Source organism: Drosophila mojavensis, unplaced genomic scaffold, assembly GCF_018153725.1.
Source record: "Drosophila mojavensis isolate 15081-1352.22 unplaced genomic scaffold, ASM1815372v1 contig_136, whole genome shotgun sequence".
NCBI classification, from domain to species: Eukaryota; Metazoa; Arthropoda; class Insecta; order Diptera; family Drosophilidae; genus Drosophila; species Drosophila mojavensis.
The window spans coordinates 14,116,917-14,343,402 of NW_025318667.1; the positions used below are offsets into that span (position 1 = coordinate 14,116,917).

A 226,486-nucleotide genomic window follows, 5' to 3' on the forward strand; every position below is an offset into this window, starting at 1 on the left:
GGCTTTAACAATTTGCAATATTTCAACATTTGAATATTTTATAAACTATAGGCAAGCCTTTTGTCGTGTTGCATGACGAACAAATATTATAAATGTATTTAATAATTAATTTTAGTATTTCTTTTTCCGCTTTATCACAAAGTATGTATTTTGCAAATGTGTGTGAGAAAATGTTAGTAAGTGTGAGTATGAGTGTGAGTGTGAATGTGTCAAACAATTGGAATATTAATTAACATTTGCAGTATTTAAACGTAGCTCTTAATATTTGCCTGCCTTAAATTGATTTACTCTTTTCAAGTTATTTAATTTAAATATTTACATAAAGAAATATATATATATATATATTTTTTTTTTACTAATTTAAAGCATCGCAGCATGAAATATATTTTTATTTGTTATTTACATTGTTTTGTTCTTCTTTTTTTCTGTATAAATATGCTTATACAAATGTTTTTATTTATTTATTTTTTTTTTTGTAATATCTTCTGCTTTTTGTTTTTAACAATTTCTATTTTTGGTTTGTTTCTTTGTTGTTGTCGATTGTCTTTTCGTTTTTGTGTGTTGTCGTCTCTGTTTGTTGTGGCTGGGATCTTTCGTATAGTTAGTGTTTGCTGCTAATTGTGTTTACTTACGTACCCCTTATTAGGTATACCCCTTATTAGGTATAGGCGTATATACATACATAGGACGGGTATCATGAAATACACACGACTGGGCACCAAGCCGAATCTAGCTTGGGCTCTGACTGCAATGGGCATCTCGAAAATGTACGCCCAGCAGAATTGCGAAACTTCTGAATAGCTGATTCCTAGGGCTAGCTGAAAGGATCGCAGGCTAAGGCTGTATTCCTTTCGATATCTATAGCTTGCCTGCGTTAATAATGCATTTCTATCTGAAGCAGTCATTGGCTATATATATTTTGATTTCTTTGTCCTCCTAAAAGTAGGCAACAGAAGGTTTTCTAGGAGTGAAACTAGGTTGGAATATTTATCTACATAGAGATGCGTTACCATGATTAACATATAGAAAAGCAAAGTTTACTGATTAAAAATTGAATTTATGATCCATATCCATATTTCAAACTAATGCTCAATTCTGCTGGGATCGGCTCTAAGTAACTATAAATTTTCTTGTTTCGGTTCTTCTGTTTTTTTTGTTTTTAATTTTTTTAATTTTTGTTTTTACCTATGGGCTTTTCCTAAGCACATCCTACTTGTATGTACAATTCACTGGCATTATTTGCTGCTTGCCTGCTTTAGCTTTTATCACAAAAATATTAATTTACATCATGTATACACACACACATATGTATGTATATCTATGTAGGTGTATATGCATATGTATGTGTGGGTGTATGTGTGTGTGTGTGTGTCTGTACGTTTGTAAGTGTAGTATAGCTATTTAGTTCGGCTCTGATCTGATCTATAATATTGTTTGTATATAAAGGTAAATAATTGCAGTAAATGTAGCAAATTCGTAAGCAATATGCTTTATGCTTAATGCCCTAATTAATATTCCTAAGCGAGCATCACATGATTGAGCTCCATCGTACATCATATTATATCAGATACATCAGAGAGTGCTTTCAAAATTTGTACCGCTAGCAAATGTTGCCGGGGAGAGAGAGAGATAGAGATAGATAGATAGAGCAATAAGTGCACACGATAAAAGTGTGTTAGCAAAGACAGAGAGCGAGAGAGAGAAAGAGAAAAAGAGAGTGTGAGGGGCAAAAGAGAGGGAGAAAGAGAGAGAGAGAGAGCGAGAGAAAGAGCTGTTGCTTTAAGCGCCAGAGTTCGGGTACAAAGACAGTTAGATATCGTTAGACATAGAGAGAGAGAAAGAGAGAGGGACATACAGATAGAGAGAGAAAGAGTGAGTGTAGGTGTATCTACAATTAGTTATACCTTCATGTACATCATGTATACATATATAGTCATACATCATATAAGTAATTAGGCATACATAGTTCCTATTATGCATATCTACGGACTACGGACTAGCTAAGCGTATGCGTAGGCAAACTCTGAATTTGTCGAGTATTATTGCTCGAAGCTGCTGCTATCCGCCGACAGATGGCGCTCCAGTATTTTTGGCTAGAGGAACTCGCGTTTCACGCTCCGTCCGCTTCCCGTTGGCGTTGTTGTTGCGCTTGTTGCTGTGGTCGTTGGCGTCGCTGCACCAGTGGGTGGTGTGCCCGCCGATGCTGTGGGCGTGCCAGCGACACTTGACGCCGTCAGCTGAGCGGCACTGAAGTCCTCCTCGAGCAGACGCAAATGCAGCAGCTCGGCAGCGGCCGATGGACTCGTTGCTGCTCCTGCTCCTGCTCCTGCTCCTGCTGTTGCGGCTGCCGATGACGATGCCGCAGAGGCAGACGCAGATGCAGACGCTGACGCTGTCACGCTCGTCGTACCAGATCCAACAGTTACAGTTGCAACAGTCGCACCCGTCAGCGTTGTGGCCGTCACGGCGTGTGTCTGCTTAGGAGGCGCCGGTGCTTTCCTGCTCTTTGAGCGTCGCTTTTTGAGCATCAGCGGCCCCAGGCCGTTGCCTCCCGCGCCAGACACAACTTGGACGCTTGGATTTAGTAGACCGCTGCCAGCGCCAGCGCTCGCCGATGCTGTTCCTATTCCTGTTGCTGTTCCTGTTGCTATTGCTGATGTCGATGTGCCCGCGCCAGCGGCTGTAGGCGATGAGATGGTTATCACAGTGTCCACGGGCGTGGTGACCGTAGCGGTTGTTGGTGCAGCTACCGCTGCTGAGGGGCCGCCGCCCGCGCCGCAACCCGCACAGATCTCGTCGCCAGGTGTCGTTTGACCGCTGCTATCCATTTGAGGTGCCAGCCTCTTGACCAGCTCACCCAGCAGATCCTCGATGCGGCCGATGCGCTGCTGCATGCGCTGGAGCTCCAGCCGCACATCCACCTTCATGTCCAGCACGGTGGCAATGAGATCGCGCTGTGCCAGCGTGGGCGGTGTCTCCCGCAGCCCCGTATCGTACGTATCCGATGTGGTTGCCCTCGAGCTGGCCATCTCGATCTGTCGCTCCCGCTCCAGCGCTAAATTACGCTCCTTGACGCCAGTCGCCGCTGTTGGAGCACCTGTCGTGCCGCTGGCACTGCCGCCTGCTCCAGCGGCACCCGCTGCGGTGGCTGCTGCTGTGGACGTGGCTGTGGCGGCTGCACCGCCATCGATGACCACACGACTGTCCCGGCTGGGTGGCGACGAGTCCACCTCGCCGCCCTCGTCGATGGTGTCCTGACGAGCGAGCGTCGCCTGGCTAGCCTGCAGCTTGGGCGCCTTGGGGAATACCTGCAGGGTGACGTATTGAATGGATGCATAGCGGAAGATGCAGAGGTTGACAGTTGGACAGATTGACAGGTTGACAGGTTGACAGGTTGACAGGTTGACAGGTGGATAGATTTGAAGGTGGTGACAGTTCGATCGATGACAATTAATAGCGAGCGAGCGGGTTGGGTTTTCATTCGTTTGGTTTCAGTTTTAGTTTTAGTTCAAGGAGATAGGAGAGAATGAGAAAAGTGGATTTACAGTTATGTTTGGTTAAGTTGCATCAGTTTGGATTTGTTGTTGGCATTCATTCATTGGTGATGGTTGTTGTGGTGGTGATTATTGTTGTTGTTGTTCATTGCAAAGGTTGTTCAAGGGTGTTAAGCGTGCGATTCCAATTGGAGTTTGTGTTTGTTCGATTTGCAAATGGCGCGCAAATTTGTGTTCAGCGTCCAATTCAAATATCGAATTCAGATCGATGTTATCGATGTTGTTATTGTTGTTGTTGTTGTGGTTGTTTGTAGTAGCAAGGCAAGCAATGTTTTTTGTTTATAGGCGTAGTTTTTGTATCATTTCATTTGCAAACATTCGGTGAGAAATAAACGAAAAATAGAAACATATCAATCGATATTAGGTCGCAAGAAACTCGAATATGCTATCGTGTTCAGTGCATATGCACACGTATGCACGCACACACACACACACGCACTATATAGATTTGTGTGTGTGTGTGCATACGTGTGCGGGAGCATAGCAGCGCGCTAGACAAAAATAATATTAACTAGAGGTGGCACAGGCAGTACGGCGACGCATTGCTGGCACGAGCATAATATCGATAGCCACATGCAAATCGGTAGAGAACATCGCATGGCTGCGATCGGCACTAGAGTTGGGCACAAGTCGTGTCACGGCACGACATCAACACGTTGTCGAGCCTAAAGTCTCGAGCGTGCTACTGTGAAGCACCTACAAACTAAGTGGATAATAATTGAATGAATTGCGAATGAAAAAGTCGAAATTCCGAAAGCCATACAAGTTCGTAATTTAAAAATAAATAAAAAATTATAATTAAATACATTTAGCGAAATAATTTGCAGACATTCCCGACGAAATTGCAATATTTTGTCGTGCTCGTTTCTAAATCGTGTTGTGTCGGCTAGCAAAGGCATCCAGCTGGCGCCTAACTCGAAGGTGCATTTATTCAAATGTGTCGCTGTGCTGACTGCTTTATTGTACATGTGTACAGTGCAGGTATCGATAATTGGCTATCGATAGCGATAAACGTGGTGTGTTTTGTTTTGCTATGGCTATGGTGAGTAAAGCAACTAAATGTGTAATTGACTTATTCTGCTAGCAATCAAATGACTAATGATCAGTAAAAACTTACTTTGCTTAATTGTAAATGCTTTATTAATTGTTTTAGTTTTAGTTTAATGGTTTTGATTTTGATTACCGAACGTAAAAGTCGACAACCAATCGAATAAACGAAATGAAAGCAAAATGGCGAAGAGTTGGCATCGAGAAGAAAGAACAAAACGAAAATAGGTGAGCATTAAAAATCACTGCTAAACGATATGTTCAATAAAAATTGTGTGGCAAAAATCGGTACAAGAATATCTCAAATAGAAATCGTTTCGCGTAACGCTTTGACGAGTTTCTTGTATTGGTTTTTGCTATTCAAAAATTTGTAATATTTGTTAATTCTGATTGGTTTGTTTGTTGTTGTTGTTGTTAATGTTGTTGTTGCTGATTATTGTTTTGTATCGCATTCGTATTCGTATTCGTATTGTTAACGGTAATTACTTTATTGCCTTGTCCACCATTGCTACTCGAAGTACTACTCTGCCTCGCTTGGGCAGTGCTCTCACGCAGACTTTCGCGGGCGCTCAAACTTCTCGAGACGGCTACCTTGGCGCTCGTATCGCTAGCTGAATCGACACTTGAACTGCCCAGAAGGCGTCCCCATTTGCTAGCACGGGTACTACGTGCAGATGGTGGACCCGATGAGGGCGAGGGTGATGGCGATGGTGAGGGTACAGCGGCGGTTGTTAATATGCGTGAGTCCTCGGTTAATGTTAGTTTAGCGGGTAGCTTCTTGGATAGGTTCATAGATTTTGGGTTTGTTGTTCGGTTTGTATTTGTAAACGAGCAATTGGAAGTTTTTGGCGAGCACAAGACAGCAGTTATTTAAAGAGAGAGCGTGGGAGAGAGAGAGAGAGAGATAGGGAGAAAAAGAGAGAGAAAAGAGAACGGAAAAGAAGAGAGTGTGTTGTGTTTCGTGTTGTTGTGGAGGGGAGGAAGCGGAATCGGATAAATATAGAGATTACAGTGGAGGGAAAATTCAGGCAAGGCAAAAATTAGAGTGTTGTTTTGAAAGTGTTTCAATTTTGTGAGTTTTCAGTGTTGCAAAACGTTTTCATGTTTAAGTGTGAAGGTTAAAGTAGAGGTGGGAGGGAGGGAAAATAATTTACAATTTTTCGTTAGTAATATTTTGTATCAATTCAGCCAATGTTCAATAAATTTTATACAATTCGAGGCAGCATAACAAAACAACAGTTTCACAACAACGGTATAAATAGAGACAGAAATAAAAACAAAGAGAGAGGGAGATATTTTTATATGGTAAAAGAGTGTGAAAGCAGTATTTGTGGAAGTGGAGAGTTCCGAGATATTGAAAACAAGCGTGAATGTGAGATTAGGTAAGTGAATGGATCGAGCGTATTTATGCGTGTGAGAAAGAGAGAGAAAGATGATGGACGAGAGAGAGAGAGACACAGTTATGCAGTTTATGTTGTCAGTAAGAGCGTAAGCATGTTAATGGAAGATAAAGAAAGATATACGACGAGCATAAGTCAATTGTATGCATTTGATATAACAGTAATACGATATTTGTAAATGGTTAACGGTTAACAGTTTAACAGGTTAACGGTAAACGGTAAACGGTAACGGTAACGGTAAACGCTTAACGGTGCCAGCTTGGCCACATGGCCCAACAAACCTGAGCTGTGGCTGTGGCTGAGCTGTAGCTGTGAGTGGATTAGTAACGATAATGCTTCGATAAAAAATATAACGTTAGTTCAATTACTCGGTTAATAACAAATGTGGCAGATATACACAAACACACAAATATAAATGCGCACTAAAATTAAAAGACACATTTAATGGATTTATACTAAGTTAATAAAATAGAATAAGAATGAAACAAAAATGAAATGGATAATAATCGAAAAACGATCGAAATTCGATGTCGAGCTAAAACATGAAATGCATAGATCGCATCGAAGCTCAATCAGAGGAGGCTACACACAAAAAGCGCCACAAGACAGAGGGAGAGAGAGAGAGAGAGAGACAGAGGAACAAACTCACAAGGAGTAGCTGTGATATAATGCGCTCTATTCCTTGGCTTATGTTTTGAGCGAGCTCTCATTAAATAGGGAAACAAAAATTAGTAACTAAATAGGATTAACGGTAACGTTGACAGTAGAACACAAAACACACACAAAAGCATTGCACGGAAAACAACGGAAACAGAACACGAAACGCATGGGAAAATTAGGGTAATTTACAAACTAACCTTGGTGCGTTCAACCTCGCCGTCGCCCTTCTCGACATCGCTTTGACCGGAGCCGACCAGTTCCTTGCTGCCCGCCTGAACCTGGGGTGTACGCCGGAATTTGGAGAATATTTTGCGCACGAGATGATCCTGATTCTGGGGCAATTGCGGCTCGTTCTTACGCCGTTCGGCCAATTCTTTTTCGCGCTTCACATCGGCCACCTTGCGAAAAATCAGTCGATGTCTGAGATTGTAGGTGAGCACCAGATTGCGTGCAAAGCTATTCGCAAATGCCGAATAGAAATCGAGGACTTCGAGCAATTTATCACGTTTGATGGCATGCAAATCACAATAGGTCAGTGCACGCACATTGGCGGCACTCTGGCCAACGGCCGAGTCCTTCCAGAATTGATCGCCGAAGACGTCGCCTTTGCCTTGGATGGGATAATTATCGTAAATTGTTTCTTGATTTGTTATACATAGCGGTTGAGAATTGTTTTTACATACCCAATATTGCCACAACTTCATCGTCCTGTATTACCTCCAGACTGCCAGTCACAATAAAGCAGAGGCTATCGATACTCTCGCCGGTATGATAGAGGAGATCCCCGGGCGCCGAGTGGGACATCATGAAGTGCATCGCTAATGCGCGCAGACAACCATCCGAGGCCAGACGAAATGCTGGATGCTCGTTAAATACTTTGCGATTTAGATGAACACATATGTCAGCCTTCATATCTTTCGGACAATAGTTTAGTACCTGCGAATTGTGAATGAGTTGCCAGTTGCGTTGTGTGCTCTGCTACTCAAGATATATTCACACGCTAACCCGCAATCCCGCCGTACTGGGGGATCGCAAAACCCTACTTGGTTTGGGGCTTCAGGAAAGGCGGGAAATTCTCTTTGGGATTGTGGAACAGTTTACTTGTGCTTTACCACCCAATAAGGTGAGTGCTAGCTTATGGACACGTACGGACATTTGCCTGCGGGCTCTGGATGATTGATTGATTAAGTAATACACAATAGACAGAGAGAACAAGAGACACACACAGAGAGAGACAGAGAGCGAGAGAGAGAGAGAGAGAGAGAGTCACACACGCACACATACACTAATACACATATACAACATTGAACAGTGTACAAAAGACCTGTGTGTGTGTGTTTTCGTCTGGTTATCCTGTGTAGTGTTTATATCTACGTATATGTATATACATATATACATATACATATATATAGGTGTATATGTATATATATATGTATATATCTATATATACATGTATGTATGTGTGGGTGGAAATTGGTTGAGTGTGTGTGTGTGTGGATTGGTGTTTCTGTTAGTTAACAGACCTCCAAGTGGCTTAAGACCTTTACAGACGCGTATTATCCCAACTGAGTCGAATTTGGAATCGGATTGCCTCTGCAGAGTTGGACTAGCAGTCTATTCAACTGAGAGTTCAGAGATTAACTGATTACGATTAGAGCTGGAGTCTTTGCATTCGAATATCGTTATCGAATATGTTAAGCAGCTGTATCATACATTGGTAGTTCTGTCAATATCGGACTCAGATCAAGTAGTTTAATCAAGTTTAGATTGGGACACCAAATGGAACCGCTATCATTTCTAATACTACGTCTGCAAGGTTATTTCAGAGTTCGGCTTTGGCCGATTTTTCACGTTTTTCATGTTTGTGTTGTTGTTCTTGGTTTTCATTGAAAATTGTTTTCTCGAATTGCGGCACAAACTACAGTCAACGAAATAGGTATAAAGGTCAGTTGCTTTGCTTCGGCCTTGGCGTGGGCAATTTATGAATTGTTGATGTAAAAATTAAATATTTTACTCTATTTTCATTTAAACCAAACATTTAAATATTTAATGGCGTTTGGTTTAAGTTCATCTAAAGGCATGAATTTGACGGACGCTTTTCGTTTTGGCACGGATTTAGCTCACGCGCATCGAATGATAAAAAACAGAGAATAGAATTTTGATTTTTTAATACATGTTTTTTTTTTTTTTTTTTAGTGTTAGAGGGGTCTGACTGAAATGCCAGAGATACACAGAGAAAGATAGAAAAAAAAATATATAGAGAGAGAGAAACAGAGAGAGAAAGAGTGGTACACACAGAGAGTGAAGGAGAGAGAAAGCTTACCTCGACCTCGACCTTGACCTTGACCTCGACTTGGACTTGGACCTGTAGCTGTGGCTGTGGCTGGACCTCTAGTCGGATCTGTACCTTTACCCTTTAGCAATGTGCTTCTTTTTCTTCTTCTTCTCTTTTTTTCTTTTGTACCATTTTTTGATTCACACAGCTCTTGATTCACTTAAATTTAAACTTTGTTTGCGTCGTTTTTGTGAAAATTCTTAACTACCTCTAAGTTGGCAACAAAATGAAAACGTGCCAATGGCATATTTCAGTCTTGTCGCCCAGTTTTCTTCTATTTCTTGTTATTGTTTGGGAAAGCGTTTGATTTAAGTTCTAATGTTTTGCTTGGAGCGTTTGCTGTGGATGCGAGAAGCGATTTGAAAATAACTGCAAAAACAAAGCAAACAGCAGCGAGCAGCGAGCAAATGGCAATGGCTAAGCAGTTTTACCATTTTCATTTCGAAAGTACTTGAGAAATGTGAAGAACTTTGCTGTAAATTTCTGTATTTGCATATGTGTGTGTGTGTTTGTGTGTGTGTGTATGTATGTGTTTGTGTCTGAGTTGGTGTGTGGATGTGTGTCTGTCTGTCTTTGTGCTGTGAGCCGTGTGCTGTGTGCGAGTGCGTGTGCTTGTGGCAAGCCTTGGACCTTAACTACAGCAACTGTGAGCCAGGCCAGAGCCAGAGCCAGGGCCTGGGCCTGGGCCAGGGCCAGGGCCACACTATGCACTTGTTAGCGAGAGCAGCGAGTGAGTTATGTGGGCAGCGATAGAGCAGACAAATATGTTGATAAGCACTGAGATATATGTGTAGATAAGCCTGAGACATTAATGGCCATTCTCATTGAAACAATAAATGTTAAAAGTGGGAAAGGAAATTAAAAATCTATTATTTTAATGCTGATAATTAAAATAATTGAAGATATTCGAATATATGTTGAATTGCAGGCAATCAAGTTGGCCCATTCTAATTGACTAGTTGTAGCTAACGAGCAACGAGTAACTTTCATAAAAAATACTCTTAGTATTATTCCAAATAGTCTGAGAATTAAATGAAAATACTACTTCGGGAAACAACAAATCTTACTCGTTGCATATCTATATTGTATAGCTACTGAGTAACTGTATGCAGCAAGTAACGAGTGAGCCTGATAACGAAGTGCATATGTACGCATCTGCTATAGAATAATTCTGTCAATCTACTGAATATTGAAATAAAGTAATTCAGAAGAGAACGTTAACTCCTTGCAATCAGTCCTAAGACGAGATTAAGAACTAGCTACAGTGACTTGCAAGGGGCTTGGCAAGTAAGCTCGTTACTCGTTATCAAGTTCAGAATTCTAAATGGGACTTACAATGTAACGAGTGGCGAGTTAAACACTCGTTGTGCCTGCATTTAAGTGTAGCACTAAGAAAAGTAATACCAAAAAATAAATGACAACTAAATAGCAATAACTGAATAGCCCTAGTAGTAAAGTTTTGTCATTTAAGAGATTGCAGAGGATGGAAGACATCAAAATATATTTGACGATCTGTACATTGATGACTGTTATAAGCAATATTCAGTGAGCATTTTTCTAGCTGAGAATATTATGATTAGCTAATGTAGCAGCAAAATGATGTTTTGATGGATTCTTATAATGCTTGGTGTATGTAGGATCGCAAAGTTCTACAAGCTCGTAAAATGCATAAGCTGAAACACTACGTAGACTCTACCATCATACAGCGAACTACTCGTCTCATTCTAAACATACTTCTTAGTTCAGTACACGAGGTCCTTATTATTATTTTATTTTTTATTTTTTATTTTTAAGACAGCACAGATACAGGGGGGATGGCTGGGTGGCAGGTGTCAATGCTAGACCGCACTTACCTTTTCGGTATCGAGGCCTTTGGTCATGGCCCACGTGGAGACGACATAGTCCATAACGCGTTCACTGAGCGCCTTGGGCACCTCGTGCAGCTTCATAAACTCGCGCACGTTGTTGAGCATGTCATGGTACTTGGCGGTGGCCGATGTCATTTGCTGTATTATCGTCGTCACATGACCAAAGATGGTCGCGTACAGCAGAGCTACAGTGTTTTATGAGAGCAGGCCCAGAGAGAGGGAGAGAGAGAAAGAGAGATAGAAAGATATTCGGCATTGAAAAGAAACAAGACTCGTTGCATTCACATACAGTGTGAGTCTGTGTGTGTGAGTGTGTATGAGTGTGAGTGTATTTTGTCTATGATGGAGCAACAAGTACAAGTACGAGTACAAAATGCCAACGAGTTGAGCACAGTTGCTAAGATGTAGAAATTACAGAGAGTTTCTCTACACGCTGATGATGAAACGCGCAAGCGCGCAGCTAGAACGGTAATAAATGCGAAGAATTGGACGAGCGACATACAAAGTTGGGCATTGAAAGAGATAGAGGGAGACAGACAGAGATAGAGCGAGAGAGGGGGGGAGGAAAAGTAAGGCATGGAGAGACACAACTTATAAACATTACACAGGCGCACCAGGGGCTTGGCTGTTGAGGGCCAGGCCCTGTTTAATGGTTCGACGGTGCGTATGCGCAATATGCTTCAGCTGTGCGTCTCTATACATGGGGGAAAACAATGAAATGGGACGAATCACAAGAATGGTAACTGATGCCATTAACAACTCACAAAATTGTAAATATCTTTATAGATTAACAAAAACTCACACATGGCGACGAATTGTGCAACTAGTCGTGTTATATTAGTTTTATTATTGATTATACGAAAGAAATAGATCAGGTATTAACAATCGACAATTTGCATCGTTGGTGTTGAGTGAAGGTCGAGGGAGCTGAGAGTTATGGTAGAGGTGTACAGAGAGGCACTACCATAGATGAGAGATGGCAAGGTCTGAATGAGCTGAGATGGCTTTGTTTGGTCTACACCAATTCCGGCAGTTATTAGTTCTAGCGGCGCTCTAATTGACTCTAGCTTTTGCAATGACAGTATATTCAAAAGCGTTGCGTGGGAGTAGCGGGTGTAATTTTTTTTTTTTTTTTGGTTTTGTTATTTTATTTTATAGAAACTTTGACGCGGCAACGGAACGTGTTTGGACACAGCACCTGCAATGATCATCATGCAGATGGTGAACACCTTCTCGTTGTCTGTCTCCGCTGCGACATTGCCGAATCCCACCTGTGAAAAAGGAGAGCAAACAGTTTGAGGATTAATCACAAACATGGCCAAACGGTAGAGGATGGTCTTCCATTTTGCTGGCAACACCCACAAAGACTTACCGAAGTCATGCAGGTCATTGTAAAGTACAGGGCCGTCACATACATGCTCTTTCTGGAGGGACCGTTGACGAGCTCGGGGCCCGTATCATTGCTCCAAATATACGAATACGGTGACTGAGTCACGTTCGCTAGCTTCCATAGCCAGCTGTATTGAATCTGAAGCAAGGAGCTAGAGTATAGGCAAAGAAACGGGCAAAAGCTCTTGACGGCCTGATGGCTTACCCCATTGTCCGCGTCGCTGCGTCCAATCGAATACCAGATGCAGGCCAGCCAGTGGGCGACCAGCATGTAGAAGCACAACAGGAGTATCAGCATGGCCGCACCATATTCCAGATAGCGATCTAGCTTGCGCACCACACGGCCCAGGCGCAGCAGGCGCACCACCTTGAGGGCGCTGAAGAGCGAGCCGATGCCGTCCTCGTCGCGATCGAAGGCATTGAAGACATCGTAGGGCAGACAACTGAGCAGATCGATGATGAACCACGACTTCAGATAGTTCATGCGTATGACCTTCGGATCGCTGACCACCTCACCGCCGGGGCCCACAAAAGTGGTGTGAAAATTTAACACTGCGAATGAGTGAAGCCATGAGATCAAAAATAAGCTTTGCTTTACCCCAAGCGACAACTTACCAATATCTATAAAGAAGATAACATCCACTATCGAGTCCACAACGAGAAGGGAAACATCCTCTGAGGTTTTATTTTTAAACGCTACATTATATGGCACCTGCAAGGCCACAAACTCAATTAGCCAAAGTCACCGACAAACGGACAATTCGTAGCCATAAATAGGGGGAGTTTTCCTGTGTAAGCGGGTCCTATGCCAATCACTGGGCAATTTTAAGCGGCTTAGTTATTATTGTTGTCTGTGCAACAGTTGGGCCAACAGCTGGTTGCCATTGTGTTATCTGTAATCCTTAACGTTGTTACGTGCCACTCACCTCCCCCCACCCCCCATCTAACCAGCGTCAAGATGTCAAGTGGCATGTTACAAGCCTCTTACCCTGGTAGTTCTCCGCCATCTCCAACCCTCGGAGAATATTAATTTAAGCACATAAAGCATATACACGCCGTATGGCAGACAGACGCCGACGTAGACGTAAACGCAAACATAGACGTAGACATAGGGGCAACCCCGTCGGACCTCAGAGCTTAGGCTCTGCCGCCCACCTCCGACTAGGCACTTGGTCATGTAAATGTCTCTGCACTTGTAGCAGGACTGTGTAAGTGTCAGAGAGACGAGACTTTTATCTGATTTCTTGACTTGTGCTCGCTTTTATCTGGCGAATGGGTAAAGAACACTTAATGCAATCCCCCCCCTCCCATTGAACGACCACGCTCCCCTAATAGGCTGGCCATGTGCCCAGCAACAAGTGTCGAAGAAGTGCCCCAACGAGGCCAATTCGGTGGATGGCCGTACGAATGATACAAACATTTAAATATTTACTGTAATTTTATTCGCTTTATCCCTTTGATGCCCTTCGTGAAGAGGTGAAAGTGATATCTGTTGGGGTTTGCTCTGTGAGCAAGGTTGAAGGATATTTTTCTTGGAATGTTTTTTTGTTCAATTAGCTTTGTAGAGGACTTGAACGAAAGACTTGTGGCTGCAAAGATATAGCAACTAGCGATCTAGGGCTCTCCAATCCTTTCATCCCCAACTCTATGCATGCCTAATCACATTATTATTGTAGCCTTAAAGCCAGCGCACTGAATTGCTTTTAAATGCACTGAATTATGTATTTACTTCGTGGCACTTTCAGCTCTAACAATATTTTCTTATATGCATGTTTTGACAGGCGTTAAAGTCTTAACAATCTTAAGCTCAGTCTGAGAAACTAAAACCCACTCAGTCGGTTGCTGTCTGAGGCAACTTTGGCTAAGTCCACATTTTGAATGTATCACAAACGTCGTCTCGGCTGCCTGCCTCAGTTTGCTTGGCTTAAAAGTTGTTTTTGGGGCATTGTGCTGTCGAGGGCTAAGACGAGCTGGGAAGCCGCAGTTGATGCTAAAGTTGGAAACAGCGACCAAATTCGACGCAGCCAAATTGCATTAAATAATAACAAAACAGAATTGTAAGTGCGTTGAGTGCGCTCGGCCAGTAGATGCCCTGTAGACGGCTAGGAGTTCCAGCGCGGATACTCATTCTGGCTTAAATATCTTAAATTTATTATAGTGATTCCGATTAAAATACATTAAGCGATATTTATCGAACTTAGTTTAGTCAAGACTGCCAATCAAAGTAAATTAGCAACTTGACAACATTTTATATTCTTCTTATATATTTGTATATAGCCTTCTCCACGTAGAGCTTTCAGATAAACCGCTTGCTTTCCCCAATGAAAATCGATTATTATCGACTTCGTGTAATTGAAGGAGCGTGCGAAATGTCTTCTTGGCACCTGTCACATACATGCAAATAACTTTTCGATATCCCTTCTCTCTTCATCGTGTAGGGCGTAAAAGCAATGTAAGAGCGATTGCAAACGCAAAAGCAACAAATTACAAACTAAAAGAGCAACAAAGCAACTTTCGACCCCAACTCTCTGGAGGCTGCTGAGCTCTCGGTACGCACACATGTATGTCACTACGTGTGTGCGGGCGGGGCATATATGTTCGTGTGTGTGCGAGTCAAGTTGGCTGAGCGCAATTTAAGTGAAAATGTTAACATCTTGTTGACGGAAATAGGCACAATTTGAGTAGACAGCGAGGAAACAACAGCCGCCTGGATTTGAGGCATGTGCCATGTAGCGTGTGGCGTGTGGCATGTGGTGAGTGGGAGTGGTTACACCTAACTAGCTAGACCAATAGCACCGTGCCCGAAAAACAAATGAGTCAGCTGCGACTAGCTGAGATGAAAATGGGCGTTCATAAACAGAGAAAGGGATTTGCAGGGTATTCTTGGAGTACTTTGGCTCCGTTAAAGAATTGCTTGCAGTATGTTATAATTATTGAGCTACCATAAACAGTTTCCTAGTTTATTATAGAGAATATAGGGTATACTGTGGAGTAGAGTGTAGGGTAAGGTATGTGGTAGGATTTGGGGTACAGCACAGAAAAGGGATAGAGTCGAAAACAGAAGAGTGTATAAAGTAGTGCACGTGGAAGGTTGGGTAAGCTCAGAAGTAGGTTCTATGGGGGTCTATAGGGTAAGATAACGGTAAACTATAAACAAGGGTTTATGGGTGGTTATAGGGTAGGGTACATGCGGGGGTTAAAGTAGTTTCTTAAGCAGGGTATATTTTGATTTGGGGTACATGGGCTACCTATTCTATAGATACTAGATGTTGTACTGTGGATTGACTTACCATGATGGCGGTATAAAATGTTAAACACAATATCACCCAGTCCCAAATTGCTTTAAATGCACAATAATGCAAGAGTATGTGTGGCGGTGTCTTGGGCGCTTCCTGTCTGTACTGGGGCATAATGTCCGCACTCAGTGACATCATCTGCCGCAGATCAGATCGATATATATCGATATATATTATATACATATATGCTTTTGAGTTCGTTTGGTACTCACGTGCGCCAGATTCGACTGCTTCGTTGGATCCTTGAGGGTTGGCAAATGCGCGCTGAACTGGCGGCTGCGCGTCACGGATCGCGCCAGTTTGGCGAATTTGGAGAGACCTAAAACTGGAAGGAATAGATTAACTGCTACGATATGGACAGACACGAACAGGCCACAACCAAGACAACAAAGAAACGAGTAGAGAAAACGAGAAAGAGAAAGATATATATACATATATATAAAAAGAGAACGAAAAGAAGTGGCAAAATATACCAAAAGACGGGCGATAAATCGACAAGTCGATAAAGCGATAAAGAAAAGAAGAGAAGCAATTGTTGAAAAATATATACAAACATTATTATTTATATACATATATTGTATTGTATTGGTTATATCGGTTCAGTATATATATATACAATGCGTAAGCGTGTGTGCGTGTTGTGCAGTTTATTGGATATCGGGGTATATGTGGGAGAAACAGAGACAAAAGAGAAAAAGAGAGTAAAACAGTAGAGTGATGTACAGTTTGGTTTTATAGTTCGATAGATAGAAAGAGACGGAGAGAAGAGAGAAGGATATATGTATAGAGAGAGAGAGATAAAAGGAGAGAGCGAGAGAGCGCTGACTATTGTAACAAAGAATACATGCGCGACAAAGAGTGAGGAGGGGGGGTGAGGGTGGAGCGAGTACGAGTATGTGTGTGTCGAGTGAAGTGTATAACCAATTCGTGAATATGATTTCAATTTGCAAGTGGAATTCGTGTCTGGCAGTATGCTCGGGTGCAATATATATATATATATACACATACATAGAGTGGGTAGGCAGATAGGGGGGAAATGGGTTAGTGGTGGGTGGGCACAAGACGTGTTGGGCTAGATCATTACTTACCACCTTTGGTATCCTCGCTGTCGATGGGCTGCTTCAGTGCCGTTATATCCCGAAATGTCAACAGAAATAACACAACCAAATCCCTCTCGTTGCGTATGGGCGCCACCTGAAGCAGCAGCCATAGCGGCGTTTCTAAAGGGGAAAAAGAAATACAGATAGAGAGAGAGAAAGAGTGAGAGAGAGAGAGAAAGAGAGAGAACGTAAAAATAGTGAAATATTACTATCTAACTCAAAAAATAAACAAAATAGTCAGACTGAAATGATTCCTTAGTATCCTGTAAGACTTAGGAAATAGTCTGGAATACCTAATGAATGGGAATATGGCTATTAAATACATATTAAGTCTTTTAGAACTCCCACATTCTTCGATGTATATTACATAGGCTGGCACATTATGATACAAATCGACAGAATGCAGCACTGACATTCAATAAAACTAATATACTCTTCTTTGGTAACAACAACTAAACTATAACTGTATATCGTCCACAAATCTATGAATTCCGTTTCGTCATAATACAAACATTCAATTCTGAGCAGGTGTGAGTCTAACAAACAGTTCGTAAATAAACAGAGCTTAGCTTTTCACCTTTTCTAATTGTTCAACAAAAATAATGTGGGCGTAAAGCGCACGATGTTTGCTTTGTGTTATTTATTGAGCGGGATTATCGCAGAGCTGCAAATTAATGTGCAATTTGAGCACATATTTAGGGCAAGTGCTGGCTGGATAATCGAATGCAAACGCATTCAGGTCAGGCACTGACAGAGATAGGATTGGATGGAGTGTGGGGGGCAGAGGTAGAACGGGGAACAAAAAGGCACGCACGATTTGAGTTTGGCATTGCAATTACGGATATTACGAGAGCGAGGCTCAAAGAACTGTTAAAGCGATGCTCTGTTGCAAAAGTGTGCGATGGTAAATTAAATGTGCACATGCACACATGCATGCACACAGCAGCTGAGTGTGTGAGTGTGTGTGCGGGTATGTGTGTGCGCCCAATCAACAATAATTGCAATTCAATTTGCATTTGCAGCGCTGACCCACGCGGCGTATGCGCAATTGTAATGCTGTCAGAAAGAGAGAGAGAGAGAGAGACAAAGACAGTGGGGGGAGATAGGAAAAGAGCGGACGTGAGGCATGGCACGTGCGTGGGTGTACTTGATTGGACTTGGGTATGGTTTACGACTTGGACTGGGATCGGTTCTGGTTGGGGCCGTATATTAAAAGCATAATTATGGGCTAATTTGATGTACGGTTTGTTGTTAACGTTTCCGCTGTCACTTCCGTTTCCGCTTGCCTCAAAATGGGAATATAACAAAAAATTCGCTAATTGAGCATCAATTCTGTCTGTCTATATATGTATATATATATATATATATATATATATATATAATAAATATATACATACATCATGTTTGCATGTCTGTGAATCATTTTCTTTTTTTTTTTTTGTGTCGGCAGATGTCTACCCTGGAGACACCTGTCAGAGAATTCAATTTGTACGCATATCGAATTGCCGCCACGTGATGTGCGTTTCTTTTGTGGTAAGACTTCTCAAAAAAAAAAAAAAAAAAAAAAAACGAAAGAAAATATTAGAGAAATGAAAATGTGCTCTGCCATGTGACGCATCTCTAGTTTCGTTATAGCCAAAGAATAATTATCACGTTTCATTTCGCTTGGCCAACTTCAATGTACTCATATTTAATTTGTGGCATGCGGAAACTGTGAAATATTCATGTTTAGCCAAAGCCCAAAATAGTAAATGCTATAAATTATAAATTGCATTTGCTCGAACAGAAATTTAAATTGATTTTGAAATAGATTTCCAAGGCTGGTCGAAAAGGAAATACCCTACAGCCATCACTGAACAAATATTTGAAGCCGAAGCTTAAATTTGATTTTGCTCACAAACAAAATCGAGAACAAATTCTAATTCAATTTCGATGAGGTTGAGATGTGTAAATATGTGAGATATTAACTGAGAGAATGATTGATTGTTTTATATATCAAATATTTTGGAGTGCTCGGCATGGAAATGAACGCTTGAGTGCAGCTCAGCTGTGAAATTAGAGTCGACAATAAACTGATCTAAGTTGGAGTATTTTATATACTAAATTGGCATTTTTTAATGGAGTTGAAATGGTCTAATAGGGCTTGTATTTATTTGAAATCCCATCTTTATAGGATTTTCATTGACAATTTTAGTTTAATCTCATAAAACTTTTTATTTCAAATTGAGCTAGACTTCAAATACTGAAAAAATTTAAATACGTAAATGCTTGTTACGTAACAACGGTAAAAATATGTTAATAATCATAATAATACGTTGACAACGTAACAATCGTAAAAATTCGTTAATTACGTAGTAATCGTTGCAGTACGTTAGCAATGCAGCAATACGTACGATACGCCGTATGTAGTAGACGTATTGCCATGATTATTACGTAGCCAACGTATTGCTGTATAGATAACGTATTGCTTAGATTATTACGTAGCCGACGTATAGCTGTGTAGATAACCTATTGCTTTGATTATTACGTAGCCAACGTATTGCTGTATAGATAACGTATTGCTTTGATATTACGTAACCGACGTATAGCTGTGTAGATAACGTATTGCTTTGATTATAACGTATTGCTTTGATTATTACGTAGCCAATGTATTGCTGTATAGATAACGTATTGCTATAATTATTACGTAGCCAACCAGTTGATGTATAAATAACGTATTGTTATGATTATAACGTAGCCAACCTATTACTGTATAGATAACGTATTGCTATGATAATTACGTAGCCAATGTATTGCTGTGTAGATAACGGTAGGATTATTACGTAGCCAACGATTGCATTGGAACGATTATTACGAAATTACGAGTGTTACGCTGTCAATGTATTATTATGATTACGGGATTACGTACTCTCCGTTGATTTAGGTTTTAAAATCTATTTGAAATAATACATTTTGAATTTTTCGATAAATAAGTCTAATCACAAACTGAAATTTCATAGCTTGCTCGGATCTCAATAAATCTGTCTTTGGTTTTGGTAGTTCATACCCAATCGATCTTTTGGGACTCAGTGGAAATCAATTTGATTAGCTAGCTCAGATTAGTTAATCGTAGCTTGAGACCCATTTGATTTGCCCCATGCATAATGCATGAGAATCGATTGCTCTGCTCACATACACTCACACACGCACATTTGCAGGCACGCACACAAGCACACAATATTGCAATTGATTTATGCATATTTGATGAGGATGTCCTTTGCTAATTCTGGTGCGAAGGCAGACGGACAGCAGAGATGCGCCAGCTGCAGGCTATAGCATAATGTCATCTATCGAGAACGCCATCGATATACGATAAACGATTGCTTGTTGCATGTACCTTGGGTTTGTGCCTTGCCAAACTGCGATAGGGCGCAGCCACATTGTATATCTGTAAATTGATACTCGAAGGCGTTAATTATCATTGCGTTCATATAGTGAAAATCGAGCGAGTTTTAACTAGCTTACAGATACACAAACACCAGCCGTAGGGAATGGGATCTTCTGTGTGTACGGCACGAGGAGGGGTGGTTGGGGCTTGATTGATGGGCGCTACTCAAAAATTGCTATGCCACCTCAATTTGTTTGTATTAAAAAGCAACAGCTGCCAGCAAAGGAGACTGGGAACAAATGGCATGGCAGGTAACGAATCTAAAGTAGCGAGTGGCGAGTGGCGAGTAGCGAGTAAAGGGAGTGTTTGGGGTCTGAGTTGGATTAAGTTAAGTGGAATGAGATATATATATATATACATATATATATATATATATATATATATATATATATATATATATATATATATATAAGGAGAGGAGGGAATGTAGAGAGGTAGCAACAACAAACACACAACAATTTATTATGTGGAAAGGGACGAAGCATAAATCCTAATCTAGCCCTAACTCCTGCTTGAGTAGGGTGGATTGTTTACACCATGATACCCTACCCTAATTAAACTTAGTCAAGCTTACATTTTGCTTAGTATACAAAAATATAAATTAATGTACATATATATACATTGTATATAAATGTATTTGTTGAGGCTGCAGCTACAGGTTGGGAGTAAGCGGCACCCAGAGAAACTACAAAGATATCATTCGAGAGGTATATTCTTAACCAAGTCTTATCTTAATGAAATTCAATTCGAGCTCAAATCATAGTTTGTGCAATATTTTTCTCTAAGTGCATTGGATCTCTTGGTCTAGTCTTATATCGTATGCATCTTTATATATGTACTCACTGTTCTTCTTGTAGAGCAATATCTCGAATTGATCCTGCTGCTGATTCTCCAGCGTATACTCCAGCCGTCCCACCGTCTCCTTGTCTGTCAGCTCGCCGTACATGAAGCCGCATCTGTGTGTTTCAATTTGATGGGGAGGAAGCGGGCGTTGGTTGAATATACAAGAGCAGAATATCGCACATATACGAGGTATTATTCTTGATTAGTTTTCAGCTGCCGGCGGCAGCGCACACGCATACACACAAAGACACAGACATAAGTATAAATTAATTATAATTAATATAATTAGGGCATGCCATGCAGGTGGATGAAAAGATGGCAGAGCCAGCAGCAGATGTCTTACCTGAATGCGGACTAACACTTGGACTTGCTTTACATACATATATAAATACATCGCTCGATATACTTATTACGAGCGTTGGTAATATTTTCTAACTTTAAATCAGTAAATAATACCTTTTCATGTTGGTTAGTGCAGCTAAGTAGATGTTGACATTGATATTGATTGCTGTTTTGCCTTCGTTAAGTTTAACGGGGAACACTCTCAATTTTATAGTCGGAATCTAACTTAATTTAGCCTTGTTAATCTGTCTGTCGGTGATTAACGCATCGTTCTCATCATCTATAAGAAATTTTACTTTGTCCAGCATATATCAAGATTATTTTCGAAAAATTGATAGCTTTTACTTTTGTTTTCAAAGTAAAATTATAATTTCTGAGAACTTATTTTTTACGAACGTAAAGAAGTGGGAATCTAATGGGAAAACCCTTTTCAGCTTAATTCTTTTCAGGGTCTGACTAGAGCTATTTTACTTGCTTTATTTTGATATATGATGTTGGTATATTGGCATCGCCATAAATATTTTGATCATATATATCTTAACATATATGTATATTAAATATCAGGTATGGCTTGAAATCGAGCTACAAAATACCTATAAATTGATAGATTGAAAACCTTAGACTGAATTACATTGAAATCGTTTGATTCTGGGGAGTCTCTGGGGCACGACTTGATTTGATTTGCAAAGGAATAAATTCTCAGAAATTCTTCGCGTTTTCTTTGGTTATTTTGCACCTTGCCATGCTGTGATGTGTTAAGGGCCGACACGAGTTAATAAATGAAATTCCTGGAAAACCTTCGGTCTAATCTAATAATTGAGTTTACATAAGGAGAGCTGGAGAGCCTATGGTATTTCGTTCGCGGAACAGATATACTGAGTGCTGCGTCTCCGGTGTCGGGTCAGGTAATATGCTAAATTGGCTTGCCGCTAGGCTCGGCGGTGGCCATTAATTTTGGCCACGTTGACACCAAATGGCCGGCAAGCACGAGTGATGATGGAAATTAGCATATCGTGTGGCGAATCTTCTAGCTGGCAGCTCTTTGCTGCTGCTGCTGCTGTTGCTGCTGTTGCTGCTGTTGCTGCTGCAGCTGCTGCTGCTCCTGCAGATGCTATCACATGCATAAGCAAAAATGCTGAGGAATGACTTGAAAAACGAAGTGGAAGAGGAACGCGAAATATAAAGTGATATGAAAAATAGAAAAGCGTTGCCAAGGCAGCGCACGTGCTAAACTAAGTAAAAACAACAAGAAATAGAAAAAAAAGGAAAAAAAAATGGCGAAAAAAGTGTTGCATGCTTTTAGGGCGCGCGCGAAAATATGTAAAAATGGGCAAGCGCTTAGCGAGCGAGCGAGTGAACGATTGGGTGGGACGAGCGAACGGACTACATGGAAGAGCGACCGAGCACGCGAACTAGTAAGTGCAGCTTAGTGTGAGAGAGAGACTCGGGGTAAATTGCAATGACGTCAGCAGTCGGCAATGGGTGAAGGCGAATCCGAATGTGAATGTGCAAAAGGAGACACAATAAAAACTGTTAATTTGTGTTTGGCGAGGCTAACGCTGTCGCTGTCGCTCTCGCTATTCCACTCTTTGTCTCTGTTGTTGTTGTTGTTATTGCTTTCGTTTATGTTGTTGTTTTTGGGCTTTTTTTTTCGATTGCTGCTATTGCAGTTAGACGAATGATATTTATGTGCATGCACATGTATGTGTATGTGTGTGTGTGTGTGTGTGTGTGTATGTGTTTATTTATGCCATGACTAAGGTTCAATAAACTGCGACTGCGACTGCGACTGCGACTGCGAAGTTGGCGTCGGCGCTGTTAAGACGCCCAGCGACGTCACGAGTAAAAACGCAAAACGACTCATTTCCGTTTGGCCGGCCATTTTGTGCAATGAACTGCTTTGCTGCATGGTATATCTATGTAAGTACTTCAATGTGTTAGTGTGTGTGTGTGCTGCTTAGGCACAAAATTGGGTTACAAGTCAGGCAAAGCACAAAGGCAGTCTAGAGGCAGCCCTCGCTCAATAGACTCGAAAAACAGAAGAGAAGAAAACTAACAGAGGAGCCTTTGGGGGAGGCCATTGGAGTTAAAGGGCTCCACAAGCTGGCAAATTGAAAGAAAGTGCGCGCAGTTAGGCAAACAGAAACAGCGGCAATAGCAATACGCAAACAAACAAAAGGCGAGTGAGAGAGTGAGACAGGGCGGGAGAGGGCGAGAGACAGCGACGAGTGAAAAAAAAAGATTTTCTTTTTTTGGTCAACCTTTTGCGGTGTTTTCTTTTTCCACGCGGTCACACACACACACATACAGTAACAAAGTAGGTCAAAGCGCAACAATAAATAACACACACACAGCGACAAAGAGTGAGTGAGAGAGGGAGATAGATAGAGAGAGAGAGAGAGAGAGAGAGAGAGAGAGAGAGAGAGAGAGGGCGACAGCGTAGTCAACTAAATGCAAGATTGGCATTACGAAAATTTGGTCTTTCCAAAAAAAACAAAAAAAAAAACAAAAAAAAAAAAAAAAAAGAATGGAAAAACAAACGGAAGGAAGGCATAAAAAAAGTAGTCAACTAGGGACTCGCTAGGGACTTAAGGCTGACCTGGCACCGCATACGTTCTTTCTCTTTTCATTTCCTTTATTTTTTTATTTTTTATTTTTTTCTTGTTTCGCCAACTACTGTGAAAATGTTTGCCCACAAATTATAAACAATTCGCTGGAGAATCGCCGAGTGCGCCCACTGCTACAGTTTGACGGCCACTTGAGTCCATGCAACAGTCAGAAAAAAAATCACACACACATACATACACACACAATCTCATTCATATTTCAACCTAATTTGCCAGCTGATATGGAAACATATGTTTCACAACAACAGAGGTAAATAACAACAAATGTGAGTTGAGCTCGTGGGCCATTTGTCAGCTGATATGCATATGGGAGGTATAGAACCTATGGGAAACATTTCAAGTTCGCTGCGAACAATACAAATTCGATTTCGCCACAATTTCGCATTTGACAAAGAAACCAGGAAAATCGAATTTCACTTTCGCCGCTGCGACTTTCTGTTTCCTGCCTTTTCGCGGCGACCTAGGCGAACAATTAGTGACCATTACACAACAGTTTGCAAAGAGCACATTAAAGCTGACCTGACCGCATTGTTGTCTTCATACTGTTCTTCTTCTTCTTGTTCTTCTCCTTAGTTTCACGCATGCTGCATAGCCGGAACTGCGGAGGTTTGGCTTTAATGCCTGCTTAATGCCTTGATAAATGGACTCAGGGGCTACGAGTTGTGGCGGTGAGCCTAGCTGTCCAGTAACTTCTGACTGGAATTCCTTTTGGCTGTCGTAGTGCGTTGTCACGGCTTATCGCTCTCAATCCGCTTACATGTCAGCTAGAAAATGGTCTGAAGTGTGCTTACGGTTTGAGTAACATGACTGCAAGTGCTGCAAAGTATTTTAAGAGTATGCTTCCTTAGCTCCAACTCTTTGGGAAATGTTTTCGGGAAAAAAAAATCGAATACGGAAAACGGAAAATTGGTGCTGCGATAATACAATGAGTCACATATGTGATCAAAGAAGTGGGTTACGTAAAAATAGGAGAAGTCTTAGATTAAGTGCAACTAGAGATTACATAGAGTAAAGTAAAACAAGTCTACTCAAAATATTCACAATGCACATAAGATATCGTATGAAAGTCACTGGGAATATGAATATTTTGGATGAACGAAAAGATGCAGAGCTTAAGACTAGGCAAGCAGTTAACAAATGTAAATGTATGTATTTAAATACCAAATACGTATAGACAACATGAATAGAAGACTTAACGCGTAATGGATTACAATTGATATATAGTAGGTAAGAGTACAAAACTCTGATTTGCTGTGAATGTGAGAGAGATATACATATATGTAGAGATAGACAGAGCGCGCGATTGGGCAACTGCTGAGCGCGAGAGAAGAGAGCACAGAGTACAATACTTAAGCTAAGTACAATTATGTATATTCATAGTTATATCTAGAAAGAGAGCGCAACAGAGCGAGTGAGAATAAATCGGCAATACGTACACATACCTGCACGACTTCTGCATGACCTCGGCTCGGTTGTAGCCGCTAATCTTGCAGAAGGACTCATTGCAGTAGACGATCGGAAAATCGACGATTTGTGCGTTGGCCAATAGAAACGAGCTGTCCGCTGTGAGGAAAAGAGAATGAAAGAAAGAGAGAAAGATAGAGTTGGGCAAATGGAAGAATATTTTTATATAATGTAAGTTTTATTTAGCTATTTAATCAGATAAGAAATAGTAGAATTTGAAACCTAGATGCATGCTTAGATCTCAGCACTTCGAACTTACTATTTACACATTTTCCGACTAGCTTTTTGGTTAGGTAAGATTAAAGTTTCCTTTATTCTCTTTCCATTTACATGTCACTCTATCGTAATTCTCTAGAGTCTCTCAAAATTAATTTACATTTTATACAATAACTAAAGTATATATGATATCATTAATCGTTAACGAATAATATAAGTCAATTAATTCAATTAATCGATAAATATCGATCGACTAATATATTATAATTAACATAAAAAGTTTTTAGTAAAACTTTTATACTCCTCTGTAGGCTAATTCTATTATAGTTGTATATAGTTTCGATAGTTTTCGAGTATCCTCGTTAAATTTTGCATTCAGCTGGACGCAAGGTACTTTCAGTTGGTCCCTCAGTCTAAATGACTGTTCTGTGAGTCTGTCACGAAAGATATCGATAATTATCGATGTATTTATATAACAGATAAACGGCTTTGAAAATATCTGTCAGCCAACAATTTAACCATTCAGCACATTTTAGCTACTTCTCTTCTCTGATTCGACCCTCTACGTATCGCATTTATCTCGCTATCTACGATTTTAGATAGCTGTCGCAAGCAATGACTGTTGACATTCAGTTGAAGGCTCGAGTCTTTCAGCTTTGTCACTCAGTCAGATTGTCTGGTTAGTCAAGCATCGCGTATCTATCAAAATATTTGCGCGTAATTCGAACATTTCAAATGTTGTCATTCAAAATTAAAAGCCATTTAAAAGTGTTGCCCGTCACCGAGCCAGCTCAACTAATGGCGGTTGCCATTGGCTGTTGTTGTTATTGCCATTGTTGTTGTCGTTGTCGTTGTCGTTGTCGTTGCTGTTGCTATTGCTGCTGCTAGAGGTAACATGTAACACGGCACGGTCTGCATGGAACATGTGGAACAAGCGAGAAAACCACTCGCTGGCATCGCATGGCTTCCAAAATGCCATTGCCTGACTTCTTGTTTGCCTTTTCTGAAAGGAGACCTTCTAGTTGCTGTTACTGTTATTGCCAGTAATTGTTATGGCAAACGAATGCACACACATATTGCTGAGCTGATGTTGTTCGGAACTAGCAAATAGTTCTACACATTTGAATTGCTACAACTAAATAGATCTAGATATGACTATATAAACTCGATCTAATTTACTAAAGACTCGCATGAATGCCTGTTCCTGAAACTGTTTTACACGAACGGAACTAGTTAATTTTAATGAGGGCAACATATTTAAAGTACAAATTGATACTTTCACTTGAATAACTTGATTTGCTATGTATTTTATCTATGTTTACATTTTGTGGTCTAAAGTGGTTCATAAAGTGGGTAAATGTTAATAGGGAACTAGTGAAATTTTGAACTAGTTCTTTAATTGAATTTAATCATATTTCCAGTATATTCGAGTCGTTTGCAAATAATCCAATTGGAACTACCGCATACCTGGTGAACTCGTTCAAATGAACTGGCTTGCAATGAAATGTGCTGCCATATCGAGAGCTATAAATTGCATTATTTCGACATGCGACAGTTGTAAAAAGGTTGACGTTGAATATCTACTATATATATATATATATATATTTTACCAACTCTATATTTTGATGGGGCTGACCGAGTGGGTGTCTGTGTGTCTGTATGGGCCTCGTAGGTGCCTTGTGTGTGGTGACATGCATGCAAGGCGGGTATAAAAGCAACACACTAACCCATATCCAGATACATTTAAATTTCCAGATTTACAATTCACGTGGCCGGCCAATGAATGGGTGTATGTGTGTGTGTGTGTGTGTACGTGTGTATGGGTGTGGGTGTGTGAGTATGAGTGTGAGTATATAAATATGCACATGCAATCGCTGGAAGTTGGTAAATGGGCAAATGCATATTTATGCACAGCACACACACACACACACTCACACTCACTGATTTACATCAGCAATAACAACAACAACAACTGCTTTTGCTACTTTGTAATGTCAACAGTGGTTGCCGCCAATGTCCCACTTGGCCCAGCGACCCATCACCTTCTGCCTCTTAGTTTGTCTACGTCCAAAACGTGTCCTGAATCACGGTGTCTATAGCGAAGCTAGAGATGAGCTCGTGCCTATCTACATACATAGAATTGCCATTGGGGCACGAACACGATCGGCAAGATTTTGGGAACAGATTTGTATTTTTTAGACTGCATCCTAACTGTTCGTTTATATTACTCTGAAGAAGCATTATGCAATGCTCTATGGGCGATTTACCGTGATAGGTGATAGATAAAGTCCAAAAATGTATGGTGAAATATTAAGAAAATTTGTTTATTCCTTAGTTGTTAACCCTCCAATTAGATGGAAACCAATTTTTGTTTGTACCGGGGGTTAATTCCTTTTTTGTGGGAATGCCTTAAAGTCAGCTGATCTGTTGAAGGTTTTAGGTATAAAAATTGGCACGAAAAATTTTCTGCTGTTGCAAGTGCTCAAATTATTATTGTTTTCATTTAAAATAAAAAAATCCAAAAAGGAAAACAAAGCTCAAGCTACATATTTGTAGTCTGTAGCTAACATTATATATGTATAAATGTTTGTGTGATTTTTATTGTCTAGTGTTATTGCTGACTGTATTTTTAGCAAAAAATCTAACAATTTTAATTGTGCTCCGTGGAGTATTTCTTAAAAAGTGCATATCAAAACATGCAACTAATAATGACAAGTTACTAAGCAATATGGCATTAAATAGCCTTTTTGCTCGTTTTTTGATTCTTTTGAAAAAAAAAAAAAAAAAAAAAAAGCACTTAAAGTTTCCTCTGCGTTCACTAACTACACGCTTCTTGATATTTGGAACAACTACCGCAGCCGAATAACCTTTACTATATATTAATAGCTATATAGTGTGAGTTCTCTATCAGCCCAGAAAAGTTTTTGCAAAGACTTTTTTCTCCCTATATATGAAGACATTTCAAAAAAAAAAAAAAAAAAAAAACTGAAATTTACGTATACTTAATAGAGGGGCGAAAAAAAGGCGTGGTACAATTTAAGAGAAAAAAAAAAAAATCCGAAATTCAAGAAAAATATTAGTACAATAAAAAACAAAATTAGGCTTCTAGCTTTATTTTTAGACTTTATGCTGGCAAAATCGACAAATCGACATAGTGCAAAGAAAAAAGAGTGAAATAATGCCGAAGCTCACGAGGATGAACCAATAACAATCTTCTAGTGTTGTGAAATACATGGGTTTTCAGACGACATACATACATCTGAAGAGAGAAGCGTGACTGAATAGAGAAAATAAAAGTAAATGGAGTCTGTAATGTTTAATAGAGATGCATCAGAATCAGTCCGAATTCCAACATCTTCCTATATTTGATAGTCGATCTGAACGATCTAATATAATTTAAAACAAATCCTGGTCAAAAAAATTTGATTTCAGTTTCAGATCACAAGATCTTTTAACGATGTTTGGAAAATATTAATTGTTTAATATTGATGATCAATAGAAGAAGGTTATTGAAGACTTCATCTTGCTGAATGCTTATCCTATATACAAGTAGACAATTTGAAGCTTTCACCTTCGTGCAATTCGTGTCACGAACTGTGCTCTCAGTGAGCACGCTTTCAGCGCCAAGAGCAACGTTTCGCTTTCGAGTTTATTTGTTATTATTGTGGCACTCACTCAACTCTGTAGGTGTTTCACTCGGTGCGTATGTGTGTATATGTGAGTATGTGTCTGTGTGTGTGTGTTTGATTTTGCCATTATGTCAACGTCAATACATTTTACTATATCAAGTGCCACTTACAGAGTGGACAAGCGCATTGCTATCACATAGTGGAGCCGTCAGGCGTCAGTGTGGGCCAGTGAGGGCGTCGGTTGGGGGGGCGTGGTTGCATTAGAGTACATTACACTACACTACACTATAGAGCAGAGCACTTAATGGCATTCAAAGCTGATGGCTGGCAAAGTTTTGCAATTTGTTTGGGTCATTTGACAGACGCGATTTCTTTTTAAGCCCCACGATGCGCGGCAGGTGCCAACCATATTGATCCAGCTTGGATAAGGAGGGCGCAAATGGCGGCCCCAAAGGTGGGGTAGTAAATGAACCAACGCACATACATACATACATATATGACAATGGGCTAAGTTGAGGGTTAAGTGCTCATCGAGACAGTTGAGAACTGTTGAAAACTGAATGCAGAAGGCTTTAAAGCTACAGGAAGAAGAAGATGAAGATGAAGATGAAGATGACGATGGAGAGCAGACGGTGTTTGGGTAAGTTGAGTGTATAGAAATATGTATACATATATATATATATAGTATATCTCTACTTATATAATTGGTTCATTTGATTGAGCATATTGAAACCATATTCAACAAGTTTCAAATTTAACTCTAGAGTTTTGGGTAGAAACAAATCCTTCATCCATCAGGCTTAAAGCGACTCTTTACCTGTTACTTATATGTGTATAAACTGAATATAAATACCTATATATATATACCTATATCGGTAAATATTTATATATAGTAACCTGAATTGCCTGCTGCAGGAGCGAATGTAAAATGTAAACTTTTGCGCTAGTTGCACATTCGTGTCAGGCTTGTTTCGACACGACACGAACATGAATCGAATGCTGTATTAATGTCAGCCATAAGCCCTGGCCAAAGGTCGAGCCTGCTGCACTCGCTGTAATTAATGCGAATTACATTCGCCAGCAAGCAAAACGTGGAGCTGGCATTTTAATTATAATAAATTTATCATTAATTTTGTGAGCCGAATGGGGCCAGGAGTGTTCGCCACGCTTCTGACAGCTGGGCAAGGGCCAGGGGTGTCGGGAGGTGGGTAGGCGTGCGGGGTAGGGGCACGAGGTAGCTGCAGCATGTGACAGCTCAGTTGAAATGTCAACTCTGCGCCGCCTCGTATGATTGATGAGCAGCGCCACAGAGAGTGAGAGTGTGGGAGTGTGGGAGAGAGTGCGAGAGTGACTGAGTCCGTTAGGCTGTTTTACGAGCGAGGCGGGGCTGTGGGCAGGGGTGTTGATTGATTTGGCTTTGGTTTTGGATTGGCTTTTTGCTTGGTTGCTTTGTAAGTGATAGCCCTCTACTTGTCGCCCAACAAAACTAGTCCATTAACACAAACACACGCACACACACACACGCACACGCACTAATATACATACACACACACACACATATTCACAGAGTTGCAACATTTGTGTTGCAAAAACTTTCATTTCCGCACGGACATTTGCCAGACGCTGCTTACTAGTCGACATATATATGTATGTATATGTATATGTATATGCTCCACTTGTCCAGCTGCTCAGCTACTCAGCTGCCGACTCTTCATACATCCTTCTCATATGTGCCATGTGTCCCCAGTTGGAGCCCAGCAGCTGATGCTGCCTGTTGAAGTCATTTTGTGTCATTATTTTCTGTGGTTTTGCATTTTCCATCTTGTTGTCGTTTGCCTTTTGTTTTCACTACCGCACACAGTCGCACACACACACACACACACACAGTCGCACACTCACACATACCCTTGCATACCCTTGCTTATTGCCTTCTCTTTCTTGCCAACGACAGCGCGTGCCTTGCAATTATCCTTTATGCTACACACATACACACACACTTACCACACATAAGTGGGCAGTGACAATAGGCTGGCTGGCTGTTCGCCCTGCCTACCGCCTGCCTACCCCCAGCCTTTGTTATTCTCCGCACGGCTGGCGATTAGGCCACAGATTGCCAGCTGGGCATGTCATTTAGTTGCGCTTTGTGCAAGAGGCTCCACCCACACCCCTCCGCAGCAGCACACCTATGTATACATATGTGTGTGTGTGTGTATGCTCACTACTACCACATCGACTAGTGCTCTGGCTTTACTCTGCACAGTCGAGTGCATACGTTTTATTGTCCGAAATGTATAAAAAACTGACTGGGGCTCTAATCCCTTTTTAGCAATGCGATTTAATTACATTACGGCGGCCCGACAGGTGGGCCAGCAGCAGCAGCAGCAGCAGCCACAGCAGCAGCAGGAACGATGCCACATAATGGGGCCAAGGGCAGAGGGGAATGTGAATGTAGGGCGATTCCTTGGGGTATGCTTCAAACAAATTGCAACAGACTCGCAGCAAGCAGCATGCCCACCGCAATGCCACGCCTCTGCGCTAATCCACACACCTGAAAGAGCAAACTATGCTGGCTGTGTAAGCGCTGTGACCGCCATTAGCCCCACCTGCCATCCACATACGTCTGCTCCTCCCGCTCTTAGTTATTTTGTGTTATTTTTTTTTTTTTTTTTACGCGCTCACCTAATGGCATTTATAATAAACTTCACACACGCTCTATGTATGCGTGTGTGTGTGTTGATGTGTGTGTGTATGTGTGTGTGTGTGTGGTTGGCACTTGGCATTGTTATTAAATTTGCATAATTAAGTGCAAACCTGCCCAGAGATGCGTTCCGCTGCTTCTCTTCAACTTTTTCATTTTCATTTTCATTTTTTTTTCTGCTCTTGTTTTATAATTAGAAATTTTCGGTCCGCGCTCAGGTGGGAGTGCTCGCAATGTGGCTAAGACGGGCAGGGGTTGCAATTTGCCAACTTTCCTGCTGCATAATTGATAGATGTCTTCTATGCAAGCTCGCAAACATAAACAATTCAACAAGCGCTACTCTTCGACTTCGAGTACAGCCAAGAGGTGCACTGTATGCTCTGCTTGGGAGTATCCAACTTGGAGATACCCTGGGCCAAAGCGGGGCTGATTTTATCCTTCAATATCGTTTTTCATTATCCTTCAATATCTATATCCTAACTATTTGCTTCCAACTTGAGCTATGAACGCCTCAACCAACACCGTCTGTTAGAGCAGCAGCGACTGCAATCTAAAGTTCCAGCTGACATTTCGAATGCTCTTCAATCACAGTTCCGATGCTATTTATAGATAAGAAAATGAATGCACGCTCATTCACTCCATAGGTAAGTGTGGCCATGCATGGAGCAAATGCCTTCAATTGTCACGTAGCTCTGTCAATTGCATTGCTTAATTGAATGAATGTTTCCAATTATATAGTAAATCGAAATTTCATGAAATAAGCAATATTTGGTAACCCTAGCTGCACAAACTTAAGGCAAATGAGTAAAAAGCGGAAGTTGGAAGTTGGAGAACACTTTGATTTCATGGAAAGGAGGTTATATAAGAATAGAATATTTTATTATAATTTCTATCAAAACAAAAATATTTTCCTACTTATATTATTTATCTCTTTAGATTCCTAGCTCAAAGCATACAGACAAACATGCGGATATATAGGATATGCTGAGGACACATGCTGATATAGGACCTCATCTGATGAGGTTCATTAACATATTTCTGTCAGTTAAAGATTTCATTTTAAGAGAACTATTATACCTAGAATTGCGTAAATATTCCATATTCCGAATGTGTTTTCTATGTTTCATAAGTGTGTGATAGAATAAACAGATACCATGCTATATTGGCAATCAAGAAATACAGCCCCATCAAATGTATATACATATAAGAGCTGGAGCCAGAGCTGGGCGGTGGTCGAGGCTTAAGCATCGTTGAGTGAAGCGAAATGAGCAAAAATAATTTTGGCTGAATTTATGGAAATTATATATTGATTTTTTTTTTTTTTTTTTTTTTTGTCGACTTTCGACAGACGAGAGATAATAAGCATAATAGAACTTTTGACTTAATTAAAAAGATATCTGAAGCAAACGAGGTTAGCCAACAAAAAGTCGCACAATGGAAATTTTTATTTCATTCGACAGATAAAAATAGTTTGCATCACGAACCTAGAAAGATATAATGCAAGTGACAGGCCAATCTAATATAATAATAATATATATTGAATGGTCACTTCGATTTAAAAGTAATTTTCGTTGTCGAGCGACAGCTTTGATAAACGAACTTGACTGTACCTCAATGGCTGTTTTAATTGAATGATAACATTTTAGATGAGGGAAGGCAACAAAATGCAAGCCTAAGCTAACAAAAGATACAATATTTTCTTTAATGAAGCATTATTATATTGTAAAGTATTATTATCTCTTCTCATCGATTGCCAATTTTCGTCATCGAAATTGTTTTCCAGCTATTTAATGTTAGTATACGTGTTTTTGGCTTTTTGTATAGAGTATCATGTACAAGCAAAAACATGTCCTAAAAATCAATTTTAATTTTAGAGCCGTTTGTGCCACAAATTTCCACACTTGGCCAAGTTTTTCCATTTTTTTGAGACCCATTGCTCGCTTTTTTCTCTTTTTGGTTTTGCCAGCCTACTTTCTGGGCGATTCGGACATGGCTTTGTTGTTTTTGTCGCAATTGCCATTACGAATTCAAGGTCAATTGTGTTTTCGTGCAGCAACTGCCACGCCCAGTCATCATCCGGCGCTAAGTGGGCGTTTGGGCAAGGAGGGGACGGCAGGGTTCGTCAGGTCACATCAGAGAGTCATCATTTACATTTGGTATGAAGAAACTCAAATTATTACCATTTCGTTGGAGCTCTCGCTGTGTGTGTGTGTGCGTGTGTGTGTGTCTGTGTGGGTGAAAGTTTATGTGTAATTGGTTATATACGCACATATATACACACACATACACACACATATACATACACATGCGGCGCCATTGGTTTTCATGCTTCGCAGCTTTTGCTGAAGTTTTGTCCTCGTTTCATTTGCCTCATGTCTCATTATCATTTGTATGTGTTGGTGTGTGCGTATGCTCGTGTGTGTGTGTGTGTGTGTGCTTTGGTATTTGACTGCCTGTGTATTGTGGCTCCATATTTTTGCCACCTCCCATGCTCCACCCGCAGCCTAACTCAAAAATAGTTGATTGCGTAAACTTTTTGGCTAAAAGCAGCAACAGCAAAATTCAAACAGTAACTTTTCCATTGGCCGTTGCAAGAGTCGCTTGTGCGTATGTATATGTGTGTGTACATATATGTATATGTGTGAGTGTGTGTGTGTTGCTGTTGTTGTTTTTGTTTTGCATTTTTGGCAAGTTAGGCGAGTTGCGTGCAGCAAGCGAACCAAAAAGTCTGCAATACTTTAACCAAATTAGGCAACACACAAACATACACATACACACGCACAGGCACACATACATGCATTCTCTGAGACGCATGCCCCTGTATGCGTGCATATGTGTGTGTGTGTGTGTAGGCTTATGCGTGTTCGTTTTCTGGGTTGCGTTTAATTTTTCATTCTTTTTTTTGGCAGCTTCGACTAAGAAATTCGCCGCTTTTTAACACGCGACGCACGCTGCGACGTCACAAATTTATGAATAAAACTGTGAATAGCATGCGAATAGTTTGTGAGTGCCTACTCATAAAGTGAAACAGATTCTACGCAGTAAAAATCACTTTGAAATTTATACAGATTTAAATATAGATTATGTATTAGGCCCTCTCCACGATAAGAACCCTCTGGGGATTATTTATGTCTGAAATGTTGAACATTAAAAGCACTAAAAGAGTTTTAGATATTAGGGATTAGGATAGTTAAGAGCCTCAAAGACAGAGTTAGTTTGATCTTGAGTAATATATATTTATATATTTATATTAATACACTTAAAGCTAGATCTTTGGGAATTATGAATACGATTTGGGAGACTTAAAGATGTATCTTAGCTCTTATTACAAATTTCCCAAGGTCCGGTCAATATTTCATTGATGTGGATCATGTCATACGTAAAAAGACTTGAGAATTATTGCAATATTATAAGTAGACTTGAGTAGCTCATGAGTGAGTAAGCAAAAATGAACGGCTCACTGAACTGAGCCACTGAGCTTGTTCCTTCCATATGGCTTATTTTGGCTCACTAGCTCGTTTTTGCTCACTCGTTAATTTTGGTTCATTTTACTTGCGATCACTATCGGCTCATGACCCTTGAGCAAGTGAGCCAGTGAGCCAAATGAGTGAGTTGGCTCACTTCATAAAAAGACCGAGTGACCCGGTTCATCTCAATGAGCTGCTCTTACCCAAGTATAATTTATAAGTAAGTTTTGGTGCGATAAACAGTTCTGCAAAAAATCGAAGCTAACGTAAAGATTGGAGCTCAGCAAACATCACAGATCACTCATACACATAGATTATCGTAACTCCGTAAAGGAGTCCTAATGTAATATTATATCATTATACAAGCTTTAAATTGTCTGGCCATCATGATTTCATAGTCTTTCCGACTTGATTGCCAAGTGCGCTGTCTAAGGACTACACTTAGCACTTGAACCTAGACCCATTTCCAATGTTTCATCCTTTGCTTAGAGCCTGTCGACACTTTGCCCAATAATACTTTGATTTTTGGCTCAATTGTTTTTACCTGATTTGTAAACTGATTCAGTTAAATTTATGTATCTATTTTTTTTTAGAACCCCTTGATTATTTATTAGTCACTTAAATGTCATTTAATTGGCCGCAATCTCTCTTCCTCCTTAAATTAATAGTTGTGCATGTATTCAAGAGGTCGAGCTTTGCATTTCATTTGGGTTGACAACCTGATGGAAGACCACATCACAGAGCCTGCGGACTTTTCGCCCAATCTCCTACCCGGTCGAGCACATCAACCTTATGCATACGCAGCACCTGATGGCCCACAGACGCACACATACACACACACAGACACACTTGCAAATACAGACGTGTTATAGCCCCGCCATTTGTGGGCATAAACCAAACAAAACAAAAGCGGCAGCAACAACTTAATCCAATTTGATTGGCCTCACAAGCTGTGCTCGAGGAGGTAGAGCCACAGTCACAGCCGCAGTGGTTAGTACCAATCCACCCTCTAGACCCCTGCTCGTCACTATCATCATCATCAGCAGCAGCAGCAGCAGGAGCAGCAGCAGCAGGAGCAGCAGCAGCAGGAGCAGCAGCAGCAGGAGCAGCAGCAGCAGGAGCAGCAGCAGCAGGAGCAGGAGCAGCAGCAGGAGCAGCTCTTGCTGTTAATATTTGATGAACGTAGGCCTCCAACAAGAAACCCCATTCACGGCCAGCGTCCGCCGGCTGTGCGTTGTCCAACTTCATAATCATGCTCCCCAATATACTGGGGGCAGGTCTTAAATGGCATTTTGTTTAATACCAGGGCGCCCCATGCTCCAAGCCGCCCACCAACGTAGCAGCACCTGCAGCGACTGATGTCCAATTAAAGCACGACAACGCATGTCGATATTATCGAGAAATCCCGTTATGATCCATTGCAATATGACAAGTCTAAGACTCGATTGTAAATGCTAATGAATTATATGAGCTGAAGGGCTGAAGGTTAAGGCTTACACTAAGCTTACGAGTATAGAGCACGGGGCTAGTACACAAGCCTACGTGCGAACAGGTGTGAACGGGTGAGGTTGTGTAAAGGAAGGGGTCAAGGTTAGCCCTGGCAGCTAAAGTAAGGTTAGGTTAGAATAGGCCTAGTATGAAGTGTTTAAGAGCAACGCATGTGCCAGGGTCAAAGTGAATATTTAACTTTTAATAAGAAAGAGTTGGAGGAAAGGGAATCACGATTAAAGCAATGACTAAGCCATAGATGTTAAGCGGGCGATAACGTTTAGGTTGGGACTTGTTCGAGCCTTTTGGCTGATGTAAAATGGGAATAGGGATTATGACTGACGCAGGAAGATGAAAGTAAGGTGAGATTATATGGAACTTGGGGTGAAGGAACGAGCACAATAAGCCGAAATAAGTGCCAAATAGTCAGCTGGTGCGGTTTAGGCCGATAGCCCAGACCCAAGTTGAGCAGCTGCTCAATTAAACGGGAAAACAAACCCAAATCCTGTGCTCACTCCCCGCATGCCGATAAAACGCTACACTGTGGCTGCTCCTGGCTCAGCTGTCTGGAATGTGTGAGCGTTTGTCAAAGGTCAAAGCAAGAAATTCTCTATGACGAACGACTCTGCAGAGGGCGCTAAACGGCGAGGGTGATTCGGCCCACATGGCGTATGATTTACGGGGCAGTAACCAACTCATTAGCCATGTTTCATGCTTTCTTTTGACGCATAGCCAAGCACTCGCCATTGGGTTAACTTCACACTAAGGCGAGTTGGCGTTATTTTTACAGCTCTCTGACTGCGGCGACGTTTGACCTTGTTAACGCAGAGTCGAGTGGCTCCGGCTGGTAGCGGGTCTGGGTAACGTACTCGCGCATTTCCGGATATCCACAACAACAACAGCAACGGCGAAAAAATGGAAAAGAAGTAAACGCAGAAAACGGGTCAAAGACGCAACCACGTCAAAAGTTAAGTGTCACAAAACAGAGTAAAGTAAAGTAAAGCAACGCTAAGGTTACAAATGGCACAGCAACAACAATAAACAATCAACAGCAACAACAACATGCAAATGGCACAGCCAAAAGGGGCGAACCACCAAAAATCGATAAATGTAATGGCAAAACTTGAAGGCAACCGCTGCCCAAACCCGTATCCGACAGAGCACAGGCCCCATAGACCCCTCCCGGGGCCTGGGCCACAGTCATGTAGTCAACGTTAATTTACACGGCGACAGCGAAGAAACAACAACAACAATGAACACACAGAAAAATCAATAACTCGCTTGCCAAAGGGCAGCCGAAGGGTTCCAGCGGGCAGTCGGTCGGTCGGTCGGTCGGTCGGTCGGTCGGTCGGTCGGTAGATCCGACGGTTGGTCGGTTGGTCGCTCTGTCGAACGGTTGATCCTTCGGGGGGTCGGCGGTTCAGTGGATTGCTGTCCTGTTGTTTCGTGTCGTAATTGCAATTGTTAACTGCTGCTGCGTTTACATTTGGTAAATGACCCACCAGCGTCTCCTCTTTGACTCTCCCCGTTGATTGGCCAATTCCACCTGCTTTGCCTTCAGCCACCTGCGGAGACATTCAGTTTCACGGGGCTTGTTGCATTTGCTGATTGCTTGATTGCTTGGCCGTGCCCGGATACGGGCTCGTCAACGGGCGCACACTTCCAGGGGAGGTGCAGTGGAACAGCGGCAGCCGTGGCAGTGCGGGACTTCCAGAAGCGCATGCACTGTAATATTTATATATGACTCTCGCAAGTGTTTGAACACTGAAAATTAACAACAAGAATGCAGCATTGACGACACGGTACAGTGGCTCCGTGGTATGTTTTCAGTTAATTAAATAGAGCATTTCGATCAGCATTCACAGTTAGCGTTTAACAGTGGATTATAAAAGCTTTAAGCTCAACACTGAGCTATCAATTCAGTTATCAATCGAATAGCAGTCTATGGACATATTAGACTCAGGACTCGTTCGGTCGACTGATCATTGATTCATTCAATTATTTACTTGCCTTTTAATTTTTTTGATATTTTCATTCTTTACTGATTCGTAATTTGAGTTTCTGACTGGATCTGGACTGCTATTGAATGTTCTCTTTAGGATCATTCCTTTTCACACCGTTCTCAAATTTTCTTTCATTCTTCAATCACTTACGGATATAGAAGGACTGACTCACTTTGGAATGCAAAAAACTCTTAGTTTTTTACATATGCAATTTGCTTTGGAATTTTTAATGTGTGAGCCCCATAACTGGATCCCATGACTTAGAGTGAACTGATATTGAATGTTCTCTTTATGATCATTTCTATTCACACCGTTATCAAAGTTTCTTTCATTCCTCAATCACTCATAGATCTTACAGAGTGATTGACTCGCTTTGAAATGTTTAGTTTATCCACTTATCTAATTACCTTCAGAATTTTGAATATGGGCTGCCTGATAACTGGACTCACTCAGCTTAGAGCAGCTAATGAATCACTCTCTAAGCATATTTTCGATACTAAATTAGTGATTTGTTTATTATTATAATTTACTTTTGAGGGTCTAATAAACTAGTGAAGAACCATTTTTGGGAATGGTTCACACATTCACACTTTAAACATGCCCTTTGCGAACCTTTTCGCTTTGGCTTTGGCTTAGTCAGCTGCAAACAAACATAAAATTGACCTTTTCTAATTGGCCTAAGCCTAATCGTTGGTCACACACACACCCAGACACACACGCACAGAAAATGCCAATAACAACAACAAAATCAACCGGGCAATCGTGCAATGGCGACTGAAAACCTCGAGCCACTTTTTACACGGCAGCAAAAATTCACAAAAGCGCAAAATTAGCCAAAAGTGAAATGAAAAAAAAAAAATAATAATAATAAAAATAATAGAGAAAAGAAAAGAAAAATCTGTGGAAAGAAAAAAAAAAATGAAATGCGATAGGGAAAAACTTCAAAGCCAGCAAGTCAAACGGGTGGCTGACACTTTTAGCCGCATTTTTCTTGTTGTTTGTTGTGGCTGTGCCATGTTGTTGTTGTTGTTGTTGTTTGCCACTGGATGCTGACGAAGATCAAACACCGCGTGGCCGAGGCGAGATAAACGTGCGAGGCGCACCGCAAAGGCGACAACACAAATTCCAAACATTGCCAATGAAAGGCAGCAGACTGTGTATCTCTGTGTTCGTGAGTGGCCTATATATAAATGTGTGTGTGGGTGTGTGTGTGGGTGTGTGCTCGTGAGTGGCCCATGCATGTGTGTGTGTTTGTCCATCGCAGGCATTAAAGCACGGCGCAACGCTTTGGGTCAGGACATGGAGGAGCCTACCAGGCTTGTTTCACCTGGGTTCAGCATGTGAACAACTTTTGGCCTCAATTTCAACTTTAATGAGTTTGCGTTAAAAAAGTGAAAGATAAACAAACATTTAACTGCTAGTTGAGTGTGTGTGTGTGTGTGTGTGTGTGTGTGTGTGTTTGTGTTTGTGACCGGTTGTAAATTAGAAAACGCATAGCATATACATAAATCTAGACACCCACACTACGTCCGAGCTCACCATAAAGAGAATATCTGAATATGGTTTATGTGGTATTTGCAAATTTGCAACATTTTACGAGATAGTCTATACATAAGACAGTAGAGGACACAGGATTCAGCTGATAAGGGACTTAGTGAACCTAGCCTGTTAAAGCCCTGGCCTAGGCATTGTTTCAGATCGTTGAACTTTACTTCACTCAACTCAATATTTATCGATCAATCTATTGATGCAGTTGCATGATATAGCAGTCCCATCGAATCCATGACAAAGGAAGCGTTAGCTAGAAAATGAGAGAGGCTCGTTGCTCTACGCAGATATTAATTTAAAGATATTCATATAACTAAATCTAACTCCAACTAGGTCCCTCCACTTTACGCATTTCCTCAAGTACACAAACTCTTCAGCCTTTACGAACTGTGCCTGTTATCTGCCAGTAATTCGAATTGAGTGAAATGGCACTTAAAAAGCGAGATCTATATAAAATCTATAAAAAGTCACCTCGGCCAGGCAAGGCCTCAAACGGGCTGTGCCCGATTTAAGCGCTTCTGGTCAATCAATGTGGCTGCTGGTTGCCTGCGGCCGATAAGAGCTCGGTCGACTGGCTGTCTCGGTGGCTGAGTGGCTCGTTAATAAGTTTGTTATTATAATATATTATGGTATTAAAGATATTGTGAAAATGTTCGCTTTGCTGCTTAGGGTTTTTTTTGTTTTTTTGTTTTTGTTTTTGCCTTGCCTTTTGGGGGCTGGTGCGGCTGTTAATCATGGGCGCCTGCGAGGCCTTTGTTTATGGCTCCAACGATTTGTTAACGTGGCTCGAAAAAACGCCTCCACACAAAAAGCAATCGACCCAAACAAACAGAAAACGGGCCTTTCGAATAGCAGGAGGAGGCAAAGAGCCGAGCAGGAGGCATGATTGAATAACTGTCCGAACGAAACCGTCGAGCGGCCCAATACACTGGCCTATGCTACGTATACGTAATGTGCCTGTTCCGAAGACTCGCGATTGGTTATGCAAATGTTGTGGGTAAGTCTTCGCCCGCCCACCACACACACCCACACCTACACTTAAATGCATTAAAGAGTCTGGAGTGTAGGCTAGTAGGGAGTTGGGCTGCTTCAGCTCACATTTGTTTATCCTTCATTGAATTACACTGGCGGAGTGGGAGCTGGAGCGGGGGCCGAGTGCCTCGAGCAGTACCCAAAAAGAATACCAAAAATACGCCACTGATGTTGCCTTCTGACTGTGGCATGTGCCACACATGTGGCACACACAGCCTGGTCAGAGGGTTCCGACTGCTGGCATTGTTGGCTAGCTGCCGCAGGTATCGCGCGTGAGCGGCTCACGGTGGGGCTGTATTCAAATACAATTTTTATACCCTGAACCCTTTGAAAATGGGAAATCAGGGTATACTGGTTTTGTGAAAAAGGATGTAACGGGCAGAAGCAGGCGTGGCAGACCCCATAAAGTATATATATTCTTGATCAGGGCGACGAGTCGACTGAGTCGATATAGCTCTATCCGTCTGTCCGTCTGTCCATCCGTCCGTCCGTCCGTCCGTCTGTATGAGTGCGTCGAACTCAGAAGATACAAAAGCTAGAGAGCTGAAATATGGCATGCATACTTGTGTGTACCATACACAGTACGAGTTTGTCTTATTTTCCGATATATCATCCGATAACATTTTCATCGAGAATAATCGAAAATTTTTTTTGTTTTTTCAGCTTCATAGGAATACCATTAGACCTGGAGATTTCAGATTTACTGTGTATATACATATGATGAATACAAACATTTTGTAATTTACAGATTTTGGATACCACGCCCCCTTCGCTCCCAATTTGTAAAAAAACGCATTTCAAGTACTAGAGAATTGAGCTTTGGAATGTACATGCATTTGAACCTTACGTTCGATTACGTTCTAAAAGTTTCTATACGATTGTACGTCTAGAAATTAAATTATTCAACAACAAAAATTCGTATACTATTGCCTACATTGCAGCGCAGCCCAAGTGCAGTCGCTGCTTACTGCGCCGTTAGCAGAGCGCGTTGTTATACGTGCGTCTGGATGCATGTGTATGTATGTGTGCATAGAAGAAGTGCAGAATGATTAGAGGGTTTGGAGGGTTCAGGGTATCTCCTAGTCGAGCAGTCTCGACTAGAGCCTTCTTACTTGTTTATAACTGAAACTTGAAGTTTCATTTACATTCACGATTTTGCATGAACTTATTAAATATAAGGTACTCTACCGTAAAGGCTTAAGACAAGTCTTTTACGAGCTGCACCAGATATCCAACCTATTTGTACCTGGACTCAAACACTCATCGATGGATCAACATAATAAGTGCACAAGGAATATTCTTGGCTATCCAACGCATCTCTTTCATTTTCTTCCCTGCTCTCATAGCTTCCGCATTATCCAGTTGTCTGGTCGTCCCGTCCTGTCCAGTCTAGCCCTCTTGCTGATTCATCCTTGTTCCTCATGCATATACTGCCTGTGTCTACGCCTTTTTGCATCTCCGTTTTCAATCAAACTATTCTTAGATCAACTTTTTTTTTCAATTTGTTTGTGCTCGGTTTTTTTACACCTTTGACAGTTCCTTTGTAGAATTTTCCTTGCCAACGCATTTAACTCGCCCTAATATGCGACACTTCCTTATTTCAATCACTGTGCTTGGCACCTCCCTATTCTAGGTCTCATCTTGTTGCCCATCCGTGTTTAGTGGCTCTTTTGCTGCTACCCTCCATTTTCCTACGTCAGTATGCATTTCCTTTACGACATTTCCATTTAACGCTCTTTGAGCCGGGGGAAAAAAGTGAACATAATGTGAGGTAGTCGCATCTTTTTGCAGTTCCCTCTTGGTTGTAAGCATTAACAAGCTTTCCTCTCTGTCTATCCCCCCAACGCTCTCTCTCTCTCTCTGCTTTTTTTTTTTGCTGTTCTTCACTTTGCCCGACTCGCAAATCCTTTTTTGAAAAAGGCTTAATGTCTGATTTGGCTGCACGGTAATCCGCTTTCAACTATCTACAGTCTCTGTCTCTATAAATATATACATAAATATATATTTATATATATATATATATGTATCTAAAATGTATATATGCATATTATTGGACCAGCCCTCCCACCTCTCACAGCGATTTAAGCACCTTTCCGATTGACAGACAATGTCACCCTGCTGCCTCAAACTGAGTATTTAAGTCGACATCTTTATGAAATAGAGCTTGTCAAACTTTAATAAGCTAAGTTTGATTGAGCCGTATGTCATGAGAGAATATTTAACAGCTGTGCTGTTCTGTCACTGGAATTTACGTGCAATATTCAGCTGCTGCTAGCATAATTAGCTGCTAATTGACAATGTAATCAATTAATTGAATTAATAAATAAATAGTTAATATTTTGTTTTTTTTTTAGAATTGACATGAATCCAATATTCTTAATTAAATTTCTTCTATGTCACGACTGTACGAATCAAAGCCACAATAACATGTACTTAACATATGTTAACTTGTACAGCAGCAACTTAACATTGAGTGAGATACTTAAGATTGAAATCTAATTTACTTAGGTGCTCATATTTCAGGGAGGACTAGATTGCTATAGACTTTCTTTGATAATATACCTGGTTCGATAGGTCTCCTAAAAATCACTAGTTGAATATTGTCCATTGAGGGTTGTACAGTAAGAAAATGATCTCTCTTGATCTACCAAAAATCCTTGAAATGTATGTATAAGACTGTCACCTCTAACCAATCGGAGTAATACAATATCTTCTACAGTTCTCTACAGACCCCTTTCCGGCATATTTACCAAAAGATTTTCAACTATTTATATAGTTAGTTATTAAGCTAAATCTTATTCACGCTGAATTCATTCCGACTCACAACGAGTCTAGTCGTGGGTCCATTTGAGTCATTCACTGTGACTCGCATTACTTTTTCTAGACATTAGCTTGACTGACTTGAGCTAATCTCATTGCCTCGTTTAGCGCTCGCCAGTATATTGTATATTTTATTTTTATTTTTTCCCTCTAATTATTTGCAGCCGTTGGGAGCTACAACGTGTCCTAAACTGTTCCATCGCTTGGACAGGCGGTCATTCCGCAGACAATGACAACAACAACAACAAAAATAGTAACAGCAACAGCAACACTAATTGCAACAACAACTGTTGGAGCAATGGCAAATTGTACAAATGCCAACTGTTTGGCTCTGTGGTTTTGCGGTGGCTCGCCAGAGTTGGCTTTTGGGTGGTTGTGTCAGGAATTCGTTTGTTAATTATCTGCTCATGTTATTGTCTTGTGGCTGCACTGCGCTACGCTGCGCCATGTCACGCCATGGCACGCCGATCAGAGCAGCATCCCGTAACTCCCACACACAGACACAGACACAGTTACCTTTTACTTGGGGAATTCATTTACATGTGTCAACCCACGCTGGCATTTCCGTCGTAATTGCCTTGTGTAATTTCTTCCTTTCATAGCTGCATTGATAGTTCTTCATTTGCGCTCGCCTCTCTACAGTCGCTATTTATAATTTAAACAATTTCGAGTTTTGCAACATCAGGCATATTTTCCTGTTCAGCTTGCTCTTCCCATCTTTATTTAAATTTTTCTACAATAATTTTGAATTTGATAAGGTTCTATAATTACTCTCTTCGAATCTGTATTTCTAGTCTGCTACAATTTTTGATACATTCCTCTTCGATTTCTCTCTTCCCATCTCAATTTCACCTCCTCAACAATTATTTTGAGTTTCATTGATTCAATCTTCTTCGAGTTCCCCCTTTTCATACCTATTTCTATTTTTCTACGATTTCTCTCTTCCCATCCCTATCTATATTCTTTTACAATTCAAAAGAATTTCATTGATTCATTCTTCTTCTATTTCTCTTTTCCCTTCTCTATTTATATTCCCTTCCAATTATTTTGAATTTGATTCATTCTTCTTCAATTCCTCTCTTCCCATCTCTATTTCACTTCGTCTACCGTTATATCAGTGACTTATTTTTCATCGATTTCCTCCATTCCATTTCCATTTCTATTGTACGACTACTCAGAATTCATCAGAATCCTTCTTCAATTCCTCTCTTCCCATCTCTCTCTCTACTTGATTCTTTCTTCTATTTTTCTCTTCCTTTTTCTATATTCATTTTTTTTACGATTATTTAAAATTTCATTGATTCATTCTTCTTAGATTTACCTCTTTCCATATCTATTTCTATTCTTCTACGATTCGTCTCTTCTCAACTCTATCCATATTTTTCTACAATTATTTAACATTTTATTATTTCATTCTCCTTCAGATTTTCTCTTCCCATCTCTATCTACATTCTTCTTGAATTTCATTGATTCGTTCTTCTCTTCCCATCTCTATTTACATTCTTCTACAATTATTTTGAATTTTATTGCCTTTTCCAGCTCAACCAGTTTGAAAACCAATTCCCATTTATGTATGTCTATATTTAGATATTTTTCTCGAATTCCTTTCATTTCACAAATCCTTGCCTCCCTTCCTCCTTCTCTTTGCTCTGCGTATTCTTTTTTTAATGCGCATTTAACGAGCTTTATTTTTGTTTTAGTCATTAATTTGTATTCATTGGGCTAACGGTGTTTCTATCTACCTGCTGCAGTACCTTTCCATTCTACCTGTTCGTAATCCACTTTTTATTCAGGTTTTCCATTTCCAGTCTGGGTATTCAGTTCCCATTTCGCTGTCAGCCGGTTAACAGGTTGGTGCCGCCCATTTAATCAGCCTTGGGGCTATGCCAGCTCGCAATTGAAGTGCCTGTGCTTCCCTGTGTATGTGTGAATATGTGTGAGTGAGTGGAAGTGTGGGTGAGTGGGTGGCTGTTTGGTGACACGTCTATTTATAGAACTAAAGGGCAGCATGCGTATCTCCCCTTCTGTGTGAGGTGTCCGACGGCAGCTGTGGCTGCGAGCATTGACAACTTAACGGAAAATCATTTTAAATGCTGTTGGCATTTGCACCGCCTCCACTCGTAACCCTTAACCCCACAACACCACAAGCCCACAACCCCACAGCCCCACTACCTCAGTCCCAATCAACAACCACAGAAGTTTTGAGCGCTCTCGACCACAAATGAAATTTCAGTATCTGTTTGCAGCAGATAGTGGACGTAGTGTTAAAAATTCACCTGCTTTTACAGGACGGCAAAGTCGCTGTAAACCACTGATTCGAGAAGTGGGCCGAACTCTGCTGCGGCTGCAGAAAATGGACAAGTGGACAAATATTCCAAGTTATTTGAAACGTGAGTCAGTCCGTCGCAGCTGGACAAAACTAAATGAGACCACATGCCGTTTATAGTCAGCTCAAACCGAATAAATTAGCATTGAGTATAGAGAGAGATAGAATGATTGACGGTTTAAGCTTGCTTGTCCTTCACCTTCTGTAATATATCAAGCCGAATACCCATTTCTAATAGATCAATCTCTGCTTATCAACTATCGAGTACACTTAAATCGTCTTATAATACTGTTAGTGGTAAACGATTAGTGGACGATAGCCCATAACCCATGCCAAGATTGATGTTAGCATTATAGGTAACTAATCAATTAGCATCTGATTAACCTTAACTGAAACTGAGAACTAAATCCTTATCAATATGGCAATAGATACCGATTTCGATATCCGATAACTGAAAGCTAGGTATTTTTAAGGTTTAACGTTTTCACTGTAACGATAATGATAATATCGACACCAGAGATAACAATTGACTTATATAACATGAAATCTGATGTTAAGACAACTTCGGCGTCCGATAACTTAAAAAACGATATCTATACAGTGTCAATCTCTTATTAAATCGAAATGTTTCATTTGTTCTACTTACGCTGCGAATTGGAGCGCCGTATTATGTTCTCAAGGAATGTGTTCTGCGGCGCAACCAGTCCACGTCGTCCGCCAGGCATTTTGGTGCCTAATCGTTACGCCGCGTCGCCGCTCTTCGATGCCCTTTAGCTGGCACCTGAAGTCCTCGTCAAACAGCTGCGCCTGCGCCCGCTTCGGCACCTGCCCGCTTGCACCTGCAACTGCAACGGCAACTGCAACGGCAACGGCAACTGCAATTGGACTGTGGATGGATGGATGTGGCTGTCTGTTTGCTTTTAGTTCAGGTCTTGAATCGCTCTTGTGCTCTCGCTCTCTCTGTCGCTGTCTCTTTCTGTGTGCTTTGCCCGCTCGATCGTTGGGCATTCGCTTAGAGCAGCAACGCGTCAACGGCGACTGCGACTGCGACTGCGACGTTGCTGTGCAGCGCTACATTTTGGTTGCGCTGACCGCCCGCCATTTTGTTCAGATCACTAACGACGCACGCACACACTTACACACACACGTACGCACACACACACGCGCAACGCGACGCTTGGAATTTCGTTATTGCTGCTGCCTTGCTTCCTCCAGTTGATATTGTGTGTTTGATTCTTCTTGTTGCTGTTGTTATTGCTGCTGCTCCTGCTCCTGCTCCTCCTGCTGTTGCTGTCGCCTTTCCTTGACCACTTCACACAGTCTTATCGGTTGCATATGGCACTGCAAAGAGAAACATATAAAATATAGCATACTTTCGAGCAGCTGCCAAAATAAAATTCATGTGGGACAAAGGCGAAATGGAGAAATTTTGTTGATGCTGCAATAATGCAATTTTTTTACTTGGCGTTATTTTTACTAAAAAGAAAATGCAACAGCAGCACGAGGTGCACTCAAAAAGTATTGCGAATTTCATTGCAATATCCTGAACCCATCGAAAATGGGAAATCAGGGTATGATTTTGTTGAAAAAGGATGTAGTGGGCAGAAGGAGACGGAGGAGGAGGAAGTATATATATTCTTGATCAGGGCGACGAGCTGAGTCGATTTGGCTCTGTCCGTCTGTCCGTATGTATGAACGCGTCGATTTCAGAAGATATAAGAGCTAGAGAGTTTATCACCAAAACTCGATAACTCATCCCGTTATTTTTTATCGATAAAAACCTTATCGAAAATCAGTTATAAAATGATATCCCCTACATCTTTAAAGATAGTCTCCAAGTTTTCAAAGTTGCTCGAAGGGTTCAGGGGATCTCGTAGTCGAGCAGTCTCGACTAGAGCTTTTTTACTTGTTTTTCAAATGTTATTTCAATATGATTATATATTTTCCTTCTTTCAAAGCTATTCCTATGTATATATTTATGCTAACGATTTTGTCAATCATTTTTAAAAGTAGATAATAAGAAAACGGGATGAGTTATCGAAAAAAAAATTGTATGCACTCGTATAAAATATCATGTTTGCTTTTGGGGCTCACGAGATTGCTGCATTCATGACTGATAGACTGATATACAGATCGACGCACGGACAGACAGACAGTCAACTGATCACAAAGGCAGATGGACTTAGCTAGTTATCGATTTGTTGAAACAAACAGGGAACCTTTCAAGTTTCCAGCTCTTGTACTTTCTGTGCTGCGTTCAGACAGACGGACACACGGTCAGGGCTATATCGACAAAGATCGTCGACCTGATCAAGAATATATATTGCGGATTGCCCATCTACAGGGTATAAAAATGAGCAGAAAGTGGTAGAATTCAACAGTTAAAAGATAATAAGATAAAAGTATTTAAGAAATATGCCAGATATCTTAGAAAACCCTAATGAAAATATTCATAAATACCAAGAAATATATCTGTAAAATATCCCTTGGCTATTCCATAAATAATAAGTAAAATTCCTGTTTGTAATTCCATAAGACACAAACTATTTATAATCACGATTTAGCCCTAAGAGAGAAGGAAGGAAATTCGCGATAAAGAACGAGAAATTCGTGAAAATAGCCAGCGACATGAAATCGCGGACGACAAATCACATAAGACGCAGCTCAACATTTTCTTTTGTTCGATTTGCTGGTTCTACCCTCCTCCCCCCCACTACTCAGGCATTGCGAATGGGACTTATGCAATGCCCGACTCGTGGCTCAGTCTCAGTTTCGCTATCCCTATCTTTATCTGTCTACCTCTCTCTCTCTCTCTCGCTCTCTCACTCGCTTTCCTGTTGTCTATCCCCATCGCCTTTTCGTTTATTTAATCGAATTGATTTTGTGTGTGCATTTATGCAGAAATTGTGCAAATCGAGCGCAAGTTACGCAATTAATTATGAAAGCAATTGTCTTTCTGGTTACACCGGGCGTATACTCAATCTGTTTAGTACAGCACGAGAGCAATAAGTCCGCCTGACTGCCTATTCGAGTATGTGGCCAATGCCGCATCGCTGCACGGACAACAGCACTCAGCTGCGGGTCCATTGCGGCCATCTGACCAGCGCATCATCTGCATCTATATACTATGTAAAGTATTTATATCAAAAGATATCTCTCACAGCTGCAGTCGCTTTGTTAGCTTAGAATCACATTCATTTCAATTGGGCAGCATTGATGCGAAGTTTACGTCTGAATGCCAACCAATTCCATTACGCTTTATATACCCAGGCACTGCGAGTGTGCATGACGACTTGAATAGCAAGCAACAAATATCTACACTGAATACGGTTTCTATATAAGTAGTATTACTTCTTAGATTGAATGGGAATTCTTCGAAATGTATCTGTGTCTGCTTGCTGTCTCCCTTGCTACGTAAACTAATTGTTACTTAATGCAATTAAGTATTTATAAACACCTTGATGGATTAATGTTTAACATGCTGCATATATATGTGGCTGATAGTAATTGAAATTTAACTGTCGCATACACTTTTAATAAGACGCAACCTATGAGGGCTGCTACAATGCTGAGTATAAAATCAACTTTAAAACTAAGCTGTGGAATTTGTGAATTTTCACACGGATATCTTGTTAAGTAAACTTTTTTATATTAGCAATCTTAGTTTGCTCAAATGCTTAGAGCACAGTTTTAAAACTTATTTTAATCCTCCTTTATATATAATAACTTTATACTATAATAAAATGCAATTAAAAATTGAATAGTGAAAAGTGAAGTTTGCTGATCGGTTATTCCTAAGCTAAATAATTCATTATTTTCCCTTCCATTATATTGTTGTTCAGCAATTGTGCTTTTTAAATATCAAATTTTAATGGCTTAAAAAGACTAGTAGAATAATAAAATAATGAAGATTAAAACAGAAGAAATGTGAGTCAATAGATGCTGAGTAAATTATTTTCATAGTCCATATTCGGCGGGCCCATTTGGCAACCCTATATATTTTGACAGAGACGGGCACAATACGCCGTAAAGGCATACAGGCGACACTCAAGCGACCGTCGGTATACCCGGAAGACTCTTTGACCGTATAAGTTTGCTCATATAACTTTGTCTGGGGACCAGAATTTTCGTTGCAATAACCGTACGCTATAAACGCTATAAACGGAGTTGTTGTAACCAGATTCTAATGTATATCATATGCAAAAAGTAATGTCAACATATCTACTTGAACCAAATAATATGATAATTGTCGTCAACTTCAAATAAAATTTTGTTCTTAGAAAGAAAAAAAAAAAAAAGAAATACATGGATCTATCGATCCAACTGCCAGCATCAACGTTAAATCATTTGAATGTATTATACAGCAAGTAATTATAAGTACTAAGAGCGGAATTTGTAATTGCATTTGCAGCAGCGGACCTTTTCCCTGTGCTCAGTCTCCCTGTGCTCGCTTACTGCAGATGAGCAAATGAAGAGTAAAAGCATTGTTAAATTGAAACTAATTGCGAGCAGTCGTACTTTGTCTTGCTAATTCCATGAACAAAGAAGCCACAAGTTGCAAATTATGTTATGCTCGCGCATTATGAAAGGAGTATTTTAGTGCTGTAACGTTTAATAAACTTTGCTTGTAAAAAAAAGTATTTACAATTTTTACGGAAATTTCTTTACATTTGTATGAATTTGAATGGTCATCTTATCCGGCGACTTTATGAGCAAGTGGACTACGACAGAGTATTGTATAAAAGTAGTATAGTATAACAGAAGATCTACAATCGTTGTTCTTTAGATAGAAACAGATTTTGGCAGTGATGCTCTCGCCCTTCGATTCTTAAATAGATCAGTTAAATCGCTCATATGCTCACAGCAATGCGAATCAGAATCTGTCAATCCGTCGTTAGCCTGGATTTATAATCCTAAATCAGCATGTGGCCATCCATTCGGAAACAGGCACGATGTGCGAAAAGTGTTGTTACTACTATCGTAGTAGACTTGAAGAAGTCAACGTCGCGTCGGCGCCAGCATTCGAGACGCTATTGCAATTTCGAACTTAATGCCATGAATGCAGCATCAAAATAAAACCATAAACAGAGTAATAAAGCAAATCTATTTGGTTTTATTGCCCCCTGTTTTGTATATCATTTATTTGAATTGCTGTAGTAGTAGTAGTAGTAGTAGTAGAAGTTGGGGAAAATGTAAAACTCTAAAATGAATAATAAAGCCAACTGCATGGAATACAAGCTTATAGTTGGCCAGGCAACGGACTAACGTAACAATTATCTCTAAGTAATCCAAGATGTATCGAATTGGTTTAATTACGTTGATATTTACGTATAATTAAGAGCTATTGTGTACATTAAATGTCAATCAAAGGTGTTGAACACAAACTATCTAATACGCACATGCAGCGCAATGCAGCTCGATATAGAGACAGAGAGGGAGAGAGAGAGAAAGAGAGAAAAAGAGGGAGGCAGAGGGAGTGAGTGAATGGGTTGCATTTGAGAGCTGCTAACAAGTAAGTCGATGTATGTCAGTTAATTAGAGCTGTATATACATACTCACATACATATACACATACACATACACATACATAGATGAACTAGCTGTTGTGAGCGAATTTGAGCTCATTTGAAACTTGTGCGATAAGCGCTGGACTTGGCTGCAGCGCCCTCTGTTGTTTATTATTCTTACTTATGATGATGTTGTTGTTGCTGGTTGCTGCTGGTTGCTGCTGTTTGTTGTTTGTTTGTTGTTGAGCTGAGCTCAGTAATCTTTAATTTCATTAAAATTCAAACAGACGCAGTCCTCCGCTCTGCCCGACTCATTGTTGCTGTAGTCGAATGTAGTTAGTGCCTTATTAGAGAACGCGCACTTTGCCGGTCGAGCGCTCTCAGGCATTCATGAATTTCAGGCTTTAGTGCGTTGGCTGACGCGATACGCTGCTACCTGGAGCCGAGCTGGCAGCAGGATAAAAGAAAGCAATGAAGCTGGGCCCCATGTGGGAGTGCATGGGGCGGGTAGGTGAACAGGCGAGCGGGGTGAGCGGGCGAGCGGGCGAGCAGGAGGCGAGCGCTGCTAGCTGTTAGCTGCATTGCAAATTTAGTATGATAAGGCAGCCAGAGCCTGACCCAGTTTAAAACTTGGGTCAAGAGTTGGCCTTTAATGCCCTCATTGCAAATGGCTAAGAACAGAGAGGCTATAATGCTTTTAAGATAGCTTATAAAGCAGACAAAAGGATGCGGCCAAGTAGAACTTTGAGACAGCTTACGACTTGAAGTTTGGACTTGGAAATAAGATTGTAGCCTTAATGCAGGACAAAGTTATGTAATATCCGTTAGATTATATAAGGCTATAGGGCTCAAGATATATTCAGATTTATGTATTAATCTTTGCTGAAGAATTAGTGAAATAGATAATATAATCTTGCATCGGATTGATGATATGATACACAGTCGAGTTCCAATAATTTGTATCACACTAAATCAAAAATCGCGATAAATCGAAAATATTCTAAGCCCTCGATAAAAATTCGTTATCGATAGTTTGAATTTCTGTGTTAATTGAAAAAACTGATCCACTTGCCATTTCGAATTATCAGGACTCGACTGTACTTATATCTATATTTCTACCATCTCTAGATTCAGAATATCTAAGTATGAAAGAATAAAACTATCGATTAATAATAAAAACCGATCAAATTTGTATTACCAATCAATTTTCTATAGCCTGGGTAAAATACCCTTACCTTGAGCCTTGCTAGCCTTACAGGGTATCCAGCATTCGAGCACACTCGACTCGGGTAATTGGACTTGTCATTCATATGAGGAGCAACAGGACTGGGGGCAGCTGCAACAAGGACAACTAGAGCAACTGCAAAATATTGGCAGTGACGTCATAGCGATAGATTTTTGTGTCAAAAATTGGTCAATATATCAAACGGGGCGTGGCACATGCTCTTAAATGCACCCACGAGCACACGCCAGAGAGAGCGAGACAGAGAAAGAGTGAGATAGATCTGTTGGCCGAGGGTAGAGGCAAAGGGAAGAGTACGAACTGGTTGCAAAACCACAATTACATTGGCTCTGGCTTTGGCCCGGATAAACATTGACGTCGTTCGGCGACGGATTGACGGAAGGGCGATGCGACGTTGACAGGCAGCACGCGTCAGTTCTCACCTGACCCTAGCTAAGTGGTTGGGCCAGCTCCCAGCTCCCAGCTCCCAGCTCTCAGCCACCTCATGCTGGCATACATTTTAATTTGTTACTGCGCTCAGGCAGCTACCCCGTGCCGACCTTCTGTTCATTTTTTATGGCTCACTTAAGACAGCTCATAAAAATTAAGACGAGTGCCTCTGACCGAGCGGACAAGTGCAGCAAATGGAACTACAAATTGCTGTGAAGCTAGAAAGTCGAAGATTTTCTAGGAGCTAGGTAAAATAGCCCCATCCGTTGTAACCCTGCTCGGGCGAAATGAAATTCCAGCTGTGCCAGTGAGTGACCCTCAGGCTTTCGAATCTCTTCAATTCGCACTGAGAGATGTAGAACGTTCAAGCTTTTTATTAAAAAGCTTCTAAGCTCTTCAACTGGAGAGCCAGCCCACTGTGCGAGTGAGTCATCTATTGAAATCACAGTTTTCTGCTTAGGTGAAGACTTGAATTCATTTCCGCCCCGTCAAATGAAACGAAACGAAGCGGGAGCACCTGAATGCATTTGCAATGCATTAGATATTTTGTCAGCATAATATTGAAAATGCATTTATTGAAAACTTCGCAGACTAAGTAAAAAGAATCTTTGTTGGTCTGTTTCCAGATGGTTCTTCAATCTAAAGTCACAAATCTGAACAAGCATTGATATACGCTCATGAATCCCTTATCTCCTATTATCCTTATCTCTAATATCACTCTGCTTACCTTAACGTAAGCCAACAGGAGTTTCTACAATATTTCATCCAGCAAGAAAGAGGTGAGATCCTTGCCTTAATCTTAGCAACAAGAGTCCTATTTAAAGATTCCAGCTCTTTTATACCTTAAGCTAGCAAGAGGTAAGATCAATATGTTTTCCCACATAGAAGTAGAATCTAAAGATTCCATCTCTTGTACTCCTGGTTAAGCTAGCAAGAGGTAGGATCAATGCCTTTACCCAAACAGCAGTCGCATTTAAATTTTCCCGTTTCGTAAAGTACCTAATCAGATCAAAGAAATAATAACTGCCACCGATTCGGTAGTCGAGCTCGTTTTAAGTGCCTGCCCCATTGCCCACCTTTGAGTCAAAGTCGGCTTCGGCTAGAGCTCGCTCGCCTTTCGCAGCGTGCACACATTTAATTTCCGCTGGGCTTTAAATATTAATAGAGCATTCGCATTATTTATGAGAGTTTGTCATCAAGTAAATGAAGTAGCCAGAATGCTGACTGGCTGGTGGCCTGGCTGCTTCGTTCCTTGGCTACTTGGCTGGTTGGCTGGTTGGCATCAAACATCGGGCAACCAACCACCCAACGAGTAGCTCAGGTCTGCTCCATTAAACCTACACAGCAACCTATCATCTTCAACTTCATGTTCATCTTTGTGAGTCTCACCTTTGGCCACTTTTGACGTTCGAAGCTATTTAAAAATTTATGAACTTTTAGGTTGCTTCGCTCTGTTGCTTTGCTAGCTGCCGTTTCCCAAGGAGCCACGGCCTCCCAGTTTTAAGTTGTCTATTGAAGTGATGCTGGATATGCAAAGTGTTTTTTTTTTTTTTTGCTTCTTTTTTTGCTTTTTATTATTGTTCTCGGCCGTGCACAAGACCCAAGCAGAATACGTTGCCAAGGCTGTCGAACGAGTAGCCTTTTCTTATTACACTTTTCATTTGTTGGGCATCGGGAGTTAAGCTTGAGACATTAACTGAAATGTCCGTTGGCTACTTCAACTGATTTTTGTAGGGGAACGAGCCAGACAACACTTTAAAAACCTTTTTAGATAGGAAAACCCTTTAGCTTGGCCTAATTCAAGTCCACTTCCTTATTGAGTGGCTCAAATGTCCTTTTCACTTTCTAGCGTCGAATTTGTGTGTGAAAATTCTAGAGCACTACTGAGTATCTTCAGTCAATGTCTGCAAAGGCTGCCCTGTGATTTTTACAGCTTTAATTTGTTTGCTGCTAAGTTTCAGATATTAAACCAAATGGGTTTCGCTGTTGCAACTGATTTTTATTACATATAGCCCGTCTATACACATGGGAAGTCATATTTTTCGCTCTGCTCAAAGCAATTCCATAAGCCCTTAAGCTACGCTTGCCTGGACTCCTACCACACTGCAGCTGCAGAAGCTCTGCTTAAAGCTGGGCATTACCCTAAATTGTCTCAGCTTTAACTGCACTTGACTAATTACTTGATTATCCGATGCCAACGAAACTCGTTGCATTTGGTTAGACCTCAACTTTTGCCCGGGTCATAACTGGGTTAAGGCTCATCACATTCGAGCTCAACTGGGCTCGTCTGCCTGTCAATGTTTTTGAATGCTTTTCCAAATGTGTGCGTGTGTGTGTGTGTCAGTGTGTGTATGGGATGTAGCTTGCCCTCTCTATGGCATGTATGCTGTTGCATGTGCAACCAAATGCAACAATAACATCGACATTACCATGCCTCTCATTCATCTCTCCCTCTCTCTCTCTTTCTCTCTCTTTTGCTGTCTTCCTCACTGCAGCTCAACCGCTCGTGTGCCCCCCGCGCGATTCTCGGCATCTATTTTACAGCAGTTTTGCGCTAACCAGGCAACAATTGTAATTGTTGTTGCTTTGACATAGCTCGCAGCATCGTGCTACATAATATGTTTTGCTTATTTGTTTTGGCTTTGCCCCTTTGACCCTTACGACTGCCTGGGCTCCGCTCGCCCACCAAGAGCCACATACACAATTGTTGCAGCAATTACACAAAACACAACTCAGAAAACAAAGAGCCAACAAAGACAATGCTTTTTTCCTCTCTCTCTCTTTCTACCCCTATCTCCCAATGTGTGTGTGTGCCCTGCTCGAGGTTAGGTGGCATAACGAACAGCGGGAATGTTTGGCTAGGGAACAGTTGGAGCCGGAGGACTCCAGAGCAGTAGAAGACAAAATCTACGTATACGTAGTTGTGCTTTGAGTTTATATCGATGCGGATTGCATATCTCTGAAAGGATGAACAGGATGAGCTAACTCTGCAAAAAAACGGCAAGTCGATGGAGAAAGAAAGGTTCGGGTTACATCAAGCAATAAAGAGACTATATCGCAGCTTACATTCACTAATGGCACAGAGACATAGGTATGGCATACCAAATGCAACTAGTCCAGTCAAATAACGAACCCTTTTCCCTGTTTCCACTGTTTCCTTCGACCAAACAATACAAAAGCTAAAACCTGACACAGATAGTGGAATGAAATGTGTGTGGGGCATATTGAAAGATTGCTTCAATTTGGGAAATTAATGATTGAATTGAACTCGGTTACTGAATGCTGTTTAGGTCGGCTAGAGGTGGAAACTCCAAGGGAGCAGTCGGTAAGTTATGCAGTTATCTGTCTGTTAAAGTCGGTTTGACTTAGGCAGCGACTGTTGTTCAAGTTGTTTATAGAGCCAGTATTAGCCCATTCCAATGGTTGCCCTGGGCCGGGTTGCGCCTAGCTAATTGATTGACATTTCCGGTCGCTTTCACGACCAAAGAAAAATCCCAAACTAACAAAGGCTCCGTGCCCGCACAATCTCATTCTCTCTCCTGCTACTTCGCGCGATATATGTATGTATAAATATATAAGTTTATATATAAATATCATTATATGTATGTATGTATATGTATGCATAAATATGCGCATAACTGTGTGCATATGCATATGCTTAACCTTGATTGTGGCAAGACGGCACTCAGGCCTGAGGTCAGGATTGGGTTTCTCAATCGACCCTCTGTAGCTGTCTTTGTGTCCGTGTCTGTGTCTGTGCGTGAGCCGCTCGGTTCAACTGCCTTGGGCTTTCAACTAAGTAGGCCAGGCATTTGATTAACCAGCCACGAAGTGCCGCAAACAACGAAAGTTGAGGCCAACCCGAAGCAGTCATACTCTAGAATATATAATACTTGGGCGCTGAGCTTGTAAGTTGTATTGGAAAACGTGACGAAAAAACTTTCGATGTAGGAAATTTAAATAATAAGCATGATAAGGTCTGCATTGAGCAAAGCAATTCAGGGAAGAAGAAGAGTTGCCAGACTGCCGAAGTTTATTGGTTTATCATCAATATGATCTAAGATTATTGATCCAAGTATGTGGAGATTGGATAACACCTCTAAGAGTAGGGAGAGATGGAATTTGAGCAAGTTTAAAACGCCTGAGGGTGTTAATTGGATCCTAGGCAACTTAGTCAGGAATGATTCGAAAGGGAGAACTAGAGAGAAAAGGTTAAGATAAAGGGTATTATGGCTCTATAACTCCACATATATAAGTAAACTGCTCAAGTATGAACGAGAGCCCATAGATACTATCACATTTAGCTTTGATTTAGTATGCAGAAATGAACGTTTTGGGTGGCATTAATATTTATCGAACTATTCATCGACAACACACGTCAAAGTTAATTTGGCAACTGCACAAGTCGTGGCCAGAGCTAAAGACGTGAAACAGTTTCGTTCTTCAATCCTATTTAATTTGTGAAACGTTCCAGTGGCTGAGCTATTAAATGATTTGAAATAGATTTGGCTAAGACATTTTATGTCGCATTCGGACACGCACAATGGAATCAATCACATGCTCATTCATTTAAGCTACTGCTCTATAAACGACTCATAAATCAATCAACTTTACTATGGTGTGGAGCGGATGGCTGGATGGCAAAAGATGTTCTTTTCTATTTTGAGGTAAAGTGAACGGCAGCCAAGTGGAACGGTCTGACTGGTCAGTCAACCAGTCGAGGCTTTTGCGGGGTTTGAACTTGCGTTTCGGAACGTGATTTGACTTGATTTAACTTGATTTGATTCGATTTGATTGTTGCGGCGGCTTATCAGCTTTTGGGTGTCCGCACGCTTCGATGCACTGCTGTTGCAGTTCGCAACGCGCCCGGCCACGCCCCATGTGCCGCACCGCCCCTCAGCCACAGTATCGATTCGCTGTGGCCCAGGGCCCCGTGTGCAGCGTACCTATCGTCTCCCTATCCAATTAGAACTGTGCCCAAAACGTGCAGAGCAATAAAACACATGGACACACGAACCGTTGCACACCTGGCCAAGTCTTTGCACCTTGCTCCACTGCTTGTTCTTACCCCACCCCCCGTCGAATACAGCGCACGCAAGGTCAGTGCGGCGCACGTAAGTATGCAACACATAATTTTCTCTTGAGTTCTTTTTCTTTTTCATTGCTGCAGCGCGAAATTGCAAAACGTCATTTCGTTTCAGTTTCAGTGTCTAACACGACGCCGCCCCCCGCCCACAGCCAACAGCCAACAGCCCACAGCCCACCGCCCCTCCGACCTACCCCTGCACAATCCGTGCCCGGTCGCCCGTGGCCCGTGGGCAACTTGCCACGGACATGGCGTCTCTTTGCATGCAACTTCTTTGCATTGGCCTCAGCAACATATTCCGTATCCTTGTGCTGTTGGCTCGCCTCCTCGCCTGTTTGCCTCCACGTGCCACGCCCACACTTGACGCCCCAGTTTTGACGCCCGAGCGACAAGCTAAAAATAGCGCGCCATACAGCAGCCAAGAGTTGACGGCTGCTCGAAGGCGTTGTGGGCGTGGCCAGTGAAGAGTTTGGCCAGCACTGTGGGGCGCACTCTTTGAAGTTGCGAAAGCGTCAGCTAGACGCTGACGCGATGTGCTGCCAGCCCCATAGGAGCCCTACGACCGAAAACCTAATCCCAAATCGAAAATCGAAAGTGTGCCAAGCACAGGCAAGAAGAAGCAGATGACGACGACGACAACGAAGAAGAAGAAGAAGAAGAAGCAGTAGTAGCAGCAGCAGCAGAGCAAATGGTAACACAATAGAAAATTGTGTCATAAAAACTTTTTCGATTGCGCGAAGCGACGCGTCGCGCCAGCAAAAATGAAACCAAAAAGGCAATGAATGAGAACTTGATGGGAAAGAAGAAGAAATAAGAGTCATCCAATAGTGGGACAGATCTCTCGAAACAATATTTAGACAAATTGTTCTCATGGGAGCTGCACTAACTCATAGTAGATGCGGAATTGTGAGCACGTTCGGTCAACATGGTTGGAATTAATTGTCATTGCTATTAGCATTATCGATATAATTAGTGCTATTTGGATTCATCTTAGCATTATAATTGATTTTCGCATTTGCATTAGCAAAATATGCATAATTTGTGTGTATATTAGTATTAGCATTAATACTGATATTAGCTTAATAGCAATTTGAATAGCAATCAATTTGAAAAACTATATTAGTTCATTTTTTCATTAGTATTAGCGTTTGCATTACTGCTGTCATTGTCGTTGTTATTGTCATTATTATTATTATTGTCATTATTATTATTATTGTCATTGTTATTTTCATTGCCATTGTCATTGTCATTGTCATTGTCATTGTCATTGTCATTGACATTTTCATTGTCATTGTCATTGTCATTGTCATTGTCATTGTCATTGTCATTGTCATTGTCATTGTCATTGTCATTGTCATTGTCATTGTCATTGTCATTGTCATTGTCATTGTCATTGTCATTGTCATTGTCATTGTCATTGTCATTGTCATTGTCATTGTCATTGTCATTGTCATTGTCATTGTCATTGTCATTGTCATTGTCATTGTCATTGTCATTGTCATTGTCATTGTCATTGTCATTGTCATTGTCATTGTCATTGTCATTGTCATTGTCATTGTCATTGTCATTGTCATTGTCATTGTCATTGTCATTGTCATTGTCATTGTCATTGTCATTGTTACCTCTCACTTTCTTTTTTCACTAAGGCATTAAAATAAGAATCGTAGATTTGATCCATTAGGTAAGATACTTAACAAAGTCGAATTTAATAATTTGCTAATATGTTATATGTATTTAAAGAAAAGTTAAATACTTTTCGTGTTATTAAAACTCGCTTTAAGGCAAATTAAAGCATTTATATTAAGATACATATGTTTGTGCAAGTTTCATGTCGAAATGCCTTTGAAAGAGTAAACGACAGCAACGGCCGCAGCTTTCATGGAAAAAGTTGAAAAAAACTTCAGAACTTTGTCTTGTGGTTGAGCTGATGATGGAAGACGCAGAAACGGAGAGTCGGAGAATCGGAGGCTGAAAGGAAGAACTTCAACATCGACATCGACATCCACTTCGACTTCGACTTTGAGTTCGGGTTCGACTTTGACTCGGGCACAAAATTGTGCTTTGTTTTAGTCGAGCTACCATATTTACTTGTCATGTGGCTAAAAGCAAAGGCTCACGCCAAAAAATATTGACACAGTAAGCAAGCACACACACAAACACACACACAAGCACATGAATAAGGCAAACAATGGGCCAAAGTAAGGCAAATACGAGGCACGACAAATCGCAGGCAACAACAATGGACGCCAGCAGCAGCAGCAGCAACGTGTGGGGAGGGGGGAGGGGCAACAATGGAAAGAGGGGATTGTAATAGTTTTACAGCGCCAGCCGAAAAGTATGCTGGGACTTTTGGGCACACGACTGGCTGGCGTCTACAGTTTGGCAGGCACTGTTGCTTGCTCCTTGCTCCTTGCTCCCTGCTGGCTGCCATGTGCTTTAATTTTTAATTATACGCCGCGTCGAGCACTTGCCGACTCCGTTAAAAGCTTGGCATGCCTCCACACAGCATCCCCACCTCCAATACCGCCCACTTTCCACCCCGCCTCCCCTCCCTCTGCTCCATTACAGCAGCGGGCAAAGTCATAAATTAATGCGTGGCGTGTTGTTGGCTATTAAAAGCAATGAGCAAGCGAGCGCATGTGAGCGTACAAGCTGCTTAGGCAGCAGCTCACACACACACACACACACACACACACACTCACGCATACACACGCACATTACGTATTTACATAAAGAACAAAATAAAGCAAAAGAGCAAAAAGCGAAGACCCGAATAAAAATTTACATATTGCGCACGTGCTTGACCGAGCGACGCTGAAAAGTATGCTACAAAAATAGGCGACAGGACGGCGGCAGCGCCAACAACGTCCACGCACAGTGGGTCAAACGCACTCACAGTTGATTGCATTGCCACCTTGTGCACAGCGCAGAGCATAGATCCTATCACTAGACTGAAACTCGAGCCTTGATGATTCAATTGCTCCAAATTGTCTAAGTAAAAAAGTTGAGCCACCCAGAAATCTGAGCTACTCTCAGCGCGCTGCGCTCTCCATTAGAGTGTGTGCGTGTGAGGCCAACAGCATTGACAGCTGTCAAAGCTAACATCTATTAATGGAAAAGTTGTAGGCTAAGGTTCTTGAATGTGGAACAAACATATAATAAGCATATACTAATTAATTAATTTAGTTTATATTTAAAATGCGTTTGCAAGTTTTAATTTCTGTGACTTCAAACTAAGCATTTTCTGTGAAACTACGTAAATTAAATACAGTCAAGTCTCGATCATTTGTACTCCGCTATATCGAAAATCGCGATAAATCGAACAAATTCTATTCCCTTGAAAAAATTCGATCTCGATATTTTGAATTTCTGTGTAAAAAAAAAAAAAAAAAAAAAAAAAACTGATCCCCTTGCCATTTCGAATTCTCGTGACTCGACTGCATTTTAAAAATTCTCTTAATTGATTTCTAATTTATTTCTTATTTGCAATATGTTTTTGTACTTTAGCCGGGTGTTTTGAGTTCCAGCTGAATCCATATATTTACATTATATAAATATGTCAGTCTCTACTTGGCAAGTCCCGGATTGGGATTAGAATATAATGCTACAAAACTCTATCGAAGGCTATGTAAGTCGAGTTAATCGACCTTACAATTGTAGAGGAACTAACTCACTCTCAGACTCTGAGCTGACTTTGTACAACAATTCAATTGAATTTGAGGTTATATCACTGGTTCTAGTCTAGAATTTAAAACTATATCAATATATCTTATACCGAACGGTCTTTAGTTAATCTATTGAGTGTATAACTCTGGCTATAGTCTAGAATTTAAAACTACATATATCAATATATCTTATAACGAAAGCTCTTTAAAAAATTTGACAAATTTGACCCATTTACAGCACTTTCATTCAATAAGCAAATGTTTCATTTAGCTCGTGAAATTAGTTGATCAGGCCCATGGTGCGGCGCCTCAAATGGCCCGGCTCAGCGCTATTCAAACTGTCGCTCTGGGGTTTGACAGGCGCTGTCGATCTATACACATGTGTTCGTGCCGCTGGGGAGCCGTAAAAGGCAGCCACTGGCTACGAGGGGGCGCGTCAGCTAAAGGAGGCGTGGTCATGTATAGACTGTTAATAAACATGTTTTGATACGGCAGCCGCAGCACCAGTGGCAGCGGCAGTGGCAGCGGCAGCAGCAGCAGCTTCGGCGATATCTTCGGGCCAAGCACTTAACACAAGGTCAACAAGGACAAGGACAGGACATGCCAAAAACGGCGGAGGTCAGCAGGTGGTCAGACACACGCCCACACCAAGTCACCATCTATGGCTTGCACCGGCATGCATGCAAGAAGTAGAATATGAAAGAGAGAGAGAGAGAGAGAGAGAGAGAAAAAAGCTATGTGGGATAGGAAATTGATGGAGGCGTCGCGCATTTAAGCAGGATGCAGGAAGCAGGAAGCGGCCGGTTAGCTGTTGAGCGCTAAGAGGAAACGGAAGGCAGATGGACTTTCAATATGGCCAACGGATATGGCCAACAGCCTGCAGCCAGCATGATTTGTTTTTGTGCCCTCGGCACACGTGACACGTGACAATTGTATGAACGAAAATATGCATGTACCAGAGCAAAACACCACACAGACCCCCTCCCCCCAAAGTCCCACAGGCCCACAGCCCCATAGCCCCACAGTCCCGCAATCCACGTTCGCATAAATATCAAGTCCATAAATTGCAAATATTTGTGGCCTCATAGCTTTGCAGGAATAGGAAATACGAAATACGAAATGAAAAGGCATATGAGGTCAGCCATATGGCAAAAAACATTTTCAATTCCAATTCGATTTGCTTGTAGTACTTGGTCTTGGTAGTACAGATCTTGGGACTTCCGCAAAATATGGAGAATTGCACACATACATACATATGTAGGCATGTCACTGAGTAGCGCTCAAAGTGCTTTTACCGCATAATCCATCAATTTTTATCTTGGCAAGCGATCCTCCAACTTTGTTTATAAGTCCCAAAGAGTTAAGGCAAATTTTGAAAGTCATTCGTACAAGTTAATTTCTGCTGTAGGCTGCTGTCTCTAACATGTCTGGAGAGGAATTAAGTGAACATTTCTTTGTCACTCTCCTTTACTCCACTTTTTGTCTCCCTGCCTCTCTCTCTATCTCTCTTTCTCTCTCTTTAAGCCAGTGCGACATGAAGCAACTCAATTTGGGCGTGCGTAAATTTCTAGCAGTCATCGCAGATAAATGGACAACCGAATTCCGTAGGTTACATTGCCACCTCCTGCTGTTGGCTGCCCAAGCAGCTGCCGCCAGTCGAAGCCTCCTAATTCGTCCCAATTCGTGGGACCCAATCTCATTGGCCAAACTGATTGATTGGCTTTTGGGTTTTGGCTCATGCTGGAGCCTCGCCGCATGTGCTTTTGGCTCTGGTTATGCAATAAATATACATGTTCGATTCAGCTGGGGCAAGGGTAACAGTTAGTCTAGGCGCTTGAGCCTCGGCTCGGGTCGCCTATGTAGACGAATCAGTCAAGCAATAAGCGTGGGCTACACTTCATTAGGCACAACAACTGTCGCACACAGACACACACACACACATACACGCACGCACCGAACACATTTACGAATGTCATATTAAATATGCAAAAAGAAATCTAAAACGTTTACTAAGTGAATGCAATGCGGCTGCGATACCCTGTAAACAGAAGTGAGAGTGAGATAAAAAATGAATGGGTGTGATAGTCAGAAAGAGCTATAAATATCTAATATATAATATAATTATTAATATATCGACTTAATTTATTTATTAATTTGATAATTAATTTATCGACTTTGCTATGTAGACAGAAATGCTAATGAGACAAGGGAAGGGAAAGAAAAAATTCATTAAATAACACACTTTATCTATATCTACATTCTTCTCTTCGATGATATCACAAATGAGGAAATTTCGATTTTTAAAGAAATTCGAATAATTAAATCATAAATGAGATATTTATCAGTTATAACCAGTAGAGAGATCTCAAAAGAGAATTTGAATACTCAACATATAATATTTCAATCATACACATCATAATTCTTAGCTTCGATAATATGGGAGATTAAAAAAATCGATTTTTATCGAAAAACAAAACAAATAGAGATCGGGTTTGATATCGATTCGCCGTAATAGGCCTGGTACTCAACTTTTATAGCATTTTCCATTTTTCCACTACCAATCGATATTTAACGACATAAATAATTATGATAAATATCTGGTATAAGTTATATATAGACTAATTGTGTATGGAATATGAAGTAGTTAATTAGATATCAGCGTTGATATCGATTTCCTCTACAGTTTTTGTGACATTTTCCACATTTCCATTGAATATTCTGGATGATTAACCATATTTGATTATTCTGGAATATTATCCTTATAACCATTAAATATTCTAGAATATTATTCGACAAATCATTGAAATTTCTTTTTGCTGATTTTGAACAAAAACTTTTCGATATCCCCAGTATCCTGCCAAAAACGAAAACATATTGAAAAGGGATATAGAGACTTCATATGCCGCTTCAAAAACAATGCAATAATGCAAATCAACTAACCTCATTTCAAGTGTTAATCTCTCAGTCAGATGCTGACGGGTATGTAAATACGCAGAATAGCGGGTTTTGCAGGCAATATGAGAGCAAATATACACCAAGAGAAACAAATGGGAAACGAGAAACGCCAACAACAAATTTTCATGCTGTTGCTGTCACAAGAGTTGGCTTTTTTTATTTTATTTATTTATTTTATGTTAACAGTAAAATAGCCTATCAAAAGAAACAACATACACACACACGCACGCACGCACACAGACACCTCGCCTTCCTTTCCACATGCACGGTCCCTACTTGCTTGACCCATCATCCAGTTTCTGTCTCTCTCTCTCTCATGCTGTTGTTGTTGCCCATAGATGTGCTTGTCATTTGGCTTTTGCTTTTTCTTCTTTACTTTTTTTTTTTTGTCACTGTGTTTGTCACACTTTAACACACACAGACACTCACACACGCAGGCGCCCTTTTTTGCAATTGCTTTAAATATTTAAGTAGTTTTCAGTTTCAGTTTCCTGTTTTATTATTCTCTCATTTCGCTAACCCACACACACACACACACACACACACACACACACACTCACACACACACTCACACACACACACACACACACTCACACACATACTCACACTTGTAAGTCTGGCTGTGTGTGTTTGTGTCACGTTGCCTCTCACTCAACTGCGCTGCTGGCGTCGCTGCCGCTTTATTTGCCTGCTGTCATTCTTCTGCTTTCTCTAGTTCTTCTGCTTCTTGCTTTTACTGTTAACCCTTTTGTATTTGTTAGCCACGCAACATTGGCGCACTTCATTCAGCTGCAGTGGCTGCCAAACTGTACGCGTGTGGTGCGGTTGACACTTATGCAACCGCAACGCCGCTGCACCACTGTCTACGTCGACGTCAACGGCGTCGTTGGTTGCGACTCTCTTTGATTCTTTGTTGCTGTTGCATAGTTTTTGGCTGCACTTGAAAAAGCAGCAGGCGACCAATTGTTGTTGCTGTTCCTCTTGCTGACATAATTGTGCTCTATGCGTGTATGCATATACATATATACATATATATATGTATATCTAAATATATATAAGTGCCTCTGTGTGTGTGGTTGTCATTCCTTTATGCCTTAACAACTGACACACATTTCAGCTAACTACAACAACAACGAAAGCAGTCGAAGTTTTTGCTTTGTATCTTGCTTACATTTTTTGCTCAGCGTCGCCGCCAGCAGCGACAGCAGCAGAACTCTCTAAGACAACAATTACAAGTGTGTTTATGCCTCTCGCTCGCACATTCACGCAATGCGTAACTTTCGCACATTACGCTTGGCGTCGCCGTCGACGTTGACGCCGCTTTTAGCGGCGAATTTCAAAAAAAAAAAAAAAAAAAAATGAAGAAAAAGTAAAAAGAAGCAGGAGCAGGCGAACTCAACTTCATTACACAATACATGAAGTACTCAACCAAAAGAGAGAGAGGCAGAGTTCTCTGTACGTTTGTGTGTCTGCCTGTGTGTGTGTGTGTAAGTTAGCGGCAATGGCTCTTTAGTGATTACCTTTTGTTGCTGTTGCTTTTTGATTGCTTTTATGTGGATAATAATAATGTATTCCTTTTTGCTTTGCTTTGCTTTGCTCTTGCCTGGTTCTTCCTTTCTTGTTGTGCTCTCGCTGTCTTCCACTTGTTTTGGTTTTTCCTCTATATTTTTGTGTTTATTTTTTTCTTTGCTTTTTATATTAATTTTGATTACTTGTAACGCGTATTTCGCTTTTCACTTTGTTTTTTACTTTCCACTATAAACATAAATATAATAAATTTAAAAATTTTAATTTATATATATATATATATATATATATATATATATATATATATATATATATATATATGTATATATGTATAACTATGCATACATATATATGTATATACATACATATACATATGTATATATACAATTTATTATATTTTTACACCGCAAAAAAAAGTATGCAAATATTGTGGGAGTGTAACGGGAAAAGGGTTCGGCTATGTGCAACAATTGCCGACTTAAACGTGGATTTGGCCAGGTTTGCAGGCTTCAAGTCCGCGCCACTTTTTTGGTTATTCTGTTTTATTTGGGTTTTCTTTTAATGTGTTTTCAAAAAAAATGTATAAAAAAATACAAAAAATTTTAACCTAGTGCACAAGAATTGAATTTTTCTTATTTCTTTTTATTTTATTTTATTTTTTTTATTGGGCAACGCTTTCAGTGTAGGAATTCGCTTGAGAATTAGCTCAAATATGTTGCGCGCGGCTACGCACCTAAAAGTAGACTACGAACCCGTTACGAACTCGAGCGGCGTCGAGCACAAACGCTTTGTCCTCAACTCGCTCTCGCGCTCTCGGCCGCTCTTTGAGTCGCGCGCCCACTCTCTTTGAATGTGGATGGAACAGCTGTAGGCAAAGCTGCAACTCAAGCTCAAGCTTGAGCTGTGCTTTTCGGTAGCTTTCGCCAGCTGTTCGGTCTGGTTTGCAACCACTCAACGAAAGCTCAGCTTGCGCTTTTTCTTGACTAGCTTTGAGGTAGCTCCATCTGGTGTTTGTCAGCCAAAACTTGCGCCTGCGTCACTTTCGTTTTCCCACTTGTGTTTTCCCTTTACCTAGGGTGGGTTTTCGCTTTGCATTGGGGTGGCAAAATAACCTCAAACCAGGTCCCGAATCTGCTGTCCAGTTCCAAGAGACGCGTAGGCGGCAGCAGGCGTGCAGCTTGGCCAATACACCGATTAAAGATTCATCGATTACCGATTACTGCGTGTGGCACCTGTGGCAGCTATCTATGTAAAGTTATATATGTAAATGTAGATAATATATAAATATGAGTAAAAAGCCGTGTGAAAATTACTATTTAAATTGATCACTTAACACTCAGCAGCGATCTTAAAACAAACAGTAATTGATCGCACGCAAAACAAAACACGGTAAATATACATATATACATGCATGCAGACGGACATACAGAAACGCATATCTACATTCCTGTCGACATACTTACAGACTCACAGGCATACATACATACATACATACACACATGCAAAAGAAACCATATGCAACAAACACAACACTCAGCAGTCGCAACAGCAGCGAAATCAAGAAGAAAAACAACAACAACATGAGCAAACGGTAAACTGGTTTGCATCGCATTACGATTATTTTATTTATTTATATTTGTATCCGCTGCGACTGCGAGCGACCCGTCACTCTGAAAGCAAAGACGCCAACAATTTAGACGGCGTTGACGCTGAGCGCCGTGCGCCGAGTCCAAAGTTCACAAAACACAAGTTTAGCGCATCAAGAAAGTAAACAAGTGTCTGGGGGCCAATGCAACAGCACGACCTGCGTATGCATTTGCCAGAGAAAGAGAGAGAGAGATAGAGAGAGGGAGTGAAGAGCGAGCTGTAAGCAAAAGCAGGCAAAGAGAGGAGCGGGAGCGCGTCAGAGAGCGCACTTAAGAGAGCACCAACAACAGCTATTGTGATTAGTTGTAATCAGCATTGAGCGCATTGTATTTCTGTTTACTCTCCCAAATAACTGCAGCTTGACACTGAATTATGATATACACTACTTTTTTATTTCTCTCTTGATTCAAGTTACCCCAATTTGTGCATAATTTAATAAAAAATGCCAACCAAAATTGCGACAATTTGCACAAATGCGAGCGCGCGCGGCCCTATCATAGCTAAAAGAAGAGTATATATGTATGTACATGCACATACGTAGTCAATTTATATATGTACATATGTATTAGTCACTTGACACGCACTTTGGACTATCCATTTGCCTTGACTCAGACTGCATTTATAGCAATTTCTTTTATCGGGCAATTTGATCGATAGGCGCTGACGAATTAAGTTCACAGTTATTCCAAAAAAAAAAAAAAAAAAAACACGAGTTAGATTTGCAAACTTTCTTTGTCTAGCTGAGATTGTGGCCAACTCTGTGACGAAGCATGCGACACTGGGCCAGCAAAAGTGCATTCGAAAAACGAAGAAGAAGAGAATCTAAGAACATAAGCGAACGCAAAACAATGGCAAGTGAGACAATTGTAAATTAAGCTGAGACAGCAAATAACGGCTGCGGAAATGGCCTTGAGCTACAAATACCTGGGCGTTTGTTTGTTATTGACAAAGCCGCGATCCGTTGTCAAGGTTAGTTGTGCAACTGGCCGCCAGTCAGCGCTTTAGCTATTAACAAGGGTGAATGCCCTCCGAAGGGAAGAAAGGCCTAGGCGAGAGGCCCATGCCTAGGTCCGGTTTTCTACACATCCAATTTCGAGCAGCGAGTTTCGGGGTTTCTCGCTTCCTCTCACGCTTCCAGAGGACTTTGGACCCGGGCGTAATCCAAGTTTCTATTACCGGTTAGACCAGAATCTACCTGATTTATACTTTCTACGCTAATCACCCGCAATCGGGCATCTAAGCTTAATTACCATAATAACAATACCCGTTAGCGTCCCGATAAGCGACAGTGCAAGTCATGCCCACAAGGCCGAAACAAAGTCTGGAAGACAATGGAGGCTGATAACGCTTATCAGTGCGTTTCTTCCTACGTACTCCGCACATACATACATACATATGTATGCATGTATGTGTCATAAAATCATTTGTAATAAAGTTGTTGATGTGTGGCATGGATAAGGAGTGGACTGAGAGTGGGAGTAGGGGGTGAAGCATTCCAGATTTTCTATATACCGCAGAGGGTCATATAAAACTCAATCAGCCATAAAAAGCATAGCGTTATATGAGTCGAAATAATCAAATATTGGGTCTATAAATAGAGTTCGTTTGATTTGTTTGTAAATTTTTGTTTATTAACATCAGATTTTATAGACTGAAGCGCTTATCCGAATTTTTACAGGGTATTCTGTCGTCCGATCATACTCGTACTCGATAGGAACATCTGTAACTAGCTTGAATTCAAAATAATAATCGGCAAACGTTTATTGTGCTCTACAATTACACACACATACACACGCACACATTGAAGAATGCCATTTATTTTCTTTAAAAATGCAGGCACACACACACTCACACACGCATGCATACACGTATAATTGTTTTTGTGTTAAGTAACTGCATAAAGAGAGAAATGCATGCGCGCACACACACACGCACTCATGCATGCGAATACATTGCAAAGAAACATTCGCTACCTCAGCGATGCCAATAATATTTACTAAATTCATACACACACACATACCTACATATGTACATACTGAGTGTCAAATATAAGCATGGAATTGCACTGGCTACTAATTTACAGTTACAGTTATGCAGGCAGTCGAACGAAGAAGAGTGTAAGCAGCGTTCGCTGCTCAAAGAGAGCGCGAGAGAAGCAAACAGATAGAGAGAGAGAGAGATGCAATGAGAGTGAGAGTGAGATCATGTAAAGGTAACAAAAACAAGAATATGCATTTGAAAATGAACGCGTAGGCGCAGATGAGTGCGCAGCGTAAAACAGAAAATAAAGAGAAGCAGCAGCACAACAGCAACAACAACAACAACGGACGCCCCTTTGCCACGCCAACGCGATCTGTTTGCCTGCGCTTGTGCCTGCCTGAGTGTGTGAGTGTGTGCGAGCGTGTTTTGGCTTGCCGGTGAGCCGGCAACGCGGCCGCTGCGACGCCAACAGGCAGTCGTGCCTCAGCACTCCAAAGCAACAGACGTGTTTGTGGACAGACAGACAGACAGGCAGCAACAGCAGTAGAGCAACGCCGAAACAACAGTCAAAACAAATTCTCAGACGCAACTTAAGCAACTTCCCGTTGAAACTAACGTTCCTAAGAGCGTGAACAAAGACAGAGAGTGAGAGCGAAAGGAGCGGAACGAAAGAGGGTCGAACTTTAATCAATGAAAATGTATCCAGTCGCTGTCCAGATGCTGCGTCTGCGTAGCGCCGCCAACGCTTGCGCCCGCACAATCACAACGAATCGCAGGCAGCGCAACACGGCGAGCGTTGAGCGCGCCCAGAGCATCAGCGAGCGGGACAAGTCGCTGCACTACAATGCCGAGGATGGCTACTACAAGACCTCGCCCTACGATCCCATCAAGATCCAAAATGTGCCGTTGCACGAGTACGTCTGGCGCGACTTCAAAAAGTGGGAGAACTCCACGGCAGCGGTAAGTGTAGTTCCACTAACAGCAGTGTTGCCTAACGAACTAAAATAGTGTTTATAGTGGTTGAAAATATAAAAAAAAAAAAATGTTAATGACTACAGAAATTTACTAAGCGAACGATTCGTGAGTGAGAAATAGCTAATATATATTTTTACATATTAAAACTAATTACATTTTAGGGTTTATAAATGCAAATTCAAATACTTTAGAAAACTTCATATCGTATAATTTGCATCCGAAATGTTGGTGAGATCATGATCTGATATTTTACAGTTAATATTTTTTTTTCGAGTGCTTTCATAAGTGTTGTTTCAAGATTCCAATAATTTAACTAGATTTACATATATCATTCATAAATGAGAATGAGAATGAGATATAAAATTATATGAAAAATATTATGAAAATAAAATGGAAGATCCATTACATTCGAAATATTACGGAGAAATAATTTAAGAAGAAAAAAAATGTTTTTTTTGTTTTGTGCTTTGAAATGTTTTTTGATTGATTAAAAAATATAATTTGAAAGTTTCTGTAGATTATAAAAATTCTATGATATTCTAAAACTGAAAAAATAAATATGTATTCCTCCAGTTTAGTCTGGAATTTAATAACAAAGCAATTTACGTCTTTGGCTGTATGGAGTGTTATTAGTAATTTTCGAGTATTCCACAACTACCAGCTGCTCGATCTGAAGTTCATATATATAATACAAACACTCTATGTATATCCTATGGACAAATTAAGTTCTAGATAGAGCCAATTGAACTGAAGCAGCTACTTGAAATCTCCACTGATATATCATCTTATCAATTGATGGGGTAGATCGAAGTGATTTATAGAGCCTAGGCAATTATTGGAAATTGGGACAACTATCAACTAGTTCGTACACCTATTTACTATACCCTTACCCAATGTCTTATCGTTTCACTATAACTGAATTTCGTTAGTCTGATTTTTGTTTATGCCATTTCATTGAACCTGAACCTATGCCAATACCTGGTGTATACCTGTACATATATGTATATGTTTATGTATATATGTATATGCGTGTCTGTTTATATATTCTTCCCTGGCACTCTGTGCTGAGTCGCTATCGAGTCGATAAGTCGCATGTAAATTTTGATTGGACTGCGCGACTTGAATCACGAAAGCATTCACAAGTTTCCCTGGAATTTCGCTTAGCTCAGATCTATCGGTTGCGGGCGACATCTTGCCTAGCACAGGTGTTTATATGGGTCATTTCTTTGTTGCTCTTGTTTTCGCCAGATAAGATGTGCTTAGTCTATTGTGTACCCCGTAAGCAAAAATACCTATGTAGATAAGTGCGAAAGTGAAATAAAATATATAGTGCGAACTACGCCTTCACACTGAAAAATTTGAGATAAGGGAATGTCATACATGAATGATAATGGAAATACCCATAATATATATATGTATATGCGTCTATTTTAATGATATGGTTATATATGTGTATTATACTTAGAGAGAGACAGAGAGAGAGAGAGAGAGAGAGACAGAGAAAGGGAGAGAAAGGAAGGGCCCATTTGTAGCGCTTCGCTTGGGGCCTTGACCAGTTCAAGTCGACTGTGAAAAGGCATCAAATTGCTTTACATGCCCGATAAGAGCAACAATGACTGCGAGGGGTATGCAAGGGATAAAGCGCAGTTATGACGTATGCCAACTATTTCAGACGGCAGTGCTCGACTAGCAGATACCCTGTAGGTGCCATGTTTTCAAAATACCTGAAATATGCTTACATAAATAAGATCTCGATTGATTAAACCAATTTGTATAGCACTATATAGTATATACTTAAAATATATAGGATATACTGTGTATATACTTATAAGAATCTTTGATAATTTAGAGTTTTTATTGCTAAAATATTTCACACTTTTTATTTTGCCCTACTATAGCTTAAGTCAGTTTGAATAATAGACTGAGTATGTGCTATAGGGTATACACGACTACATCATACTCTGTTTAAAATGCTTTGAATTGATCTATAGAAATTGAAGCTCATCTATTTAAAGTGCTGATTCTCGACTCAAAAGCTAATGCTTCTGCTAGAGAATAATTCAATATGTGGGCGTGGCATATCCTCAAAGCGTATGCAAATCGAATATACTCTACGTTACTTGGCGAACAGGGTATATGAGACAAAAATGCAACTAGTAAGAGATTGATAATGGAATTGAGAAATCAAAATGCAAGAGGCGAGTAGGACAGTGACAGACAGCAAGAGACAGAGAGAGAGAGAGAGAGAGAGATGAAGTGGGGAGGGGTAGAGCGAACGAGCGACTATAAATAGCCGCATGATCGAGGCAACTGTCGGGCTTGCATAAGCACCGCGCACCGCACACCGCCCACGCGCCCCGCCCACACCAAGGCGACAAACAACAACAGCAACAAAAACCGCCCGCTGCAGCCGCCCTGACCGCTGACTCGGCCCCTCCGCCACGAAATCAAAGTGCAAAAGTCGCTCATTGAAATTGATTAGCTTACTACAGTGGGGCAATATCAGGGTTTGCCTGCTCAAATGTGCACGTAAGGCGCAAACGGCGACTTGTGCACACTTTAGACTTCGTCTGGCTGAATTAAATGCAATGCACACACGTACACACATACAAATATATTATATGAAATCTAGTTAGCTGCACAGTGGGTGCAAAGTGCGAATTGTTCCAATTAAATGTCGATTCGCCATGCAACAAAAGCAACAACAAAATGAACACAAATTGCCTCAAGTTCGTTATATATGGTAAAGCGTGCAGTCTCGTTTCGCCATAAAATGCATGACATGGCCTATATAGTTCAAGATATAGTATGTAAATACATATATATAAATACAGAGATGGAGAGGGAGAGAGAGAGAGAGAGAGAGAGAGAGAATAGTTTACAGAAACAATTCTAAGCAACTTGAAATTTTGTTTCCATCAACTCGATCAAAATATGTTCATACTTGTTTATATGTCTGTACATATATATAGTCGTATATATATATATAATAGTTGGTCATAAGCCTGTAAATAATACGACTCCATGCCGTATAATACTCGTAAAACATTCTCAGGCGCCTGCGATTCGATTCTTTGAATTTTGTAAATTTTTTAATTAGCAACGCAAGATAAGCGGGCTAAACAAAGTTCAGAGGCTTGTTGACGTTTATATAGATTGAATTTAGATGACTCTTTATCATCATATTTCGGCCCTTTACTATTTTGGAGTCAAAGAGCTACATTATTTATTCTGTGCTTTTGCAGACATCTCAGCTGCCCCAAAAATATTCTAACAGATCTATTACTCTCCAACTAGGTATTAGAGATTTACATGGTGTGAGACCTCTATAAGTATAAATATATATGTATATATACATATATAGCTAGTTAGTACGACATCCAGAGTTTATAAATAATCAGTTCCATGCATGCTGTTGAATTTATAAATTTATAGACCTCTTTGACTCTAGTTTATAATATTTTTGAATAGTTCTCAATATATGTTTACAATTTTGATTTGGATCTCGATTATTTTATATGCCAGCTCTGCTAAGAAATTAAAAGTTCTTAAGATTTTTCTATAATTTTATTGATATTCAAATTTTGTATTTTTGCATAATTTTAATGAAACTAATTTTACGTTTACTATCTTTTTTATTTCACTTAATTTAATCATTTAAAAATCTTTTTAATTAAGTAAAATTTGACTTGTAGCAAGTCACTGAAGCAAATTTGTTCTACTTTTGCGCTAGCTACAAGATCAATTGATTTGCTCTCTCCCTTTCTCTCTCTCTCTCTCTCTCTCTCTCTCTCTTAACACAGCCCTTGAGCTTATCGCGCAAGAGCATTGAACTATTCGTTGTGCGCGTCTGCTAACATGATTTTAATATGTTTTTAATTGTCCAATAATAGGTGTGCCGAAACAATCAAATAGAGACAAACACACACACACACACGCACACACATACATATAATTACACACACACGCGTCTAAGCTAACAATCGCTAATTACGATTGTTTTGCATTTGCATTCGCTCAAAACAATTAGCCGCAAATCATCTGTTGCTCTTTTTGCCTTTGCTTTTGCTTTTGCTTTTGCTTTTGCCTTTGCTTGTAGTTCCTGCGGTGGGCCTGGCCTTCTTGTGTGAGCGTGACAGTGACAGTGGGTGAGCGGGATTGACTGTGCTCTCGTCGTTGTCGTCGTCCTCTTTGTTGTTGTTGTCGCGTTTGGCCAGCGAAAAAGTCAACAAACGTCGCGACGTGCGAAACAACGAGTGATACACGCACACACACACACACATGCAGTCACACACACACACACACACACACACACTTGGATATATGGCCATTGGCCACAGAATGGGAGAGCGCGAGCGCAGAGTAATCATCTCTTTGGTTCTCTCTTTTGTGTCTTATGCAGACTTTGTACTTTGCCCCACTGAACTTTGATCAGTGGCCGCGGCGCAGCTCGAGCGGAACGCAGCAGCAGCGCGTCAACTGTTCGAAATTATTTTTCTGGTTTTTATTTTTTATTTGAAATTTTATTTAAATGGTCTTCTTGTTTTTTTTTTTTTTTTTTTTTTTTTTTTTGTTATTTTGCTTAATTTAGTTGATTTCTTAAAATTCGACATTTTAATGTGCTTGTTTTTTGCCGTTTCTCTTGTGTTCCCTTGTTTTCGTCTATTTTTATTTATAATTCGCGCTGCGCAAATAATATTAGCATCGACTAGCCGGTCCGCCTTAGCCCCGCCTTACTAGCCAAGTCTAAAACAGGGCCTTTGCTGATAGACCGGGTTTCATTTAAACATGGCCTTGAGAAAGGTCAAGCTCTTAGCTAGCCAAAGCTTCGGCAATGGAGGGCAAAATGAACGTTATCAAGATCAGCGTAAACAACTTTACCATCTGTCATATATGTATGTATGTCATATAGATATATGATGTATTTGTAGGGAATTTGTTACTCAAGATAAAGTTAAATCATGGACAAATCAAATACATTTGTCTTAGACGGCTGAGATAGCTCTATGCAATATAATTTAGTTATTTTCTTGTCCGATAAGCACTTTGCACTGCTCAACCATATCACAACGCTTTATCTATGTATATTTTATTCGCGTTTTATAATCCAATAATTGTCATTTAGTGCCCTCACTTTTCCTCTATTTACTTTCAAGTGTGATTCTACTGCGGCCCAGGCGATTCTATGTTAATCGAACTCAATTCGTATAACCATGACCTATTTTCCATGCTAAGCACTAGGCTGATGTCAGAGTGGCCGCAATAAGCGATACGATAATATTGAGTGACAATGTGCGAGAAAGCTCTGCATGCAGATTTGCATGTAATCGCTTCAAGCATGTCCGAGTGCAAGCGAAGCGAGAAGAGAGCCAAAGCGAAAAGTAAAGCGAGTTGCGAGAAAGCATTTCTGAATCGCTTTCTCGCTTTATCGCATGATTAAGCTTTTCTGATGCGTGTGTTTTTGTTGCGTGCTGAGCTTAAATAGCCGTTGGTTAGTGGGTGAAATATTGTATGTTCTTTTTCGCAATTCAAGCTTAAAGAACAGTTTGTTTCAAAACCATTTATAAATAATCAAAAGTATTGATAGTATTGGACGGATGAAAAACATTGAAGACATTGCGACTGAGACTAAAATTTGAGCACTCGCAATGACTACAATTTAAATACTCTCAATGTTTCCCTCTTTGAGGATAGCTTTTACTCCGTCATGTCATCGCTTTGCAGATCGCTGCGATAATTATCGGTTATAGCATCGCATCGCTTATCGCGGCCTCTCGACATCAGCCTTATTACAGGTCTGTCCAAAATTTTGCACTCAAGTGTTTGAGATTGTTGAACTTTTGTCAGCTTTTTTCAGAATATTCTATTTATAATACCATTGAAAGAGAAATAAAATAATATTTTCATGATAAGTTAAAAAAAAATATTGTTGTTTGCAAATTTTATAGATAGAATCTATATTTCATGCTGACTAATCTATATTATTATTTGTTGTTCTATATTATGAGGGGCATATTATAGAAATACGATTTTTAGCAATTTTCTACAAAAATAGGTTTTTTGATCGTGCCACAAATCCATGCATATAACGGTTAAATCTCAAAATATACCTAACTTATATCATAATATATTTTATATTAAATAATCTTTGACTAAGCTTTGTGGAAAAATAATTTTATTGCTTCATTTGGTTGTTTTAATCCTTGATCAAATATATGTATATATATGATCTTTTTTTCCATTACTTCCAAAACTGTTTCCATGAGATCTCACAATCCTGTCCTATATATATTTTTTTAAGACTTTCTCAGACTCTATACTCCGTTGATCGGATGAGAAATCAATTCCTATTTGCTAATCACACCCACCTTTACTCTTTCAGGTCTGCGTGATCACAGATCGGCAATATACGTACGCCCAGCTTCGCGATGCTAGCGCCGCCTTTGCCGTGCGCCTGCAGACCAAGTTCAAGCTGTTCAAGCCCGATATTCTTGCCATTTGTCTGCCAAATATGCCAGAGTATCCGATCGCAGCGCTGGGCGCTATCGAAGCTGGTCTCGCTGTGACTACAATCAATCCAATTTATACGCCAGGTAGGATCCGGGAGGGAGGTGCCAGCACGTGGGCGTCGCATCGTGTTCGTCGGAGCGACGTACTCGCGATAAGCTCACATACGATTAAATCTGGTTTAATTATCCCTTATCAGAGCTGGAATTGTTGAGTTAACGAGCGGGCGAGCGTAGTCCGAGTCCAAAGATCAGTGTACCAGATTACCCCGAATTATATTCGCGAGGTTATGAACTCGTCTCGAAGACTGACTGACGCACATCTGTCTATCAATTGTTGCTCTAACTAAGCTCTGCTCTAACACAAACGGATGCCACACAATATAAACAAGTAAAAACACACGCAAGTCGTGAGCAGGGGTCGGGAGGGATTAAATGGGGGAGTGCCAAGCTTAGTGGGTTGACTGATAGTAGAGAGACCTCAGCACAAGTTTAAATAATAATAATTCGCATTGAGTGCGACATAAAAGAATTATTTAAGAGGCTGGGATAAAAATAGATCTATACGAATAAGAAATGCACAAATCGGAAAGGGGAATAACAGAAAGAAGAAGACCTCTGCCAAAAGGGATAACCAACTGTCTAGATAAATCCTGCAAAAAATGATATACGGAAAAATATGATAATTAAACGAAAGCTAAAATTAATATTGATATTGATTAGGATATATCCTTAGGCATGCGAATAACAGCAGTGCAAAGAAAGACAAATGACGGGAAGTATGAAGAAAAACATGGGACATAGCTGTTCGAGCAAACATTTACGAATGCCACATGAAGAAGAATGCCAACAAGAAGACTACAGATTGAATCAAAAATAAAATACAGTCGAGTCTCGATAATTCTTACCATGTTAATTCGAAAATCGCAAAAAATCGAAGCAAATTCTATCCCTAATTTGAATTTCTAGGTAAATCGGAAGAAAAACTGATCCCCTTGCCATTTCAAACTATCGGTAATTTACTGTATAAGGAAATATGGGAAAAATAAAAGTTGCTAATATTGCAAAAGCGAAAGTTTACGAATGCCACATAAAGAAAACTCAATCTAATCAACATGGGATAAGGGATAAGGAATAAGAGTTAGGTAATTGATTTCAGCATGGGCTAATCTTACGCTTTGCTTTGCAGATGAAATCTCACGCCAGCTGACGTTTAGCAATGCCAAGTTCCTGGTGGGCAGCGTGCCTGGCTATGCCGCGCTGCGGGAGGCCTGCCAGCTGGCTGGCAAGCAGATACCCATCGCAGTGGTGCGCAGCAGCGAGACGGAGCTGCTGCCGGCGGGAGCGATTGATTTCTTTGAGCTGATAAGCACGGAGAATGTGCGCTACGACGAGCTGTGCCCGCCGAAGGATGCGACGCCTGATGACATGGTCTTTCTGCCCTTCTCCTCGGGCACGACGGGGCTGCCCAAGGGCGTGGTCCTGTCCCACAACAATATCAGCAGCAACTGCGAACAGATAGAGGATGCGCTGCCCATCGACTCACTCCAGTTCCAGGACACGTTGCCCGCGGTGCTGCCTTTCTTCCATATCTACGGCCTCACCGTGGTCATGCTGTCGAAGCTGGGCAAGGGCGCCCGGCTGGCCACGTTGCCTGCCTTCAAGCCGGACGACTTCATCAAGGCTCTCGACACCTACAAGGGCAGCATCCTCAATCTTGTGCCGCCCATTGGTGAGTTGTTGCATGAAGCAGCTCTACTGTAGCTGCATACTGATTGAACTTTTGTTTCCCTTTCGCCGCAGCCTTGTTCATGATCAACCACCCAAAGCTAACGAAGGACCTGGCTTCAGCGCTGCGCGTTGTCATGTCCGGTGCGGCGCCCATTGGCCAAAACGACGTCGAGCGCTTCCTGCAGAAGTGAGTAGCGTGCCCAGCCGAGCTCTAGATAAGCCTTTATCAACCTGCCGATATGATCCTATAACCCCATAGTTATCCTTCGCATATCTTGGCCTATATCTTGTTTGATCTCTGAAGTACGTCGTATCTATATCTTATTATTCCATATATGGGTTATCTCAACCTGCCGTTATGATCCTATAACCCTATTGTTATGCTTCGCATATGCTCTAGGTCACATCTTCTTAATCATCGTCACCTTGTCCTATATGTTGAGCAGATTTTGTTAGATCTCTTAAGAGCGTCGTATTTATATCTTATTATTCCACATATGGGTTATCTTAACCTTTCGTTATGATCCTATCATCCCATAGTTATCCTTCAAATATCTTGGCCTATATGTTGAGCCAACTTTGTTTGATCTCTGAAATGCGTCTTATTTATATGTGTTATCTCATATGTGATATCCCAACCTGTCGCTATTTATGATCCTATAGCCCCATTGTTATCGTTCGCATATGCTCTGGGTCACATCTTCTTAATCGTCGTTACCTTCTCCTATATGTTGAGCAGACTGTTAGATCTCTGAAGTTTATATCTTATTATTCCATATATGGGTTATCTCAACCTGTCGCTATGATCCTTTAACCACATAGTTATCCTTCACATATGATCTAGCTACCATCTTCTTAATCTTCCCTACCTTGGCCTATATGTTGAGCCAAGTGGTTAGATCTCTGAAGTGCGTCGTATTTATATCTTATTATTCCACATGTGGGCTATCTCTTGCTAATCTCCAACTTGTGATAAACCTATTTACAGTTACCTGAAGCCCCTTTGTTTGTCTGACAAGATGCTCTAAAAATCACACTAGTAATCTTTTGATAAGTTGCTGATAGCGCACATTAGTCTCCTCGTAAGCTGTTACAGAGCCATTTACACATTGTTAATCACTTGATAAGATTCTGTGAATTAGCTGATAAGTTTTAGTAAGCCCTTTTATAATCTCTCCATTTCAACTTCATGTTTGCCGCATTAGTTCGTAAGCTTGTTAAGGTTTTATTGATATATTTCGATAAGTACTTTCGATATATAATGATAACTCATTTTTGCTTGACGAATTTTTATAAGTATTGTGAGTCAGGTTGACGCCATTTATCGGAAAATCTCTCCTTTCGATTATTAACTAGAGAAACGATCTCTCACACTATATCAAATTTTATATATTCTGCGAACTGCTAGCTTTCCGATCTATTGAAAGGTCTTTTGGGTCTTACCCCAACAATTTCAACGTAGTTCATTATATTTAACTGCCGGAAAATGTTTTGCTATGCATAGGTTAATCTCCGATCAGGCTAGATATATATATTTATATGTGCTATACATGACTCTACATACGTATATCATCTACATAGCTAATTCCGCTTCCACTCTGCTGACATAGGTTCCCGAATACGCGCTTCATGCAGGGCTACGGCATGACGGAGGCATCGCCCGTTATCCTGATGACGCCCGAGGGCAATACACGGTACGCCTCGACAGGTGTGCTGCCTGGCAGCACGGAGGCCAAGATCGTGCCCCTGGATGCGACCGATTTGAAGGGCGTGGGAGCACGCATGACCGGGGAGCTGTGCGTGCGCGGTCCGCAGGTGATGTCCGGCTATTTGAACAATCCGGAGGCCAACGAGCTGACCTTCTTTCCGGGCAAATGGCTGCGCACGGGCGATGTGGCCTTCTTCGATGAGGATGGCTACTTCTATATAACGGATCGCATGAAGGAACTGATCAAGGTTAAGGGCTTTCAGGTGCCGCCAGCTGAGCTGGAAGCGGTGCTGCGCGACCATCCGAAGATCTTAGAGGCAGCCGTCTTTGGCATACCCCACGAGCTGAACGGCGAGGCGCCGCGAGCCATCGTTGTGCTGCGCCAGAACGAGACGGCAACGGCCGAGGAGATAGCCGCGTATGTCGCGGAACGTGTCGCACACTACAAGAAGCTCGAGGGCGGCGTCATCTTTGTCGATGAGGTGCCCAAGAATCCGACCGGCAAAATACTGCGCAAGGATCTCAAAGAAAAGTATTCGGACTGAGCCAGCCAATCTCGCAATCTGCTGTTTTTACATAGCTGTTAAACATCTATTTTATGTCTTATTATTATTTTATTTTATTTTTTTTTTTTTTTTTTTGAGAGAATTTCAATTACCATTTGGTATCTCTGTGGATCCGATAAAATGTGACCCTTCAATGTTGGCAATCGCCAGTGAAGATGCGGGCATTGTGAGCATTGCATTTAGACGAGTGGCCCCCAGGGTGGCTGCGACAATAGCGAGTAAAGCATAGCGAGTAACGAGTAGCACGTAGAGAGTAGCGAGTAATGAGAGTCGCGAAGTGAAAAGCTAAAAGCGCAGGGCGAATAGGAAGTAGCGAGTAGCGAGTAGGAAGTAGCGCGAATAATGGCTGGAGCATTGCAAGTGCCAAGAATGGATAGCAACAAGCGAGTAGCGAGTGACAGGATGGGAGTAGCGAGGAACGAGTGGAACCTAAGGGATAATTGTTAACGTGTATCATTTAGCGAGTAGCGAGTGACAGGATGGGAGTAGAGAGTAACGAGTGGGACCTAAGGGATAACTGTTAACGTGTATCATTTAGCGAGTAGCGAGTAACGCGAATAATTGCTAGAGCATTGCAAGTGCCAAGAATGGATAGCAACTAGCAAGTAGCGAGTGACAGGATGGGAGTAGAGAGTAACGAGTGGGACCTAAGGGATAGCGAGTAGCGAGTAGCGAGTAAATAGTCACTGGATTGGTCCATAGCTTGTAAGTGTCGTAGCACTATTTAGTCTCGTAGCCTAGGCTTGTGTGTACCTAAACTGCAACAGAATATATCTATTGATAACGCTGGACCAGCATAGTATACCATAGTATACACCAATATCAGTCCGATTCCCAACGGACATAGCCCTAAGCCAACACATTTATTATTATTTTTGGTTTTTTTTTTTTTTTTTTTTGTTATCTGTATGAATAGTATGTAAGCTAGTATTTAGATATTGATATATTTACAACTGTGTATGCGTATGTCTATGTATTTTACTTGTATATGAACGTTTTGTAATAAAGATTTGAGTGACCAACTATATAGCCGAGTGTTTCCATAGTAAAAGACTTGCCATATGTGCATATATGTATGTGTTTTTCTGTTTTTCTTTTCAATTTATTTATTTACGACAAAATACACAAAATTTTAGATTCGATTTATTTAGTTACATTATTCTCTTGCACTGTGAAACATCAATTTAAGTTATTTGCACTTAATATACAATAGAAAAAAAATATATATATATTCATTTATATATGTATATATATATATACATATATATATTTTGTTATATATATTTTATACTTTTGTTGTTCTGAATTGTGTGTAAATGCGTTTACGTTGCAGATTCTTCTTCGGTTAATCTAGTTGTTCTTATTGTTGTTGTTGTTGTTGTTCTCTTTTTTTCTTTCTTAACAATTTTCGTTATCGGAATTTCATTTCTCTTTTCTCTTAACAGGGCTGCATTCACTGTGCTGAATTGTCTAGATCTGCTGAGCAATCTAAAGTAGTCCTCAATACAATTTTGATTGAAGTTGAAGCCCAGAATTGTATAGAGTAAAGAAATAAGTGAGAAGGAGTAAGGAGTTTTTGTTTGACTCACGATCGATCAAACTAATTGAAGATCATTCTACATATACCTAGATAATTTATAGACACCTAAAGTTTAGTCGAGATTCTTTCTTGATTGCTTGACAATATTTAGCCTAATAGATTTGCTCAACTCGAATGAAAACTTGATGGAATTATGTTGGAGCTCAGAATCGATCTCATCCGACCCAGTAACAATCGCATCAATTATTGCTTGCGTTTTTCGAGGAAAACTCTAGAATTGCTTCGCAGATTTCGTAATGCAGCGAAGTTTAGCAGCCCCGTTGAATTATACTAGAAAACCAAAACTAGGATAAAGCAAAAAAATAATAATAATAAATATATGGAAAAAAAACTTTTTTTATTTTAGCTCTTTCTCTCTATACGTATATATTTATAGATTCTTTTTATTCGTTAAGAGGGACAAATAGACTGGACATACATAAAAAATTGTTTTAACTAAATTTATGTTTTAATAAAAGGGAAATTTCGTGTGTGAATGTGGAAGAACGGCTGCGACTGAGGCGTCATTGAACTGAATGTGGGTGTGTGTGCGTGTATGTGAGTGTGTGCGTGAGTGTGTGTGTGTGTGTGTGTGTGTTAGAGTGCCTGTTGGTTCCTGGGTTGGCACAGTGGGACGTTGTCGTTGTCGATCTATCAGGCAGTACTTGTAGTTGTAGTGTTGTTAAACGGTTTGAGTGCAGTGTTGGATAGCAACCAAGCAATGCGTTTGATGGCACTGATCAACACTTAACGTATGCAAATGCATTTGTGCGTCTGTAGTTGAGCTTACGAACTAAAAATGGTGACAAATACAAATACAAATTAAAATACAATTAGACACACATACACACACAACTGTGCGTATGCGTGCGTGAGTGTACGTCAATATGTGTAAATATATAAATATACATATATGTGAGTGTGGGTGTATCTATATATGTATGCAACTAGCATACTATTTTTTTTTTTTTTCATTTCATTTGTTTTTTTTTTTTTTTTGTATAAATGTTGTTTTTTTTTTTTTTGGTATCGGTAATTTTTGCTTATTTATCGAGAAAAGGCCACAAAATGCGTTTGCGAATGCGTGCGAAATGCTTAATTCTTTCTTGTTCTGTTTTTTTATTTTTTTTTATTTTTTTTTAGTATTTATATTTAGCAATAGCTTTAGTTTGATCGGATTCGTCATTTGATTTGTCAAACTACTCCCAGAGGTCTTCTTGGTGGGCGGGGGGCTTTGCTTTGCTTTTCTTTTGTTGTTTCTCTTTTTGTTGCACACACACACACACACTGACACACATAATATCGGAGTACATTTTGCTATATATACATATATCGTAATATATATATATATATATATATGTATATGTAAGATTATCGTTCGATTCCATTGATGCTTCCAATGCGCTCGCCAGCTCGCTCTAACAAATGGGTTCTTCTTCTCTCTCTATCGTTCTCGTTTTCGGTTGCCTCTCTCTCTCCCTCTCTCTTTCTCTCTCTTTCTCCTTCTCCTTCTCTTTGTCCTTCTCGTTCCGTCATTTCCAGTTGCAATTCCGTTTGGGGTTACGTTGTCATTGCCATTTGCTGCACATCCCATTCGATTAGGTTTCACGCCTTGGCTCCGGGTATCTTGGACAGCACCTTGGAGAGATCCACCCCGGTCAGCGCATTGATCGAGGGCGGCAGCTGGGCCACCAGGCGTGTCACATCGTTGGTCAGATTGTCGTTGCCTCCGATCAGGACGATCTCATCCGTCTTGGCCAATGGGGCCGCCACCTCTGCTGCGATCTGTAATCAAATGCAAATGTATTAATCTGTCTCTCTCCTGCGCTTTCTCTCTCTTTCTCTGTCTCTTACCTTGGGCAGTGACTCGAGCACAATGTTCATGATGGCAGCATCGCCGTACTGCTTATAGACATTCGCCTTTATTCGCATGCGCTCCGCCTCCGCCTTGCCCACCAGCTCGATGGCGTGAGCTTCCGCAGCGCCGATCTTCCGGATACGCTCCGCCTCGGCTCTGGCGCTCTCAATGGTCTGACATCTGTTTTGGGGGGGGAGAGGAGAATAGAAAGGGAGTTAGCCAGATGAACTGTTTCTCAATATTACTCATACGAAATGTGGTACGGAGCACAATTTGCATTTATGAATCGCGCTTACCCTACATAAAACTATTTATATCTATAAAATTGGTCAGGAGTAAGGCTAATCCCAAGGATTTGCGCAATATATAAATATGTAAATATAATAGAGAATTTAATTTGTAGACTAAAAATATGCATGAGCATATGGATAAAGTTGGAATACTGAATATGAGGGCAAGTGATCTCAGTTTTATGTAAATATAATTATAAATATATATACATATATATGCATATTACGTATACGCTTCGTTGTGCAAGGCAAAATGATATCAGTAGGCAATCAAGAATCTATTTTTAGCTTGAACTGAGCTCGAATATCGAACCCGATGTATATTTGAATTATCTGTAATTCTATTCTTCCAAGCCAAGTTGAGCAGGAACTTGAAAGTTTCTTAGCGAGTGTAGGGGATCTGAGCTAGTCATCGTTTGCTTCACTTACTGTTTGCCCTGGGCGATTGTCTGCACGCGATAGGCCTCGGCCTCGGCGGGCAGCTTGACGGTGCCGATGAGTTCACGGTCCTTGCGCTGCACTTCCTGCGACTCGATCTCGATCTGCTTGCGGCGCTCGACAACGTCGATCTGGATCTCCTCGTTGCGGATGCGCTGGCGTATCTTGGCCGCCTGCAGCTCATAGGCCAGCTGCGACTCGGCCTTGGCCGTGTTGATCTCCTGATCGAAGTTGGCCTTCTGCAGTTTGTACATGCGCGTATTGTCCTCGATCTTCGTGTCCGTCGAGTACTTCACATCCATGGCGCTCTTCTCGCACTCGGCCTCCCGGATGCCAGCGTCACGATTGGCCTCCGCCACGCCCGCATCCGCGTCACGCTTCACCACCGCCGTCTGCGCCTTGCCCAGCGAGGCCAAGTACTGCACATCATCGTAGACATCCTTGATGGTGAAAGACAGAATCTCGATGCCCATGCGGCCGACATCCGGTGCGGCTACCTCGCGCACAAGCGCAGCGAACTGGTCGCGATCTTTGTAGACTTCTTCGACTGTAAGCGTTCCTGTGGTTCGATAGAGAGGGAGAGCGAGAGCATGAGAGAGTGCGTGAGTGAGGTGAGAGCGTGTTATATTCTATAATCGATGCTAAGCATAGCTAATGCTTTCTTACCGTTTCACCACCAACCAGGTGGTGCCCACTATCATGACCACCTTAAAGGCCCCAATCCACACCATCGACATGACTCGCTGTTGTCTGTTGGCTCTTCAAAGCCCAACTAATTTAGCACTGACAGCCGCGAGCACCGTTCTTAGTGGTTTATACCTAGCCTAGGCAGTCTGCTAGTTGTTTCCTTTTAATCAAGACATTTGTATTACCCTTGACGTCATTGGCGCAGTCTTATCGACTAGCTCTTGCCCCTTATCAGCGCACGTCACTGTGCTGCGAACGGTAAAAGCTCGCGGTCAGAGCTTAAAGCCCTTCAAGCTTACAACAATTGGAATTCGCAGAGCTTTGAATTGCTTTTAGCACTTTTTGATTTATGTTCACCTCGAATTTAGCACGAACCACTAAAATAGGAAATGTTTTCTGTGATTTGTCTGAGAAGTATTTAACGAGTTTACTTTTTATATATTTTTCAAATAATTAATTAACAAAATTGCAAAGAGAAATAATCTCTATTTATTTATCTTTCGTTTTGCAGCAGGCTGGCAACTGTGTTTTCCAAAATATCTGAAATTTTAGATGTTTTCGCTTATCCTTAAGTTCTGAAGGTATATCAGACAAATGTTTTCTTGATTTCCAGCAGAACTGAACGTAAAACAAATACTGGTAATTGACTTAGGAAAAACTAGCTCTAGTTTTCCAATATTTTTCTTCCGTGCTCTGGGCTAAGACTCTTAAAGGATTTCGGAATATCTGAGGCAGCTTCTAGATATTTGACTGTTCCCCTTGAGCCACAGGCAAGGTTAGTTACAATTGTTGTTCTTCTAACCCCTAAACCAATTCAAGGTCAAGATCGAGGAGGGCTTCGCCCATTTGTCCGGCGTAAACAAGCACACACAGCAAACAGCTGAGCGATTCACACGCGATTTAATAAAGTGAAAGAAAAATAGAAAATAGAGCTCGGTACGTTTGGGGGCGGGTTTGCTGTGGGCAGTATAATTGAGAACCGTTCGGAGACGTTGCGACCGGAGCGTCGCTCGGCACGCTTACAACTGACACAACAAGCACGAGGGAGAGAGAGCCTGTCCGTTCCCAGACAACGCCAACGACAAACGACGAACTAAATATTCAATTTGAGCGCGTTGTACAATTGGAAATCGCCTTGAGAATGAGATATACGGTTTATGCTTTAAGTATGGCAATTATAGTGATTCTAACGACACTCTTTCGACCATAATACCGCGGGCTCTATTCCAAGCACACGCACTGAGCTCAGTTCAACGCACTCGTAAAGCTTCTCAAGTCTAGTTTGATTAAAGCAGTCAATTAGACGGCAAGGCCGCGTCAAAAACTCGATTAGAATATGACGTAGCTGATGACTAGCGACAGAGTTAACTATTCAAGGGTTCCAGTCGAGCACTTGAATAGCTCCAAGTATCATAGAGCTCTAGTTCTAACTCTACTTGTAGTTTAATACACTTAAGAGTGCTCTAGTCGAGACTGCTCGACTAGGACATCCCCTAAACACTGTCAAGCATAAGTCTCTAGTTTTTGTTTACTGAACACATTGGAAATAGGAAATCAGGGTGTCCGTCCGTCCGTTTGAGCAAGCCGATTTTAGAAGATATAAGAGCTAGAGAGCTGAAATTTGGCATGCATATTCGTGTATACCTTACGCAGTACAAGTTTATCTTTTTTCGATAACTAATCCGATTTATTTTTATCGAGAATAATCGATCAATTTATATCGTTTTTTTAGCCTAAAAGAAGTGTTGAATATCAACTTGGAGGGTTCAGAATATTTCTTAGTCGAACAGTCTCGACTAGAGCCTTATTACTTGTTTTAATACGATTTGTATTATTTTATTGTATCTTTGTATTCATTACATGGATCTATGCAGTAAATCTAAAGTCTCCAGCTCCAAGGGTATTAAAATTACGCTTAAAAAAAAAAGTCAAACTATCGATTATTATCGATAGTACAGAAGTGAAAATAAATGATCGAAAAATTCAAACTCGTACTTTCTGTGGTATAAGTATATATGTAAAGACGGCCAGACGGACATGGCTTATCCTGGTCAAAACTTTATATACGTTTATAATCAATATATATGTATATATAATACATCTGCCACGCCTCCGCCTCTATTTTAAATTTTTACATCCCACTTATGATGCAACTGAATCGAGATTCACGCTTTTAGTTCTTTAGCCTGGTTTGTCACTTCCACAATGAGTGATCCAGTTAGAGTGACTCAGACTCTGGGCATTACATGCATGATAAGCCGAATTTACAATTCTATTTTTACTCTCAGAGTGAAAATATTTCATTGTCTGTCCGGAATGAACGTAAAGCTTTACTCCGTTACTTTAGCTGGTGACTTGAAATTCTTGAAATTCTGATTATATGTATATTCGCTTATACAACTCTCGGTAGTATCCGAGTGCTTAAGCTTTATCAAGTTACTGCCGAGGTTAGTGCCAATTAGTGGGCATTCACATTGTTTTTGATTTAAAAATTGCAAATATTTTTAAAGTCTGGCAGCACTAATATTGGCTAAGTAGAATCGGGAGAATCAGGAGGAATTTGGAGTTAGCAAAGGCGAAACATGAGCAAATAACTATAGACATCGAATGTACCCATATGAATAGCTATATAATGTATTATTATATAACTACCAATATGATTTTTTCTTACCCAATATGGCGCGCAGATGTCCTTCCAGGGTTTGCAGAATGGTCTGCTTGATCTCCTTGACGCTCTTGCCCAGGAATTGTTCGCTGGCCGTGCCTAGCAGCTCGTCGGCCTGATGATGAAAATAATAAACATTCATCATCTGTGTGTGTGTGTGTGGGTGTGTGTATAGAGAGTGTGTGTGTGTGTGTGTGTGTTTGGGTATGCGAATAGTTGATTAAATGAATTGATGATCGTGTTATTAATTGATTCATATTTGTTGTTTGACACGGCACACACAGATATCAATAGGGAGAGAGAGAGAGAGAGAGGGAGATAGATAGATAGACGTAGGGACAGAGTGGGATGGACAATCCAAAGCCACAACCAAATAATTGAGTGGTTATTTAATGTTAATTAATGTTGGCGATAATTTTTGATTAGTTTTTGATTAGTTTTGTTTAAAGTAATTACGATTCATTTATACCCAAACACACACACGCACACAGATTCGCACACACACACACAGGCACACATGAACAGGCACAGTAACCGTAACATGAACAGTAACATTAGCAGTAACAGTAACGGTAACATGAACATTAGCAGACGTTTAGCAGTAGGCGTAATTCAGATGATGTTTTTTTTTTTTTTTTTTTGGTTTTTTTATTTTATTAATAATATTATATATTAGTTGTTGTAGTTGTTGTTGTTTTCAAGCGATTTGTTAATTTTGATTTGTTATCATTTACAGTTGTTTTTGTATTTTTTTTTTGTCGGATTCGTTTGATGAGTTGAGTTGATTGGAGTCGAGTTGAGTTCAGTTGATTCGAACGATTCGAGCGCAGGGTAAGTGGTTGGTAAAAGAAAGTAGAGAAGAGGTAAAAAACACAAATGTCAACAAATTTCGACTGTTTATGTAGACTGTAGGCTCAATTGAATAAAGCTACAGAGCATAGAGCTCTTTTTCTCGAATACTATTAAATGAATGAGTGCTACGCTTACTATATATATGTATGTATATGTACGTTAGGTATATGTGCATGTGATATAAATCATAAGATCTAAACGACAAAGGCATGCAGCAAATGATATGGCATCAATAAACAGGGAACTCGACTCAAGATCTGAATCGTGCCTGCGTGTGTGTGTGTGTGTGTGTGTGTGTGAGTAGATGTGCTATGAGTGAGCTTAGTGTGAGTGTGAGTCGCATCGCATTAAGTCAAGATCAACGAAACCAAAACCGAAATGAAAATTGTTAAGGAGGAAATGATGTTAGCGCAATAAACATACCTCGTTGTTAGCATAATCATTATTTTTATACGAAGATGACTGTAATAATGAAATGAAAATAATCAAGTAAGAACATAATTTTGAATCAGTGGGTAGCCAAATAAACAATGCGAATCAAATCATGCCGAGTAAGAAAACAAAATTAAGATTAACAAAATTTCGATAACGAGCGAGTGAGTGAGTGTTTACGATTCTAATTTGAATAATCGACTACTGTGAATGTGTGATTCATTGAAAAGTCCTGTGAACTGTGATCCATTCAATTACTAGCTCTATTATGTATTCCAAATATAATTTATTTACAGATATTTACAAATATCGTTGAGTTCTGCGTGTGAATTCTGACTACTGTGAATGAGTTGATATATCTGTGCCGAGCGCTGTGAATATTTAGTTTATGAATACATGTTTGCCTACAATAATTTTAATCATATTGACTATGAACGATCATGAACTATGATTGGTGCATCTATAATTGCATTGATTCTATAATACAAAGTATGGCTACGGTAAATATGTTCGTATATACAAATGTATGAAAAGCACTGTGAATTATGCACTGCATAAATGATTCGATTCGTATCTGCCTGAATCATTTATGATTATTATTCAAGTCTGCTAAACTGTATTTGAGTATAATTCATTTATGATTCAATTTGTGATTCATTGAGTGTCTTGAATCACAGTTACTGTTATTTTCAATGCATTCATTTTGTTAACGTTTGTAAGCGACCGTGCGAAAAGTGCTTTGAGTCACTGTTACTGTGAACTCGGGGTCGCTGTGAATGAGCAGTACGGTGCCAAGTCACAGCAATGATGCAATTGCTATACTCAATATATGTATGTATATAGGCTTATACGAAACTAAAGCGATTTTCACAAGTTTACAATACGTTCTACACTTACTTTTGATGGATCAGTTCTAAGGCGCTTGCAAGGCTAAATATTGTAATTGAATTGATTGGGAATTGTTTTTGTGGTAAGGATAGGGAGTGGAGTGGGAATCGAAAGAATTCAAACATACATAAACAAAACAAAATGCTAAATCGGATTAAAATATACGATAATCTTATGAATATATATAATTATGTATATACTGTTTCTTTGGGTAGATATGATGCTATAGGGTATAGTAAGCCAAATTTCAGACGCGTTTCTACGTAGCTACGAAAAATGCATGCCAAATACAAAAGATTATATAAGGTTATATCTATATATATGTAGGTATATCTGTAGAATTGAGAGAAGCTAAATAATTTGCATAACAAAACTGAAAAAAAAACAAACTGCAATTACTTGCTCCCCATTGGGAGAGCTGCTAACGTAGCCGATGAAAGTGGCTAAAAGGAAAAGACGAAAGAGAAAGAGAGAGAGAGAGAGCGAGAGCGGGAAGTGCGGATCGCCCGCTCGCCCACATACCTTCATGATCTTGCACTGCGCCACGCCAGTCACCGTCAGCGGTACGCCCTGAGCGGTCTCCACGTTCTCGCACATCGGATTCAGCGTCATCACGTTCAGCGAGAGCCGCTGCACGTCCGTCACCAGCCACCAGGCCCAGGCCCAGCCGCCGACAATCGTTCGCTTCTTCGTCGAGCCGCAGCAGCCACCTAAAAGAGCAAGATAGAGAGAGAGAGAGAGAGAGAGAGAGAGAGAGGGTGAGCAGGAATAAGTAAATATTCAATAGAGCTGGCAACTTAGCAGATTTAAGGCTACTTTTTTTGCAAACATTGAGTTTATGGTCAAAATCCTTGTAATATTTAAATACATTAAATATATAATATAACAAACTTGTAAAATATATATTATACATAAAAAGTATATAATCTTGGAAATTTTGCTCAAAAAAAAAAAAAAAAAAAAAAAAAAAAAAACACATTAAAAACTGGAATGAGATTATTTCTATATTTTTATAATTATTCATACAATCTAAGAATTGCATATATAGTTAAACAAATTTACATTTTAAATTTGTGTAATTTAAAAATACTAAAAATATGAATGTTAATAGTAGTAAAATTTTAAGCTTTGTTATTTTCTTAATAGTGGTCGAAGCCTAAATTTACAGGGTATATGGGCCAGTCGATGTGCATTTTCAGCAAGCCCCGTTAAAGCTAGCCCTTATTCTTAAGCTTGTTACTTGGAGCTTGCTCTGATGACGTCACTGGGGCAGGCCAAGTCTATATCCGAGCTGTTGAGCTGACCCACAAATGCTGTTGCCTGTGGCACACGCACTTTTTTGTTTCTTTTTTGGCTAGGGGCGTAGCATCATAATGGCCAATGGCTTATATAGTAAGAGTGAAAGCATTTCGCAGTCGTTAAAGTGAGTGTGAGTGAGTGTGTGTGTGTGAGTGAGTGAATGTAAGTGAGTGTGTGTGAGTGTGTGTGTGTTATGTCTACGTGCCGGCAAACACGTCACATCGTGTCAAAGAGTTGATGGATGAGCATGACTGTAGCCAAGAGTGCCGTCAAGAGCAGCCAAACAGGAAGCACTTGCCCAATTGAGGTGCCAGCTAACGGATCAATTCACCTGCTGCACTTAGCCCCTGCATTGTGGGCCTCCAAAGAGCCATCGCAGCTCGCCTAAGGGCATGGTGAAGGCTGCGCAGCTGCAAAGGCGCACACGATTTGAGAGATTGTGTGTGCAAGATAGAGAGAGCAAGAAAGAGAGAGAGACAGACAGAGAGAGAGAGAGAGAGAGAGTGAGTGAGCGAACGAGCAAGCGAGTTGGAGTGGCCATTTCTAGCTTTGCTGGTGTTTGGGCTCCGTTTTAATGGCTCAATGCTTCAGTTGGCCAGCGAACGTCGCAGCGCGCGGCCGTATTAACCGCACAGAAAGAAAGTGTTAAAGAAAGCGCACGTAAGCGTACAAGAAAATAAGAAAAGAGCTGCTTCAGATCGAACGAGCTAGTAAATGCTTTAAGTGTGTGCGAGCCAAAAGCAAAGCCAATTGAAACAACAACAAGAACACTCGGCGAAATATCAACTCCTTCCTATAGCGCAAGTGAGTAAGAAAGGGTCACATATATACATATGTATGCGTGCGTGTGTGTGCGTTCACATAAGTAAACAAAAGCACATTGCTAAAGTGTGCCAATGGGCAAAAAGAAATCAACGTCAACAAAAGCAGCAGCAGCAGCGGCAGCGACACAAAAAGGAACACGAACAATCGAAAAATTCTAAGTCGCCGCGTCGACGCATGCGTAGTGACGGCGGCAGCGACGCCTACGCCAGCAGAAGCTTTCTCAACGAAAGTGATTCATCGCGGCTTCGTCGAGTGTTCGCTGTGATAACTGTAACTGTAGCTGTAACTGTTGTGCTCGCCGCTCGGGCTGCCTACGTACGTTGTTATGCATTTCTCTTTAGCGCTGTTTGCTCAACTATTTAGCGGCTATTCGCATGGCTGCAAAAGCTGCGCTGCCGCTGCGTAGCTGTTGTTGTTGTTGCTGCTGTTGCTTTTGTTGTTGTTGATGCTGCTGCTGGCGTTGCTGCTGCTGTTGCTGTTTTTTCCGCTGGTACCTTGAACTTGAGCAGCGCTGCGCACATTCAACTCGGCGGCGCAGTGGCAACCTGTTTGCAACAACAACAACAACAACAGCAACAAAGCGCAGCAACAAGTTTGTAATTGTCACTACTACAACAACAACAACAGCAACAGCAACAGCAGCAGCAAGTGTTGACGTTGTTAGCCTTTAGTTTAGCTTGAAGCTAGCCAAAGATTATGCAAAGTCAGGAAACGTTTTTGGCGGCAGCATTGTCGCTAGGGCGGCTGGCCACGCCCACAAACAAACTGGTTGAATGCACTCACATGCAATTGAGTGTGTGTGTGTGTGTGTGTGTTGGGTACTTACAACAATTTCTGACGAGAAAACAATGGAGGAAAAGCAGCGTTTTTTCTCTACCTTTTTTTTTCAATTTTCAATTTTATTTCTGTTTTTTTTTTTTTTTAATTGAAAATTTTATAATGGTTGCGAGAGATTTCACTTCTATGCGGGAGGCCTTTTACCCCCACTCCAAATGCAATACATGCAACAATGCAGCATGGCACGGCTTCAGCAAGAGCTGAGATGACTATCGTTCGAGTATATTCTATAAGACTTGATACGACGACAAGGTCACATTGCTAGGCATTCTAAATAACTATCGAATAAATTAGACTGTTGTCGTTTGAAAAAGCTTTCGAAGCATTCCCGCACGTGCCGTAACGGTAAACGAGTCAGCTGGTGAACTACTTCATTCTGATTGAAGTACAGCTGAAAGCTCGTTCCAGTGCAATCGCTTAGATCTGATAAGCGAATCGGGCATGTTGGGCAACCGGGTACAGGGTATGCATAACAAATGGCAGTCCCCGATCGCGTTACGAAATTGCCGAATTGCCGAAGATCGTGATCGAAATGTTGAGGCGCGTGAAAAGCCGCCAGCTCAAGCAATCGATTCACCTAACCCGATTACATATATTACAAACGTGACTTTTCATCACATATTTACGGATTTATTTCATTTCTTTTCGTTTCCATTGCAGACACGTCGCGGCACGTTGGAAGATCGCTATCGCCTGACTGACTGACTGACTGACCTGCAGATAGCCAACAGAAGGAGCCTTCAGCCATGAGCTCGGCCATTGTGGGCGCTGCCTCGGCCATCGGGGGCGCAGTGACGGCGGCAACCAGCAACAGCTGGTTCATACCCATGCTGATGGCAGCGGTTGCCTACTTCCAGTACGAGGAGATCATGGATCCCGAGTCGAAGCCCAGCGACGTGAGCAGCGATGACATTCTCGATCACTATGACTTTATAGTGATAGGCGCCGGTTCGGCCGGCGCTGTGGTGGCCAATCGCTTGACCGAGGTGGAAAACTGGAATGTTCTGCTCCTGGAGGCGGGCGGCGATGAGACGGAGCTAACGGATGTGCCACTGATGGCCGGATACTTGCAGCTATCGAAAATCGACTGGCAGTACAAGACGGAACCGTCGGGAACTTCGTGCTTGGGTAAGTCTAAGCTCTATGCTCAAGAAGTTTTCTTCCTAAGAACTTCGGTCTCTTGTTAAACAAAAGTCGAAGTTAGAGGGAATGAGAAAGCTTCTAAGGCTTCACATAAATCTATATCTACATGCCATCTACTCCTTTCAGCTATGCAAGGCGGACGCTGCAACTGGCCGAGGGGCAAGGTGCTGGGCGGTAGCTCCGTTCTCAATTACATGCTTTATTTGCGTGGCTCGAAGCACGACTACGATAACTGGGAGGCACTGGGCAATCCCTCCTGGTCGTATCGCGATGCACTCTACTACTTCAAGAAGTCGGAGGATAATACCAATCCGTATCTGGCTAGCACGCCCTACCATGCCACCGGGGGCTATCTGACTGTGGGCGAAGCGCCCTACCACACCCCCCTGGCGGCCAGCTTTGTGGAAGCGGGCGTGGAAATGGGCTACGACAATCGCGACTTGAATGGCGAGAAGATGACGGGTTTCATGATTGCCCAGGGCACCACAAGGCGTGGCTCGCGCTGCTCCACCTCCAAGGCGTTCCTCCGTCCAGCGCGACTGCGCCCCAACCTGCACATCTCAATGAATTCGCATGTGACGCGCATCATGATCGATCCGGTTAGCAAGTTGGCCTTTGGAGTGGAATTCGTTAAAGAGCAGAAGCTCTACCATGTTCGTGCCACCAAGGAGGTGGTGCTTTCGGGCGGTTCAGTGAACAGTCCGCAGCTTCTAATGCTGAGCGGCATCGGTCCACGCAAGCAGCTGGCCAAGCATCGCATACCGGTCATCAAGGAGCTAAGCGTCGGCGAGAACCTCCAGGATCACATCGGACTGGGCGGACTCACGTTTCTGGTGAATCAACCGGTGTCGATAGTGGAGAACCGCTTTCACACCATGTCCACGGTGCTGCAGTACGCGGTCTTCGGCCAGGGTCCGCTCACCATTCTCGGCGGCGTCGAGGGCTTGGCCTATGTGAATACGAAGTATGCAAACAGCTCGCTGGACTGGCCGGACATCGAGTTTCACTTCGTTTCTGGTTCAACGAATTCCGATGGCGGATCCCAGCTGAGGAAGGCGCACGGCCTCTCGGACTCGTTTTATCGTGCGGTATTCGAGCCGATCAACAATCGGGATGCCTGGAGCATAATTCCCATGCTGTTGCGTCCTCGCAGCACGGGCAGTATTAAGCTGCGCAGCAGCAATCCCTTCGACTATCCCTATATATTTCCCAACTACTTGAAGGACGAATTCGATCTGAAGACCCTCATCGAGGGTGTCAAGGTTGCCGTCGCTCTTTCCCGCACCAAGGCGATGCAGCGCTTCGGCTCCCGTCTCTCCAGCATACACTGGCCGGGCTGCGAGCATCTCGTCCCATTCACGGACAGCTACTGGGAGTGCATGGTGCGTCGCTACACATCGACCATTTACCATCCGGTGGGCACCTGCAAAATGGGTCCCTACTGGGACAAGGATGCAGTGGTCGATGCCAAGCTAAGGGTCTACGGCATTCGCGGCCTGCGCGTCATCGATGCCAGCATCATGCCCAAGCTCGTCTCGGCCAACACGAATGCGCCCGTGATCATGATCGCCGAGAAGGGCAGCGATATGATAAAAGAGTTCTGGATCAAGAATACAATAGTCTGATAAGCGAATAACTTTCATCTATGGCTCTGTATATGAGTGTGTGTGTGTGTGTGTGAGTGTTTGGATTGGAGTATGCATCTGTGTGTGAATCTGTGAGTGTATTGTATTTGACTCTTTTCTTTTTTTTTTTTTGTTATCTATAAGTGAATTTTATGTATTTATTGTAACTTACTGAAACAGTGAAACAAAGTCCAGTAAAATGTACATTTTCTGTAAATTTCAATTGGCAGACAATAATGGCGTGTGGTATCCCAAGCTATGGTCTAGAACAGTATTGCCAGGAATAAAATGACAAAAATAATTGCTTCTTGTTTAATAATATTAATAGCTTTAATAAATTGAGTGGAACTAGTTCTAGTTCTATTAACAAACACCCGGTAGAACTGTTATGGAGTAAAGTAACGGGTAGGATAATATGGGGACTACCTGGAAATCAGCTTAAGACTTATCTGTGAAGCTGAAGAATTTCATATCTTATTAAATATATTTTTGCGAGTTCAGAGATTAATTAGGAGCATAAATATTTCCTAGTCAGATTTTCTACGATATATGGCTTACTACTTATTTCTCTTATATAACGTATACATATATGGTTACATATTTATTATCAGGTTGTAGCTATACTTCTCGTTCCATAAGATGTGGATATATGTAGCTCTTTGGTTTTATTGTATATTCAGATTGTTCAAGGAATAATCTCGTTGGTTTCGCCGGGTGTTTGTGGACTTTCAGCTACTGCCAGATCCGGCAGCTCATTGGGCAGCTGGTTCTGTTCCCACGGCGATGGCTGCTCCTCCAGTTGATCCTCGCGAATCATACGGGCCGCCTGCTCGCCAATCATCATGGCCGGCGCATTTGTGTTGCCCGCCGTAATCTCTGGCATGACGCTGGCATCGGCTACTCGCAGTCCCTGAATGCCGCGGACGCGCAGTCGCTCATCGACGACGCCCAGAGGCTCGCTGGGCGTGGCCATGCGGCAGCTGCCGACTGCATGCCACGCGCCCACAAACATGTAGTGTATGTGGCACCGCCAGTAGGCATCCGAGTCCGGCTCGAGGACATCGCACTCGGGCAGCGGCGGCAGCCACAAGCTGAGGCCGCAGCGCCGGAAGGCGCTGGTGCCCAGCAGCCGTTGCACGTAGCGCACGAAGCGCAACAGTGTGGCACGATCGTCCGGATGCGAGGCATAGCTGTTCCTCACCAGCGGCGGCTGCTGCGGATCTCTGCTGCGCAGCGAGACGCTGCCGCGCGACTTGGGCAACAGCAGCGAGCCCATGATCTGCATCAGATCCGTCTGCTGCAGTGCCGCACGCTGAGCGGCAATCAGCTCCGGGCGAAAGCCCAGGTAGCCAAAGCTGCCGGCGCCGCCGCGTGCCAGCAGCGAGTGGGCGACCACATGCACATCGGGCTGGCCGGAGCGACTGGTCGGCGCACTCGAGTTGATGAAGCCCATCATCGAGAAGCTGGCGGCCAGCGGGCCGCGATGTCCCTGCAGCAGATACTCCGCCACAGAGGCGGGATCGAGGGCGTCACGCCCACTCGCAGCTTGGCTGCTGTTCACAGCGCAGCCAGAGCTTGCGAAGCGCAGCAGCAGCGGCAACATGCCATGATCATGCAGGTTCCTGCCCACGCCCTCCACCTGCACCCGCGGCCGTATGCCCAGCCTGCTTAGCTGCCGCGTTGGCCCAATGCCGGACAGCAGCAGCAGCTTGGGAGAATTGAGAGCACCTGCGCTAAGGACTAGCTCCCGGCTGGACCAGGCGGTGAGCGTTCGATTGCTGGCCGTGTGATAGTAGCTAACGCCGCGCAGGCGTCGTCCGCAGGAGCTGAGCAGCAGCCGCTGGGCCTGGGCACCGCGCAGCACGCTGAGATTGGGTCGGCTGACTCCGGCCAGATAGCTGCGAGCGCTGCTCACCCGCCGGCCCTGGTGTACCGTAACGGGCACCCGGTGCGTGTAGCCGAAGCTGCTGCCCGAGCGCAAGGGCTGCTGCAGCCGGGGCACACCCAGCTCCTCGATGGCTGCATAGATAAGCTCGGCCAGCCGCTGGTTGTGCGGCTCGATGGGGAAGTAGCTCAGCTTCAGTCGCGCCTCCAGCTGCCGATAGGCGCTCTGCACCTGGGGCCAGTCCCAGCCGTGGAGGCCGAGGCGCCAGCGCCAGTTGCGAAAGTCCGCCGGACTGCCCGGCACATAGATATTTCCGTTGATGGCGCCCGTGCCGCCCAGCATGCGGCCGTGCCACCAGCAGCAGCCATGCGGCGGCGCCATGGCCTGGCAGCACAGAGGATTCGGCTCCGCCTCGTCCAGCCACATGTAGCGCGAGTCGTGATGCATTGAGCCGCTTAGCGCGTAGATCTCCGATTCGAGCGGTGGATCCTCACCCGCCTCCAGCAGCAGGACTGTCACATTCGGCTGCTCCGCCAGTCGACTGGCCACAATGGAGCCGGCGCTGCCCGCACCCACCACGATGTAATCGTAGCTAGCTGGACTTGCCGGATTTCCAACTACATTTGGTGGCCAATCGCTGATCAGCGCCCAGCTGGATGCATTCAGTGCTGCCGTCAAAGAGTCCATCAAGGCTGTGCCGATGCCATTGCTGGGTGCCTGGCTGCCAGCCGCCTGCAGGGGGAGAGGGTGCAGCAGCAGGAAGAGGAGTAGGAATCCAATCCACTTGGCGCCTGGTGAACATTTCATTTCGAACTGCTTGGGGCTGAGAGATGGATGGAGCTGGTCGATAAATGCATAAAGCCCGCTTGCTTCATTGCATCTTTTCCCCGTTTCAGTCTATTCAAATATATTTATCTTTATTTGCAGCTCTGTCAGTTTTCAGTTTTGCTTGTTTACGCTGCGTTTAAAATTTCAAGTACTTAATGCTGCTCGAGTCGAAGCTTTTGATCCCGCCCGCACGAATGCAGCGTCGCTCGTTCGCCCTGCCGATGGCCCAATGAACTTTACACAATGCGACAAACAGAGAGAGACAGAGAGTAAAGCCGAGAGAGTTACTGAGTGAGTGAGAGATAGCGGGTGAGCTTTTACTGCAGTTGAACAGAGTCGCTTTAACCTGTTAACAGTTGCTCGAATGGAAGCTTCCCATAGAGTACATACACCTACACCCTTCCGCATGCCCTCCATCATGCTATCTCAGTCGCTCGCTCAGGCATTTAATAACAACAGAGTGAGCTTTCGCTGTAAATCAACAGCACAGCGAAAAGCTGTCAGCACTTACTGTAAACAGCTGATCAAGCTGTGCGTCGTTGACAGCGCGCTGTTAAAGGCAGACAATTTGTTACCTGTGTATGTACATATGTATGTATACTCATGGCTTATATAAATACATATAAGAATTATGTACTATCGGCGAAATTACCAGCCTGAAATCACCATAGAGTTCTAGCGAGTTTTCTGGCATATAGGGAAGGGCATATATCAGGCAATTGAAGCTAGCTGAGCTCTATCTAGTGCAAGCGGCATTGCCATATGCCCCGTAATGAGAGGGAAACTTCAAATTGGAGGAGAATCTCCTGCAAATAATCTTATTGGATCATAAATATTATAATGGTAGCAAAATAATATTAATAAATATAGAACTATATAAAGTATTTGAAAATATTCATTAAACTATGATGATATTTTGAGCAGAGGGTAATCGATAGTCGGTCAATGCTGTCCCATTAGTCCACGTGCTGCTTTTTGTCTCTGTGCGCTGTTTTCAGTTTAGGCTTTTGTTTTGGTCGAGTTGTTGTTTGTTATTGGCATTCAGATCGAATACCGCTTATCTTACTCATAATGCGAGTATATTATGACATATTCTATTCACGTGAATATATATCAGTACGGTTATTTCAATTCCACTAGCAGCTAATGCTAATCTAATCAGTGTTTGAAATGTGCGATCTTATATAGAAAACATTTCAGATAAGAAATGAGAGGTTGCTAAGACAAAACACCGTGAAAAATAAATAAACCGAGTTATGCTGGAGAATAGCGAAATATGATAGAGAAACAATGGAGTAATTCGAGTTGACATATTGCGAAGTAGCTGAGAAAACTACATATGGGAAAAGTTGTTGTTACAGGGTATAGAATATGACAACTGCAGGTTCCTATAACTAATATAGAATATGGGTATACCATATAGGAAATGACTGCACTGAGTTGGAGTATTACGAATGGAAGAAATAAACTGCAGGTTCCTATAACTACAGAGTATACATTATGAAAGCAATATATACAAAATAGGAAATGACTGCACAGCAATTCAGAAAATAGAACCAATGAGAAACAATCCGAAAAGAGAGTTAGAGTACTACGAAAGAACTACAACTCCCTCCAACTACAGAGTATATATGAAAGCAGAATACCCTAGCAGAGTTGAAATATTACAAACGGCGAGACAGAGAAGTGATTCGAAATTTGGTCATTGCACTCGCTATGGGTGAACGGTTTGCGCTGGGTCAGCAGTCTGTGCAATTGCCAAGACCTCGGACTTGACCGCTCGAGGGCCATTCAGTTGGCCTGAGTTGGAAGCGAAAGATGACGGCTGTGAATACGTTTGTCACCATGTGGCGGTTCCTGCTGACGCTGGGCCCCTCGGCCTTGGTGATCCTGATGCTGAACAAGGGCATCAAGGACTACCGGCCGGACATTGTGGACGATCAGCAGCGGGTCCGCTCCATACGCATTGAGCAGCTGCGGCCCAGCTACGATTTTGTGATTGTGGGCGGCGGATCGGCGGGCTGTGTGCTGGCGGCGCGTCTCTCCGAGAATCCGGCGTGGAGCGTGCTGCTGCTGGAGGCCGGCGGCGATGAGCCGCTGCTAATGGATCTGCCGCAAATGTATCCGGTCTTTCAGCGCAGTCCGTGGGACTGGAAGTATCTGACGGAGCAATCGGATCGCTACTGCCTGGCCATGGAGGACCAGCAGTGCTTCTGGCCGCGCGGCAAGGTGCTCGGCGGCAGCAGCTCCATCAATGCAATGATGTACGTGAGGGGCAATCGACGCGACTACGACCACTGGGCCGGACAGCTCGGCAATCCGGGCTGGGAGTACAACAATGTCCTGCACTACTTCCGCAAGGCGGAGGACATGCGTGTGCCCGGCTACGAGCACAGCCCGTACCATGGCCACGGTGGACCCATCACCGTGGAGCGCTACAGATCCCCCTCGCCGCTGCTGGACGTGTTCATGGAGGCCGCCGCCGAGCTCGGCCTCACTCATCCCGACGGCGACCTCAACGGTCACACCCAAATGGGCTTCGCCCCGCCCCACGGCACACTCCGGGACGGACTGCGATGCAGCGCCAATAAGGGCTACATGCGCCGCAGCTGGCAGCGCCCCAATCTGGACATTGTGCTGAAGGCCTTCGTGGAGCGGCTGCACATTGAGCCGGGCAGCAAGCGCGTGCTGGGCGTTAGCTTCGAGCATGGACTGGTCCGGCATCAGGTGCTGGCCGGCAAGGAGGTTATTCTGGCGGCCGGCTCCTTGGCCAGTCCCCAGCTGCTGATGGTGAGCGGCGTGGGGCCCGCCGAGCAGCTGCAGCCGCTGGGCATACCGCTGGTGCAACATCTGCCGGGAGTCGGAGCCAATCTGCAGGATCACATCTCCACCTCGGGCGCCATCTACACCTTCGAGAGCCTTCAGCCGGACAGCCACATGTCCTTTATCGTGCCCGAGCTGCTCAACAAGGACTCCGTGCGGGACTTTATTCACGGCCACAAGGGCTTCTTCTATGCGATGCCCGTCAGCGAGGTGATGGGCTTTGTCAGCACCCGCTTCCAGGTGGAGCAGGATGCCGACTGGCCCGACGTCCAGCTCTTCATGGGCAGCTACGGCTATGGCGCCGACGGCGGCATGATTGGCCGGCGCGGCGCCGCGATCACCCTGGACAACTATGCGAACACCTTTGAGCCGATCATCTATCAGGACTCCTTTGTGATTGCCCCGCTGGTGATGCGTCCACGCTCGCGCGGCTATCTTCAGCTACGCTCGCCCGATGCCCGTGTGCATCCGCTCATTCACGCCAACTACTACGACGATCCACTGGACATGGCCATCATGGTCGAGGGCCTCAAGGTGGCGCATCGCCTCACCCAGACGCCGGCCATGCGCCGGCTGAACGCCACGCTGAATATCTACGAGTGGCGCAACTGCCCGGAGGTGGAGTACCTCAGCGACGCATTCTGGGAGTGCCTCGCCCGCTACTATTCGCAGACAATCTACCATCCCGTCGGCACCTGCAAAATGGCGCCCGCCGCGGATCCCATGGGCGTGGTCGATCCGCGCCTGCGCGTCCGTGGCCTGCGCGGCCTGCGGGTCATCGATGCGAGCATCATGCCCACAATTCCCACCGGCAACACCAACGCGCCCACGCTGATGATCGCGGAGCGGGGCGCCGACATGATCAAGGAGGACTGGCACCATTATCCACACGGCGGTTGGCTATAGCGATCTACAGATCGCCACCTGTTCGACTTCTCTCTGCATAGACTAAGCTAAGCATTTTCTTATATGACTTTAATAAAACTGAATAGAGACTTGGAAGGAGCCTCAAAGCGGATTCTCTTGGCAATGAAATCGTGTTCTTGATGCGACTAATCCAACATAGGGAATAACCCATGCAATATATGTATGGGATGGGATCTTTCTACCTCTCCTTTGATACCGATCCAGAAATATCTCGTAACTGATAAACAAAAAAAAAAAAAAAAAAATGTAAAAAAAATAAAAAATATAGAGAATTTCTGGATTTCTTAAGCTAACCTTCTGGCGTGACAAAAATCATGAACGCCTTGAAAATTATTATAAAAACTATATAAAAATAGAAACGAATCGAAATGAATTTTGGCTTGCAAGCGAAGGTTAAAAGCTTATTTCTAACAGTGCCACATGCGGGTCAACACTAACTGTATTCAAGCACCGACTCAGCCGGGGGTCAATGGCTAGGGGTCAGCCGAGGCCGAGAGCTGCAGCCTTGTGCCATTCGTATTGGCCAATCGCAGTTGGCCAGCTGCAGATGTTGACGTGCCAGCAAATATTGCCAAAAATAACCGAAACAACGACAAGATTTCTGCTTCTTCTTCGCTAATCCCATTGTATATATATATATATATATATATATATATATGCATATGTGTATATAGGAGAAAATTTAGCTCAAAAACTTTGTGATCGGGAAACCTGATTTGTAGCATAGTTTTGGTTATTTGTGGGTTAACTGTAATTGGCCGCGCATAGGGCGAGGCGCGGGGGCGTTCCCACTGAAATATCGATCAAAACTATTTGTGCATAATTGAGTTTGAAATGTGAGACAGCAACAGTTGCTGCGGCAGCCGCAATCGTTGCTCTGATTGCGGTTGTGGTTGTAGCTGCTAATTGTTGTTGCTACGATTGTTGCTACGTTTGTTACTGTTGCTTTTTTTTTGTTGCTAGAATGTTGCTGTGTTGCCTTTGCAGTTGTTGCCAACTTTGTTGCTGTTCTTGGTACGATTGCAACGATGACTGCTACAATTGTTGCAGCTATCTTCTGTTATTGCTGCGATTGTTGCTGTTGCTACTTGCTGTTAATGTTGCGGGTAGATTGCTGTTACGATTGGTGCTACGATTGTTGCTGTTGTTGCTACAATTGTTGCAATTGTCGATTGTTGGTTCCGATATTGCTACGATTGTTGCTGTTTCTAATGTCGTTGCTAGATTTTTGCTACGATTGTTGCTGTTGCAAATTGTTGTTGCTACAATTGTTGCTGATGCGATAATTGTTACTGTTGTCAATTGTTGGTGCTGCGATTGTTGCAACGATTCTAGTTTTTGCTACGATTGTTGCTATTGTTGGCACGATTGTTGCTCTTGGCAATTGGCGTTGCTGCAGTTGCTACGACTGTTGTTGTTAGTGGGGTTGCTACGTTTGTTACTGTTACTAGAATGTTGCTGTTGCCCATTGTGGTTGTTATTGTTGCTGTTGCCAATTGTTGTTGCTGCTGTTGCTGTGATTGTTGCTACGATTGCTCCTAAAATTGATTTTGCCAATTGTTGCTGTTGCTGTTGCTACGGCTGCTGTTGCAGCTGTTCTTGTTGTTGCTATTGCTGCTGCAACTTCTATGTGTTCTCGCTGTGTATGTTCTGCCTATAATGTGGCATCTGCAATTGTTGCTGCCAGTTATGATTTGCAGTGTTGCTGTTGTGTGTTGGCGTTGCAATTTTTGAAGCTCTGCTGGTTGTCTAGTTGCTGTTGCACTTGCAGCAACTGCTGTTGGCATTTCCCAGCTAATTCTGGCGGCATTGACAGCAGGCGCCAGCAATTGTTGCTGCTGCTGTTGTAGCTGTTGCTGTTTTGGCGCATTTGTCGTATTTTATGAGCGGGCGCTGAACCAAATGGCAAACGCGACAAGTTATACCAGTTTGACACACACACACACACACACACACACATATATATACACGAGTATAGCGCTCGCTGCGCTGAAGTTTTCAAAAAGGTTTCCGAGATTTTCTTACGGGTCAGTTCACGACATCCGCTGCTAACAAAATGACGCGAAGCAAGCAGCTCCAGAACCAGCAGCAGCACCACCAACACCACCAGCACCACCAGCTGCAGTTGCTGCTGCTGCTGTGCGGCCTGCTGCTGGTGCTGCCCGCCATTGCGGCCCTGCCGCAGCAACAGTTGCTGCTGGATACCTCAGCCTCGGAGCAGGCGACAACAGCCACAGCGCCCGCGCTCAGCGATCCTTCGGGTGAGTTACGCCTACCGCCCCCCTCCCATGGAGCAGAGGCAACTGGACATATTCCAGTTATATCTTCGGATTCCCTTGCAGATCTCAGCGCTGGCCTCAACCTCCTGCCCGTGAGCAATTGGATTGCTGCGGCCGCCAATGTGGAGCCGCCCGCACCCGTTCAATTCATCCGCATCGCCATGAACAGTGGACTGTGAGCCGCCGACAGAGGGCGCCAGCTCACCATCAAATACTCAATTTGTGTTTACATTTAATTCAACATCCTTTTCTTGTTACTTATATATACATACATATGTGTATATATACATATTTATAAATTTCATTTTTTTTAATACCCTGTAATTAGGTATAGGCTGTAGAAAGGGTGCAATAAAAGTGTGCATAGGGAGCAGAAAACTTGTTTTGAATTCAGCAGGGCTCTGAGTCTTCTAGTTCACTTTATCTGTTATTCCAGACGTTAATAGGCTCACTATCACCCAGCTAGTATACGTTTGCTTTTATGGGTCTACAAACATTGGGGTGTATTCGAGGTATACAAAAAGAAAACCACACAAAAAACTATTTGGTAACCAGCTAGACGGGCAAAGATAGACCCAAAAAACGTGGCATGCAGGATATAAAAAGAGCTTATCTAAGCAGACAATAGTTAAGATAAACTGAAAATGAATTACCTAGAAGATACCCTACATTATAATTTAATGAAGAATATACCCATTGCTATATATAGATATATATTTCATAGTTTCGTATTATATACAAGAGTCTAGACGAGAAGAGTTTGCATTAAAATTCAGATAGCCTTTCCATATCAAGAATAATACAGGGTATACAGCGCAAACAGAAAATCATCTGATAATAATGCTTAATCTTGCAGATTAGCTCATATTTGAGTGACTTTCCGATTCTTTGGTTACCTTACCCCATCGACAGAGGGCATCTACACGCACGTGATACCCTGGCATATGCGCATATGCGCAATGCTGACGCGCTGCACAAAAATGCGGTTGTGGCAGGCGCCGTTTATAGCAATTATCAGACACAAACATTAATCGGCCAGCGAGTTAATGAAAAACTTGCCTTTTGTCATTGCCGTGGATGTTGGCCGTTTAGAGAGCGCCTGTCCTTGATCGACATTGGCCGGCTCCGACGGGGGTCTGGGTGACAGCTGCTGGCGAGCGGGCACCAATTAGATCCGAGCGATTAAGCGTGCTTAGTTCAATTTACCGCTAGACGGTAAGCAGTGACACCTTATGCGAGGAATATAAATCGAGCAGATTAAGCAGCGCACGTGACAGGTGTCTGACACGTCTGTGCAGGTCAGAAGTAGTGTTAGGGTTAGGCTCTGCTTAGGGTTGTCGAATATTTTTGAAATATCGTATCGATTATATTTTATGTTTTGAAAAAATATCAATATGATATTTGATATGCAACTTTAAAAATATCAATATATCAATATTTTTCGATTAAAAAAATATTTTTTTTCTACAATAAATTTATAAACCGTCCCAAAAAACCAGAAAAATATGAATGAGCATTTTGTATTTAAATGAGCAAGCTTAACTCCAGTATTCGGCACTCAAAAGCATCATAACATTTGCTTTTCATATGCGACGGCATATTTAATGTGTTAGCACTTGTTTTCATTACTTTAAGGCACAAATTACATTTGGCTGTTCCATTATTAAAGTCAGAATGACCATATTGCATTTTTGTAGATTCACAATTGGTTCAAATATATCAAAAATATCGAACAAATATTCGATATTTGGTCAAACATAATTCCGCTAGAAATATATTTTTTGTTGAAAAATATATAGATATATTGATATTTTGATATATTTTCAACAACCCTAATTCTGCTTTAGATCAGTTCGTTATTCAATATTCAATTCAATCAATTATTCAATTATGTTGATGATAATCATCCATATAACATATATATATCATTATATTTAGCTTCTCATGAATGTAACTGGAAATCTTTTTTTTATGCCTGTTTGCTTTGATTTAAATGTAATCTTTGTTTCTACAATGTAATGATTAATGATTTATTTATAGATCATAAGAAGCACTTTACAAGCACAAAAGACCTTTAGCATTATGTATATATAAACTTACGCACGTGCACGATGAATACAATTACGTAAACGGGTTCATTCAAAGTTTAAGCTCATTATAAGCCTGTTTCCATTTAGCTCCATTTAGGCTGACTTGTTAATAAATATGAAAGATATTGAAAGTGTATATTTAAGTTATTTCAATATCGATATGCCGATTTTCAAGAAATTATTTCCAAGGGGCCCAAGCAAAAGCTTGTAAGAGACTAAGACAATAAATGTTATTTCTTCAAGTCTAACAAACTTTAGTTAGGCTTTCCATAATACTGAAACTCAAGAGACGTGAGTGTTTTCATAAACAGATATACAAATTAAGATTCCAAATAGACTTAATGGCAGGAATGCATTTCTGATATGAGTACTCTCGCAATGAATCATTGAATAAGTCAATAAAGGTATTCAATATATATGTGACATAAATGACGTAAGTCTGCACTAAGGAATATACTACAATAGAATCCCGATAATTCGAATTGGCAAAAGGATCCGTTTTTTTTTCTTCGATTTACACAGGAATTCAAATTATCGATAATTGTTGAGAACGAATTTCTTTCAAGGGGATAGAATTTTTTCGATTTATCGCGATTTTTGATTTAGCGGGGTATGAATTATCAAGACTCGACTGTATATGATGCATATGACTCTAAAGTATTATAAATGTAATAGATATATTATACTATACGATACTTATGAAATATAATTCAAAAATATGATAAATACGAGTGCAAAAAAGCTAATAAATATTCCAATGTATATGTTTACATAAAACAAATCATATTTCTGATTCTTCTTCTTCTTTTCGAACTCTACACTATATATATGGCGCTATGCAAAGAAGAAATTGAATGGGTACTGCTTTTAGCCTGAAAATTATATATATTGTAAATAGGGCAAGTTGTAACCAACTAATGCTAAACATTCGTTTCCAACCATTCGATAAATATTCATGTTCAATAAGACTTAAAACAAAAACATAATCAATTATGAGTAGATCGTTCTTCACGACTTTTCCATGCTTGGAGAAAGATAATCTATCTAATCATACACCTTTACTACATCCATTAGCGGCAGATTATATTTTCTTATCTAGCGGTACGCAGTTGGCATTGATCAGCAGTCAGTCAATCAGATGATTGAGCTATTTTGCTGTAAGCGTAGCTGGGCGATTACTGATTCGGGGCACTGTCAAGTTGTCAGGCATGACGCAGTCTGTTAACGCGACTCAGTTGCTCGGCTGTCTTTTGTTTACAAAGCTCATTGCAATCACTGCCTAGACGTAACGAAGTCAGTCAGTCCGTCAACTTTGAGCTTATCGCACCTATAAAAGCTATTTACAAACGCCGCAGTCGCCTCAATTGAGTTAAAAGCAAAATGCTGGCAACATCTGATAACCAGAGCATCAGCTTTAGTCCTGGCGATGCGCAGTGCACACCGCCCGGCATTGGCCTCTGGACGGGAATGGTCCAATTGCTGATCCAGACACTGCTCACCGCCCAGTGCAATATCGCACCCACCACCCTTTGGCCGCCGGATTATGGCCAGGTGCTAGCAGAAAATCGAGGCTTCCCGGAGCCCTACGACTTCGTTGTCATTGGCGGCGGCACTGCGGGCTCCGTGATCGCCAGCCGGCTCAGTGAGAATCCCAATTGGCGTGTGCTCGTTCTAGAGGCGGGCGGTGATCCGCCCGTCGAGTCTGAGGTGAGTGCCAAAGTTGAAAACTTACTGGGAATAATATTTGCACTTGAAACTTGATGTCGGTTTAATATCGCTAATTTATTAAGATGCATATATTTCTAGTATATTTTTCTAGTATATAGATCGCAAATGTATCAATATTTGCATGCCATTTACCCAAGTATGCAAATTCACATTTCGATTGGATAGGCATGAGGTGGCATTTACTTTGCATACATTGAATGTATTTGTTATATTGACATTTTGATTGACATTTTCGTATTCACTCTAGAGTGTTTGTCATGTCTATATAAACATAATACTTGAGCTCATATATTTGTTCGTTTATTTCTAGATTTTAGTATCTAGGAAAATCTTCTGAAACAGACCAATTTCAGGAGTAATTTAAATATATACATCGAGCAGTTCTCAAGCTTTAAAGTTGTAGAAAAATACATTTTTGATATAGGTAAATTAAAACCTAAATTTTATTTATTAATTTTTTTTTCAATGTTAATATACATAAAAAATATAATATAATATAGAAATAATAGTATTACATATACATACATTATATTATATTAAGTACTATAGATCGTACTTTCATAATTTGTAGATTATAAAGCGACGTTAGCTAAATATTTAGGTAGTATTTGTGGGTAATCTTAACCTTGATAGCCCTTAACATTGAAATCAGCTATCAGCCCAACGATATAAGCATTCTTAAATATAACAAACTTTTATAGAAAACTCCAGTTTGATATATTTGCTTATCTTAATAACAAGCACATAAAATTATAATAGGTTATTCCACTTATCTAGAAATATATTCAAGTCATTTAATTGGTAGTTTTCCAATGCCTGAAAACAAGGACACTCTAGATAAGTTGAAAATTAATCAGATAAGAGATAGAAAAAAAACAAGTCCATATAATTAAATAGGGCTTGAGTAAATATTTTGATATGCAGCTGTAACTGATGGCCTGATTAAAAGTGAAATAAAGCAAAGGGCACTAAAGAAGACTTCCACAGTAGATCTACGACTTAGAATATAAAATGTATGCATGTGAGATCTACGATTAATGCTAGTTATGTATAAATTGATGTGCTCGACCACGGCTGCTCTATAACACGGCAATAAGATCCCATTCTAATTGCAAATCTATATACTTAAAGCGATATCTGAAATAGGTTAAGCAACACGCTCTGTGCCTCTTCCACTTTTCTCTACCTTCTTGTCTATCTAAACAGGTGCCTGGATTGTTCTTTGGGATGGAGTTCTCGGATTACATGTGGAACTACAAGACGGAGAACACCGGGACCGCATGCCAGGCGCAGCAGAATGGACAGTGCTATTGGCCTCGCGGTCGGATGCTCGGCGGAACGGGAGCGGCTAATGCAATGCTTTATTTGCGGGGCAATCGACGCGACTTTGACCAGTGGGCGAAGTTGGGAAACGAGGGCTGGAGCTATGACGAGGTGCTGCCGTACTTTGAGCGCTCCGTACGTCCGGTTGGCAATGCGACTCATCCCCAGGGCTACGTGACACTGAGTCCATTTGAGGTGCAGGATGAGGAAATACAGGACATGATACGCGACGGCGCCAAAGAGCTGGGCGTGCCCATCGTGCCCAAGTTTGCCGAAGGCAGCTTTGTGGGCTACAGCAACGTGCTGGGCACTGTGTGGCAAGGGCATCGCATGAGTCCCGCCAAGGGTCACTTGGCCAAGGTCGCAAAGCGCCCGAATCTGCATGTGGTAAAGCGGGCCCAGGTAACCCAGCTGCACTTCGATGGAGCCGGCGAGCGCCTTGAGGCCATCAGCTTTGTGCACGACGACCACACCTATCGCCTAGGTGTGCGCAAGGAGGCGATACTGTCAGCGGGTTCCATTGACTCGCCGGCGCTGCTCATGCGCTCGGGCATTGGGCCCCGTGAGCATCTGGAGCAACTGCAAGTGCCAGTGGTACGGGATCTGCCCGGCCTGGGAAGCAATCTGCAGGATCATGTGGTTGTGCCGCTCTTCTTCCAGCTGGACGCTGGTGTGGCCGAGGCAGCCACCAAGCAGGATATACTGGACAGCATCTATGAGTATCTGACGCAGCACTCCGGGACACTGGCCACCCATGGCACCGCCTCGTTGGTAGGCCTCATCAACTCGAACAGCAGTAGCGATGCTCGCTACCCGGACTTGGAGTTCCATCATCTGTTCTTTCAACGTGGCCGTCACGACTCCTTGGATATCTTCCTGAAAGGACTCTCACTGCAGACGCGCTACATAAAGCATTTGCAGAGCCAGCTAAAGGACTCCCATGTGCTCTGCGTCTTTGTGCTGCTCTCACACCCCAAGGCCGTGGGCAAATTACGACTGCAGAGCACCGACTACAAGAAGCCGCCGCAGCTGTTCAGCAACTATTTGGCAGAGTCCGTGGATGTGGAGACGCTGCTGCGCGGCATACGGTATCAGGAGTCATTGGTCAAGACGCAGTCGTACAGGCAGCATCACGCTCAGCTGGTGCACATCCCCATTGAGGAATGCGACGAGGCGTCCAGCGAGTACGGCAGCGATGCCTACTGGAAATGCTATGCCAAGTACTTCACCATCACCTGTTACCATCAGACGAGCACCGTCAAGATGGGACCCGCCTCCGACCCCGCCGCCTGTGTGAATCCACGCCTCCAGCTGCGAGGCATCTCCAATCTGCGCGTGGCCGATGCGAGCATCATGCCCGCCGTGGTCAGCGCCAACACGAATGCGGCCACGCTCATGATTGGAGAGCGGGCAGCGGACATCATTGCCGAGGATTGGGCGGAGCAGCCGCCCCGTAAACATGTGCACGAGGACATGTAGCCAGCATCTGGTCACCTGGGCAGCTGCTCACCTGCTCACCTGCTTCTGCAACTAACTTACTCAAGTCTATACTATATTTTAAATAAAATCTATAAATATTCCTATGGGAAACTATTGTGTTCAGTAATTCACGAGGGAGTGACGAGCAGCTCTGTCCATCTATTTAGCATTCAATTGAGTAAACGCATTATTTGCATCTCTCCCGTCAAAGCTCACATGCCCCTGAACTGAACGAAATCATTATTGCGCTATATATTTTGCTTTCTGATACCGCAACGCCATGGAAGTGATTGTATAAAAGAATGATTGGAGTATGAGCTCTTCGCATGGTTTAGGGGATCTCCCACACGAGCAATCTCGACTAGAGACTACTACTCTTCCTTGCTTCATTTTTGTTGTCCGTTTAATTTTATAAGGGTAAGAAGAAATTTTTTCCGATTACTTTTAGTGCAGTGTTGTTCAGATAGCAATATGGCCGCCAAGTAGTGTTGAGAAAAGCTCAAATAGTAAAAAGTAGGCGATGCTTCAATTTGTAGCTGGGAAGTCCAGCACAAATTGTAAATTCGTCATTCAGTTGTAGAGCTTGGCAGTGCTCGCATCTCAAATTAAATTCTCAGTTTTCCAAATTCCAAATTCAGAAAGAATATAAAAATCGGGACCTAATTCGACTGCCAGACATTTGTCCGTAAAAATGAGCTTTTAAAAAAACTTGTTTTATCTAAGAATTATTAATTTTTGGGTAGCAGTAACATCAAAGACGCTGAAAGTGTTCAAGTGACAAAATCCCGATTCTATTTTCGCTGGTAGTGCAAGTTTAAGGGTAAGTAGAAACTTTCCCAATAATTAATGCAGTGTTGTTCAGATAGCTATGTGGCCGCCAAGTAGTGTTGAGAAAAGCTAAAATAGTACAAATTCATTGAAGTAGGCGATGCTTCAATTTGAGGCTGGGCAGTCTAGCACAAATTGTAAATTCGTCATTCAGTTGTAGAGCTTGGCAGTGCTCACATCTAAAATAAAATTCTCAGTTTTTCCAAATTCCAAATTAAGAAACAAAATAAAAGCCGAAGCTTACAGCTGCCGGATTTTTGGCTACATTTGTCTAAAATAAAAAAGTAAATATATATAAAAAAAAGTGTTGCTAAAAACAAGCAACGGGTGAGGGTGCCTGTAGAGAACTAAACAAACTCTGAATTTTGTATTGTTGTTGGCTAACTGTAATAACATTTTATACGAAAGCTCGCTAATTTTCTTGTGCATTTCCCCTAAAGGGCCTTGAAGGGTAAGAACGATTTCATCGAAATACAAATTTCTTTAATAATTTATTAATTTATAAAACGTTCAGTTACTAGTTTTCTGATTTTTTCCAAGCATGGGTAAATTATCAAAGCAGTGTTGTTCAACAGGGTTGGACAGATATGACTGCTGACTAGTGTTGAGAAATCCTCAATACAGCATACAAATCATCACGTTTCTGAGACACACACTCATTTTACAAATTATCGAAGTAGGCGATGCTTCAATTTGTAGCTGGGCAGTCCAGCACAAATTGTGAAATCGTCATTCAGCTGTAGAGCTTCGCAGTGCTCGCATCTGAAATAAAATTCTCAGTTTTTCCAAATTCCAAATTCAGAAATATTATCAAAATCGGAGCTAAATTCAACTGCCGAACTTTTGGCTTAATTTTCTATAAAAATGTGTTCTTAATTTTTGCAAGTTTAAAGGATAAGGACAAATGTTGTCATTCTTTGGTAATTGATTGATTGATTGAATCATTCACCACATAACGCAGAATCTTCGTGCGAATTATTTCACAGTTTAACATTATCAAATTGGCTTCGCCTCTTACATGAATGCGGACTCTAATTACCTGATTTGTGTTTTCTATTCTTGCAGCTCGTTAAATAAAGAAAAATAATATAAATCCTCTGGAATTATGGACCATCGTTAACAAATAGATGTCAATTTGTTTTTGGAGCAAGGTCCGAGGATGTAGAGATCCTTGTGTTTGCTCATACACTTGAATCGCGAACTCTGAACGTTGGTATATCGGAATCGCTATATTATATTATTGAGGCATGGAGGCTGTCATTAATTTATTTTCATTTTATGCTTCCATATCCTACACCGACGTTGACAGTAAGTATTCCTCGGACAATACCAATTCCAACTACTACTTACTATGTTTGTTTCAGGGTCTGCTGTATATTCAACATGACACAAAATACCAAAATGAAGCATTTTTGAAGGTCCGAGGATATCATATCCTTGTGTTTGCCTCCGAGTAGTAGTAGTGGAGTAACAACGAAGAAAAACAAACAAAACAAGGTCCTTCTACTAGGAAACTTCCAAGCCGACTATCATTTGAACAAGACACAATTCTAAATTACAGACTAGTAGCTGCAGCCTATTTAGAAACACTGGTATAGATTGTTTTGTAAATTTATACATTCACATGTTCTTGTGTTTACAATTATGCATGCTGTCATATATCCATATTTATTAAATGCACGATAACCAATAGCCATGACATGTTTAAATCGATATTCAGCTGAAGAGCTTCACATTGTTTGCATATATATATATATATATATATATATATATATATATATATATATATATATATATATATATGTAAGCAATCTCAGTTTTCTAAATTCCAAATCCGGAAATTAAATAAAAAATAGCTGGTTAAATGTAGCCATAGGAATGTATAAATGTTTTTATCCCCTGAACCCATTTCGAAAATGGGAAATCAGTCAAGTATTGAAGTATGTGACAGTCAGAAGGGAGAAGTGGTAGACCCCAGAAAGTATGTATTTTCTTGATCAGCGCGACATGCTGAGTCTATATAGTCATGTCCGTCAGCCCGTCCGTCTGTCCGCATGAACACTTCGGTGTTCTCAGAAGATATAAGAGCTAGAGATTTCTCGATAACCCATCCCAAAAACAAATAAGAAAGCTCTAACCGAGACTGCCCGACTACGAGGTCTCCTGAACCCATCGAGCAACTGATATTTCAATAATTGTTCGGACATGCACACACACAAAGACATGCGCCCGCACGCATAAACACGCATTGGCTGCAATGGTGGATTGCTATGGGAGCTTAAATGATTAAAAACTTTTTTTTGTGTATGGACTATCTTCATGAAACTTGTAGATCGGGATCATAAAATTAAAGTGCGTGCATGTGCCAAGCACAAGCCTCTAGTATTTGAAATACGCCTAGTTTTCGATAAGGTTTTTCATCGTTACCAAAATATCGGGAGTAGTTATCGATTTTTTGAGAAAAACTCGATATGCGCGTAATATACACGGACCTAGGACAAAAATCTCTAGCTTGTATATCTTCTGAGACATACATTTTATACATACGGACGGACGGACAGATAAACGGACAGGGCTAAATCGACTCAGCGTCGCCCTGATCAAGAATATATATCATTTGTGGGGCCTGCCACGCCTCCTTCTGCCTGTTACATACTTTTAATCGATATAATTCAGGGTATAAAAAACATGTATTTCAACTACTAAAGACTTATTATTCGCTTCACATTTCAGTGTAAGCATCCCGCTCTAAAGGTTTAATAAAGATAGCCCCAGAACATGAGGATATATTCAACATATAAGTTTGCATATTATAGCCCATATTGCGTCCCAAGCGCAGTCGCTGCTAACTGCGCAGTTGGATACATGCGTATATGTATGCGTGTATTTTGCATGAGTGTATAAAAGAATGATTGGAGTATCAACTCTTTGCATGGTTTAGGGGATCTCCCACTGGAGCAATCTCGACTAGAGACTACTACTCTTCCTTGCTTTATTTTTGTTGTCCGTTTAATTTTATAAGGGTAAGAAGAAATTTTTTCCAATAACTTTTAGTGCAGTGTTGTTCAGATAACAATATGGCCGCCAAGCAGTGTTGAGAAAAGCTTAAATAGTACAAATTCATTGAAGTAGGCGATGCTTCAATTTGAGGCTGGGCAGTCTAGCACGAATTGTAAATTCGTCATTCAGTTGTCCAGCTTGGCAGTGCTCACATCTAAAATAAAATTCTCAGTTTTTCCAAATTCCAAATTAAGAAACAAAATAAAAGCCGGACTTTTGGCTACATTTGTCCAAAATAAAAAAGTAAATATATATAAACAAGTGTTGCTAAAAACAAGCAATGGGTGAGGGTGCCTGTAGAGAACTAAACAAATTCTGAATTTTATATTGTTGTTGGGTAACAGTAATAACATTTTATACGACCAACGACGAAAGCTTGCTAATTTTCTTGTTGTGCATTTCGCCTTAAAGGCCTTCAAGGGTAAGAACGATTTCATCGAAATACAAATTTCTTTTTTCGTTTTTTGCGGAGTTCTTATCCAAGGCCTTTCACATATATAATTTATAAAACGTTCAGTGAGTTGTTTTTATTTTATTTTATTTTTTTCAAGTATGGGTAAATTATCAAAGCAGTGTTGTTCAACAGGGTTGGACAGATATGAGTGCTGACTAGTGTTGAGTAGTGTTGAGAAATTCTCAATACAGCATACAAATCATCACGTTTCTGACACACACACTCATTTTACAAATTATCGAAGTAGGCGATGCTTCAATTTGTAGCTGGGCAGTCCAGCACAAATTGTGAAATCGTCATTCAGGTGTAGAGCCTCGCAGTGCTCGCATCTGAAATAAAATTCTCAGTTTTTCCAAATTCCAAATTCAGAAATATTATCAAAATCGGAGCTAAATTCAACTGCCGAACTTTTGGCTTAATTTTCTATAAAAATGTGTTCTTAATTTTTGCAAGTTTAAAGGATAAGGACAAATGTTGTCATGGTTTGGTAATTGAATCATTCACCACATAACCCAGAATCTTCGTGCAAATTATTTCACAGTTTAACATTATCAAATTGGCTTCGCCTCTTACATGAATGCGGACTCTAATTACCTGATTTGTGTTTTCTATTCTTGCAGCTCGTTAGATAAAGAAGAATAACAGAAATTCGCTGGAATTATGGACCATCGTTAACAAATAGATGTCAATTTGTTTTTGGAGCAAGGTCCGAGGATGTAGAGATCCTTGTGTTTGCTCATACACTTGAATCGCGAACTCTGAACGTTGGTATATCGGAATCGCTATATTATATTAGGCATTGAGGCTGCCATTAATTTATTTTCATTTTATGCTTCGACCCTGACAGTAAGTATTCCTCTGACAATTCCAATTCCAACTAATTACTATACTTACTATGTCTGTTTCAGGGTCTGCTGTATATTCAACATGACACAAAATACCAAAATGAAGCATTTTTGAACGGGGTGCAAGGTCCGAGGATATCATATCCTTGTGTTTGCCTCCGAGTAGTAGTAGTGGAGTAACAACGAAGAAAAACAAACAAAACAAGGTCCTTCTACTAGGAAACCTCCAAGCCGACTAACATTTGAACAAGACACAATTCTAAATTACAGACTAGTAGCTGCAGCCTATTTAGAAACACTGGTATAGATTGTTTTGTAAATTTATACATTCACATGTTCTTGTGTTTACAATTATGCATGCTGTCATATATCCATATTTATTAAATGCACGATAACCAATAGCCATGACATGTTTAAATCGATATTCAGCTGAAGAGCTTCACATTGTTTGCATATATATATATATATATATATATATATATATATATATATATATATATATATATATATATATATATATATATGTAAGCAATCTCAGTTTTCTAAATTCCAAATCCAGAAATAAAATATAAAATAGCTGGTTAAATGTAGCCATAAGAATGTATAAATGTTTTTATCCCCTGAACCCATTTCGAGCATGGGAAATCAGTCAAGTATAGAAGTATGTGACAGTCAGAAGGGAGAAGTGGTAGACCCCAGAAAGTATGTATTTTCTTGATCAGCGCGACATGCTGAATCTATATAGACATGTCCGTTCACTCGTCCGTCTGTCCGCACGAAGTCCGAGATCTCAGAAGATATAAGAGCTAGGGACTTTTCGATAACCCATCCAGTTTCTCCCTTATCGACAATCGATAAATTGATTTCGTTTTTAAACGTAATTTGAATACTATTAGACCCAACGTCTTCAGATTCAATGGGTATTTGCATTTAAGATTTACCGATATAGGATACCACGCCCATTTCGCCAAAATTTGAAAAAAAAAAAAAAAAAAAACAAGTGAGAAAGCTCTACTCGAGACTGCTCGACTACGAAATCCCCTGAACCCTTCGAAAATTTGATATTTCAATAATACATCGCGTCCTTCTGCTTACACAATAAACACACACAGACGCACATAGGCAGCACGCATAGACAAGCATGGACTGCAGTGTGGACTTACAATGGAAACTTAATTGCTTAATACCTTTTCTTCTTGATGGACTATCTCCATCAAACTTGTAGATCGGGATCATAACATTGAAGTGAAGTAGTATTTGAAATACGCATTAGTTTGGAGGCTACTACTCGAGCAGTCTCGACTAAAGACTACTACTCTTCCTTACTTTATTTTTGTTGTCCGTTTATTTTTAGAAGAATTTTTTTCCGATAACTTTTAGTACAGTGTTGTTCAGATAACAATATGGCCGCCAAGCAGTGTTGAGAAAAGCCAAAATAGTACAAATTCATTGAAGTAGGCGATGCTTCAATTTGAGGCTGGGCAGTCTAACACAAATTGTAAATTCGTCATTCAGTTGTAGAGCTTGGCAGTGCTCACATCTAAAATAAAATTCTCAGTTTTTCCAAATTCCAAATTCCAAATTAAGAAACAAAATAAAAACCGGACTTTTGGCTACATTTGTCTAAAATAAAAAAGTAAATATATATAAAAAAGTGTTGCTAAAAACAAGCAACGGGTGAGGGTGCCTGTAGAGAACTAAACAAACTCTGAATTTTGTATTGTTGTTGGCTAACAGTAATAACATTTTATACGAAAGCTCGCTAATTTTCTTGTGCATTTCCCCTAAAGGGCCTTGAAGGGTAAGAACGATTTCATCGAAATACAAATTTCTTTTTTCTTTTTTGCGGAGTTTTTATCCAAGGCCATTTATATACATAATTTATATAACGTTCAGTTACTAGTTTTCTGATTTTTTCCAAGCATGGGTAAATTATTAAAGCAGTGTTGCTTAACAGGCTTGGACAGATATGACTGTTGACTAGTGTTGAGAAATCCTCAATACAGCATACAAATCATCACGTTTCTGACACACACACTCATTTTACAAATTATCGAAGTAGGCGATGCTTCAATTTGTAGCTGGGCAGTCCAGCACAAATTGTGAAATCGTCATTCAGATGTAGAGCCTCGCAGTGCTCGCATCTGAAATAAAATTCTCAGTTTTTCCAAATTCCAAATTCAGAAATATTATCAAAATCGGAGCTAAATTCAACTGCGGAATTTTTGGTTTAATTTTCTATAAAAATGTGTTCTTAATTTTTGCAAGTTTAAAGGATTAGCACAAATGTTGTCGTTCTTTGGTAATTGATTGATTGATTGAATCATTCACCACATAACCCAGAATCTTCGTGCGAATTATTTCACAGCTTAAAATTATCTAATTGGCTTCGCCTCTTACATGAATGCGGATTCTAATTACCTGATTTGTGTTTTCTATTCTTGCAGCTCGTTAGATAAAGAAGAATAACAGAAATTCGCTCGAATTATGGACCATCGTTAACAAATAGCTGTCAATTTGTTTTTGGAGCAAGGTCCGAGGATGTAGAGATCCTTGTGTTTGCTCATACACTTGAATCGCGAACTCTGAACGTTGGTATATCGGAACCGCTATAATATATTATTGGGGCATGGAGGCTGCCATTAATTTATTTTCATTTTATGCTTCGATATCCTACACCGACCCTGACAGTAAGTATTCCTCTGACAATTCCAATTCCAACTAATACTTACTATGTTTGTTTCAGGGTCTGCTGTATATTCAACAGGACACAAAATACCAAAATGAAGCATTTTTGAACGGGGTGCAAGGTCCGAGGATATCATATCCTTGTGTTTGCCCCCGAGTAGTAGTAGTGGAGTAACAACGAAGAAAAACAAACAAAACAAGGTCCTTCTACTAGGAAACTTCCAAGCCGACTAACATTTGAACAAGACACAATTCTAAATTACAGACTAGTAGCTGCAGCCTATTTAGAAACACTGGTATAGATTGTTTTGTAAATTTATACATTCACATGTTCTTGTTTACAATTATGCATGCTGTCATATATCCATATTTATTAAATGCACGATAACCAATAGCCATGACATGTTTAAATCGATATTCAGCTGAAGAGCTTCACATTGTTTGCATATATATATATATATATATATATATATATATATATATGTAAGCAATCTCAGTTTTCTAAATTCCAAATCCAGAAGTAAAATAAAAACTAGCTGGTTAAATTTGGCTATAAGAATGTATAAATATTTGTATCCCCTGAACCCATTTCGAAATTCTCATAATATTGCCCACACTGCAGCGCAGCCTAAGCGCAGTCGCTGCTTTCTGCGCAGTTAGCAGAATGATGATCATAAATGATGTGTAGTATGATTAGAATATCAGCTTGGAGTGTTCAGGGTTTCTGCTAGTCGAGCAGTCTCGACTAGAACCTTCTTGTTAATATTACAGTCTATTGTGAATCGTAGTAAAATTACAAAAAGTTAACTCACTTCTTTTTTAAACATTAAATAAATATTGTATAATCTTTAATAAACAAAGTCAACAAAAATATTTCTTACTCGTACTTTGCATATTCATATGTATACCTATATAACGGCTATGCAGATCACTGTGGAATAATCTAGTCAACATAGCTTGTCATGTTTTCGTTCCCAATAATCCAATTTTATTGGCAGGTTTTAGTAAACAAATATATCGAACACATTTACTATTCAAGAATGAAAAAGAGATAAAGAATGCCAACAATTTACTACCAGTTTAACGTTTATCAATAAGTATAAATATTTTCCATTATTTACAGGGTATCTAGACTTGACAACATCGACTTCATGAGATAGTAATATGTTTAAATATAATAAAAACAAAGTCAAGCTGCATAAGTTGAAATATGGCAAGATAGAAACAGAGCTAGAAAGAGAGCGAGAGAGGCAGACGCACCCTGGATTAGATTGCACCGGCTGGCAGAGTGCCCAACGGTTCGTGTTGACCGAGCCCAGGTATGCAGCCATTCCTGCTAACAGCAATGTTGAGATGTTGCTGGTGCCTAGCCGGTGAGCGTGGCCCGCCCACCCAGCGCACAGCGCTCAGATACCATAGTAGGCGCAGCAAAAGCTTATCTTCAACGGCAGAGAGATCAAGATTGAGAGAGTGAACGAGGGTGAGAGAGAGAGAGAGAGAGAGAGCTGGCTGAATTGCCTTGTTAGGTGCGATCATAAAAAACGATTTGGGGGCCCGATAATTGAATGGGCCAGCGGGGCTTATCAAACGCTGTTCGCTTAGTAGTTTAGGCTTCGCCTTAGTTCTGGCTGCACCTGCTCTTGAATGTCACATCTAATCTCTGTGGCAGTGATAAAGGCGCGTCCGGCAGAGCATACACACACACGCACACATCATATACCCATACGTACGGTGGTCTATTTGCAATGCAAATGGCGCAGGTGATTTACGGCGACGCGTGCGGCATTCGAATGTTTGGCGCTGCGCGACCGTACAAATGCGAGCTACCGGCTCTGTCCGGTGAATAGTAGCGCACGGACAGCGCCAGTGACCGGAGCGCTAGGTCACCAGTCGTTACGTTCAGAGTTCTATATCAGCGAAGAGAAATGGAGTTCCTAAGCACTGAGTGCGCCGCTAGATCGGCGGGTCCAGCGAATACGCTAATGTCGCTCCTGCTGCATACGCTGATCGCGAAATACTGTGATCTGAGTGGCAAGAGTCAGTGGCCGCCCGATCGCGGCGATTGGCTAGACAATGCGGGCGGCTTCGATGAGCCGTACGATTTCGTTGTGGTGGGTGCGGGCAGTGCGGGTGCCGTCGTGGCTGGCCGGTTAGCGGAGCAAGCGAATTGGCGGATCCTGCTGCTGGAGGCAGGCGGCGATCCGCCAGTCGAAACGGAATTCGTCGCCTGGCACATGGCCACACAGTTCTCCGACTGGGACTGGCAGTACCATACGCAGCCCAACGGACGAGCCTGCATGGCCATGCTCGGCGAGAGCTGCCATTGGCCGCGAGGCAAGATGCTGGGCGGCACGAACGGAATGAACGCGATGATCTATGCACGCGGCACACGCACCGACTTTGATGACTGGGAGGCGCGCGGCAATCCCGGCTGGGGCTACGACGCGGTGCTCAAGTACTTCCGTAAAGCGGAGGACCTGCGTTCCACACGGCCCGACTATAAGCCCGGCGATCATGGCGTTGGTGGACCCATGGGCATTAATAACTACGTCTCGGACAATGAGTTCCGCTCGACCATCCGGGCGGGCATGCTGGAGATGGGCTACGGCAGTGCGCCGGACTTTACGGAGGGCTCGTTTATCGGTCAAATCGATATACTGGGCACTCAAGACGGCGGGCGTCGCATTACCACCGCCCGATCCCACCTCCGCAAGGACACGCCCAATCTGCACATTGTGCGCCACGCCCACGTGAAGCGCATTAACCTGGACGGCAAGCAGAGGGCGGAGAGCGTCACCTTCGTTCATCGCGGCGAAAAGGAGTACACAGTGCGTGCCAGCAAGGAGATTATCCTCTCGGCTGGTGCCATTGGCACTCCACAGATTCTAATGCTCTCAGGTATGTGCAGCGGGTCACACTGGAGTCCCAAGGTCTAGCAAGGTCAAACGAGTCGCTGCTCTCTTTGTCGGCCTTTAATCTTTGCCCACATTTGATTAGATTGCCAAAAGTTATGCAAAAATAGAAAACAAACGAATTGTTTGAGGCTTTTATGGCCGAGATAACGCTATCCGATAGTTGCATATGTTGCTACTGTTCGCTTTATGGAACAGCCTATGTTTTTATGGCATCTCCCACTTAGAGACGTTAATCTCATCAGTTCAAGGTCTTCAGTTTCAGTCTGCTTCGTATACAAAGTAATATTAAATCTAATCTACAAATGTGACTTTGGTTGAACTAATTGTCATGGCATCCAGAGCATTTATCTTATTTCCTTGTGCTATATGTGCGACCCATCTAACTATTTAAATCGTTCTCCTTTTCATGCCGTAGGCATTGGCCCAGCCGAGCACCTGAGAAGCATTGGCGTGCCCGTTAAACTGGATCTGCCCGTGGGCCGCAACCTGAAGGATCACGCCAGCTTGCCCGTAATCTTCCAGATCGACAAGTCGACGGCCCGCAAGCCCACTGAGGAGGAGCTGGTGGATGCCATGTACAATCTGTTGATGGGTCGCCACAGCAAGCTGTTGCACCACGAGGCAACTGCCTTGACGGGCTTCATCAATACTACCTCCTTGCATGGTCCCAATCCGGACATTCAGACAACCAATTTCTTCAGTCTGATGCAGAGTCCGGAGCTGCGTGGCTATGTGAAGGCCACCGGATTCAATGATCGTGTGGCCAAGAGCATTCTGTCCGCCAACGAGAAGTCAAATACGTATATCACCTACCTATTGCACTTGAAGCCCTTCTCGGCTGGCCGACTGGAGCTGCAGAGCGCCGACTTCTTAGACGCACCCCTCATCGATCCGGGCTACATGACCGATGATCGCGATGTGGAGACCTACATACGTGCCCTCAACATCTACAAGCGGCTGCCGGAGACGCGAGCTTTCGGCGAGCGTGAGGCAGCTCTGCACAAGGTCGACTTGGAGGCCTGCAATGCCCTGGAATATCAGTCGGACGAGTATTGGCGCTGTTATATACGCCACATGACCACCACTGTCTACCATCCAGTCGGTACGGCCCGCATGGGACCCGCCAGCGATCCCACGGCCGTCGTCGATCCCCGCCTCCGCGTGCATGGTGCGCGGGGACTCCGGGTGATCGATGCCAGCATTATGCCCGATATTGTTGGAGCGAACACGAATGCGGCTTGCATTATGATTGGTGAGAAGGGTGCCGATATGATCAAAGAGGATTATCTGGGTGGTGCTAGCCAGCACACGGAGCTATAAGTCCTTTCACAACTGAACAAACGAGAGCCACATTGCATACTCCATCCAATTAGGAGATTATGTGGGAATGATCTTCCTTCTTTTTTTTTTGTATTTGTTAGTTAGTCAATAAAGCGAGCACGTTTAAAAAATGTTAGCTGCGTGTATACATATATTCCGTCCAGTGCTTCTCAAACGTGATTGCGCACAATTGGTTTGGAGCTGCGTTAAGCTTGCAAGCTTTCAAAGCTCTGTGGGCCGTAATAAAAGCTCACCATACGACTGTAACTAAGAAAATAAGAGCCAAATAATTGATCTCCAGTTGCTGTCAAACTCAAAGCTGAAGAGACATTGGAAATTAAAGGAGGTACTCGGTGGATCACAACACAAAAGCGACCATTTGCTTAATATCTGAATTGCTTAGGAAATTATATTAACTTACTGATGCATCAGTTAAGAAAGTAAAATGGAATTCGATTAACGAATTTAGAGATTTGGGATGCAAATTATTCTTTGTTCAATCAACAAAAGATCATGCGCTAGGCGACGATTTTTACTCCCAAGCAACAAAACTCAACTAAGTGACTCTCAAGACCAACAAAAATCAACGATGCAGCGTTAGCTGCAAAGGAAACAAAATGTGAAATAAACACCCTGTTGAATTCCTCCAGGTTCAGTTCCTTCCAGGTTCAGTAATATTGAGAAAAACTAAAACAATAACTTCGCCTACTTTGATGTATACAATCTTTCCGATTTTGTGACCAAGGCACAAAACTCGTATTTTACAAATCAAAGTATGCGATGTTTTAATTTGAGGCTGGGCAGTCTAGCACAAATTGTAAATTCGTCATTCAGTTGTCCAGCTTGGCAGTGCTCACATCTAAAATAAAATTCTCAGTTTTTCCAAATTCCAAATTAAGAAACAAAATAAAAACCGGACTTTTGGCTACATTTGTCTAAAATAAAAGAGGAAATATATATATAAAAAAAAGTGTTGCTAAAAACAAGCAATGGGTGAGGGTGCCTGTAGAGAACTAAACAAATTCTGAATTTTATATTGTTGGGTAACAGTAATAACATTTTATACGACCAACGACGAAAGCTTGCTAATTTTCTTGTTGTGCATTTCGCCTTAAAGGCCTTGAAGGGTAAGAAAGATTTCATCGAAATACAAATTTCTTTTTTCTGTTTTGCGGAGTTCTTATCCAAGGCCATTCACATACATAGATTATAAAACGTTCAGTGAGTTGTTTTTATTTTATTTTATTTTTTTCAAGTATGGGTAAATTATCAAAGCAGTGTTGTTCAACAGGGTTGGACAGATATGACTGCTGACTAGTGTTGAGAAGTGTTGAGAAATCCTCAATAAAGCATACAAATCATCACATTTCTGACACACACACTCATTTTACAAATTATCGAAGTAGGCGATGCTTCAATTTGTAGCTGAGCAGTCCAGCACAAATTGTGAAATCGTCATTCAGCTGTAGAGCCTCGCAGTGCTCGCATCTGAAATAAAATTCTCAGTTTTTCCAAATTCCAAATTCAGAAATATTATCAAATCTGAGCTAAATTCAACTGCGGAATTTTTGGCTTAATTTTCTATTAAAATGTGTTTTTAATTTTTGAAAGTTTAAAGGATAAGCACAAATGTTTTAATGCATTGGTAATTGAATCATTCACCACATAGCCCAGAATCTTCGTGCGAATTATTTCACAGTTTAACATTATCAAATTGGCTTCGCCTCTTACATGAATGCGGACTCTAATTACCTGATTTGTGTTTTCTATTCTTGCAGCTCGTTAGATAAAGAAGAATAACAGAAATTCGCTCGAATTATGGACCATCGTTAACAAATAGATGTCAATTTGTTTTTGGAGCAAGGTCCGAGGATGTAGAGATCCTTGTGTTTGCTCATACACTTGAATCGCGAACTCTGAACGTTGGTATATTGGAACCGATATATTATATTATTGAGGCATGGAGGCTGTCATTAATTTATTTTCATTTTATGCTTCCATATCCTACACCGACGTTGAAAGTAAGTATTCCTCTGACAATACCAATTCCAACTAATACTTACTATGTTTGTTTCAGGGTCTGCTGTATATTCAACACAAAATACCAAAATAAAGCATTTTTGAACGGGGTGCAAGGTCCGAGGATATCATATCCTTGTGTTTGCCTCCGAGTAGTAGTAGTGGAGTAACAACGAAGAAAAACAAACAAAACAAGGTCCTTCTACTAGGAAACTTCCAAGCCGACTAACATTTGAACAAGACACAATTCTAAATTACAGACTAGTAGCTGCAGCCTATTTAGAAACACTGGTATACATTGTTTTGTAAATTTTTACATTCACATGTTCTTGTGTTTACAATTATGCATGCTGTCATATATCCATGTTTATTAAATGCACGATAACCAATAGCCATGACATGTTTAAATCGTTATTCAGCTGTAGAGCTTCACATTGTTTGCATATATATATATGTAAGCAATCTTTGTTTTCTAAATTCCGAATCCAGAAATAAAATAAAAACTAGCTGGTTAAATTTGGCCATAAGAATGTATAAATGTTTTTATCCCCTGAACCCATTTCGAAAATGGGAATGTTGTGAATTAAATCATATCAAACGTTAATTTCGAATTTAGATATCCGTCTTTCACCCCTGTAAGTTATCGATAGGTCGCAGCCCTGGTCTCAAGCTTCCATATGTCGATCAGTTAGTCGTAAGAAAGAGCAGAAGAACGGCAGGACAACACATAGAAATATGTGTATACTTTTATATTATTTTATCGTTTAATTATGTTTAAATAAGATTAATGCGTGAAATATTTAATATAAATATGGACAAATGGAATAAACCAATGGAAAAACTAAAGAAAACGACTAAAAGTTATTCTATTTTCGTGATGTAATAAAATGAAATTACTTGCTAGCAAGAGTAGCAACAGGGAAATCAGCCAAGTATAGATGTATGTGACATCTCTAGCTTATATATCTTCTGAGATCGATGCGCTCATAAATACGGACGGACGGACGGACAGATAAACGGACAGAGCTAAATCGACTCAGCTCGTCGCCCTGATCAAGAATATATATCATTTGTGGGGTCTGCCACGCTTCCTTCTGCCTGTTACATACTTTTAATCGATATAATTCAGGGTATAAAAAACATGTATTTCAACTACTAAAGACTTATTATTCGCTTCACATTTCAGTGTAAGCATCCCGCTCTAAAGGTTTAATAAAGATAGCCCCAGAACATGAGGATATATTCAACATATAAGTTTGCATATTATAGCCCATATTGCGTCCCAAGCGCAGTCGCTGCTAACTGCGCAGTTGGATACATGCGTATATGTATGCGTGTATTTTGCATGAGTGTATAAAAGAATGATTGGAGTATCAACTCTTTGCATGGTTTAGAGGATCTCCCACTCGAGCAGTCTCGACTAGAGACTACTACTCTTCCTTGCTTCATTTTTGTTGTCCGTTTAATTTTATAAGGGTAAGGAGAAATTTTTACCGATAACTTTTAATGCAGTGTTGTTCAGATAACAATATGGCCGCCAAGCAGTGTTGAGAAAAGCTTAAATAGTAAAAAAAGTAGGCGATGCTTCAATTTGAGTCTAGACAGTGTAGGACAAATTGTTAATTCGTCATTCAGTTGTCCAGCTTGGCAGTGCTCACATCTAAAATAAAATTCTCAGTTTTTCAAAATTCCAAATTCCAAATTAAGAAATGAAATAAAAACCGCAACCGGACTTTTGGCTACATTTGTCTAAAATAAAAAAGTAAATATATATAAAAAAAAGTGTTGCTAAAAACAAGCAATGGGTGAGGGTGCCTGTAGAGAACTAAACAAATTCTGAATTTTATATTGTTGGGTAACAGTAATAACATTTTATACGACCAACGACGAAAGCTTGCTAATTTTCTTGTTGTGCATTTCGCCTTAAAGGCCTTGAAGGGTAAGAACGATTTCATCGAAATACAAATTTCTTTTTTCTTTTTTGCGGAGTTCTTATCCAAGGCCATTCACATACATAGATTATAAAACGTTCAGTGAGTTGTTTTTATTTTATTTTATTTTTTTCAAGTATGGGTAAATTATTAAAGCAGTGTTGCTCAATAGGGTTGGACAGATATGACTGCTGACTAGTGTTGAGTAGTGTTGAGAAATCCTCAATACAGCATACAAATCATCACGTTTCTGACACACACACTCATTTTACGAATTATCGAAGTAGGCGATGCTTCAATTTGTAGCTGGGCAGTCTAGCACAAATTGTGAAATCGTCATTCAGATGTAGAGCTTCGCAGTGCTCGCATCTGAAATAAAATTCTCAGTTTTTCCAAATTCCAAATTCAGAAATATTATCAAAATCGGAGCTAAATTCAACTGCGGAATTTTTGGTTTAATTTTCTATAAAAATGTGTTCTTAATTTTTGCAAGTTTAAAGGATAAGCACAAATGTTTTAATGCATTGGTACTTGAATCATTCACCACATAGCCCAGAATCTTCGTGCGAATTATTTCACAGTTTAACATTATCAAATTGGCTTCGCCTCTTACATGAATGCGGACTCTAATTACCTGATTTGTGTTTTCTATTCTTGCAGCTCGTTAGATAAAGAAGAATAACATAAATTCGCTGGAATTATGGACCATCGTTAACAAATAGATGTAAATTTGTTTTTGGAGCAAGGTCCGAGGATGTAGAGATCCTTGTGTTTGCTCATACACTTGAATCGCGAACTCTGAACGTTGGTATATCGGAATCGCTATATTATATTATTGAGGCATGGAGGCTGTCATTAATTTATTTTCATTTTATGCTTCCATATCCTACACCGACGTTGACAGTAAGTATTCCTCGGATAATACCAATTCCAACTACTACTTACTATGTTTGTTTCAGGGTCTGCTGTATATTCAACATGACACAAAATACCAAAATGAAGCATTTTTGAACGGGGTGCAAGGTCCGAGGATATCATATCCTTGTGTTTGCCTCCGAGTAGTAGTAGTGGAGTAACAACGAAGAAAAACAAACAAAACAAGGTCCTTCTACTAGGAAACTTCCAAGCCGACTAACATTTGAACAAGACACAATTCTAAATTACAGACTAGTAGCTGCAGCCTATTTAGAAACACTGGTATACATTGTTTTGTAAATTTATACATTCACATGTTCTTGTGTTTACAATTATGCATGCTGTCATATATCCATGTTTATTAAATGCACGATAACCAATAGCCATGACATGTTTAAATCGTTATTCAGCTGAAGAGCTTCACATTGTTTGCATATATATATATGTAAGCAATCTCAGTTTTCTAAATTCCAAATCCAGAAGTAAAATAAAAACTAGCTGGTTAAATGTAGCCATAAGAATGTATAAATGTTTTTATCCCCTGAACCCATTTCGAAAATGGGAAATCAGTCAAGTATAGAAGTATGTGACAGTCAGAAGGGAGAAGTGGTAGACCCCAGAAAGTCTATATAGTCATGTCCGTCAGCCCGTCCGTCTGTCCGCATGAACACTTCGGTGTTCTCAGAAGATATAAGAGCTAGAGATTTCTCGATAACCCATCCCAAAAACAAATAAGAAAGCTCTAACCGAGACTGCCCGACTACGAGGTCTCCTGAACCCATCGAGCAACTGATATTTCAATAATTGTTCGGACATGCACACACACAAAGACATGCGCCCGCACGCATAAACACGCATTGGCTGCAGTGGTGGATTACTATGGGAGCTTAAATGATTAAAAACTTTTTTTGTGTATGGACTATCTTCGTGAAACTTGTAGATCGGGATCATAACATTAAAGTGCGTGCATGTGCCAAGCACAAGCCTCTAGTATTTGAAATACGCCTAGTTTTTGATAAGGTTTTTCATCGATACCAAAATATCGGGAGTAGTTATCGATTTTTTGAGAAAAACTCGATATGCGCGTAATATACACGGACCTAGGACAAAAATCTCTAGCTTGTATATCTTCTGAGATTGACGCTTTCATACATACGGACGGACGGACAGATAAACGGACAGAGCTAAATCGACTCAGCTCGTCGCCCTGATCAAGAATATATATCATTTGTGGGGTCTGCCGCGCCTCCTTCTGCCTGTTACATACTTTTAATCGATATAATTCAGGGTATAAAAAACATGTATTTCAACTACTAAAGACTTATTATTCGCTTCACATTTCAGTGTAAGTATCGCGCTCTAAAGGTTTAATAAAGATAGCCCCAGAACATGAGGATATATTCAACATATACATAAGTTCGCATAGTATAGCCCATATTGCGTCCCAAGCGCAGTCGCTGCTAACTGTGCAGTTGGATACATGCGTATATGTGTGCGTGTATTTTGCATGAGTGTATAAAAGAATGATTGGAGTATCAACTCTTTGCATGGTTTAGAGGATCTCCCACTCGAGCAGTCTCGACTAGAGACTACTACTCTTCCTTGCTTTATTTTTGTTGTCCGTTTAATTTTATAAGGGTAAGAAGAAATTTTTACCGATAACTTTTAGTGCAGTGTTGTTCAGATAACAATATGGCCGCCAAGCAGTGTTGAGAAAAGCTTAAATAGTAAAAAAAGTAGGCGATGCTTCAAATTGAGTCTAGACAGTGTAGGACAAATTGTTAATTCGTCATTCAGTTGTCCAGCTTGGCAGTGCTCACATCTAAAATAAAATTCTCAGTTTTTCAAAATTCCAAATTCCAAATTAAGAAATGAAATAAAAACCGCAACCGGACTTTTGGCTACATTTGTCTAAAATAAAAAAGTAAATATATATAAAAAAAAGTGTTGCTAAAAACAAGCAATGGGTGAGGGTGCCTGTAGAGAACTAAACAAATTCTAAATTTTATATTGTTGTTGGGTAACAGTAATAACATTTTATACGACCAACGACGAAAGCTTGCTAATTTTCTTGTTGTGCATTTCGCCTTAAAGGCCTTGAAGGGTAAGAAAGATTTCATCGAAATACAAATTTCTTTTTTCTTTTTTGCGGAGTTCTTATCCAAGGCCTTTCACATACATAAATTATAAAACGTTCAGTGAGTTGTATTTATTTTTATTTTTTTCTTTCAAGTATGGGTAAATTATTAAAGCAGTGTTGCTCAATAGGGTTGGACAGATATGACTGCTGACTAGTATTGAGTAGTGTTGAGAAATCCTCAATACAGCATACAAATCATCACGTTTCTGACACACACACTCATTTTACGAATTATCGAAGTAGGCGATGCTTCAATTTGTAGCTGGGCAGTCTAGCACAAATTGTGAAATCGTCATTCAGATGTAGAGCTTCGCCGTGCTCGCATCTGAAATAAAATTCTCAGTTTTTCCAAATTCCAAATTCAGAAATATTATCAAAATCGGAGCTAAATTCAACTGCGGAATTTTTGGTTTAATTTTCTATAAAAATGTGTTCTTAATTTTTGCAAGTTTAAAGGATAAGCACAAATGTTTTAATGCATTGGTAATTGAATCATTCACCACATAGCCCAGAATCTTCGTGCGAATTATTTCACAGTTTAACATTATCAAATTGGCTTCGCCTCTTACATGAATGCGGACTCTAATTACCTGATTTGTGTTTTCTATTCTTGCAGCTCGTTAGATAAAGAAGAATAACAGAAATTCGCTGGAATTATGGACCATCGTTAACAAATAGATGTCAATTTGTTTTTGGAGCAAGGTCCGAGGATGTAGAGATCCTTGTGTTTGCTCATACACTTGAATCGCGAACTCTGAACGTTGGTATATCGGAATCGCTATATTATATTAGGCATTGAGGCTGCCATTAATTTATTTTCATTTTATGCTTCGACCCTGACAGTAAGTATTCCTCTGACAATTCCAATTCCAACTAATTACTATACTTACTATGTCTGTTTCAGGGTCTGCTGTATATACAACATGACACAAAATAATGAATGGATCGATTCAACGAATTTATAAAAATATCGAAATGAAGCATTTTTGAACGGGGTGCAAGGTCCGAGGATATCATATCCTTGTGTTTGCCTCCGAGTAGTAGTAGTGGAGTAACAACGAAGAAAAACAAACAAAACAAGGTCCTTCTACTAGGAAACTTCCAAGCCGACTAACATTTGAACAAGACACAATTCTAAATTACAGACTAGTAGCTGCAGCCTATTTAGAAACACTGGTATACATTGTTTTGTAAATTTATACATTCACATGTTCTTGTGTTTACAATTATGCATGCTGTCATATATCCATGTTTATTAAATGCACGATAAGCAATAGCCATGACATGTTTAAATCGTTATTCAGCTGTAGAGCTTCACATTGTTTGCATAAATATATGTAAGCAATCTTTGTTTTCTAAATTCCAAATCCGGAAATTAAATAAAAAATAGCTGGTTAAATGTAGCCATAAGAATGTATAAATGTTTTTATCCCCTGAACCCATTTCGAAAATGGGAAATCAGTCAAGTATTGAAGTATGTGACAGTCAGAAGGGAGAAGTGGTAGACCCCAGAAAGTATGTATTTTCTTGATCAGCGCGACATGCTGAGTCTATATAGTCATGTCCGTCAGCCCGTCCGTCTGTCCGCATGAACACTTCGGTGTTCTCAGAAGATATAAGGGCTAGAGACTTCTCGATAACCCATCCCAAAAACAAATAAGAAAGCTCTAACCGAGACTGCCCGACTTCGAGGTCTCCTGAACCCATCGAGCAACTGATATTTCAATAATTGTTCGGACATGCACACACACAAAGACATGCGCCCGCACGCATAAACACACATTGGCTGCAGTGGTGGATTACTATGGGAGCTTAAATGATTAAAAACTTTTTTGTGTATGGACTATCTTCATGAAACTTGTAGATCGGGATCATAACATTGAAGTGCGTGCATGTGCCAAGCACAAGCCTCTAGTATTTGAAATACGCCTAGTTTTTGATAAGGTTTTTCATCGATACCAAAATATCGGGAGTAGTTATCGATTTTTTGAGAAAAACTCGATATGCGCGTAATATACACGGACCTAGGACAAAAATCTCTAGCTTGTATATCTTCTGAGACATACATTTTATACATACGGACGGACGGACAGATAAACGGACAGGGCTAAATCGACTCAGCGTCGCCCTGATCAAGAATATATATCATTTGTGGGGCCTGCCACGCCTCCTTCTGCCTGTTACATACTTTTAATCGATATAATTCAGGGTATAAAAAACATGTATTTCAACTACTAAAGACTTATTATTCGCTTCACATTTCAGTGTAAGCATCGCGCTCTAAAGGTTTAATAAAGATAGCCCCAGAACATGAGGATATATTCAACATATAAGTTCGCATAGTATAGCCCATATTGCGTCCCAAGCGCAGTCGCTGCTAACTGCGCAGTGGGATACATGCGTATATGTGTGCGTGTATTTTGCATGAGTGTATAAATGAATGATTGGAGTATCAACTCTTTGCATGGTTTAGGGGATCTCCCACTGGAGCAATCTCGACTAGAGACTACTACTCTTCCTTGCTTTATTTTTGTTGTCCGTTTAATTTTATAAGGGTAAGAAGAAATTTTTACCGATAACTTTTAGTGCAGTGTTGTTCAGATAACAATATGGCCGCCAAGCAGTGTTGAGAAAAGCTTAAATAGTAAAAAAAGTAGGCGATGCTTCAATTTGAGTCTAGACAGTGTAGGACAAATTGTAAATTCGTCATTCAGTTGTCCAGCTTGGCAGTGCTCACATCTAAAATAAAATTCTCAGTTTTTCAAAATTCCAAATTCCAAATTAAGAAATGAAATAAAAACCGCAACCGGACTTTTGGCTACATTTGTCTAAAATAAAAAAGTAAATATATATAAAAAAAAGTGTTGCTAAAAACAAGCAATGGGTGAGGGTGCCTGTAGAGAACTAAACAAATTCTAAATTTTATATTGTTGTTGGGTAACAGTAATAACATTTTATACGACCAACGACGAAAGCTTGCTAATTTTCTTGTTGTGCATTTCGCCTTAAAGGCCTTGAAGGGTAAGAACGATTTCATCGAAATACAAATTTCTTTTTTCTTTTTTGCGGAGTTCTTATCCAAGGCCTTTCACATACATAAATTATAAAACGTTCAGTGAGTTGTATTTATTTTTATTTTTTTCTTTCAAGTATGGGTAAATTATTAAAGCAGTGTTGATCAATAGGGTTGGACAGATATGACTGCTGACTAGTGTTGAGTAGTGTTGAGAAATCCTCAATACAGCATACAAATCATCACGTTTCTGACACACACACTCATTTTACAAATTATCGAAGTAGGCGATGCTTCAATTTGTAGCTGGGCAGTCCAGCACAAATTGTGAAATCGTCATTCAGGTGTAGAGCTTCGCAGTGCTCGCATCTGAAATAAAATTCTCAGTTTTTTCCAATTCCAAATTCAGAAATATTATCAAAATCGGAGCCAAATTCAACTGCGGAATATTTGGCTTAATTTTCTATAAAAATGTGTTCTTAATTTTTGCAAGTTTAAAGGATAAGGACAAATGTTGTCATTCTTTGGTAATTGATTGATTGATTGAATCATTCACCACATAACCCAGAATCTTCGTGCGAATTATTTCACAGTTTAACATTATCAAATTGGCTTCGCCTCTTACATGAATGCGGACTCTAATTACCTAATTTGTGTTTTCTATTCTTGCAGCTCGTTAGATAAAGAAGAATAATATAAATCCTCTGGAATTATGGACCATCGTTAACAAATAGATGTCAATTTGTTTTTGGAGCAAGGTCCGAGGATGTAGAGATCCTTGTGTTTGCTCATACACTTGAATCGCGAACTCTGAACGTTGGTATATCGGAATCGCTATATTATATTAGGCATTGAGGCTGCCATTAATTTATTTTCATTTTATGCTTCGACCCTGACAGTAAGTATTCCTCTGACAATTCCAATTCCAACTAATTACTATACTTACTATGTCTGTTTCAGGGTCTGCTGTATATACAACATGACACAAAATAATGAATGGATCGATTCAACGAATTTATAAAAATATCGAAATGAAGCATTTTTGAACGGGGTGCAAGGTCCGAGGATATCATATCCTTGTGTTTGCCTCCGAGTAGTAGTAGTGGAGTAACAACGAAGAAAAACAAACAAAACAAGGTCCTTCTACTAGGAAACTTCCAAGCCGACTAACATTTGAACAAGACACAATTCTAAATTACAGACTAGTAGCTGCAGCCTATTTAGAAACACTGGTATACTTTGTTTTGTAAATTTATACATTCACATGTTCTTGTGTTTACAATTATGCATGCTGTCATATATCCATGTTTATTAAATGCACGATAACCAATAGCCATGACAAGCACTTTTTACTGGGTCTGGGGCATAACTTTTGCTAACTGATGATTGATCACTTTCACTTTACGATCCGTCAATTAGTGGTCATAGCCAAATTTCGGCTCATTTCTATGCCGCACAGCACTTGGCGCCACAACAAGACCAAAGACCGAAACCGAACACCCATGCATACAAACCGTTGGCAATTATTCAGTGGGTCGCTGACAAGTGCACCTAGCGACACGCTTCATCGCAGTGTCCCACGCGCCGATGGGGCTCTTTAGAAAGAAACAATGTATAATTTGATTCATTTATATTACAGTGTAGCTGGATAATGAATAATTATTTTTTAATATTTTTTTATTTAATTATTTATTTTTATTTTTTTTTGAAGGAAGAGTTTGACTTGGTTAATTCAGGGATCTCGTGCAGGTGACAGCTAATCCAAAATGCACTGGAACTGGAATTAATTGGAATTGGAATTTGTTTTCGTTTCCACAATTGTACCCCACTAACTATGAAGAACTTGTCATTTGTTTGTCAATTAAATACAGGGTAGCTGGAATAGGATATTAATGTTTGGTATGATTGAACAGATTGCTATCTACATAGTTAGTTCCCATTTGAGCCGGTAGCTCAATATTACAATTAGTTAACGTAAGCTTCTTTCCCACAACACCGTCTCTCTAGACTGCTCGAATGGGTTGAGTAATTAGCGCACACGTAGGGGCCAACTGTTTGCACTTGGCCCAGACAGGTTGTGGCAGATGCGTAAGGTAATACGAAATAGAGTTGAATGGTGCGCAATGAAAATATCCATCTGAGATGCGTTACGCTGATTTGGCATTGAGTTACGACCGAGCGGAGCAACGATGACGGGCAGAAATGCACTTCCAGGCGTTTAGGCAACCGATTAGATGAAAGATGTCAGCCAAGAGCTACCTGTTACCACAACATTTGTCTACTGTTTGTGTGTGCGTGTGTGTGTGTGTGGTAATCCACGTGCAAGTACACGCGTGTATCTCTCTATCTGGTGAATAATATATAAGCTTGTAAGTCTTGTTTTGTTTTGTCTCTTTGTTTTCCTTTTCTATGGCAATAGGTCACGTAGTGCTCGTGTAATATGCCACGCACCGCTTGGCTCTGTGGTTGGCCTCAGCTGCACACACTTACATATCTATTATACATTGACATATACTAAAGCTTTAATACAGTTATAGTAGCTAATAAGTAGCTGACAAACACATTTGCAAAAAAAATTAAAAAAATGCTTGACGCAAATATATGGAATTTGTGAAATTCATTTTAGATTTCATTCCAATAGATATAACTTATATATATTTTATTTTATAATTTATTTTTTTATTTTATTTTGATATATTCATTATGTCACCCCAAATTGTTTCTGCTTGAGCATAGCTCGCACAGTGCGTCTTTCACTTTTAATTGCTTTTAAGTAAATTTCGGCGTTGATTGGGAAAGTTGACATGGAGCCAAATACAAAACGAGCCGTAAGTACCGGAAATTTGTGCGCTTTATTATGTGCCGCCCGTAATTGTAGCGGAAGTGCTTTAATAGTGTGGGTCACTTAGCCACCCAGAGTCGCTATCATCTCGCTATGGAAATATTTATATGTGGGGCTGGGCGATTGCCGGCGCCATCTGTTGGCATAACATTTCACGCTGTTAATTTGCTTTTTCGTAATCTCAAGAAAAAGCCCAAAATAATCTTTATGCTATTTACGAAACAGTTAGCTCAGCTGACCAACTATTAAAGTTACTGTGGTAAGTTAGTAAAAGTAATTACAGTAAGTGAATCTCAAGCAGCGCCATCTGTTGTCTGTCTCTCTGTCTTCAAGTCTTACACAGAATGACAAGTCTTGCCTAGTTTAATAACCTCTTTAATTGACTGCCCAAGATTATGAGTATGATTATGAAATGTGGGCAACTGATTCGAAAACAGTTTACAGCTAACGCATGCCGTAATTTTCAAAGTCTCCGTCTATTGGTCTGTTACCATAGCTTATACGAGGGCAGCGCGAGCGCATGTTGCCCAACGCCCTCGTCTTGTGAGTGCCCCCATGCTGCATTCTTCAATGGCATCGAGTCATAAATGCCCCACTTCTCAGCCCTTGACCATTCTTAGATGACAATAAACGACTTCACATCTCATTGAAGGGCCCCTCTGCACACGGTCAAGTTGTGCAGCTTTATATTGGTCAACTCTATTTATTTAGTGACGTTTCAACTTTTTTTTGTTTTTGTTTCTTACCACACTGCGGACTCGTTAGGCTTTCCCAGCGGAGCCGACGCATTTTCGCATGTCAAAGTCACGCACGGCGAGGAAAAACCGATTCGGCCGTCCGATCTTTTGTGGCGAATGGAAAACAATTGACCAGGCATCGCCTCGCAATTTATCGTCGCTGTCTTAATTTGCGGTCATTACATTTTGTTACGTATCTTCAATGGGGGCAAGCGTGGAGAAGCCTACACTGTGGAGTATAGCCTAACCCCACCCCGCCGCCCTACTTTCGCCCACACTCTCACATGTTTTGTTTGCGTAATTGAATTCGATGCGAGTCGAGCACTTGATTGACATATTTGTGCGCTGTTAAGCCTCTCCTGAACAGCTTTAGTCTCACCGTTCACAAGTAGATATACGGTATTTTTGTTGTTCGCTTAATGCGATTTCACTGAAATCGAGAATCTAATTGAGATGAAGCGCTCTATTTGGCAAAGAATGTTGTTAACAGGTATCAGTTAACAGCTGTGACATGCGCTGCTATGTTGACAGAAAGAAAGCGAGCTTAACTCTTATTGGACTCATTAGTTTATTTGGGACTGGTGATGCATTGATACATTATGATAAATAACTAATATCTCAGCTTACGAATCTTATATATCTCGGATCATTAATATTAAGAGTGTAGACTCTACACTGTAAATTAAACATTAGCATTTTCATTTAACATTGGATTGACTCTACGTACATTACTGTAAATCTCATGCAACTTTCAACTTCTTATATACAAATGTGATTTTCAATACATTTCTCTAAAATTGTTGAGAACTATTTCTAGCCGAAACTATTCGAGTTTATTTTACAAGTCTCTTGTTTGCTCTCCAATCTAAACGAATCATTGCATCTTTCAATCCTAAATGTTTATTACATCACTACTCTTATCATGAACACAACAGTTTTGCCTTATACAAGTTAAGTGAACTGTTTCAGACTTGGCTTGACAGCTTTTAGCAATAACTGTTCTGTTAGCAACAGCTTTACAGCAACACGCTCTGTTAACCAGCTATTTGACATACTTTAAACACAAAGTAAATGTATATCATTAAATATGATTAAGCATCATTGATTTGGTTCATTCAATTGAATCAACTTCCAGCCAATTGGCACACATCGAAATAATTGTTTTCCTGTAGCTTTTTCACTCATTTTGGCCATTGCACTTAGCATTTTAAGCCGGTTTGTGCATTACACATGACTGTACCATATTATTATTATTATTTTTTTTTTTTTTTGGTAATTTCTTTAATGAAAATACGTATATAGATATTGGTATTGTACAATGTAGACTTTACATCCGCTGCCTCAGGAGTTGAAACTTATTCGACTTCTTATCTCCCGCCTCTGAGTAAGCTAGTGGCTTACGTGAGCGCACACACACAGTCACTCAGACATACTCACTCACTCACACTAGCCGGAGATCGTCGGCTAAGTGCACATAACTGTTAAGTGAGCATGAAGGTCGTTTGGTTAAGTGAAATAAAAAGAGAAGTGAGTAAGGTAAGGTAAAAAGCGAAAGACGGGAGAAGAAAAACCACAAAACACAACAACACTTTAAATGCCCAACGGCAGGCGGAATCGTCAGCGGGAGAGCAATGCGGCAGGAGCGCCAAACGGTTGCCAATCAGTTGCCAAACGGTTGCCAATCGGTTATGCGCTAAGCCATCGCCATCAGTGAGTGCGAATGGAGTACGAATGCTCAACCGTTTCGCAACAGCTCCCGCAGCAGCTGGCGAAAAGGAGCCACCAAGCTGGAACGTGCTCTTAAATAAAGCCGTATTTGTGTGTGTGTGTGTGTGTTTGTGTTTGTGTATGGGAGTGTGCGTGTATTTGGAAATTAGAGCGGAGCGCGTGTTAAATTAAATTGAAAGTGAAATTGTATTGTATGAAACCTGATGAGTATATTTATTAAACTCATTTAAAAGAGGAGTAGGTTAATATAATTTAGGGAAATTATATGATGCAGAACAGTGGGTTAAGATTTAGTAAACTGATTGCGAGCATTAATATACATGAGATGAAGAAGAAATATGAAGAAGAATAAAAAATTAAGCAAAGCACACCAACCAAAAAATATACATAAAATCATGAGATCAACCTGAGATCAAAATAAATAGAACAAGAGATATAGATACAGAAAAGAGGGTCAAAGAAAACCAGTGAGAGAAAAAGAGAGATAGACAAAGAGATAAGGAAATCAAGGGGGAGAAAATGAGACAGAGATAATCAGGAAAAGGAGAGATAGCGATCGATAGATAGAGAGAGATGTGTAGAGAGATAGGTAGAGAGAGAGAGAGAGAGAGGGAGAGAGAGAGAGAGCGAGAGGGAGAGAGAGATAAAGTGTGAGAAAGAGAGAGAGAGAGGGAGAGAAAGTGAGAGTGAGAGGGTGGGATAGAAAATTAAATAAGTAGAGAGAAAGAAGAAGAGGGAATGTGTTTGTGTGAGAGGGAAAGCGAGAAAGAGAGAGAGCGAGATTCAGAGTGTGAGTGTGAATAGGATTAGATAACTAGAGAGTAAATAATAGAAGAAGGACTGTGGGAATGAGGAACTGAGAGAGAAATGGAGAGAGACATGTCATATCATCTATTAATAACACGTATGCAACGCACCGATCGGATCGTGATCGTGTCACGCGCTCAGCTTCAGCTCAGCTCAGCTCGGTTGCAGAGCAGACGACTGCGCGCGTAGAGCTCCTCAGCTGACGAGCGAGCTCCACAGGGCGAGCGCATGCGCAACCGCTTCAGCCTCTGCTTCAGCCTCGGCGGGGGCTTCGACGCGACGACGGGCTTGCAACAAGAAAAGCGAAGCAGACAAAACGTCGCACACGAGTTGCTTTTGTGGCTCAGAAACGCAGCGGCTGCCAAACGAGTCGGTTGCCTTTTTTTCAAAACAATTTTTTTTTTTTTATTTTGGGAAAAAAAAAACAATTTATATACGCGACGAGGAATTTGAAGCGAAGACTCGACGCGACTCGCACTACTGTTTATTTATTTTTCAAAAAGAAAACAACAACAGAAATTTTTTTTTATTATTATTTTCTGTCGAAGCCTAAATGAAAGTGCAGCAACAATTGTGATTGGTGAACGTGACTCGTGATTTGTGAGCGTAAATGAAAGTGTCGAAAAGGTGGATTCTTGATAAAGAAGATGATGGTGATTGGCAACAAGATGTGCTGAGTGCAATAGGCGCTGAGGAAGACAACGCTTAGGGATAGGCACTGAAGCCAGAGCTCACAATTGAAGCGGCATAAACAACATAACGAGAAAGAGAGGGATAGAGAGAGAGAGATAGTGAGAGTGCAAGAGAGTGAGAGAACAAAAGAACCCTTCAATATGGTTGTTGTGCCTGCTCTAGGCGCTGCCGCTGTCTCGGTGGGCGGGCTGCTCTTTAAGGCGAGCACCGCCTCGAAGGCGGCTGCCACAGCGGGCGTGGCCGCTGTGGGCGCCTCCAAGCTGGGCCTGGCCATCGCCTCGGCGATCAAACTGACCACCGCTGTGGTGGGCGTCGGCAAGCTGACGATTCTGCCATTCCTGATCGCCGCCATCGCGTACTACAATTACGATCTGTTCGATCCGGAGAATCGGCCCTTCAACGTGCCGCAGGTGGAGCTGGCCTACGATTTCATCATCATTGGCGGCGGCTCGGCGGGCACGGTGCTTGCCTCGCGGCTGTCGGAGATACCACACTGGAAGGTCCTGCTACTAGAGGCCGGCGGCCAGGAGACGGAGATATCGGATGTGCCGCTGCTGTCGCTGTATTTGCACAAAAGCAAAATGGACTGGAAGTATCGGTGAGTCTGGGGGGCGAGCCTTCGCAGTGACCCACATCGGACTGAGTGAGGGACAGCCCAAGCAAACACTAATAGCCGTCATAATAAAACAAAACAACTAGCCAAGTACACAATTGTCATTCGGTTTACCACCTTTCGGTCAAGTCAAACAAAAACACGCCCCAAATGGGCCTCGCGCTGTAGTTTTGAGTCGCATCTACTGATGCGTCACTTGCGACTAAATGACTCTGCCGATTCCATTTCCATATCAAAATCCAACATGATTTTTGTTTGTTTTTTTTTTTTCGTGTGGCATCTCGCTGTTGTTGTGAAATGTGCAAATGGCCAAGAGTCAACCATTCAGACCCAGTTGTCATTGACTGCGTGTCTAATAGATGTGGTATTTAATGAGTCTTTTATATTATTAATTTGTAGTACAAATATTAATAACATATCTATGTAGTGTCAATATAAAGATCGAATAAATCTTCAGATTGAAGAGCTTTGCTCAAGCTAAACATATTTCATCTTAATATATTCACTCATTGTTCATCCCCAGTAAAAGTTTTTAGCAAATAAATTCCACATCTGTCAAAACTAGCCACAGCAAGATAGATAAATGCCAAATAAATTAACGCCTGACATATTTTATGCATTTGAAAAGTAATACATCAACTAAGGAGCAAAACATGTATGTAAACAGATTAATATGAGGGCATTACAACGGTTTTGCCGGTTCGCTTGAAAGATGAACTAAGTCTTGAAGTTTGATAAAGTAAGATTTAAACCTGGTTCAAGCAATACCAAAAGCAAAGTCTTTAACATAAACTGCTCTAGTAGTTAAGTACTAAGTCATAAACAACGTTACACGAGAGTAATACGAGTTCAGGTTATGCGTTTGACTTGATCCGAGACCTAAACGAAAGATTAAGAGTTCCTAATTGAGCAAATATATTGTTCTGGGCTGAATTCATTCAGTTTTTATGAAGTTCAAGTCTCTTAGAACACATAAATGTGGCAATAAAACTTTATGTTTGCTTTCTCTGAACGATAAGTTTATAGTCTAATGGCATATAATTTATTGCTGTTGAATAACTTCCGTATTGACAGACTTGGGTCATACTTGAAGCTAGTTTAATGCCATGCCGAAGTTAGCCAAGTTTATGTCTTGGGCAGCGCCCAGTCTTTGGGAGTCTGAGCTAATCGTGTTGCTCATTCACTTTGGGCTTGACCATTCGGCCAGTTGGTAACTCTATTCAGTTAGCAGCAATCTGTCAAAGTGTTTGGCTTTTTGCGCTCTCTTTTCACACACAAACACCAAATGGACGTGGATGGGGCAACACTTGGTCCATGGACGGCTTTGATTTGTCGGACAATAGAGATTTTCGCATAATAATGCATTCATAATGTGCACCGCACAAATTGAAAGGAGATTGCACTGTACAGTGTGCACATTGTGTAACGAATAAATCGACCAACGTTTTATGCAAATCATATATGCATAATAATGCTAACTAGTTGCATTTAGGATTTATGTCTATGATGCCTACTCAATATTGATGCTGAGATTTATATCCATTTTCTTTCAATTGAGGCACGTAGCCGGTGTCACTTCTCCAATTCATTTTATGAGCTTCCGTAAATATCGCGCACTTTTACTTCTTGACACGTGACTAGGGAAAATCTAGAATAAATAGTCAGTGAAGGTAAACCGAATACTAAATACCCTTGGTTGTTATTGACTATAGATGTATAGTAGATAACAGAAAACAGAATTTAACTCATTTCAATTTCAATATGATACTGAATAATATATTGTTAGCAATACTTCTGCGTGGGTCAAAGTATCTCCTTTCATTCTATATGCCAACAACAGGCAGACATCGTTTTATAGGGCATCTCTCAAGTCTAGCATCGACAGCAAACATTCTCAACAAGATTATTTGTTCATTTTCATGTCAAAGCTCTCAAGAAAACGTTCGCTTGTGCTGCCTACGTGACTTGCATCTTCTGGAGAGTCAAAACTCCCCCTCAAGACTCTCCCTCCACCGAGAAAAGAAAGAGAAGCATGTTTGCAATTAAAAGAAATTAATTTCTCTCCTCCCCCAGCTCCGTCGACTCATCAATGAAATGTCAAATAAAATTAGAACACTTTACCGTTAGGAACAGTTGTTTATATCTCAGCGTCTCTAGCTCTTGAGGTCTTCGGCTCAGCTGTTGCCAGCCACCTGTCTGCTTATTATTCATGAGCCGATGTTTAGTATTGTTCGAATGCTTTTCAATACCGTAATCTATTTAACTGTTTTCGGTAGGGCCCGCTTCGAGCACATCGGACATCGGACTGGGCGTGGACCCGGCCCAATAGCGGCCACAGAAATTTCACTTTTTTTCGGCTTGTCAGAATTCCATTGGCATTAGCATGCGACGACCACAAGCTATTACCAAAGTCTCGCACACACACACACACACACACACACACACACACACACACACACACACACGCACAGCACTCAATTCGAATAGCATTTCCATTTTTCATTTCATTTGGACTGGCTTCGCCTGCATTTGCTTGTAATTGAATGCAGCAGAGCGGTTCAGTTGCCTATCCACTTCCCCGCCCACCTCCTGTCGATTCCCGACTCTGCTGCCTCCCGGCCAAATGCATACGAAATAGATATATACACACCACACACTACACACACACACTGGAATGGAGCGTGTGGCAATCGGCGCCTGTTTTCCGCGCCATTGCATCACTTTCGCGAGGCACAGCCACGCGGTGCCGGCCAATCTACAACAACAACAACAACAGCAACAGCAACAACAACAGAGGGAGCAGCAAGAGCTACGGCTAAGGCCAGTACCCTGTCGCCATGGGCACCCAGCATAATCCCTAGCCAGCATCGTTAGTTTTTTTTTTTCGTCTGCAGCCGCAATCAACAAGATTCGAGCACTGTGAAAGGGTTTATCCGAATCTAAAATACTCTGCTTGCCACATCGGGCATTTTGTTGCACTTGAATGATTTGCATGTGGTAAAAGCATTTAGAAATATTTTACAAATATTTACCAAGTTTTTGTATACATAGTTAAAATCTAAGAAATGCTAGCCGTTTTCATAGCTTTATTCAAAGTAGCTTTGGAGCTATAAATTGTACCAAGAAATGTGATGTAACTTTTCTGCAATTGTTTGAGAAATATCATAATGAAGCTTAATTCAAGCACTCTTAACTCTAATCGAGTTTCAATTTCTTTTATTTATATTTATTAAATACACATTTCTTTCTACACGTAAAAGTTGTTTCCTAAAAGTTGTTTTCTTCAAGCAGTTTGGCAACGTTTACCAACACCGTAATCTGAAATCTATGACAGAGTCTAATTTTCATATCGAGTTATTATGCATAAATTTCACATTTATATGCAAGTCTGGTATATTTATATTACAAGTCAACAATATAATTTTCTGTCATATGGCAACGCTAAACACACTAACAAATCGAAAGGGCATGCAACATTCAAATCACTTTTACGTTACTTAATTTTTGTTTATCATATACTATTAATCACTCGCTGGTGATTGATAATAAATGATTTCAAGTGCTGCCAACGCTATTGTAAATGACCAGGTGCCAACACGGCCAGCCGAATTAAAAGCCCTCAGCATGTCAGCAAATCATCTCAAATTAGGCTGTCCAAAGAAAATTTATTGATTTATGTATGTCACGGCGTTGCCATCTGGCTGGGCACTGCAATTACTGACAATGCCGACTTCTCACAGCCCCCTGCGAAACCCAAACAGATCTCGTCAGCTTGTTGACAACGGGAAGACCAATGGCAGCCAAAAGGCACATAACTATTTTCGCCAACTGTTGCTGAGCTATTAACGCACGTGCTAAATACTAAATGCTCGGTTAACTGGGGTTAGCTGTGCCCCAAAATCAACAGATGTTAATTTACACAGCGCTCTCCGTAACATTTGAAGCGAATGTTACGCAGTTGCGAGCAATTAAAAGACTGTTAACCAAATAATGTTGATGTTTACTGCGACACTTGGTATTTATTTTGATAATGAGTTATTTGGCAACGCAGGCAGACAATCCTAAAGATTAGGAATACACACGCACACACACACACACACACACACCGATTAGGAGCACGCCCATCAAGCTGATGCACAAAATATTTCACATACTCAAAGTTTGCCCGGCTGCAGAGACAGAGGCCTTGTCATTCTCCGCAGCCCAGTTTGATCTTCTTCTTCTCCCGTTGTTGTCGGTATTTCTGGTTTATGTAATGCTCAAATGACCTCAACGAATTCGCATCACTTGCGCCGTGGAATCAGAAATGTCAACGCGCATAATTAGCGCCTGAAACTGAGTGCTCAACTGCAGACATCAAGCGACTGCACTCGGATGTTGTACATGTGTCAGAAATCTATGTACAATGCAAAGGTGGGGCCAAGCGAACAGGTGTGAAGGGAGGAGGCTGGGGACTGGGGTGCGGCAGGGTGGATTGTTGTACCGGCATATCCTACAGCAACAATTTCTCAATCTAAATGCAACGAATGCCAAATGGCCAAAACCGGATCGGGCCACATAAAGTGGGTTAATCGGTTACAGGCTGGAAATGGCATGGAATGAAATGAAACACAACGCCAGACCTGATCGGAGAAATACCAACAATAGCAACAGCAACAGCAGCAAGAGCGCCAACCAGCTGAGGCGAGTTGCCTGGCTGCCTGGCTGACTGTCTGCCTGGCTGGCCAAATGCAATGAGCACTATTGCCAATCAAAAATACATGAAACGCAAACAAGCAACATCTCACAACAAAAGCAGCAACAATGAAAATATCAACATCGCCTGCGTCGCGTCTTGTACGACAGGCTTCAGTGAGTAGCTTACAAAAAACAAAAACAAAAACACTCAGCAGAAACGCACCCAACTCTTGAGCACGAAAGAGATATACTAAATAGCACACACACATGCACACAATCAAAACTATAGAGGTACACCTGTCAGCTATATGTCTAGAGCGTCACCAAAAATGCGCTGAAATATTTCACAATTCGGCTTTTCTATGGCTAGACTCAGTTGTGGGGCCAGTGCAAATCAAAAGACTTAGGACACGAACTTGCTCACAACAACAACCAAATCGGGCAAAGCAAAAATTTGCAATTATTAGCACACGCCGCATGATGTTGCAGATCGAGACCTTGACTTCAGCAGCAGAAACTAATTTACATACCCCCTTATATAGCTATGATATATATCTTGTTCAGCTTGTCAATTGAATTAACATTTAAATTCGCAATCATTAATCGCAAAATGAAATCGAAATTAGTTCAAGTCATAAACAACGATTTTATGATGTAAATGAGTTTCTGTTTAACTAATGCTTAAGGTGTTAATGTGACGTTAACGTAACAATAACTTTAATTTTAACAGCAAATAAAAGACAGGTCAAATTACCCGCATTTGAAGCGTGCAAAGAGCGTAGTGGAAGCCTAGCTTAGTGTTACGAGATGTGAATAGTCATTTATAGATATTCAACTAGATAAGCTCACAAATACATATTATGTAAATCATCATCATCATCGTTAAGTTAGAACTTGTTTTCGATATTTCGATAATATTACTTATTTAAATTTTGTTCTCTTTAAAATTTACTTCTAATAACTAAATTAACATGAGATCATATTTTAAGAATTATCAGATGTTGAATCAATTAGAAAAATAGAAAAATACCGTTACCCAGCAATCTATTCCACATCTTCAGTTGACGGATGCATCTGAAGCTAATAGGGAGAAGATCTTCTTAGGGTTCACATCGAAGTTGATGCTGTCATGTTAAAGCTTAGCTTAACCTCTGCTCAAAGAAATTGGCTGAGGTCAACTATGGAAGTACAGCTCCATTTGAAGTGCAGAGCGGCCTTTCGGTCTGCTTGCTTGCATCAGCATTTCGAGGACTATTTGCTCTGACTTATGCCATTCATTTCGATGTTAATATACGCACTTCATGCTTAGTTCATTTTACCCTAGCCGGCATTGCGTATGTCTACACTTAGGCTCAGCGGAAAATTTGGAGCGCTTCAAAATGAAAGAGCATAAAAAGAAGTGCAAACACACAAAGCGGGTCGACCGTCCATAAATATATAATATGCAAAATAATTGCCCTCGAAGAGGGCCCCAAAAATTAGCTAACAATAATTGGTAACGTTTATGTGCGCTAACTGTTAAATGGCTAATAAACCGCACTCAACACACGCACACACAGACACATATACAATACTTGCGTCACTTGTAAGTGAATTTTTTGGAAGTGGAAGAGCAGAGGGAAAGTTAACCATTTCATGGCAGACTCCGACAAGCAAAAGTGAGAGACTCGCATATTTAAGCCAACACATGATTTATTGAGTCAAGGCGCATAGCCAATAAAGCCAAACTACGCCCAGCAATGCGCAGGCGCACAGTGGTGCAAAACCTAATGACCGATGGCTCTCGATTGACGGCGGCAGCCAATCCACCTGATATGGTAAATGGCAGCATATTAATTAGAGCCCAGTCGACATGGCGAAGGCGTGAATGAGCTCGAATGATCAAAGCAAATAAAAACAGAGATTATCTATCGACTGCGCATAAATATGCATCAATAAAGCAGAAGCAACAACAACAATAGCAAACACAACAACAACAACAACAGCAACAACACTTTCAACACTTTCATATCCGAAACTCTTACTCTTCAATCTTCAATGGCAATCTATCTCTGTCATTACACACGTCTTGTTTGCAGCTTGACCAAGTTTTCCGCGACTGGCATTTCGTTTCCTTTTTATTTTAATTTATATACACCCTATAGGCAGTTGTGGCCAAAACGGGTCTGACTGACTTTGAAAAATGCGAAGGAAAAATTTAGTGAGATATGCAGGAGCAGGTAAAGTTGATTAAGTTTTGCTAAGAGTTACAATTATCTCAATCAGTCAATCAGGCAACAAACAGTCAATCAGTACATCAATCAGTACTTCTAATACATTCATTTATTTATATATTGACTTTGCTCTATTACATTCAGAGCTGTCGATTTTCAGTCATGCAACTTGACAGGGTATTTGGCCAGTCGAGTACTCCCCTCTTGCAATGTTTTTTTCATCCATTGCACTGCAGTCGTGCAGCATTTGCTGGGCTCATTGTTGATTGTTTTGCTGCTGCCTCTTGGATGGTATTTTTTACATGCTGTCATTTAATTTGCAGTTCGTGCTACTTCCTGTATGTTTAACAAATGCGTAACGGGACAATGGATGCAACTAATTAGCACAGCGAGAGGACGCCTCCATAGATCTAAATGCCAGCTGCTTCGGCTGCCCGGCAACATTTGTAGGTGTTTTGTTAACAACTTGCAGTCAAGCGTTTGCGATTTGGCATGGGAAAACGAAAATGACAATGAAAAAGCAGAGCAGTCGCTGAACGTGAAAAATAGCGGAAAATTTCAGCAGAAAGTGCTGCAGATCTGCCATGTAGAGGATGATTAAATTAATTATGGAAGTTAAATAATACGAGTTCCTCAATGAAAGCGAAGCTCTTAAAAAATAATTCGTTTTGATAGCTTTTAACTCGAATAATTCAAATTAGCTCTCTCTCTCTCTTTCTCTTTCTCTTTCTCTCTCAAAGGCGCTCTCTCTCTCTCTCTTTCTGTATTTCAATCTATATTTTTCTGTCTCAGTATCTGTAACTGTATCGCTTAGTTTACTTCTGCCTTTCTCTATTTACCCTGCCTTCTCTATTTACCCTTCCTTTCATTCGCTTATATAATTTTCTCCCTGTTTCTCTCTTTCCTTCTCTTTTCCTCTTCCTAAGTAACTCATCTCTCTCTATCTCTATCTCTTTCTGCTCTGGTTTTCTCTTTTTCTCTGATTCTCTCCTCCCTTTTTTCGGTGTTCTGTCATTTTCTTTCTCCCATCTGTTCTCATGTACTCTGTCATTCTCTCTCTCTCTCTCTCTCTCTCTCTCTCTCTCTGCTTTTTCCTCTGTATTCTTCTCTCTCTCTCTCTCTCTCTACGCTCCTATCTCTCCTCTCACTCACTCCCACAAGAGAGGGATCTCTATCTCTGTCTCTCTACTCTGTCCTTCTCTTCCCACCATCTCCTCCATCTATCTTTTCCTCTTTCTCATAATAAATGAAAGCTGCTTATGCAAAGATCTTCAGCCAAGGTAGTAAAGCATAATTCGAATCATGATTTATTGATTGGAAATAATATCATTTCATTTTGCTGATTTAAAAAGAAATTTCAATAACAAAACTAATATTTGAGTAACTATCTCAAAACGGGTTTCGTCTCGTAAATTGGCTTAATTGAGCTTCGATACTTTGATCTCTTGATCTCTCTTTCTCTCCCTCTCACTCTCTCTTTCTCTTTCCTACTATATGCTCAGCTTACACGACTCGTAGCTCTGGGAAAACTTGTCTGTGAAAACATTTCCAGCCAGACTCCAGCCCACAGGCCGGGAAATCCTCGCCACTTCCAATAACGACACTTAATAAGTGCCTTGAGTGTGATTTCTTTCAGCAATTGACGTACTTTGAGTACTTTAATTATAAACAATTCGTGGCCCAAGGCAAACGAGCTAAATGCTAACTAATGCCGTAGATCAGGTACAATTAGAGGGCCGAGCTTCAATTGCATCAACTTTTTTGTTCAAGCCAACAGCACTAAAGCCCCAAACGGTTTGTTTGTTTTTTAGTTATGCCAAGTGTTGTTGTTGTTGCTGTTTCTGTTTGTGCTGCTGTTGTTGTCGTTGTTGATGCTGTAATAAAATTTGCCCAGTGGCAAACAATTGTTGGTCGTATTCGGGTTTCTGTTGCCAGCTGTTGTTATTGTTGTTGTTGTCAGTTTTTGTTATTTGTGAATTTCATTTGGTCAAAGTGGCTGTCGCTGTGGGACAAAGGGGAGTGGTGGGCGTGGCCCTTGAATAGTTTAGCTAATGCGATTTTATTGTCGTGCGGTGTTTACCTGTTGATTAATGATGAAAGCGCTGCCAACACATTCGCTAATTGTTTACGTTTCTTCTCTATCAACTTCTCTTCTGCCCACCCCCTCGCTCGCCCTCTCTCCCACTATCTAACTGCGCTTACAGCACGCAGCCTCAGCCAACTGCCTGTCAGGCCATGAAGGACAAACGCTGCTGCTGGACACGCGGCAAGGTGATCGGAGGCAGCTCCGTGCTCAATACGATGCTCTATATACGCGGCAATCGGCGGGACTTTGACCAGTGGGCGTCGTTTGGCAATCCCGGCTGGTCGTACGAAGAGATTCTGCCCTATTTCCGCAAGTCGGAGGATCAGCGCAATCCCTACCTGGCGCGGAACAAGCGCTACCATGGCACAGGTGAGTCGAACTAGTTCATCAATGTGAACCCGCACTAAATTCGATTCATTTTAGGTGGCCTCTGGACGGTGCAGGACGCGCCCTACAATACGCCAATCGGTCCGGCCTTCCTACAGGCCGGCGAGGAGATGGGCTACGACATCGTCGATGTGAACGGGGCGCAGCAGACGGGCTTCGGCTTCTATCAGTTCAACATGCGTCGCGGCTCACGCAGCTCGACGGCCAAATCATTCCTGCGCCCGGCACGACTGCGTCCCAATCTCCACGTGGCACTCTTCTCCCATGTGACCAAGGTGCTCACCGATCCGCACACGAAACGTGCCACCGGCGTGCAGTTCATCCGGGACGGACGCCTCCAAAACGTTTATGCGACGCGGGAGGTGGTACTGGCAGCGGGCGCTATTGGCAGCCCGCATCTGATGATGCTCTCCGGCATCGGGCATGGCGATGAGCTGACCCGAGTGGGCATTCCAGTGGTGCAGCACCTGCCGGGCGTGGGCCAGAACCTGCAGGATCACATTGCGGTGGGCGGCATTGCCTTCATGATCGACTACCCCATCTCGATTGTGATGAAGCGCATGGTGAACATAAATACAGCGCTGCGCTACGCCATCACGGAGGATGGACCGCTCACCTCCAGCATCGGCCTGGAGGCAGTGGCATTTATCAATACCAAATACGCGAACTCCAGCGACGATTGGCCCGACATGAACTTCATGATGACCTCCGCCTCGGTAATGTCCGACGGCGGCTCCCAGGTAAAGACCGCCCACGGCCTGACCGACGAGTTTTACCAAGAGGTCTTCAGCGAGGTGAACAATCGCGATGTCTTCGGCATCTTTCCCATGATGCTACGCCCCAAGAGTCGTGGCTACATAAAGCTCGCCTCAAAGAACCCGCTGCGATACCCGCTGCTCTACCACAACTACCTCACCCATCCCGACGATGTGAACGTGCTGCGAGAGGGCGTCAAGTCAGCGATTGCCGTGGGCGAGACACAGGCAATGAAGCGCTTCGGCGCACGCTTCTGGAGCAAGCCGGTGCCCAACTGCAAGCATCTGACCATGTTCACGGACGACTATTGGAACTGTTTCATCAGGCAGTACACGATGACCATATACCACATGAGCGGTACGGCCAAAATGGGGCCGCCCAGCGATCCCTGGGCCGTGGTCGATCCCCAGCTGCGGGTCTATGGTGTGCCCGGGCTGCGTGTCATCGATGCCAGCATCATGCCGACGATCACCAATGGCAACATACACGCACCCGTCGTCATGATCGCCGAGAAGGGGGCCGATCTCATCAAGCAGCTGTGGCTAACTCCCACCACCAAGCCAACGGATCAGCAGTGGCGCTCGAAGCGCTCCCTTCCGCTCGCCGGCAACGAGACACTGGCGAATGCAGTGCGGCAATGGCCATTGCCAAGCTCGTAGCTCGAGTGGGCGATGTGTGGCCCGGGCCCGGGGCACAGCTAAAAGCTCACTGACAGCTGCTCAAAGTGGCAGACTAAGCCGTAGACTAATCTTGTAGAGTCGACACACAGCGGGCAAGACAACATAACAGTTTCTGTGAGCTCAATTGCAAGTAGTCAGTGCAATTTAGCTTCACTGTAGCTTAAATGTGTTTTCTCACTTTCATTTATGTTTCACTCTCCACTAAGAAGCTTTCATTTTGTAGATTTATATTATTTTTGCTGGTTTTCATCAGCGTCTTCCATCAGTAATCCCCACTCGAACATCTTTAGACTCTTGTAACATTCCTAAAGCTAACTGTCAGTTTCCTCTATATTGAAAAATCATTAATTTGTATATCCCGTACCTTAACATTACATTTAAATTTTAAGCTTTAAGCAAAAGCTCAGCTCAGACTTTAATCCTTTGCCAAACTATTGATCATAGACGCGCACTCCAAAGCTCATTGAGTTTGATTTGAACAAGATTAATCCAAAGCTCTGCTCTGCTACTTTAGGCTTTAGTATAATTGGAGCAAGCTGTGTAACTGGGTTTAGCTTTTAGTTAGTTAATTCTCGTCGCGTATCTAATTTATTACACTTTAGTTCGCTTTGCAGCTCCTCCCTCTGTGCGTCGTCCTTAGTCACATAAGCGCTTCTTGTATATATCGAGTCATTTATGCTAATGCGTTTCCTTGTTTGTTGTGTACATATGTATATATAAACATATATGCGTTTATATCCTTTTTTTTTTAATTTTTTTTATTCGACGTGTTCACTTAGAGTACCTCAATTAGTCTTTGGCTTGTAAACAAAAACATTTCGATTGACGATTTAATATGAAACACAAACAAAAACAAAAAACCTCAATTAGCAGTTAAGTTGGATACGAAGTACTACATTATGTATTTTTATTGGAATAGTTGTTATATATATCTAACGAATAAATAAATAAACAATGAAACCCGATCTTATGTGCATTTATTCTTCGTGATGTCTGTTTGAGCAAAGCGTAGCATAATTATCAAATTAGTCATAGAGAGTATCTCCTAGTCGTGCACTTCCGACACTCTTACTTGTTTACCATTTTGTGCGCTTCGCAGTGCATTTCAAACCGGCGCTTGTTTAGCTGGCACACAAACCCACATCGCAGATCAGCGAGTACACAAACCTCCTGTGAGCTCGACTTAAAAGCTTACCTGAAAGTAGAAAGAGATTTGGAAAAGTTAGCAAATGCTTTTCATTTATTGTTATAATAGAAGTAAATGAAGTATCAAAAGCTCTAGATTTATTTGAATCGCAATGTTAATTAAATTCCACAAATAATTTCAATTTTTACTCAACTAAAGTCGCACTTGAAAGTATGCTTTAAAAATCTTTTTTTGAAATTCGCTTGAAATGGTATTTGGAATACAGATTTGGAGTTAATTAGGTGCACTACAGTATAGTTTAGCCTACTTTTTGCATTTATCTATGAAATTTTATGGTAAATGCATTGCAGTCTTGGAATATATACATATTATGATAGTTAAAGGTCTGCAATACACTTATAAGAAAATATAATAAATAAATTAATTATTCGTTTTTGAAATTTGGCTAGTTCAGTAAAAATAAAATTATCATGTTTTTTTTTTTCTTCATTAGGTACATCAGATGTAGTGTTATAAAATGATTTTAGTGTATTCAAATATCGCTAAAGCTTCCAATTCCAATAATTTTCCATATATTTATTTTTTTTTTTTTTTATATTAAACTAGTTTTCTCACTTAATCCGAATCACGGAGTGGTTGTTATACCGAATCTTGGGCAAACTACAAATTATCGAACCAAAAATCGAAAGAAACAACCGTTTTTCTTAAGAATTATTTCTCTGTGACTTGAAATAGTTTCCGATTTTCTATTGAATATAATTCAATCGACTTTAATAGTCAATTTGTTTTATTTGCAAACAAATTTCAAATGTCACGCAGGCTGCCTACGAAGATTGAAGAATTTACAAATATCTCCAACGAAACTACCAACCGAAACAATCAACTATAAAAACTATTTATAAAGACAAGCGATTATATAATTTAGCGGAGGAACAAACAGTTTAGCATAAAGGGATTGATTGATGGATTAATAGTAAGCCAATACAGTAAGAAATTAAATCCACTGTTCCGGTTATCTACATGTCAAAGAAGCTCCCAATATAAATCCGCCTTGTCGTCACCTGAAACATCACGTCACGTCTATCAAATACACGTTTGAAGACTATTACGCGAAACGTGTTTCATTTGTAAATGTGATACTTATCGAAAAATACAGCTGCACAAAGATATTAATGTCAAAAACTGACGAATGGTATGGAACGATATATATCGGACTTGACAGTGATGGAATGCGGGCTGCCGTTTTTTTTTTTATCGAAAATTAATTGAAAGATATTAATAAAGGAAAAAGGAAACTTCTAGCAGGTTAAATTTTGGGCCTACCATTTTGGAAAAGCGGAAACGCAGCGCCGAATTTCCGAATAGTTTTTGAAATTATTGCCCGAGGTAGGTGTTACGCAACCTGGACAGCAATAATAGCCCAAGTAATACGTATAATTTTCCTTATTTTACAAACAATGGGTGCGTAAATTAGCTGGAATTAAAAAATAAAACCCAACTAAGAAATAAGTTTACCCAATGCGTTGTCCAATTAGATGCGCCGGGGAAGCGTTAAATGGAATTTCAAAGCGAATTCAATTGCAATTACGAACTCTTTTCGAAGATGATTGTAATTAGGCTTTACGCAGGAGGTCTTTGGAGACGGGGCCGAGCTGTTAGGCCGTTAGGGGCTGGGCTGATTAAAAAAAATTAACGATGCTTGAACAATGATACATTTGTCTATTGAATAATGCATTGTGTGTGCTGGCCCAGGTTGTTCGATGATTTTGTTAACAAAATGAAATATAATTACAGAGCACTTTTCTATACGCTGTTTGCGAATGACTGAAGGGGTATATCGGTTCGATGTCAGTTAAAAAATGTCTTGTTTATTTTTGTTTTTCCTTTCTGTCTTTGCGTTTCATTTAATATATATTTATATTACACACATATAGAAAAGCAGAATATTATAAATTTAATCAAATTATTAAAATTATTCAGATTTGATAAATCTAATTCGTGCTTCACTTCCTAAACAATATTATATATTATTAGTTTGTATTTAGATTCGGTATCATTATTTCGATTATGGCCGCTATGATTATTCGGGCTCCTCGAATCCATCCCAACGAGTCGGGTCGCGGAAAGCGGCCATAAATCCAATGCCAGAGCTGGACGCCAGGGACGGGGGATGGACAGATCAGGCGAGGGGCGGCTTACTTTGGCGGCCGCTGTCAGGAATGCTCTCAAGTGCAACGCATAAATATTTATGCTGCCTCCAGCTGGCTGGGTCTTTGGACCCCGAAAATTAAGCGAAACGAAAGTTGCCAAACTCAGCAAAGAAAAACCGCAAAAAAAACAAACGCAAAAAAGACTACAACAGATTCAATGTCAACTCTGTTGGCCAAGCGGAGCAGCTCGCCGGTGGCTGGGACCTGCCGGAAGCGGCGAGGTAAAATATATTTGACTCCATTTAACTCGAGGAGTTGTAGTGCGCAGAGTTCAATGGTGGCTTTGTGGTTCAACCAGGCCGCAGCTGCTCCACAGCCGGCAAACGGCGAATAGAGTTCACGAATGGCAACCGAAACGAAAGACGCGTCGTGACGTTTCAAGCCACTTGAGTGAGTTAATGAATGAACAAATGAATGAATGAGTGAAGAGGCCAACTGTGCGCTGACAGTGTGGAGCAGCAGCTGAAATTGTGAACAGCGGTGCAGAGTGGGTTTACCACCATGCGAAAACATCGTGTGGGTTTTGCTCTGAGTCTGTGGGGGGTCATTCAACGTTACAGCTGAAAGACATTGCACTCGGCACGTGAACTTCGAGAAATGTATTCAAGCTGGGCTTGAGAGAGACAGGCAGAGTGTAAGTGGGTGGGAGTGAAAGGGCAAGATGGTGAGTAGAAAGACAGTGAGAAGAAAATACAGGAAGAGGGAAATACTTGAGAGCAAGAAAGAGTAGCTTTTGCTGGACTATTCAGAACAATGAGGGAGAGAGAGAGAGAGAGAGAGAGAGAGAGAAAGAGAGAGAGAGAAAGAGAGAGATAGCGAGACACAGGGTGAGCAAGAGAGAGAGAGAGAGAAGCAGAAAGAGAGCGAGAGAAAGAGAAAGACAGATACAGATATAGATAAGAGTATGAGTTTATTATTAAGTATATCCATTTAAAGAGATGCTCTTCTGGCTATGGCACATCATATGGGCATCTTTTACACTCTATAAAACTGTGGATGAGGTCGCAACAAAAATAATAAAAATAAATGAGGTGCCATAAAAGCAAGCTAAGCATGGTATAGGGTATATGACTATACATATATGTACATACACATGCATGTATAAAGGGTATTTAGTGAGGTTTCACATTAAATTTCACTAAGAAATCGCAAACGTGTTTAACATGAGCCCCACTTAAAGGTACATAAGCAAAAGTCAAATGGAAACGGGGGAAAAGTTGAATTGAATGAAATTCACTCAGTGAGTCGTGCTGCTATGATAGAATTCGCGATCTTCGATCGGGAAGTGTATCAAAATGTTTTGGCTAATATAAACTGAAGCAAGCTGATCTATAATAATATCAATCAAATGGGCAACTCGAGCTGCAAAAGCTTTCGAGCAGAAAGCTTCGAGCTGCAGCAAAAGCTAAGCAGATAGAAAGAAGGAGAGAAAGAGCAAGAGATAGAAAGAAAACCAGCTCAGACGTTGGACAGCGCACGTAGCCGAAGAGCACAGACAGAGACGAAGATGATGGCGAAGGAGCAGCCGAGGGGCCGGACGCCGACGAATACGAATGAAAACGAAAGTGCAGCCGCAATGGTCAAAGCTCAAAGTGAAGAGCTTTTCGTGATTTTGGTTTGGTTTTGTTTTTGCTTTTTTCTGTTTTTTTTTTTTTTTTGGTTTGGGAGGGGAGCTCGAGTGTGGACTGCGCTCCAACGATTTGCTCATTGAACAAGACGAGCCCGTGGCGTGCGTATCGTACAGTGAGTGCTCGCTGCCGTCGCCAACTACCGTCGTGACTGTCAACAATTATATAAAGAGTAAATAAAATACAAGTTCAAGCAAAAGAAGATCATATATAAATCAGCTACAACCACGCGTGTTGTACATAGGAATCGAGTGAACTTTGCGCCGTATATCCGACCGATACGTTTTGCTTTGTGTTTTCAGTTTTTATTTATTGTTGTTTTTTTTTTTTTTTAATTTTTTTCGTTTTTTTTTTTTGTTAAGACGTTGCACGCTAAGTAAGAAAAGTGAAGAAAGATATAGAGATATAAATACCCAAAGATATATATTTATACATATATTTATATATATTTATATACATGAGTGTATAAAATGTGTAAGACAATGGAAAGTGGCAAGCGGTTGCGTTTGTGGTAACTGCAGACGAGGCAACAGAGCCGCAGCAGCAACAGTTGCAGTTGCAGTTGCAGCAGCAACAACAAAGACAGCGACAACAAGCGGAGGTACGTTGACAAAGTTACTTATACTAATCACACGCACACACACACACACACACACTATGCACACAAGCTATCCGCGCACTTGATTTACTTGTCCTAATTTTCACTTTTTGGAAAGCGCGCAACGCTTGCAATTCGCTTATGTAATCTTTACTATGGCTCTTAATTCAATTTCTGATAGCGTTTCCGATACGGAATGCCGAAACACGTTTAAATATCATTGCAAATGCATTTTATTGGCCATTTCCATATGATTTCTATGGGACTTGCATACAAATCATTAAATGTTCATAATTATAAACAGGTATAGCTACGAGGCTACCTATTTATCTATCTATATAATTATATATCTTTCATGTATATATCTATCCGTCTATCATCAACTATCTATCTCTCTCTCTCTCTTTTTATATATATCTATCATCTATCTATTTATCAATCTGTCTATCCATTCAATCTATCCATCAAGCATCCATCTATCCATCAATCAATCTATCTTTCTATATATCTAATAATTTGTATACCATCAACATTCTATTAAAATTAGTAATCATCAATTTTCCTTCCTTTATCTTGTGTTTTGTATTTCATTTCATTCCTCAGCACTTGTCCATATTTACTGATAGGTCTTCATTTAGACGATGCTCTTTACATTATGACTATATCTCATTATTTCATTATGTTTTTCATTTCAAATTGTATTACTTCCTGAAAAGTTGTGTTCATTTCACATGTCTAATGCTTCAACTCCCTTTTTAAAATAATTGGTATTTCCTTCTCTTCAATTGTATTTCATTCGTGAATTACTTTCGTTAGACTGCTTGGCCTTGCCAATTTGTATAAATATACTTCTCTTATTTCTAATACTATTTCTCATATTTCAATTTTATGTAGTATATAATATTTTTTTTATTTATCGATAGCGATTTCAATAACTTTACTCTTCTTTTTATTTTTAATTGGAAAATATTTCATTCAAGTTTCTTATCAATATCATAGGTAACTATATTTCTCGAAACTCCCATTCATTTCAGTTTATTTTATTTCTTTTGTGAATTCTCTCGTGCTATTCACGTTCCATTTTTTTCACTTCGTTCCACTTCCACATTGCCTAACACGTTCTTTGCCTCATTCGAACGCCGGCTCAGTGCGTTCTTATGTAATTCCATTTTTGAGTAACAACAGCCCAAGCCGAAGTCCAAATCGACTTCCCTTTGCACATCTCGAACATGCCCGCCGGCTAACACTTTCTACCTTTCGGCTGACTGCCGCCACCGTCGCCGTTGCCGTTGCCGTTGCCGTGCCGTTGCCATCGTCGCTGCCGCCTCGCACCTGTGCGCGCAAATTATTATCAATTTGTGCACGTCGAAGCTATAAATAGTCGATCATGCGGCTACTGCTGCATAAAACGATTAAGCGCAAAAACCAGCCGAAAGGAAAGTAAACGCCGATAAACACAAACGCGTCGCAAAACATAGCAACGGCTCCAAAATATAAAAATACAACAACAACAAAACGGAAAAAAGAAATGAGTAAAAATAATGTATAAATGTCCCTGCTCGGGCGCCACTTGATTGGCATTGGCAGCAATCAAGTTCAGAGCCAACTTGGCGGATTTAGACCAAGGCGTAGCAGGAAAACTGGAAAAGCCAAAGGCGACAACAAGTCACCCATGTCGCATGTTCGGGCAATGGGGAAAAGGCTGGCGCATGAGAAAAAACCATTGAATTTATGGATTCGATTTTATCGATTACATGTTGCACCAGAGATTTATCTATTTTATGGCTGGGCGCAGAGGCGCACCAAAATTGGATGCGGCAAAGAAAAGTTGTGTGCAGCAATAGCTGATTGAATGCTTGGCTCAAACTTGATGTTATCGATAACATATACTCGAAGAGTTGTACATTTGTTGTTTGAAATTATAGCGTTACTGCTATCGATTGTGTGTGAGCGATACCAGCAATTAGAATAAGTTCTGGTTATACGTGAAAAGCACACAAAGAAAGCTTTACAAACAAGCTGTTATCGATAGCATAGCTCAGAGTTATTGTTCAATATTAGCAAGATTTATTTGATAATCTGGTTCAATATAAAGAATGAGTATAAAATTAAAGCATATCAAATAACTGCATACTCATGTCTGCATGCATGTAAAAATGTTATCGATTACAACAAAAATCTGTCTTTGTATTCATATGTAAATGACTTAAGTGTATTAGGCTGTTAATAATGAACGATGATTTGAATGATTCACTTGATGAGCCTTGACAGCTTTGCTTAGTAATCCTGAGCGTATCGATAACCGATTAACTTTCGTGAACAGCAGTTACTTCTTCAATGCTTGGCGTTCCGCCCCGCTGCGCTGCTCACCGTAACTAGTCAACAGATAAAATGTTATCGCCGCTGTTATCGATGATTAGTGCAACAGGCAATTAGCTTTTGTTGTCGATAGAGACGCGTGGCTAATGTGCCGCAGCATTATCCAATGCATCCGGATATACGAACGGGACTTGGCGTCTGCTGCTAAGCGACCAACTAACTAATAAACAGCTGGGCAATTAGTGATGCGTCTTAATTTCTTTTTTTTCGTTTTTATTTTTGTTTTTGTTTATGTGTTTTAATACGCAGCAAGCGTGACTCAAGTGAGAAAGTGTCAAGACCTGCAGTTGACAGTCGGCAGCTGGCTGTTGGCAGCTCGCTGCTGGATGGCCCAGTGTGACCCACTAAGGAAGCCGTAGCCAAATCGAGACAGCAAACAGACAATAACAACAATAAACAGCCAAATGTCATCAATTACGAGCCGTAAACTAAGCGCGCTCATAATTAAAAGCTGTCAACTCATAATTGACAGATAGGCCCAACTGTTATAGCGTCTGGCCATGTGAGAGCCAGAGCCAGAGCCAGAGTCAGAGTCGGAGACCGAGTCAGAGTGTATTTCTAACAATGTGTAAATTGCGTAAGCAACAAGAGCAACAGCAAACAATCGACAGCAGCTCATCAGGTAACTGGAGCTATAGCTGTAGCTCGCTGCTGGGAAGAAGGGGCGTATGGGGGCTCTATATACATATGGAGTCATATGATGTAAAGCCCAGAGCCGAGCCGAACAATTCAATGAATGAGAAAAGCCACAAATGGGAAAAAGCAGCGCTTGCATCACAATGGCCAACGACATAAAGCTCAAGTCGAAAATGACGATGAAGATGAAGATGAAAATGGAGATGAAGATAGAGATGGAGATGGAGATGGAGATGTAGATGTAGATGAAGCTGCAGCTGTTGCTGTAGCTGGGGTTGGCCCAATTCACAAATGGGGTCTGTCCCAAGGGCGTTGCATAAATTAACATGTTGTACTGTGCTCACAGTTCGACATTTGCTGTTTTTAGCTATATATATTTTTTTTTTTTTTTTTTATATATAGTTTTTTTCGGCTATTGCGTTTGGTTTTTGAACGGCGCTTTTGAATTGGAAATAGTTTGCTTGGCTTATGGCTCAGTTACAAACGAACCGCGACAACGGCCAAACGTTCACAAAAGTTTTTGGATAATCCGAGTGCCAAAAATCATAAACGAAAAGTAAAGCCAAATCTTTTGACTAGCTGCAGGAGCAGGAAGCTGCGATTTACAATTGCAGTCAAATCGCATGCTCTCCCTCTCCCTCACTATCTCTCTCTCTCTCTCTCTCGCTCTCGCTCACGCTCTTTCGCTGTCTGCCTCTCACAGTGTGTGGGGTTCGGCTTTCACTGGTATCGTTTAAATCGAGCGCGACAACATGTTGAAGAGACTGGAAAAACCGCAGCAGCATCTAACGGACAGCAATTAAAGCTGACACTCGGAACAGACGGCCGCAAATGACATTCGGACAAATAAACCAAATAACGAAATTGCATTTTACAACACTTGAAACAGAGAAGAAAAAAACAGCAAAAAAGTAGCAAAAAAAAAAAAAAAACAAATATACAAAAATAAAGACAAACAAATACGAAATTGTAATAATGAAAACAGAAAGAAACCAGAAAATGCAATGCAAAGTTGCGCTTTTCCGCCTGGCGGCATTGAACTTGAAAAACTTGAACCGCATCACATCGCATAATCGTGAGAGCGACTGAAAAAAGGGGGAGAGTGAGACAGACAGAGAGAGAGAGAGAGAGAGAGAGAGAGAGAGAGAGAGGTGGAGGTTGGAGAGTGGGAGAGAGTGATATCAAGTTGGGGGCAATCGCGCATGTCTTTAATGAGATGCCATTTTGACATCATTCGAATTTGGTTGGCTTTTCAATCTGTGATTTGATAACCTTTTTTCATGCATTCAAGTTGGGTTGTGTTTTTTTTTTTCGTTTTGCTTGCGAAAAATGTAAACAAGTTCGTTGCCTAAGTCTTTTGTTTGGCAGCGCGTATAGTGGCGTCTGTATGCTAGCCATGCAAATGAACGAACGTCAACAATTGGCCAATTGGATTGCAAAACAAACGTCATCGTTTCCGCCGCACCGCAGAGCCCGTTAATAATTAACTAGTTCAGAGCTCTCGTTACGTGACAGAAGAAGTCTCAGACTGTGTTGGATGCGCCACAGAATAAGCGTATGAGACGTAGATAGCAAAAAAAAAAAAAACAAAACCAAAAACATAACGATGATATAACCAGCCACAACTAGGGCACATCTTCCAATTAAGAGCCAGCGCAATATCGCATATCTATAGCTTCGATTAGGGCGTGGCCTGCTTGTGCTTCGCAACTGACCTCAACATATTGATATGATAAAGGAAATACCCAATCATCTGAGCTTTACGCAGCAGCTGTTATAGTAGAGCTCTTACTTAAGGCATCATAAGGTCAAATAGGCTTGGCTTGGTCAACAGCAATGCAGCCAGCAACAGTTTATTCCCCTAAGCTTCCTTGACTCTGCAGTTTCTTTATTTGATCATAATAAGTCTGATAGCCTTATAGCTATATCGTCCCTCTACCCACTTAGTGCTCAGAGCTCTATTATCATGCCAACACTAATCTATTTTGTTTCGCATATCTCATGTTGGGCTAGTAAAAATTAAGCTTTGAAGGACTTTCCTGTATTTGCACCCTCTCTTGATACTCAAGGCTCTACGCTTATGTACGATTTAGGGTCATGGCACCATAAAATACATATATATCATTCTTCTACTCAATTAGTGTTAAGTTTTTATTTATAGTTCCATCCACTAATAAATATCGGTTTGCTTTACAGTTCTGTCCATATTGCAGTTGAAATATGGGCCAAGAGGTATCGCAACAGCAGCAGCAACACCACAACCACAACCACAACCACAGCCACAGCCACCGCCAGAACCATAACCTCAACCACAATCTGAACCTCAATCATAAGCGTGGCCAGCCGCATCGCAAGAGCTACAAGGATCCCATCTATACGCCCGCCAGCCATCTGTCTAGCAGCTCCAGCTCGAACAGTACCGACGACTACGACGCCAACTATAGACTGCGGCACAAGTACAATTTAACGAAGCAGACGTACGAGCGGACCAAGATCCTGGCCGGCAGCGCTACGAACCGAAGCAGCCTGCCGTTGGATAGCGACTCCCATTACGCCAAGTTGAACGGAAAGTACTTGCAGCGCAGCAGCTCTCAGAGCTCGGACAGCGGCATCTACAACTCCTCCTGCCACTGCTCATCGCTCTCATCGCTGTCCTCGTCGGCGATTAGCAGCAGCTCGGCGAGCTCCAGCAGCGGCTGCCCCAGCTCGCTGCTGTCCAGCAAGTCCAGCCGTTCGCTGGACAAGCAGAAGCACTATCTGAGCCATCACCTGTATATCAAGTCCTACTTGGACATCTTGGAGGAGGACGAACGGGCGCGCGCCCACTTCAAGTCAGCCCGGCCGGGTGGCATACGCAACTATACGCCCAAAATACTTGGCGGAGGCGACTCGGCCAGTTCCACTCTGTCAGCCAGTGCGCCCGCAGGCAGCTTCGGCTATCCACACTCGAACCCAGCGATCAAGCAGCGCACCAGTGTTAGCTCCCATTGCGCAACGAGCGGAAACTGTCACGAGGATCCTTGGATTTGACAATTACTGAAACATGGCGTTTGGCACAATGACGTCTTTGCTTGGCATGATCCCGCTACTGGCGATCGGCATGAACTTTTATCGCTATCAAAGCATCGATCCCGAGAACAAAGTCCAGGAGCCATCAATCGTAAGTGGAGGGTGTTCAAGTATTGTAGTTAATCCCAAAACTGTACTTAGAAAGTTGATACTTCTTAAGGCGAGGTCTAGACCAATGATTAATGGAATAGTGGTATGATTGATTGACTTATAATTGTATGTACTCAGGCACCGTCTGCTAAGCCGGGACAAATATGGTAATGCGGTAGTAAGTTTGTTTCTCCAAAACGACTCAAAATGAAAGCTGACTGTACAGAAATAAGAGAGAAATTCGTGTGACCCCTTAATAAAGCGAAAAAGACTGAAAGTGAGTTGAGCTAGACCAGAGAAATGATTTATACAGTGAGGAAATTGTGAAGCTCGCCAAAGTGAGCTCGACAGTACCCGAGTCTAGATGTTTCCATCCCATATGCACCGTTCCTAGATCACAATACATTAGGAATTTACCCCTAGACTTTGAGCCATATACTCATACCTCTCATCCTTTCAGATCCGTCGCCAATATGATTTCGTCGTGATTGGCGGTGGCTCAGCTGGCGCTGTGGTGGCCAATCGCTTGAGCGAGGTGCGCAATTGGACGGTGCTGTTGCTGGAGGCGGGCGGCGATGAGACGGAGATCTCGGATGTGCCCGCTCTGGCGGGCTATCTGCAGCTGACCGAGCTGGACTGGAAGTACCAGACGACGCCCTCGTCGACGCGCCAATACTGCCAGGCCATGAAGGGCGATCGCTGCTTCTGGCCTCGCGGGAAGGTGCTCGGCGGCAGCTCGGTGCTGAATGCCATGGTCTATGTGCGCGGCTCCAGGAACGACTACGACCACTGGGCTTCGCTGGGCAATCCCGGCTGGGACTACAATACCATGCTCAAGTACTTTTTGAAATCGGAGGACGTGCGTAATCCATATTTGGCGGCCACGCCCTACCACGAGACCGGCGGCTATTTGACGGTGCAGGAGGCGCCCTGGCGCACGCCGCTCTCCATTGCCTTCCTGCAGGCGGGCATTGAGATGGGCTACGAGAATCGGGACATAAATGGCGCCAAGCAGACGGGATTCATGCTCACCCAGAGCACCATACGGCGCGGTGCACGCTGCAGCACCGGCAAGGCCTTCATACGCCCCGTGCGGCTCCGTAAGAATCTGGACGTGCTGCTCCATGCGGAGGCCACGCGCCTGCTGATCGACAAGGACAAGCGCACCATCGGCGTGGAGTACATCAAAGGGGGACGCAAACAGCTGGTGTTTGTCAGACGCGAGGTCATTCTCAGTGCCGGAGCACTCAATTCGCCAAAGCTGTTGATGCTGAGCGGAATCGGTCCAGCTGAACATCTGCAGGAGCATAATATTCCCGTTATATCAGATCTGCCGGTGGGCAACAACATGCAGGATCACGTGGGCCTGGGCGGGCTCACGTTTGTGGTGGATGCACCACTGACCGTAACACGGAATCGCTTCCAGACGATACCCGTCTCCATGGAGTACATACTGAGGGAGCGCGGTCCGATGACCTTTTCGGGCGTCGAGGGCGTCGCCTTCTTGAACACCAAATACCAGGATCCGTCAGTCGACTGGCCAGACGTACAGTTTCACTTTCTGCCCAGCTCCATTAACTCCGATGGCGGCGAGCAGATACGCAAGATACTGAATCTAAGGGATGGCTTCTACAACACCGTCTACAAGCCGCTTCAGCACAGCGAGACCTGGTCCATACTGCCGCTCCTGCTGCGGCCCAAGAGCAGCGGCTGGGTGCGCTTGAACTCGCGCAATCCGCAGCAGCCGCCCAAGCTGATACCCAACTACTTTGCACACCAGCAGGACATCAATGTGCTGGTCGAGGGCATCAAGCTGGCCATCAATGTGTCCAATACGCAGGCCTTCCAGCGATTCGGCTCGCGGCTGCATAACATACCGTTGCCCGGCTGCCGCCATCTGAAGTTCCAATCGGACGCGTATTGGGCCTGCTGCATCAAGCAGTTCACATTCACCATTTACCATCCGTCGGGCACTTGTCGCATGGGTCCCAGCTGGGATGTGACTGCCGTTGTGGATCCCCGCCTGCGCGTTTATGGCGTCTCGGGGCTGCGTGTTGTGGATGCCAGCATCATGCCGACCATTGTCAATGGCAATCCGAATGCGCCGGTCATTGCGATCGGCGAGAAGGCATCGGACATGATCAAAGAGGATTGGGGCGCACGCCGTGCACCAGCCGTCGGCTAGCAGCACTCGATGCCTACTATTAATTTAATCAACTAGTCAACTATGTGTGTAATTAATTATTATTAATCTATAAACTATTTGTCTTTTTTTTATATTGTTGTTGCTATTGCAAAACAACACCTTGTTTAGTTACGTGTTAAGTGTTATTTGATTATTGCAATTATTTTATATTATCTGTCTGCTTAATATTTATATAACTATTTGTATTTATTGCTTTATGATATTACTAAATGCTAATGCATATATCACTATATTTTTTTTTTTTTTGTATCATTATTATTATTATTATTATTATTATTATTATTATTATTATTATTATATCACTTCGAAACGAATAAACACTTTTCTTCTTCAAATTGAATTTTGCATTTACATTTTATGCCGCCGCCTGAGAGTATGCAGCAGTTTTTTGGCAACCAACTCAGCAGCTGGTGCAAATTGTGCGCAGAGCAAGTCACATAGCAGTGAGTAAACTAAACCGTCATAATCTTAAATAAAATAATTTAATGAATTTTAAATAATTTAATTTATTTTTGTATTTTTTGTATCTCCATTTTAGCTGAACACCAGTATCAATGCCAAAAATATTAGATAAGTTTAGTTTAAGGATACTTGTAAATATATATTTGTAAGTCCTCCTGAATACATCAGAAGGTTAGGTTCTATATAAATATCTAATTGTGTTGTTAAGGTACTAAACTTGCATTGTACAGATTCAGCGCTTAAAATAAATATACAAAATCAAAAAACCAGTATCAATTGCATTTTCATTCTGCGCTCATAAGTATGCAATACTTTTTATTAAACGCCTGTAACGCCGGTTTTATGTATTTCCGCATTGCAGCGAGAAAATGATTCACTAATGGAAAATGATTCGCAATGGTAATGGAAAGCCAATATTTAGTAGTATTTTTTTAATGTAGACTACGCTCAGTTTATATATTATTTAATTGTAATTTAATAGCTTTCACTGCTTATTTTGTTCCCAATATTAATTTTCAGTGCTCTCAAAAGTATGCAACACTTTTTATACCGCAACTACTGCAGATACGCAGCCATAGTAAAGCGCATATTTCTTAACATCTTAAAATAAACCTCTTCTATCATAATTACTCACTAATCGAGCTGCCTCTGCTGCTTTGATTAAAATTTACGATTCTCACCCGAACGTATGCTGCTGTTTATGTAGTGAGCAAGTGCAGCAACCCAGTCGAGTGCAGCTTGCAGCACAGCCACACTCCCGCTGCAAGCTGATGCAGTCAGTCATTGCTCGGAGCTGTCACGTATACGAGACGTTGGCCATTTTAACGGTTTTGGCTTCCGCCATTTGGCTGAAAATTAAAAGCCTGGCCTAGCCTGGCCTGGCCTGGCCAAATGTCAAATTACTCCAACTTGACTGGCAATCAAAATGAATCATAAAATGATTTCCGTGACTAGCTGCGCGCGCCCGCCGCTGGGGTGTGGCTATCAAGTATTTCCTGCTCGCTAGCGCCCGCCTTTGTCTCACTCTCATTCTCTCACTCTCTCCCTCTCTCAGCTATCTCTATCACACCTATTGCTAACGATTTGTGCCAAGGTTACGATAGTAAAACTAACGCTTTGACGACACTTTTGGCAGCGCTCACGTTTTATTTCATAGGTGTCAGCCGGGGAAATAACACCGACAACAGTTAAAACAGGCAGTTATGTCGGTTAGTTGAGTTCGCCGAGCTAGCAGCGATTAGCTAATGCGCTCAATCAATACGCTCGGGCATGGCCCAATTGATTAACCATTTCAATTGCAAGAGGCAGCGCTAATTTTTGGCCTGACACTCTCGTTGCCTAATAAATAATTTACAATTTGCAATTTGCTTGCGCTCATAAAAAGAATGCTGTGCAACAGGGTATGCCTGACTAGCCGATACCCTGCCGTTGGCCTCATAAGCAATCAGATGTGCTGCAGGGACTCAGCAAGCCAGGCAATAAGACTCAAGGCTCTGCAAGAATTTAAATTGAAGCGGCTTGCCGTTTGCCTTTCAAGTCACTTCTTTACTTGAAAGAGTAATTACAGGGTATTTGCGGGCTCAACGCACGTAAAATAGCGTAAAGCTATGCTGGTCGTAAACCACCCAGGGCGCATCTTATATAATGCCCTTTAGACAACCGCCCAAGACCCAAAGTAAATATTTGCTTTGATTTAAGCGAAATGCCAAGTCATCCTCTGGCCAGCAGTTGAGGGCGAACGAGGGCCGGTCCGGGCCTGGACGGGGCGGGGCGGGACGGGGCGTGGTTTAGCCAAAACGAAACGAGAAAAAAAGTAAGCAGCAGTAGTAGTAAAAGAAAAAGAAGAAGAAATAACGTTGAGGCGTACGTGAGCCGAAAATGTAATGGAAAGTGTTATGCGAAAGACGTTGGTCCAAAGCGGCCAAAGCGAAATAGTAAACATCGAAAAGTAAACAGCTCTCGCTGCTCGTAACGAAGAAACGCCAGATGATAATGATGGTAAATAATAATTATGACGATGATGACACACAGTGCGAAGTGGTCAAAAGTGTCTGTGGTCAGTGCGGCTGCGAATTTAGGTCATTAATCGGCTGAGGGGCAACAACAATGCAACACACGCAAACAGGGAACGCAAAACTAATTGGCACATTTAGTTGTTGTTGTTGTTGTTGCTACTGTTGTTGTTGTTGGTGTTGTTGTTGTTGTTGTGAAAGAGGCTGCCCGACAGGTAGTTGCGCTCGTCTGTTGCAAGTTGTGCTTTGGGGCGTGGTGAACGCATCTTCATGTTTTCTCTCTCTCTCTTTCTCTCTCTCTCTCTCACACACACTCGCTGTTTTTTGTGAGGATCAACACGTAGCTGAAGTAAACACAATTTCAGAGACGACTTAACACACAACGAGTTGCAACATCCATTTGCAGCAATTATAAGCAAATCTGACGAATTATGCGCATATAAGCGAAACTTGAATAGCTTTCTGAAAATCTCTTCAAGAAACTATTAAATCCAATTGACAATGCGAGCCATTATGATGCGCACTAGGCTGATTTCCATTGTTAAAGCTGTCAAAGTCAACTTTGAAACTGTTCAAGATAAGATATAATCAGTAAGAATATTGCAGTGGGGTAGTGCCGACTGCATAATACTCGTTCACAGTCCATAAGCAGTTCAATATTTTTGGAATGAGTCTGCAGCTAGTTAAGCTTTTTAACATTATATATATGGTATACAGTATAAGATGAGAGAGAGATAGATCTTGCATCACACATAAATACAGGGTATTACATCATTCCAAGCGCAGTCCCCTAAATGGTGTAAATAAATCTATATACCATCGAGTCTCAATAATTTGTACCCCGCTAAATCGAAAATCGCGATAAATTGAAAAAAAATTTTTTTTTCGATAATTCTCGATAATTTCAATTACTGTGTAAATTAAAAAAATACTAATCCCCTTTCCATTTCGAATTATCGCGAGTCGACTGTAGTTTGTATTTTGAGATGTCAACACAAGTATATTTATAGGACTCTAACACTGTCAGGAAGAGCGTTTTTAAGATAGCATAGATAGAATTTTCCGAATAGCCACGCCTAAATTTTAAGGCTATTGCTTTAAGGCAACTGTAATACGAACAATACGAGGTAAGGTAGAACAGCAAGATGGACATGACACAAAACCAATATACTCATTTACTTCGGGAATGAGTGTAAACACCAATAAATGCTATAAAATATGGTGAGAAATGCAATATTCATAAGATTCGATCTCGATTAATCAATTAAGTTTTAAAATATGAGGTCTTGATTGTTGCCGTGCTTTGATCTGACTAAGTGAAACACATATGTATATATATATTGGGGCCAGTCGATTATACATAATGTTGCCCAATTATAGTCCGCATGCGACACGTAAGAGACAGGCAGAGAGACAGATATGACTCAATCAATCAACATATGGCTCAGAGTTATTATCTCTATGTCATCTATTACATTTTGAATTTGAATAAAATTCCACTCTACGGATAGTTATACATAGCTATGGCCTATAGATGACCAAGATAAGACCCATACACCAAACCAGATATTTTTCATTTATAAACACGAGAGCTGACAGCGGCACGGAGATCATTTACCAATGGGCCATCGAGTGCCAGGTCGAGTGGGTATTATTTTGGGCTTCAATTTGCTTGATCCAATCAGCATTGAGTAGTGCTCGAGCTGGGGCCGTCGAATGTCTTGGCAAATGTGTTACTACTCTATATGAAATTCCTCTCCATGACTATCCCATAAATGCCGCAATGGACGACAGCAAGTCGGGTTTATGTGTCGACGTGATGTCGAACACATTTGACGATGCAGTCAAACACACAAGAGAGTGGGGGGGGAGGGCAGGGGGAGGAGGGGTTGGTCTAAACAGCGAAGCCGGCAAAAGCAGCTGTCTTCAGATACGGCACCAAATTGAATAATGTCTGCTTAATTTCGGTCAATTATGCCGCCCGAATCCAACTCAAAACGAACCGAAGCCAAGCCGAACGCCAAGCAGCGCCGCAAGCAGAGCCCCAGGCAGAGCCGAACCGACTCGAAGCGGGGCGGGTGCCGCCCCAACGAATATCGGAGACATGTAATTTCATTTGCAATTCAGTCGTGCGGCGGCGGCAGGGGACAGAGGGACATCTGGGAAACGCTTGGCAGGCAGCATTGTCAAAAAAAAAAAAAAAATAAAAAAATAAACAAAACAAAAAAAAACAAATTTTTTTACACTTTTTCTTTTTGTTTTTTGAGCAGTTCGATGGAAATGCTTACGCTATGAGGCAAAGTGGAAGGTGTCTGGCGCAGCACTTGATTGGGCTCACGTAGGCCGCGCAGAGCAGCGAGCCGCGATTGGCAACTGCCCTTAGCCAGAGCAAGAGTCTTTGCTGTCTTAACTGGCCATTAATTGGACGCGGTTGCCGTAATACCGGGCCAGAGCAGACCACGAGACAAGAGCAGAGCAGAGCAGAGCAGCGCTGATGCGAGCAGAGCCAGCAGCTTGGAGAGGTTCATTCGCTTCCTGGAGCTTCAAGCGAAAGTCACTTTTCATGATAATTTGCTCTTTTTTCCAGATACCCTGTAGGTCAAATGGACTTTATTGAACGCCGAGCATGCAGGGCTTTAGTGTCAACCAATTTCAACCTATCCACAAATTGAAACTAAGCATTTATATGTGCCTCTAATACCAAGTATTCGATTTTGTAGTCTTCAGCAAGCCAGTTTCAAGCCGAAACGCAGAATGATTTAGCTGTTGATATGAACGACAAGCCCATCCATCTGGCCCTAGTTACAATTCGAGCTGAGAATGGTTAATAAAATATATTAAATTTTATTTTATATAAAATACATTATATTATACCTGATAAAATATATTAATTGTATTATTTATTTAAAATAAGAAATCTAAAGCTCTAAGGCAAAGGCCAGACTGAATAAGGGAAACAGAGAAGACAGCTAGAGCGACACAAAGAGAGAGAAAGAGAGACAGAGACAGAGAGACAGAGAGAGAGGCAGAGAGAGAGAGAAAGAGAACTCAGCTGCTGACTAAGATCTGGTCGTAAAGGGCTGACTGATTAAGAAAAACAGAGAGAACGATAGACTCGCCAAGCTGTGGCTGTCGAAGTCACGTTACAAAAGCGAATAAAATTCATTCTTGCCTCCAAGTTATTTTTAAGCCAAGGAATAAGAAATTATAAAAAGAAACTATATTAATAAATTTAAGGTACTTGAGTAAATTTGGTACCAATAACTGAGGTAAAAGAGTTTTGTTCACATTGAATGCTGAGTCACTGTAAATTTTTGATGCTACCTGACAAGTCATGTAGTCTATGCAAGTTGAGTATTAAACACAATCTCACATGCTTTGACAATGTATTTTTATAAAGCAATTATTGCCCATAGTGGGTTAATTGAAATGAAATATATGAGACAAAAGCTCTCACAGAAATCGAGAGGTATCTAAGTGTTGGGCAAGTCTAAGAAAGCCGATCACTTAAGCACATTTTGAGGGCGGCCACATTTCATTTTTGCAGCATTAGCGAAATGATTTTTTGGCGCATGGAACTGGCAGCCGGAGCCACCTACTGTAGTCGTAAAACGTGGCTAATTGCATATTAACACCCAGCAGCCGCAGTAGCAAAAGCAACAACACCAACAACACTAACAACACCAACAACAACAGCAGCAGCAGCAGCAGCAACATTTCAACATGATTTTGTAAATCTTCAGCTGGTCAAGTTACAGTTTCAGTTGAAATCTCTTTTTATTTTCATCACTCAGTCTCCCTCACTATCTCTCCCTCTCTTTCTAGATTACATAAATTATAGTCGCAAGCTGCACATGTGACAAAAATCAGCAAATGGCGCAAAAACGTTTCCAGCCAAACTGCCCGCCTATCTGTCTATCTGTCTATCTGTCCGTCTGTCTGCCTGCCTCACTGCCTGTGGGCTGCCTGCCAAAGACAGTCAAAATAAAAAAAGCAACAAAAAATAGACCAAAATGCGCAAAATCTTTGCTCAGCCAGCAAGTAAATAACTTTATTTTCCATTTTTCTTTTTCTTTTAAACGATTTTACTTTATTTATTCATCTGCTGCCTGTGGAGGGGAATGCGCATGTTATTCGTGGAATGCGGTCGCGCAATCAACAACAACAACAGCAACAGCAACAGCAGCAGCAGCAGCAGCAAGTGTGTTAACCACAATTTTGGGGGCAAGTGTAATTAACCAAGTTTTGAACCCTGCTTTTGCCCAGCTACAAAATTCTTTTCAACTTTTCCCCAATTGGCCAAGATTCGCAAGTCGAAGAACATTTCTATCGTCAGCTCAATTGCTAGCAGACGTAAAAATAAAGTATATAATGAGTGTAGCTTTGAAATTGTTTAATTTGAAATTGTTATTATTATAATTAAAAATTATTATTAATTTAAAATATATAAATTGTTATGCAATATATGTTTAGTTTAAGCACATTCTATATTAGTTTATATACAGATATGTAAAGTTCTGCTTATATATATTATATATAATACATATATGCTGAGAAGCAACTAATAATAAGCATCACATCATCTTTATTCTTATTCGTAATTGCTGCTCAGTACATATGTATCATAAATAATATATGTAACAAAGCCCTATATATCATTATATAATTTGTATACATTTATGGCATGACATATTTGACAATATTTTTACCTATTTCTGCATAATTTGTAACTAATTATCACATCTTATTCGAACGGGCGTGCTACACTGATCTACAGTTATCTATGATAAATTTTATGAGTTATATGAATTGCAATACTTTTTGCTCGGAGTGTCTTACCACTGGCGGGGAATACTCAGAGAAGTTCGAAGAAGCAGATGATTGGTATACATACTGAACTGATCGACGCTCGATCAGTCGAACTTTATAACAACATAACGTTCTTCTGTTTCATTTCCCAAAAACAACTCATCTCTATTATAATAGTCAGCCTTTTACTGTCCCTATAGTCAATTGCTTTGACTTTGGGTATGATCATGTTGTTCCATGCCTATGATTTAACACTGTCACATATTATTCTTCTACTACGGATACTTAACTCTTATATAATTTTTATTAAAATTACTCTAGTAAAAGCTATAAGGCTATTCATAAACTGAACTTTACTTTGCATTTCCCATGTTCACTTGAACTGAATTTTAATAAGTTTGCTTTATCTTAGTAAACAACTTTAATCTTCAGCTCTTCTTCTTAACACTTTTTCAAAGCCTTTTCCTCTTCGTTTCTTGTTCACTTTTTTCGTTCTCTACTACAGCTTATCTTTCTTTTCGTCAAATTGTTGGCTTGGTTCTTTCATAAAATGTTATTTTAACAACTGATCTACAAGCAGTTTGTCTTATGCATACCATTCTCTCTCAATTCATCTTTGCTTGCATCATAATCTCAATTATTATAAATAATGTTCATTATAATTCTTGTTCTTGAGGCAGTCGCTTCTTTGTAAACAAGTTAAAGTACTTGGCCATAGTTCAGTTGGAGCTCTTCTTGATCTAAATTAATATCAGCACTATTATCTGTATTATTTTTTGTATTGCCAGATCCATAAACTAAACTGTAACTAAGTAACGAATATATTTATTTTTATGCGGAACATAATAATTATTTTTAATTATCATCGTAGTTAATGGAGGGATTCTTGAGTCTTCAAGCCTCTCATCAGATGAAGTTTATTCTTATTGCTATCATTATATATTTCTACAAGTCTCTTAGTGACTCCCACTGGCATTACTATCTGCTCGCTCTTCAATATCGTGCTTAATCATGTCTTATCAGCGCATCAAACATGTTCGAGGGACAACAAGTTTGATGCCAATGTGCCAATAATATGCAACAGCTGCTCGCTTGCTAACCATTTGGCTTAGTTGCTGTTGCTGTCGTTGTTGTTGTCAGCGCAATTGCTGCTGCTGTTGCTGTTGCTGTTGCTGCTGCTGTTGCTATTGCCAAACAGTTGCCGATGCTGCTGACGTCGCGAGCACCGCAGTCGGCGCTTGGCTCGTTTGCACGGATTTCGCGTTAAACTTTGCGTTCAGTTGAAAGCGTGCAACACAGCCGCACGGTCGCAAAGCTCCAGCTCCACACACCCACAGAGAGAGCGAGAGCGACTAACGATAAACGATATACGATATACATAAATCAACAAACATTCTTTTTTGTTCGCTTTTTGTTTGCATCGATGCGCCCAGGATCCGCCTGAGCTGCCCGCCCACCCATAAGTCAAGCGAATTGTGTGTTTCGTGCGCGTAGAATTTCAAGTAAGCAACGATTTCTATCGATAAGAAAACAGCTGTGTGCGTGTGTGTGCGTGTATGTCTCGATCTCTATATGTGTGTGAAAGGAAATGCTGTTGGGAGTGAAACCTTTGCCAGGAACGGATGCAGATGCAGATGCAGATGCAGGTGCAGGTGCAGCTGTGCAACTTTTGCCGGACCTAATGACTCTAGCTGGCAGTAGTACCCTTCACAAAAATAGTAATAAAAGCCCATATGCTCTGCGTTTTGGGCAAATGCAAAAGGCACTCAAGTGCGACTACAACAACAACAACAACAACAACAACAACAACGACAGTAGCAACGGCAACAGCATGCGCAGCGGCAACGGCGATTGCAAGCGGCAACATTTTGCAATCGCCCACAAAAATAAAAAGGCAACAAAAACAACAATTGCGGGATACATTTGAAAAGATATATGGGATACATGAGTAAAAGGAAAAGCAAGAAAAACATTGACGCAGCACTTTCGTAGATAAGTAGGCTATAACACCAACAATAACAGCAGCAGCAGCAGCAGCAACAACAACAACAACAACAATGGCAACTACAAACTGTGACTCTTTTTGTCAAGCATGGGCAAACAACAATTCTGCAAGCACAGCTGAAACTCCCCTCTCCTCCCCCCGCGCCCTGCGAGAGAGTGAATCAAGCTTGCGCTGAAACTGTTTGAGAATCATAAGCCAAACCCGTAAATAATCGATAATCGATAATCGATTGATATTTATGCGTGAACCAGGGCAGTCATGCTATAATCTATCGGAATTCATAGAATCTCAAGGAAATACATTTAACAATTAGTTAACCAACACTGGCTATCCTCGTCTCCTCGTTGAATATAGAGTGTTGGCATGCATTCAAGCTGATGCTGGTTAATTTGCGGAAGAAGCAGCAATAGCTTGAACGAAATCAAATTTAAAGTCCACGTTAAAGCGCATGTCAACGTCAACAAGTGATAAATGTGGCCACAGCTGAGTGAAACCAATAATTTGCATATTTGATTGGCATTTAGGTGCTTGTCAACTTTGACATGAACATATGTAAACCTCAATAAGCTCGTATATTTGGATCTCTTAAAAGTGCCTGTTAAAGTTGACATAAACAAGTCATCATAAACAATCATCTAAATTAAAGTTAAATTTGACAAGAGCAGAGCTCTGTTAACCGGAGCTTAGTGCAGCTCTTATATATGTTCTCTGCAACATCTGGCAACGCTGTGAATCACATCGCACCAGCTTGGCTAATGCAATTTGGTTTGAATTCTTCGCTCGGCTGCACCAGACAAAAGACTTAGGACACAAACGCGCGATTGACTAATGAACTGGGCGCACGCATTAGCCAATGCTGCAGCAGCCACAACAGCAACACCAACAATTAAACAATGCAATTCAGCTGGGTGTTGTTGCAGCTAAATAAATCACAGCTAAATAACAAATTTGCCGTATACGCATTCAACTGTTAACTTATTTATAAAAGCAACAATTGCTGCTGCAAGTGAATCAAGTTGTTGCTGTTGGTGGTTGCTGCTGTTGGTGTTGCTGCTGCTGTTCCCATTGGCACATTGACCCAAGTGGCACGCGCTGCCCGAACTGATTGTTGCTAGTTTGTGAGTTTGACGACTGTCAAGGTGACTGACATTAGCGACCCCGAGAGCTGACGATAACCCAACAACCTAGAGCAAAACTCAAGTTGTTGCTGCTGTTGCTGTTGCTGGCCATTGACTTTGGCCTCTTGTGGCTGGGTTTATGTGTGTGTGTGTGTGTGTGTGTGTGTGTGTGTGTGTGTGTGTGTGTGTGTGTGTGTGTGTGTGTGTTTGTGTCTGTGTTGTGTATGGCTCACGCCAAATTAACGCACAAAATCATTTTAATTGCGCTCACTCTGTTGTTTTGGCTGCCTGTCAACTGTTAACGCATCCGTCAGAGGCAATGGCTGTGCGTGGGCGTGTCAAACTTGACATTTGCAGCGCATGGGCTTGGCCTTCAATGGCTGAGGTCCAGGAAATGTTGCACCTAATTGATTCACACACACATACACCTACACACACACACACATACTTAACTCATTTGGCAAGAGCTAACAATAGCAGTCGCTTTTAGTCGAGATGCCCAACTGGTTTGGCCTGGCCTACCTGGCACCACAGGCAATCCTCACGATCTCTCTCCCTCTCTCTTTCTCTCTGCAACTCAATAAACTTGTTTGTCGCTGACCCAATTTTGTGCCACTTTTTTTTTCGACATTTTTACAAACATTTCATTTAGTTTTGGTTCGTAGTTTTTTTTTTTCTTTTTTCTTTTTTCGCACAACAACCAAAGCTGGAAATGATCTGAAATGCGTGCGCGTTGGTCCCGGGTTTCGGTTTCAGTTTCAATTACAACTTCAGTCGCAAAAATAAATTGTGGAGCCACCCTGTTTCGTCTTTATTTGTATTCACTATTTTTTGGATGCGTTCCGAAAGCGCTGAAACATTAGAGTCATAGAGCAGTCAAAGCCAGAGCTGATGAGCAGCCTTTGGCCTTTCACTTGGGCGCAGACAAGCAGCAATAAAGACTGAGCGGCACGGTTGTACACTGACACAGAGAGGGGCGTAATGTAACGACAACTGGGTGAATACCCTGACTTACTGAAAACGTAAGTGAAATAATACTGAAAGCTAAGCAAAAGATAAGGAATGGCATTTTCTCAACGAACTTTTTGTAAGAAATCCGCTAATCGATATTTATCGATTTTAGGTAAATGTGAACCAGTATTAATATTTATCGTTTTTTTTTTTTATTAAATGTGAGGCACTATGGAAACTGTGCATATGATTGGCATTTCTCCTTCTACATTTGTAACTTAAAGAATTGCAAAGACAATCGAACGAAGGGGCAGACATAAGCCAAACTAAGCTCTATTTGATATTTTGATAGTGAAAATACGCAACTGTTTGGCAGATATTTACCTCCATCCATACCTCAATCCATCTTCATATAGATTTGGTATAAATTTTTCAAATAACCCCTATCGTTGATACCTGTAGGGCTCTACTTCTCTATTAAATATTTGTTCATGACGTGAGGCAGCTTAAACAGTTTCTTCTTCTTCATTAAATATAATATACTTCCTTTGCGATTTAAAAGTTAAGTGTATAAATATCATCCAAAGCCAAACAATGAGGCGTTGCTCTCGTTGTCTAAAAGGTAGTTTCTCATATGTTTACTGTTATTTATGGTAGACACCACAGAGTATATAATGCATGAATCAGCTTGGTGGGAACTAAGTAGTTGGCGTTTGTCGTTGCTGCTCTACCTGGCCGATGTCGGTTGTTGTTTGGACCCACTGTGCCTAGCCGGCTGGCTGGCTAACAAAAAAGCTTAACTGTCAACGGGGCGGCCAATGCGACGCAATGCTGCACGTTTCAACACCCGCGCGATAACAAGCCAACAACAACGACAACAACAGTAATGTGACAACAGCTGTTGCTATTGCTGTTGTTCAGTCTTAACGGCTGATCGAATGACAATGCAAATGAATTATGCTTAGTCCGATAAGTAAATGAACAACAAAAAGATATTTCGTATGTAGATTTGTAGAAATTTACCAATCGAGCGCGCAAGCTAGCGTCAATTATAACCGAAAGCAACAACAACAGCAACCGCAGCAACAGCAACAACAACGAGCAACAACTAGCAACAAAAGCAAACATTTTGGTAGCTATTACATCAGAGCTTGTAGATATTGTAATAAAAACGAATGGCCCACGATTTGAAAGACAAACAGAAGTAGCAACAACAAAAGATACTTTTGTATATGTGTATTGTTATTGCTATCGCTGTTGCTGCTGCTGCTGCTGTTGCTGTTGCTGCTGCAGTTTTGAATGGCGTTTTGCGTGGTTTACATTCATTATAAGCCGCATTTGTTGTGGCTGCCAAAAGCGGTTGCGTTTTTTCCACACTTTAACGATATTGGCCGCAATAGCCGTCAAGGTCGCGCACGACCGCCACTGCCAAACGCCAAAGGCCCTTCCGCTGTGGGGCCGCGACAGGTGGGGGGCTTTGCTTGCATTGCCACAATAAACTGTGACTGCAATCAATGCAATGGCAGCCAGCCGCATATCACAACAATGGCCAACAGATTGAGGATGATTTCGAATGCACCAATTGCAACAGCAACGGCTGTCGTACCGGTACCACAACTTTGGTTTTGATTGGGCCTACATGCTCTGGCACCCCAGGCCAAAATGCTGTAAAATTGACTTGAATTGAAACTTAACTGCAAGCAGGGGAGTGCATCGTCTTATGGCGCGTACTGCTTTCAATCTTCCACTTGGAGACAGAGTGTCATGACGTTGGGGTCTCTCGACGTTCAAGCCTCGTTGAGCCCTATAGGTTGACAGCTGATCAGATCAGTGGGTATAAGTTGCTTTCTATATACAGACAGGCCATTAGAAATTCAAATGTTGAGTCTAAGCAAGCAAGAGAACCTTAGAAAGTTCATTGCTTAAAGAAGGATCTGTCGAGCAGTAGAGACAGTCTGACGACTTTGGGGCTAATTGATCATATGACTGGTCAAACATTCCCATGTCTTAAGACAGCTGTAAAAGATTCTAATACCTTTATAAAAAGCTTTCCATCTATGACAATTAATAAAGTTTCTCTTCTTGCAGCTATCGAGTGTGAAATACTAACAGCAGCAGCAGCAGGAGTAGGAGCAGGAGCAGCTGGCCGAGCGGAAAGTGATAGACGCCACGCCATGCACAAGAGAAGGAAGACCTAGAGAGAGAGAGAGGAAGACACTCAACCCTTAAGAAAGATAAAGTAAATCCTAAGCAAACCCCAAACGTCATCATTGAACATCGAAGATGGTATTGAATCTTCTCTTCATCACGACTGTCATCAAGTCGACATTTGGAGTGGTTACCACTGGGCTGTGGCTGATACCATTGCTTTTGGCGGCCATCACCTACTATCGCTACGATGCAGTGGATCCGGAATCGCGACCACTCGACCAGCTCAACCTGTGGCCGGAGTACGATTTCATAGTCGTGGGCAGCGGCTCGGCCGGGGCGGTGGTGGCGAATCGCTTGAGCGAGGTGCGCAAGTGGAAGGTGCTGCTCATTGAGGCCGGGCCGGATGAGAACGAGATATCGGACGTGCCCTCGCTGGCCGCCTACTTGCAGCTGAGCAAGCTGGACTGGGCCTACAAGACGGAGCCCTCGACCAAGGCATGCCTGGGCATGCAGAACAATCGATGCAATTGGCCGCGCGGACGCGTTCTGGGTGGCTCATCCGTACTGAATTATATGCTCTATGTGCGCGGCAATCGGCACGACTACGACCATTGGGCAGCACTTGGCAATCCCGGCTGGGACTATGAAAATGTGCTGCACTATTTCAAGAAGTCCGAGGACAATCGCAATCCCTATCTATCGAACAGCCCCTATCACGGACGCGGCGGACTGCTCACTGTGCAGGAGTCGCCCTGGCATACGCCCCTGGTCGCTGCCTTCGTGGAGGCGGGCACACAGCTGGGCTACGACAATCGGGACATCAACGGCGCAAAGCAGGCGGGCTTCATGATTGCGCAGGGCACCATACGACGCGGCTCGCGCTGCTCCACGGCGAAGGCCTTCCTGCGTCCCATACGGCAACGTCCCAACTTCCATTTGTCGATGAACTCGCATGTGACTCGGGTCATTATCGAGCCGGGCACCATGCGTGCCCAGGCCGTGGAGTTTGTCAAGCACGGCAAGGTTTATCGCATTTCAGCACGCCGTGAGGTCATTCTCTCGGCGGGCGCTATCAACACGCCGCAGCTGATGATGCTCTCTGGCCTGGGGCCGAGCAAGCATCTGGAGAAGCATGGCATACGGGTGCTGCAAGATCTGCCCGTGGGCGAGAATATGCAGGATCATGTGGGCATGGGCGGCCTCACCTTTCTCGTGGACAAGCCGGTGGCCATTGTCCAAGATCGCTTCAATCCCACAGCCGTAACCTTCCAGTACGTGCTGCGCGAACGCGGACCCATGACGACACTGGGCGGCGTCGAAGGTTTGGCGTTCGTGCATACGCCGTACTCGAATCGCAGCATCGACTGGCCGGACATACAGTTCCACATGGCGCCCGCCTCCATCAACTCGGACAATGGGGCGCGTGTCAAGAAGGTAATGGGCCTGAAGGAGTCCGTGTACCAGGAGGTCTATCATCCCATTGCTAACAAGGACAGTTGGACCATAATGCCGTTGCTGCTACGTCCGCGCTCCCGAGGCACTGTACGCCTGCGCTCCGCGAATCCCTTTCACTATCCGCTGATCAATGCCAACTACTTCGACGACCCGCTGGACGCCAAGACTCTGGTGGAGGGCGCCAAAATAGCGCTGCGCGTCGCCGAGGCGGAAGTGTTCAAGCAATTCGGCAGCCGGCTCTGGCGCAAGCCTCTGCCCAACTGCAAGCAGCACAAGTTTCTGTCGGACGCCTACTTGGAGTGCCAGGTGCGCACCATATCCATGACCATCTATCATCCATGCGGCACGGCCAAAATGGGCCCCAGCTGGGATCCCGAGGCGGTCGTCGATCCGCGCCTGCGCGTCTACGGCGTGCGCGGCCTGAGGGTCATCGATGCGAGCATCATGCCCACCATCAGCAGCGGCAACACGAATGCCCCCGTCATTATGATAGCCGAAAAGGGCGCCGATCTCATCAAGGAGGACTGGCTCCACAATCCCGAGTATAAGGTGAAACGGCAGGACAGCCCCGGCTACAGCGACAGCGACGGCGACAGCATCTCAGCAGCTAGCAGCAACATTTACAGCAGCAGCAACTTTACCAACAGCAACAGCAACAGCGACAGGGACAGCAGCAACGTGACGCTAACAGCAACAGCTGCTGACAGCCGGACAAGCAGTTAGCCGAGTCAGTCGTGGGGCAGGGGTCAGGTGCGCTCAGGGGTCAACTAGCTTTAAAAACACACGAACCAACGGACAGTCAGACCTATACACAATGTCTTGCTTTTCAGTTTTCTTTGCTGTTTGTTGTTTGCTATTTGCTATTCGCTGTTGTCGAATCTCAGACTAAAGTTTGCCATTGTTTCAATCTAGTGTTAAAGCCAACAACAACACAAGTGTACGCTCTTTTTTTTTTGTTTTTGTTTTTTTTTTTTTTTTTTTTTTTGTTTGGGCTCTGTCATATAACACCCCAGCAACGACAGCAACAACACACAAACAACAATCGGTTTTCCATCCAATCGCAACATAATGAATGCAATGGCATCATGCATGAAATCGAGTCATAGTTATGTATCGTATATAATTTCTAGACTCTAGTTAGACATAACATAGCTATTGTTTGCAATTATTTTTTAAATAATTTAATTTTTTGTGTTTTTTTTTTTTTTATATAATATTTAATTAGTTTAATGTATGTAAACTATTTTTTTTTTTTTTGACTATTTGTAAGCAACACTCACAAAAATTATTTATACATGCATTAAAATATTCTATTTAATAAATAAAATATATTACGAACAATTAAATTTCTAAACTTTTAAATGCTCTATACTACACAATTGTAAAATGTATATACAGTAGCATTCCGATAATTCGAAATGGAAAGGGAATCAGTTCTTTTTATTTTCGATTTACACAGAAATTTTAATTATCGAGAATTATTGAGAAAGAATTTCTTTTAAGGGGAAAGAATTTTTTCGATTTATCGCGATTTTCGACATAGCGGGATACGAATTATCGATACTCGACTTTATATACATACTATATCAGAAGAACCTAGAGGTAGCTAGCACAATTTCAGATATTTGATATTTTAGTGAAGCTGGACAGTTTGAAGCAATGAAGAGCATTTCGTTTCTGAGCATATTAACTACGACAATAAGAGACTAGTCCTATATAGCTGCACGAGTTTCTGCTTGTTTAATAAACATATTACTTTTCAGGTTCTCTTTTCAATGAACAATATAGCAGGCAACAACAATTTATGTCAACTGCCTAAAAGCAGGCAACACACATGTTTGTCAACCGTAAATAATTAGGGCGTGTCCATAGAGATGGCAATAGAAAGAGAACGATGAATATTTAGCTGATACCATGAATAAACAAGTTGAAACATATAAATATATATGAATATCGATAGTTTAATTTGCATGTGATGAATGCCACAACTGTGCATTATATCGGTAGTTTACATATATGAGAGATTCTTGACGATAAATGTCATATTATTGCAATTGATCGATAATTTATCGGTAGCTGTAATTCTATGCGATGAATCTAATATTTGTGAGTTATATCGAAAGCTGCAATGCTTTATATATCACTCCAGCATTATATCGACAGTTATTGGTTAGTTTAAAGTACTAAATAAATACTAGATCGATAGCTCGAAGTCGATCATAAATTACAACGATATTTGAACTGAAATATATAGTAACATAATACCACTAATACAATTACATTTTAAGTTATGCTATCACATAATTAAATCATTTCTATAATCATCATCGCGGGTTTAATTCTAATTAAAACTACCATCAAGTAATGCCCATCAGGCAAGATCAAATTATATCCCTACTAATGGCCTAGTACTCAAGCCACTAGTAATCTAATAAATGTGTCACAGTGAGACACGTCATCCACGAATCGCTTTCGTATTATTTAATATCGCTCAATCCATGAACGATAGTTGAGCACAGTGCCCATATCTGGCGGAAAATATTTATGAAGCACAACAGTTGGGCGCAGTCATTAAATGACAAAGCACCAGGCGACACGCAAATGCAAATTGAACAAAATTAGTTGAATTTATGACTCGCCATTGCAGTATTTTCCAAACAAAAGCCACAGAAAGCGGCACAACGAAACAATAGGAACAGTAAGGCTGGCAGACAGACAAAGAGACAGATGGATGTATTGATTTCCATACACTAACTTTTCGATGGCATTGACGAAGGGCGATCAATTCAACTTTGAACTTGGCCACGAGACACGAGCTGGTCGTAAGCAACGCCCAGTACTTTGGCCATAAATCATCTTAACAGCTTCGATTTGGCGACCTTCGCAAGTAATTTTCATGTCCATAATATCGGAAGCCGGAAAGTCACTTCGAATCGACGGACTAATCAATGCAAATTTGCATTTAGCATTGTTCCAGCTAGAAAACAAAAGCGGAAGTGTTTCTCATTTGAGACGCACTTGAGGTGCCAAAAGCTCAGGCCCTGTTAAAAAATTCCAAAAATTCCCAAAATGTAACACGAAAATATTCACAATTTGTATGCAGTAAAAACCATAAAGGCAGCCGTAAAAAATGAGACTAGAAACTGGCTTCGGCTTCGGTTTCGTACGGCAATAAAAATGATAATTTAGTTGACTAATTAATAAAGCTTACCCAAGCTGCAAGACTTGACCATTTTGACCATTTTACAGCTACACTTTACACCTGGTTAACGGTCAGCGGACGGTTCACAGCGCAGAGTTGAAGGTCGTCTTCGGCTTAGACCATACCCTGTGCAAAAGCCGGCCAGCCAGCCAGTTCGGCTCTTCGTCTCTCATTTTATGCACCTTCCAAATGCCTAACAGTCGAGCATTATTAACGGGTTTGGTTTTATGCTGCCCACGCTCAACTGTTTCTCGGCCCACAGAAAAGTTACTCTCGAGATCTGTGGAGCTCTGAGAGAGACTGTGGGCGTTTGTATGCAATCTGTGGATCAGTACAGGGTATCCATAAGCTAGCTAGCCTTAAGAAGCTCTAAGTTCATAAAAGCGAAAGTCAACAATTTCAGCTGGAAGTAAATACTTTGAGCCGTAAGATCAACTTTACTCAACTATCCAAAATTGAGAAAGAAAATAGTTTTTAAAAGCGAATTTTGCATGTGGTATAAACCAAGCACAGAGCATTTTCCCAATTCACGTATAAAAGAGTTCTTAACATTAAGTATACGCAGTGTTGTCTGCGAACGCAATCGAACAGCTGATGGTGCCGCTTCTTGTCACCAATTCGCCCTTCAGCCCATCTAACCAAACTAAACTATATATATCTATATATGTATGTATACATAAAAATAAATTTGGCAATGCAAAACTGAAGCCAATGCGAAGCATCAACTGGGTCAATGGCTGACGGAAGTAATATCATCTACCGCTACGGCTCGGAGTGTGACTTGTTATTGTTTTAATATTGAATGCATGAACTTCCTTTTTTCGTCGTCGCTATGTTCCACTTAGAGGTTAATAAACTTGTTATACTCCAATACGGTTTGTCAATTAGCATTTGCATGTGAATCCGTTAGACAAGACCCAACTCACGCAGCCCACCCAGTTGACCCCGACCCACTGAACTTGATCTCTAGCTCAATAAATGAAATGAGAAAAAAAAAATTCATAAGAATTTCAGGGCTAAGAAGTTTTTACCACGCACGAAGTCAACTCTGTTGCTGGAGCTCACCTGCAAAAGATAGAGAGAGAGAGAGAGATCGTTTATTATTAATTATTAAAGTTGTTTGGAAAATTACAACGTCACATTGAAATGTTTTTTAATGATTGTGTATCGGAGACGGAAATATTTTTTGGTTTGTTTATTTATCTGTAGAACACTTAACGCTCAACCGGTCGCCTCTTGAATTTCCGACCCTGTACCTAAGTAGCTATAATCGTCTCATCTTACAGATTACACTTAGCCTACGCATAATCGGCAGCATCATTATCGTAGCTGGGTCTGTGGAACTGGTTCGTTAGAACATTAAGAGACGGCCCTGACTTAATTAGATCATCTGGGTGTTGCTTATGCTCGGAAATAGGGCAATGGGCCGGCAGTAAGAATAGCACATAGGAAATAAATTAGTTTATATATATCTAGAAAAAAGATCTTTTGATAATGTGCATAAAACAGGTATATTGTTTCAGCGCAGAACAATATGAGAGGAAACTTAAAATATCTAAAAACCTATAAAAGTATTTACAAGCATTATTATCTGAAGACGTTAAACATATATATGCACGTTCTTTTTGTAAAAATCATATTAATGAATAAATATGTTGTTTCCTGAACGTAAATAAAAATCAGTGAAGTTTAGCTACAACTTTTTTGGGTATCTTCTAGTTGAGCACATTCGATTCCATTGTCTTTGCTTTGCTTTGTCGCCTTTTCATCATCTAATGTGTCTATTAATAATTTGTAATTGTTCGATTGCTCATTAATCAATTAACTTTATGGAAATCGCAAGGCGGCGTAACAAATCGTTCAATCGTCTTATCGATTGTACGTCCAATGAGAGCCGTGACGCAGCACTTTCAGTTCACTAGCCTAACCTTTTCGGTTGAATAACATTTCGTTTATACTCTTACCAGAAGGGTATTATGATACTGCTATAAGAGATATCTCTCTAAGGTATTTTAATCCGTATTAGCACGGTGTTGTTGTTCATAATGTGTAGGAATTATACTATACTCTATTAATTCTAGCAAATCCAACTATTATCGTATGAGCTCTTTAGCAACGAATCCGAAGTCTTTATTTTCTTTCCGGTACTAAGTAATCGATGAACTTCTTTGTTTGATATAGTCTTATACCGGATGATTTCCCTACCAGTCCGTTCTCTCTGTCTTTTTTAGGGTATTAAGCATTCGACTTGTTTGATATATTTTATATTGATATTTTATTTGATTGTTATTTGACCACATAACACACAATTGCTGAGCATGTAGACAATGGCATGCTCTGAGTCAGATCGCAACTCCGACAATCATCACCGATTGTCAGTCCGTCCATTTCCATTCAATTGAGTTGGGCTCTCAATTATTTTGGTAGCAATTTTGTTTGTGCTCAACTCCTAAGCACTTTAAAGTGTGCAATTATTTGATTTTTGATTTTTGTGCTCAACAATGTGGAAGTGACGTCAACTCCCAGCTGACTGATCCCTCCAATCAATTAGATATATGTATGTTCGCAATTATTTCCAAGTGTCATTAGACAGACAGAGTTCAAGCTCTAGCAGAGCCAAACAACAAGAAGGAAGTACACAAAACGGGCGTAGACAGCTGTCAAAACAGTTGCTGCGATCAAGATTTTACATATAATGTATGAGCGTTATGTATAAAGAAAAGATGAACTAAAGTTGTTTTTCTTGTTATCTAAATTATTAGTCAAATAAAAACGGTGCAGTTCGGCTCTAACGACTGCATAATACTCATTCAATGTTCGACAAAATTTGCAATATTTTAGCTGTTCCCTTTCATACTCTTATCATATCATTGCGGGATATAGTTGTTTTTTTTTTTTCTTCTTTATTTACATAAATGTTGTCGAATTTATTAAAAAAGATTTCCAACTGTAAAACTGTAGAATATTCGTTAAAATATAGTTTTGGCTAATCCTTAAAAGGCCCTATGAATAACATAACTGTAATATGTCAGAGCTTACACCTCAAACCTACAAAAGTTACAGAGTATTTTCTCGGCGTAGTGAATGAACACTGCACATTTCATCTCGTCACTGACTATAAATATCCTTGATAGATGATCATTTTGAGCTAGCAATAAAAATTTAACTCCATTAAAGAGGATTGCAAATACTCATTACAGTATGATATTCTATCTTAACAAGTGTTCGGTATAATAACAAGCAATTTAAATATTTAATATCAAATTGTCCATAGTAATATAAATAAATTTATAAAACTGATCTTAATGTCATCCGTAATGTTCATGCAATTAAACAACATTATGATTCAACAAGCCCCAAAAAGCTCCGAAAATTTTTTAATACTTCCAGAAAATAAATAAAAATAAAATGATGTACAATCAAATATCGTTATCGTCAGCTAGCTCCTCCATCAGCGACGCCGGAGCAATACACATCTCATTGGCGCCCAGGAAACTGATGCCACGCGGATGGGGAGTGGGGCTGTCCCAGCAGTGTTTGTACCAGGTCGTCTGCTGGCGGCTCAGCCCAAAGCCAGAGGCAAGGCGATCGATGCAGTACATAAGACAGCGTACCACGGTTCTCATAACGCGCTCCCAGCTTGAGCCCGGCAGCTCCTCAATATAATTCATGCCAATTGGCTGCTCGGCTATGCCAGCGAGTATGATCGGCACTGGCGGACGCATCGATGGCAAATCATCAGTCAAGTCAGCCCTCGATAGTCCGGGCTTTGCATGCAGAGCCAAATCCACTTGCTCTGGTATGCCGGAGACATCCTCCTCGCTGCGGCACTTTGGGCTAATCTGTTGCTTCAGCTCCTTGAGCTGCAGTCCACTGGAGCTAGACATATTGCTGGCTTTGCGTAATATGTGTGAAATGCGCTAAGTGCAATGCGCAATTGCTTTGATTTTATCTCCACAATTCAACTGCCTTTAAAATTTAGAGGACGAAAAAAATCAGAGAGCCAGGTACCGACTTACTAAAACTTGCCTAGTCGAATGTTACCTTATATGCCTACTTTCTAAATCTGTTCAAATTGTACCCCTACATAGCCTACTTCTGCAAGCTGTAACTACTTCAATTTTTATACTCATTCACGATAGTGAATGCGTGCATGCCCGTCTGTTCGTATGAACGCCGTTTTTCTCGGCGCTATTGAAGCTAGAACCTTGAGATTTGGAACATATTCGAATTTATCTCCGATTTACAAGTGTTAAAATTATCCTAAATCACCCACTAGAGCCGTGACAAATCGGAAAATGAATTTTCCAATATAGCAGAAATCATATTAGTTGAAGAGCTAGAAAACTGAAATTTGGAATGTAGATTCGCGTCGACCACCCAAGATCAACAAGCTATGGCGAATATATCTATTGGGGGCGTGGCAAATCGGGTAAAATTATATGTCCTAGAGCTAATATTATGAATCTAAAAAGATCAATGTAAAAATAACATGTCTGCGGACACTAGGGGCGTGGCATATCGGCAAAAATATTTTCTACAGTATTAGAGCTGGAAATTAAAAACATAGCCACTAAATTGCTGATGGGATGTGAATGAGTATTCTGCAGTTGCTAACGCCCGACTGCAACGTTCTTACTCGTTTACTCTTATTTTTATTTTCAACCGACTTGACACAGTTGTTCACATATCTCAAGTCATCTATGTAAGCTATTTTATGAGAGTATTAAGTGGTTCATAGTATGCAAACCCCAACCTAACCTAACTTAATCTAAGAAGCACCTCAGAGTACCCTAAGCAATTATCTTGTGATCGTATTTTAGCTAGCTCGTCTTACAATTTCCAACTGGATCCCAGTGAAGCCATCTGTCTTTTTCACACATAGATATAATATATACAATCTAATAGTATACATATATAGTACATAACTACTCAATCTAATAGTATATTGTTGTAGTATATTGTATAGTATATAGTATGCTCTAGCAGCTCATTCTGTCCATTGTACTAGACCCACTTATGCCACTGGGTAGCTTTCGTACAAATTAAATTATACCTAAGTTGAAGTGCTCAAGAATTAACATGGAATCGAGTATACGTACATACATATATATACATGTACACGATCGAGTGCTTAGACATTATTATTGAAACGCCGTACCAGACCTTGGCAATATAATATACATACTATATATACAATACAACAGAGCGACAAATTTTCCTATACTATAAGAATTTTATTCAAAATATTTACGATCGCTGCATACCTTTAAGCATTAACTACCCAATGTAATTCATCAATTTGTTATGCAATTTATTACACGAAAGCAGCAAAAATCTATGTAAAACTCATTTGTGGGTAGGCAAATCACCTAAGATGTAAACATATTTAATTTTTCTCCATTAATGTCTATTAGTGGCACATTGCAGCCATCAGCAGTAGTAGTAGCTACAATATAGTAAGTACTTCATAACTGGTTTCATTGCGCCTTACCACCAATTCTAACGTTCTCTCTTGCAACCAGCTCAAGCTTCAATTAATTTTTTTATTTCTCTGCGGGGTTTTTCTAGCCAACCTTGAGAGATTTTTTCCAAAGAAGTTTTTGTGTATCTATCGACTCGTTGCCATAAGCCAAAAGCCCAAAACAAAAATAAAAATAAAAATAACTATTTTTATATTTGGTTATATTTATGGATATTTTGTGTTAAGTCATTTAACGTAGACGAGGGACCACAGCTGCTTCTGCTTCTGCTTCTTCCTCGTCTTCGGCTATTTGTAAAACTAATATTTACGAAAGTCTGTCGCCGCCTTAAGTGTAGCAAATGAATGCAAATGTCTGCTAGAAAAACGATTTTAAAATACACTCCTTAGAACTTGACCGCCACGCGATATGTGACTTAAAATTATATTGGCATTTTATCAGTTTAGAATAATAAATTTGTTTGCATTACACAGCAATTAGACTGAATCATTAGCATGAAATAGTTTCAATTCATGACAAGTCTATTTAGAGAGAAATAGACAGACATCTGTAATCCAATTTGTGACACGTGCCAATGGGTGCTTGATCGGACGATTATTCTTTAATGTAGATAGTTGAAGGAGATAAACGTGTTTTTATCCGAACTGACACGAATCTCCAACTAACCCAACCCAAATGCTTTCCTTTTGGATTTGCGGAAATTAAATAATTATCTTAACAAAGAAGTCTACACGAAGATGCATATAAATTTCATAGCACTAGAGACTCCAACCCGTCTCAATCTCAATAGTGTTTAGTCTATAATTTATGGCCCATATAAACGAAGAGCCAGAAACAAGTCTGAAACTCGTCGCACACACAGTCGAATTAAGAATTTTGTCTGATCGCATAATATATGCTCGGCATATCATGAGAGAAATCCCCAGAAAGAAAAAAACGTTTAGTCATTCTTACTAGACAAGTCTAGCGATTCGATGAATGTATATGAAAGTTTTGCCAGCATTAGATACCCTTTTGAGCCAGCTTGAAGACATAAGCATATATTCTAGCCACGCCCTCTTAGTATTTTTCAGAGTCATGTCCCCCAAAACGAATAAAATGCGCCAAAAATGAGCATTTGGCTGCAGTTATACGACCGAGAAGTGGGTCAAAGACAACTTCTCGATAGCTCGCCAAAAAGCAGCAACAGCAAGTATATGCAGCTAAGACTAACTAACGATTGTATTCTGAAAACATTGATTGCCGTTAGACGAGCCGCGCCGCGTTGCCAACTTATGTAATTGCAACATGGCGCACCAATTGGCAGCGTCGCGACGCTACCTTGACTCGAATGCCGCTGCTTGAATGTCATCGATTGTCAAAGCCTCAGACCTTGGTCGCCAGCCCGCCTAGTGGCTCTGCCAAGAACTTGTGAAGAATATTACATAATAGAATAAAACTAAATTCAAAATTAAAAACAAAAAAAAAAAAAATATATATATATATATATACATATATATAAACAAGTAAATTCAAGTCAATCTGGTTCTTAGATCGAACTTGTGCTTTGATGGCACTGTCACACGAAATTCGAAGCAGTCTATCGCTATTAAATTTCTTGTATTTCAAGTCTAGCATAGAATCGGTTTTTCTGCAACGCTTAAATTCAAACTTTATGACAAATTTAAATGTTGATTCGATTGCTTTCCTATATTGGATTAACTCAATATTTTAGCATTTCCGATTGATTTGTTGTGTACGACAAAAGTATCTGATTATTGCATTTGCAAGCTATAATTGTATAATCATCGAAAGCAATTATTATCACATGAATAGAAACCAACTGCCTGATCGATAACAATGTAACAGATATGTATTACTACTACCAGTACCAGGTTCTTTCCAAAAGCGTTAACAAGCGATAGACACGAGTTGGAAATTGAAATAAGCTTTCAGCAAAAGTACTAATTAAACTGATGAGCCTATATCTTTCCAGTTGAACTTATAGGTCATTCTGTAAGCACTCAATGGAAAACTTGAAGTAACTCAGTCCTTAATTTTTCCTCAAAATCCGTAGGATGGAGCTGAATTTTCATTGATTTACAGTTTCAAGCTAAGTATGCCACATTGTGTTGCCAAGAGAGACCATGACGAGCTCTGCGATTCAATGTTACGACTCTGGGCGATAACATTAAGTCGGCATTGCTGTTGGCTTTTAATTCTAAGCCATTCTCTTCTCGATTTAACAATAATTCACATGCAAACGGAAATAATTATACAATTTTACAAAACAACCCAGCGAGGTCTATAGAGGCTCAATGGGCTGCATTGGGGGCCCTTTAAAAATGTCGAATCATGCGACTGATTGCAGATACGTCGAGGCATAAGCCACGATCACTTGCAATCTACTAGCCAGGCACTCAGAATTTGCTGAGAGATCTATTAATACCACATAATATTAATGACGTGCCGGAAATTGCTCAGGCGAACCATTAAACTTCATATACCCCTAAAAGTTATTTTCTGCCTAAAATAGTCCCTACCGATAACAATGTAATCTATATACAGCCATTTTTGGCTAGCTCACATAACTTGTTTCTTGTTTTTCTTTTTTTGTTTCGACACTTAAAGTGTGCCAGATTTCGGGTTCTCGTGTCGGATATAAGTTCAATATCGTTAATCGCTCAAAATTATCAGATATCATCAAAACTAGATTTCGTTGAATGACATTTCTTAATATCGCTTCACCGATCTTATTCCATTCACTAAGCACGACCTTTATTTCTGTGTTTTTTCTCGCTGAAGTCGATAATTAGATCAGCCTCAAATCATGTGAAACCAACCACTCTATCTTGATTAATTCTCATGATTTAAATACTGTTGAAATAAATGATCAAATTTTATGATCTTGATTGGACATTCGATCATGCTATTAAGGGAATCAATTGAATTGTATTCCTTAAGCTTATGCAGACTTTTGTCAAGCGATAAGTCATACAGTGTAGTAACACCATAAGTCACAGTATAAGTCCATAAGTCCACAGTGTAGTAACTGTATAAATCATGCTCTGAATTGTCTCTTGGCGTACCATATCTATGAAATTGCGTACTTAACTTTTTAGCCCCGCGCAGCGTGCGACTCTAACCTATTCTCAACCCGAAGTCAACGTCTCGATGCAATTAAAACATGCGCTCGCGTATGTATGCGATTACCAAGTATTAAGTATGAAATTTCCCTTCTTCTAATGGATTCTATTGTCGAACTAATTGTCGATTCAGTTGCTCGCTGTCAGCGCGACTCTCCGGTTGATTATGCAGTCCCGCCTGCTCTGTTTACTGTACCTGGGCGCAGCGGCTGCCCAGAGCTACTTTGGCAATGCCCTGCTCGATGGCCTTGAGCTGCTGCGACGTGGCCAAAGGCAAATGGATCTCGAGGCTTCTGATCACCGCGATCAGCTGCTCCGTGAGTACGATTTCATAGTCGTGGGCGCTGGCACCGCCGGCTGTGCCCTGGCCGCACGCCTCTCCGAGAATCCCAACTGGCAAGTCCTGCTCCTGGAAGCTGGCGGACCGGAAAACTACATCATGGACATGCCCATTATGGCGCACTATTTGCAGCTGGGCGAGATGAACTGGAAGTATCGCACGCAGTCCTCCAACAGCTACTGCCTGGCGATGAACAACAATCGCTGCAACTGGCCGCGTGGCAAAGTCATGGGTGGCAGCTCCGTTCTGAATTACATGATGTATACAAGGGGCAATCGCCGGGACTACGATCGTTGGGAGGCACTGGGCAATCCTGGCTGGGGCTACGATGAGCTACTGCCATACTTTCGCAAATACGAGGGCTCGCTCATACCAGATGCGGACTCGGGCAATGCGCGGCATGGCCGAAAGGGACCCGTCAAGATCAGCTACTCAGACTATCACACGCCAATTGCCGCGGCTTTTGTGGAGGCCTCGCAGCAGGCGGGCCAGACGCGCCGGGACTACAATGGGCAGGATCAGCTTGGCGTCTCCTATCTGCAGGCCAACATTGGTAACGGCACGCGCTGGAGCTCCAATCGAGCCTATCTCTATCCCCTCAAGGGCAAGCGACGGAACCTGCACATCAAGAAGAACGCGCTGGTGACCAAGGTGCTCATCGATCCGCAAACAAAGACCGCATATGGCATCATGGTGCAGACCGATGGACGCATGCAGAAGGTATTGGCCCGCAAGGAGGTGATTGTCTCGGCGGGCGCCATCAACACGCCCCAGCTGCTGATGCTCTCGGGTCTGGGGCCCGCCAAGCACCTGCGTGAGGTGGGCATCAAGCCCATTGCGGATCTGGCCGTGGGCTTCAATCTACAGGATCATGTAGCGCCGGCGATTACCTTTAGGTGCAATATCAGCACGTTGAAGTTAGACAAAGTCCTAAACACCGATACGATTGGCAGCTTTTTGCGTGGTGACGGTCCACTGCGAAGTCCTGGCGGAGTGGAAGCTATATCTTTTTATGCATTGGATGCCACAGAAGATACCAAAGACTGGGCGGACATGGAACTCTTCGTTACGGGCAGCGGCATACATTGGAATCCGGCATTGCGACGGGTCTTCGGCATCCGGTCGGACGTCTTTGAAGCTGTCTTTGGCGAACTGGAGCGCACCAATGGCAATGCCTTCATGATCTTTCCAATGCTACTGCGTGCCAAGAGTCGCGGCCGCATTATGCTCAAGAGTCGCAATCCGCTGCAGCATCCACTGATCGACGCCAACTACTTTGCACATCCTTACGATCTCAATATATCAGTCCACGGCATACGGCAGGCGATCAGCCTAATGGATCAGCCAGCATTTCGGGCGATCAACGCCCGAGTGCTGGAGACGAAGCTGCCCGCCTGCCGCCACCACGGCCCCCAGACCGATGCCTACTGGGCGTGCTATGCGCGTCATTTCACCTTCACGATCTACCACTATTCCGGCACGGCCAAAATGGGACCACGCAGCGATCCCAGCGCCGTGGTGGACGCCCGCCTGCGCGTCCATGGCATCAGCAATCTGCGAGTGGTGGATGCCAGCATAATGCCCTATCTAGTTGCAGGTCATCCCAATGGGCCAGTCTTTTTAATAGCCGAGAAAGCCGCCGACATGATCAAACAGGATCACAACTACACCTAGGAACTAGATAATAGATATATATACATATATATATACCAAAGTCGTGCTCGCAATGCCTGTTCAAGGGACAAATCATAAAGGAAATCAGGCCAAGTCTTGGGAAATTTGTGATATTAGAGAAAGATTGTAAAAACATAAAAAGTTGTTACATTTATAAGGGTTAACTAATAAATAAAATAAATGTTTAAAGTCATATAAATTAGCTGCTTTGCTCAGTGTTTATTCATTGAAAAGATCCACAAAGTTGATAAACTGAGGAATGAGCAGGAAAATCGCCTCAGGCATAAAGCGTAAAGCATCGTAAAACTGATGTGCGGTAGCCTCAGCGATCGCCCAACTACAAATTGCTCAATAAAGGGAATAATGAAGAAAAATCAATTAATCGAAACTCAAAAATCAATTCTGATAAAACATCATATCATATAGGTGATCTTGGCTCTACTCTGGCGCTTGTCTTGTCTTGATCACCCAGACAGATTTATGTGTTGCTGTTCGGTGGGTTGACATATTATTGGTAATAAAAATGAATTGAACGCGTGCTGGACGCCCTTCCGCATTGATCGGCCGAGCAACAGAATATTGATCTCTGAGCGAGACTATCGATGATCGTTTGGGCCCTAGATTGCCCTTTGGTCGCCTGCAAAGTGCAGAGCTTTTCGCAGCTTCCGCAATTTGGTCAATGGTCGGAGCTGATGCTGTGTGATCATGTGAACGATCAGCTCAAGTCAATGTCAGTGCGTTCGCTCAAATCTGGCTTTCAATTTGATTTTGTGAACGTGTCGACAGTCATGGCAATGCTGTGGCTATGCTGCGGCTGCTGCTGCTGCTGCTACTGCTGCTACTGCTGCGGCTGTGGCTGCGGCTATGCTGCTGCTAGTTTCTACTCTGAAGATTCTTGGCAGTTATTGTTGACGCTAAAACAACGAGCGCAGAGCCGATCGTGCAGCCGCTGCCGAAAAAGATTCGCAAACACGATTCGGCCGCAACGGCAGCGCTTATATTTAATATTAAATTGAACTTGGCCAGAGCGATTGTCAGCATTACCAGTTAAGCGTCCGATTGGGCAAGACGAACTAACGGCACGGGCCACGCATGCGCGCACAGTCCGCACTCTGAAGGCGAACACGCACGAACACGTCTTAGAACCAATCAAGAACTAAAAAAAAAACTCTGTTCTCTGTTAAATTTGATTTTTTTTTTTTTTACAATTTTTTATTTGTACGCAAACTTATTGAAAAGTGCAAGTGAAGTGCTATCTAAGAACATGGCCAAAACGAGTCATTGCCAAGTACTGCTGTGGCTGCTGGCTGGCCTAGCACTGGCTGCTGCCCAGAGCGAAAATGTGATATTGGAGACTCTGAACTTTCTGCGACGCGGCCAAACGGAAGTGGACCTGGAGAACTATGACAACACCATACAAATGGGCGCCGAATATGATTTTATAGTCGTCGGCGCTGGCACCGCCGGCTGTGCGCTGGCCGCACGCCTCTCCGAGAACCCAAAGTGGAACGTGCTGCTGCTGGAGGCGGGCGGACCGGAGCGCCTGGTCATGGACGTACCAATTGTGGCGCACTTTCTGCAGCTGGGCGAGATGAACTGGAAGTATCGCACACAGCCATCGGATCACGCCTGCCTGGCGATGAACAACAATCGCTGCAACTGGCCGCGTGGCAAAGTCATGGGTGGCAGCTCCGTTCTGAATTACATGATGTATACAAGGGGCAATCGCCGGGACTACGATCGGTGGGAGGAGCTGGGCAATCCTGGCTGGGGCTGGAAGGATGTGCTGCCATATTTCAAGAAATACGAGGGCAGCAGCGTACCAGATGCCGAGGAAGACATGGTCGGACGCGATGGCCCAGTGAAAATAAGCTATGTGAACTGGCGCTCCAAGATTTCGAAGGCCTTTGTTGAGGCAGCGCAGCAGGATGGCTTGAAATACCGCGACTACAATGGACGTATACAGAACGGTGTCGCCTTCCTGCACACGACCACACGCAACTCTACGCGCTGGAGCTCCAATCGCTCGTACCTTTACCCCATCAAGGGCAAACGCCCCAATCTGCATGTGAAGAAGAACGCGCTGGTGACCAAGGTGCTCATCGATCCGCAAACAAAGACCGCATATGGCATCATGGTGCAGACCGATGGACGCATGCAGAAGGTGTTGGCCCGCAAAGAGGTGATTGTCTCGGCGGGCGCCATCAACACGCCCCAGCTGCTGATGCTCTCGGGAGTGGGTCCCGCCAAGCACCTGCGCGAGGTGGGCATCAAGCCCATTGCGGATCTGGCTGTGGGCTACAATCTACAGGACCATACAGCGCCGGCGGTTACCTTCACAACGAACGTAACATCGCTGAAATTCGAGGACTTTGCCGATCCCACATGGCTGACGCGCTTCAACCGTAGAGAGGGGCCGTACGGTTCGCCCGGAGGCTGTGAAGCGATAGCCTTCTGGGATCTGGATCATGAGAGCGACGAGGATGGCTGGCCAGATATTGAACTGTTTATGGTCGGCGGCTCCATGTCCTCCAATCCAGCCATATCACGTGCCTTTGGCCTAAAGAAGTCCATTTACGATGCGTTGTTCGCCGAGATTGAGGACAAGTCGCTGAATGCATTCATGATCTTCCCCATGATTCTGAGACCGAAGAGTCGCGGTCGCATAATGCTTAAGAGCAGCGACCCATTCAAGTATCCGCTGATTCATGCCAACTACTTTGCCCATCCCTATGACGTCGACATTTCGGTGCGTGGCCTTCTTAAGGCTATTAGCCTGATGGAGCAGCAAGGCATGAAGGCCATTAACGCCAAGCTGTGGGAGCGTAAGATTCCCACATGCAAGCAGCATCCCTACAAGAGCTGGGCCTACTGGACCTGCTATGTGCGGCACTTCACTTTCACCATTTATCATTATTCCGGCACCGCCAAGATGGGACCCAAGTCAGATCGCGCCGCCGTTGTGGATGCGCGCCTGCGCGTTTATGGCATACGCAACTTGCGTGTTGCAGACGCCAGCATCATGCCCGAGATCATGTCTGGACATCCCAATGGACCTGTCTTTATGATCGCTGAGAAGGCCGCCGATATGATCAAGCAGGACTATGGCTATATCAAATAAGTGCGGGGCCTAACGGTAGCTTAGGTTTACGCTTACTTCAGATTTAAGCAGCGCTCTACAATTCCCAACTGCAAGTGACTTCAACTGAAATCTACTCTGGATACACATGAACGGGTCGCTATTTAGATCTTCTTGTCAATTTCTTTACCTCCATAATGAACTGATTTTAATTTAAGTTACTCTCTAAGCCAACAATAAATATTCTAAGAGACATTTAAAATGATTTACTGGTTTTAAGACCGCTCGACTCGTCTACTCTCCTCTCCACTTTCCAGCGAAGATTTTTTAACAGTGATAAACATTTCGCCTTTGGGGCTTGCCGGTACTGGTTTTGACTTTGACATTGACATTGACATTGGCGTTTCATTTCCACTTCATTATTACTCAGCTTAAGCTGGAGTTTTCTGTATTTGTAGTTCGTGAATATAAATTATTTTAATAGCTATATAATATATACAGATATAAAGAAATATCACTGTCTGTATCTGTATCTGTATCTGTATCTGTATCTGTATCTGTATCTGTATCTGTATCTGTATCTGTATCTGTATCTGTATCTGTATCTGTATCTGTATCTGTATCTGTATCTGTATCTGTATCTATAGCTGAATCCTATATACCTATAAGTTTATCTGTACCTCTATTTACTCATGCATATACATTTATCTAAACACCACCAACATCTATTTTCTCATATCTTCCATTCTTTCATCGCATTTACCCATACTCACTCAGACGTCAGCGTATTCATATGCTTCTCTAGCTTCATTTGCATTGAAAACCTAACATTTACTTCGTTTTGTGTGAGTTTCTTCCACAGATTAATGTATTATTCGTTCTCATTGTTTCTGAGTTGCCTTTTTGCCAATTTTCATGCTAATCGACAGACAGCAACAAAAGTAACAACAACAAATTTAAAGCCCTGAAGTCTGCGACTTCGAGCAAATCAAATGCCGCCTTTTTGTTGATTGTTGATTTTTGTTAAAGCTCTTTTTCAGATTTATTAAATGCTGTTACTCGTTTTTATTGTTGCGGAAACGATATGCGACTGACATTCAAATAATTGGGCTCCACTTGAATACCCTGTATGTATTTAGTTATCACTCTCGAGCTTCAGGCTATTGTTGATTCTATTGGGTCTGCATACAGGGTATTTACTAGTCGACGCCTAACGAGCACGTCTATAATTGGCTCAAGTTTATTGTTGCTTTCGTAATTTTGAGTTCTATCGTTGCCTTGATTTGGCACAAACTAACTAAAATACTATTTCACTTCATATTTGAATATCTCAAAGCAAACTGGATTTATTATATCGACGCTGACTTAAAAGATACCCACAGCTGCACTTCATATTTTGTTATTACCTTACTTTATATTTGAATATCTCGAAGCAAACTGGATTTATTATATCGACGCTGACTTAAAATATACCCACAGCTGCACTTCATATTTTGTTATTACCTTAAAGCTACGAGTTTTAAGACACTTCCGTTGCAAGACTAAAAATTAATAATCAAGAAACTTTTAACAAGATGACTAACAGAGCGAATATTCCGCCCGCATAAATTCGGAATGTAGGAATTTCTATAGAAGAAATTTATATATAGATATAAATAAATAAATTTAGAAATATATTATATTTATAAAGCTGGAGTATGATTCAAGTAAAAATATATATAAGCTTATGGCTTGCTTAGAATATTTACATTAGGAAATTAGTACGCCTTGGCACATCGTAAATAATTACGAGGCCAATAAACTAACAACAGGGTACTTTAGAACTTACTATATTTGACATTAGAATTTTAAGACATTTTCCAGATGACGCCGGAGAGTATGCAGTAAAACAATGCGTAGTGAGAGAAACTCGTCTTGCTCAGCTAGAAGCACTTTCATTAAGAATTTCCATATTTTATATACCATTCAAGCGTATAGTATCTGCCAAAATGATATATATATATATATATATATTCCTTATATAATAAATGCAGCCTCAACCAACGCACCATTGGAGCTGTGGCTGGGGATTATGCGGTTATCTCTGCCTCCGTTAGCCTCCAGCCAGCCTAAAAGTCGGCACTTTCATTATCAAAGCATCAAATATTCATGAATTCAGATTGGGCGATGCCCGGGGCCACGATGCACAGGTGACTGGCTGGCAGCTCAGCCCCATGGAGTTTACTGAGCAAAGCGACCAAAAAAAAAAAAGGAGAAGCAAGAAAAAACCAACGAACAGATTTGCAAGTGGTTGCCAGGGGATTGCAGGCACTTGCATGCTTATTTTCAATATGCCGGACAGATCGGACGAATGTCTGCGCCCCGGGCATGTCATCGCTATTGCGGGGTGGTTTCCAGCCGCTGCAATGCACAACTAAACAAAGGCTAAATGCTGGGCAGGGGACGGACAGAGGGTTGCTGTCAACTGAAAGCCCGTTTAATCTGCCCTGATTGCGCTTGATACGTTCGAGGCTCGTAATTATGTTTTCTTTCAACTTTGTCATGGGAAAAAAGACCGAATAAAATTTATGTAAAAAATGCTTGAATTGAGAGTGTCCGACTAGAAGTTAGCCTGCAAAAATGATTTATACGAAACCAATAACATAATATTCAAAATACGCTAACAAACAAATATAATCATCGATTTATCGATTCATATTTAGCGAAATGAAATATGATAATTTGCATAAAATTCAATTTACGAGAATATATAATATATGATAATAATATATGAAACGAGAATCCACATATGCTAATAGACAGAATTTACATTTGGTAATCTTGAGGTTAATAATGAATGTGAAAATTGGATATTAATTAATTTAGCGCTACAAAGTTGAACTGAAGCGGACTGTCAGTCCCCGATAGAGCTTTAGATACATATATTGGTCGGCATTGTATCCAAATACAAACGAACAATGAGTGACGAAGGCTGAAGAGACTAAACCCATTAGACCTTAGTGGAGTCCCATACAAAATAGAAAAGAATTAAGCAGATCTCAGAGGTGATTTACAATAAAAATAAAAGAATCAATTTTAATATATACATTTAGCTAGTTTATGGTTGAAGAATATTTAAATTTGTGCTATAGAGCTAATGATAAAAGCAAAAAGGAATACAAAAAATTAATAATAACAAGTAAGAAGGCTCCAGTCGAGACTGCTCGACTAGGAGATACCCTGAACCCTCCAAGCTGATATTCTAATCAGTCTGGACTTCTTTTATGCACACATACATACACATGCACTTATAAGCACGCGCTCTGCTGACTGCGCAGTTAGCAGCGACTGCGCTTGGGCTGCGCTGCAATGTGGGCAATATTATGAGAATTTATTTGTTGAATAATTTCTTTTGTAGACATACGATCTTAATGAAACTTTCAGAGCGTAATCATATGGTTAAAATATGTGTACATTCCAAAGCACAAGTCTCTAGTACTTGAAATGCGTTTTTTACAAATTGGGGGAGAAGGGGGCGTGGTATCCAAAATCTGTAAATTACAAAATCTTTGTATCCATTAACTTTATATACAACCCAAATTTGAAGTCTCCAGGTCTAAGAGTGTTAAAATTAGGCTGAAAAAACCAAGTCGATTTTTCGATTATTCTCGATAAAAAAGTTATCGGATGAGTTATCGAAAAAATAAAGCAAACTTGTACTGCCTATGGTATACACGAGTATGCATGCCAAATTTCAGCTCTCTAGCTCTTATATCTTCTGAGATTCTTTTGCTCATACGGACGGACGGACGGACGGACGGACGGATGGACGGACGGACAGACGGACAGGGCTATATCAACTCAGCTCGTCGTCCTGATCAAGAATATATATACTTTATGGGGTCTGCGATGATTCCTTCTGCCTGTTACATACTTTTCACAAAACCATTATACCCTGATTTCCCATTTTCAATGGGTTCAGGGTATAAAAATAATAATTATAATAATATAAAGAGACGAAAACGGGTATACTTATTCCAAAGTTAAGTTATATTCTCTTATTAAACTGAAATACAGTCGAGTCCCGATAATTCAAAATGACAATAGAATCAGTCTTTTTTTTTCGATTTACTCAGAAAATTAAACTATCGATAATTATTGGGAACGAATTTTTTTTAGGGGGACAGCATTTCTTTTGATTTATCGCGATTTTCGATTTATAGGAGTACAAATTATAGAGACTCGACTGTATATAAATAATATAAATTACATGAAATAAAAAAATATATATAATAATTGATCAATAATAAAGAAGACCGGTCGAAACCAATGCTACTCGGAAAATTTATAATTTATCAGAAAGAAAATTTTCTTGGGCATTATATATAGAGAGATAAATAAATTAGATGAAATTTAATTAAATAAATAAAATATATTTATTGTTAAGAGTAATTGCTAAAAGCCCCAAAAAAAGTCGTCTTAAGTCAATATTTATAGTTACCCTATTCGAAACTCCAGAAGTATCTGCCAATGATATATAGACATAGATAGTTTTCCCTATATGTAATTTTTAATCCAATTAGAATACCCCTCTTTGATATGCATTGCAACATTACAGGGTATACAAATAATAAGCGACCATTTGATGGGGTTGCTCACAGGGTTGGCTGGTAGGCCACAGTGACAGCGATTCAAAATTGAAGTCGCCGAATTATAAAGTCAGAAGAACATTGCTCCGGCTGTCAGCTAACAAGTGTTTACAGTTTCCACTGCTCTGTCGATACAGTTACCCCATAACCGGTAGGTTTTCTGCAAGCGGCCAAAATGAAGCCGTCAAAATGCCAACTGAGCCGGCCACGCATAAAAGCCAAGCCAAGTCAAGCCAAGACTGAGCTAAAGAGTCATATAGTTGGATGCGAAACAAAGAACGAAACAGAAAGAGAGAGAGAGAGAGATGGAGAGAGATGGAGACAGAGAGAGTGGGCCAGCAAGAAAGGCAGCAAACGCTAATGGGTCGCCAGCAATAAAATGCGTACAGATGAGTGAAGCACCAGAAGCTAAAGAAGCCAAACCTGCACAGTGCCACGAAAGATATTGCAAACGATAGCAATTAGCAGAGAGAAATGGAAACTTTCAGCAGACTAAGAAGCAGGAAATGAAAATGCCAACAAGCATTTATCTTAAAGATGCACACAAATCTTGGATGGTGTAGGAGCTAACTATCATATACAAAATGTAGCAAATGTAGCTAGCTGAATGACTAAAGTAAATTGGGAGCACAAAACCCTAAAGGGTTTCAGTTGATCTACAAAGAAAGTTTTCATGCAGCTAAAATAGAAGCTGCCCCACTGTGCGCAGACAGCATTGAAATGGACCAGATACCAAATTTCACCGGCACAGTTGCCAGCAAATCGACCGAGCGTACGGTTCTACAATGATGATCAGGCAGAGCTTTCCACTGGGCCAAGTTCTGCTTCTTGCCTTGGCCCTTGCAGCAGCCACTACAAAGAGGCAACAGCAACTCAATGTAGAGCAGCTGCGTCAACTGGGTCTGGGCAACATTATCAATCTGCCCAACTATACCGATCGTAAGTGCTCTCTCAGTCCTCCACAATCTTTGGCTGCGCCTAACTGCTTCAACTCCTTCGACTGCTTCCACAGTGCCTCGTGGCAGCTACGACTTCATCGTGGTCGGAGCTGGCGCCGCTGGCTGCACGCTGGCGGCGCGCCTCTCCGAGAACCCCAATTGGACTGTGTACTTGATAGAGGCGGGCGGCGTGGAGAACTTAATGCATATGATACCGGTGCTGGCGCCCATGCTGCAGCTGACCGCCTCCAATTGGAACTACAAATCGCAGCCGCAGCGGCTCGCCTGTCGCGGCATGAACAACCACGAGTGCGCCCTGCCGCGCGGCAAGGGTCTGGGCGGCACCAGCTCCATTAACTTCATGATCTACAATCGCGGCAATCGACGCGACTTTGACGCCTGGGCGGAGCGGGGCAACCACGGCTGGAGCTACGACGAGGTGCTGCCCTACTTCCTGCGCAGCGAGTCCGCTCAGCTGCAGGGCCTGGAGCACTCGCCCTATCACAACCACAGCGGGCCCCTCAGCGTGGAGGATGTCCGCTACCGCAGCAGCTTGGCCCACGCGTATGTGCGTGCCGCCCAGCAGGCGGGCCATTCACGCACCGACTACAACGGGGAGTCGCAGCTGGGCGTTTCCTATGTGCAGGCCAACACGCTGAAGGGTCGACGGCACAGCGCCTTCAGCGCCTACATTGAGCCTGTGCGACCGCTGCGCAAGAATCTGCACATTTTGACCATGGCTCGGGTCACGCGAGTGCTGATTGACGAGTCCACCAAATCCGCCATCGGCGTGGAGCTGCTGCACGGCCGTCGTCGCTTCGAAGTGCGCGCTCGCAAGGAAGTCATCCTCTCCGCGGGGGCCTTCAACTCGCCGCAGCTGCTGATGCTGTCGGGCATCGGGCCGGAGGATAATTTGCGAGCTATCGGGCTGCCCGTGGTGCAGGCCCTGCCAGTGGGCAAGCTGCTGTACGATCACATGTGCCACTTTGGACCCACCTTTGTGACCAACACCACGGGCCAGACGATATTCGCCTCGAGTCTGACACTGCCCGCATTGAAGGACTTTCTGCTTGGACGCGCGGACACACGGCTATCTAGCATTGGGGGTGTGGAGACGCTGACCTTCATCAAGATACCTGCGGCGCAAACGCCACACGATCAGCCCGACATCGAGCTCATCCAGGTGGCCGGCAGCTTGGCCAGCGATGACGGCACGGGCCTAACCCACGGCGCCAATTTCAAGAATGAGATCTACGAGAAGATGTACCGACACTTAGCCTGGCACCATCAGGATCACTTTACCTTCCTCGTCATGCAGTTCAAGCCACAGTCCGTGGGCCGCCTCTGGCTGCACACTCGCAACCCACTCGAATGGCCTCGCATCGACCCCAAGTACTTTACCGTTGAAGAGGATGTGGAGCAGCTGCTAGAGGGCATCAAGGAGGCCATCCGCATCACCCAGATGCCAGCGCTCCAGTCACTGGGCACCAGGCTCCTCGATCGCCCCGTGCCTGGCTGTGAGGATCAGCGCTTCGGCTCGGACGACTACTGGCGCTGCTCCATCCGCACCATGTCCTACACACTCCACCACCAGGTGGCCACCTGCCGCATGGGACCAGCCACCGATCCCACTGCTGTGGTCAGCCCGGAGCTGAAGGTGCACGGCATGCGCAAGCTGCGCGTCGTGGACACCAGTGTCATTCCCCTGCCACCCACCGCCCACACGAATGCGGCAGCCTTCATGATCGGCGAGAAGGCGGCCGACTTGATAAGAGCCGCTTGGCTTTGAACTTGAAGAGACTTAAAGCTGACAGGCGGGCATGAATAGCCGCGTGAGTAAATGGGTTAATAAAATGCGAGCCGAAAGCTCGCGTGAATGAGCGTGGAGAAGGTAAATAAAAGCGAGAACGAGTTCAACGGGTTCTTCCCCAAACGAGAGTGAACAAAACCGTTAGAGGCGCAATTCTCCTTTTTTGTTTTGTTTTGTTTTTTTTTTTTTTTTTTTTTTTTTTTTTTGGTAATGAGTAATTTTAATTTCATTTGTAAGTTAAGTGAACCCACGTCAATTAAAAAGTGAAAATTGTCAATCGTCGCATATATTAGGTCATTAAACATCCCCTGCACGAGCCTCCCACTGGAGGCACATTTGGCTCTGTAGCATTAATGTGCCGTTAGTTTTTAAGATCCGTATACCCCATGACATTTCCTGCACAGTCCATCTAGCCATAAAATAAAATATATTTAATAATTGATGCAATGAAATTGGTATGCCAGCATACAGGTTTATATTAAATTTGTTCGATACAGGTTTCTAATTAGCCAGCCCTTCGGGGCTTCCCTTTATTAGAATTCCTTAACTCGTATACCTCGCAACAATTAGTGGCCTTTTGGGAGGGGGGTACCTCATCGTGTTTATGGGCTATTTAACGCTCGTTTCCAGTTGAACTTTATGAGAGGCCGAAAACAATGCAAGTACGCAATTCAGACCTGCTCTGCTGCGATCCGAGAGCCTTACTCAGATTTATAAAGCTTAATCTCCCAGTCAGTGGCATTAGTAAAATGTTGCTTTTGGCACTGCTAACAACACACTTTGTGGCTTCTCTGGCTGAGCCGCGGCTCATCCAGCAGCTGCGGGAACTGGGCCTTGCCAACTTGCTGGAGCAGGAGGTGCGCCCCAATGGTGAGTCAAGCAACGACAACAACAAATATCTGAAGAAAGAACCGCCCTATTGACAGCAACTGTTCGCAGTGCCTCGGAACTCGGCTAGCTACGACTTTATTGTGGTGGGAGCTGGCGCTGCTGGCTGCACGCTGGCGGCGCGACTCTCCGAGAATCCCCAGTGGCGCGTGGCCCTAATCGAGGCGGGCGGCGTCGAGAACATTGCCCACCTGACGCCCGTGATGGCCGGACAGCTGCAGCTGACCGCCTCCAATTGGAACTATCATTCGGTGCCGCAGCGGCTCGCCTGTCGCGGCATGAACAACCACGAGTGCGCCCTGCCGCGTGGCAAGATTTTGGGCGGCACCAGCTCCATGAACTTCATGATCTACAATCGCGGCAATCGACGCGACTTTGACGCCTGGGCGGAGCGGGGCAACCACGGCTGGAGCTACGACGAGGTGCTGCCCTACTTCCTGCGCAGCGAGTCCGCTCAGCTGCAGGGCCTGGAGCACTCGCCCTATCACAACCACAGCGGGCCCCTCAGCGTGGAGGATGTCCGCTACCGCAGCAGCTTGGTCCACGCGTATGTGCGTGCCGCCGAGCAGGCGGGCCATTCACGCACCGACTACAACGGCCAGTCGCAGCTTGGGGTATCCTATGTGCAGGCCAACACACTCAATGGGCGCCGGCATAGCGCGTACTCCGCCTACATACAGCCCGTGCGTCGGCTGAGGCCCAATCTGCACGTCTTTCCGTTCACCAGGGCAACTCGCGTGCTCATCGACGTGGCTACCAAGTCGGCGCAGGGCATTGAACTGGTCTACAAACAGCGCACATACAAGTTTAGGGCGCACAAGGAAGTCATCCTCTCCGCGGGGGCCTTCAACTCGCCGCAGCTGCTGATGCTGTCGGGCATCGGGCCGGAGGATAATTTGCGAGCTATCGGGCTGCCCGTGGTGCAGGCCCTGCCAGTGGGCAAGCTGCTGTACGATCACATGTGCCACTTTGGACCCACCTTTGTGACCAACACCACGGGCCAGACGATATTTCCAACAAGTGTTACCCTGTCTGACATACTGTCCTTCTATCTGGCTGGCAATCCGGCAACGCGTCTCAGCTCCATTGGGGGTGTCGAGGCGTTGACCTTTCTAAAATCGCCTCGATCACAGCGGCCCGACGACTGGCCGGATCTAGAGTTTATATTCGTGGCGGGCAGTCTAGCCAGCGATGAGGGCACAGCACTCAAAATGGGCGCCAACTTCAAAGATGAGATCTATGATACGCTCTACAGGCCGCTGCAGCTGGCGAGTCAGGATCATTTCACGCTGCTTGTGATGCAATTCCATCCCAAGTCGGTGGGTCGTCTCTGGCTGCACAACCGTAATCCCTTCACCTGGCCCAAAATCGATCCCAACTATTTCCAAAATGAGGAGGATGTAGAGTACCTGCTCGATGGCATCAAAGAGGCCATCCGCATCACCCAGATGCCAGCGCTCCAGGCACTGGGCACCAGGCTCCTCGATCGCCCCGTGCCTGGCTGTGAGGATCAGCGCTTCGGCTCGGACGACTACTGGCGCTGCTCCATCCGCACCATGTCCTACACACTCCACCACCAGGTGGCCACCTGCCGCATGGGACCAGCCACGGATCCCACTGCTGTGGTCAGCCCGGAGCTGAAGGTGCACGGCATGCGCAAGCTGCGCGTCGTGGACACCAGTGTCATTCCCATTTCACCCACCGCCCACACGAATGCGGCAGCCTTCATGATCGGCGAGAAGGCGGCCGACTTGATAAGAGGCGATTGGCTTTGAGATTCAAGTGTGGCGGTCGAAGTCCTGTGGCTGACGTAACGGTGGGATGGGCTCCAAGCTTGTTGTTTGCCTCGGCCAAGTTAATTAAATGAAATCGCCTAACAGGATAACGGGAGGGCAAGAGAACGGGGAAGAGGGAGCTGAGCTGAGCTGAGCTGGAGCCTGGGGGTTGACCGGCCGCAGAGTGCATTCACCCAGTCCCAAGTAACGAGGGTTGAAATACTTTCGTTTCGACTAGGCACAGCCACGATATACTTATCCAACGGGGTGGTTTGCATGCCGCCAGCCATGAAATAGTCAAAACATGAAAACTGAAACTTGCCAACGGATGCTGCTGGCTGTACCCAAAGCCCAACAGAGTGAGCTCGGCGGAGGCAGTCAAAGGGGGGTTGCGAATTGTTTAGCTCGCCCGTTGAACGGATGAAAAGAGTGCTGGGGGGGAGATTGCTAGAATGCTAGATGAGTTGACTTGCAGTCGATGGGAGTGGTGCTTACAAGTGGTTATCAGTATGCAGGGGCAGAGGCAGAGGCAGAGGCAGTGGCAGAGGCAGAGGCAGAGGCAGTGACAGAGGCAGAGGAAGCGGCTGAGAGGGAAACAAATTTCCCATTGTTGTTGTTTGTTCTGCTGTTGTGGTTGTCAGCCTTGTTGCGGGCAGCAAAGCAACAACACTTTCAATATGCATCATCAGGGGGCTTTCAGAGGGGCGCCAGCAACGTCAATAATCGGGAATACCCCAAATGAAATCCTATTTTCAGTTAACAGCATTAGTTTTTAAGTGCGGATCGTGCGTTGATAACTCATAGATAACAGTAAAAGGCAACACCTTCTTATCTACACATAATTCAATTCAATTATATAAAAAAATCAATTCAATTTATTGGCTCACTGAGTGCTCCGCTGATAGGCTGATAGCAGGGTGATTAACACACGATAGGAAATGTAATAGCTGACATAATGAAATATTTGCTCGTATCCGATTTGATTAGTGGTAGCCATATATGTGTATGTATATGTATCTGAAGATCAATTACTGATTTCTAGACTAAGTTTGCGTTTGTATGTAGATATCAAGTATATGAGAATATTTTGATATATTCAAAATAATTGCTCGCAAATTCTTTTTATTATCCAAGTCTCTCTCTTTCATTTACTCACTTTCACTCTCTATTCCTGTCTCTCTCTCTCTCTTTCTCTTACCCTCTCTCTCTCTCTCTGTGTGTCTGTCTCTCTCTATCCTTCTCTAAGTCTCACTCTCTCTCTATATCTGGCTTACTCACTCTCTATCTCTCTTACTCACTTACTCTCTCTCTCTCTCTCTTTCTTCCACACTCTCTCTGATCTCTCTTATTCTTACTCCTTCTCACTGTAGTTAACTTTCGGCCTCTCTCTTCATCTAATTATCTCTCTCTATCTCCCTCCCACTCATTATCATTCATTCTCTTACCCTCTCTCTCTCGCTTACTGTATATCTCTCAAAATTCCGCAATCTCAAAACAACACATTGCAAATTGTTGATAAGATATCTTTTTTATTTGATATCTCGTTTATATTTTAACTTCTTTATAGGCGGTAATTCCCCTCGAGATACTTTAAAGTGTCAACATATCACACTTTAGCAAATCTACTTTGTATCAGTATAGTATATAGATATAGTATATAGATATGGCTAGTTCAATTTCAGAACTCTTGAAAAACAGCAAAAGTTTTCAGGAGTATGCGAAACAATTTCAAGCTAAGCGCCACGAAGTATGCAATCAAGAAAACCTAAAAATAACAACTACTAGTTGAAGTTGAGATGAAATCAAGTCAGAAATTCGAGAGGAGACTTCGAGTCGGTTATCCATAATTGTTTATTGTAATGATATATCTTAAGATCATCAGCTTGTGAGCTCACCTGAAACAATTAACGCCTCATTGGGGCCCGTTGTGTGTATGTTGCCCATGCTGGAAGACTCTGTCGTTGGGGCTGTCCTCCTAATTGGCTAATTCACTTTGAATCCTGTACGTTTGCGTAGGATTGTCGGCTCCTCTGGTCTCTAATCGAAGACTGCGGCAACAGCGATAAACAACAGAACAATGTAGATATACGTATGTGTAAGTAAACAAAGGTGAAATAAAAAGAAATGAAATCCGCTTCAAATTCGAATTCAAGCAGGAAGCACTTTTTGTGCCGCGAGTATTTCCGGTGCCGCCGCAGAGTATGCTACATTTATTTATACTTGCATCGGCACGCTGCGAGCTATTGTTTTCCCATATGTATTTTGTTTTGCTTTGTGCCTGCATTTACATGTTGGGGCGGCGTCAACAGCAACAACAACGATAACAACTTGTTCTAAGCAATTGAGCATCAATTGTGTAAATCACACTCGCACATGCTCTTAATAGCGATTTTATCGAGCTTTTCTGTCCGCATAGCAAAAGTAAAATAATTCGAAACAAAATTCCCTTGTTAATTGAATTATATTATATAAATTTAATACGCTCATTACAAAACAAAAAAAAACAAGCCAAATCATCGCATCACCCAAACAACAGCAGCGTACGCCAAATAAAATTAGAACAGAAACAACAACAACAACAGCGTGTAATGGCGTCCCATTGAACTGGTCTAGTGGCGGTCGCATGACGCAAACATTGAAGCATTTGGGCAGCGCTGCGGCAGCGACGCGAAGTTACTATTGCTGCGAGGATGTTTGACTTGTGTGCGTGTGTATGAGCGAGTGTGTGTGCGTGTGATATTAAAAAATATGCATAAATATTGAGAGCAAACGCCGCTTATCATGAGCTCATCTTCGGCGCTTTTTTACATACATACGTATATTTTGTTTAGAACAAAAAGCAGGACAGCCTATGCAACAATAGAAACACACAAATTACTCACATATATGTACACACACACACACACACATACATACGAGAAAAAATAACCCCTAGCGGCCGCCTTTACTTCACATTCTAGTTGGGGTTGCTGCTGTGTGTCAAATTCTTATTGGAAGTAAACAAAAATTTGTGTGCATTCTGTTATTGCCTGCTTATTGGTTTCCTATTGACGCCGCCTAAATCAGCAAACACTCAGCTAAAGTCACTCTCTGCAACGATCAACCGGCAATATAAACATATATATATTATATTATATATATATATGTAAGTTAAAAGAAACGCGCGCAAACCACTTCACAAATTTCAGTTTCAATTTCACCCACAATTGCACTACAAAAAAATAAAAGAAAAACAATGGACAGAAGAACAAAATATTGAACAAATGCCGCTCATAGTTGTGTATGCGACAACAAGTAGCACGCACCAATACACACGATCGCAAGCACTTGAATGTTATTTATTTTTATTTTTAACTAATTGGTATGCGCCAGCGAGCAACGAACATTTATTTATTCCGGCACCGCAGAACTCCACAATCGAATTGGCAATGTTAGATTCTATTTGGCTTATCGTTTACTGTTATCGAAATTGAATATGACTGCTGCTAGTGTGACCAGCCCCGATAAGTTTGTTCAAAATTTGGTATTTAATGCACCGCCAGCAAAATTAATTACTTATTAATGTTTAATTATTCGTTAATATTAATTTAAAAACTTGCGTAAACAGCACTACCGAATTGATAAAGCTACAGCTTCTACTTTAAAACGATCGCAATGAAGTGTATAAAGGAAATCTCCGTTTGCATTAATTATTTGCACTTTCTTACAGTTAGTTAGCTTAAGTTATATATTTCTTTTTTTTATTTATTTTTTTTTTTTTTTTTTTTTTTTAATATAAACTGAACGACTTCGAATAATTTGGTTGATATTACTTGTTTATTTTATTTTTTTTTTTTCACTTTAAGCTGTAGTTTTTGAACGTCCCGCAATAAAATTTTTTCGGTTCGTTATCGTCTATCGATATATTCTTTTTGACATATATTTCAGCAGCTCAAATGTTAAAAATTGGCAGAGACAGTTTTACGAAAAATAAAAAATGGTTAGGGCGGAGAGCATACTACGTTGTTACCTGTGCAACTGCACATTTGAGGACAATAAGGTATACGAGCACATGTTCGACCAGCGCTACGACGCGGACGGCATTGAGCTGAAGACTCTGGCCAACATTTTGGCAATAGTCCTGGGCTATGAACTGCAGGAAGAGCAGCTTCACTCCACGGTGAGCATAAGAGAGGAAGAGTGTTCCTTAATATCAATGAACTCAATACTCTCATATTTCGCAGTTTGTGTGCAGCACCTGCAAGGTGAGCCTGCTCAACTTCGAGGCATTAGAGAATCAAGTGACTGCGGCACGGCTGGAAATACAACAAAAACATATGTTAACACTTGAGCTAAATGGAAGACTAATTATGAAAGAGGAGGAAGAGGAAGAGGAGGAGGATGAGGAGGAGGATGAAAACGAGCTTCTAAGCGAGGACAACAGCTTGCTCGAGTCGGACTTTGTCGAGGAGCACACAATACCCAATGTCGAACATATAAACATTCTGGAGCAATGCCCAGATGATGTAGAACTAATTAATGAGATGGACACGGACACGGGCACGGACACGGGCACGGACACGAACACAGACACGGAGATCAACAATATAGACTATGACGACTGCGATAGCGACGAGGAAGAGGAGCCGGAAGATAATTACAAAATGAAGCAAGGTGGTTCGTGCTCAAATTATCTATCATCAGAATAATTTTAGCTAATGTCAAGTTTTTTCTGTTCCTCTATAGCAGCTGGCAAACAATCGAAGGCACATGCCAAGAACCGCTGCGGGTATTGTGGGAAGACGTTCGGTCGGCGCCAATGGCTGGAGGATCACGAGCGTGTGCACACGGGCGAGCGACCCTACAAGTGTGACCAGTGTCATGCAACCTTTGCGCAACGCGCCAACTTGCGCAGTCACCTGTTGGCCACCCACGAAAATAGGACGAGCTTTAAGTGCGACCAGTGCGAGCGCAGCTTTAAACGCAGGCGCCTGCTGGCTAACCACATCAAGTCGAAGCACACTCAGGTGCGAGATGTGAAATGCGAGTTCTGTGAGGCAACATTCGTCAGCCCGATAAATATGATGAAGCATATGCTCTGCCACACCGGTAAAAAGAACTACAGCTGCGTAATCTGTGGCAAGCAGTTCAGTCGACCCGAAAATCGCAACGTTCATCACTTCGTGCACAGCATTCGGAAGCCCTATGCCTGCGTTGTCTGCGACGAGGACTTCATGCGTAAGCAGCAGCTCCAGAAGCACATAGCAATTACCCAGCATCCCAATCCGAAGATCGTCCGTCGCCAGCCGATGTTTAGTGCCGCCAACAGCGACAAGCTACTCCAAAGACCGCTCAGTGAGGCTAACAAATGATTGCCCGATTTCAAATATAGGCAATAAGCAAGAGAAATATATTTTCATTATACAAGATTCAATGAAATATGCAATATTTCATTTAAAATACTCAATACTCAAATACAATGTGCTATCTCTTTTTAACTGATGCTTACCAGCCTTCTCTGTCGCACAAAGTCAAACCGTTTTTGTTTCGTGTGCGGCAAATGCTTGTAAGGGAACAGTGCTAGACAACGCTGTATGGACGAGCTACTTGCCGGATATCAACAGCTGTTTCGAGTTGTGAGGCTGCCAAATTAAAGTACGTGAATATAAACCAATAAACAATTGTTTTTAATTTATAAAAATAATTATATCAGTGAAATGCCTCCAGTTATACTTTAAATGAATCTATTACTTTGAGTTTCTGTCTCTTTTCAACCGATGTTTACTATCGTGCTCTCTCTTTCTTACACCAAAATAAACATTGTCTTGGCTTTTGCTGTCCCAACGAAATTGAAGCAGTTTCTCAGTGTTGTACAATGCCCTTTGTAATGTGTGTCTCGCAGTCAAACAGCTGTTCGCCATATATTAACAGCTGATTATTGCCACAAGCTAAAACGCGTGCAATTTTGCGGCAAATGCAATTGGGCAAACATGCAACAACAAAAAATGTAAATACAAACTAATGCCTCCAGCTCTGACAATTCAACATAAACTTAAAATTCTGAAACGCTTGATGGGACTTCAACAAGTTGGCAAATGCCGCTTGCCATTCAGGAAAGCCGCCGAAAATCACCTCCTCTTCCCCGCCCCAAGTACCATACTTATTCCCACTAATTCTATTGTCTCATCAATTCCAATAGAAAATTCTTATATCTTTTCATTCCATGGAAATCCCGAATCAAATACAAGTAAAAAATTCTTTATTGCGTGCTACTGCGGACGCACTTGTTTTTTCTAACAAAAAAAGAAAAAAAAATCCCATTGGATTCATCGAAGAATCAGTTTTGTATGTATTGGTTCTTCAACAGTACCTCAACTTTTCTCTCTTAAATGTACGCACACAAACACTTTGCAACTTGTAAATTAATGTTTGTATTGATGGAAAAAAATTACGGGTTTGGTTTTTATGTTTTTAGTTGTTTAACACCGGCCTGGGCGACTGACGGCTAGTGATGCCCACCGCCGCTGCACCCGTTCCAGAACACAATTTATTCAGAACGCAACATCTTCTCCTTCTGACGCTGCAGCTTCTTCTTGGAGAGCTTCTTCTTTGCAGGCTCATCGTCGGTCGCCTTGGCGACGATCTCCTCCTTCTCGGAGAGGATAACCTCAACGTGGCATGGGGATGACATGTAGGGATTGATGCGACCATGAGCACGGTACGTGCGACGACGCAGGCACTGGGCGCGGTTCACCTGAATGTGATCGACAACCAGACGATCGGCATCCAGTCCCTTGTAGTCAGCGTTCGCCTCGGCATTGCGCAGCAACTGCAGGAGAAACTCGGCGGACTTCTTGGGCCAGCGACCCTGTGTGGTCTTCCACTGCTTGGCCTGGGCGCAACGGCCGACGCCACCGTTGAATCGGCGGAAAGGAACGCATTCTTTCTGATCGATGACGGCCTTGAGGAAACGCTGGGCACGACGCAGGGACATGCGCTTGATAGCCTGCGCGGTCTCGTGGGTGTTCTGTGAAGAGAAAAGGCACATTAGATTCCGATATAATTATATGAAGGGGATAACGTTAGTGTGGGCGTGGCATTGATATGTGTGCTATAATTGGCTTTGTATCACGCTACAGGTAGAGACGACTGCATTAAGCGCTGCTCGCCGCTGTTTTAACATGACTGAGATATACTTTGGACGCATTCGAGAATCGAATAATCGCTAGAATTATAAGCGATTACTATATAAAGGAATGCGCCGTAATTACAATTACTATTCAAGACATTAAGCTAAGGATTAGGCGCTGTATCACGCTACAGGTAGAGACGAACGCATCGAGCGCAGATCGCCGCTGTTTTAACATGACTGGAATTTACTGTGGGGCACACTTGAGCTGGATACACGCAGATGAGATGCTTGCAGTGCATTTAATGAGTGCGCCCGCACTTGGTTATACTGAGGCTGTAGACAAGGCTTTAGAAGAACACGATTTAGATTATCATCGTATTCTGCTGATAGCTTGTCCCTATAGATGATATTCTAGCAACAATGCAAAAGCGAAAACCTGCAATTATAGCAGAAGAATCACTGATTAATGTTGCACACACACACACACACACACAACCATGCTTTTGCCGACACTATCAACAACTGTTTGGCGTCCGTCTGCATCTTGGAGTGGAATCGCCTTACCTTAAAGTGAACACGTAGATTCGGTCCGCGCGCCTTGCACGACTTGGTGGCGTTATCTGGCTCACGTGAGTAACGGCCCATTATTTAATATCTACAAAATATATAGTAAATACCAATGTTTTAGTCACTTCAAGGAACACGAAACAAAAGTGTTTGTATGTACACAAAAAAAAAAAACACAACTTTCGTGGTCAACTAGCAACAGTTTGTATTTGCATTTGTATTGCAATTTTGTGCACAAGGCATTTAACACATAATAATTGTTGCTATTTTTCGCGTTTTGTTGATATATACTTATTTTATTACTACGATGTTTAAAAATTTATTTGCGGCTTTGCCAATTCAGCGTACCTCCTTCGTCGTGTACGAAACCGGAAAAGAACCTTTGACAGCGAGTTGGTGGCCATGCTTGATATGACAACAAATCGGTATCGAGAAGCACAACACAGTGTTGCACAGTGCGCGTGTATGTGAGTGGCTATCGTAAGCAGTTATCGCACACAGTGTTGTATCGGAGACACATAGCAACGAGCTTTGCGCCGCGTGCTACAATATTGAAGAAGGGCGCGCATTTTTTGTAATTTAATTGAAAATTCAAACAGCTAAATTGAAGGCAATTCGTGCAGCAGCCGCAACATTTTGTTATCGTTTCCTTCCGCAGCGAGCACATTGTGCGCATATATAAAAACTTGCGCAAATTGCTTATGAGTGGTACTTGGCACAACCATAAAACGTTATTCATTTAAGCTACACTCGTTTAGTTAGTTGCTTCCCCACAATTTCTTTATTACAATTCTGCCATTTTCATATTTACTTACAATGCAAATTAATTGAATTAATTCAATTTGCTGCCGCAGCGTTTTGTTGATTTTACTTCTTTTCATGTATTCGCTTTCACCTCCACCTACACCCCCACCACACCCCCACCACACCCCTCACTAGGGGCTGCTGTTCGAATATATCAAATCAAATCAAATCATACCCATATACATATGTTTGTATGTGTGTATATACTATATAAATATATTTATATCTATAAGTTCAGCATGTGCATTTCTTGTTGCTCATGTGTGTGCCTAGATATACATACATAAATACATATGTATGAATGTTGAAATCCTAAATGCTACTTCATGTAGTAGTACTTAGTTAGTCAGTGCGCATACTTGATTTAATTTCGCTGCTTTGACTTTATTAAAATATCAAATAATTCGAGCAGCAACAACAACACTTGAACGAAATAATGCAATAAATGTTGTGGCATATAACACAAAAATAAATTATAAGATTTGAGGCGTCTGTTCTTGTTGCTATTGCTATTGCTGTTGCTTTTGTTTTTGTTGCTGGCCTCTTGAGCTGCGGATCGGATCGGATCGGATCTGCTCGCATCGACGTAGCTCGGCTCTCAGATATACGGGCCAGGCTGGGCTGGGCCGGGCAACGACGACGACGACGACGACGACGACGACGATGACAACAACTGAGACAAATCTAATTTACATGATCGCTCGCATTATCGTCCATTGTATTATAATCATTTTAGCCAGCGACGGCGACTGCGACGCCAACGATGACGGCGGCAGCATCGGCAGCGACGGCAGCGTCAACCTGCGTCTATGCCTGCGCCTGCACAGCTAACCCCGCCCTCATTGTTGCTTTTGCTATTGCTATTGCTATTGTTGTTGTTGTTGTTGTTGTTGGGGCTGTGGCGAGTTCAGCGGTTGGCGCTTCCTAAGTGGATGACACTCAAGCTCATTGAGCGCTCCAATCTGGCGAATCGGCGGCAGATCGGAGGCAGACGGAACAGCAGCAGCGCTGCTGCACCTAGCTGTACAGCAGCCGTAGCAGCAGCCGCAGCAGCAGGCGTAGCAGCAACAAATTATAATACGAGTAAACATAATACAACAACAGTAACAACAACTACTACAGCAACAGCAGCAGCAACAAAAGGCAATCGCAGCGGCTCTCGCACAGCGCACTAAACAATGCGAAATATCTGAATCTGAGTATTTTTTTCGTTTTCAATTTTTGTGCCCAGTTTTAAACTTCAAGCCGCGACATTAACACACGAAATCTGCGATTATCCGTGCAAATACACATATCGAATTGCCATAAATAAATATATACATACATATATCGACATTTATATATACATATATTTAAATACAATAAGCTATCACGCGGCTCAGCTTTCGCCCTCTCTCTCACACTCGACGCATGGCACACCTGTTGCCCTCTCTCTCTCTCGCTCTCGCTCTCTCTCTCTCTCTTTTCGTTAATGTGTTGTAATTGAAGTACGACTTGTTGTATATTTTGTTTTTGTTTATCGGAACTGGCGAAGCGCGTTTTTAGAGCGTGAAAAACAGCGCGAAAACAACAACAAATTCAAATAAAAAATTTTAATAAAAACATATAAGGAATTTGCCTCAATAAGCCAAAAGCGCCTCGTAAAAAGTCCAACAGTAATGAAAATATTTAGCGAACCCGAAATGCAAATAAAGGAAAGTTTTCAGCAAATAAACAAATAATCGACATTCAAAAATAAATCAATCGGAAGCTAATTACATTTATCGATAAGCAGCGCAAAAAAAGTGCGCCTTAATTGAGTCGAGGAAACATTTCAAGTTGTAAATCAATGCAATCCAATAAATATTATTAAACAAACGAAGAAGAAGCTGAAGAAACCCGAAAAAGTAAATAAAGCATATAAAATAAACGAATTCCGATGTGAGCAAATTATGAAAACGAAATAAACAAAAAAAACAGAACAACATTCGAAAGATATTTATGAAATATTTGAATACAAGCAAAGCACAGCTAAAGCGCCATCAAATTATATTTATAAAGCAACGAATTGTAAACAAACAAAGCGAATACACTTTTATAGGTATTGTAAACACATACATCGATATATACACATACATATACAATTATATAGATATTCCTAGGCAGGTGGTATTTAAGATATTGGCAAAAACGATTTGTGAGAAGTCCTTGAGTAAATGTTTTTATCCCCTGCACTTATTGAAAAATAGAGAATTGACTAGAGATTTGACTTTGCTAATAGATAAATAACAAGTAAGAAAAGTATAGTCGAGATGAAACCCTGAACTTCGTTCGATCTACTTTTTTTAAATCTACTACTGATATTTTTTACATTTTAAGAAATCCATTATCCAATTTTCCATTTTCAATGGGCTTGGGCTATACATATGGCCTACTGAAAATTTGCTTAAGAAAACAGAACTGGACCAAAAGTTATTCAGAAATTCAATCCCTATAGTGCAATATACTCTTGTATGTATACAATGTATGTATGATATATATGATATATATATATATATATATATATATGAATACCATATGTATGTGTAATATTGTAGAGTAAAGTATTGTAGAGTAAATTTTAAAAAATAATCTTGATGTTATAATGTTGGGTGAGCTTTTTTTTATTTTTTGTTATTGTTATACAATCTAGCTTATTTCGATTTATCCTTATTTGAGCAGAGTACGTATACTATACATTCGAAGTTTCAGCTCTTTTATGTAAGCCAATCTCGAGTTCTGATAGATTTTTTAGAGGGATCTCACATTACTGTTGACCGGACAAGCTATAGAAAAAACTCTAGAAGACTTCAATAGTGCAACTGGAATATCACCAATGTTTGAGCTAGCTAATTGCTATGCACACAAATATTGTAAACATTTCGAATGTGCTTCCCCCTAAAAAATTATTATAAATTATATTTATTTGCTAGAACAAAAGTAATTCAAAACTAATTTCCCATGGTAAGCCCGTAGTTAGGCGCAGAGCGTGTGTTTCTTTGTACTAGGATAAATCCAGTAAATGATATCCAAGTCTAGTACTCCCGACCGATTATAATACTTACTTTATTGAATTTGGAATAATTTAATGGCGGTCAATGGCCTTAGGCCTTAGGCCTTAACGACAAATTTAAACCGGCCTCGATTCAGGGCGAACAACTAGAGAAAACACGTCTGTTAGAATACGATTACCTGAATGCGTACTACATAGACTATATCCATTTGAGTTATCTGGTCGATCTGCGCGGATCTGGTTTGTCTGATCTATTCTATATTCAAATTGATTGGTTTATTTTGCAATTTGCATTCAAATGTTGGGAAAGTTTCGTTCAATTGTTGTGGATTTAAATTGTAACGAGCTATATGTGTTATGGGAAGACTCGTGGCATATAATAATCAAGTCCGATTCCAGGTACTGCCAGGGCGACAACAACTGGTAAACAACAACAACATGACGCATCGGTTGCTTCTCCACAGATATCGTCCCAGCGTTGTTAGACGTCAAATAGATGCAATATACGATTTGATTAGTCATGTCAGTGTACCAAGATGCTCGCCGAGACGACGGCGTCATCATTGCTAACATTGGATGATCCAAAATTATTGACAGCATTACCAGTTTCTGGTCCATTCCGCCCATTTCCAGCTCGCAACATCTGCACGAGCTCAACAAGTGCAGATATTATCTACATATGTATTTACATACATACATGTGTGTACATATATGTATATATATCTCTCTGGCTACTCACTAATAGTATCCACTCTCTCCATCTGTCGTAGTGCTTACGCATCGACCCTCAGCCTAAGACATCATCGGCTGACCTCTACCTGAGGCATAAATCACTCTCATTGCAGACAGACAGTCAGGCGTTCCGTGTGTGGGATAGAGGGAGAAATATACGCAGAGGGGGAAAGAGAGAGAGAGAGAGGGAGAGAGAGAAAGAGAGATACTTGATAATCAGGCGTCGATTGCCGTGAAAACGTGAAAGTCAAAAACAAAAAGAAAAAAAAAATTTTAATAAAAAAAAATTGCATCACGTCAAATTTTCAATTTTTCGCACAATTTTCAACAGTCTGTGAAATGCAAACAAATTTTTTATTTATTCATTTATTTCTAAAGAAGACGCACGAGCACACAACAAATCTTTAGATAATGCGATTCTAGGATACCCTGTAAATAGATATATGTGTACATAGAGAGATGATATGATGCTTCGTATACATTCAACTTTAATTATTATTCATTTAATTAAAAATAGTAAAACTAATTGAATTATATATGAGTTTGTCAACTATGAAAACTTTCTTATGGTATTGTATTGTGTTTTAATTCCAACATTCCCTTGGCAAGGCTATTTAAATTATATTGTGTGCTCCATCTTGTTTGGTATATTGTGTGTGAGCTCCATCATTCCCTTTAAAAGCTGATCTCATTTGAATTATTGTTCCAGCTCCACCGTTACCTTTGAAAGCTGAGCTCATTTATACTATCTTGTAGGCTGAAATCTGATATATAATATATTTATATAATGTTTCAATCCCATTCAGCTAAATATTGTGCTTCGCTTCCATTGTGTTCTGTTAAATTATATTGTTTGCATTTCCATAGTTCCTTTTGCAAGTCCAATTCACCTGATTTTTACTGGGTTTCTGTTCCCTTTGGATGACAATTGCAACGTTCGCCTTCTAAGCTGGACTCTGCTTCATTATATTTGACTAAAATTAAATTTTATTATGTTCCACCTCCATCAGAGCCAACTAGTTAATATGATCTTATGAGCATTCATCGCTATTATCTATGAGCATATTTCACACCCCATTGATATATCCTCGCAAACATACTTACAAACTCAACATACCCCTTTCTATCAGCTGTAGGGTATCAGGAACATATGATAAACGTTGACAAGGTGTCTGGGGACTGGCCCATTCGGCGTCTTCGCCGTTTGTCCGTTGTCCAATGTCCGAAATGTTCTCTCTGGACAACCTTTGGGTTTATATGTATTTATAAATATATATACACACATATATGTACACACATCTGAGATGTATGAAGAATGCGTTGGTTGTGACTGTTTGTTTTGTTTTTAATAGAATTAATGGTTCGTCGATATGTGATCTATTTTTGGATGACACTACGGTTGCCGCTCTCTGACGCAGTTACACGGACTCACACTCAGACTGGGCCTCATCCTGCGAGAAGCGGGTTGAACTGACTCAAACTGGATACGTCTTGAGACCCGGCGAATAGATAGATATGAGTGTATATAGTACCCATTGGCCATGCGATCGATTTGCGGCCTAGAAACGCGCACCTGAGATAAGCTTGAATTCAATTTAGATGAGTAAACAACAGATTGCAACTAAATTGCAAGTGCTGTAATGCACTATATGCACATATGTGTGAAAAGAGCAAGAGAGAGAGAGAGGTAATGAGCAGTGTTGCCAGGTTTTGAGACATAAAAATAGCAAAATCGTCTCTAAAAAATAGCTGAAAATAGCTAAACAAATTTTAAAATAGCTTACAAAATAGCTGAAACCTTTCTGCATTATGCATTTACTTAAAATTTTATTTTTAAATGAAATTTAATAATGATACAATTTGGTCCACATCCAAATCATCATCAGAATTATATTTTATATATTATATACGTTTGTAAAATGCTGGTGCATTTAGTTCGGGCCAGCTTGATTTGCAGAGCAGCGTTGCTACTGTTAAATACTCGCGTTAGGTGGTCAATCGAGGAAATTGCAGTGTGCTCTGCAACGTACAAACATAATACCGCCTCCTCCTCCTTAGCGATGGTGTAAATTCACAACTAGTGATGCTATAAGCACGATAAAGTCGTGGTGGTAGTATCGCGCAGATCATTACGTACAATTTGGGACTTAATCGAAAAATTTAATACTAAAATCAAATTCAAAATATTCGTTTGTAAAATAGCTAAATATATAGCTAATAGCATTTTCAAAATTTTCATAGCATTTAGGGTTCAAAAATAGCTAAAAATGCTATTAAATAGCTAATCTGGCAACACTGGTAATGAGAGAGCAACAGAGAGAGAGAGAGAGAGAGAGAGAGAGAGAGAGAGAGAGAGAGAGAGAGGGAGAGAGAGAGATTGAGAGATTGAGAGATTGAGAGATCGATGTGTGCTGATAGATTGAAAGGCATCACAGCAAAGCATCATTTTCGTGTAGGTCATGCGAGAGTATTCAAAGTTAAGAGCCCAATAAAACTCAACAACAACAACAGATTTCTCGCAACGCCAACATATGTATATATAGGAAAAGAAATAAAAATTGAGATACTATGCCGTACACACACATATATTCATATATGTATGTGTGCTTGCAGCATATGTATAAAAATCAACAAATTCGTTTAAATTGAAAGAATTTTAACAAAAGTTCTTGCTACGCACCCTCGATCCCTCTTCGTCTCTCTCACTCACTCACTGTCTACCTTTCTCTGTCACTCTTTCTCCTTAGCACTTTTATTCTGTTGTGCTGCGAATGGAAAAATCCTAAACGCCAATACACTCTCAGCTTCCCATTTTGCTCTACATTCGATAAGGAAATTCGGCATATGCTTTGTTCCAAACTCTCGTGCTTCTGCTCGTGCTCGTGTCTCGTGCGTTTTTGTTTCCATTCGTTCCGTTGACCCACTATCCATCAAATTGCAATTTTCTTGGCATAGCACAACACAGCAAAAAAAGAAAAAAATCCTCACGTGCTGCCGCAGTGTTTATATTGGCTCTATGCTATATAGGGACTGTACATATAGGACTGTACATTGCTTTTGGACATGTCGCGTATATACACTAGACTCATGCCCAGATCGATAGTATGTATGTGTATATATATATACGCATATGCTCAAATATGTTCTCATTCTCATTCTCATTCAAATTGGGCAAATAAAGCGTAGAGCACACACATCACGAGCATCGAAAAGCGTGCGAAAAAATGTTTACTTGATTCTCAGAAAATGTTCAAGTTTTGTTCTCTTCTTAAATATTGTTTTGATGTTTTTATAAGACTATAAGACCATATACATACAAAAGTCTATGTTGCATTGCCTAATCATTCAGTTTCAGTCAAGTAATTAGGTGAAGCCTCTATCTCTAAGAGATCAACTAAGATGCTTCTTTTCTGCATACATAAGGAGCAACACACACGCACACACTCATACACATATCCACTCACGTGCTTATAAACATGCGCTCTGCTGAGGCTGCGACTCCGCTTTGTCCAAAATTTGAGCTATGATTTTATCGGAACCTATGTGTTGAATAAGTTGTCTTGTAGATGGACTAACATTATCCAAATTGGAGAACTGGGTAATAATATATCTAGCGTATCAGTGCGATATTAGACTGTTGTTGAAGTTGCAATTTGATTTATTGATGCAGTAGTGTTGAGAAAGACTGGCAATTCGTGTTAATCGATTGATTTAGTATTATAGTGCAAATAAAGGATGCGAGGACTGTCACTAAGAGAGAGACAACAATAGCTGTTGCTGAATGTGATCCCGGGTGTCGCTGGGTGAGAGCGAGACGGCTAGTTATGTCGTTCGCAGCAGGGTCGCTGTGATTTCGATGAAGAAGAATATGCGACCATTATTAGAGTTTTCGAGTAGAAGAGAAATCACACTTGGTTAAAGACTATTGAACGAGAAAGAGCATTTAAAAAGAGTTTAGCGATACACCGGGAATTCGTTAGGAAAACATGAACGAGAAACACAACGCCCCGACATATATGTATGTCTGTGAGCATGTGTGCCAATACACAAAACTCTAAAATTCGATATACGTTCAGTACAAATTTTAAGGGCAGGGACCAGATTTGATGCCAATATCCAAAAAAGAACAAAAATCGAAATTATTTAAAATTCATATAGATTTATATGCAATGTAGACTCTAAGTCTAAAGGCTTCCGAGTTATAATTTTCAGCTGATTTTTGATAGGTTAATATGCCCGCCCTTTAATGAAACTTATCGAGTTCTGGGAGATCGGACTCGAGTTAAAAGTTCTGAGCTCAGCGCGTTCACACACACTGACGGATGGTCCATATTTATATACACATATGTATACATACATATGACGCTTATAGGATAAACGACACCTCCCTCTGCCCGTTTGCTTATGTTGCATGGCTGCCTCAATAATCAATGCCGCCCGCTACTATCTCAAATGCATAATTCCTTGCAGCTTTGGTAGTTCCCATTGAAAATTAATCAACTCGATTCTCTAAATGCACTCATCACAGCTAAAGTCAGAATAAGTCTAAAAGGCGGAGATTTAATTAATATACTGTTTAATGGAAACTTTTTCTTAATCTAATTATTATTTATTAATTGATTTATTTATATGCAAGTAGATAAATACTTGGGAATCGCGATAGTTTATCCCCTAGAAAACAGTTAATGAATTCGTAAAAATTCCATAAATTTTGATCCCGTCATGAATTTACTGTAATTTGATTTATCTCTTAGAAAATGTAATTTTGCATCGTTAGGCTTTGTACCCAAATATGACGCCTTACTGTATCTAAATTTAATGAATTTTGTGACTTTTCATTGCATTCATTAAGTCTGATGATCTCTTTCCAAGTGCTAGGTCGATCTATAAGAATGTCAAATAAACCTACGCATAACACCTTCTTAACAATCGCATTAAAATAGGAATAGTTGCAGTCAGTGATAATACAGAGACAATATAATTTCAAATACGTAATAGTTGCATCAACAATCATATGTAGTCTAGTTTACCAAAACTCCAGAAACAAGTTAATGATCCAATGTGAAAACATATAGAAGCTCTTCAAATTCGAATTTAGTGTTTTGTAGAGCCTCGTTAAACCTTTTCCTGGTGCCTGTATCT

The 226,486-nt window shown here is 41.6% G+C and overlaps 19 protein-coding genes and 3 long non-coding RNA genes across 76 annotated transcripts; 18 read left to right on the plus strand and 4 right to left on the minus strand.

Annotated features, from left to right (window-relative positions):
- Positions 1-505: 505 nt before the first annotated feature.
- On the minus strand, positions 506-67,749 carry LOC6583813 (potassium voltage-gated channel protein eag). Of its 17 annotated transcripts, none has more exons than XM_044007780.1 (19): positions 67,599-67,749; positions 66,985-67,219; positions 47,226-47,920; positions 25,331-25,451; positions 20,920-21,032; positions 20,026-20,076; positions 16,638-16,769; positions 15,762-15,895; positions 15,544-15,687; positions 12,869-12,965; positions 12,459-12,805; positions 12,237-12,392; positions 12,063-12,135; positions 10,850-11,049; positions 7,345-7,597; positions 6,859-7,271; positions 5,088-5,378; positions 4,672-4,689; positions 506-3,308 (listed from the first exon to the last, which is right to left on the minus strand). In XM_044007780.1, exons 3-19 carry the CDS (start codon positions 47,302-47,304, stop codon positions 2,094-2,096), a joined length of 3,837 nt encoding a protein of 1,278 aa, XP_043863715.1. In that variant the 5' UTR covers positions 47,305-47,920; positions 66,985-67,219; positions 67,599-67,749; the 3' UTR covers positions 506-2,093. The 17 variants fall into 17 exon arrangements, with proteins under 17 accessions (XP_043863715.1, XP_043863726.1, XP_043863724.1 ...); XM_044007791.1 differs by having other exon boundaries at positions 15,762-15,868; positions 25,325-25,451; positions 67,599-67,748; XM_044007789.1 differs by having other exon boundaries at positions 15,762-15,874; positions 25,325-25,451; positions 67,599-67,748.
- Positions 67,750-71,069: 3,320 nt separating this feature from the next.
- Positions 71,070-83,129, plus strand: LOC6583815 (4-coumarate--CoA ligase 3). Its single transcript, XM_002009444.4, has 5 exons — positions 71,070-71,578; positions 77,976-78,186; positions 79,289-79,831; positions 79,903-80,017; positions 81,441-83,129. Exons 1-5 carry the CDS (start codon positions 71,309-71,311, stop codon positions 82,081-82,083), a joined length of 1,782 nt encoding a protein of 593 aa, XP_002009480.3. The 5' UTR covers positions 71,070-71,308; the 3' UTR covers positions 82,084-83,129.
- Positions 83,130-84,709: 1,580 nt separating this feature from the next.
- LOC6583816 (flotillin-2) lies at positions 84,710-212,578 on the minus strand. 5 transcript variants are annotated; one of them, XM_032732097.2, is made up of 8 exons: positions 212,484-212,578; positions 210,995-211,147; positions 92,316-92,503; positions 90,897-90,935; positions 89,628-89,736; positions 86,261-86,828; positions 85,538-85,721; positions 84,710-85,468 (listed from the first exon to the last, which is right to left on the minus strand). In XM_032732097.2, exons 2-8 carry the CDS (start codon positions 211,041-211,043, stop codon positions 85,289-85,291), a joined length of 1,317 nt encoding a protein of 438 aa, XP_032587988.1. In that variant the 5' UTR covers positions 211,044-211,147; positions 212,484-212,578; the 3' UTR covers positions 84,710-85,288. The 5 variants fall into 5 exon arrangements, with proteins under 5 accessions (XP_032587988.1, XP_002009481.2, XP_032587989.1 ...); XM_002009445.4 differs by having other exon boundaries at positions 212,405-212,538; XM_032732098.2 differs by lacking the exon at positions 90,897-90,935 and having other exon boundaries at positions 212,405-212,537.
- LOC6583817 (glucose dehydrogenase [FAD, quinone]) lies at positions 93,660-97,823 on the plus strand. The gene is made up of 3 exons (XM_002009446.4): positions 93,660-93,896; positions 95,415-95,882; positions 96,024-97,823. Exons 2-3 carry the CDS (start codon positions 95,501-95,503, stop codon positions 97,520-97,522), a joined length of 1,881 nt encoding a protein of 626 aa, XP_002009482.1. The 5' UTR covers positions 93,660-93,896; positions 95,415-95,500; the 3' UTR covers positions 97,523-97,823.
- LOC6583818 (glucose dehydrogenase [FAD, quinone]) lies at positions 98,173-100,499 on the minus strand. Its single transcript, XM_002009447.4, has one exon. It carries the CDS (start codon positions 100,212-100,214, stop codon positions 98,208-98,210), a length of 2,007 nt encoding a protein of 668 aa, XP_002009483.1. The 5' UTR covers positions 100,215-100,499; the 3' UTR covers positions 98,173-98,207.
- On the plus strand, positions 101,643-104,088 carry LOC6583819 (glucose dehydrogenase [FAD, quinone]). The gene has a single exon (XM_002009448.4). The coding sequence runs from the start codon at positions 102,054-102,056 to the stop codon at positions 103,962-103,964; it is 1,911 nt and encodes a 636-aa protein (XP_002009484.1). The 5' UTR covers positions 101,643-102,053; the 3' UTR covers positions 103,965-104,088.
- Positions 105,976-106,632, plus strand: LOC6583820. Its single transcript, XM_002009449.4, has 2 exons — positions 105,976-106,246; positions 106,328-106,632. Exons 1-2 carry the CDS (start codon positions 106,042-106,044, stop codon positions 106,441-106,443), a joined length of 321 nt encoding a protein of 106 aa, XP_002009485.3. The 5' UTR covers positions 105,976-106,041; the 3' UTR covers positions 106,444-106,632.
- Positions 109,672-112,995, plus strand: LOC6583821 (glucose dehydrogenase [FAD, quinone]). Its single transcript, XM_002009450.4, has 2 exons — positions 109,672-110,061; positions 111,289-112,995. Exons 1-2 carry the CDS (start codon positions 109,735-109,737, stop codon positions 112,882-112,884), a joined length of 1,923 nt encoding a protein of 640 aa, XP_002009486.1. The 5' UTR covers positions 109,672-109,734; the 3' UTR covers positions 112,885-112,995.
- Positions 113,446-118,472, plus strand: LOC26528470. 14 transcript variants are annotated; one of them, XR_006356872.1, is made up of 4 exons: positions 114,429-114,632; positions 114,778-115,020; positions 115,077-115,130; positions 118,199-118,472. It is a non-coding gene; the product is annotated as an uncharacterized LOC26528470 (long non-coding RNA). The 14 variants fall into 14 exon arrangements; XR_006356871.1 differs by lacking the exons at positions 114,429-114,632; positions 115,077-115,130 and adding an exon at positions 113,446-113,704 and having other exon boundaries at positions 118,135-118,472; XR_006356870.1 differs by lacking the exons at positions 114,429-114,632; positions 114,778-115,020; positions 115,077-115,130 and adding exons at positions 113,446-113,704; positions 117,847-118,072 and having other exon boundaries at positions 118,135-118,472.
- LOC116804461 lies at positions 119,571-133,275 on the plus strand. Of its 7 annotated transcripts, none has more exons than XR_006356863.1 (4): positions 131,636-131,826; positions 131,887-131,963; positions 132,616-132,841; positions 132,904-133,275. It is a non-coding gene; the product is annotated as an uncharacterized LOC116804461 (long non-coding RNA). The 7 variants fall into 7 exon arrangements; XR_006356866.1 differs by having other exon boundaries at positions 131,636-131,783; XR_006356860.1 differs by lacking the exons at positions 131,636-131,826; positions 131,887-131,963 and adding an exon at positions 119,571-119,872.
- Positions 122,597-130,241, plus strand: LOC26527939 (glucose dehydrogenase [FAD, quinone]). 9 transcript variants are annotated; one of them, XM_044007916.1, is made up of 4 exons: positions 122,597-123,657; positions 124,090-126,121; positions 129,605-129,847; positions 129,904-130,241. In XM_044007916.1, exons 1-2 carry the CDS (start codon positions 122,685-122,687, stop codon positions 124,992-124,994), a joined length of 1,878 nt encoding a protein of 625 aa, XP_043863851.1. In that variant the 5' UTR covers positions 122,597-122,684; the 3' UTR covers positions 124,995-126,121; positions 129,605-129,847; positions 129,904-130,241. The 9 variants fall into 9 exon arrangements, 2 of the variants coding, with proteins under 2 accessions (XP_043863851.1, XP_043863853.1); XM_044007918.1 differs by having other exon boundaries at positions 124,090-125,987; XR_004364430.2 differs by lacking the exons at positions 122,597-123,657; positions 124,090-126,121 and adding exons at positions 128,623-128,818; positions 128,876-128,952.
- LOC26528635 lies at positions 134,687-136,344 on the plus strand. 5 transcript variants are annotated; one of them, XR_004364439.2, is made up of 4 exons: positions 134,687-134,883; positions 134,944-135,020; positions 135,685-135,910; positions 135,973-136,344. It is a non-coding gene; the product is annotated as an uncharacterized LOC26528635 (long non-coding RNA). The 5 variants fall into 5 exon arrangements; XR_004364442.2 differs by having other exon boundaries at positions 134,687-134,840; XR_001449041.3 differs by lacking the exon at positions 134,944-135,020 and having other exon boundaries at positions 134,688-134,883.
- On the plus strand, positions 141,050-154,294 carry LOC6583823 (glucose dehydrogenase [FAD, quinone]). The gene is made up of 3 exons (XM_002009452.4): positions 141,050-142,417; positions 151,527-151,777; positions 151,832-154,294. Exons 1-3 carry the CDS (start codon positions 141,960-141,962, stop codon positions 153,208-153,210), a joined length of 2,088 nt encoding a protein of 695 aa, XP_002009488.1. The 5' UTR covers positions 141,050-141,959; the 3' UTR covers positions 153,211-154,294.
- Positions 157,465-164,859, plus strand: LOC116804460 (myb-like protein A). Its single transcript, XM_032732102.2, has 3 exons — positions 157,465-158,388; positions 158,579-158,817; positions 164,026-164,859. Exon 3 carries the CDS (start codon positions 164,050-164,052, stop codon positions 164,857-164,859), a length of 810 nt encoding a protein of 269 aa, XP_032587993.1. The 5' UTR covers positions 157,465-158,388; positions 158,579-158,817; positions 164,026-164,049.
- On the plus strand, positions 164,873-167,247 carry LOC6583825 (glucose dehydrogenase [FAD, quinone]). Its single transcript, XM_032732094.2, has 2 exons — positions 164,873-164,989; positions 165,449-167,247. Exons 1-2 carry the CDS (start codon positions 164,873-164,875, stop codon positions 167,171-167,173), a joined length of 1,842 nt encoding a protein of 613 aa, XP_032587985.1. The 3' UTR covers positions 167,174-167,247.
- LOC6583826 (glucose dehydrogenase [FAD, quinone]) lies at positions 174,149-183,136 on the plus strand. Its single transcript, XM_032732090.2, has one exon. The coding sequence runs from the start codon at positions 180,835-180,837 to the stop codon at positions 182,878-182,880; it is 2,046 nt and encodes a 681-aa protein (XP_032587981.1). The 5' UTR covers positions 174,149-180,834; the 3' UTR covers positions 182,881-183,136.
- On the plus strand, positions 194,095-196,160 carry LOC116804459 (glucose dehydrogenase [FAD, quinone]). The gene has a single exon (XM_032732092.2). It carries the CDS (start codon positions 194,134-194,136, stop codon positions 195,979-195,981), a length of 1,848 nt encoding a protein of 615 aa, XP_032587983.1. The 5' UTR covers positions 194,095-194,133; the 3' UTR covers positions 195,982-196,160.
- On the plus strand, positions 197,008-199,325 carry LOC6583829 (glucose dehydrogenase [FAD, quinone]). Its single transcript, XM_032732091.2, has one exon. The coding sequence runs from the start codon at positions 197,246-197,248 to the stop codon at positions 199,100-199,102; it is 1,857 nt and encodes a 618-aa protein (XP_032587982.1). The 5' UTR covers positions 197,008-197,245; the 3' UTR covers positions 199,103-199,325.
- LOC6583830 (glucose dehydrogenase [FAD, quinone]) lies at positions 204,443-206,636 on the plus strand. The gene is made up of 2 exons (XM_002009459.3): positions 204,443-204,627; positions 204,701-206,636. The coding sequence occupies exons 1-2, from the start codon at positions 204,474-204,476 to the stop codon at positions 206,413-206,415; spliced, it is 1,869 nt and encodes a 622-aa protein (XP_002009495.1). The 5' UTR covers positions 204,443-204,473; the 3' UTR covers positions 206,416-206,636.
- On the plus strand, positions 207,070-210,232 carry LOC6583831 (glucose dehydrogenase [FAD, quinone]). Its single transcript, XM_002009460.4, has 2 exons — positions 207,070-207,306; positions 207,376-210,232. The coding sequence occupies exons 1-2, from the start codon at positions 207,093-207,095 to the stop codon at positions 209,097-209,099; spliced, it is 1,938 nt and encodes a 645-aa protein (XP_002009496.2). The 5' UTR covers positions 207,070-207,092; the 3' UTR covers positions 209,100-210,232.
- A 418-nt stretch (positions 212,579-212,996) lies between the features above and the next one.
- Positions 212,997-214,576, plus strand: LOC6583832 (zinc finger protein 33A). 4 transcript variants are annotated; one of them, XM_015161431.2, is made up of 3 exons: positions 212,997-213,258; positions 213,323-213,755; positions 213,825-214,576. In XM_015161431.2, the coding sequence occupies exons 1-3, from the start codon at positions 213,076-213,078 to the stop codon at positions 214,448-214,450; spliced, it is 1,242 nt and encodes a 413-aa protein (XP_015016917.1). In that variant the 5' UTR covers positions 212,997-213,075; the 3' UTR covers positions 214,451-214,576. The 4 variants fall into 4 exon arrangements, with proteins under 4 accessions (XP_015016917.1, XP_043863884.1, XP_002009497.1 ...); XM_044007949.1 differs by having other exon boundaries at positions 213,828-214,576; XM_002009461.3 differs by having other exon boundaries at positions 213,323-213,752.
- A 744-nt stretch (positions 214,577-215,320) lies between these two features.
- On the minus strand, positions 215,321-217,228 carry LOC6583833 (60S ribosomal protein L17). The gene is made up of 3 exons (XM_002009462.4): positions 217,126-217,228; positions 216,775-216,865; positions 215,321-216,105 (listed from the first exon to the last, which is right to left on the minus strand). The coding sequence occupies exons 2-3, from the start codon at positions 216,853-216,855 to the stop codon at positions 215,626-215,628; spliced, it is 561 nt and encodes a 186-aa protein (XP_002009498.1). The 5' UTR covers positions 216,856-216,865; positions 217,126-217,228; the 3' UTR covers positions 215,321-215,625.
- Between the last annotated feature and the right edge of the window lie 9,258 nt (positions 217,229-226,486).

Bases quoted from the DNA above. Each gene is read 5' to 3' on its own strand.
- LOC6583820 (XM_002009449.4), top strand. From the start codon at position 106,042: ATGACGCGAAGCAAGCAGCTCCAGAACCAGCAGCAGCACCACCAACAC. The intron at 106,247-106,327 runs GTGAGTTACGCC...ATTCCCTTGCAG, and splicing joins CGCGCTCAGCGATCCTTCGG to ATCTCAGCGCTGGCCTCAAC.
- LOC116804460 (XM_032732102.2), top strand. From the start codon at position 164,050: ATGGGCCAAGAGGTATCGCAACAGCAGCAGCAACACCACAACCACAAC.
- LOC6583825 (XM_032732094.2), top strand. From the start codon at position 164,873: ATGGCGTTTGGCACAATGACGTCTTTGCTTGGCATGATCCCGCTACTG. The intron at 164,990-165,448 runs GTAAGTGGAGGG...TCATCCTTTCAG, and splicing joins AAGTCCAGGAGCCATCAATC to ATCCGTCGCCAATATGATTT.
- LOC6583818 (XM_002009447.4), bottom strand. From the start codon at position 100,214: ATGAAATGTTCACCAGGCGCCAAGTGGATTGGATTCCTACTCCTCTTC.
- LOC6583826 (XM_032732090.2), top strand. From the start codon at position 180,835: ATGGTATTGAATCTTCTCTTCATCACGACTGTCATCAAGTCGACATTT.
- LOC6583815 (XM_002009444.4), top strand. From the start codon at position 71,309: ATGAAAATGTATCCAGTCGCTGTCCAGATGCTGCGTCTGCGTAGCGCC. The intron at 71,579-77,975 runs GTAAGTGTAGTT...TTACTCTTTCAG, and splicing joins GGGAGAACTCCACGGCAGCG to GTCTGCGTGATCACAGATCG. The intron at 80,018-81,440 runs GTGAGTAGCGTG...CTGCTGACATAG, and splicing joins GTCGAGCGCTTCCTGCAGAA to GTTCCCGAATACGCGCTTCA.
- LOC6583829 (XM_032732091.2), top strand. From the start codon at position 197,246: ATGGCCAAAACGAGTCATTGCCAAGTACTGCTGTGGCTGCTGGCTGGC.
- LOC6583819 (XM_002009448.4), top strand. From the start codon at position 102,054: ATGACGGCTGTGAATACGTTTGTCACCATGTGGCGGTTCCTGCTGACG.
- LOC116804459 (XM_032732092.2), top strand. From the start codon at position 194,134: ATGCAGTCCCGCCTGCTCTGTTTACTGTACCTGGGCGCAGCGGCTGCC.
- LOC6583831 (XM_002009460.4), top strand. From the start codon at position 207,093: ATGCAAGTACGCAATTCAGACCTGCTCTGCTGCGATCCGAGAGCCTTA. The intron at 207,307-207,375 runs GTGAGTCAAGCA...AACTGTTCGCAG, and splicing joins GCAGGAGGTGCGCCCCAATG to TGCCTCGGAACTCGGCTAGC.
- LOC6583813 (XM_044007775.1), bottom strand. From the start codon at position 47,304: ATGCCTGGCGGACGACGTGGACTGGTTGCGCCGCAGAACACATTCCTT. The intron at 21,033-25,324 runs GTACGTATTGCC...TGAAACACACAG, and splicing joins CAGAAGTCGTGCAGGTATGT to ATGCGGCTTCATGTACGGCG. The intron at 15,896-16,637 runs GTAAGTAATGAT...TCCATATCGTAG, and splicing joins CAGCGAGGATACCAAAGGTG to CAGTTAATCTATTCCTTCCA.
- LOC6583832 (XM_015161431.2), top strand. From the start codon at position 213,076: ATGGTTAGGGCGGAGAGCATACTACGTTGTTACCTGTGCAACTGCACA. The intron at 213,259-213,322 runs GTGAGCATAAGA...CATATTTCGCAG, and splicing joins AAGAGCAGCTTCACTCCACG to TTTGTGTGCAGCACCTGCAA. The intron at 213,756-213,824 runs GTTCGTGCTCAA...GTTCCTCTATAG, and splicing joins TTACAAAATGAAGCAAGGTG to CAGCTGGCAAACAATCGAAG.
- LOC6583830 (XM_002009459.3), top strand. From the start codon at position 204,474: ATGATGATCAGGCAGAGCTTTCCACTGGGCCAAGTTCTGCTTCTTGCC. The intron at 204,628-204,700 runs GTAAGTGCTCTC...CTGCTTCCACAG, and splicing joins TCTGCCCAACTATACCGATC to TGCCTCGTGGCAGCTACGAC.
- LOC6583833 (XM_002009462.4), bottom strand. From the start codon at position 216,855: ATGGGCCGTTACTCACGTGAGCCAGATAACGCCACCAAGTCGTGCAAG. The intron at 216,106-216,774 runs GTAAGGCGATTC...TTCTCTTCACAG, and splicing joins ATCTACGTGTTCACTTTAAG to AACACCCACGAGACCGCGCA.
- LOC6583817 (XM_002009446.4), top strand. From the start codon at position 95,501: ATGAGCTCGGCCATTGTGGGCGCTGCCTCGGCCATCGGGGGCGCAGTG. The intron at 95,883-96,023 runs GTAAGTCTAAGC...TACTCCTTTCAG, and splicing joins GTCGGGAACTTCGTGCTTGG to CTATGCAAGGCGGACGCTGC.
- LOC6583816 (XM_032732097.2), bottom strand. From the start codon at position 211,043: ATGGGCAACATACACACAACGGGCCCCAATGAGGCGTTAATTGTTTCA. The intron at 89,737-90,896 runs GTATGTTTATTG...TTTCATCATCAG, and splicing joins ATGATTATGCTAACAACGAG to GCCGACGAGCTGCTAGGCAC. The intron at 86,829-89,627 runs GTAAGAAAAAAT...ATCGAACCACAG, and splicing joins ACATCTGCGCGCCATATTGG to GAACGCTTACAGTCGAAGAA.
- LOC6583823 (XM_002009452.4), top strand. From the start codon at position 141,960: ATGGTTGTTGTGCCTGCTCTAGGCGCTGCCGCTGTCTCGGTGGGCGGG. The intron at 142,418-151,526 runs GTGAGTCTGGGG...CTGCGCTTACAG, and splicing joins AAAATGGACTGGAAGTATCG to CACGCAGCCTCAGCCAACTG. The intron at 151,778-151,831 runs GTGAGTCGAACT...GATTCATTTTAG, and splicing joins CAAGCGCTACCATGGCACAG to GTGGCCTCTGGACGGTGCAG.
- LOC26527939 (XM_044007916.1), top strand. From the start codon at position 122,685: ATGGAGTTCCTAAGCACTGAGTGCGCCGCTAGATCGGCGGGTCCAGCG. The intron at 123,658-124,089 runs GTATGTGCAGCG...TTCATGCCGTAG, and splicing joins ACAGATTCTAATGCTCTCAG to GCATTGGCCCAGCCGAGCAC.
- LOC6583821 (XM_002009450.4), top strand. From the start codon at position 109,735: ATGCTGGCAACATCTGATAACCAGAGCATCAGCTTTAGTCCTGGCGAT. The intron at 110,062-111,288 runs GTGAGTGCCAAA...CTATCTAAACAG, and splicing joins ATCCGCCCGTCGAGTCTGAG to GTGCCTGGATTGTTCTTTGG.